Source organism: Ranitomeya variabilis, chromosome 6 (genome assembly GCF_051348905.1).
Source record: "Ranitomeya variabilis isolate aRanVar5 chromosome 6, aRanVar5.hap1, whole genome shotgun sequence".
Lineage (NCBI taxonomy): Eukaryota > Metazoa > Chordata > Amphibia > Anura > Dendrobatidae > Ranitomeya > Ranitomeya variabilis.
This window is the reverse complement of record NC_135237.1, coordinates 78,141,570-78,343,650: the sequence shown is the minus strand read 5'-3', so window position 1 is coordinate 78,343,650 and position 202,081 is coordinate 78,141,570. Positions and strand designations below refer to the sequence as shown.

Sequence of the window (202,081 nt, the reverse complement as noted above, 5' to 3'; positions counted from 1 at the left end):
TTCATTTTTTGACCATCAGTGGTCACATGTTTCTTGGTTTATTTTTGTCCAGCTTGCTAATATGTGATTTCCTTGCTTGCTGGTAGCTCTAGGGGGCTGAGTTTCTCCCCTCACACCGTTAGTTGGTGTGGGGGTTCTTGTATTCTTAGTGTGGATATTTTGCATAGGGTTTTTTACTGACCGCACAGTTCCCTATCTGTCTTCTGCTATCTAGTATTAGCGGGCCTCATTTGCTTAATCTGTTTTCATTTCTACGTTTGTGTTTTCCCCTTACCTCACCGTTATTATTTGTTGGGGGCTTCCTATATCTTTGGGGTGATTTCTCTTGAGGCAAGTGAGGTCTTACTTTCCCTCCAGGAGTAGATAGTTTCTCAGGCTGCGTCGAGACGTCCAGGATTTTAGGCACGTTCACCGGCTTCCTTTAGTGTGTTGGTTAGGATCAGGTTTGCGGTCAGTCCAGTTACCACCTCCTTAGAGCTCGTGTCTATGTTCATAAACTTAGCTAGTCCGTTTTGTGATCCTCAGCCACTAGGATCATAACATATAGGGGCTGTGTGGTGGTTCATACTGTATATAGGGGGCTGTGTGGTGGCTCATACTGTATATAGGGGGCTGTGTGGTGGCTCATACTGTATATAGGAGGCTATGTGGTGGCTCATACTGTATATGTGGCTGTGTGGTGGCTCATGCTGTATATGAGGCTGTGTGGTGGCTCTTGCTGTATATAGGAGGCCGTGTGGTGGCTCATATTGTATATAGCAGGCTGTGTGGTGGCTCGTACTGTATATAGGGGCTGTGTGGTGGCTCATCAGTATATAGGGGGCTGTGTGGTGGCTCAAACTGTATATAGGGGGCTGTGTGGTGGCTCATACTGTATATAGGGGGCTGGGTGTGGGCTCATCAGTATATAGGGGGCTGTGTGGTGGCACATACTGTATATAGGGGGCTGTGTAGTGGCTCATACTGTATATAGGGGGCTGTGTTATGAACTGGTGTGTTGTGAATTCCGTTCTCGGGCTCCCTCCTGTGGTCTTGAGTGGTACTGTGTGAGTTTGTTCTTGGGCTCCCTCTGGTGGCCTTTAGCGATATGGCTGGTCTTGGCTGGGCTCAGCTGTTTCATCTCCTGTTGTGAATTAGACTTTTTTGGCTCCCTCTAGTGGTTACTAGTGATATGACTCTGGGATTTCCTTCCCTCTGTTTGCACCCAGCTGGGTCGTTACTTCAGGGGTGTTGCTATATAAACCTCCTGGAACCTTAGTCCAGTGCCTGGCATCGGCCTTATCAGACACATTCTGTTTGCTCCTGTTTGCTGGTCCTGGTTCGTGCTAAATTAAGCTAAGTCTTGCTTCTTTGTTTTTTGGGTTATTTGTTTGCTATCATTTTTGTCCAGCTTGTACTAAATGTGATTCCTGACCTTGCTGGAAGCTCTAGGGGGCTGGTGTTCTCCCCCCGGGCCGTTAGACGGTTCGGGGGTTCTTGAATTTCCAGTGTGGATATTTTTGATAGGATTTTTTGCTGACCATATAAGTTATCTTCCTATATTCTGCTATTAGCTAGTGGGCCTCTCTTTGCTAAATTCCTAGCTCATTCTTATGTTTGTCTTTTCCTCTTACCTCACCGTTATTATTTGTGGGGGGCTTCTATCCAACTTTTTGGGGTATTTCCTCTGGAGGCAAGAAAGGTCTTTCTTTTCCCTTCTAGGGGTAGTTAGCTCTCCGGCTGGCGCGAGACGTCTAGGATCAACGTAGGAACGTTCCCCGGCTGCTGGTATTTGTGGTGCTAGGATTAGTTATATGGTCAGCCCAGTTACCACTGCCCTATGAGCTGGTTTTCTGTATTTACTGACTTAGCATTATTCCTGAGACCCTCTGCCATTGGGGTCATAACAGTATGCCAGGCCTATATTGAATGTTTAAAGCATTGCAGAAGTGGGATAATAAGAAAGGAAATTCTGAGGTTTTTTTTTCCTTCCTTCTCTTCCTCCCCTTTACCTTTGAGTGGCGTGTGCTTGCTGCAGACATGAATGTGCAGACCTTGATTACAAGTGTTGACCAGCTGGCAGCTCGTGTGCAGGGTATACAAGATTTTGTTACCAGTAGTCCTATGTCTGAACCTAAAATACCTATTCCGGAATTGTTTTCTGGAGATCGATTTAGGTTTAGGAATTTCAAGAATAATTGTAAATTGTTTCTTTCTCTGAGACCCCGTTCATCTGGAGATTCTGCTCAGCAAGTTAAAATTGTTATTTCTTTTTTACGGGGCGACCCTCAGGATTGGGCTTTCTCGCTAGCGCCAGGAGATCCGGCATTGGCGAATATTGATGCGTTTTTTCTGGCGCTCGGATTGCTTTACGAGGAACCCAATCTTGAAATTCAGGCAGAAAAAGCCTTGCTGGCTATTTCTCAGGGTCAGGATGAAGCTGAAGTGTATTGCCAAAAATTTCGGAAATGGTCCGTGCTTACTCAGTGGAATGAGTGTGCTCTGGCCGCAAATTTCAGAAATGGCCTTTCTGAAGCCATTAAGAATGTGATGGTGGGTTTCCCCATTCCTACAAGTCTGAATGATTCTATGGCGCTTGCTATTCAAATTGACCGGCGTTTGCGGGAGCGCAAAACCGCTAATCCTCTGGTGGTGTTGTCTGAACAACCACCTGATTTAATGCAATGTGATAGAATTCAGACTAGAAATGAACGGAAAAATCATAGACGTCAGAATGGGTTGTGTTTTTACTGTGGTGATTCTACACATGTTATATCAGCATGCTCTAAACGCCTAACAAGGGTTGTTAGTCCTGTCGCCATTGGTAATTTGCAACCTAAATTTATTTTGTCTGTGACTTTAATTTGCTCTTTGTCTTCTTACCCTGTTATGGCGTTTGTGGATTCAGGTGCCGCCCTGAGTCTTATGGATCTGTCATTTGCCAAGCGCTGTGGTTTTGTTCTTGAACCGTTAGTAAATCCTATTCCTCTTAGAGGTATTGATGCTACGCCATTGGCGGAAAATAAACCGCAGTTTTGGACGCAGGTGACCATGTGCATGAATCCTGAACATCGGGAGGTGATTCGTTTTCTTGTTCTGCATAAAATGCATGATTTGGTCGTTTTGGGTCTGCCATGGTTACAGACCCACAATCCAGTCCTGGATTGGAAGGCAATGTCTGTGTCAAGTTGGGGCTGTCAGGGAATTCATGCTGATTCCCCGCCGGTGTCTATTGCTTCCTCTACTCCTTCGGAAGTTCCTGAGTATTTGTCTGATTATCAGGATGTATTCAGTGAGTCCAGATCCAGTGCTCTGCCTCCTCATAGGGACTGTGACTGCGCCATAGATTTGATTCCAGGTAGTAAATTTCCTAAGAGAAGATTATTTAATCTGTCAGTACCTGAGCATGCCGCAATGCGTTCATATATCAAGGAGTCTCTGGAGAAGGGGCATATCCGTCCATCCTCTTCCCCTCTTGGTGCGGGATTCTTTTTTGTGGCTAAGAAGGACGGATCTTTGAGACCTTGTTTTGACTATCGGCTACTGAATAAAATCACTGTAAAATTTCAGTATCCTTTGCCTCTCTTGTCGGACTTGTTTGCCCGGATTAAGGGTGCCAAGTGGTTCACCAAGATAGATCTTCGTGGTGCATACAACCTTGTGCGCATTAAGCAAGGTGATGAATGGAAGACTGCATTTAATACGCCCGAAGGTCATTTTGAGTACTTGGTGATGCCTTTTGGGCTTTCTAATGCTCCCTCAGTATTTCAGTCCTTTATGCATGATATTTTCCGGAAGTATCTGGATAAATTTATGATTGTTTATCTGGACGATATTCTGGTTTTCTCTGAAGATTGGGACTCACATGTGGAGCAGGTCAGGATGGTGTTTCAGGTTTTGCGTGAGAATGCCTTGTTTGTTAAAGGCTCAAAGTGTCTCTTTGGAGTACAGAAAGTTCCCTTTTTGGGGTTTATTTTTTCCCCTTCTGCTGTGGAGATGGACCCAGTCAAGGTCCGAGCTATTTATGAGTGGACTCAACCCACGTCAGTTAAGAGTCTTCAGAAGTTCTTGGGTTTTGCTAACTTCTACCGTCGTTTTATCGCTAATTTTTCTAGCGTTGTTAAACCTTTGACGGATATGACCAAGAAAGGTTCTGATGTTGCTAACTGGGCTCCTGCAGCCGTGGAGGCGTTCCAGGAGTTGAAGCGCCGGTTTACTTCGGCGCCTGTTTTGTGCCAGCCTGATGTCTCACTTCCCTTTCAGGTCGAGGTGGATGCTTCTGAGATTGGGGCAGGGGCCGTTTTGTCACAGAGAGGCCCTGGTTGCTCGGTAATGAGACCATGTGCTTTCTTCTCTAGGAAGTTTTCGCCTGCTGAGCGGAATTATGATGTGGGCAATCGGGAATTACTGGCCATGAAGTGGGCATTTGAGGAGTGGCGTCATTGGCTCGAGGGTGCTAAGCATCGTGTGGTGGTCTTGACTGATCACAAAAATTTGATGTATCTCGAGTCTGCTAAACGCTTGAATCCTAGACAGGCCCGCTGGTCATTGTTTTTCTCCCGTTTTGACTTTGTGGTCTCGTATTTACCAGGTTCAAAGAATGTGAAAGCTGATGCTCTTTCAAGGAGCTTTGTGCCTGACTCTCCTGGAGTCACAGAACCTGTTGGTATTTTTAAAGAAGGAGTTATTTTGTCAGCCATTTCTCCTGATTTGCGACATGTGTTGCAGAGATTTCAAGCTGGTAGACCTGACTCTTGTCCACCTGACAGACTGTTTGTTCCTGATAAGTGGACCAGCAGAGTCATTTCCGAGGTTCATTCCTCGGTGTTGGCAGGTCATCCGGGAATTTTTGGCACCAGAGATCTGGTGGCTAGGTCATTTTGGTGGCCTTCCTTGTGACGGGATGTACGGTCATTTGTGCAGTCCTGTGGGACTTGTGCTCGAGCTAAGCCTTGCTGTTCCCGTGCCAGCGGGTTGCTCTTGCCCTTGCCTGTCCCGAAGAGGCCTTGGACACATATTTCCATGGATTTCATTTCTGATCTCCCGGTGTCTCGGGGTATGTCTGTCATCTGGGTGGTATGTGATCGCTTTTCAAAAATGGTCCATTTGGTGCCTTTGCCTAAGCTGCCTTCCTCTTCCGATCTGGTTCCTGTGTTCCTTCAGAATGTGGTTCGTTTACACGGCATTCCTGAGAATATTGTGTCTGACAGAGGATCCCAGTTTGTTTCCAGGTTCTGGCGATCCTTTTGTGCTAGGATGGGCATTGATTTATCGTTCTCGTCTGCCTTTCATCCTCAGACTAATGGACAAACTGAGCGAACTAATCAGACTCTGGAAGCTTACTTGAGGTGTTTTGTTTCGGCAGATCAGGATGATTGGGTGACCTTCTTGCCGTTGGCTGAGTTTGCCCTAAATAATCGGGCTAGTTCCGCTACTTTGGTTTCGCCATTTTTCTGCAACTCTGGTTTCCATCCTCGTTTTTCCTCGGGACATGTGGAGCCTTCTGACTGTCCTGGAGTAGATTCTGTGGTGGATAGGTTGCAGCAGATCTGGAATCATGTGGTGGACAACTTGAAGTTGTCACAGGAGAAGGCTCAGCGTTTTGCCAACCGCCGCCGCGGTGTGGGTCCCCGACTTCGTGTTGGGGATTTGGTGTGGCTGTCTTCTCAATTTGTTCCTATGAAGGTCTCCTCTCCTAAATTTAAGCCTCGCTTCATCGGTCCTTACAAGATATTGGAAATCCTTAATCCTGTGTCCTTTCGCTTGGATTTTCCGGTTTCGTTTGCCATTCACAACGTGTTCCATAGGTCTTTGTTACGACGATACGTTGTGCCTGTGGTTCCTTCTGCTGAGCCTCCTGCTCCGGTGTTGGTTGAGGGCGAGTTGGAGTACGTGGTGGAGAAGATCTTGGATTCTCGTCTCTCCAGGCGGAGGCTTCAGTATTTGGTCAAGTGGAAGGGTTATGGTCAGGAGGATAATTCCTGGGTGGTTGCCTCTGATGTGCATGCGGCCGATTTGGTTCGTGCCTTTCACGCTGCTCATCCTGATCGCCCTGGTGGTCTTGGTGAGGGTTCGGTGACCCCTCCTTAAGGGGGGGGTACTGTTGTGAATTAGACTTTTTTGGCTCCCTCTAGTGGTTACTAGTGATATGACTCTGGGATTTCCTTCCCTCTGTTTGCACCCAGCTGGGTCGTTACTTCAGGGGTGTTGCTATATAAACCTCCTGGAACCTTAGTCCAGTGCCTGGCATCGGTGTTATCAGACACATTCTGTTTGCTCCTGTTTGCTGGTCCTGGTTCGTGCTAAATTAAGCTAAGTCTTGCTTCTTTGTTTTTTGGGTTATTTGTTTGCTATCATTTTTGTCCAGCTTGTACTAAATGTGATTCCTGACCTTGCTGGAAGCTCTAGGGGGCTGGTGTTCTCCCCCCGGGCCATTAGACGGTTCGGGGGTTCTTGAATTTCCAGTGTGGATATTTTTGATAGGATTTTTTGCTGACCATATAAGTTATCTTCCTATATTCTGCTATTAGCTAGTGGGCCTCTCTTTGCTAAATTCCTAGCTCATTCTTATGTTTGTCTTTTCCTCTTACCTCACCGTTATTATTTGTGGGGGGCTTCTATCCAACTTTTTGGGGTATTTCCTCTGGAGGCAAAAAAGGTCTTTCTTTTCCCTTCTAGGGGTAGTTAGCTCTCCGGCTGGCGCGAGACGTCTAGGATCAACGTAGGAACGTTCCCCGGCTGCTTGTATTTTGGTATTTGTGGTGCTAGGATTAGTTATATGGTCAGCCCAGTTACCACTGCCCTATGAGCTGGTTTTCTGTATTTACTGACTTAGCATTATTCCTGAGACCCTCTGCCATTGGGGTCATAACAATCTCCTGCTAGGCTGGGCCTATTTAACTCACCTGGACCTTTACTTGTCGCCTGCTGTCGGTGTATTCAGTACTGATCCTGTGCTCTCCTGAATATTCCTTGTGACCAGTCTCCTGCTATGAGAAGCTAAGTTTGCTTGTTGAGTTTCTCATTATTTCCTTGAAAACGTTTCTCATTATATTATGAGTTCAGCCCAGCTTGCTTTTATGTGATTTTTTGCTTGCTGGTTAGTTCTGGGGTGCAGAGTGCGCCCCTCACATCGTGAGTCGGTGTGGGGGTTCTTGTATTCTCTGCGTGGTTTACTTTTGATAGGTGTCTGTGCGGTCAGTACAAAAACTATCTATTATCTGCCTATCTAGTATTAGCGGGCCTCATTTGCTAAACCTGTTTCATCTCTACGTTTGTGTTTTCCCCTTAACTCACCATTATTATTTGTGGGGGGCTATCTAAAACTTTGGGGATATTTCTCTGAGGCAAGTGAGGTCTTTGCTTTCTCTCTAGGGGTAGTCAGTTTCTCAGGCTGTGACGAGGCGTCTAGGTTTTCAGGTAACGCTCCACAGCTGCCTTTAGTGTGTTTGGATAGGATCAGGATTGCGGTCAGTATAGCTTCCACATCCCCAGTACTTGTCCTATATATTCAGGGTATATGTGTCAGGTCAGTTTTAGATCCTACCACCAGGATCATAACAGTACAGCAGGCCATAAAGTGTTAATGCAGCAGAAGAGGGAGAAGAGAAATCTTAAGGTCATTTTTTTTTTCCTCTGCACTGTGTTTAGCCTCTCTCCTCCCCTTAATCTCTGGGTGGTTCTGTATGCAGCTACTAATATGGACATTCAGAGTCTGTCTTCTAGTGTGGATCATCTCACTGCAAGGGTACAGTGCATTCAGGATTATGTAGTCCGCAGTCCTATGTCAGAGCCTAAAATACCTATTCCTGAGCTGTTCTCCGGAGATAGATCTAGGTTTTTGAACTTTAAGAATAATTGTAAGTTATTCCTTTCTCTGAGACCTCGCTCATCTGGCGACTCTGTTCAGCAAGTTAAAATTGTTATTTCTTTGTTGCGGGGTGACCCTCAAGATTGGGCATTCTCTCTGGCGCCAGGAGATCCGGCACTGCTAAATGTCGATGCGTTTTTTCTGGCGCTTGGAGTGCTTTATGAGGAACCAAATCTGGTAGACCAAGCAGAGAAGGTTTTGCTGGCTCTCTCTCAGGGTCGGGATGAAGCAGAGGTTTATTGTCAGAAGTTTAGGAAGTGGTCAGTGCTCACTCAGTGCAATGAGTGCGCCCTGGCGGCGATTTTCAGAAAGGGTCTTTCTGAAGCCCTTAAAGATGTTATGGTGGGGTTCCCCACGCCGGCAGGTCTGAATGAGTCAATGTCTTTGGCCATTCAGATTGATCGGCGTTTGCGGGAGCGCAAACCTGTGCACCCTCTGGCGGTATTTTCTGAGCAGAAACCTGAGCCTATGCAATGTGACAGGATTCTAACCAGAGTTGAACGGTAAAACCACAGACGTCAGAATGGGTTGTGCTTTTACTGTGGTGATTCTGCTCATGTTATCTCAGCATGCTCTAAGCGCACAAAAAGGGTTGCCAAGTTTGTCACCATTGGTACTGTACAACCTAAATTCATTTTGTCTGTTACTTTGATTTGCTCTCTGTCATCCTACCCAGTTATGGCTTTTGTGGATTCAGGTGCTGCCCTGAATTTGATGGATTTGTCATTTGCCAGGCGCTGTGGTTTTATCTTGGAGCCTTTACAATTCCCTATCCCGCTAAAGGGAATTGATGCTACACCATTGGCCAAGAATAAACCTCAGTACTGGACTCAATTGACCATGTGCATGGCTCCTGTACATCAGGAGGTAATTCGCTTTCTGGTGCTACATAATTTGCATGATGTTGTCATGTTGGGTCTGCCATGGCTGCAGGCTCATAATCCAGTCCTGGATTGGAAAGCAATGTCTTTGTCAAGTTGGGGTTGCCAGGGGATTCATGGCGATGCTCCTTTGGTGTCAATTGCTTCTTCTACTCCTTCTGAAGTCCCTGAATTTTTGTCGGACTACCAGGATGTATTTGATGAGCCCAAATCCAGTGCCCTACCTCCTCTGTCATGGTTCCCAATGGCAGGGACATAGGCAAAAACAGGACTAGCTCTAGGAAGATGGGATCTAAGCTGACCGCGATGCTGAACCTCACGCACAACTACCAGTAGCTGGGGAACGTGCCTGCGTTTTATCCCTAGACGTCTCGCACCAGCCGGAGATCTAGCTACCCCTAGTAGAGGAAACACAGACCTGGCTTGCCTCCAGAGAAAACCCCAAAGTGATAGTAGCCCCCAACATATAATGACGGTTAGTTAAGAAGAAAACACATACGTAGTATGAATACAGGTTCAGCAAAGAGAGGCCCACTAACTAGATAGCAGAAAATACAAAAGTGGACTTCGCGGTCAACTCAAAACCCTACAAAATAACATCCTGAAATAACTTTAAACTCCGGTATCAACTCATGACACCGGAGTGGTCATTTCCGTTCACTAGAGCTTCCAGCAGCAAGATTCAAATAAAAGCACGCTGGACAAAAATTCACAAAAGATACAGATGATCCAACTTATCTGAATCAGCAGACTTTGGAGCAGGTAGCAAGTAACAGAGGAGCTCTGGTAACATTGATAGCCGGCAAGTAAATTACTGAGAAGCCAGACTATATAGGAAACTCCCATTTCCTGATGGGAACAGGTGCACTGGAGATAAAAGACAGAAGTCAGCCAGTACCACCAGTAGCCACCAGAGGGAGCCCACAAACAGAATTCACAACACTCCTCATAGGGATTGTGAGTGTGCCATAAATCTGATTCCTGGTAGTAAGTTCCCTAAGGGACGACTTTTTAATTTGTCTGTACCAGAACATACCGCTATGCGGAGTTATATAAAGGAGTCCTTGGAGAAGGGACATATTCGCCCGTCCTCGTCCCCTTTGGGTGCGGGGTTCTTTTTTGTGGCCAAGAAGGATGGTTCTCTGAGACCCTGTATAGATTATCGCCTTCTAAATAACATCACGGTCAAATTTCAGTATCCCTTGCCACTGTTGTCCGATCTGTTTGCCCGGATTAGGGGGGCCAGTTGGTTCACCAAGATAGATCTTCGTGGAGCGTATAATCTTGTGTGCATAAAGCAGGGCGATGAATGGAAAACAGCATTTAATACGCCCGAAGGCCATTTTGAGTACTTGGTGATGCCTTTTGGGCTTTCTAATGCCCCCTCTGTGTTTCAGTCCTTCATGCACGACATCTTCCGAGAGTACCTGGATAGATTTATGATTGTGTACCTGGATGATATTTTGGTCTTTTCTGATGATTGGGAGTCTCATGTGAAGCAGGTCAGGATGGTATTTCAGGTCCTGCGTGCCAATGCCTTGTTTGTGAAGGGCTCTAAATGTCTCTTCGGAGTCCAGAAGGTTTCCTTTTTGGGCTTTATTTTTTCTCCTTCTACTATCGAGATGGATCCAGTCAAGGTCCAGGCTATTCATGACTGGACTCAACCTACATCTGTGAAGAGTCTTCAGAAGTTCTTGGTTTTTGCTAATTTTTACCGTCGCTTCATCACTAATTTTTCTAGTGTGGTGAAGCCTTTGACTGATTTGACCAAGAAGGGTTCTGATGTGACAAATTGGTCTCCTGCGGCCATGGAGGCCTTTCAGGAGTTGAAACGTCGGTTTTCTTCGGCTCCTGTCTTGCGCCAGCCCGATGTCTCTCTTCCCTTTCAGCTCGAGGTTGATGCTTCTGAGATTGGAGCAGGGGCTGTTTTGTCGCAGAGAAGCTCTGATGGCTCTGTGATGAGACCATGTGCTTTCTTTTCAAGAAAGTTTTCGCCTGCCGAGCGGAATTATGATGTTGGTAATCGAGAGTTGTTGGCAATGAAGTGGGCATTTGAGGAGTGGCGACATTGGCTTGAGGGAGCCAAGCATCGTGTGGTGGTCTTGACGGATCACAAGAATTTGACTTATCTCGAGTCTGCCAAACGGTTGAATCCAAGACAGGCTCGATGGTCGCTGTTTTTCTCTCGTTTCAATTTCGTGGTTTCATATCTTCCGGGTTCGAAAAACATGAAGGCTGATGCCCTTTCTAGGAGTTTTGTACCTGACTCCCCGGAAGTTTCTGAACCGACTAGTGTTCTCAAAGAGGGGTTGATTTTGTCTGCCATCTCTCCTGATCTGCGACGGGTGTTGCAGGTGTTTCAGGCCAATAGACCTGACCGTTGTCCACCGGAGAGACTGTTTGTCCCAGACAGATGGACCAGTAGAGTTATTTCCGAGGTTTATTCTTCGGTGTTGGCGGGTCATCCTGGGATTTTTGGTACCAGGGATTTGGTGGCGAGATCCTTTTGGTGGCCTTCCTTGTCGCGGGATGTGCGTTCCTTTGTGCAGTCCTTTGGGATTTGTGCTCGGGCCAAGCCTTCGTGTTCTCGTGCCAGTGGATTGCTTTTGCCTTTGCCTGTCCCGAAGAGGCCTTGGACGCATATTTCCATGGATTTTATTTCGGATCTTCCTGTCTCTCAGAAGATGTCTGTCTTCTGGGTGGTTTGTGATCGTTTTTCCAAAATGGTCCATTTGGTACCCTTGCCTAAGTTGCCTTCCTCCTCCGATTTGGTGCCACTGTTTTTTTCAGAATGTGGTTCGCTTACATGGTATTCCGGAGAACATTGTGTCCGACAGAGGATCCCAGTTTGTGTCCAGATTTTGGTGATCGTTTTGTGCTAAGATGGGCATTGAATTGTCTTTTTCGTCAGCCTTCCATCCTCAGACGAATGGTCAAACCGAACGAACTAATCAGACCTTGGAAACTTATTTGAGATGTTTTGTTTCTGCTGACCAGGATGATTGGGTGACCTTTTTGCCATTGGCTGAGTTCGCCCTCAATAATCGGGCTAGTTCTGCTACTTTGGTTTCACCTTTCTTTTGCAATTCTGGTTTTCATCCTCGTTTCTCCTCGGGTCAGGTTGAGTCTTCTGACTGTCCTGGGGTGGATTCTGTGGTGGATAGGTTGCAGCAGATTTGGAACCATGTGGTGGACAATTTGACTTTGTCCCAAGAGAAGGCTCAGCGCTTTGCTAACCGCCGTCGCTGTGTGGGTCCCCGACTTCGTGTGGGGGATTTGGTATGGTTGTCTTCTCGTTATGTCCCGATGAAGGTTTCCTCTCCTAAGTTCAAGCCTCGTTTCATCGGTCCTTATAAGATTTTGGAAATCCTCAACCCTATGTCTTTTCGTTTGGACCTCCCAACATCGTTTGCCATTCATAATGTGTTCCATAGGTCATTGTTGCGGAGATATGTGGTGCCTGTGGTCCCTTCTGTTGATCCTCCTGCTCCGGTCTTGGTCGAGGGGGAGTTGGAATATGTGGTGGAGAAGATCTTGGATTCTCGTATTTCGAGACGGAGGCTTCAGTACTTAGTGAAATGGAAGGGTTATGGTCAGGAGGATAATTCCTGGGTTGTCGCCTCCGATGTCCATGCGGCCGATTTGGTTTGTGCCTTTCATTTGGCTCGTCCTGATCGGCCTGGGAGCTCTGGTGAGGGTTCGGTGACCCCTCCTCAAGGGGGGGGGGGGTACTGTTGTGAATTCCGTTCTCGGGCTCCCTCCTGTGGTCATGAGTGGTACTGTGTGAGTTTGTTCTTGGGCTCCCTCTGATGGCCTTTAGCGATATGGCTGGTCTTGGCTGGGCTCAGCTGTTTCATCTCCTGCTAGGCTGGGCCTATTTAACTCACCTGGACCTTTACTTGTCGCCTGCTGTCGGTGTATTCAGTCCTGATCCTGTGCTCTCCTGAATATTCCTTGTGACCAGTCTCCTGCTATGAGAAGCTAAGTTTGCTTGTTCAGTTTCTCATTATTTCCTTGAAAACGTTTCTCATTATATTATGAGTTCAGCCCAGCTTGCTTTTATGTGATTTTTTGCTTGCTGGTTAGTTCTGGGGTGCAGAGTGCGCCCCTCACATCGTGAGTCGGTGTGGGGGTTCTTGTATTCTCTGCGTGGTTTACTTTTGATAGTTTTTGTACTGACCGCACAGACACCTATCTATTATCTGCCTATCTAGTATTAGCGGGCCTCATTTGCTAAACCTGTTTCATCTCTACGTTTGTGTTTTCCCCTTAACTCACCGTTATTATTTGTGGGGGGCTATCTAAAACTTTGGGGATATTTCTCTGAGGCAAGTGAGGTCTTTGCTTTCTCTCTAGGGGTAGTCAGTTTCTCAGGCTGTGACGAGGCGTCTAGGTTTTCAGGTAACGCTCCACAGCTGCCTTTAGTGTGTTTGGATAGGATCAGGATTGCGGTCAGTATAGCTTCCACATCCCCAGTACTTGTCCTATATATTCAGGGTATATGTGTCAGGTCAGTTTTAGATCCTACCACCAGGATCATAACACTGGTGGCCTAGGAGCAGCATGGACGAGCTCTGGAGTAGGTGGCCTCTATACTGACCGCAGACCCTGAACTTAACACCGCAACTAGAAGTAGCCGTGGGATGTTCCTGTCACTCCCTAGACACCTCGTCACAGCCGGAGGACTAATTACCCCTAAAGAAAGAAACAGGAAAACTATCTTGCCTCAGAGAAAATTCCAAAAGGAAAGACAGCCCCCCACAAATATTGACTGTGAGAGGAGAGGGAAATTACAAACGCAGACTGAAAACAGAATTTAGCAAAGGAGGCCACGCTACCTAGAAAGAAAAGACAGGGCAGAGTACTGTGCGGTCAGTATTAAAATACTACAAAATTCCACCACAGAGCATACAAAAATCTCCACACCTAACTAAAGGCATGGAGGGTAACTCTGCAACTCCAGAGCTTCCAGCTAGGCTGAATAAATCCTTACACAGACAAAGCTGGACAAGAAAAAACATAGCAATTCACTAAACTATAAAGTCCACCGCATGTGGACTGAAAAAACAAAGCCAGGACTTATCTTTGATGATTTGGACACTCCAGCAGGAGAAACCAAGCAGAGATGTGAATTATCCAGAAAACAATGGACAACTGGCACTCACCAAAGGGTGAGGCCAGACTAAATAGCCCCGTCCAAAGTGGTCGCACCTGATGACTGCTGTGAAGGACAAACAGCAGCACTACCACTTCCACAGGAGGGAGCCCAAGAGCAGAACCCAAAACAGAATTCACAACAGGGCTGTGTGTTGGCTCATACTGTATATAGGAGGCCGTGTGGTGGCTCATATTGTATATAGGGGGCTGTGTGGTGGCTCATCGGTACATAGGGGTCTATGTGGAGGCTCATACTGTATATAGGAGCTATGTGTAGACGCCTACTGTATGGAGGAGGCTGTGAGGCCTCTTACTGAATATAGGGGGCTATGTGGGTCACATACTGAATATAGGGGCATGTGTGGATTCATACTGTATATTAGGGGGCTCATACTGTACATAGGAGGCTATGTGGTGGCTCACTGTATATAGGGGGCTGTGTGTCGGCTCATCAGTATATAGGGGGCTGTGTGGTGGCTCATACTGTATATAGGGGGCTGTGTGGTGGCTCATACTGTATATAGGAGGCTGTGTGGTGGCTCATACTGTATATAGGAGGCTGTGTGGTGGCTCATACTGTATATAGGAGGCTATGCGGTGGCTCATACTGTATATAGGAGGCTGTGTAGTGGCTCATACTGTATAGGAGTCTGTGTAGTGGCTCATACTGTATATAGGGGGCTGTGTGGTGGCTGATACTGTATATAAGGGCTGTGTGTGGGCTCAACAGTATATAGGGGGCTGTGTGGTGGCTCATACTGTATACAGGAGGCCGTGTGGTGGCTCATATTGTATATAGCAGGCTGTGTGGTGGCTCGTACTGTATATAGGGGGCTGTGTGGTGGCTCATCAGTATATAGGGGGCTGTGTGGTGGCTCATACTGTATATAGGGGGCTGTGTGGTGGCTCATACTGTATATAGGGGGATGGGTGTGGGCTTATCAGTATATAGGGGGCAGAGTGGTGGCTCATACTGTATATAGGGGGCTGTGTGGTAGCTCATACTGTATATAGGGGGCTGGGTGTGGGCTCATCAGTATATAGGGGGCTGGGTGGTGGCTCATACTGTATATAGGGGGCTGGGTATGGGCTCATCAGTATACAGAGGGCTGTGTGGTGGCTCGTACTGTATATAGGGGCTGGGTGTGGGCTCATACTGTATATAGGGGGCTGTGTGGTGGCTCATACTGTATATAGGGGGCTGGGTGTGGTCTCATCAGTATATAGGGGGCTGTGTTGCGGCTCATACTGTATATAGGGGGCTGTGTGGTGGCTCATACTGTATATAGGGGGCTGTGTGGTGGCTCATACTGTATATAGGGGGCTGGGTGTGGGTTTGTCAGTATATAGGGGGCTGTGTGGTGGCTCATATTGTATATAGGGGGCTGTGTGGTGGCTCATACTGTATATAGGGGGCTGTGTGGTGGCTCGTACTGTGTATAGGAGGCTGTGTGGTGGCTCATACTCTATATAGGGGGTTGGGTGTGGGTTCGTCAGTATATAGGGGGCTGTGTGGTGGCTCATACTGTATATAGGAGGCTGTGTGGGGCTCATACTGTATATAGGAGGCTGTGTGGGGCTCATACTGTATATAGGAGGCTGTGTGGTGGCTCATACTGTATATAGGGGCTGGGTGTGGGTTTGTCAGTATATAGGGGGCTGTGTGGTGGCTCATACTATATATAGGAGGCTGTGTGGGGCTCATACTGTATATAGGAGGTTGTGTGGTTGCTCATACTGTATATAGGGGCTGGGTGTGGGTTTGTCAGTATATAGGGGGCTGTGTGGTGGCTCATACTATATATAGGAGGCTGTGTGGGGCTCATACTGTATATAGGAGGTTGTGTGGTTGCTCATACTGTATATAGGGGCTGGGTGTGGGTTTGTCAGTATATAGGGGCTGTGTGGTGGCTCATACTGTATATAGGAGGCTATGTGGTGTCTCATACTGTATATGAGGCTGTGTGGTGGCTCATGCTGTATATAGGGGCTGTGTGTGGGCTCAACAGTATATAGGGGGCTGTGTGGTGGCTCGTACTGTATATAGGGGGCTGTGTGGTGGCACATACTGTATATAGGGGGCTGTGTGGTGGCTCATACTGTATATAGGGGGCTGGGTGTGGGCTCTTCAGTATATAGGGGGCTGTGTGGTGGCACATACTGTATATAGGGGGCTGTGTGGTGGCTCATACTGTATATAGGAGGCTGGGTGGTGGCTCATACTGTATATAGGGGGCTGTGTGGTGGCTCATACTGTATATAGGGGGCTATGTGGTGGCTCATACTGTATATAGGTGGCTGTGTGGTGGCTCATACTGTATATAGGAGGCCGTGTGGTGGCTCATATTGTATATAGGGGGCTGTGTGGTGGCTCATCGGTACATAGGGGTCTATGTGGAGGCTCATACTGTATATAGGAGCTATGTGTAGACGCCTACTGTATGGAGGAGGCTGTGAGGCCTCTTACTGAATATAGGGGGCTATGTGGGTCACATACTGAATATAGGGGCATGTGTGGATTCATACTGTATATTAGGGGGCTCATACTGTACATAGGAGGCTATGTGGTGGCTCACTGTATATAGGGGGCTGTGTGTCGGCTCATCAGTATATAGGGGGCTGTGTGGTGGCTCATACTGTATATAGGGGGCTGTGTGGTGGCTCATACTGTATATAGGAGGCTGTGTGGTGGCTCATACTGTATATAGGAGGCTGTGTGGTGGCTCATACTGTATATAGGAGGCTATGCGGTGGCTCATACTGTATATAGGAGGCTGTGTAGTGGCTCATACTGTATAGGAGGCTGTGTAGTGGCTCATACTGTATATAGGGGGCTGTGTGGTGGCTGATACTGTATATAAGGGCTGTGTGTGGGCTCAACAGTATATAGGGGGCTGTGTGGTGGCTCATACTGTATACAGGAGGCCGTGTGGTGGCTCATATTGTATATAGCAGGCTGTGTGGTGGCTCGTACTGTATATAGGGGGCTGTGTGGTGGCTCATCAGTATATAGGGGGCTGTGTGGTGGCTCATACTGTATATAGGGGGCTGTGTGGTGGCTCATACTGTATATAGGGGGCTGGGTGTGGGCTTATCAGTATATAGGGGGCAGAGTGGTGGCTCATACTGTATATAGGGGGCTGTGTGGTAGCTCATACTGTATATAGGGGGCTGGGTGTGGGCTCATCAGTATATAGGGGGCTGGGTGGTGGCTCATACTGTATATAGGGGGCTGGGTATGGGCTCATCAGTATACAGAGGGCTGTGTGGTGGCTCGTACTGTATATAGGGGCTGGGTGTGGGCTCATACTGTATATAGGGGGCTGTGTGGTGGCTCATACTGTATATAGGGGGCTGGGTGTGGTCTCATCAGTATATAGGGGGCTGTGTTGTGGCTCATACTGTATATAGGGGGCTGTGTGGTGGCTCATACTGTATATAGGGGGCTGTGTGGTGGCTCATACTGTATATAGGGGGCTGGGTGTGGGTTTGTCAGTATATAGGGGGCTGTGTGGTGGCTCATATTGTATATAGGGGGCTGTGTGGTGGCTCATACTGTATATAGGGGGCTGTGTGGTGGCTCGTACTGTGTATAGGAGGCTGTGTGGTGGCTCATACTCTATATAGGGGGTTAGGTGTGGGTTCGTCAGTATATAGGGGGCTGTGTGGTGGCTCATACTGTATATAGGAGGCTGTGTGGGGCTCATACTGTATATAGGAGGCTGTGTGGGGCTCATACTGTATATAGGAGGCTGTGTGGTGGCTCATACTGTATATAGGGGCTGGGTGTGGGTTCGTCAGTATATAGGGGGCTGTGTGGTGGCTCATACTATATATAGGAGGCTGTGTGGGGCTCATACTGTATATAGGAGGCTGTCTGGGGCTCATACTGTATGTGGGGGCTGGGTGTGGGTTTGTCAGTATATAGGGGGTTGTGTGGTGGCTCATACTGTATATAGGAGGCTGTCTGGGGCTCATACTGTATGTGGGGGCTGGGTGTGGGCTCATACTGTATATAGGGGGCTGTGTGGTGGCTCATACTGTATATAGGGGGCCGAGTGGTGGCTCATACTGTATATAGGAGGCTGTGTGGGGCTCATACTGTATATAGGGGGTTGTGTGGTGGCTCATACTGTATATAGGAGGCTGTGTGGGGCTCATACTGTATGTAGGGGCTGGGTGTGGGCTCATACTGTATATAGGGGGCTGTGTGGTGGCTCATACTGTATATAGGGGGCTGTGTGGTGGCTCATACTGTATATAGGGGGCTGTGTGGTGGCTCATACTGTATATAGGGGGCTGTGTGGGGCTCATACTGTATATAGGGGGCTGTGTGGGGCTCATACTGTATATAGGGGGCCGAGTGGTGGCTCATACTGTATCTAGGATGATGTCAGCATACTTAATTCTGCCCAATATTAATACAATTTATAGAAAATAAGTATAATTGATGTTAACACTACTAGTGAGCTGAATGAATTTCAGCCTGGTGGTTCGGCCTCCACTACAGCAGTCACGGTCTCGCATGATTATTCCCTGCTGGAAAGTCCCAACTACTAGTAAGGGAAGAGAAGTAACAGGAAACAGCAGAGAAACGTTATATAATCCTGGCCCCATCCAGGGAGCCTCCCCGGCCATACAGTGATAATAACGCCCTGTATAACGCTGTCGCTGTAGTAATCACACTCTGTGGTAACAGAACTCACTCAGCGCATCATTTCCCACAAACTTTCTCAGTAACTTCCTGCTATTGAGAACAGTCCATGTCGCTGAGGGAGGGGGGTGTTATATAACTCAGTCACAGAACTCTCTCTGAATCACAACTTTCTGGGTTCCTGCGGCGTCCACGGCATACACAGGAATTATACCGGACAGCGCAGATTTACTGAGGTAATCAGGCCTTAGTTTATTCCTCTTTGGGCACCAATACACTTTGCCCTCCCCCGTTCATTGCTGGTAATGGTAGAGTCCTGCTCCGCCAGTTTCAGTTTTGACACGGAGCGGTAGTGGGTGGCGTGCCAGTGACGGGGAGGCTGCTGTCAGGGCGGTGAGTGTGCGGACCGCGGGTGAGAGGGCGCAGGTCACACTGTGCGGCTGATATGGGCATATAGACAGAATGATGCTGGGTTGTACCATGGCTGCCCTCAGGGGCCTGTGCATTCTGCCCTTTTGGGCGATGTTCCCCTGCAGGGGGCGCAGTTGCCCCCCAGGGCTGGAGGGTGGCTTGTTGGCATTTCATGTTGGGCTTCGTCTGTCTCCGCTTGGTGCGATGTTCTGTGCCCCCCATATGAAGAGGGTCCAGGCACATGGGGATTTGGGGGAGCAAGAATCAGTAACGCCTTCGGGATTGGTTCAATTTTTTTGCTTTTGCGCTTTCATTTTTTCCAAGAGCTATAACTTTTTTTTTTTTTTGTATTCCTGTCCACAAAAAAATCCTATTAGGTCAAACATTGAAAAAACAACCCAAAATGCTGATGTCATTTCTTGGGTCTAAGGCTTCCTTCACACTTCCTTCGGTACGGGGCGTCACGAAGCGTCGGGGCGATGTACCGATCGTGAGAGCGATATTTCCTGCTGGGCGGCATGTGCAGTCTGAAACACTGGATGCCACGTACGGAAAAAGGTTCCCTTGAACGTTTTCCGAGACGACGGTCCGCCAAACCATGACGCATCCAGTGGTCGACGCATGCAACGTATGGCCATACTTCGCAATGCGTCGCTAATGCAAGTCTATGGAGAAAAAAACGCATCCTGCGGGCAACTTTGCAGGATGCGTTTTTTTCTCCAAAACGACGCATTGCGACATTGGCCAAACGATGGAAGTGTGAAAGTAGCCTTATTAGGACATTCATTGAGACATTGCCCAAAAAAAAGTTTGTTTTGCACGATCTCTGAGACCCAAAGTTTTAACTTTTCAGTCGATGGGGCTATTTGGAGGCTTTGTGATACTCCTTTTTTTTTTAATTGGAAAAAGGATGATTTAAGTGATCTGAGCACTTGTACTGGGTACTGTAATATTTTAGTATTATAGAAAGAAAAGAACAGTGAAAAACATAATTAAAAACAAAACCTGACGCGTTTCTGGCACGTTAATGTCCTTACAATACAAGACTATGGGCACTGATATGTCAGAAACGCGTCAGGTTTTGTTTTTAATCATGTTTTTCACTTAATAATTTTTTCATCCTCCCCTCCTGTTCTAATATTTTAGTATTGTAGTCTGTAGCCAAATTACTGATCTTCTATGTGCCCAGCATCTAAAGTCCGGGCTGCATGGCAACCCATTGGCACCCTATAATTGAGATGAGCAGGCAGGTGAGCGATGGGTCCGGCAATGATCCATTTAAATGATGGTGATTGACAGCAGCATCTAGCCGGTTAAGCAGCTACTATCAGTCTCATGTGTTACTCTAAGAAAGAAAAGATTATGAAAGTAAATGTATTGAAAGATTCACTGTAAAATCAAAAACTGATTCCTGTGGTCAGGTGGGAGCAGGCTGGCGCAGCGGGTGCAGAATACGGCTGGCGCAGCGGGTGCAGAATACGGCTGGCGCAGCGGGTGTAGAATACGGCTGGAGCAGTGGGTGCAGCATTGTGCTGGCATAGCAGGTTCAGTATACGCCTGGCGCAGCAGGTGCAGTATACAGCGGGTGCAGCATATGGCTGGCGCAGCGGGTGCAGTATACAGCGGGTGCAGCATATGGCTGGCGCAGCGGGTGCAGTATACAGCGGGTGCAGCATATGGCTGGCGCAGCGGGTGCAGTATACAGCGGGTGCAGCATATGGCTGGTGCAGCAGGTGCAGTATACTGCGGGTGCAGCATATGACTGGCGCAGTGGGTGCAGCATATGGCTGGCGCAGCGAATGCAGTATACAGCAGGTGCAGCATATGGCGGGTGCAGTATACAGCGGGTGCTGCATATGGCTGGCGCAGCGGGTGCAGTATACAGCGGGTGCAGCATATGGCTGGCGCAGCGGGTGCAGTATACAGCGGGTGCTGCATATGGCTGGCGCAGCGGGTGCAGTATACAGCAGGTGCAGCATATGGCTGGCGCAGCGAGTGCAGTATACAGCGGGTGCAGAATACAGCTGGTGCAGCGGGTGCAGTATACAGCGGGTGCTGCATATGGCTGGCGCAGCGGGTGCAGTATACAGCGGGTGCAGCATATGGCTGGCGCAGCGGGTGCAGTATACAGCGGGTGCTGCATATGGCTGGCGCAGCGGGTGCAGTATACAGCAGGTGCAGCATATGGCTGGCGCAGCGAGTGCAGTATACAGCGGGTGCAGAATACAGCTGGTGCAGCGGGTGCAGTATACAGCGGGTGCTGCATATGGCTGGCGCAGCGAGTGCAGTATACAGCAGGTGCAGCATATGGCTGGCGCAGCAGGTGCAGCATATGGCTGGCACAGTGGGTGCAGCATATGGCTGGCGCAGCGTATGGCTGGCGCAGCGGGTGCAGCATATGGCTGGTGCAGTATACAGCGGGTGCAGCATATGGCTGGCGCAGCGGGTGCAGTATACAGCGGGTGCAGCATATGGCTGGTACAGTATACTGTGTTTCAGTGGCAGGGATGCAGTAGGAGATTACAGAGCACAGTCAGGTATTTGGTGCGTCGCTTTGTCATGATCACTGTGTTCTTGTGCTTTCTCTGTTGGAATGTGCTCCTCCCCTCAGTTCTTCTCTCCAGCTTTCTTCCTTCCATTGCCCATCATGCTACATAACCTTCCCTGTCCTTCTCTGTAGACCTTTTCCCTAATCTGCAACTTCTCTTGGGACAAGGGGTAGTAGGTACTTTGTACATAGAGCGGCTTATAGCTAAGTGGACGGACTCTTTGCTTAGAGGATCAGAATACTTATGCTCAACATGTGTCCATCACGCTTGATAAAATATGTATCCAAGAATGGCATCGGACTCGTGCTTGGACAATGGATGTTAAGTCCCTCTTTTTTTTTTTTTTTCCCTATGAGTGTTTTTTTAATTTTTTTATTATTCCACTCCTGGTGTGGTATTTTATTACAGGCAGGGAACAGAAATTGGTGAAATAAAAAAGAGAAACTGCCGGAGTGGCGCTTTATTTATCTCCATTCAATATTGAAGAAGCTGCTGGAGATTCTTCAAGCAAAAACAGTGCCGGACGTTTTCTGCCTTTCCATTGACGTCTATTACAAAGTATGTAGCATCTTCATAGCCTGGTGCATGGTCACGTCACTTCTTGTAACCGTTTGGAGTCTTTAGAAACCTGAAGCTGTTAAGACTCTCAAACAAAAGTTGCTTTTGTATAGACAGGAATACGTTCATCTTTTGAGCAATTTATTAGCGCTCTTTCAGGGCGTACCTGCTCTAAATCCTCTTTGTTCAAAGCGCCAATGATTTGCTCTGGAACCACAATGTGAAAACCGAGCATCATTGGACACTTATGTAATGAAATGGACGTCTGCCGTCCTCCAGGGCTCAGCAGGGCCTGGACTTGGGCCTATTTTATCCAGTAACTGAAGGAGATGGAGGAAAGTCTTCTTTTGGTATATACCACACAGTGTACAATTTTCTGATCATTGGAGTCTGGGTGATGCCTCAGAAATGCTTTTTTGGTGCAGTTGCATTCATACATTGACATAGGCTCTAACTTGGTGTACGTTACTACCACATATGGCATCTTCTGCGCTTCGGCTCCTCTTCACCTTCTGTTTTTGGATTATGGGAGGTTTATCTCTAGATTATTCCCAGACGCATACCACTGACGGGACTATGCATCTTGCTGAGCCGGTATGTGGCGGCATACTTTACTAAAAAAACATACACCACAATGGCATATGTCAGAGGTGTACATTGAGGAATACTCCTGATGTATACAGTACTGCTGTAATGTGAACAGAGGCTTATTCATACCCGATTGCTGACTGCATGGCTACGCACATGTCTTACCATTGGGGGACTGAATCTCGTATGTCAGACACATTGTACAATCTTCCCGCAAGTTCAAGTTGCAACAGATGTGTAAAGTGTGTTGTGAAACCCCGGTATATCCTGTCATTACTTAGTGACCACACAATGAAGAACAGTGAATCCCACACACAACGTCCCAGTTCTCTGTAGTGGTGACTGTACAGGACGGGAGATATCTGGTCTATGTGTGAAATGCTGACTGTGTCCAGCACGGGGGAGATCTGTGCCTGCGCAGACAGTACCTGGGTCCTGGTGTTTATGAATAGATGGTACAATAAATTACCACGTCCCCTTGTAATAAGGTGGTGTGACGGGTCCTGTACTTCATCTGATGGGTACGCACTGAGGTTGTGTGCTCACGATGAGCTTTTTATCACGTTTTTGATGCTGTGGCAGAAATGCAGCATTTACAGGACCAGCAAATTCGAGGGGATTAATAGAAATCTCCTGCCCACTGTGCTTCTTTTTTTTATGCTGCGTAAGGCTACTTTCACACTAACGTCGTGCACTGCACGTCGCAATGCGTCGTTTTGTAGAAAAAACGCATCCTGCAAAATTGCTTGCAGGATGCGATTTTTCTCCATAGACTTGCATTAGCGACGCAGTGCGACGGATTGCCACACGTCGCAACCGTCGTGCGACGGTTGCGTCGGACTGTCGGCACAAAAAAAAGTTCCATGTAACGTTTTTTGGTGCGTCGTGTCCGCCATTTCCGACCGCGCATGCCCCTCCTCCCCCGCACTTCACAATGGGGCAGCGGATGCGTTGTAAAACTGCATCCGCTGCCCACGTTGTGTTCTTTACTCAGTTTGCGTCGGGACGTTGCCACGTCACATTGCGACGTGCGTCGTACGAGGCAAGTGTGAAAGTAGCCTAAACTGACCGGCAGTGCGGATTTCCAATCCACAGTATTTTAATTTCCCTTGCTGAGTGTTCTGTGCAGAATTTCCCCAGAGACTTGCATTAGGTGCGGAAAATCCACAGTTAAAAAAACATATGTAATCCACACATAAGAATGTCAAATATCAGGAAGTTTAAAAAGCCAATCTGCTTTGTTTTAAAGAATGACGCACCAAATAGACAAAAAATACAGAGTCAAAAACATTAAAAAAACGCACAGAAAAATGCAAGTAACCTAATTTACATAATAGGTGCAGAAATTCTGCAACGTCCAAAACTCACCAAATAGTGATCAGGGAACGTCGTAATGGTGTTCTTTATGCCTTTGATTTATGGATTTTTATAGTTTCATTGGTGAAGAGTCGAAAAAGCTTTGTCTCATATAACACAAACTCTACTCCAATCTAACTCCACTGCAGCCGCGCATCGAGGGGATCAACAGCTTCGTTCTAGTTATTCTGGGGGTTACAGAAGTCAGACATTTATTATCCATCCACAGGTTATAAATAGCCAAGGTGGAAAGAGCCTTTGAAATATAATTATATAAATGCTAATAGAAATAGCTTGGGCTTCTCAGGGGAGTGTAGGAAACCTGACTGTCGCAGCAATGCCAGAAACGAAACATACAGTAGATTTTTGTACATGCAGAGATCGGTCACCCCCAACATCTACAGAAGTGTCACAGACCCCTTACACATCATGGAAATGGCTCAATGATGGCGCTGTACATAATGGGCACACATACTGATGCCTACAGCCTTTATCACACCTTTTAAATGCATACAAATTTGTAAGGAGGCACAGAGCCTGTACCTTATTGCATTTGCGCCTATTTATTTTGCCTAGTTTTTCATGTTTTCAGTTTGTTTTTCACCATATGCCTCTTAAGTTGCACCTATTTTGACATCTATTTTCTACTTGTTTGTATTTTTTATTTACTCTGTTCGCTTTTCTTTTTTTATTTACTGTGTTTGTCTTTTTTTTTTTTTTTTTTTTTTTTCTTCACAATCCAGATGTTTGCAGCCGATCTATTTTCAAAGTCACACCATTGTTGCACAAATGTACTCTAGTCCCTTTTTTGGAGTGATTTTTCTTTAATTTTTCTTTTAAGATTTGCGTGTGACACTTTTAACTGTATCATGACTTTGACTTTTTGCTCTTAAGGGTACGTTCACACGTTCAGGATTCAGGCTTCCCTGCGGAAATGGACATGCGGCGCGTCTTTCTAGACTGCAGCATGTTAATTTTTGTCGGCGGAGACGCTCAGTCCCTGCAAGATAAATATCACAGTCCAATGTATTGGGAAGCGGTGATTCCGCACGGTTCAGTGAACACATGAGGAATCACCGCACGTACAAAAGCCGGCAGCGCTTTGGATGGAGCGGACATGTGCAGCATCCAAAGAGCTGCCTGATACTGACCGTGGCAACATACCCTTAAAGGCTCAAAAAGTAGTAAAAGACAAAAATAAAGAGCATTTCTAATCTTTTGCTCAAAATTCTTGAGTTTGGCACAAGAAAACGGCATTAAATACTGGAAGACGAAAAAAAGGAAATGACTTCCAAATAATGAACTAGGGATATACGGTAGATAATATACATAGATATATCTCTATCTATCTATCTATCTATCTATCTATCTATCTATATAATTTTATTTATTTATTTTTTAAATGACTGTGAAAAAATTGGAGCTGCAGCTTTTAGCAGAGAATTGCTCCATACGTCTGGCACCCATCAGATCATGGTGCGATGGCACATGGAGCCCTGTATTTTGAATTTTTTTTTTTGCTGAAAGGGTTCTCGTTAAAGGGTCATACATAGAGGATATTTAAAACAATGGAAATGATTTATAAATAGATGCACATATATTTTCTCCTCTCATAGCTGATTTAACACTGGACATAATTATTAAAGGGGTTCTCCAGTCATATGATATGGATGACCTTTCCTTCGGATAGGTCATCAGTTCCAGGTCAGTGGGGGGGGGGGGGTCTGACACCCTGAGACCCCACTGATGAGGTGTTATTAGCTATGGCAGCAGCCGGCTGTAATCATTGAACAGAGCCAGAATGGTCCTAGGTGGCCGGGCATACGGATAAAGATGTTCCATTTAAACTAAGATGCTTGGAGTAGAACTAGAGAAAACTGAGAGAATTGATTTATATTATGAAGTTCCTCATTTTAAAAGATTTCCCTTCACGTTTCAGCTACACCTTGGACCAGATGTGATCGGCTCAGTAAACGGCGGTGTGAGTGGGGATTTACATTTCTTCCAGTTTAAGGTGAAAACTCTCTGATCACCATGGCTTGTGAGTCAAGTTCAGGTGAAGTAGACTTCTCCTCGGTTCCCCTGGTGGCATTAAATTTCAATACCAGGCACAAACTGTCTCTATACCTGAACCCAGACACTGTGGTGGCTGCAGGATGGATTCTTCTGGCAGAAGAAATGGACTTTACCTATTTGGAGATCAAGAATTTTGAAAATGCCCGTAACCCGACCCTAGCCGTCCTGGAAGAATGGGAGAAGAAGTGTTCACAGGAGCTTGCTGGCCAGCCGACTGTTGGGCGACTCCTGGAACTGTTGAATAAAATAGAGAGACATGATATTCTTACAGACTTAGGACCATTAATTGGTAAGTTGTTCATTGTCTTTTAATTGACGGTCATATATTTCAGTTTTTGTTTTGTTTGTTTGTTTTTTCCCTGCATTATATTTTGTATTTCAAAGGAGTCTCTCGGCTCAAAATGACTGTTCAAAGTAAGCACAGGTATTCTGGTGCCATTAGTTCACCTACCTTGTGCTTCCTTCCAACTTACTTAGTTTGCATCTCACTCTGCCCCCTATGGCTACTGACAACCAAAGTAGAGAAAGGCAGAGATAGATGGAAAACATTCAGGTGGGAAGGTGCACTGAACTGTTTGGCCATGCCAAGGCTGCACTGAGCGCCTGTGCTTGGTTTGAGCAGTCATGGTGTGCTGACAGACCCTCTTTTAACGAGATAATGGCCTTTAAATTACGTTTTTTGGTTGTTTGCTTTAACCCCATGCCATTATAAATTTACGGTATGGAAGCATTAGCAATGCCCAGGCTTTAATAGGACCTGGCAATCACTTAATGGACGGGTCTCGGCTGGTATATCGTAGCTGATGGGCCCTAGCAGACCCAGATCTGCTCAGTGAATCCTGGCACACATGGACCTGTTTCACCATGAAAAATAAGTTTTTGTTCACACAGCGATTTTTAACTTCATTGTTTTTGAAGCAGAAGATGCATCCGAAAAAAGCAGTGCTTTTCCAGAAGCACTTTCTGACATATTTTGTTTAGTTTCTGCAGTTAGCTTATCACCGGCTTTTTTTTAAGAAGAATGGATGGGTTACTTTCAGTGACTTCAGTTTCTGAAGCCTGAAGTGGTTAAAACAAGTTTCAAAAGGCAGAACATACACAGAAAGTTGTTTTGACATTGCTGTGCATATGTTTAAATTGCTTTAAAAAAAAAAGAATTTTCAGATGCGTTTCAAGACAAAGTCTCCTGAAAAGAATGTTGTGTGCACATACCCTAAGAAAAGAAAAAAAATCCCCAGAGATCCTTTATAATCTGGGGGGGGGACGGGACAAATTATGTTAAAAAAAGCCCCTGTCCACCTCCTGAAGACTTGCTCACTGATTTACATAGCACAAGTGCGGGGTTTGAAGTTGATTTTACATTTATATAGCAATTGATAAGCAATAAAAAGGGGCTGTTAGGGCAGCTGTCAGATTCCCTTTAAATGTATTTTATGTTCCTATTATATTTTAGCATGTCATAGGGGTCACATCTTATTGCAGATTCCTTTTCATTATCTTTTTTTTCCAATTTGTTTTTTTTTATTTTTTTTTGTCTTAAAAAAAACAAACAATCAGTATACTTTAGAAACATACAGAAATAGCACATTGGTATATTAAACATGCACTGGATTACAGCTGTAATACACACTCAATTGACATGATTAAGCCAAACCAGTAGACCTGATGGTTCACTCCAAGTCCACAACAATTACACTTCATGTAACCGTACATTAGGAGGAAAGATAGCTTCCATTGTCTGTAATGCTGCGATAGTCGCACATGTTTCCAAATATATTGGATTTTCTGCCACTGGTCGTAAGATGCATGTGCCCAAGTCTTCAAAGGCGTCACATGTGACATGCGACATATCCGCTGCGTGACTTTATCTACAACAAAATCAGAGCTCCAAAATGGTCACGGAAGAGCAAGTCGTAGACAAGTTGCCTTGTAGCACCAAACTTAAAGGCTTATTCCTAAAATCACAATGTGGTCTTATAATAATGTAAAAGAAAAAAAAAAAAAAGAAGCCAGCACTGCTTATGGTCCGAACGCAATACAAATGGTGCACATGCACCTACTGAATTCTAACTGTAGTTCAAATATGAGACATTTAGCAAATAATTGATCAATTCTTTGAGCTACCCCGCCACTTCACGGCATTCTCATAATGGGGCAGTCCTACGCTACGTATTTTATTAACATTGTGCCATTACGGCCTCCTAGATGTATAAAAAGAAAGACACCATTACTTTACTATGACATGCAAGCTGTACCTGGAGCATTTTCAGAATCACTCCCTTGGTGCCAGGAAGGACAAGTGTAGGTGAAGGCCGATCAGGTCCTGTGCGGACATATCAGATCTGGCTTCCACACCTCCAAACCAAACCAGCACCAAGGTTAAAGGGTGAGACAGGCTCAGACACAGCTGCAAAATTAACTAGAGACTGAGGCAGGGCAGGGCTGCTGTGTGTGTGAACAGCAGCCTATCAATCACAGAGAACACAGAAAGAATGGCGTACGTAACCCAGCGTGCGCGGCAACAGTGGTGGTCAGCCACTTACCAATGTAAAAGAAAAAAAAAAAGGAGAAGCCAGCACTGCTTATGGTCCGAACGCAATACAAATGGTGCACATGCACCTACTGAATTCTAACTGTAGTTCAAATATGAGACATTTAGCAAATAATTGATCAATTCTTTGAGCTACCCCGCCACTTCACGGCAATCTCATAATGGGGCAGTCCTACTCTACGTATTTTATTAACATTGTGCCATTACAGCCTCCTAGATGTTAAATACATAGAGTAGGACTGCCCCATTATGAGATTGCCGTGAAGTGGCGGGGTAGCTCAAATAATTGATCAATTATTTGCTAAATGTCTCATATTTGAACTACAGTTAGAATTCAGTAGGTGCATGTGCACCATTTGTATTGCATTCTGACCATAAGCAGTGCTGGCTTCTCCTTTTTTTTTTCTTTTATAATAATGTATGTATATAGTAATTTGTGCCAGTATACCTACCGTATTTTTCGGACTATAAGACGCACTGGACTATAAGGCGCACCTAGGTTTTAGAGGTGGAAAATAGGGAAAAAAATATTTGAAGCAAAAAAATGTGGTAAAATATTTAATAACATAAATAACATACTATTATATGTGGTGTTATTATATATAATAGTATGTTATTATGTTGGAAGCTGCGGGACCAGTGTGGTGTCTGTACTGTACTATATGAAGATGCTGGAGGGTGAGTATAAGAATGGGGGCACAGGGCTGATATTGAAAGCACCACTCCAGCACTGCAAAATAACACTGGAGTGCTGCTTTAAAATCCCATGGGAGAACTATAACTCCCAGCATGTCCTGAGATCCTATGACATGCTGGAAGTTATAGTTCACCACAGGAGTGGCAGAGTGCTTTATTGTGTTTTGGAAAGACTAACCTCTTAATTGTAGGAGCCAGCCTGTGGTGAGGTAAAAGCATCCCGTGGCTGCACACACAGAGCCCTCCCTCTTGTTGCCTTTCCACAGCACAGGTAATGGAAGCCAGCAGATTCTAGTGAAGAGCCTGAAGGACCTGTGATGATGTCAAGAAGAGGGAGGGCTCTGAGCTGCCATGTGATGCTCCAGCCCGCCCACTCCTGACATCACACAGGTCCTGTTTGTGCACAGCACTCGGCGTCCAAGCATGGCAGGCAGGTACGCAGCGATCTCCTCTCTCCCCTGGCCCCTGCTGCTGCCTCCTCCCCAGGACACACAAATCTCCCTAGCTGCTGCAGGAATCAGCGCTGAGGAAGCCATGTGTGTCGCTGCTTAAGTGCAGTATTCATTTGCTGCTCCCGGCTCAGCTGATCGGTGGGCGGGGAGCCGCTAATGAATATTCACTGCACTTAATCATCGGGGACCAGGTGGTTTTCCCAGCCCTGATTCTGGGCAGCGAGGACATCCTGAAGTGGGATAACAGTGAGATCCCACTCACTGCTGCCCCCCTCCCCACATGCTACATCCGTACCATAAGACGCACCCACACTTTCCTCCCAAATTTGGAGGAAAACAAGTGCGTCTTATGGTCGGAAAAATACGGTATGTTAAATCTGCCCTGTTTCGCACTTTTCACCCCCCTAATAATACCCGTCTAGATGGCTTTTTATCCCCAACAGTTGCCATAGGAAGCATGCTTTTCTAGTTCCAGTGCTCCTGATCGATCATGTTCAGAGCAGTATCTCTCAGCTGGCTTCCTGCCATCATATTAGAATATATTTCACCTTACAATGCGCCCTGATCCTGTGCATAGTTTGGTCGTATAAATAACCTCTGATTAGTGATGAGCGAGTGTACTCGTTGCTCGGGTTTTCCCGATCACGCTCAGGTGGTCTCCGAGTATTTGTAACTGCTTGGAGATTGTTTTCATCACCTCAGCAGCATGATTTACAGCTATTAGCCAGCTTGAACACATGTGGGGATTCCCTAGCAACAAGGCAACCCCCACATGTACTCAGGCTGGGTAGTAGCTGTAAATCATTCAGCTGTGGCGATGAAAACTAAATCTCCGAACACTAAGAAATACTTGGAGACCACCTGAGCGTGATCGGGAAAACCCGAGCAACGAGTACACTTGCTCATCACTACCTCTGATGCATATGGCAAATAATCTTCTGCCGTATGCATCAGCAGAGCAGCATTTGCAGTTTCGCTTCACTGATCTTTCAGCAGTTTTGCTTGCAAAGCGGATTACAGAACTGTTGATCTTTGCTGGAAACCAGCTAACAGATCAATGATGTAAAAACATTCATGCAGTTATGCTGATATAGATGGCAGAAAATGCACATGACTATAGAAATGTAAAGGTAGAATACACTCTAGGTCAGGGGTGTCAAACTGCATTCCTCGAGGGCCTCAAACCATGAGTGTTTTCAAGATTTCCTTAGGATTCCACAAGGTGCTGGAATCATTCTGTGCAGGTGATTAAATTATCACCTATGCAATACAAGGAAATCCTGAAAACATGACCTGTTTGCAGCCCTCGAGGAATGCAGTTTGACACCTCGGCTCTAGGTCAGTACTGGAGGCACAGCAGAGCTATGCTGGCAGGTAAGGACTAAGGCAGGTTTCACATTTGCGTTGGGCAGAGCTGCGGAGGGCTGCGTACTTCTTCCGTGAAGCCCCGCCCACTGGCGCACCTCTTCCATTCAGCTCCGCCTACGTCTGCATGTGTCCTGCGTACCTATCTTTAACATTGGGTACACAGGCCGGCCGCAACAAATTGCAACATGTTGCGTTCGGCGCAGCGTCAAAACGACGCATGCGGACGCATCCACATGGCCTGCGCACCCAATGTTAAAGATAGGTACACAGGATGCATGTAGGCGGAGCTGAATTGGAAGAGGCGCGGCAGTGGGCGGGGCTTCACGGAAGAAGTACGCAGCCCTCCGCAGCTCTGCCCAACGCAAGTGTGAAACCAGCTTAAGGAGGACTTGGACTGTGTTCATACATCTTGTTTTTCTGCAGGCAAAACTGCTTTCTTGGCAGTAAAGATGCTTATAAAAAAAAAAACTTTTTGCTGCGGATTATATGTGTCATTTGTGTGTACAGTACATGTTTAATAAAGTTACATTAATTACAGCTGCATTTTTTGCTCTCTCATTGTTTTGAATGGCTGAAAGTAGTGACATACAGCAGATTTAAAAAAATGCTGCAGTTTTCCAGTACGGTAAAGAAAAAAAAAAATCAAGTGTGTTCAGGAGATTTCTGAAATCTCACAACTTTTGCTGGTACTATAAAAAGCAGCTTTTAATTTGCATGAAAAACCGCAACGTGTGAACATAGCCTTATTGTGATTGTGGCGTCATGTGTTATTACCTGAATTGGTTTTTGTGTTTACTTCCCATTCATAACTGCAGAATAATTTTTCTTTAAGAATCAGACTGTAAAAAATATTTAAAGAAGTGGAGTGGACTGCAATCGCCTGTACAAGACACTACTGTGGGCAGCAGCGATGGTGAGTACACATGTCTCACATTTGTGACTACTTTAAAGGGGTTTAACATCACTTATGAAACATTTTTGCAGCTTATTAATAAAGTTTGGCCCTTACTAATATACAAGTATTACAGATTCTCCTCCTGTACTTGTCATTGAAGCCTTTCAGAAAGCCGCACAGCTCTGCTGTTCTCATATTGTCTGCTGGTGGTCAGACCTGTCACATTCTCCTCCATCATCTTTCTCCAATTGAAAACTAGGCTTTTTGATGTTCACTTTTTCATTTGCAGGAGGCTGATGGACAGCTGAGGCCACGTGCGCTTCCATCAGTGACCATTTTGCCAACAGGAGAGCTGTGCAATCTTTCAGAAAGGCTTCATTAAAGGGAAGCTGCCATTAAAAAAAAAATTGAAGGAATGAAAAATGTAAAGTATTAGTGTTTTTAATTTTGTAAAAAATATCATTTGTGCCGGAGGAGTACCTGTAATACTTATATTACTAACTGTTGCAAAATCAGATCCTCAGCACATTTGTAAATAAAAAGTAGCCAATGTCTTTAACTTAAAGGGAATCTGTTAGGCGATTCATGCTGCCCAAACAGCGGACATCATGAATCGCAGCCAGGCTGAATGAGACGGAAAGATCATAGCTGTAGATGAGACTACAGTCCTGATGCCTCTCCCGGCCGACTCTTCCCAGCACAAGAGAGACATGTTAATAAGCTGCAGCGGTGCTGGGAGGAGCCAACCGAGGGCAGCATGAATTGCCTCACAGATTACCAATAGTATAGTGTTAGCCATGTCCCCTCTCCTCGGACTGCAGGAAGGGAGACATTATCAGGGGACTGGTGTGACAGCAGCTGCTCCTCTCTGCTCACCCTCTCCTTCTGGGACATTACAGCAGTGTGCAGCTCCATGTTGTTACTATCAGCCAGTCTCCTGACAATAGCTGGATCTCTGCAAAGAACAGGGGGTGTGGTCATGCACCCTCTTCTCAGGCTGGCTGTTACTCACAGGGGGGAGCTGCACACTGATGTGTAACTAAGGTCCCAGACAGGAGGGGGAGCAGTGAGGAGCAGCTGCTGTCACACAGAATTACAAGTGTTACAAAGATAATAGGTGAACTGGGCATCTCATCTTTATAGTTTGAGGGCAGGGACAGTACAATTGTTTGTTTTTTAATCTCCCTGGAATACCCCTTTAATATATTCATCTACCGCCGTCTCTGGGGTCCAGACCCGTTCTTCTCCTCTTCTCAGTGATGTCACCACTCTGCAGACTCTTCTAGTCATATTGCTCTTTATGTGACCTGGAAGTGGCTTTTATAATGGTATAATGGAAGTCTATGGAGTGTCAGAACGAGGCTCCATAAGCTTACATTGGAAAAGAGACTTCCAGCTCATGCATAGAGTGACCCGGAGAGTCTGCAGAGCGGTCACCGAGAAGAAGAGCAGAACGGGGCTGGACCCCAGAGAAGGCGACGGTAGGGGAGTATATTAATGCTCACATACTGCATTACATATACACAGGGGTAGTGAAAACAAAACGTCATGGCTATGCTTCTTTAAGAATGGGGAGAATTTGGATCACAAATTGTGTAGTAAGGTTTTGTAATGTCTTATTAAACAGTGACCTGTCATCCGTTACATGTTGCCATGAGCCACGGGGAACATTAGATCCCTACATGTCCTTTATTCTGCATCTCAGGAAAAACCTCATTTTAATAGTCATTGCTTAGCTGACCCAGGTTTGCTCTCCCTGTTTGCTTAAATGATCTGTGTGAGAAGGAATCGGAGGGGAGCTGCCTCAGGCTACATTGTTTCTGTGCCTGTCCTACTTTTTAATGATTTTTGGTGAAACGTTGCAGCATCAAATAATATTAATGTCAGAGACATCGGTACCATCACATCTATATATAACTAGCTATTTAACCCATTCTATGCCCGGGTGGCGAGCATTTTTATTAGTAAATTTCTACAGTATCTTCAATAAAATGGCGCTGGAGATCCCAGTATGCACACGCACTGACTCCGGCACCATTCTTCAATAAAATGGTGCTAGAGTCAACATGTGTGCATCCCGCGATACCCATCTGCAAATTCACATACACAGTGTCTTCAATAAAATGGGGTCTTAGTGTGGTATACGCATGCGCTGACTCCGGCTCCGCACTGAGCAGGCGCCACCCATCCCGGCTTCGGACAGAAGGACACATTCACCGTTATATATAACATTTTTTATATTATAATGTTACTATATTAAATTGAAGTACAATTTTCTCATTTTGCAGGACACGTGCCTGAATCTTTTGATGCGTTTATCTGCTACTGCAGTAAGGATATTGAGTTTGTGCAGGAGATGATCAGCCGATTGGAGCAGACGGAGCATAGATTGAAGCTGTGTGTGTTTGATAGGGACGTGCTCCCGGGAACCTGCCTGTGGACCATAACTAGTGAGCTGATAGAGAAGAGGTAAGGTTAGTGCTTCTCGAGCCACAAACATCTAGGTGTGGCAAGTTCTAGATTCCACGCCCATCCATTCATGGGAAAGTACAGACATTCTCACCAGAATGATATCTATTTTACAGGTGTAGGAAGATGGTGGTGATCATATCTGATGATTACCTGGACAGCAGTGAATGTGATTTTCAGACCAAATTTGCACTTAGCCTTGGGCCAGGTACGTTATGCTGATGTGAATAACTAACAGCAATATCCATGTTATTACTAGTAATGATTAAGGCTAAGTGCACACGTTGCAGAATTGCCGCGGAAATTTAATGAACATGCTGCGTTTTTTTCTGGAATGCGATTCCGCTCAGGAAAACAACGCAGCATGTGCACAAAAAATGCGGATTGCATTCTATTAAATAGGATGCTTAATGTGAGCGTTTTTATAGCGAAAAAACGCGAAAAAAAACGCAAAAAATCTGCTACGTGTGCACACAGCCTTAGGGGGAATCTGGCTGGAGATTCATGCTGACATGTTTCGGGCTGTGGTTTTGCAGCCGTGTAGGTTGAATGCAGAGGCATTTCAGAAAAAACATACTTGGGAAACAGTCGTCCAGGGACTATGAATGTCCAATGACAAGTCTAAGAGACCAGTCCCTGATGGCTTCTACCTGCCCTTTTCTCCTAAACTGACACGGACTAGTCATGTGAAAAGCATAGTCACCAGAAGATTTTCCAAAGTATGTATTTCCTGATGAGCAGCAGCGTTTCATGGTCAAACTAAGGGCTTCTTCCCACTTGCACTGCAATCAGACGAGTGCAATCCGATAAAAAATCAGATTGAACTCGCCCCAGTGTTTCTCTGTGGTGCAGACCGGCATCTGAAAACACCATGTGCACGTACCCTTAGGCTTCAAAACTGACGTTCCCTTTATGGGAAAACCTGTCAGCTAAAATACTGCAAAAACTATGAGCAGCATGAATGAGAGCCTGGCTGCTAGATTACAGACAGGTATATTTTTGTACTAATGTAGTTTGCAGATCCGTCTGGGAACCATAGCTGAAGACCTGACTAGTCCAGCACCATACATGGCTGACTTATCCCAGCACTGCTAAAGGCGATTCACAGGTCTCTCCTATAGCAAGACCTGTCAATCACATGAAACGGTGCTGGGAACAGGCGTTCAGGGATGGCACTCAAGACCTGTCAATCACATGAAACTGTGCTGGGAACAGCCGGCCAAGGATGGCGCTCGAGACCTGTAAATCATATGAAACTGTGCCGGGAACAGCCGTCCAGGGATGGCGCTCGAGACCTGGCAATCATATGAAACTGTGCTGGGAACAGCCTGCCAGGGATGGCGCTCGATACCTGGCAATCATATGAAACAGTGCTGGGAACAGTCGGCCAGGGATGGCGCTCGAGACCTGGCAATCATATGAAACTGTGCTGGGAACAGCCTGCCAGGGATGGCGCTCGAGACCTGGCAATCATATGAAACTGTGCTGGGAACAGCCGGCCAGGGATGGCGCTCCAGACCTGGCAATCATATGAAACGGTGCTGGGAACAGGCGTTCAGGGATGGCACTCAAGACCTGTCAATCACATGAAACTGTGCTGGGAACAGCCGGCCAAGGATGGCGCTCGAGACCTGTCAATCATATGAAACTGTGCCTGGAACAGCCGGCCAGGGATGGCGCTCGAGGCCTGTGAATCAAATGAAACTGCTGGGAACAGCCTGCCAGAGATGGCGCTCGAGACCTGGCAATCATATGAAACTGTGCTGGGAACAGCCTGCCAGGGATGGCGCACGAGACCTGGCAATCATATGAAACTGTGCTGGGAACAGCCGGCCAGGGATGGCGCTCGAGACCTGGCAATCATATGAAACTGTGCTGGGAACAGCCTGCCAGGGATGGCGCACGAGACCTGGCAATCATATGAAACTGTGCTGGGAACAGCCGGCCAGGGATGGCGCTCCAGACCTGGCAATCATATGAAACGGTGCTGGGAACAGTCGGCCAGGGATGGCGCTCGAGACCTGTCAATCATATGAAACTGTGCCTGGAACAGCCGGCCAGGGATGGCGCTCGAGACCTGGCAATCATATGAAACTGTGCTGGGAACAGCTGGCCAGGGATGGCGCTCGAAACCTGTAAATCATATGAAACTGTGCTGGGAATAGCCGGCCAAGGATGGTGCTCGAGACCTGGCAATCATATGAAACGGTGCTGAGAACAGCCTGCCAGGGATGGCGCACGAGACCTGGCAATCATATGAAACGGTGCTGGGAACAGCCTGCCAGGGATGGCGCTCGAGACCTGGCAATCATATGAAACTGTGCCTGGAACAGTCGGCCAGGGATGGCGCTCGAGACCTGGCAATCATATGAAACGGTGCTGGGAACAGTCGGCCAGGGATGGCGCTCGAGACCTGTCAATCATATGAAACTGTGCCTGGAACAGCCGGCCAGGGATGGCGCTCGAGGCCTGTGAATCAAATGAAACTGCTGGGAACAGCCTGCCAGGGATGGCGCTCCAGACCTGGCAATCATATGAAACAGTGCTGGGAACAGCCGGCAAGGGATGGTGCTCGAGACCTGTAAATCATATGAAACTGTGCTGGGAACAGCCGGCCAGGGATGGCGCTCGAGACCTGGCAATCATATGAAACTGTGCTGGGAACAGCCGGCCAGGGATGGCGCTCGAAACCTGTAAATCATATGAAACTGTACTGGGAACAGCCGGCCAAGATGGTTCTCGACACCTGGCAATCATGAAATGGCGCTGGGAACAGTCGGCCAGGGATGGCGCTCGAGACCTGTCAATCATATGAAACTGTGCCTGGAACAGCCGGCCAGGGATGGCGCTCGAGGCCTGTGAATCAAATGAAACTGCTGGGAACAGCCTGCCAGGGATGGCGCTCCAGACCTGGCAATCATATGAAACAGTGCTGGGAACAGCCGGCAAGGGATGGTGCTCGAGACCTGTAAATCATATGAAACTGTGCTGGGAACAGCCTGCCAGGGATGGCGCTCGAGACCTGGCAATCATATGAAACTGTGCTGGGAACAGCCGGCCAGGGATGGCGCTCGAAACCTGTAAATCATATGAAACTGTGCTGGGAACAGCCGGCCAAGATGGTTCTCGACACCTGGCAATCATGAAATGGCGCTGGGAACAGCCGGCCAGGGATGGATGTTACTGGGCTAGTCTAGTATCTGGTTCCCGACTGGATGTTCTAACTTTATTTTCTCTGAAACAACAGTGTGTCTCAATCAGTTTCCAAATATTGGAATCTTTTACAAGACATGTTTGGGAGCAATTGAAGAAGCTTCAATGTAGATCTATAAGAGTCGGTACAGTCTAGATAAAAAGGAAAGGTTTTCTGCTGCCATTTTTACATGTTTTTCTCATCTACAGGTGCTCGTGAGAGAAGACTGATCCCAGTGAAGTATAAACCCATGAAGAGACCATTTCCCAACATCCTTCGTTTCATTACCGTGTGCGACTATACAAACCCCCACATCCAGGCCTGGTTCTGGGACAGACTCGCCAAGGCCCTTATGAAATGAGTGACCCTTACTGCTTTCTACAATCTTCTGGTATTGGGGTATATCCAGCTACATGAGGTGAACGCTGCCCTTATGTACGAGCCAAAACTTCAGTGCATTTCAAAAGCACAGCCAATAGAAAGAAAAAGTGCTATTCCTTCCTGATCTGTAAAAAAAGGAACACTAGATCTCCGAAATTACCACTAGTAACCTGAGGACGTACACTCACCGGCCACTTTATTAGGTACACCATGCTAGTAACGGGTTGGACCCCTTTTGCCTTCAGAACTGCCTCAATTCTTCGTGGCATAGATTCAACAAGGTGCTGGAAGCATTCCTCAGAGATTTTGGTCCATATTGACATGATGGCATCACACAGTTGCCGCAGATTTGTCGGCTGCACATCCCAAAGATGCTCCATACAAGGCAGGATGGATCCATGCTTTCATGTTTACGCCAAATTCTGACCCTACCATCCGAATGTCGCAGCAGAAATCGAGACTCATCAGACCAAGCAACGTTTTTCCAATCTTCTACTGTCCAATTTCGATGAGCTTGTACAAATTGTAGCCTCAGTTTCCTGTTCTTAGCTGAAAGGAGTGGTACCCGGTGTGGTCTTCTGCTGCTGTAGCCCATCTGCCTCAAAGTTCGACGCACTGTGCGTTCAGAGATGCTCTTAGGCCTACCTTGGTTGTAACGGGTGGCGATTTGAGTCACTGTTGCCTTTCTATCAGCTCGAACCAGTCTGCCCATTCTCCTCTGACCTCTGGCATCAACAAGGCATTTCCGCCCACAGAACTGCCGCTCACTGGATTTTTTTTCTTTTTCGGACCATTCTCTGTAAACCCTAGAGATGGTTGTGCGTGAAAATCCCAGTAGATCAGCAGTTTCTGAAATACTCAGACCAGCCCTTCTGGCACCAACAACCATGCCACGTTCAAAGGCACTCAAATCACCTTTCTTCCCCATACTGATGCTCGGTTTGAACTGCAGGAGATTGTCTTGACCATGTCTACATGCCTAAATGCACTGAGTTGCCGCCATGTGATTGGCTGATTAGAAATTAAGTGTTAACAAGAAGTTGGACAGGTGTACCTAATAAAGTGGCCAGTGAGTGTATACTGGAAATATACAGATAAAGGGCAAAACCATTACTACATTAATATTTGCAGACCTGGGGTGGAGGACATGCACAGGTAGTTCCTGGGTCTGACACATGATCTCTTATTTCTGAATGTAGAATTCTCTCCTCGGATCGTTATCGCTGTCATCGGGTGGTGGGAAATTACATAGAATAAGGGGTTTTCTGGTTTCGTGTTTTTATCTTTGATATTAGTAGAGGCTGAAAATAAACGGCGCTGGTAGTCTCTCTCCCCGGTCCACCGCTATGTCTCTGCTGCTGCCCCGGTGCCAGTTTACAGACCGCACCGCTGCAGCCAATCACTGGGTTCAGCAGATCCTGCCATCTTTATTAAGAGATACTGTTGGAGAGATCAGCGCAAATAGGGTCTTCTCCAATGCAAAGTGAATTGATATAATCAAATTCTACTCACCAGCTGGAGCTTTTGATAAAGCATATAAAGTTATCCGCTGCGGCAGATCCACGGGTCAGCAAGTGACCATGCTGTAGATAAATGAACAGGTTAATGTGGATATAACCTGCGCTGCTGAATAATCTTATGTCCAGACGTATTTCACATAAAGGTGGTTTATTCAACGCGTTTCAAAGTCTAAGTGACTTCTTCATCAGGAAATACCACACGAATCCGCGTTGAATAAACCACCTTTATGTGAAATACGTCTGGACATACGATTATTCAGCAGCGCAGGTTATATCCACATTAACCCATTCATTTATCTTTATTAAGAGAACTGATTCCAGTGATTGGCGGCATCTTCCTTTTTAATGGAGAATACAAATTTGAAGCCAAAACATATATTTTAATAGCAACAATTTTTAAAGATATTTTTATATAAGTAGAGAAAATTTTAAAAACAATATACAGTTTAGCAATTTCTCCATTAAAGGGAGCATTATGAACCGCAAGTAAGGGAGTAACATACATTCAGGAGTATACAAGTGGAGTCAGGGGGTTATGTAAGGTTTTTGAGACAGGGCAGACGCTGAATAAAGTGATATTTTTAGCTGCTATTTCACAAAACTGGAGACGGGTTCCCTTTAAGCATCATTAAATAATTATATCTATACCTCGTGTATTCCTGTTGTAGCAGATGTGCTGCTTCTGAGTTGTCTACCATATTGTCCTTCCTTCCTCTCCTTTTGAGATGGTCCCCCAAATGCTGATTACATTTCCCTTGATATATCTGGCAATTTAGATGGGATGGAGTCTCCATACATTCCACTGAGCCTTACCTAAGGGCAGCTTTGACATGATCAGCAAGATAAAGCTTCTGTCACCTTGTCTCATACTGCATAGCATAGATGGATTCTATAGAATGCAGCTTTAGCCTGTATTCCCTGCCTCCTGCTTGTTATGGGTTCTCTCTTGTCAGCTCTTGAAAGCAAAGGAGAACAGAGTGTAGCTGCGCCTTATAAGACACTGGAGAATCGATCCACAGCACGAACAGATCGTGAAGACAGTGCGAGTCAGCTGAATTAGAAGTATGGAGCTGTGTGGGGAGGGCTCTGAGGAGGGATTTCGTAGGTTATGATGTCGCCTGGGATCACATGATACAGGTTCAAGTTGTATGTATGCAACTAAGTGGTGAGGTAATAAATTACAATGCTAAATTAGATTCTCTGCAACGCAATAGCATCACCTACCAAACCATATGGACTGCAGATGATGGCTGATCATCGACAAACTTTAGCAGGTACGATATTAATTGCTCTTATTACACATGCACGACCAACTCCGCAGTTATGGCTGCTACTGGATTGTCTTAAAAACTAGGGAAAGCGGCAGCTGATGGACCTTTCCTAGGATCGCCCATGCTGTACTCTGCCGCTCACGGATCTTTTTATGCCACTTTATTTTAACATTTCTTCTGTATAAATATAATTGTATATTTTATAAAATAAAATAGTTAAGAAGGTATCCGAACCCTAATGGGCTGCTGACTTTCTTTCAATTATTTATGAGTTTGCTGATGACTCTGACATCACAGAAGTGTCATCCTTCACCAGGGACACCTGACTGATGGCATCAAAGGAACACTCCAGGTAAGATGGACGCTCATTGCTCCCCTTGGACTCGAGATTTTTCATTTCAATGAATCTATACACTGGACCTCACTGTATTAAAGGGGTTGTCTGAGCATTAACTATTGATGACCTGGCACTAGTATAGGTCATAGGTGCCTAACACCTGCCAAACTCACTAATCAGCTGTGGTATCAGGCCACTGTCAGAGCTAACATGTATTGTAACACTGATCAGCATACCCTCAGCCTGATTGGTAGGGGATGCCGGACCAATATCAATCAGATATTGATGACTTATGCTGAGGGCAAATGCAGACGAGCGTATATTCTCTCCGAGAGAACCTGGTCAATTATGCAAATCACTCTCTGATCAGAGTGTCAGCGTAGTGTGATCCAATTCTCTAATTTGAGGAGAAGATGGATGAAAAAAATTGGATTTCCACAGTCTGGAAATTGAGCAGACTGCACTCAGATGTCATCCGAGTGCAGTCCGATGTTTCCCACACACTCATTCACTAGCATGGCCGAGTGTGATCCAAATATTAGATCAAGTTCGAGCATGCTACAATTTTATCTAACATGTGCACAGCCCCATAGAATAACACTGGTCCAAGTGCGATCTGATGTCTTGTAAGATCGCATTCAGAACAAAAATATGGCCGTGTGCACAAGCCCTTAAGATAAGTCATGGACACTTTATGCTCCTAGTCATACACTTGAAGAAGCTACAGGAGTCCACAGCTCTGGCCTCCGGGCCTTGATACATGCTCCCATCCTTTTTTTCTATGTTATATGGTCGCTTATTAGGGTGTGTATCATGGATGCAGTACCAAGACCCCTTATACTCCTACTGAACTTAGGTCACCATACATTCATATGTTTAAAGGGGTTCTCCAACTTCTAAAAAAAATAAAACAGTTGCAAATATCATAGAACCAGAGTGTCCTCAGCGGTGACTGTACGAGTGGCGTCCTGGCGCAGTGCTGAGAGGTGATGCCAGGGCACTGCACGGGGAGGGCCGTGTCCGGCCGGAGAGTCGCGGAGTAGTGTTCAGCTCGCTTCACATCATTTTCGGAGTCGTTTTGCTTTTTTCCTTTAGAAGTTTGACCTATAAAGGGTTTGTTCTCCACTGGGAAACTCGTTAACGGGCTTCCGGGAGGTGAAAACAGATGCCTCCGGAATTGTCCGTACCCTGCACCCCAGTGTTGTGACATCTAGGAGCAATCGAATGTTTGACCATAAACAATGGATTGTCAAGTAGTGGACAATCCCATTAAATTCGGCTCAATAATGGACAATCCCTTTAAGCTCGGCTCAGTAGTGGACAATCCCTTTAAGTTCGGCTCCGTAGTGGACAATCCCTTTAAGTTCGGCTCACTAGTGGACAATCCCTTTAAGTTCGGCTCAGTAGTGGACAATCCCTTTAAGCTCAGCTCAGTAGTGGACAATCCCTTTAAGTTCGGCTCAGTAGTGGACAATCCCTTTAAGTTCGGCTCAGTAGACGCCCTGGGGAGTGATATGGTGCCATAAGATGGGACCTAATCGGTGGATAAATTACTAAGACCATTATTGCTGCTCCTGGCACCTAATTATGGGATTCCTTTGTTTTGACTCCTGGCCTACAGAACCCCCTCCCTGGAAAGGGCTTATTTTGGACTGGTAGCAGTGACTTGTAGCTTCACGTACGAAGAACCCCAGAATCGTGCGAGACCGCAGCACAGCGGAGAACAGCCTCCACAAAGCCGTCGCAGCGCGTACGTGCACTTACATATACAGCCCCTAGAGGGCACCCGTCCCCCACGCTGTGCATTACACAGCTCAGCTGTCCTGTACCAGCGCGGCGCGTCTCTATCATGTTCAGTTAGTAATCATGGCTTCTCAGTGCCTGAGCAACGGAACAACGAAGCGATAGCACCGAGTGTCCGCCGTCCTCCTCGCCCACAGATTAGCAGATCTGCAGACAATGCTCGTGAGCAGGAAATCCGCCAGTCATTTGTCTAGGAGGGAGGGGACATACACGCGCCGTCGTGGTGACGTCATGTCCCGTGGACCACGCCCTGCTGATTTGGCGGCCATCTTGAGAAGGGCAGTGCTGAGAAGTTGCCCAACAATTACTATAAAGGGACAATAAAAGTTCATTTGTATTAGGCTATGTTACAGCATAGTGGAGGGGATTTTATGAAATCCCATCTCCACTATGAGTGCACAGCCGGCTCCCCTGTGTATACGCACATCCGGAGCGTCTTTCTAGAACGCAGCATGTCTATTCATCTTGCGGAGACGCCCAGTCTCCACAAGATAAATATCACAGTCCAATGTATAGGACGCGGTGATTCCACATGGTTCAATGAACACACGCGGAATCACCGCGCATTAAAAAGCCGGCAGTGCTTGATGGAGCGGACGTGCTGCGTCTAAGGGCTGCCAATACTGACCGTGGGAACATAACCCCAAATCACCCATCCGGTACCTCAGGTGTCCCTGCATTCCCCCGTGAAGTCCTCCGGCAACATTAGGAAATTTTTCCTATTGGTTCATTTTGATCACAGCGATGGACCCTATCACAGTGATAAAAAAAAAATTAGTAAATCAAACCCCCTTTATCACCCTCTTAGGCAAAAAATAATAAAAAAAAATGTATTTATTTACATTACGGTTATAGTTGGGCGAAAGTGAGTTGGGCTAAAGTTAAGGTTGGGATTAGGGTTAGGGGTGTGTTATAGTTAGGTGTGTGGTTAGTGTTAGGGTTAGTTTTGTGGTTAGGGTTAGGGGTGTGTTGAGGTTAGGGTTGTGGTTAGGGTTAGAGAAGTGTTGGGGTTAGGGTTGGAGTTAGAATTGGGGGGTTCCACTGTTTAGGTACATCAGGGGGTCCCCAAACGCGACATAGCGCCACCATTGATTCCAGCCAATTTTTTCGTTCAAAAAGTCAAACGGTGCTCCCTTCTGAGCCCTGCCATGCGAGGTATCGGCATACTCAGGAGAAATTGCACAACACATTTTGTGGCCATTTTCTCCTGATACCCTTCTGAAAATAAAAAAAAATTGGTTCCAAAGTAATTTTTTTGTGAAAAAAGTAAGCTGTTAATTTCCTTCCCCATTGTTTTGCGCACCTTGAGGGGTTCAGTTTTTAGAATGGTGTCACTTTTGGTTTTTTTTTTGTTTTTTTGTCTTATAGGCCCCTCAAAGTCACTTCACATGAGAGGTGGTCCCTAAAAAAAATGGTTTTGTAAATTTTGTTGGAAACATGAGAAATCGCTGGTCAACTTTTAACCCTTATAACGTCCTAACTAAAAAATTATGTTTCTAAAATTGTGCTGATGTAAAGTAGACATGTGGGAAATGTTATTTATTAAGAATTTTGTGTGACGCCACTCTCTGATTTAAGGGCACAAAAATTCAAAGTTTGAAAATTGCAAAGTTTTCAAAATTTTCGCCATATTTCCGTTTTTTTCATAAATAAACGCAAGTAATATCAAAGAAATTTTACCAGTAACATGAAGTACAATATGTCACGAACAGTCTCAGAATCAGTGGGATCCTGTGAATCGTTCCAGAGCTATAACCTCATAAAGTGACAGTGGTCAGAATTGTAAAAATTGGCTGTCATTAAGCACAAAATTGGCTCTGTCACTAAGGGGTTAAATGGCTCCGTTGTGTTTACCCGCCAGTTCAAGTGTCCAGGGAACCCACTCCTCACAACACTCCTATAATGCTTTGTCTTCATTGGATGCCAGTAGTTCAACTCTGCAGAGTCCGTATCACCCCCAGTTGTACTCTTACCCCATCCGGGGCAGTTTGGCTTGTAGCTTCAGTACTGTTCTGCATTGAGGTGAAGGATACCTATTGATATGCTCATCAGGCCACACGTGCTCTTTGCTGATACTCGTACCTCGCCCTTCACATCTTCACTGCCAAGGGTTGGCTTGCTGTAAAAAAACACCACTTTGGTGCCCTCCCTTCCCTAACTGTGCCTGGGGCACATGCCCTGCCTGCCTCTCTAGCTAGGCCCCTAGATTAAGATAGAAATTCATATCCTGCTCTGTGGCCTCCCCTCTAAGGGCTCATTTCCACATGCGAGTCACACGTCCGTATCTCGCATGTGGAAACCAAGCTGTGGAGCCGGCACTCAGGAGCGGAGCGTGCGGCCGCATAGGAACACATGGAGCTGCACAGCTCCGCTCCAAAGTGCCGGCGCCAGAGCTTGGTTTCCACATGCGAGATACGGACGTGTGTCTCGCATGTGGAAATGAGCCCTTACACTCTCGCACCCCTCCAATCTATTCTAAACTCTGCTGCCCGACTAATCCACCTGTCCCCCCACTATTCCCCGGCCTCTCCCCTCTGTCAATTCCTTCACTGGCTCCCCATTGCCCAGAGACTCCAGTACAAAAGCCTAACCATGACGTACAAAGCCATCCACAACCTGTCTCCTCCATACATCTGTGACCTCGTCTCCCGGTACTTACCTGCACGCAACCTCCGATCCTCACAAGATCTCCATCTCTACTCCCCTCTTATCTCCTCTTCCCACAATCGCATACAAGATTTCTCTTGCGTATCACCCATACTCTGGAACCCTCTACCACAACACATCAGACTCTCGCCTACCATCGAAACCTTCAAAAAGAGCCTGAAGACTCACCTCTTCCGACAAACCTACAACCTGCAGTAACCACCGATCAACCAAACCGCTGCATGACCAGCTCTGCCCTCACCTACTGTATCCTCACCCATCCCTTGTAGATTGTGAGCCTTCGCGGGCAGGGTCCTCTCTCCTCCTGTACCAGTTATGACTTGTATTGTTTAAGATTATTGTACTTGTTTTTATTATGTATACCCCTCCTCACATGTAAAGCGCCATGGAATAAATGGCGCTATAACAATAAATAATAATAATAATCCCACCAAGGACAACATCTCGTGGTTTTCTTCCTGCTTCTCCGATTTCCTCCCACACTCCAAAAACAGACTGATAGGAAGTTTAGATTGTGAGCCCCAACGGGGACAGTGAAGATGATGTCTAAAGCACTGTGGAATTAATGGTTCTATATAAGTGAGTAAAATAAATAAATAGTAAATAATTAGTATAACTATCTTACTTGCTCTATAGGCTGCAGTTAAGGAGAATATTGGGACAGTAGTGCTGGTGCCAGGAGTTATTGGTGCTTGCAAAGAGAGCAGCACCGCCTTTGCACTGGATTTCCAGTCCCTAGTTGCAGACTGGCCCTACATCCATCCCATCACATAAAGAGGACTTTTCACTGGATTTTTTATTTAAATCTTATCCATTGGCAGAGTACCTTCTCCATTGGCAGAGTACCTTCTCCATTGGCAGAGTACCTTCTCCATTGGCAGAGTACCTTCTCCATTGGCAGAGTACCTTCTCCATTGGCAGAGTACCTTCTCCATTGGCAGAGTACCCTCTCCATTGGCAGAGTACCATATCTATTGGCAGAGTGCCTTCTCCATTGGCAGAGTACCCTCTCCATTGGCAGAGTACCCTCTCCATTGGCAGAGTACCCTCTCCATTGGCAGAGTACCTTCTCCATTGGCAGAGCACCTTTTCCATTGGCAGAGTACTTTCTCCACTGGCAGAGTACCTTCATTGGCAGAGTACTTTCTCCATTGGCAGAGTGCCTTCTCCATTGGCAGAGTACTTTCTCCATTGGCAGAGTACCCTCTCCATTGGCAGAGTACCCTCTCCATTGGCAGAGTACCCTCTCCATTGGCAGAGTACCATATCCATTGGCAGAGCACCTTTATCCATTGGCAGAGTACTTTATCCATTGGCAGAGTACCTTCTTTATTGGCAGAGTACTTTCTCCATTGGCAGAGTGCCTTCTCCATTGGCAGAGTGCCCTCTCCATTGGCAGAGTACCATATCCATTGGCAGAGTGCCTTCTCCATTGGCCGAGTACCCACTCCATTGGCAGAGTGCCCTCTCCATTGGCAGAGTGCCCTCTCCATTGGCAGAGTGCCCTCTCCATTGGCAGAGTGCCCTCTCCATTGGCAGAGTGCCATATCCATTGGCAGAGTGCCTTCTCCATTGGCACTGCACCTCTGATTCTGGAACAGGTTTTCTTTTATGCCCCTGTATTCCCAAGTTATACCCCTAGTAATAAATGTGAATATTTTCCCTTCAACCAATTAGGCATACACCACAGAACTTCTCTGGGGGTGCAGCCATGTTTTTGATTTGATCAATGTCAATTGAGAAAAAGCAAACCCCCACAGTGAACGGAGAGGCACAGAAGAAAAAGAAAAACTTCCAGAATGAGGCTGGTTTCACACTAGCGTTCGGCAGAGCTGCTGATGGCAGTCTTCTTCCTCCGTTAAGCCCCGCCCACTGCCGCGCCTCTTCCTTCAGCTCCGCCTACGTCTGCATGCGTCCTGCGTACCTATCTTTAACATTGGGTATGTAGGCCATGCGACTGTATGCGGATGCGTCGTTTTGAGTGCTGAACTACGTCGAACGCAACATGTTTCATTTTGTTGCAGTCTGCGCAGCGTCAAAACGACGCATGCGGAGGCATCCACATACATCCGCATGGCCGGCGTACCCAATGTTAAAGATAGGTACGCAGGACGCATGCAGGCGTAGGCGGAGCCGAAGGAAGAGGCGTGGCAGTGGGTGGGGCTTAACGGAGGAAGAAGGCTGCTGTCCGCAGCACTGCCGAATGCTAGTGTGAAACTAGCCTAAGTAGAGCAGCACAAATTGGAGAAAACGCTGAGTTTCAATTAAAAAATTCTGAGATCGATCCACATTAACTCCCATCATACTCTAGATATAACCTAACTGCAGAAGAAACTATGGACCGCACAGCCAAATATTATACATTGATCTACTGCGAGTATGAAAAATGTACAAAACTTAACTCAAGGTTCTTATTTCTCATTTTGATCACAATGTGTGAGCTCACTACCACGTCACAACGAACCTCTCAGCGGGTTCCTAACCTCCCAGGCGTAACTGAATGCCACAACTGTCACCGCAACACCACGCTAGCAAGGTGAGCTACCCCGTTCCCCCTCAGCACCCATGTACTAAGGCAAAGCCCTCCAAGGCTCTGGGTCATAGGAGCAGCACCACAGCAACAATGGCTGCCAAACTGCACCAACATAAAGTGCTGAGCCCTAAAAACAATATCACCTTTCATATGGTCGCAGACAAAATAATTAGGCAAGACCCTTTTTATAGTCTCGGGCTAATGTACCCCCTCCTGCCTAACTGGGCGGAGTGCTGGTACCAAGAAAAACAAGTAAAGGGGACAGACCATGCAATATAAGAAAACTGAAGAGAAAGACATGGGCTTCACATACAAATATTATACATCTATTATCATGCTGTGCGCAATTGAAAGAGATGTGAGCTGTGGAAATTACCGAAACGCAGTCTTCCCATTCTTCTCTTTTATCATCCAAAGTTGAATTGTCCTGGGGCCACAGATACAAATATTAGTTGCTTTGCGAAACCTTAATGGGTGGTGAAGTTTGTACAATATATAATTATCCCCACATATGTGTATGCTTTACATGCTAATTATAGGAGCCCTCTGGGACCGTGACCAATTAGTTGTAAGCCTTTGACAATCAATTTGCAAGATATTATTGAAAACACCACAGATACAAGAATAAAGTGAGCAGCTCGGACTGTCTTAAAATCTATCCGTGATGACCTATTTATGGCCTATTTGGGGGGCATATGAATGTCATTCAGGGTGTTGCCTCCTCTATCTGATTGTGGAAGGCCTGACAAATTATACTACACATCCTCCTTAAAAAAAAAAATGGGTTGTCTATTTAGGAGAAGTTTTCTATATCTATGCAGGTGAAACAAGACTTGGCAGCTACAAAAATATACTACACAAACATGGAGCTATTTAGATAAAATAGATAGATAGCCTGTAAAGACCACACGGCCACCTCAACACCATCGGAGCTACTGCAACCCCCGACCTACTGTCTCCTTCCCCATAATCCTGTAGAATGTAAGCCCGCAAGGGCAGGGTCCTCTTCCCTCTGTACCAGTTTGTTAGTTTTGTTTACTGTAAGTGATATTTGTATTTGATGTAACCCCTTCTCATGTAAAGCACCATGGAATTAATGGTGCTATATAAATAAATAATAATAATAATAATAATAATAATAATAATAAAATGGAGTAATTGCAGAAATTCCTATTACGTTAATGTCAGTTTTGCTCTGTTTTTATGTTGCTACCGAGTAGGGTGCTTGTCTTTAATGGTCACGGAACCTAACGTTGAACAGATCACACTTGGTAGTAGAACATGCTTGGTGGCTACAGGCAACACTTGGAGGTTGCAAATCAAATCTAATGGAATGTAAGGTCATTAGAGGTTCTTTACTGAGGTTGAAGGACTATGCGATACTCCTCAAGTCGTTTGTGAGTCAGTTTGCTTCCAAAAAGTTTGCTTTCACAGGCTTTACAATGATGCTGTAGTTCTCCATGGTTCCCTCCACCATAGCCTCCTCCACTTGGGATTTTCTTGCAGGGTTGCACCAGCCGTTTGTTTAGATCTCCCTAGTGTCTTCTTGTGAACAGCACTGCCTCTCAAGGAATTCACTCCCAACCTCCTATGGATGCAAGCGTGTAAACATGCACAGCACCAATACTATACACCCAGAGTTGGACTGGCGCACCTTGGGCCCAACAGAAAAAATCATTCTTGGGGTCTGGTGTGTAGCTACATAGAAATAAATACAAGACCACCAATTGTGCGGTAACACATGCTAATATCAGGGTATAATATAAGATAGGACACTTAATATTATAGAATGAGCTTGTCCCCATATTTTGGTGCAAACTCAATGATAATGTCTCCTGATGTTTATTAACCACTAAAACAATGTTTTATAGCACCAGTGCAGTGGTGGGATTTTGTGACCTCTCATCCATACGCTGAGAAAATCCACAGAGTGTATTGACCGATGATGAGGATTTGACATGACGTGTCAATTTATGCTGTGGATATTTACAACCGATTTCATCCTTTGCAATATAAAGGGTCAAGTCAGTGGTAAAGGTGCATCATTGTGTAGCAGTAAGCGCAGCAATATCTGCACAGTATCTATGTGGATATTACTGCTGGTAATTTGCTGTGAGATTTCCACTGTAGAAATTAAGCAGGAAACTCATTGTGTGAATGTACCTACTGATAGTGGTGGGGGCCCTAAATCAGTCAAGTATTATGTTATTAGTGATATCGAAAAAGAGCGTTCCCTCACATCCACCATACACTTTTTACAGAAATCTCTCTCACCTACGAGGCCATAACTTTTTATGAAGGGTCTCATATTCTTAGTGGTGGGGGAAGAAAACCTTTAATCAGTCAGGGGTGATACAGGGGGCGAGGGCGCTCAGTCAGTCAGAGGTGATACAGGGAGAGGGGGCTCAGTAAGGGGTGATACAGGGAGAGGGAACTCAGTCAGTCAGGGGGCTCAGTCAGTCAGGGGTGATACAGGGAGAGGGGGCTCAGTCAGTCAGAGGTGATACAGGGAGAGGGGGCTCAGTAGGGGGTGATACAGGGAGAGGGGGCTCAGTCAGTCAGGGGGCTCAGTTAGTCAGGGGTGATACAGGGAGAGGGGGCTCAGTCAGTCAGGTGTGATACAGGGAGAGGGGACTCAGTCAGTCAGGGGTGATACAGGGAGAGGGGACTCAGTCAGTCAGGGGTGACACAGGGAGAGGTGGCTCAGTCAGGGGAGATACAGGGAGAGGGGGCGCAGTCAGTCAGGGGTGATACAGGGAGAGGGGCTCAGTCAGGGGTGATACAGGGAGAGGGGGCTCAGTCAGTCAGGGGTGATACAGGGAGAAGGGGCTCAGTAAGTCAGGGGTGATACAGGGAGAGGGGACTCAGTCAGTCAGGGGTGATACAGGGAGAGGGGGCGCAGTCAGTCAGGGGTGACACAGGGAGAGGTGGCTCAGTCAGGGGAGATACAGGGAGAGGGGGCGCAGTCAGTCAGGGGTGATACAGGGAGAGGGGCTCAGTCAGTCAGGGGTGATACAGGGAGAGAGGGCTCAGTCAGTCAGTGGTGATACAGAGAGAGGGGGCTCAGTCAGTTAGGGGTGATACAGGGAGAAGGGGGCACATTCAGTCAGGGGTGATACAAGGGGAGAGGGGCTCAGTCAGTCAGGGGTGTTACATGGAGAGGGGGCTCAGACAGTCAGGGGTGATACAGGGGGAGGGGGCTCAGACGGGTGATAGGAGAAATGAGGGAATGGGGCACTCATTCATGCCTAAGTGACTAAACTCCCCTCTATCACCCCTGTCTAATTCCCCCCACACACATTTAAAGTCACTTACTGTTAGGTTTTGCAGGGGGGGCCTCAGTTATATGTGATGCTCAGGAAGTCAGGTGCATATATCAAACTCACTTTTGTGCTGCGACACCGGGGAGCTGTCTGTCTCCCTCTTCTCCTTACACTCCTGTGATGGAGCGGGGGCAGAGGGCCGCAAACACTTTATAAATCACAGCACAGCTCTTTACTTGAGCTGTGCTGTACAGCGGGGGAGAAGAAGAAACAAACATGACTAGGCCTGATTGGTTGCATTGCAGCCAATCAGTGTTCATCATCACCAGCAGCACCGCATTCCCTGCTGGTTTAACGCAGGGAAGTGCGGTGACACAAAAAGACATCAGGACTAGTGATGAGCGACCATGCTCGGATAAGGTGTTATCTGAGAATGCTTGATTGCTAATAGTTTATTCAGCATGCTCTAATACTATGTTTGAGTCGCCGTGGCTGCATGTCTCACAGCAGCTCGACAGCTACAACACATGCAGATCCAGGTTTTAAATGCAGCAAGATCCTTTTAGGCTTTAGCCTTAGAGAGGTATTCACACTAGATAGGTTCCCAGCAAACCGGGAATCGCCTTGTTGGCTGCTGGGCACGCATAAATTGACCAAATTATGTGCTAAGTATCTCCATTTTTTCTTATTATCTAGAGCAGTAATGCTATTCATATTTCATATATTACATATTTACATGCTTTAGCACAACCGAGTGCAACTTTGTTTGTTATGTATAGAGATGGCTACTCCTAGTTTGCACCTGTATACACCAGTTTTTGTTTATTTGTATTCGCTCTCTGACTGAGCACTCCACCACCAGCCTGTGGCGGTTTAAGGCTAAGTGCACACTGGGCGTTTTTGCTGTGGGTTTTTTTTACACTAATTTTCAGCTGCGTTTTACAGTACCAGCAAAGCCTATGAGACTTCAGAAATCTCATACACATACATTGTTTTTGCTTTTCATCAGTATTTTGTGCTTTACATGTTTTTTTGGACATAGAGCATGTCATTTCTTTCAGCATTTTTTCAGAGTTTTTCACCCACTGACTTGAATGGGTAGTGAAAAGAACACTGAAAAAACGCACTAAAAACGCAGGTATCATGTTTTGCAGAGTTTTCTTTTGTGGCAAAACCTGATTCTATGGAATAGAACTTTTTTTCAACACTAAACTTTATCTGCATGCACGAGACAAATCTAGCATGCTGCAAAAAAACGCATCAAAAAGGTCATGAAAATGCAAGAAAAACCAAGGAAAACATGCTTTTTTCCTGACAAGAGGTCAGGTTTTGCTACAGAGAAAAAAAAGTGTACGTTCCTAACCCCTGTCTTTCCCTAAGAACGGCCCTGGCTAGTGCGTGGGCCAGCAGGAACGCTAGTCCTGATTTATAATACAGACACAAAGAGGGACAGACAAAGGTAAAGAAAACAACAATCACTCTCAGGGCACCCAGACTAAGGATTGGTATATAATGGGAGAGGAAGGGTGAGGCAAACCGAAAAAGGGAGATCAGGAGAAGGAGAACACCAAACAAACTTCTAAAAGGTAATCTCCAGAGACAGCTCCTAAGCCGCTTCTCTTTTCAAGGCTCACAGCTGCCAAACCAACTCCAAGATATAGAAAGCTATCACTGGCAACTACTCAAGCTAAGAGGTGAGTATTTGTACAGAGTACAGAGGGAAGTGGAAAACTCAGAACAGCTGAGGTAACTCAGGATGGGGAGCTCTAACATACCCAAAGAACTGTTTTACCTTTGCAACATCAGAGCAAGGGAAATCTGCAAAGCTAACTGGAAGGCAAAGCAGATCCAACCAGTACAGGTGTACGTCTAGCCAGACGCTGGGATCTTCTGACCCTTCTGTCGCGGTATCCCCACCATAAATACGTCACGCAGGGTCCTAACATAATGCAGTTGTAGGGATGTGGACTGTCTACCCTGATCCTGCCCTGAAAAAAACAATAGCACTGTGTGAAAAGTGTCATGCGGTGTTCCATGTAATAGTGATGTGCGTCTTATATAATGTGTTGCGGTAATGTACAGAATATGGGTCATGTAAAGTGTTAATGTGTAATGTGAGTAATGTACAGCGCAGAGTAAGCATTGGATTAGTTTTGATATGGCATATGTGCGGTTTATACAGTAAGTGGTTTAGCAACAGTATAGGACATAGGATGAGAACAATAGATTTAGTCTATAGGATAGTAAATAGTTAATGATAGAACTAGCCCAGTGGGTGGGAAATAGTGTTGATAAAAAGGGGGCACTTCCTGTTAGTGGGTGGTTAGAGAAATGCAGTTACAAGGTGAAGATCAGGTGCAGTGGGCTGCTAGGGCCCGCATGGGCCAATTATTTAAGGCAGTGGGAGACCGTACTGATATCAATGATGGACATTTTGGTAACGGCTGGAACCTAGGGCTCGGCACAGGTACAAAGGAGGGGGCCTGGTGTTCCGACATCTTGAGGTCGGTGAGCGTGGAATTGCGTGGGGGAGGTGGCCAGTCCCAGGTACACTGCTGAAGTGGACAGGAGATCCCTGGGGCTAATGGAGTCAGTGGGTTTAGTGGTAGTCGGACAGCACTCTGCCGCACTTTACACACTCACAGGACATTGTGCTGCTGCACCCAAAGCCCTGGAGCTGGGCATCATCAGGATCCTGTGTATTGCAGTGCCTAAAGGTGAAGAGAACACTGAAATCCAATAGGTAAGTGTCTGTGTCAGGCACTATTGAGTCACAGTTGGTTATTGCTGCCATGACAGTAAATTTAATTACCTCTTCTTCTGGATCTAACAATGGTTTAAAATTATGAAATATAATATAAATTGTTATTAGTAAAAAATAGTAAAAGGGTACATATAGATTCCCCACATAGATTCCCTTCCACCAATTGACCCGTATAATGTTATAGGGGCTAGCACTTACCATTATGACATTATATTCTAGCGTGATGTCACAATTCTGAGCAGGGTTCTGCCAAGCACAACTGAGGATAACGTGTCAGCAGTGTCAAGATGGCAGGTTGGTAATATAATGCAGATTTTTTTATATCGACTGTATATATTCATAGATAGACATATGTACATACAGTAGACAAAAAACTCTGCACAACCCTCTAAAAATATCAGGGTTTTTGTAGTGTAAAACATCCTACCAAGAAGAATCATTTTAGAGCTTTTCCCACCTTTATGACATCCACCATTGTACAATTCAACTTGAAAAATAAACAGATTTTGTTTTTATTGGAAAAGAGCAATAAAGAACTAAAATAATGTGGTTGCATAAATATGCAAAATAAAATAATACTTTGTTGAAGTATTCTTTACATTTATGACAGTATTCATTCTTTTTGGGTAGGAACATATAGAATTGGCAATCGTTGCCCACTCTTCCTTGCAGTAGCTCCAAATCTTTCAGATTGTGAAGGCATCTCCTGTGTACAGAGCCTTCTTCAAATCAACGCACGGATTTTCAGTTAAGGCTCATTTCCACATGCGAGAAACACGTCCGTATCTCGCATGTGGAAACCAAGCTCTGGCGCCGGCACTTTGGAGCGGAGCTGTGCAGCTCCATGTGTTCCTATGCGGCCGCACGCTCCGCTCCGGAGTGCCGGCTCCACAGCTTGGTTTCCACATGCGAGATACGGACGTGTGCCTCGCATGTGGAAATGAGCCCTTAGAATCAGATCTGGGCTTCGGTTGGGTACTTCTCAAACCTTGATCTTCTTCTGGTGGCATAATCACTTTTGTTGATTTGGAGGTATGCTTAGGGTCCTTATCATGGTGAAAGTCCTCTTCATTTTTAGTTGTTTTTTTTTAGCAGAGACTTGAAGGTTTGATTGCAAAACTGACTGATATATTGGAACTGTTCATAATTTTTTTCCATCTTAACCTCAAATCCAGCTTCCAAAAAACAGCTCAAAGGCATACAGTTGCTACCACCATGCTTCTCTGTGGGTATGGTGTTCTTTTGGTGATGTGCAGCATTGAGTTAAACCATTGTCTCATCAGACCATAAACTGTTTTACCACATGCTTTTGGCAGACTTGATATAGGTTTTGGCAAAGAGTAGCCGAGCTTACCCCTACAGGCCAGTCATACACTGACGAGCAAAAGGGTAACAATGTTTTTAGCTTTTGTCTTTTAGGCTCCATATCTCACCATTCACTACTGCTTCGAACATGTGACTAACATAATTTTATATTTAAGAGAAATTAGTCTGCACTCAGCTATATATAAAGAAGGTGCTGGTGTAACGGATAAAAAGTCCTCAATAACAGTAATAAGGAAATACACCGCACTCACGGATGGAATATATTGCAAATAGATCATATGACAATTTATTCGTGTACATACACATCAAAGACAATAATGCAAGTAGTGGAAAAAATGGGGAAAAAATACAAAACACGTAAATCATAACAAATCATACATAGCTTTTAAGATAGCAGCAATATGTACACAAAAGGCATAGAGCCCATAAAGGTAGCCCCAAGGAAAAAAAATCAGTTAAAGGTAAGGACATATACCAGTATCAAAAAGGAGATATATCACCAATAATAATAAAAATTTTCCACAGCGAAGTATGATTAAGAACCCGGTTGGGTTCGAAACGTCATTTATATACGCTTTCTGCTGCATATACTTGCATTATTGTCTTTGATGTGTATGTACACGAATAAATTGTCATATGATCTATTTGCAATATATTCCATCCGTGAGTGCGGTGTATTTCCTTATTACTAACATAATTTTATAGACAATCATCTTGGCTATGTCATGCACAAATTTAACTTACAACTATTTAGCATATGACTAGTTATGCAGATTCTTGTCATATCACTGCATTGTTACTGTTTTGCTCCTAGAAATCTAAATTAAAATTTTTATTAATTTGTCAGTATTTTGCAAATCCATATTTGGTTTCCAGCATGTTTTGACAGAAATCTGATACCAGGTTTTTTCTACACGTTCCCAAAGTTAGTGCATACTGGTCGACTCACTCGAGTATGTATACCGTTTTTTCTTCAATTCTACCCGCGTGTTCGGTTCGGTTGAGGTCTGGGGACTGTGGGGGCCAATCCAGCACATCTACTTCATTGTCATTGAATAATTTCTTCGCCAATCTCGGGGCATGCGGGTTGTCGGCCTGCTGGAACACTATTTTGTCCATTTCATACCCATAGTACTTGAGTGTATAAAGTAACTCGTCTTACAGGATACTTACATATAGCTCAGCATTGAGACCACCATCGATCCTGGTCAAGTATCCGATGCCTTTGGCTGTAAAACAACCCCATATCATCAGGCTTCCTCCAGCAAACTTGACTGTTCCTTCAGTTCTTCATCTGTTATCCCCTTTTTCCCTTGTTTCTTCCAGACTCGTATACACCCATCAGGGCCTAGTTTATTGACTTTCATCTCATCGCTCCAACTCACCCGTTTTCAATCTTCTACTGTCCACTTTTCATACTTGCTCGCAAACTTGAGAGGACGCTTCTTATAATGATATTGAAGTTGAGGCTTCTTCACCTATTTTTGAGCCACCATTCTAGACTTGTGTAACGTACATCGCAGGTTTCTTGCATGGATGTCTGTGATCTTACTATCACGAAGCATACGAGCCACCTCCACTGCCTTGTTTGTCGCGCCAGAACTGATAGACCTTGTGATGAACCAATTTGTTGACTCCGATATTTTGCCTGGACGTCCATCTCTTGGCTTTTGAATCGATGGACGGACTTCAGTTCACATTCTTCTAACTGTCATGGCACTCACATGATGCAGTTTGGCAATTTACTTGGCCGAGAGACCGCTATTGATGAGCTGAATGATGCTGTTTCTCGTTTCTTGGGAAATCTTCTTCATGTCTGCTCCTTAATTTGAACCAGTGACCTTTCTCTTGAGGATCAACCTAATAACACACTGACCTATTATGGAATGTGAGAAGAGATTGTATTTTGTAGTTTACAGGAAGAAAAAGATTTTTCCAACTCCAGGAGCAAAACAATAACAATGCAGTACTTGACAAGAATCTGCATAATTAATCATATGCTAAATAGTTGCAAGTCAAATATATGCACGAGATAGCCAAGGTGATTGTCTATAAAATCATGTTCGAAGCAGTAGTGGATGATGAGATCTAGAGCTTGAAAGTCAAAAGTTCAAAACATTGTTATCCTTTTGCTCATCACTGTATGAAGAATGCTGGAGATTGTGGTCACATGCAGCACACAATCAGACCTTGCCAGAAATTCCTAAAGCTCTTTTAATGTTGCTGCAGGTCTCTTGGAAGCCTCACAGACCAATTTTTTTTCATGACTTTTCATCAATTTTTGAGAGATGTCCAATTTATTGTGCCAAATTTAAGCCACTTCTTGATGACCATCTTCATAATGTTCCATGGTATATCTAATGCCTTGGAAATTTGTTTGTACCCTTCTCATGACTGATAACTTTCAGCAATAAGATCTATTTGCTGTGTTGTAAGCTGTTTATCGACCATGACTTATGTCTTATGCTGTAAAATGCGACTGAGAAAATGTCAGGAGAATCCTGCTATAAAAAGCTACACTTATATGATTTCCAGAATTCCACGACTTTTCCTTTTTGGTATCAGAATTTCATTGTTAAGGAGTGTATATATAAGAATTAACTATTATCAGGGGATTTGTTAACTGTCTGTATCAATATTATATATTACCAATCTTTTTTATTTAGGACCAACGGCGGTCTGCCTGTTTCTTGGGATGGTTTTTGCAAGTGTATTAGGCATTTGCTTCTATCGCCATTGCAGGTAAGTTAATAGAATTTGCTCAAAATACTATATTATATTACCTAGTGGGAACCATCCTTGAGTGGTCTCTGAATGGTGTTAGATATGCATTTGTCCATGCTGTTGTAACTGTATAAAAGCAAATAATTTCTGATATAACATTTTGATGTCTATTTAGCAAGAAAAAGCAGTTTGATAAGGAAGAAACGCTTGAAAAAGTCATTATTCATACTGCAGGTAAAAAGCCTTGTTATCATTGTACATTATCTACTCAAAAGAGAACACACTTATTGAGCGCTGGAGAAATACTGTGTATGATCAGTAACCAAGATCAATAATGGAATGATTCCAGTTAGGGCAGAGACAGACTGCCATATTTCTCGTGTGAGAATCGCATCGCACTGCACGGACTGGCCGGCACCTCTCCTGACCTGACCAAGACAGTATGATGGATTACTATGCAGCTGTCAAGCTCAGGTCAGGAGAGCCGACAGCCAGAGCGAGGTTTACAATGCAATTCTCGCACGAGAAATACGGCAGTCTGTCTCTGCCAGAGGTGGATTAAGGGTAGCCAGGGCCCCGGGCTGTTCAGACACTGTGGGCCCCCCCGGTCATGTGACGGGGTCATGTGACGGGGGTCATGTGATACCTGAACCAGATTATTCCAGAAAAAGGGCCGGGCCCTACTCTACTGTAACCTATTAAATATTTGTTAAAATATGCAATACAATTTAGGTATATTTTGATTTATTTTTCAATTTTTAAAATGACCAATATCACATACAAGGAACAAATACCACCGCACCATGACCAGACCACAAATTACAACCACAGTGATCGAATAATATCACATACAAGGAACAAATACCACCGCACCATGTCAAGACCACATATTACCACCACTTGGTGACCAAATAGCACATACAAGGGACAAATACCGCAACACCATTTCCAGACCACATATTACCACCACATAGTGACTGAATACTACAATACTGATCAGTAATACAAAAAAACAACACAATACTATCACCATAAGTGCCAGTATTCACAGGAGATCTGTACTTAGTATGCAGTGTCTGTGTAGAGGTAATACAGAGATCACTGGTGGTATTATACACAGGAGCTCTGTATATGTATAGGTAATACAGTGATCACTGGTGACATTGTACACAGGACCTCTGTATATAGTATACAATGTATAGTGTCAGTGTATAGGTAACACTGACTCACCAGTGACGTCTCTAGGTGAATTCCTTCATCTTTCATCCAGCACAGACCGCCATCATTTCTTCCAGCCAGGACTCGTTTCTGCAGGAAATAACACAGTTATCTCGAGCTCCGCTTGCAGAACACATTACTTAATTTTTCACAACTTCTACATTACACCACATGAAGAAAAAAAGGCGATATAGTGTCACTCTGCACAGTAACAGGACCGCCCCCCCATTTAAAACAGTATACTCAAAAAATAAAAATAAATACATCACTGCAGTTAATAATATCCCGTAATTAGCCCCTATGGTAATAATATTCCCAATCCTGGCCCCGTGTATCTCATTCCTGGCTCCTGCAATATGTTCTCGCTCCTGCACTCATGAGTATCCATTCTACCCCATATGATTTCCCCATCCTGCCCCATCTATCTCCATCCTGCCCCATGTCTTTCATTCTGCCCCTTGTCTCCAATCATGCCCCGTATCTACATTCTGCCCATGCCTCCAGTCCCGCCCCCAGTGTGTCCAACAATCTGCCCCAGTGTGTCCAGCAATCTGCCCCAGTGTGTCCAGCAATCTGCCCCAGTATGTCCAGCATATTGCCCCAGTGTGTCCAGCATTACCCCCAGACAGTGTGTTCAACAATCTGCCCCAGTTTGTCCAGCATATTGCCCCAGAGTGTCCAGCATTGCCCCCAGACAGTGTGTCCAGCAATCTGCCCAGCAATCTGCCCCAGTGTGTCCAGCATATTACCCCCAGTGTGTCCAGCATATTACCCCCAGGTTGTCCAGCACATTACCCCCAGTGTGTCCAGCAATCTGCCAGAGTGTCCAGCATTGCCCCCAGACAGTGTGTCCAGCAATCTAACCCAGTAAGTCCAGCATATTGCCCCAGAGTGTCCAGCATTGCCCCCAGACAGTGTGTCCAGCAATCTGCCCCAGTGTGTCCAGCAATCTGCCCCAGTGTGTCCAGCATATTACCACCAGTGTGTCCAGCAATCTACCCCAGTATGTCCAGCATTGCCCCCAGTGTGTCCAGCAATCTGCCCCAGTATGTCCAATTGTCCAGCATTGCCCCCAGTGTGTCCAGCAATCTGCCCCAGTGTGTCCAGCATTGCCCCAGTGTGTCCAGCAATCATCTGCCCCAGTGTGTCCTCCAGCATTGCCCCCAGTGTGTCCAGCAATCTGCCCCAGTGTCTCCAGCATAGCCCCAGTGTCTCCCGCAATCATCTGCCCCAGTGTGTCCTCCAGCATTGCCCCCAGTGTGTCCAGCAATCTGCCCAAGTGTCTCCAGCTCCAGCATTGCCCCAGTGTGTCCAGCAATCATCTGCCCCAGTGTGTCCAGCAATCAGCCCCAGTGTCTCTCCAGCATTGCCCCAGTGCCTCCAGCATTGCCCCAGTGTCTTCAGCAATCATCTGCCCCAGTGTGTCTTCCAGCATTGCCCCCAGTGTGTCCAGCATTGCCCCAGTGTGTCCAGCAATCATCTGCCCCAGTGTGTCCTCCAGCATTGCCCCCAGTGTGTCCAGCAATCTGCCCCAGTGTCTCCAGCATTGCCCCAGTGTCTCCCGCAATCATCTGCTCCAGTGTGTCCTCCAGCATTGCCCCCAGTGTGTCCAGCAATCTGCCCAAGTGTCTCCAGCATTGCCCCAGTGTGTCCAGCAATCATCTGCCCCAGTGTGTCCAGCAATCTGCCCCAGTGTCTCTCCAGCATTGCCCCAGTGTCTCCAGCATTGCCCCAGTGTCTCCAGCAATCATCTGCCCCAGTGTGTCCTCCAGCATTGCCCCCAGTGTGTCCAGCAATCTGCCCCAGTGTCTCTCCAGCATTGCCCCAGTGTCTCCAGCATTGCCCCAGTGTCTCCAGCATTGCCCCAGTGTCTCCAGCAATCATCTTCCCCAGTGTGTCCTCCAGCATTGCCCCCAGTGTGTCCAGCAATCTGCCCCAGTATCTCCAGCATTGCCCCAGTGTCTCCAGCATTGCCCCAGTGTCTCCAGCTATCATCTGCCTCAGTGTGTCCTCCGTCTCCAGCATATTGCCCCCAGTCAGACAGTGTCACTGACTGTCCAGCATTCTGGCCCGCCCGGATTGCCGTTAGGTTATCAAAAAAAAAGAAAGAAAAAAACAAACCGAGTTCTCCTCACCTGACAAGCGCTTCAGGCGGCGAGCTCCCTCCAGCAGCGCGCACTCGCAGGCGACTGACAATGACGTCAGACGCCGGCGACGTGTGCGCTGCTGCGCCTGTGGCCGACTTCAGCTGCCAGCCTCCAATTGGCTGGCGGCTGTTATTAACTATTGACGTGCGGGCGCGCGCCCACACGTCAATAGGAAACCGCCGTAGCGCCGGTAGGGGCCCGGTGAGATGAGACGGGGCCCGATGCGGGCCCCCTCTCTCTGCCCACCGGGCCCATAAATGATACGCCAGTCTGACGGGCACTAATGCCCTGATGGCGGCGGCCAGCGGGCAATCTGTGCGGTAGCCCAGGGCCCCCCCACACCACTGGGCCCCGGGCTACCGCCCAGATTGACCCTCTTATAATCCGCCCCTGGTCTCTGCCCTTATAGTGAGTCTTCTCTACACATCATACTCAAGTCTCACAGACATGTCAGGGAAGAGAAGGACCGGGCACATGGAATTTCAACAGCCAATCCTTTTGTTCTCACAGGGGATAAGTCGCTGCCAGACAAGTCTGTCAGCAGCTTTCTCCTCGCTCCACATTGAAAACACATGAATGCTCTGCTGAGATCAGGAGGGATAGCCGGTCAGCAGAACTAACATTCATGTTGATATGTGTAACGCCAGCTTTAGTGGCAGAGAAACAGGCCTCTAGTTCTTGTCTTTATATCTCACTACTCCAGGACACAAGGGCCTGGTGCTCGGCCTAGTCTGTGCTCAGTACATTCACCTTTACTCATTGAATATCTTCTAGTCATTTATATTGCCATCCTGTAGAAGAATATTCATGTGGCTTCTTCCTATCCATAATATTCAAGAAGTAAGGATTCATGTACACCTCAGTTTTTCACGTACGAGTGCTAGCTGTTTCTTTCATGGATAGCACTCGTACCTATGACAGTCTACGTGGCTGTTCACGTCACATTTTTTCTTCGGACAGATGGGCCCATACAAAATCACGTAGACATGTCCAATATTGATCCAAGTGTTGAACCAAACTCGGTAATAAAAGTCTATGGGTCCCTGAAAAATGGGACAGCATTTGGATGCCATCCACGTACTGTCCATTTTTCACTAACTGATAGGAAAAGGTGAACTTTTCCCCCATTAGTGAAAAAAAAAACAAATGAAACTCTTACAACCCTCTGGTGAAACTCTGACGAAACTCGGTCCAGTCGCTCCGCACGTTAAAAACACTGATGTATGAATGAGGCCTGAGATTGAACATTATAGGACATAAATTAGGATGCTTTTCAATAATGATTTTTTCAACGTTACAGAAAGATGTGGAAAAAATGACTTTCAGGAGATCTATATATAACAGCTAGCATCATCTAATGAATGAATGGAGAAAAGAACACTGAGGAAGAGACTTCATAAACACATCTGGAAAAAAAGGGGCTGCAATAAAATGTATAATAATTGGTGCCGTGTCGTTACTGGGTACATTGGGCCCACCAGAGGTATTAATACAAGGGTCCGTGCAAAATCACTGCGTGATCAGTTTAATGGCACTGCGCTCAGATGTGTCTGTCCATCCCATAATGTTTGAATAGAGTCGTGGTGGCAGCGCAGACGGACGGGAGACTCAGGAGGACGTTACTGTTCGGTCATAAGAGGAGTTTACACTGACTCGATGATTTTGGAGAAACAATCATCTCCTCCTGTGATATAATCTAAGCTAACGACATACAACTCTACTGTGGCAAACATAGCAGACAATACGTACAAACAGTACAAAAGTGCAACACTCACAGAGTCCATATATTATCCTACAAAAGCAATGGCGTGATCTGCCCCTAAGCAATATAGTGAGATAAGAAGCGGATCCATGGACCATAAATAACGTAGATACCAGATGATACAGATATCAGACATACAGGGGCTTCTCGCTACATTGGAATATCATCAAAAAGTTAATTTATTTCAGTTCTTCAATGCAAAAAGTGAAGCTCATACATTATATAGAGTCATTACAAACAGAGCGATCTAGTTCAAGTGTTTATTTCTGTTAATGTTGATGATTATGGCTTACAGCCAATAAAAACCCAAACTGTCCTCATCACAAGCTGCGGGCAGGGAGAGGGCCCCAAGCCGTCAGTGACTGCCCCTGCACTGGAAGGATTATGCCCCTGAGATCAGATAACAGGAATTTTCCAATAAGTTTACATTCCTCTGTGACTGACTCCACAGAGCAGAGGATGCAGGTAAAGCTGCACAGCCAGGGACAGGAGCGGCAGTCAGCCTCACTAGAGCTGCCACACGCAAGATGGCGGCCGGGACTGGACGTCGGCGCGTAGTGACGTCATGCGGCCCTGGGCACGGCAGGCCGGGCAGAGGAAAGGCAAAGTTTGGCAATGTGTGGAGTGCAGAAGAAGAAGTGAGAGTGTGACACCGGGGAGGGGGCGAGCACCGAACGGCGACCTCCGGTAATCACCGTCACCAGCTCTTCTCCAGACACGTCCTGGATCTTACCCCTCTGCATACACAGACATTGAGAGCTGCTGAGGCCGGTAATCAGCTCGGAATAATCCCCCTCTACGGAGGCGACAGTCATGACTGAGCCGGACCTCAGCGCCCTGCCATGGTCCATCAACCGGGACGACTATGAGCTGAAGGAGGTGATCGGTGAGTGGCGGCTCCGGCGTGTGCAGGGCGGTGTGCACAGGGGCGGCATGGCCTGCTCATCCAGCTGCCCCGACCCTGACACCCCACCATTCCCACTGTCATCGGCGATCGGCAGCAGCCTGCATCTGTCACACTGACCAGCGATCATGGAGCTGCCAGATGTAGTCCTGGCACAGCAGAGCTGTCAGTGTGCGGGCTGTGCCCACCCGGGACAGGTGTATGTGGCCGCTGTGTGCTGGGGCCGCTGTCTGCTGGGGCCGCTGTGTGCTGGGGCCGCTGTGTGCTGGGGCCGCTGTGTGCTGGGGCCGCTGTGTGCTGGGGCCACAGTCTGCCGGTTACATCTACTGGGTCTATCTAGTGTCTGTTACCCGGTCATGTGTATATCTATCCTTTTCCATCCTCCCCTCACTCTATCTATCTATCTATCTATCTATCTATCTATCATCCATATCTATCCATCTATCATCCATATCTATTATCTATCCTATCATCTCTATCTATCATCTATCTATCTATTCCATATCTGTTATCTATCCTATCTCTCATCTCTACTGTATTTAGTTTCTCTAATGTCGTCTATTGTATCGATTTATCTATCACATGTCTCGCTTTCTCTTTTTTTCACTTTCTTTTCTCTCTCCCTCTTTTCTCTCTCCCTCTTTTCTCTCTCCCTCTTTTCTCTCTCCCTCTCTCCATCTCCCCTAAATATGGGCTCAGTCTCCACCTTTCCACATGGGCATGGAGGTCCAGCACAGTCACCTGCTGAAAGCCGCCCTCGGTGTTCGGAACGGGCCCAGATTAGGCTGCAGCTTTGGTTGTTCAACTAAAAATACCTTGTACAATTTTGTCTGGAAATTTGTCACTCGAATAGTTTAAAATTTGAAATCTGGCTGGAGAAAAAAATAAGTGTAACCATAAAAATAAGTGTAACCATATTACAGAGCGATTCGAGCAGCATTGCTTTCATATTGTAAGTGGAAATATCGGAGGGCTGGTTATTGGCGACTCTCGTGTTGTGGTCGCTTTATGTTATGTGCTGCGAAACCACCTCGCTGACAACCATCAGAATTGGTGTCTGATTAGATGGGTTACAAGACCACAGCAGCAGCATTGGCAGCGCTGCCACCGATCGCTGTATGTGGCTGCCACCGTTCGCGGTGTGTCACTGCCACGTTGTACATTAATGATATTAACGCTTCATCGTCTGTTTCTGTGCTGGTCCACATAAGACTAGACCCATGGGAGGTAGACGCCGCAGTACCTGGTGGACGAGGAGGAGATTCCTACCTGATGGAGCCGTTCTTTCAGTATCTTATTAATCGCGGTGGATTTGTGATAGATTTTGTGCATGTTTCTGATCTTGCTGACTTTTACCTTTTGTCTCACTGACATTGTAGTTGTGTTTCGTTAATAATTGCTCTTTGGTCATAGTTACCTGTTAGTTATCATTCCCTCCGTCCCTCCCCCATACTTTACACTGCAGCTCGTTGTGCTCAGACTGGCTTCTCTGTAGAAGCACAACCCTCCGGGACAACAGTGCGTGAGCTCTGCTCTCCATTACAGAAGAGCCGAAATGATTATTAACCACAATAAACTAAACCACTAATGAGAAAAAGATTTGTAGGAAGTAATTGCTGAGCCAGATCTGACGCTAGATGTGGGGCTGTAGGGATTTCTGGGGGACAGCTGATGGTGTCGTTTGTGTGGGCGCCTACAAAAGCCGCTGCCCATTATTTATCTCCCAGAAGTGCCTGTGACCAGGTTATGTGTGTGTTTTACTGAAGGGATCATGGGGTCCGTCTGGTGGGGTCCAGGAGCGTAAATTGTGCAATGTACCTCTCATTGGGGTAAATAGGGTGGAACCATGTGTGGGGAGAACAGGGTCTCTGAGCCCGTCATTCTTGATTATTGGGAGGCCCAGCTGCTGTTTCATGTCTGACTGACAGATCAGCTCGGAAAGAGCAGAGAACTTAGGAGTCCAGTGGGCGGTCCTAATCAGTGACTGATAGCTGTCAAGGTATGTGTATGAATCTGCCCAGTATTTCCTGCTGTATGACACGCTGCCTGCAGGGGCTACATGGAGAATTCTTGTAGCACAACTAAGTAATGCTACAGCTGTAGTCCTAAGTCATAAACTGTGCCGCATGCTATATTGTGGACTGCACCAGTCAAGTAATGGTTAAAATCAAACCCTTGTTCTAAAACCAGTGTCTCTGCGCAGCCAGGTCTTGGCTTTGTTAGCTCGCCCTCCTCCCCGGAGCCACGACGGCTCTGCTGGATCACATTTTGAACAGGTACCAGGAAAGTTTGACAGATTCCATTGACTTTAAATATAAAAAGTCCACTGAGATTTTGAGATTTCAGTATTTTTGCCAATAAGACTGGCACTGATGTCGACACTATTCATTTGGTGAAAATACCCTGAAAGTCTGACACAAGCCTGATGGACTCCATTTACCCCTTCAGGACCAGGCCTGTTTGGGCATTAAAGGGGTTTTCCGATTTCAGAAATCCTCATGTTCCCAGGTTCTTAAACAAACTAACTTCTCTATTCACCTTTCCTGGGTCCATCACTTAGTCTCCACCGCTGCGCCCAGCGTCTATTATTACATTATGGCGACCGCACTGCAATCAATTGCTAAGCTCAACGTAAGGAGTTGCTCAGAGCTGCTGAACTCACTGATTGGCTGCAGCGCTGTTGAAGTGACATCAATGTCAGCTCTGCAGACAATATTAGACAGCAAGTGCAGCAGTGGAAACTCTGCGCTAGACCCGGGGAGGGTGAGTAAAACACGTGTCTCTTTGAGGGCACAGTTAGACGACCGTATTACTTGCGCAAGGATCGCTATCCTCAGACTGGCCGTCAGCTCTGCTGACCTGAATAAGATAGCATGTGTTTCTATGCAGCTGTCACACTGGGGTCAGGAGAGCCGATGGCTAGTCCGAGGATAGCGATCCTTGCGCAAGTTACATGGTTGTCTGACTGTGCCCTTAAGCCTATGTGGGATGGGGATTTTCCGAACCCAGCAAACCATTTTAAAGACCAAATGTCTATGTATTAATGTCCTCCATCATCACCTTTACAGAACCATAATTCTTTTTCGATTTCCCCGTCATTATGGCCGTGAAAGAGAATTTCTTTCTCCGGTGGCAATAGTATATCTCGGTGGCTCCTTCGTGATAATACTAACTTTTATTAACTTTTTCTGTGGGGAAGAAAATGGGCAATCCCCCCAGCAATTCCGACATTTGTATTTTACATTTTTTTTATATTCTCCGTGCAGCATATATATAACATGTATAACCCTGATTCAAGAAGAGTGGTGTTTTCTTAATTTTAATGAAGGGTGCGCTGGAGTTAGAGATGCCAAATTAAGAGGTGCGAGGCAGCTGGAAAGTGTGCCACCGTAAAAAATGTACTGCGATCAGGGGCTAGAATGCATTTCTGTTGCATTTTACACCAACCATTTGTCATAAATTATATTTTTTTTCCCCCCTGTACCGACTCTTCATGTTAAGCCAATCTCCCCTCCAAAAAAGTGTGTGTGGGTCTCCTGGACTGGTGTAAAAATGCCAAAAGTGGCCAAATGTCTGCACAGCTACAAGATGTGCAAAACCAGCTATATTTCAAATAGTTTTATTCCAGAATTGAAATCTTTATGCATTTTTCCCGCCTTTATTTATTTTTCTTCTGTGTTCTACTAGTCCATGACTTTAGCAACGTCTAATAGGAGTAGTAAGATGGCGGCCGTCGGAGCCATTGTTACACCCCGGCTGCCAAAGATTGCGTTGCAGAGTGGGCAATGGCCGGGTATTATGTGGTTGTTTTATATTGTCCTCTGTCTCAGCCCTTTATTCCCGTCCTCGGACCCAGTCTTTGTCTCCTTTCTCAATATCATTGTGATCCCCATCTTGTATAACGCCGACATTAATGTATAAATAGGCTGGATTGGTATGAAGCCGTGCCTCGCCCTTCCTACCCGATTGTCATTGTTTCACTTTTATCACCGTATAGTTGTAACGTTGAAATGAAGCTGGGATCAGATAGGAAGAGGTTAATCGCTCCCAGTAATTTGCTCATGGGCTGCCCCCCATGGTTCGCCTTCATATCCCACCGTCTTATTTTCTTCGTCACATAAAGAAATCCAGCAGCCTCGCTATTGTCATATCTGTCAGTCTCGGGGAAATGTTTCCTAAGATCTTTCTCTGCTGGCAGCGGCCGGGACGCTGTCAAACTCATTAATACCGAAGATCAGGCACCGCGGCACCATGTATTATTTACTGCATGGATCTCAGAGTTTCTTGGTTCTTTCACGTCTCGTTATATGGATATGTTAGGCGTATGCTCTTCTAAGCCATAGGTCAACATTCAGCTGAGAAGTATGAACTGTCCTTGGGCCTCCACAGAGGAAAAAAAAAGTATACTACATGATGTATGTGATTTTTTTTTTTTTTTTTTTTACATTTTATTTTATATCATTGTGCCCATTGGAAGACATGGACTATCTATAAACATTGGTTGGCAGATGTTGGAGAAGACTACAGACATGTTTCTCCATCGGAAAGTATTCACATCATTAGCTGTCTTCAGAGCGGTCTTTTGACCATGATCGACCCATGTGTGTGAATGTGCCAGTCCTGTGACCAAATGGTTCAGACTTTGAAGTTCCACGTATTCTTCTCACCAATCGTAATCTGCCAGGATCCCCTCATACCCATAGGCTAGTCAGCTTGTCCCGCTCTCTCCTGGCCAAAATTGTCTCATTTCGCCTTTCTTTGCTCTCATGTATATGTCCATTACTAGGACAATCCCTTCTTAAACTAAATGTTCGGCCCCTAAAAAATAAGTAAACCTATACTCGCCTCCCCTGCCGGCTCTGTTCCAGCGGTGTCGGCACTCGCAGTCCCAGGGCTGTGATGCCATGAAATGACACGTGATGCTTCAGCGCTGGCGGAGGCGAGTATAGGTTTATTTATTTTATAGGGGCCGAACACTTTGTTTAAGAAGGGGTTATCCTAGTATTTGTCAACCCCTTTAAGAAAAAAGGTGGATTTCTCTGGAATAAGACATCAGATCATAGCTAAGAGTGTATAATTTTATTCAACTTTCGAAGCCCTACATACCCTTATGAGGGTTGATCCTACTGACAGATTCGCTTTAAAGGGAATCTGTCAGAGGGTAAGATTTTCTGATCCCAACGCTGGGTCACTTACTTTTGCGCAGTAGTCTACAAGGAGCAGTGGTCATGGTGTCACCTCTTTAGTACGTTGTAAAGAAGCAACTGGAACCAAAATGTCTGTCAGAATATTTAAATAAAGCACGTTGGTGTAGTTGGTCATTTGATGACGTCAGCTATGTGAACTATGTCCAGGCCTGCTCTACCTCTTTATGGGTGTGATGTCTGAGCTAAATACATCTAAACTAAAATGTATTCCCAAGTAAATGTTTTCTCCTGATCATGGGAACACAAGGGTAGCCAGCGGGTCTACCATTAGCCTAGCATTGCATGTGATCAGGGAAAATTTGTAATGCATAGAGCATTATTAGAAGATGTTTCAAAATGGCGGAAAAGTGTGTTTTTTTTTTTTTTGAACATTGCACTTTTTTGTAGCTCAAATAAGAATGTTTGTGCATGTAGGATAATGTAGACTAGTGGCAGAAGTGTCAAGTAATACTTTATTAGAATTGGAGATGAACAATTCAATTGACGCTGCCCTGGTCTGGCATCCAGTCCTTTCCTCCATGGTGGCGATCTTCCCCTCTCCGGCATCCTCAGTCCGGCTTCCTTGCCGCCTCAGGCACTTTCTAGGCCCAATGATACAAGTCATGTTGTTGTGTAAGGCCTAGTGACAAGGCCTCCATGATATTGCAAAGCCTAGTAGGCAGCATTGCCGCCCAGGATGCCTGGCTAAGATTGTCGGGGAAGTGAGGTGAAGACCGACTGCCATCGCGAATCGTATTGCCCTTGTTCACTTAGGGCTTCTGTCAGACTACCTCAGGATCCCTATAGTTTCTCTACTCAATGGTTTGTACAGTAGTAGAAAAACATGGCTATTTTCTTCCAAAAGCAGCGCCACATCTGTCCTCAGATGTGTCAGGTATCGCAGCTCGCCTCTATGGGGCTGAGCTACAATGTCAGACACAGCTGTGTTCAGATGTGGCTGTCGCTTCTTGTAAAATCCCAGTTTAATCAAATTTAGTTGGTGCACGTAGCAGAAAGCTCTCTAACCCACCAGGACATAAGGACAGCTACAGCACATGTACAGTATGCGGCTGGGAACACAATATGTCAGTGTACAATTCTGAGCATTCTGATGGGTGCTGCTCCCGTCAAACAGCTCCCCATATCTGCGCTCCCTCGGACTATGTGACAAGCTCATCATTGCTGGAAAATCCCTCATGTGATACTGAGCACGCTATCTTCTCCACATCACTGTATCAGGCAGTAATCTCGGGTCATATACGTTAGTCGGGTGACTCACACTGCTAAACTCCGTCAGAGTAATCCAGTATGGAGTCTCCCATGTGCAGACGGGCAGCCTCGCCTTGTGCCACACCGAAGATACTCCTGCTATGTGTTCATTATATCTGTGGTTGGAACTGTGCACACAGCGCTCCTGTTCAGTTGTGGTTACAATTTGTGGATCGTGTATAGAGAGCGCCGCTCCGTTGGTAAATGCATTTCACACATGTCGTCCCCCCTGTACCGTTTGCTTAAAAATGGACTTAAAGGCTGTGTGCACACATAGGGAATGGGGTGCAGAATTTTCTGCACAAAATCCGCATCTCCTGGCAGAATCCGCAGCTGCGGATTTGCAGCGGAATTGATGCGGATTTTGTGCGGATTTTCTGCGTTTTTTCCCACTGCGGATTTCTATGATGGAAGGGTGCAGAAACGCTGCAGATCCACACAAAAGAAGTGACATTCACTTCTTTTAAATCCGCAGCATTTCCGCACTGATTTTTCCGCACCATCTGCACAGCTTTTTTTTTTTTTTACCCATTGATATACATTGTACTGTAAATCACAGTGCGGATCTGCAGCATTTCTGCGCGGAAAAATCCACTGCGGATCCGCAGCAAATCCGCATCGTGTGCACATAGCCAAAGGGTTTGACCACTACTAAGACAACTCCTTCTTGATCTAAATGTTTGGTACTGATAAAATAAAAAAGCTTATACTCGACCTCCCATGCCGGCTCCGTTCCAGCGGTGTCGGCACTTGCGGTCCCTTGGCTCTCGTGCGGTTGTTATGACACGTGAGCCTGGCGCCTAATCTTCGCTGGCGTCACTGTCTCTACCTTCAGACTAATTGAACATCAAGAGCAAGTCAGAGATCAGCTGCAGGCTGGACTTACTTTTCATGATTGATTTGTGCAAAGGCAGAGACCATGCAGATTGGCCGCTGGGCTCACATGTCATGACCGAACAGGGGAACGCGGGTCCGGACAGCATGGGAGGTGAGTATAAGCATTTTTTATTTTATCGGGGCCAAGTGTGGGGTATGAGAAGGGCTTCTCCAAGTACTGGATAACTTCTTTAAAGGGAATGCGTCACCAGGTTTTCGCTACACCACATGAGAACAGAGTGATGTAGATGACAGACTCTGATTCTGGCGATGTGTCACTTACTGGGCTGCTTGCTGCAGTTTTGATAAAATCCCTGTTTTATCTGCTGCAGATCTATGAGTTCTCTGAATGCTGAGCTCTTTATAACCCGCCCACACCACTGATTGGCTGGTTTCTGCCTATGCACAATGTACTCTGAAATCAGCCAATCAGTGTTGTGGGCGGGGTTATACAAAGCTCATGAATATGGAGGACTACCTGGCAGCAGGTTTACTAGTCCTCTAGTAATAATTTCATACTGTCAAAACTACGGCAAGCAGCATAGTAATTAACACATAAGTAACACATCAGTGGGATCAGGGTCTCTGCCTGTACATTATGCGGCTCTAAATAAAATGGTGACAGATTCCCTTTAAATTAAAAAAAAAAAAGGCAAAAGATGTAATCTTCAAGTAATACAAGGTGTGTGTGTAGTAACCTCGCCTGTTGTGAATGACATCACTTTATATAAATTTACGTTTCCAAGGAAAAGGGGCTTTTCATAGATTTAATCTTCAACCCCTTTGGCATTTCTCAGAAATTTGTTGCTGGAAATTTGATACAGTTATAAGTTTCTAAAGCTGCAGATCGCTTTTTTGATAATAACCCAGGCTTTTTAGGAACAACAAGGCCCCATACACATTAGACTAACATCAGAACAAACCTGCCGGTATTGATGGGCGCAGCCACGAGTCTGACGTGTATGGAGGCCTCCCGACTTTTTCCCTACGCATGATGTAGAGGAGAGAAGGATCTGACATGTCCAGTTTTGGACTTCTGATCCATTTGTTCTTGGTGAAATAAGACTCCACCAGAGGAGCCTTGTTTCGTATCTCTAAGGCCACGTTCACACGTTCAGTATTTGGTCAGTATTTGTAAGCCAAAACCAGGAGTGGGTGATAAATACAGGAGTGGTGACGTGTTTATATTATACTTTTCCTCTGATTTCCTGGTTTTGGCTTACAGATACTGAGGTAAAAATCTGACCAAATACTCAACGTGTCAATGGGGGAGATATAGTAGCGGTTTTCCAAACCATTGGGGGCTTAACAATGTATACTTTTAATTTTCTGGTGTGAAAAACTTCTTTTATTCTTGCTGAACTCAAGTGACCAAGTATTTCAGACTAGTGGTGCACAAAGGCCCGACTTTTTTTTTTCTTAAACAATTTTTTTTTGTCTTATCTTTCCTTTTGCTCTGGCAGATTTTGCGTCAAATTCATAAAAATATCGAACATCGCCAGTTTTTACTATTGCTCTTTTGCTTTCGTTGTGCCTCTGTTTTGCTTAAGATATTGCTCGATACTTTTGCTAATCTTTACAATATTTATTGTTGGTCTTCAACTGTTCAAAAATGAATGTACTACAAATTTTGTATTTTTTTTTTTTTTGTTCTCAAATGGACGAAAATATCTGCTTAATGAAAACCACGTCCATATCGTCCAATAAACCTAAAAATGACAAGGACTGAAAAAAAACCTAGAAAAAACTGTCTCAAAAGCTATAATTTGGGGTAAAAATTAAATTCAAATCTTACATTTACATATACTTATATATATGGTCTGTATATGGTATTAATGTATATGTAAATATATAATTCACATTTTATTGCTGAACTACTCTGAAATGTCCAAATAACACCGTCTCTTGAGCAAGACACTTCTCGCTACCCCCCAAATCCCCAAATATACTCCAGTACCTCCCTTCCAGTCTGCTATTCCTTATCTCTGCTATATGTACTGTTTTGCTATGACTGTTAAAATAGTTTAGTGTGGTTTAATGAAAATGTTAATATGTTATCAAATATAAAAAAATAAAGAATATATTAAAAAAATACATAAAAACAGAACTGAACCCATGGACCAAATACCTGTTAATATACGTGTTGACTTGGACAGTTTTAAAGATGCTCCAAATTTGGCTTAATTTGTGCCAAAAATTTGTTTTACAATTTTGGTGATTGGTATTGCATGTTTGGCCGTGCCCCCTTTGTGCTAGGCCGTGCCCCCTTTGTGCTAGGCCGTGCCCCCTTTGTGCTTTGTCCAAGATTTGATGTTACAGTATAGGTGCCATGTTTGGGATCAGTGATCTATACTATGTGTTTCTAGGGAGCGGAGCTATAAGCTGTGTGTATTATCTTCTGTTTTTCAATGCTTTCTCATGATATGATAGCTGCATTAACAAGAAAGAGAAAAATCCCGGTGAACGATGCGGGCTCTGCTGGTGCTCACTATTCATTAATGCACACTCGCATTACTGATAAATTAGATCAGCAGATGCATAATGCATGAGAGCATGGAAAACACATTAAAGGGAACCTGTCACCATGTTTTTGGAAGATGGGATAAAAATAGCGTTAAATAGGGGCAGAGGTGGGCGTTACATTAGTGTGTGTGTTATGCGTTTATTACCCACCTAAGTTGCCGAAATAACTTTGCAAAGTCTCCGTTTTCGCCTGTCAATCAGGCTGGTCAGGTCACATGGGCGTGGTGTCTTCACCCAGATTTGGCGTAGTTTTCCGTTGGTGGCGTAGTGGTGTGCGCATGCCCAAAGTCCGGAATCCTCTTCCAGGGGATTTAAAATAGCGCGGTGTTCGTTATTGCATTGGTGATCGGTGGGCGCGGCCATCTTCCTTTGGCCGCGCGTGCGCAGAAGCGGCGCTCTGCTGGCCGCGGCTTCAGGAAAATGGCCGCGGGATGCCGCGCGTGCGCAGATGGATATCGCGGCGGCCATTTTCCTGAAGCCGCGGCCAGCAGAGCGCCGCTTCTGCGCACGCGCGGCCAAAGGAAGATGGCCGCGCCCACCGATCACCAATGCAATAACGAACACCGCGCTATTTTAAATCCCCTGGAAGAGGATTCCGGACTTTGGGCATGCGCACACCACTACGCCACCAACGGAAAACTACTCCAAATCTGGGGGAAGACAACGCCCATGCGACCTGACCAGCCTGATTGACAGGCGAAAACGGAGACTTTGCAAAGTTATTTCGGCAACTTAGGTGGGTAATAAACGCATAACACACACACTAATGTAACGCCCACCTCTGCCCCTATTTAACGCTATTTTTATCCCATCTTCCAAAAACATGGTGACAGGTTCCCTTTAACCGTGTTACATAAACACATCGCCAGCACCTCGTAGCTGTGAGATGCGCCTGGGGGGACTGATCGCAGAACTATTGCTGTAATGCTTGTGTCAGACGGAAATGTGCAGTGTATGGCCGCCTTGCTGCATTCCCTGTTCGCTGCAGCAGTTCTGTGTCTGCATGGCGCCTCTGACAATGCTGCGTCCGTTGTGTTTGGGCCGTGCCTGTAGGCTCGTACTTGGTTGAGCTTGTACAGAACTGCTGTGTATGAATCTTGACTAAATAATTAAAAATTAATTTTTTGGAAAAGTGAGTTGAGAGAATAAAAAATGATTTTCCCTTTGTAAAGTTAATATGGTATATGACCATAGTAGTATGTGCACCATATGGCAGCGCCTTACCACTCAGAACTGTAACATAACAATCAAGATCAGGTGTGGGCCATTAATTTTCCAAAGTGGGTGGGCAAACCAATAGGCTGAAAGTAATTCTGCTCATTATTAATATTAACATGTTATTTTTTTTTTATTAATATTAATTTAGCTCAATATTAAGTGATATAATTAAGTATGCTCATACCCCTATATACAGTGAGCCCACACATAGCCCATATGTACAGTATGAGCCTCACATAGCCTCTATATACAGTATAGCCCACACACAGCCCCTATATACAGTATGAGCCCCATATAGCCTCTGTATACAGTATGACCCACACACAGCTCATATATACAGTATGAGCCATCACGCAGCCCCCTATATACAGTGAGCCCACACATAGCCTGCTATATATTGTATGAGCCCCCACATAGCCTCTTTATATACAGTATGACCCACACAGCCCCTATATACAGTATGAGCCTCACATAGCCTGTATGTACCGTATAGCCCACACACAGCCCCTATATACAGTATGAGCCACCACACAGCCCCCTATATGCAGTATGAGCCCTCACCAGCCTCCCTATATGCAGTATGAGCCTCACATAGCCTCTATATACCGTATAGCCCACACACATCCCCTATATACAGTATGAGCCCCCACCCCTATTTACAGACACACATCGCACACATTCTCACGTATAAAGAATAATAAATTGGTTTCTGCGCCATTCTTTGCTGTGTTCGCTGCCATCAGACACAATGTAGTGACACATTTGCTGTCTCAGCCACACATTGTTAGTGGTGGAAGGAGGAGTCGGGAGGGAAGGTGGCCGCATGGTGCGGCCTGTAGTCCACAGTTTTCCATCCTTTGGCTGTCTCGATCCAGGGGCCAGAGTGGGATAGCCGGAGGTCCGATTATGGCTCGCGGGCCGCACTTTGCTCAGGTCTGATCTAGATGATTATGGATTTGTTGGATGTTGCCTTTACTTTTTGTACCGTCCTTGGGTATAGATGTAGCAAAGATTATTGTAACTCTGAACGCATCATTTTGATATATTGTCTCAGAGGTTTCTCACTTGGGAAGATTAATATATCTTAACATTGTACAAGCCACTGAGCAGAGCCAAGTGTTGAATCTACTCTGCTGTCCCAGTGCTGTTATGAGTGAAGGCAAACTTTGTTACATCTGTGCATGTTTCAGCCAGAGTTTGCATGTTCTCCCCTACGCTGCCGTACCTTTTTAAAAGGGGTTTTCTAGGTATTTGAAAAAAAAAAAATCATTATATTACTAAGTCTTCCTCCCATTTATTAGCTGATTAAAGGGCCCACGGGTCTCTAACAAGCGCCACATCCCCTTTAATGTTTCCAATATAGTCACTGTTCTTGGCTTTGTGGCTCGGTCCCAGACTCTTGAAAGGAACGGATCAGTGATACAAGGTTCAGCTACTGCTAAATAAAGGGAATGTAGCACAGATTGAAGGCCAATGGCCCCTTTAAAAAGCTTATCGGTGGGTGTTCTGGCAGTCAGACTCCCATTATTATTGATGGTGTATCTGATTGGGGTTGTCCTAGATGAGAAAAACATGGCTCCTTTCTTCAGGAAGCAGAACCAAATCTGTGCATGGGTTGTCAGGTATTCTGACTCTGCTCCATTGAAGTGAATGGGACTGACATGAACTATTAAACACAAGCCATGGATTGTCCCCAGGCTGGAACTGGTGTAGTAAAAAAAGAACAAAAGTATTCACTCTCCCCTGGTCCAGTGTTCAGTCTCTGCCACTGCTCCTGGTGTCTGTCAGTGTCTCCAACGCTGCAGCTAATCAGGGAGCTCTGTAGTGCTTCCCGAGTAGATGGAGTGACCTCACTGGTTGGCTGCAGCGCTGATGATGCCTCACAGAGACCAGGAGCAGCGGTGAAGAGTCACTGCCGGACCCGGGGACTGTTTTTGTGTAAATAAACTGCAGCTGGTGGATTCTGAAACTGGAAACCCCCTTTAAGGTTGGTTATCTGTAGTTGATAAATTCGGCCTGATGGTGTTCTCAGATTGCTGGGGCCGTGTGAGCGCGTTGTCTGCACTGTGCTGCCGAGTACATACTGCCATATGAGCTGGGGCGATGCGGTATAATACATAGCGCATTTCTGGACGGGGGATTCATATCATTCACCTGGCCCTTCAGAGTACCTGACAGTATAGCACTTGTGATGGTAACCAGCGATGCTCAGGCCCGGTGTGGTTCGTCCTGGCACGGGGCGGGGGCACCACACCTTTCAATGGTCCTTGTTCGCCTCTCTGAACCCCCTGGCACATCTCCAGCACAGCTCCCATGACACCGACATCTCAGCAGAATATCAATAATCAGGAGACAGGTATGCGGAAGCCCAACCCACGTAGTCGCATTACGAGCTCGTATGACCGCCGTCACATACTACGATTTCGACCGCCACAGCGGGACATTTACGACGAAAGAAAGTTCTGCTCTTTCTTTCACATCGTACGATGCTGGGCTGCGTCGCAAATCGTAACGCCATGTCACACTTTGCAACCTCGGAACGAGGACGGATAAACGTCACAAATCGAACGCTCGTTCAGACTTTGATTGCACAGTGTGAAGGGGCCCTAAGTCTTAGAATTCAATCCACTTTGGACGCTGGGAATCTCAGGAATTTCCTCGCTGTGGGGTGAGGCAGGGCTTCCTCTCTGTATATCAATTCAGGCTTTTTCCTTAGGCCCGAGAGTCTGACTTCATCATAGCGTCTCCGATCTGAGGCGACCTGGCCTTAACCTCTTAGATGCCATGGAAGAAAAAGCAGCTATTCACTTCAAAGGGGGCTGGCCTTCTCGTCCTTGTGCGGCACATGCACAGGGCATGCCACCATTGTATAGTCGACGCGGGTCCCACCAATGGGATATGTGTCTATGTGGAGAACCGGGATCTGGTGCACTGCTGTCATTGGAGAGGTAGTTGGATTCCCAATTCATTTATTTGGGAATTCTGCAACTGGGCCCCCGTTATCAAGACAGATACAGATCCCATTCAATGACTCGCATGTTCTATGCATTAATGGCTTATACAGAGGATTTGCCATAGACATACCAGATGGGAATACCACTTTATTTTTTCCATTTACATTAAAATCCTGAGGACAGTCTGAAGGCTGCACACACATGGCCGTGTTTGGGCTCTGCGCACAAGATGCGGAGGGTACGGTCAATGTTTCCTTGATCTTATGGAGCAATATTTGGTGGTGCCACACAGCAACTACCCGCACGTGCACACTGCCGCTCTATCCTTTGTCTGCGGGGTTGTCGGAGAAATCTGAGTGCCATACCTGACTGCTATTTATTTTCCTTGCTAATTTATCGACACCATGTTCCACAGCATTTTACAGACATGGGGCCTGATTAATGAAGATTGGAGTTGTTGACGCTCCTGATTCTTGAAGATGTGCACACCTCTTCATGAATCTGGAGCTTCTAATGAGTGGTGTGCGCCTCCGTGTGCTACACCAGAAACTCACTCCAGTCAGCTATTGGAGTGAAATCTCTGGCATAGGAACATTACAGAGTGTCATGAATTAGTGATGTCATGCCTCAGTTCTATCCATTTTGTCGGAGCTGGGAGAAGCTGGTGCGAAAATGCCAAAAGTCGCAAAGTTTAGGTTCAACTTCAGAATTTTGGGGTCCAAGCCTTGATAAATCGGGCATGTCTGTATATCTATTGGAGGATAATGGAGTACCTGGTTGAAACCACTTAGTCACCATGGTGCCCACCATTGACAGTCCCATGGACACACATAGTCACCTCTAAATTCTAGTTAGATATTTTTAATCCCTGTGATAGGTTGGACTCCCACTGATTAATAAGTTATGACCTATCCTGTGCATAGGTAAGGTGAGTTCACACTTGTACAGTTCTCTCTGTTAAGCGCTATGTTGGGGATTCTGTAGGAATCTTTGAAAAGCTTTGTTCCAATGGGAATCTGACAGACTCCTTGTCTGGCCTTGTTCCTCTCAGTATTTATAGTTGTGTGAAAGTGTTTGCCCCTTTCCTGATTTCCTATTCTTTTGCATGTTTGTCATACTCAAATGTTTTAGATCACCAAACAAATGTAAATATTAGACAAAGATAACAAAAGTAAACACAAAATGCAGTTTTAAATGGAGGTTTTTATTATTAAGGGAAAAAGAAATCCAAACCTACAGGGCCCTATGTGAAAAAGTGATTGCCCTCCTCCCTTAAAACATAAATTAAATGTGCTTTATCACATTCCCAAGCCACAGGCAGGCCCGATTACTGCCATACTTGTTCTCAATCAAGAAATCACTTAATTAGGACCTGCCTGACAAAGTGAAGTAGATAAAAAATACTCAAAAGCTAGACATCATGCCGTGATCCAAAGAAATTCTGAAACAAATGAGAAACAAAAATAATTGAGTTCTATCAGTCTGGAAAAGGTTAGAAAGCATTTTCTAAATCTTTGGGACTCCAGTGAACCACAATGAGAGCCATAATTTGCAAATGGCAAAAACGTGGAACAGTGGTGAACCTTCCCGGTAGTGGCTGGCCGACCAAAATTATCCCAAGAGTGCAGCGATGACTCCTCCAAGAGGTCGGAAAAGACCCCACAACAACATTTATAGAGCTGCAGGTCTCAATTGCCTCAGTTAAGGTCCGTGTTCATGACTCCACCATAAGAAAGAGACTGGGCGAAAATGGCCTGCATTGCAGAGTTTCAAGACGAAAAACACTGCTAAGCTATAAGAACATAAAGGCTAGTCTCAATGTTGCTAGAAAACATCTTGATGGTCCTCAAGACTTTTGAGAGAATACTCTGCGGATTGACGAGACAGAAGTTGAACTATTTGGAAGGTGTATGTTCCATTACATCTGGCGTAGAAGTAACACAGCAATTCAGAAAAGGAACATCATACCAACAGTAAAATATGGTGGTGGTAGTGTGATGGTCTGAGACAGTTTTGCTGCTGCTGGACCTGAAAGACTTGTGGTAAATGGAATCATGAATTCTCCTGTGTGCCCAAAAATACTTAAGGAGAATGTCCGGCCATCTGTTCATGACCTCAAGCTGAAGCAAACTTGGATTATGCAGCAGGACAGTGGTCCAAAACACACTAGCACGTCCACCTCCAAATGTCTTAAGAAAAACAAAATGAAGACTTTGGAGTCGTCTAGACAAAATCCTGACCTTAATCCGATTGATATACTGTGGCATGACCTTAAGGCTATGTGCACACTCTGCGGCGTGCTCTGCGGGTTCTCCCACAGTGGAATTGATAAATCTGCAGGGCAAAACCGCTGCGGTTATCCCTGCAGATTTATCGCGGTTTGTTTTGCGATTTCCGCTGCGGGATTACTCCTATACTATTGATGCTGCATATGCAGCAATATGCAGCATCAATAGTAATGGTAAAAATAATAAAAATTGGTTATACTCACCCTCTGATGTCCGGATCTCCTCGGCGCTCCGGTTCCAAAGATGCTGTGCCGAGAAGGACCTTCGTGACGTCACGGTCATGTGCAGCGCTGAGAGGTGAGTATAGCATCATTTTTTATTTTAATTCTTTTTTTTTTACACTATTTATGCTTCCCAGGGCCTGGAGGAGAGTCTCCTCTCCTCCCCCCCTGGTAGCAACCGCACATTATCCGCTTACTTCCCGCATCGTGGGCACAGCCCCATGCGGGAAGTTAGCGGTTCAATGCATTCCTATGGGTGCAGAATCGCTGCGATTCTGCACAAAGAAGTGACATGCTGCGGGTTGTAAACCGCTGCGTTTCTGCGCGGTTTTTCCCGCAGCATGCGCACTGCGGTTTGCCGTTTTCCATAGGGTTTACATGTTAATGTAAACGCTATGGAAACTGCTGCAGACCCGCAGCATCAAAATCGCCGCGGATCCGCGGTAAACCCCGCGAAGTGTGAACATGGCCTAAAAGGCGGTTCGTGCTCGGAAATCCTCCAATGTGGCTGAATTAGAACAATTCTGCAAAGATGACTGAGCCAAAATTCCTCCAGAGTGTTGAAAAAGACTCATTGCCAGTTATCACAAACGCTTGATTGCAGTTGTTACTATTAAGGATGGCCCAACCAGCTGTTAGGCTTAGGGGGCAATCACTTTTTCAAACAGGGCACTGTAGGTTTGGATTTCCTTTTCCCTTAATGCAGTTTTTAAATGAAGGCCTCTAATAATTATAATAATAATAATAATAATAATATTATGTTATAATATTATATATGTATTAACTTTGTCTAATATGTAAATTTTGTTTGATCGGAAACATTTGTGTGACAAACATGCAAAAGAATAGGAAATCGGGAAGGGGCACACACTTACTCTCACAACTGTATCTTTTCCCGATATGCATAAAATGTGGTCAGCTTGCTGGAAAAAAATGACAAGTAATGTCAGGACGGAGGCAGCCGGCTTCGTGTAAGGGAATGGCTCCATCAAGGCTGTGTCAGTTGGGGGGGGGTGGGGGGTGGTGGTGTCCAAAAGGAGTTTTTCAGGGGTTGTAGAACTCAGGGGTGCACCTAGCCTAAACTGTAGTACTGGACGTATAATCGTTGCTCTGTATGTAATGATCGGCAGGAATTGATGATGACTATTATTGAAATGCTCTACCAGGAGCCTGTGGTTGATGTCGGAGTTGCTTTCAAACGTCCAGGTGTTTTCGGCATGTCTTTAGAACTTTGTACTTTTGACTTTCAGTAAACTCTTCCATTGCTGGAGGGACTTTGCATATTTAAGTAGAAGGACAGTAGCGTTAATTCGGTGCTTGTAGCTGCAGGGATCAGTAATGTTATTTTTCTGCGCTTTCAGCAATCATTATTTTTATTCCACATCACATGTCCGACCCTCCTTCCTCCTCCTTCTTTCTTCTGTGTTCATTTCCTAAGCCGGTAGTTCTAATGGGAAGTCATCAGCACGCACTAGAAATCATACGTATACACATTGGCCATCGCAGCCCCCTGCAGACGGTTGGTATCGGCGCTCTCACATGGGGTGTGTCGGAATCCTCCCTTCCCGAGAATACAGTGACTGTGTATATTTTACTAGAAGACTCAAGTATTAATAGAGAATGAGCATAGAAAAGGAAATATTAGTACTGATTTTCATGCATTTTTAAAAAAAATTTTTTATAGAGACAACGATGTTGCTTATTGTTACCTTTAAAGTCCATAGTAACATGTCTTAATACGGTTGCAATCAAAATTATTCAACCTCCATTAAATTACATTTATTAGTAAAATATGCAACCAAATAAGAACAATATCCGTAACTGAGCACGTACCTATTATAACAAGTGGTTTCTCCAAATTCATCACAAAATTCCTTCTGACTACTACTACCGGCTCAGAATTCTACAAAAGAAAAAATCAAAACCAGCTCACCTGCTAGGCATGTGTTCTGGGGAAGCCTGAATACCGTGCAGTCATCACGTGAAGTAGTAGAGCAAAAAAGGGAAAAATCCAGCTTCCAAAACTAATCAAATTTATTGAAAGTAAAATGCAAAGTCCAAGAACATGGTAGACAGGAGAATGAACATGTTCGAAACGTGTAGCCTGCTGCTACTCATTCTCCTGTCTACCATGTTCTTGGACTTTGCATTTTACTTTCAATAAATTTGATTAGTTTTGGAAGCTGGATTTTTCCCTTTTTTGCTCAGAATTCTACTACCCCTTCATGACAAGCGCCTTTAGTACTTGGAAGATTTTTTGGCTGTTATAACCTGCTGCAAATATGATGCATAACAGTCAGCGGTGCTCTACTACGGTAAGTCCTAAAGACATTTGTCATGATGGGATTGAATAATTCTGAGACTGCTATAGTCAAGAGACATTTTGTGCTGAATTTGGAGAAACCATGTGTTAAAATAATTGTGATAAATTATTTAGCCTCTATGACGTACATTTTTAACATATGTCGGTAATGGGTGTATGAAGCGGGCTCAGGAGCTGAGCCTGCTTCATACTAGGGAGATGCTGACTGTTACATCGCCAGCATCTGCCTATAACTGCAGCGACTGGAGCACACTCTGATCACTGCAGTTTTAACCACTTAAATGCATCTGTCAATCACTTACAGTGTCATTGAAATGATATAATTGCTAGTGTGCGTGCTGCACTGCCTTCCCGCTCAGCAATTGCAGTGAGAGGATGCATTACCATGTTAGTGAGGAGCCTGCTGGTGAAGGCCCCTGTCACTGCCATCTTGGTACCCTTGTGAAGCTCCGCCACAGGCCAGGCACCATAGGTGAACAATACTGTGGCATTTCAGTATATAGTATAAGCAATGAAACAATCGCTGGTTAAAGTCCCCTAGAAGGACTAAAAAAATGGAATAACTATAAAAAATTTTTTTAAAACAAATAAATTAAAATATATAAAGGTTAAATCGCCCCTTAAAAAAAGACAATTTAAAATAAAAAAAAAAACATTTGGTATAGTTGTTTCAGAAAAAGTACAATCTATAAAAATCTGAAATTATTTAAATCATGCATTAAACATTGAAAAAAAAAATCGAAATGCCCTTTTTTTTTTTTTTTTTAAATAATAAAATGATTTTGATTGCAACTGTACATCATTTTTGTTTTTGGCATCGTTGTGGTGACTTTGGGGTTAACGTTGTTTTTTATTTTAACATGCTTTTTTTCCCCATAGATTTTTTTTATGGGACTTCAAATATGATATTGATTAGGGTTAAAAAGTTCTCATGTAATGGTTCCTGAAATATTTTCTAAGTTTAGAAAAAGCCCAATAAGGGGTAGATTTGAGCAGCCCCTGACTGCCCGTTCTTGGAGCTCATGTAGCATCTGTTACAGGCACCGCAGGAGACTCGTCAGGTCGCCCTCCATTCTGCATTGCAGCTGCTGTCCTCATTGATGACTGTGCAATAAATCATCATCCAGTCTGTATGTGATGACAATCACACATGGATATCAGAAGCGGCACGTCTAGGTAACGTCTATGACGTACAGCCTTGAAAAGAAATTTACTAAATGCACTGGCAGTATTTTTTTTCTTAAAGGGAACCTATCACCCCGTTTTTTTCGGTATGAGATAAAAATACTGTTAAATAGGGCCTGAGCTGTGCATTACAATAGTGTAGTTTGTGGACCCCGATTCCCCACCTATGCTGCCGAAATACGTTACCAAAGTAGTCATTTTCGCCTGTCAATCAGGCTGGTCAGGTCGGATGGGCGTGGCTTCTTCCCCCAGATATTGCGTAGTTTTCCGTTGGTGGCGTAGTGGTGTGCGCATGTCCAAGGTCCCCAATCCTGCACGGGGGGGTGAAAATAGCAGCGATGTCCGTTATTCCATTGGTGGTCGGTGGGCGCGGCCATCTTCCTTTGGCCGCGCGTGCGCAGAAGCGGCGCTCTGCTGGCCGCGGCTTCAGGAAAATGGCCGCCACGATCTCCATCTGCGCACGCGCGGCATCCCGCGGCCATTTTCCTGAAGCCGCGGCCAGCAGAGCGCCGCTTCTGCGCACGCGCGGCCAAAGGAAGATGGCCGCGCCCACCGACCACCAATGGAATAACGGACATCGCTGCTATTTTCACCCCCCCGTGCAGGATTGGGGACCTTGGACATGCGCACACCACTACGCCACCAACGGAAAACTACGCAATATCTGGGGGAAGAAGCCACGCCCATCCGACCTGACCAGCCTGATTGACAGGCGAAAATGACTACTTTGGTAACGTATTTCGGCAGCATAGGTGGGGAATCGGGGTCCACAAACTACACTATTGTAATGCACAGCTCAGGCCCTATTTAACAGTATTTTTATCTCATACCGAAAAAAACGGGGTGATAGGTTCCCTTTAAGACGTCTTGTGTAGGAGCTGGAGAATGTGTAGGTTTTCTTTCTCTTCTAGTTCTTGTATGTATGTAAATGCTTTTCCATCAGTCATCCTAATGTTACTAGATTACCTTTCCAAGAATTGGTAGGTGTTGTATGTGATGAACACGTTACACAGGATGTAGTGACTCACAGAGGCATCTTGTAAATCCTACCATTCATGGCTGACTCCACTTGGATAAAGTTGGTGCAGCTGGATGGTCTCTTTTATTTTGCAGATAAGCATTTGACTTGCACCAGTGCTTTAGTGATGTGACTTTATTAGATTTTTGCCTGCCTGAGCTGCCCCTTTAAGCTACAAGTGCTTTAAAGTTACTTTTAATCAATAGATCTTGGAATTATAATAAGTTCCACAATTGCTAAGTGTTAAGAATGTTCCTGTGGGGAGATAATCTTATGTGCCCCTGCTGTGTACTGTAATGGCTGTGTCTGACCTTTAGGAACATGGTCTGAACATACCACAGTTCTTGGCCTCCCTGCAATCAGCGCGACCAGGCAACACTGATGAGAGTTGGAGTCAGCACCCGCCATCAGTGAATGGCGCATATTAAATAATTTTTTAAAAAAAGCAAAGCAACGTGGAGTCACCCTTAATTTTACTAACCAGCTGAGGGAAAGCACACAGCTGGTGGCTGGTGTTAATATTCTGGGAAGTGGCCAATACCCATAAAGGTTCCCGGCCTATGAACTGAGGTAACGTTACTGACGTCACCGCTTGCAGCGTGAGAAATTTTTCACTCTGAGTGGTGACATCAGTAAGGTTAAAGCAGTTCACAAGATGGCTCACACAGAGCTAAACCTGCGAACCGCTGCCTTTGACCTGCGGTAACCTTAATTATGTCACCGCTCGTCAATGCAGCCAGAAATTTGTCATGGTACTCTCACTGTGTTCCGGCTGGCATGGTGAGCAGCCATGTTACTGATGTTACCACTCCTCACACCATTCGAATGTAGCAGAATTGAGGATAATCGTGGGACCTCCTTATTATGGAATTACGGCGGTATAACTTTGATATCTATGGTTTGTGTAAATGGGGGGGACCCCACATCATTTTTATTTTTTGGGTCTCCCTTTTTAATAACGAGTAAAGGCTAAGCAAATAGTTTTGAGCTGTTATTAATAAGCTGGGAACCTTTATGGCTATTGGCCCCTTCCCAGAATATTAGCACCAGCCCCCAGCTGTCTGCTTTCCCTTAGCTGGTTAGTTACTCCTTTTTCCTTGGTGTTTATCGTATTGTTGTAGTACTCCACTTTGGTTTATTTATATTTACTACTTGGGGAGAGTGTTAACTACCATGCTCTTGGTCTATTTACATATAACGTGCTTTTTGATTATTGTATCTGTTTCCCTTAGCTGGTTAGTAACATTAAGGGTGACCACACACACACTATATTTTTTATATATTCAATACGCATTATTCACAGATGATGGGTGCTGACTCCAACTCTCATCAGCATCGCGCTGATCGCAGGGAGACCAAACGACAATGTTGAGAGTTGGATTCAGCATCCAATTCCAGGGAAGAAGTGCTAATTGTAAAGCTTTTCCCAGAAGTCACATTGATGACACATGGATGTCATCAGTGTGTACGTGTGTAAGATGTATTGCAGACTGCGCTGTCAGCAAAAAACTGATGTGTACGTGTTTTGCACACCGACACACGGTCCGTGGAACACACACTGACCTGTGCGCAGACCCATAGATTTCAATGGGTCTACATGTGTAAGGGTCTACATGTGTAAGGGTCTCCAGTATGTGTGAAAACTGGGAACCACACGTACCGGAGACACTGACGTGTGAAATGAACCTAACTGATAAAACAATGTTTTTATCAAAACTATGGCAAGCAGCCCAACAAGTGATACATCACTAGAATCAGGATCTCTGTCTCTACATTATGCTGCTCAATTATGTGACAAAAAGACTCAAGTTAAATATTACTTTAGTTTTATATGAACATTTTTAGGTTTGACAAAAATGTATTTCTGTCTCTCATTAACACTATTTCCAGTGAGACTCTTTCGGGCGGACGCTATCTTATGGCGCACTGTTCTTTTAGGTGGGTATGTTATAGATTTAACAGCCGCGTGTAGAGTTCTGACCTCTCAAATGTGGACTCTGACCGCAAAGTGAGAGAATATGTTGTTTTTGGGTGCAGATGCTCCTATAGGAAATGATGATGCTCTGTAAGAAACGGATTGTGGCTTTTACGTGCAGATTTCAGTACTGTAGGTGCTTCACCGTAATGAGGCCTATTTTATGCACCACAGGTTCATTCAGCTGCAGTATTGGAACAGCTTTATACCGAGAATTTCTTTTAATCCTTTGTGAACTGTTCTGCTTGGGGTTTTCTAGGTGTTGTCAGCAGCAGGACCCGTCCATCTCATGAAACTTTTCTGTTTTAGACCCATTCGCTATTTTACTCCAGTGTGTTGTAATCATTGTTTTCTGCAGCTCACGTGCATCATGTTGTTTATCTGGATTTTAGCAATGGTCGGCTGAAAATGTACAAAACGGGGTCCGCTTCCAGGACTTACAGCTTGGCACAATGCAAGGAATTATACTGGAGCTTTCAGCAAAGTGCTCGGGATCCAGGAGCTGTAAATATTTACCAGTCCTATTAATGAGTCATTCTAGATCTATGGGATGTGGTGGATCTGAGCTTTTGAAGGTTTTTTTTTTTTTTTTTAATTTAAATAGTATGTGATGTGATTTCTTGCCTTGTGATGTTTCCTTGCATGGTGATGATCAGGGTTCACTGCAAGAGCCGTGATGCAATATATATCTGTATTGTAGCTCACAGCAAAGTGGGTGAATAGAGATGAAAGTTTTCGCATTGTCCTGCTTTAGAAAACTGACCTTCTATAAGGACTTTCCAGAGGAGGCCGACGATATCGGAGTCACCATATCAGCATCATGAGAAGTTTATCCTTTTCTATCATTATACAAATGATCAATCAGAAAGTTTGGGGACTGCCCAGAGAGTAAATGGAGCCTGTAAGCAGGATTGTGCACAGTAACCTACAGACAGTGTCAGGTCGGCACCGTTATACTGATTACAATGATACCTGGGTGATGAAATCCGTCTTGTGGTTGTTGTTTACGGTAATCTGTATTTTCAGTGTTGAGTTAGGGTACCGTCTCACAGTGGCACTTTGGTCGCTATGACGGCACGATCCGTGACGTTCCAGCGATATACATACGATCTCACTGTGTCTGACATGCTACTGCGATCAGGGACCCCGCTGAGAATCGTACGTCGTAGCAGATCGTTTGAAACTTTCTTTCGTCGCTGGATCTCCCGCTGTCATCGCTGGATCGGTGTGTGTGACACCGATCCAGCGATGCGTTCGCTTGTAACCAGGGTAAACATCGGGTAACTAAGCGCAGGGCCGCGCTTAGTAACCCGATGTTTACCCTGGTTACCATTGTAAATGTAAAAAAAAAAAACACTACATACTTACATTCCGGTGCCTGTCACGTCCCTCGCCGGCGGCTTCCCGCACTGACTGTGAGCGCCGGCCGTAAAGTAAAAGCAGAGCACAGCGGTGATGTCACCACTGTGCTGTGCTTTACGGCCAGCACTGACACAGTCAGTACGGGAAGCTGACGGCGAGGGACGTGACAGACACCGGAATGTAAGTATGTAGTGTTTTTTATTTTTTTACATTTACAATGGTAACCAGGGTAAACATCGGGTTACTAAGCGCGGCCCTGCGCTTAGTAACCCGATGTTTACCCTGGTTACCCAGGGACTTCGGCATCGTTGGTCACTGGAGAGCGTTCTGTGTGACAGCTCCCCAGCGACCACACAACGACTTACCAACGATCACGGCCAGGTCGTATCGCTGGTCGTGATCGTTGGTAAATCGTTTAGTGTAACGGTACCTTTAATGGTATGCTCATGCTCCGGGGCGGCCTGTGGGGGTCTTCATGTGGTGCCCTGATTATATATTCATAATGCAGGTCACTGATCCCTCACTGACCTGCCCCCTAGTTTACATAATGAATATTATATGTTGAAAAAAATAAAAATCCCCTTCTGAAGGCAGGCGCCTGCGCTGCATTATGATTGCATCTATTATTTAATTATGTAATTATTTTCTTTGATGATTTATATCTATAAATTAACTAAAAAGTAAAAAAAACAATCAGTTTGAAAATGGTGCTGGCCGCGCCTGAGGAGTAACAGTTATCGGCGATCCGATAGATGCTACTGCGGCATCTCGCTAGAGAAAAAAAAAAAAAGCCTCTTCCAAGATGGCGCCGCCAACGCCTGCGCAGTAGCATCTCTCAGATCGCCGATAGCTGCTACTGCGCAGGTGCGGCCAGCGCCATTTTCAAACTGATTGTTTTATTGCTTTTTTAATTTTTAATGAATTTATGGATACCATCAAAGAAAATAATTAAATACACACTATAGATGGCACCTGCTCGCAGAAGGGGATTTTTTTTTAAATTTATATATAATTCATTATGTAAACTAGGGGACAGTGAGGGATCAGTGACCTGTCAGAAGCCATACTGATGAATACCTAATCAGAGCACCACATGAAGACCCCCACAGGCCGCCCCGGAGCACGGGCATATCATTAACTCAACACTGGAAACAAAGATTAAACAACAACCACAAGACGGATTTCATCAACCGAGGTATCATTGTAATCAGTATAACGGCACCGATCTGACACTGTCTGTAGGTTATTCAGCACAATCCTGCTGACAGGTTCCCTATCGACAGGATCGTCCACTTTCTTTAAATGCATTTTTAGTAAATTCTTGAAATTACAGTTCTATTGGACCTTTTCTTATAATGCTGAATTGTGATGTTGCTCTGTTGTTCCTCCTGCAAATTTTCCCCCCCAAAAAGAGGCATCACCACATAGTCTGACATTGTCCAATCAGTGCAGTCAGTGTTGGAGTAATAACAGGGGAACAGCAATGGAAAGATGGAAGATTAGAGGCTTCAGACCTGTACAGAGTGGGGAGTCGGTGACTATTTTACAGTCACATTTTTCTATATTTGTATTCCACTGATGCAAGCGGCCAGAGAAGAAAACTGATAAAATTTAATCTGTATTTGGTATATGTTAAAAGTAAACAAGCACGAACAAAGTTCTTACAAATGTATATATGGAGGCCGATTCATCAGGACTGGTGCATAATCGCGCAGCTCCAGTCTTGGTAAAATATAATGCACCACATTCAGTAAGAGGTGCATGCTGCTTTGTGAATTCGGCACGGCTTGTAAGCGGCTTGTAGCTCTGCGCACTGCGCCGGAAATGCTGCTCCAGTCAGCTCTGCACATTTCAGTGGACCGGAGGCAAGAAAAAATGTCACAAGTTGTGTCTGGATATCTGTCATCCAAAAACTCTGCACACCAGAGCGCACGTTCGCTCTGTCGGCGCCATTATAACCTGTGCCTTCGTCAGCACATAGTCCGAATCCCATGGATGGGTGGTTCCGATAAAAACCGCAAGAGGACCCACGAATGTGGAGAAAAGGACAATATGAAAGTGCCCATAGTTTCATTAAGAGGCATGATTAAAGACGTTTATCAGAGAAGTATATTTAGTTACGTGGTCACATTCTACTCAGTCTACAGCCAGCGCCTATATTGGTGGCAGCCCAGTACGGTAGAGCCCACCACTAAATTGTCAAACTGAGGAGAGCACTAAGCAGAGTGAAGCCAAGCAGATAATGCAGTACACTCACTGCCCACAGCCATTACTGACACCGATCATGAGGAATCTATCTCCTATTGCTAGAAACCCTGATTCCAATGATTGAGTTGATTACTGGGCTGCTTGCTGTAGTTTTGATAAACTGTTTTATCACCAGGAGATTATCACTAGTAAACTAGTTAAGCTAGATCCAGTTCTAGGCTATGTTGCTGTCGTTACATCTTTTTACTTCTCTCGGGCATCGCTTTGTTCTCATTTACTGAAACGAAGAATACGAACCCAGCTGCGTCCGCGTGCGGAGCCTCGGGGACGAGAACCAGCCTTCTGTTTGTGATCATGGCTTAGTTTTGTGGAGTGTAAACTTGGCTGGCTTAATAGATGGCAGGTGGCCCCTTGTAACCACAGTCTTATCTGGACTACCTAGTTCCTGTATTAGGGTAATAGCGGATTAATGTATAATCGAAAAGTAGGAGGAATTGACTTTGCCTAGACGACATGCACATATGTCATATGTCATGACTTCCTCTAATGTGATGGCTGCAGTTGAGTGAAAAAAAAATGTGCAGGCCCCTGATCTAGCAGCCACATTGGTCGCCTGTGGTCGCTGGACCAAGGCACTGCTAACCTACACCCTCTTACCTGCATCCCCAGCTTCTCTTCAGATTAGTAGGACGACGCAATGTCACCATTGCATGATGCATGGGTGACTACTAGTGTTGAGCGAACGTGCTCTCCGGCGCTATGGCTGTTTGACAGCTGCAGGGATTGCTTAGCAAACAGGTTTGCTGGGCTTTGGCCACAGACTACCAACATGACTTCTGTTCATGGCAGCCATGGATCAGGAGCAAAATCCAACAAATTCTGACAGACTAAACTCACACCAGCAGTTTTCTGTCAGAATTTTTCTTTCAGGCAAAAATACTGGAACCAGAGAAAACTGTCTGTTTTGTTGTACATTGCGTTAGATGTATGAACCGCGATGGCATGCCACTTATGTACTATACTCCAGTCATCCATAATGTTACAGCCACTGCCAGATAACCAAATAGCATTGATTTTTTTTTTTAGTACAATGGCTCCAGTCAAGGGGTTTTCAAGGCAACAACTCAAGAGTCCATTCTTTAATTTGATGTATTGGAAGCAGGAAAAATTGAAAAGCATAAGGATGTGAGTGACAGGGACAAGGACAGATTGTGGTAGCTAGCCAAAAAATCATCATGATGACTGTTATTTATGGTAAACACAGGTACAGGCACATCTTCACAATGAGGGACAGGCCTTCTTGCAGATTCCATGTTACTCCCATTTTCGTTTCTTATGCTTATTGAATCCTTGCACTTGCACTGCACAGAAATAACAGTCATCATGATGATTTTTTGGCTCTCTCCACACCATTGGAACACCAAATTTGAAGCTTTTTCTTTGTCCTTTGCTCCATTTTCGTAATAATTCGATACATGCTTTGCACACTATGTGTGGTGCCCAAAACTTGTCTTGGTCCCCAAGCATAACCCCAAAATAGGCAAAATACACTTTTTTTACGAAGTCTGTTATGTTTCTTCTATGTTTTGGCAGTGTGTATTCACCACAAATGTAACAGAATGAGTCTGGATCGTTAAGACAACTTCTTCTTGATGAGTTCATGCTTTTCACTGGAAAACAGACAACAACATAAAGTTAGTGCAAAAATCAAGCTATGAACAAACTTTTAGAACACTAATTAACACAAAACTATATTGAGAACTGCTCAGTTCAAGTACTAATCCAAAGAAATTAATGAGATGATGCGTCGCATTTACCAACAAGTGCTATAAATAAGATACCAAAAATCTCAAAAACTTGAGCCAATCTGGCAAAAACTGATGACATATTCAGAATCAGCACCCCAAAAATACCCCAAATTCATTAAAATATTTTGGACACCAGAAAAAAAATTTTTTTTTGTTGACCTGTGTAATACACAGGCACTCGAAGACTACGTAGAACAGTTCTCTAAAAAAAAAAAATCCGCTTTATTTTGTAGAGAGGGTCTCTTGGCAATCTGAAAACAAGGAAGGGGACGTTGTCCGGTCTATTGCAGTTGTCCGACATGGGGACTCTGGAAAAGTCCTAAGTCATGATATATACGAGTAATGAGACAGTGATAAACGGTGTGAGGAGCGCAGGAAAGAGACAAAAGCGAGAGATGGGGTTAAACCATAACGTGTTTCGACGGATGATCCGTCTTCATCAGTGACTCATGATATATACGAGGACACGTCGGGTGAACATCCTGAGATACTTCATAGCATATCAGCTCCTTTGATCGGCTGCAGCCGTCCTAGTGAAAACAAAAACACAAGCACATGATGCTTCTATAATTATCCACACGGACGTCCTACAAGTCAGCCGTGAGCGAGGTCCAGGACAGTTCACTGATGTATATGGAACAAAAGCCAAATCACAATTATGAAGAAAAAGGCAAAATTGTGTTATCACGATGTTGGAAAATGGAGACCATGATTATGTACATGATCCATGACATGACCCATCCGGAACGCCATTTGTGAGTGTTTCCCTTATCTAGTTATGTAATGATGTAACTGAAGTTCTAATAGTAAGCTGACCACTATTCTTCCCAGATCCCCTATAGCAGAGCATGCATGTATTGTCAGTAGGTAGAGAGGAAGAAGATGCTGTCGCAGTATATCTTCCATGAGAACCAGTCCATAATATATATATATATAAATATATTCACCCACTCAGGATAGTGTCCGGTTCTTTAGGCCTAGCCTAGACCAACACACAGGAGATCCACACATCTCCAGACCCAGACAGTGAATGAGACACTCAGTCTCCATTTTATCTCCCAAACCCTGCCCCTGGGGTGGGGATATGTGAGCAGTCCTTCCCACCAATCTCTTTTGGCTGCTTGTGAAACCCGGCCCTAGAATGGCCAAACCGACCATAGAGCAGTGGTATATACCAGTGATGCACCATCCACCATCACTTTTCAAGATGGGAATAGCCTTTTAAAGAGGACATGTCACAATGGCAAAAGTAACTAGTTTTTGCTCTTATTTTATCCCCGCTAGTCCCCAGAGTTTGTTTTTTTTTTTTTTTTTTTTTTTAATTTGCCGTTTGATTCCTGGGATGTACAGTAGTCCTTTTTTTTTTTTTTTTTATAAATAATTTGGGAGGGTGTATATTAATTTTAATAGCCGTACCATCGGGGCATTGCTCAAAGTTTTATTATGTAGAGCAGCCTAAAGATACACCCCTAGAGACTGCAGTGAGCCTCGCCCCCTTGGTAAAGACCATTAACAGCACAAAATTAAAGGTAGACTTCTCTCTCTATTATAGGTGTTTGCTCATCAGGTACGGTACCTTGTTCACCTGCTCATGAAGAAATGGTCTACCATGGTCGCTCTTCAGGGCCCTCAGCTACTCTAACCATTTAATCTCTTTGCTTCTGGAGACTGGTCCAGTAGTCAATATATTGATCTGTGGTGTAAGTGCTCCTGTTATATTAGATTCATCAGTATCCTGATCTGGATCCTGATGAATCATGACTGTGAGCGTCAATGTCTTCATGTCTGACGAAGCACTATCAATGTTGCAGAGCCTTGTAATCTCTTGCCGGAGAGTCTGTACGGGTCTGTGGTTTCCAGACATGCAGGAGATTGTTGACTGTGAGGGCCCACTTGGTTATCTGCCCCATCTCATGGGCCCCATTTGTGAAGTGTTATTCGAAACTGCCCACGTTTCTGGCATGAAATGCAGGGATCAGCCTCGGTGTATTTTACTAAAAAAAAAAAAAAACACATTTCCCAACTCCTGAATTCCTTACATACATTTGAAAGAATCCCTATTTTGTATTCCATCGTGTTTGTCTTGCGCATGTCATTACCTCCGCACTTACACGTCCCAGGCGTGTTTGGAAAGGACATGGAATGTAACCACAAGACAGGACAGTTCTGTTACAGGCTCCCAAGCTAGAAAGCAGCCCTGTGCCGAGCTCACGCTATCCACACTGGGGTACGGCCACATCCCTCAGGATTTGTGTAATGCACCATGGGATAGTCCTCGGCCCGACGAACGCCTTATTGACCAGATCCCATATAGACTGAATAGTCCACAGCATCCGCTGAATAACATGGCTGCTTACCTAACCTCTATTTTGATACAGGAAAGATATATATCTTGGTACCATGTTAGCCAGTAGATAGAAAGATGTTTAGAATTGAGAGTCCTCAGTGGTTGATAAATTTTAATGGCCAACTGAAAAGATGGTAACAAATTGCAAGCTTTCGAGACTACACAGGTCTCTTCATCAGGCAAATACTGAATTGAGATGTCTTATCCATGGTGGTTTTTTTTTTTTTTTTTCTGTGCTATGTTGTGCATAAATATGTGATTCTTCAGAATTTCTTTTAGTATTTGCCTGATGAAGAGACCTGTGTAGTCTCGAAAGCTTGCAATTTGTTACCATCTTTTCAGTTAGCCATTAAAAGGTATCAACCACTGAGGACTCTCAATTCTAAATATTTTCCTACCTAACCTCTATTGACTCGAAGCAAAGACGACATGTTTCCTGCAGCAAGAAGATAACTGTTTAGGGTGGTCTCTCACCTTGAGGTCAAATACATTTACATTTCTGATTTTTTTTTTTGTTAATTTGCAGTAAACCCGCCATATAAGCTCCATGGAGGGGGTAGTAGTGTTGGGTGGGGAATTTACTATGATTAATGAAACAGAATTATGGCCGAATTTATGAAAATAAACCCAATTAATCATGATTACATGTACCACATTCAGTAGGGGTTTTGTACACTTTTTACTACTTTAGATTAAAACTAGGCGTGGCTTAGTCAGAAAAGGAGAGGCTTTTTGAAAGGGAGGAGCTAAAGCACAAATGGGCGAGGCTTAAAAGGTAATGCGCTTCAATTTTTCCCCGCAAAATATTGGTTTCATTGTAGACTTATTGACAAGTGTCCCTTATTTCTCAGTCCTCTTAAACCACTGTGATAAATGTAGAGAACTGTCAGACTGTGCAGTCTAAGATTACACTCTATAAAAGAGGCCGGATGAATTAATCTGCCTCAATGCGTGGATACGCCCAAAATACATCAAAACTGAATCTGACCTTGATTCAAATAGCAACCATGGACAAAGTGGCTTCACTTTTCCAGAATTGTGTATGCCGCTCCCTTTGACAACTCTATACACTATGGCGGTACATAGAAAGCCATGGGCAGGCTTGCCAGTTTTAGGCTATGTGCACACGTTGCGGATCTCCTGTGGATCCGCAGCGTTTTTTTTCGCGCAAAAACGCTACAGATCCGCAAGTGATTTACAGTATGACTTGTTTATTTGTGAAAAAATTGAAAATTTGTAAAAAAAATTTGGAAATTTTTGCAATTTTCAAACTTGCAATTTTTATGACATAGAGTTATGTCACACAAAATAGTTAATAAATTGCATTTCCCACATGTCTGCTTTACAGCAGCACAATTTGTGAAACACTTTTTTTTTTTGGTAGAAGGGTTAAAAGTTGACCAGCGATTTCTCATTTTTCCAACGAAATTTACAAAACCATTTTTTTTTTTTTAGAGACCACCTCGCATTTGAAATTACTTCGAGGGGGCTATATGATAGAAAATACCCCAAATTGACACCATTCTAAAACTGCACCCCTCAAAGTGCTCAAAACCACATTCAAGAAATTTATTAACCCTTTAGGTGCTTCACAGGAATTTTTGCAACAAGGAAGGAAAAAATAAACATTTAACTTTTTTCACACAAATTTTTACTTTAGACCCAAATGTGTCTTCACTGAATACAGATTTTACCTCAGAAGTGAGAATTTTGATAATGACTGATCAATTCTGGCAGAGAAAGAACCAAATTTCTCTCATTCGATTTACACTGCTCAAAAAAATAAAGGGAACACTAAAATCCCACATCCTAGATGTCACTGAATGAAATATTCCAGTTGTAAATCTTTATTCATTACATAGTGGAATGTGTTGGGAACAATAAAACCTAAAAATTATCAACGTAAATCACAATTAATATCCCACGGAGCTGTGGAGTTGGAATGATGATCAAAATCAAAGTGGAAAATGAAGTTACAGGCTGAACCAACTTCAGTTGAAATGCCTCAAGACAAGGAAATGATGCTCAGTATTGTGTGTGGCCTCCACGTGACTGTATGATCTCCCTACAATGCCTGGGCATGCTCCTGATGAGGCTGTGGATGGTCTCCTGAGGGATCTCCTTCCAGACCTGGACTAAAGCATCCGCCAATTCCTGGACAGTCTGTGGTGCAACGTGATGTTGGTGGATGGTGCGAGACATGATGTCCCAGATGTGTTCAATCGGATTCAGGTCTGGGGAACGGGCGGGCCAGTCCATAGCTTCAATGCCTTCATCTTGCAGGAATTGCTGACACACTTCAGCCACATGAGGTCTGACATTGTCCTGCATTAGAAGGAATCCAGGGCCAACCGCACCAGCATATGGTCTCACAAGGGGTCTGAGGATCTCATCTCGGTACCTAATGGCAGTCAGGCTACCTCTGGGGAGGACATGGATGGCTGTGCGGCCCTCCAAAGAAATGCCACCCCACACTATTACTGACCCACTGCCAAACCGGTCATACTGAAGGATGTTGCAGGCAGCAGATCGCTCTCTACGGCGTCTCCAGACTTTATCACATCTGTCACATGTGCTCGGTGTGAACCTGCTTTCAGCTGTGAAGAGCACAGGGCCCCAGTGGCGAATTTGCCAATCCTGGTGTTCTGTGGCAAATGCTCAGCGTCCTGCACTGTGTTGGGCTGTGAGCACAACCTCCATCTGTGGACGTCGGGCACTCAGACCATCCTCATGGAGTTGGTTTTGAACAGTTTGTGCAGACACATGCACATTTGTGGCCTGCTGGAGTTCATTTTGCAGGGCTCTGGCAGTGCTCCTCCTGTTCCTCCTTGCACAAAGGCTGAGGTAGCGGTCCTACTGCTGGGTTGTTGCCCTGCTACGGCCCCCTCCACGTCTCCTGGTGTACTGGCCTGTCTCCTGGTAGCGCCTCCAGCCTCTGGACACTACACTAACAGACACAGCAAACCTTCTTGCCACAGCTCGCATTGATGTGCCATCCTGGATGAGCTGCACTACCTGAGCCACTTGCGTGGGTTGTAGAGTCCGTCTCATGCTACCACGAGTGTGAAAGCACAACCAACATTCAAAAGTGACCAAAACATCAGCCAGAAAGCATTGGTACTGAGATGTGGTCTGTGGTCCCCACCTGCAGAACCACTCCTTTATTGAGGGTGTCTTGATAATGGCCAATAATTTCCATCTGTTGTCTATTCCATTTGCACAACAGCATGTGAAATTGGTTGTCAAACATTGTTGCTTCCTAAGTGGACAGTTTGATTTCGCAGAAGTTTGATTTACTTGGAGTTATTTTCTGTTATTTAAGTTTTCCCTTTATTTTTTTGAGCAGTGCATATTACATAGTTGCTTATTTTCACGTGTTCTATTGATTTATGAAATAAAAATTAAAATGATGGTTACTCTTTAATTTTAGATTAATTAATTAGAAATATATGGAAGACAAATGTGTTTTTATTATACTAAATTTATATTAAACTTCGACAAGCATCCAGGGTTGCGGAGCGGCGTTTGAAGAAAACACGCCTGCCAGATGACTTCACCGCTTTCAAACAAGCTACACTTGCCTTCAAATTAGCCCTCACCTCTGCTAAACAGATTTATTTCACAAACCTTGTATCTTCATTATCCTACAACCCAAAACAACTGTTCAGCACATTCAACTCCCTCCTCAGCCCATTACTGCCTCCTCCAACTCCCCTAATGTCTGCTGAGGACTTTGCCACCTACTTCAAAAGTAAGATTGACCAAACAAGGCAAACCTTTACTGTTCCACCACCCCAACCATTCCATATACCAGACCCTAATAACCTCCCTCTCCAACATCACTGAATGAGAGTTTACTCACCTGCTTTCCAAATCACACCTCACCACCTGTGCACTTGACCCCATCCCTTCCCACCTGCTTCCCAACCTCACTAACACGCTCATTCCAGCCCTTACCCATCTCTTCAATCTATCGCTATCTTCTGGTACCTTCCCCTCTGCCTTCAAACATGCCACTATCACTCCCATCCTCAAAAAACCTAACCTTGACCCAACTGCTATGTCCAGCTATCGCCCCATATCACTGCTCCCGTTTGCGTCAAAACTCCTTGAGCAGCATGTCCATGCTCAACTTTCCTCCCACCTCTCATCTAACTCTCTCCTTGACAACCTCCAATCTGGCTTCCGCCCCCACCACTCCACTGAAACTTCCCTGACCAAAATTACTAATGACTTACAGCCAAAGCTAGCAGACAGTTCTCCATCCTCCTTTTTCTCCACCTGTCCCCTGCCTTCGACACAGTCGACTGCTGCCTACTGCTACAGATTCTTTCTTCCCTTGGCATCAAAGACCTTGCCCTGTACTGAATTGCCTCATACCTTTCCGACCGCACATTTAGCGTTTCCCACTCGCACACTACCTCCTCATCCTGCCCTCTCTGTTGGAGTCCTTCAAGGCTCTGTCCTGGGGCCCCAACTTTTTCCATCTATACGTAATGTCCAAGTTGAAGAAAAATGAAAGCGCACTCACCGGTATTCAGCAGACAGCGATTTTATTCATGTGCAATGTTGCAGTGCAGGGAGGGTAGACAACGCATGGTGGATGACAGCTGTTTCGTGCTATCAAGCACTTCAACAGATCCTAGGATCTGTTGAAGTGCTTGATAGCACGAAACAGCTGTCATCCACCATGCGTTGTCTACCCTCCCTGCACTGCAACATTGCACATGAATAAAATCGCTGTCTGCTGAATACCGGTGAGTGTGCTTTCATTTTTCTTCAACTTGGACATTACATATTGTTTTTTTCACAAGCAGCACCCAGGTACAGCAAAGTTCAGCGTTTCTTTTTCATTTGACTAAATAGGCACATACGGTGATCACTTTGAGGCATAAGGGTCCAACATATAACGGCAGTGCGTCTGCATTTTCTCTGGACTGTGGATTTATTTTCCATCTATACCCTTGGCCTAGGACAACTCATAAAGTCCCATGGCTTCCAGTACGACCTGTATGTGGATGACACTCAGATCTACCTCTCTGGCCAAGAGGTCTGCTATCCATAATCCCGGAGTGTCTATCAGCCATATCCTCCTTCTTCACCTCTCGCTTCCTAAAACTCAATGTAGACAAAACCGAACTCGTCATCTTTCCTCCAACTCGCATATCTCCCCTACCCAACCCATCTATTATGGTAAACGGCATCATGCTCTCTCCCGCACCTGAAATCCGCTGCCTCGGAAAAAACTCTCGACTCAAAAATATTTCCAGAGTCCGTCCCTTCCTCAGCCCTCAATCTATTAAACCTCTTGTGCTTGCCCTCATCATCTCCCGCCTTGATTACTGCAACACCCTCCTCTGTGGCCTCCCCGTTAACTCTGTTGCACCACTCCGGTCTGTACTCAACTCTGCTGCCCGACTAATCCACTTCTCTCCTTGCTAATCCCCTTTTTCTCCCCTCTGCAAATCCCTTTACTGGCTCCCATCCGCAGCCTGTTCGCTCCCTATATCTCTGAACTAATCTCCCAATATCTTCCCTCACGTAATCTTCAATCCTCCCAAGACCTCCTACTCTCCTCCACACTTATTCGTTCCTTATACAACTGCATCCAAGATTTCTTCCGAATATCCCCCATCCTCTGGAATTCCACGCCTCAACACGTCCAATTAGCCACCACCCTCGGATCCTTCAGACGGAACCTGAAAACCCATCTCTTCAGGAAAGCTTACTGCCTGCAATAACCATTCTGCCTCCTCACCACCTGATCTACCACCTCACCACCACCAGAGCTGCTGCACCCCTGATCTTCTGTCTCTTCCCCATTATCCCATAGAGTGTAAGTCTGCAAGGACAGGGTCTCTCCCCTCTGTACCAGTCTGTCATCATAAATTTGTTTATTGTAAACAATATCTATAATTTTGCATGTAACCCCTTCTATGTAAAAAAATAATATAACAATTATATTTTTCCCATTCCTCATGACCACACCATTGGAAAGAGAGAGGATCCGCCCCCAAGGACAGGAAACCCCAGAGATTTAAAAGGCGGAGCCCTCCAGTACGCTTCAGTGGTTTTCCTCTTACTGTTTCACTCATTCATTGTCGGCTGGACTATTGTAAATCTCTACTAATCGGCCTCCCTCTTACCAAACTCTCCCCTTTCCAATCTGTCCTGAATGCTGTAGCCAGGATCATTTTCCTCACCAACCGTTACACCGATGCCTCTGCCTTGTGCCAGTCATTACACTGGTTACCCATCCACTCCAGAATCCAGTACAAAACTATTACCCTCATCGACAAAGCACTACATGGCTCAGCATCACCCTACATTTTCTCCCTGGTCTCAGTCTACCACCCTACCCGTGCTCTCTGTTCTGCTAATGACCTGAGGTTAACATCCTCAATAATCAGAACCTCCCACTCCCGTCTCCAAGACTTTTCACGTGCTTCGCCAATTCTTTGCAATGCACGACCCAGGTTAATACAATTAATCCCCAATCCCCACAGTTCAGACTGGCCTACCGCCTCAACGCATTAAACTAACTATCCCTGTGTTGCCCATTCAAAAAACTGAAACCATAATCAGGTTCCTCACATCATGTGCTCATACACTTTATGCAGTTAATAGCCTCTGTGTCTGTACTGTTACATGCTTAGGCAGTTAACTGGTTCATGCAGCTTTACATGAACACCGATCCTTACACTATGGCTGGTCCGAACAACGAAAGCAATTGTTACCATCCACCTCTCGTGTCTCCCCTTTTCCCTCATAGTTTGTAAGCTTGCAGGGCCCTCACTCCTCTTGGTATCTGTTTTGAACTGTGATTATTGTTATGCTGTAATGTCTATTGTCTATATAAATCCCGTCTATAATTTGTAAAGCGCTGCGGAATATGTTGGCGCTATATATAAATAAAATTATTATTACCATTATTCCTGTCCTTGAGGGAGGCCCTAAGGCTCTCCAGTGCTGCAGGGGGAGTGAAGATTACCTGGTTCCAGGGAGTGGACCTGCAGTGTCCCGGGCAGGTGTAGAAGCCAGCGTCTGGACATCCCTCTAGGAGCGCGGCGGGACCCGGCACGGTGCACTCCTGGGAACAGGCAGAAATAGACTGACATCCGTTCCGGGGACACGGCCTGGTAAGGCTCGATGCTTCCCTGGAACCAAGCGTCTGACGTCAAATCAGGTGGTGTATCATAGCGATGCATTTGGGGGGGCACGGCCTGGTATGGCATAGTGCGTCCCCGGAATGGAGCTAGGCGTCTTTTGGGGGCACGGCCTGAAATGGCATTGTGCATCCCCAGCAACAGAATCACAGCAGGACCAGATCCAGGAATAAGATGCAATCCCTACACCTGGCTCACTCCGGGGGCGAACCCAGGGGGCTACAGGATAAAACATCCCACCACCTCTGAACCATGCTGCGGGAGGTATACCAGATGTTGTCTGCACAGATTGTGTAGCTGGGTACGTGTGCTTTATGGCAGCCGTAATGAATGGAAGACGACAGACTTTAAAAATGTCCGTAGATTGTTAGGGTGTATTGACATGTGACAAAAGGTTTTGCAACTGAAAAATTCATGACATTTTAATGGGATTGTTTATGCAAGGAGTGCATGGATTTCTGCATGCACCTTTCAAAATTCTTCAACAAATCTGCTGTATGTGATTATACTGCTCTTGTTTCCAGGAAGGGATGGAGTACAGACCGCGAGGGGAGGGTTATCATCCTGCCTTATCTAGACCTCCCTGACATTAAGGGACCCTATAAACCTAACATGGCCATCTGTCAAATGATTTTTCAACGGACAGCTATCTCCTCCAAAATGCGGGAAAGCTCATCTGTATTCTCTGTCAGAGAGCCTCTGCCAGAGGAGAACAAGAGGAGAAGCAACAGACCCCCATGCCCATTTCCCTCTGATATCCATGAGTTCAGCTGACTTTAGTCTATTGTACATCTATCCTCTAATTATAATGAGATGACTCTGCTCATTCTATCCCAGTATATACAACAAAACTAAAAACCACTACATAAAGCAATCAGTCTAGTGTGTGTAGCCAAAAATCATCAAAATTGGAAAATGTTTATATGTGATTACTGATTTCAATTAACATTAGCGGATCTATGTAGCTGCCAAAAATCGGTCCCTGGCTCGGTCAGTCAGCTAAATACATCACCTGCTTCTGCTACATCGTGAGAGAAGGGGCTTTAATTACAGAGGCACTGAATAAAAGCCCACTGCCAAGTGCTTTTTTGGTACTATGTTAAGAAATACATTATTTTCAGATGACACATTCACCTTAACCTGTAAAGGGGTAACATGAGACCGCCTAGACCAATGATTGACTGCAATGGTCACTTCAGTGATTTTTGGCATATTATTACTACTGTTATGGCTGGGACCACCACAGGGAAATGGGGATTAAATAGATGAGATGGCAATAACCCCTTCTTCCTGTACTTATTTAGTGTATTTTTGAAGACTTTTTTTGGGTCTTTGCTTTTTTTTTTTTTTTTAAATAAAATCCCAGACAGCTCCCAAATATCGGTTGCCAGTTGTTTTTACAATTAAAGCTGAATTCTTGTGCATTTCATTTAAAACCCCTAAGAAAATGTAGGACGTTAACGTATGTGGTAGATCCCTAATGGCAAGTTTTGTTTTTTTCTTGGAAAATCAGAAATCCACTGCAGAAAATGGGGCCTATTACATATAATTTGTGGGGTGGGGGATTCTACTTTAAGAACAACCTTGAATACTAGACACTGTAGTGTGATGTGAGAATGATGTGTTTTCTGCCCGTTAGGCAGGAAGACTTCTCCTTTGGCATTCGCGTGAAGCTTTGTTTGATTCCATAGTGATTGACCACATCCATTATTTATTTCCTCCTGTATCGGCTGCGTATATAGCACATCAGATTTGGGTAATGCCTAAGAGCTGGTGAAGGGAAGAAGCAGCGGCTTCCTATAGAAACCATGCTGACGAGCCTTCATGCTTTCTAGATCACAGTCCTCCACTTTTCTATACTTTTATACCTTTGTGTGTTAACCATCTCTTCTTCTGTTTTGGTCTCCAGGTAGTGGGGCAACCGCCGTGGTCCAAGCTGCCTACTGCACCCCCAAGAAGGAGAAAGTGGCTATTAAGAGAATTAATCTAGAAAAATGTCAGACCAGCATGGACGAACTACTGGTAATGTGAATTACACTTTCTTGCTTTGATGATAGAAGTTGGACACATTTCATTTTGATCTGATGTCTTATTCCAGAGAAATCCACGTTTTTCTTAATATGCACATAAGCCGTTAGGATCTATGGACCGGACATACAGTAGATCTCCCTGAGAATCTGCCTCCAGCGCTTATTGTAAATGAAAGGAGCCGTTGACAGTGTCTGACAGGTAGAGCATGAGAGCAGACTGTCAGTCATTACATGTCTCACACTGGTAATAACGCCTCATTTTCAATTAAAATAAGCCCTGGAGACAGATTGTCAGAGAGATCTATGGCCCATACATTTTAACAACTCATTTACCGTATATATAAGAAAAACATGGATATGTCTGAAATAAGACATCGAATTGCTGATATTAAGGTATCGTTTTATGCAACATTCGATGACCTCGTGTCCACATAGACGGCTTAGGAAGGTTGATCCTACTCACTACTCAGGTTCATTTTTAAATGCTTAAGTGATTTGTTTCTATGAAACCTTTTTACCTTATGGTTAGAAGCACCTCCCCTGCTTACATGTGGGGATTTTTAAGTTTGTTTAAACTACAAAGGTGACAGGACAGCGCAGAGTAGATGAACGGGGTGACTGCACCATGCAGAGGAGGTGAACGGGGTGACTGCACCATGCAGAGGAGGTGAACGGGGTGACTGCACCATGCAGAGGAGGTGAACGGGGTGACTGCACCATGCAGAGGAGATGAACGGGGTGACTGCGCTATGCAGAGGAGATGAGCGGGGGGGACGGCACCATGTGGAGGTGATGACCGGGGTGACTGCACCATGCAGAGGAGATGAACAGGGTGACTGTACCATGCAGAGGAGATGAGCGGGGCGGCTGCACGATGTAGAGGAGATGAACGGGGTGACTGCGCCATGCAGAGGAGGTGAACGGGGTGACTGCACCATGCAGAGGAGATGAGCGGGGGGGGACGGCACCATGCAGAGGAGAAGAACGGGGGGGACGGCACCATGCAGAGGAGAAGAACGGGGGGGACGGCACCATGCAGAGGAGATGAGCGGGGGGACGGCACCATGCAGAGGAGATGAGCGGGGGGGGGGGAGACTATACCATGCAGAGGAGAAGAACGGGGGGATGGCACCATGCAGAGGAGATGAACGGGGTGACTGCGCTATACAGAGGAGATGAGCGGGGGGGACGGCACCATGCAGAGGAGATGAACGGGGTGACTGTGCCATTCAGAGGTGATGAGCAGGGGGGACGGCACCATGTAGAGGAGATGAACGGAGTGACTGCACCATGCAGAGGAGGTGAACGGGGTGACTGCACCATGCAGAGGAGGTGAACGGGGTGACTGCACCATGCAGAGGAGGTGAACGGGGTGACTGCACCATGCAGAGGAGATGAACGGGGTGACTGCACCATGCAGAGGAGATGAACGGGGTGACTGCGCCATGCAGAGGAGATGAGCGGGGGGGACGGCACCATGTAGAGGAGATGAACGGAGTGACTGCACCATGCAGAGGAGGTGAACGGGGTGACTGCACCATGCAGAGGAGGTGAACGGGGTGACTGCACCATGCAGAGGAGATGAACGGGGTGACTGCACCATGCAGAGGAGATGAACGGGGTGACTGCGCCATGCAGAGGAGATGAGCGGGGGGGACGGCACCATGTAGAGGAGATGAACGGAGTGACTGCACCATGCAGAGGAGATGAACGGGGTGAGGTGATGCACAGAAATAATAAACACTCTGCACTTCCTATAATAATGTTCATTCAGCAAGAATAGCCGCCTGAGCAGAAATCCTGACGAACCCCATTGCCACAGGTGTAATGAGAGACAGAATCATTATGGCACAGATATGCCTTATTCTGGTCACAATAAAAGGCCACTCTTAAAATGTGCAGTTTTATAGTATTGAGGGTGTCTGGTGGGGGTGGGGGGTGGGGGCAGAAAACAAGTCAGTATGTGGTGTGACCACCATTTGCCTCACACAGTGCAACACATCTCCTTCTCCTAGAGTTGATCAGGTTGTTGGCTGTGCCGGCCATGCAAGAACTGGAATGATTTCAGCTTCCATGAATTGTGTAGATTGTTGCAACATGCGTTATCATTCTGCAGCATGAGGTGATGGTCGTGGATGAACGGCACAACAGTGGGCCTCAGGATCTTGTCACGGTATCTCTGTCCTTTTAAAATTGGCATCATGTTCCTGGAAGCTGAAAACATCCCAGTTCTTGCATGGCCAGCATGCTCACCACACATGTCACCCACTGCACATGTTTGGGATGCTCTGGATCGGCGTATACAGCAGCGTGTTCAAGTTCCGGCCAATATTCAGAAACTTCCCACAGCCATTGAAGAGGAGTGCACCAAGAATCCACAGGCCACAATCAACAACCTGATCATTTCTATGAGGAGATGTGTTGCACTGTGTGAGGCAAATGGTGGTCACACCAGATACTGAGTGGTTTTCTGCCCCCCCTGGAAGCCCCCCAATACTGTAAAACATTGGAGTTGCCTTTTATTGTGGCCACCCTAAGGCCCACCAGTGCAGTAATCAGGTGTCTCCTCAGCATCTGGATATGTCACTGTCAGGTGGATGGATTATCTTCAAAAAGGAGAAGACCTCACTAACACAGATTTAGACACATTTGTGAACGATATTTGAGATAAAAAGGCCTTTTGTGCACAAAGAAAAAGTCTCAGATCTTTGAGTTCTGTTCATGAAAAATGGGAGCCGATACAAGTGTTGTGTTGATAGATTTGTTCAGTGTTGATGATGACAAGAACATAGATTCTTGAACCCTAAGAATGGCCTCTAGGTCACCATAGTGCGGTGGTTTCCACGTGTGACCTGGCCCAGGCTTGGCTTTGGCTGAGCTCGGATTCTTAGTTTTATTAAGCTGAGATTGGTTTGCAACCAGCAGATTAATTGGCTTCTTTGTCCAGTGGCTGTAAAGCTTCCTGAGTGCGGCTTGCCAGGGAGGGGAGTTGCCGGAGCCTTTGTTTCATAGACTCGTAGCCCTTACCGGCCCGCACGCCGTCTACATCAAATGGATTGAGGCGGATGGAATGTGATGCTGTTTATTATTCATGGGCCTTGTGATTCCCGCCTGGCACTCGCTGTTTACTACTGCACATCAAACAGCTGATTTTTCGTTTTCATTGTGTGCTTTCTGCGGCTTTGTGATTAACCTCCTCATGGCCTGAGAAGCGGCACATGCACGGGTTACACCGTGGCAGATAGACGCCGCTCCCTCTACGGCTTTATAGAACTCACGGTGGCAGAAAAGCTTCTGATGTTTTATTCTTTTTTCAGTTCTATGAGAAAAGTTGGAAATAAAAATGTATCATGGGCACACAATATAGTACGGAATGGCAGTATTCATGTAGGACGAAGGGCTGGTGTCACCTGCCATCCGGAGGCATAGAGGTCATAGAAAACCTGGAAGGAGGATTTTACCAATCTAAACCTATATACCAGTGCTTCTCACTAAATTAGAATATCATTAAAAAGTTAATTTATTTCATTTATTCAATACAAACAGTGAAACGCATATATGACATAGAGTCATTACAGACAGAGTGATCTATTTCAGGTGTTTATTTCAGTTAATGTTGATGATTATGGCTTACAGCCAATGACAACCCAAAAGTCATTATCTCAGTAAATTGGAATAATCAGCAAAAAACACCTGCAAAGGCTTCCTAAGGCTTCCTTTACAAAGGCCCCTTAGTCTGTTTCAGTAGCTCCACAATCATGGGGAAGACTGTTGACTTGACAGATGTCCAAAAGGCGTCACTGACACACTCCACAAAGAGGGTAAGCCACAAGAGATCATCGCTAAAGAAGCTGGCTGATCACAGAGTGCTGTATCCAAGCATATTAATGGAAAGTTGAATGAAAGGAAAAAGTGTGGTATAAAAAGGTGCACAAGCAACCGGGATAACCGCAGCCTTGAAAGGATTGTTAAGAAAAGGCCATTCAAAAATTTGGGGGAGATTCACAAGGAGTGGACTGCTGCTGGAGTCGTTGCTTCAAGAGCCACCACACACAGACGTATCCAGGACATGGGCTACAAGTGTCACATTCCCCGTGTTACTTTAAGGTACGGTGGGTATAAAATGTCTACACACCCCTGTTAATATTTCAGGTTTTTGTAAAAAATTCATACCAAGAAGAATCATTTCAGAACTTTTTCCACTTTTAATGTCACCCATAATCTGTACAAATCCATTGAGAAACAAACTGAACTCATTTTATAGGGGTGAAATAAAACAAACAAAAATAAAATAACCTGGTTGCATAAGTGTGGACACCCTCTTATAATTGGGTATATGGGTACATTCGGGATTAGCCGGTCACATTTAAACTCAAGTACAATGGTAGTTAGTACACAGCTCACATTATAATGTGATTCTGATTAACCCCATACTAAGGTTAGGTTTTCTAGGAGGATTTTCCTGACCTTAAGTTGCATTTTACAGCTGGTAGCTCCCATTAGCTTTTTTTATGGCTGCCATCCCTTATCTTCTCCTGCGACTGACACCAGCAGGGAGGAAGTAAAGGGCTGCAGGAACTAAAATCGCCCCATACTGAAATAAATGGAGCATGCAGTGTACAAGTAAATGAGGTTCCCAAACCATTACTCATTTACTAATTCCAGGATTACACACTGAGCGGCATATCCTAAGAGGCTTTAAGTGAACCACTGGAGGTAACTTCAAGCAACGTCTTGTTACTGTAAAAACATGGAATTATGATATGTGATACAGACCTGCGCTGAGATGATTAATATTTAAACAGCACCTGTCACTTCCTTCCATAAAAAGCAGCCACCAACGCTGTACATTAATGCATATGAGAAATGTCTGGCTGTGTTTTTTTTCTTCTTTTTTTGACTGCCTACAGACCCTATGTAGAAGTTTTTTAGTTTGCATCTGCGCACTCTACCAGCTTTTTATTTTTGCGTTGTGCCTAATAAATATTGAGGCCTCGTTAAAATCACAGTTTATGTTTAGGTTGTGCACACAGAAATTCTAAGGCTGTGTTCACATGTCCAGTACTCATCCGTTAGAATGGATCCAGCAGCAATCCGTTGATAAAAAAAAAGTTGTGCAGACACAACATTTTGTCCTGTTTAAAAAAAAAAACAAAAAAAAAAAACTGATTTCATCTGGATCCGTTTTTTAACATTGAAGCCTTTGGAATACGGATCCGTTAATTAGCCATCCATTTTTCTTTCATTTGAAAAGGATCCGTTTTGTGCTTACTGGATCAGTTTCAATTGGAAGAAAACGGATGGCTATTTAACAGATCCGTTTTCCATAGATTTAATGGTTAAAAAAACAGATCCAGTTAAAATAATGTTTTTTGTCAGCTGGATAAGTTATGGCAGCACAACTATTTTTGTCAATGGGTTATTACTAGATCAGTGGATAGCACTGCAGCCTTGCAGCGCTGGAGTCCTGGGTTCTAATCCCACCTTGGATAACATCTGCAAGGAGTCTGTATGTTCTCCCTGTGTTTGCGTGGGTTTCCTCCGGGCATTCCGGTTTCCTCCCACATTCCAAAGACATACTGATAGGGAATTTAGATTGTGAGCCCCATCGGGGACAGTTATGATAATGTGTGCAAACTGTAAAGCGCTGCGGAATATGTTAGCGCTATATAAAAATAAAGATTATTATTATTATTATTAATGGATGATTACTGGACATGTGACCATCGCCTAACATATACACCTAGCATTTCCATAGGGCTCCATTGTCAGACATAGTGTAGTGTTCTTTCTTTCTCCATGTGGCTGCTATAGGACGGTTTGGAATAGTGTCGTTGGCTATGCTAATCCATCCAACCACGTCCTGTAGATAACCAGGTTACATTAAACCTTGTCCAAGGTGCAATTGGGCGATCAGGTGTTTATCCTGCAAATGACAGTGTGGCCGGTGCATCAATAATTTTATGCCAGAAAATTGGGACTTATGCAACTTCAATTTGCACCAAAAAAAAGTGACTTTTGATCTTTTCATACCAACTTCACCAACTTATTAAAAAAACAGGCAAAGCTTAGTAAATATTGGGCATAATCCAACAAATTAACTGTAATTTACTCTAGAAGTGGCACATAATTGTTTGAGAGGCTGGAAAGAAAGTAGCGCAAATATGGTCTTATCCGACAATCACTTACATTAAACAGCAAATTATGCCAACCTGATCGGTAGAATGGCGAAGCCACGGGTCATCAGACCGATAGAATTGAAGGTATGGAGAAATTGTGGCGTTATTCCGCTCTGCTGATTATTGAAGACCTCAATTGCCAGACGATCTTAAACATGCGGTTTTATTTGACGCGTTTTGAAGTGCAAGAAGTGTGTGTTATACTTTGAAACGCGTCGAATAAAACTCCTCCTGACAATTGATGTCTTCAATAATCAGCAGTGCGGAATAACGAGTTTTTGTCCGGAACTGCTACCCTGGTATTATCGTAATTGGTTATTCGTCACCTTATGGGTTGATGAACCTTGAAGGGAATGTTTTTCTTTTATGTCTCCTATAACCAGGTAATAGTCAGCCGCTATTTTAGGAGGATTCCTCGGATGAGTACTTTGATCCGTACAATCTCTGCAGATGCCAACCAGCTTTCTGGCATTATTCTGCAATGCTCATCAATGCCGTACACAGATAAAGACTTAATCCCTCTAGTGAGGTGTGCAGAGAAATGACACCATCGGAGCACTTATGTTATGTCCTAAAAATACCCTTTACATTACCGGGAGAAGCTCAAATACCCTGTAAGATGACTTCTCCCCTTTACTTATTCTGCTATAGCAAATATCAGTCCTCCCATTATCTCAGTGACGTCAGCATTTTGTGTTTCTTATTCCACACACCATATATCTGCCATCAGAAACTCTTAGTGCAGGGATGATTTGTAGTTCTAATTAGCTAAGTGCTACCGTATGTCTGAATGGTCAGTCAGGAGCTTTCCTAGCCTTTCCTGATTCTTCACACTATATGGTATCATTTTCCTACCTGTACATGATTAGTGTATGGATTCTCATGAATGCCGCCCAATAGTGGTTGTCGTGCTGCAAGACCAAATTATAAAATGATCCCTCTACTTTCCCACAACTTGGTCTCATTTGGCAGATACTGTGCGAAATAGGCAATCTACAAATTACTTTATTAACCAATTATGTTGTGTTACGTCCTCCAAAAAAACTTTCCAGAATCTCCCATTTGTCTCGCTGTTCATTTCCTGTTGTCAAGTGATATGGATTATGGGCCATTTTCTTCTCTCCTGTCTGTTGAGCTGTATATTTTTGCAAAATACTGCTAAGCTACATAAAGGCAGGTGGCATTTAAGTTCGAGGCATGCAAGCCATTGGACAATGGCAGAAGCAATGCATCCTAAGAAGTGTGAGGAAGGATATTCCAGCACCTATAGTGCTGAAACAACTACCCACTCTGAAAACAAACAAACTGGATGTCGAGTTATGTAGCGTGAGAATCAGGACAGTTCCTGGACATATTGGACTGATATGTCCACCACAAGCCTTTTCAAAACATTCTGTGGAATGTAGACACAACAGAGATGATTTGACTGATAGCTATTAGTGATGAGCAAATATACTCGTTACTCGGGATTTCTCGAGCATGCTCGGGGTCCTCCGAGTATATTTTAGTGCTCGGAGATTTAGTTTTTCTTGCCACAGCTGAATGATTTACATCTCTTAGCCAGCATAAGTACATGTGGGGGTTGCCTGGTTGCTAGGGAATCCCCACATGTACTTATGATGGCTAACAGATGTAAATCATTCAGCTGAGGCAACAAAAACTAAATCTCCAAGCACTAAAAAAATACTCAGAGGACCCCGAGCGTGCTCGAGAAATCTCGAGTAACGAGTATATTCGCTCATCACTAATAGCTATCTCTCCCCATTCCATAAACGCCTAGCACCCTGTGTTCTCTGCAAAATGCCTCCTGTGGTGGTTTATCTTACTGAGAACAAAAGGATCTGCAGTCCAAAATCAGACATGCTGGATCCTTCTCGCGCCTGATATCTGATGGGAAGAGTTGGAAGGTCGCAATATACTTTAGGTTGTCAGCTGAACCCACCATTATTGGACAGTGTTAATCCATTGTAGATGGGGGCCTTTACAGGCTAGATTGAGAAGTCAATGATAGGAGCACAACCCTCATCTTGGTGTCTTGTCTTGGTGAATCAGTCAAAAGGATCAGCCCTGTCTATATGGGCATGTAAGACATCGGAAGCTGAATACAATGATACCTTGATATCTGTGAACTGATGTCTTATTCCAGAGAAATTCACGTTTTTATTATATGTAAATGACCTCTTCCAGTCTATGGGGAGGACGCTGCCTGGAAGATAACTCTGCCTCAGAGCTTATTATAAATTAAACGAGTGTGTGAGACAATTAACTAACACAGAACAAGAGAAATGAACTTTGTCTTCTAACAAACACATTTTCTGCAGCTCTCACAGCTCTGCTGTATTGTAATCCTGTCTGCCTGTGAGATGGAAGCTGAGAGGAACCTGCAGATGTGTCAGGTACAATCACACACAGCTCTGCAGTGAGATCAGGAGAGCAGAGAGCGGCCATTACATATCACACTGGTAACTCCCCTTCATGTAAAATATCTCTGGAGGCAGAGTTATCTTCTGGGCAATGTCCATCCCAGAGGCTGGAAGAGGTCCTTTACATAAAGGGATAAAAGATGATTTATAAGTCAGGCATCTGATATGAGGCACACAGGGATCATTCTCCTCAGCAGTCTATAACCTGTATGCCCATATTATTAGTTTAGATAGGTCAAATGTGGTGACAGATTCCCTTTAAATGTTTTCATAACAAAGGCCCTTTCTTTTGATTGCACAAATGTCCACAAAATATTCTTGGCAGTAATGGTGGGAAAAGCATTGGAATAGGGTAACTTGTTGGCTCTCACCTGGATAAGCTGTATAGCTGTGGAATAACCCAGCAGTCCGGAGAAGTCCAAGATGATCAGCAGTAGATATTTGTTGGAAATAATCTCCCTGAAGCCTGTCACCTTGATGTGGTACTGTGCAGCCTCTTTATTGGTATCAGCCAAAGATCAGATCTTCGTGGGGCTTTACACATCGCCATTTGCATTTTAGCCTAAGAGTACCTTCACACGAAACGACATCGCTAGCGATCCGTGACGTTGCAGCGTCCTCACTAGCGATATCGTTTCGTTTGACACTCAGCAGCGATCAGGATCCTGCTGTGATGTCGCTGGTCGCTGAATAAAGTCCAGAACTTTATTTGGTCGTCCGATCGCTGTGTATCGTTGTGTTTGAAAGCAAAAGCAACGATACCAGCGATGTTTTACACTGGTAACCAGGGTAAACATCGGGTTACCAAGCGCAGGGCCGCGCTTAGTAACCCGATGTTTACCCTGGTTACCAGCGTAAAAGTAAAAAAAAAAAACAGTACATGCTCACCTGCGCGTCCCCCAGCGTCTGCTTCCTGACACTGACTGAGCTCCGGCCCTAAAGTGAAAGTGAAAGCACAGCGGTGACGTCACCGCTGTGCTGTTAGGGCCGGAGCTCAGTCAGTGTCAGGAAGCAGACGCTGGGGGACGCGCAGGTGAGCATGTACAGTGCCTACAAGTAGTATTCAACCCCCTGCAGATTTAGCAGGTTTAATAAGATGCAAATAAGTTAGAGCCTTCAAACTTCAAACAAGAGCAGGATTTATTAACAGATGCATAAATCTTACAAACCAAAAAGTTTTGTTGCTCAGTTAAATTTTTATAAATTTTAAACATAAAAGTGTGGGTCAATTATTATTCAACCCCTAGGTTTAATATTTTGTGGAATAACCTTTGTTTGCAATTACAGCTAATAGTCGTCTTTTATAAGACCTGATCAGGCCGGCACAGGTCTCTGGAGTTATCTTGGCCCACTCCTCCATGCAGATCTTCTCCAAGTTATCTAGGTTCTTTGGGTGTCTCATGTGGACTTTAATCTTGAGCTCCTTCCACAAGTTTTCAATTGGGTTAAGGTCAGGAGACTTACTAGGCCACTGCAACACCTTGATTTTTTGCCTCTTGAACCAGGCCTTGGTTTTCTTGGCTGTGTGCTTTGGGTCGTTGTCTTGTTGGAAGATGAAATGACGAGCCATCTTAAGATCCTTGATGGAGGAGCGGAGGTTCTTGGCCAAAATCTCCAGGTAGGCCGTGCTATCCATCTTCCCATGGATGCGGACCAGATGGCCAGGCCCCTTGGCTGAGAAACAGCCCCACAGCATGATGCTGCCACCACCATGCTTGACTGTAGGGATGGTATTCTTGGGGTCGTATGCAGTGCCATCCAGTCTCCAAACGTCATGTTTGTGGTTGGCACCAAAGATCTCGATCTTGGTCTCATCAGACCAGAGGACCTTGAACCAGTCAATCTCAGAGTCCTCCAAGTGATCATGAGCAAACTGCAGACGAGCCTTGACATGACGCTTTGAAAGTAAAGGTACCTTACGGGCTTGTCTGGAACGGAGACCATTGCGGTGGAGTACGTTACTTATGGTATTGACTGAAACCAATGTCCCCACTGCCATGAGATCTTCCCGGAGCTCCTTCCTTGTTGTCCTTGGGTTAGCCTTGACTCTTCGGACAAGCCTGGCCTCGGCACGGGAGGAAACTTTCAAAGGCTGTCCAGGCCGTGGAAGGCTAACAGTAGTTCCATAAGCCTTCCACTTCCGGATGATGCTCCCAACAGTGGAGACAGGTAGGCCCAACTCCTTGGAAAGGGTTTTGTACCCCTTGCCAGCCTTGTGACCCTCCACGATCTTGTCTCTGATGGCCTTGGAATGCTCCTTTGTCTTTCCCATGTTGACCATGTATGAGTGCTGTTCACAAGTTTGGGGAGGGTCTTAAATAGTCAGAAATGGCTGGAAAAAGAGATAATTAATCCAAACATGTGAAGCTCATTGTTCTTTGTGCCTGAACTACTTCTTAATACTTTAGGGGAACCAAACAGAATTCTGGTGGGTTGAGGGGTTGAATAATAAATGACCCTCTGAAACAACTTTTCACAATTTAAAAAAAAAAATAAACAAAGAAATAACATTCTTTTTTGCTGCAGTGCATTTCACACTTCCAGGCTGATCTACAGTCCAAATGTCACAATGCCAAGTTAATTCCAAATGTGTAAACCTGCTAAATCTGCAGGGGGTTGAATACTACTTGTAGGCACTGTACTGTTTGTTTTTTTTACTTTTACGCTGGTAACCAGGGTAAACATCGGGTTACTAAGCGCGGCCCTGCGCTTAGCAACCCGATGTTTACCCTGGTTACCCGGGGACCTCGGCATCGTTGGTCGCTGGAGAGCGGTCTGTGTGACAGCTCTCCAGCGATCAAACAGCGACGCTGCAGCGATCGGCATCGTTGTCGCTATCGCTGCAGCGTCGCTTCGTGTGAAGGTACCTTAATGCCCTATTAGTCCGCCAACCATTGCTATACTTCAAGCCATCCACACATTCAGTTATGAGATTAAGGGGATTTTCCTCTTTAACAAAAGAGTTTATGCTTGGAAAAATAACGGAGCAGTTATTCATCCTCTGGGGATCCAGCACCCGCACTCTGCTTCTGTGTCAGTCTCTGTGTTTGGCAGCAGCGGTAATGTCTTGTGATCAGCCCTACAGCCAATCACTGGGTTCTCTGACATAGACAGCACAAGCTGCTGATCTCAGTGATTGGCTGCAGCCGTGATATGTGCGGTTGATTGACGGTTCTGTTGCAGTCAATACAAAAAGATTGGACCTTCGGTGGAATGTGGGCGCTGGACCCGGGAAGGTGACAAGTAGAAAAGCTTTTGGGGACCAAAGTGGAAAATCCTTTATGGCGCACTAAATCAAAACCATGGTCTCTGTATTGAGTTCAGTTTAGGTCTCTGTTCTTTTGAGGTTCTAATATACCTCCCCTTTATTATAGAATGTTTTTTAGTGGCGCGTCTCTCTATATTCTGAAAGAGTCCGTATAGGAAGCTAGTACTATGGAACATATCAGGGCTTCTCTTCGCTCTATGTGGAACGTTTGAGTTCAGTGATCACACTATATTAGGGAGCTCGTGCCCTTTCTGCACATTCACTATGAACTTGACTCCATATATCTTCACAATCTAACATTTTCTGTATCTTTGAAAGATACCGTATCTTCTTGAAGGCAGCTCCTCGGGGACAGTATCGATGTAGACTATCTACTGTCCGCCAGCTGATCTTAGAGCAGGAGACGAGATCGCACCCTGTCAGATCGGGCAACATAAAACCAGATCTTCCTCTTGAAGAGAAAAGTAAATCCTCTGAAATAGTCACTATTCAGATTAGATATTGATGAATTTTACAGCGGTGTACATTTATCATATGCTATCGTTCTTTCCATGACCATTATTTATCATGACTTCTGCTGCGTGGGAAAAAGATTCTCCTTTTCACCTTCTCTGTATAACTGGAAATCTACTTTACATGTGGTAGAACTTAAAAACCAGCGGCGTTATTGAGGAGCATGCCTCTATTGCTTTATGGCTGTAGTATCAACTAATAAATAATATTTTGACACAGTAAAAGGCCATCTTCAGCCTCAGGAGTCTCTCTCCATGGATGTTTGCTAGGCATGAGACCTTTAGTGGAACGCTAAACCATGGTCCTAACTCTGTCATTCCTGATTGCTGTAGCTTTCATCCTAATGTTAATTTTCATTAGAAGGGGCCATCTGACCTTACCCCCTGCCAGACATGAAATCTAGGCCCCCATAGATGTTATACTAATGTTGCTGAACCTGCCAATATCGTATGATTACAGGTGGATGATGATTGGGCATGTGTTAATTCAGACTGTCCGTCATATCGGTTCTCCCTGAGATATCCTGATTTCCTGCCAGGGAATCTCTCCCGGGTAGGGGTGGGATGGAGGTCACGACTCACGAAGAGTGTTATCGCTGGAGTGGTGTCACTGACGTACGTTCCCTGGGCTTAGTATTATACACACCAGCTGCCATCTTTAGCTCTTCCCAGTGCCGCTCCGACTCCGCGCCAACTTCTGACTGACCAAAAGGCTGAGGTAACGGTCACAAGATCTGTGTACGTCGTACAGGCCTTGTTCTGGCTCTCGGCAAAAACTGGAGCAATTCGGCAGGTCACCACCTGCAGAAGTCGACCTTAGCGTCGCTGATAAAAGATGAAGCCGTTGGTTGGTAAGTATAAAATTTGGGGCTGGGAACTTGGATTAGTATCACCACTCCAAAAAAAGAACCACTGGAGGGGTGCTATAATATTCTGCCCACTATAACACATGGAAATGACAGTATTGAAATAGCGACCGCTATCTCCTACTGATCAGTATCTGTAATCTCATTTGTTCTCTGTCATACAAATTGGATCTTAGCAGTTTGCTTATTCAGAGGGATCACAGGTCTTCAGTGAAGCCAACCTTTTTCTGTTCTATTGCAATGGAATAATTTTTATTTCTGTTTTTCATGACATTATTTTAAGGCAGTATTTCATCTTTATTTATTTTTTTACTTTTCAGAAAGAAATCCAGGCAATGAGTCAGTGCCACCACCCCAACATCGTGTCTTATTATACCTCGTTTGTGGTGAAGGATGAGCTGTGGCTGGTAATGAAGTTGCTGAGTGGAGGTGAGTGATGCAAACAACGACACTTGAAGACACGTGTCCTATTTCCGCTTGCTGATCTCTCCCTTCTACAATCTATCCTGAATTTAGCAGCCAAACTCTTCTCTCTGTCCAGATGCCACATGATACCTTTATAATTCAATTTAAAGGGAATATCCACTGCTGGGCAGCCCCTTTTTTGAATAATAAACACATACTTGCCCCCCAGTGTAACACCTTTCCTAGCACGGTCTGCTCCACTGATGTTGAGCGCTTATTGAGCTGTTACACGCAGCGCCACCAACTTCTTGTTTGAGTTGTTAGTTTGTCTGATTTTTGTACATGTACACACTGACGGACCCTTAGAGAGGACCTGTTAGCAGGTTGAAAGTGAACAGTTTTTGCTCTTATTTTATTCCTGTTGCTCCCCTGAGCATTCCATTCTTTTCTTTTTCTTTTTTTCCTTTTCAATTTTTTAAATCTACTGTTCAGTTCTAGAGATGAGGGCCTTTTTATTTGGTTCTAGTTTTTATAGTCTTTTCAAAGGGGGTGTTTCTCAGAGGGCAATAATAGAGTAGCCTAGAGGCACGCCCATGGGGAATCCCGCGAGGCACGCCCATGGGGAATCCCGCGAGGCACGCCCATGGGGAATCCCGCGAGGCACGCCCCTCTGGTTAAGACCACAGGGATTAGCACTGACTAAAAAGACCCGTACCTCTGGAATCATATGATGGATTTAAAAATAAACAAACAGACAAACCAAGAAAAACAAAAGGAAGACTCAAGGGAGCAGTGGAAATAAAATAAGAGCAAAAATTGGTCCTTTTGACCTGGTGACAGGTTCCCTTTAAGGTGTGCAGTATTGGTGCCTGTGGTCAGCGAACCTCCAGTACGTTTATCCTGTAGGTTCGTAGCTTCCAGGTTATGCAAGGCTAACAAGCCTGAAACCGTTGACTGCAGGTTGAAGTAATGGCCCAATTCATTAAAGGGAACCTGTCACATCTCCAGGTTTGGCCGATAAGAGATACGGCCACCACCTTTCAGGGCTGATATACAGCATTCTAGAAAGCTGTATATCTGCACCCAACCAGACCTGTAAGAGAAGAAAAATAACTTTTATTTTACTCACCTGCGGGGCGGTCCGGTCCGGTGGGTGTCGCTCTTCTTGGTCCGGCGCCTCCCTTCTTCTTGCGGTGCCGTCCTCCTGCTTGCTTCGTGTGGATGACGCGTCTCCTCGGCACCGCGACTCCGGCACAGGTGCACTTCTCAGCCCTGTTGAGGGCAGAGCAAAGTACTGCATTGCACAGGCGCCGGGAAAGGTCAAAGAGCTCCAACGCATGCACACTGCAGTACTTTACTCTGCCCTCGACAGGGCAGAGAAGTGCGCCTGCGCAGGAGCCGCGGTGCCGAGGAGACTGTGTGGATGACAAAGGGTCTCGTCATCCACACAAAGCAAGCAGGAGGACGGGGATCGTAAGAAGAAGGGAGGAGCCAGACCAAGACCAGCGACACCCCTCAGACCGGACCGCCCCGCAGGTGAGTATAATAAAAGTTATTTTTCTTCTCTTACAGGTCCGGCTGGGGGCAGATATACAGCTTTATAGAATGCTGTATATCAGCCCTAAAAGGAGATGGCCGTATCTCTTATCGGCCAAACCTGGTGACAGGTTCACTTTAAGTAGTTTTTACCAGTTTTCTGGCATAAAAGTGCTTGAAATATGGTAAACTTTTTGTACAACTCATAATTGCACAAACAAAAATTGCCTATTGATGTTTTTGCGCCAGTTTTGGCCAGCTCTTACAGCTTTGGCCTGGAGAGGGCTGACAAATTCATTTTAACATGTTCCAAAGAACTGTCCTAAATGCAGCGTACGGTATCTGAAAATAGGCTCCAAATTCATTGCGAAGTAGACACCTGTTAATGAATTTGGCGCACCTTACTCCACCACACTGGCAGTGTTTATGCCAGTCTTGATGAATTGGGGCCTATATATGCTCCAGCAGTACTGGGAATGTAATTAGCCACAGTGGCCAGTGCTGCATTAGGGTATTCTCAGTTATCCTTTCGTAGGCTGATACTTATGAGCCGAACAATGGAAAATTTCAGAAATTGATCACTCTAAAACATAGATACGTTTTTTTTTCTATGTACAATTTGACGCTGGATTCCAGTGCTTGTGCTAAGAAGGGTGTATCCTGCAGTACTATCTGTGCCATCACAAACTAATGAGTCAATTGGATCCTTTTGAAAATGGATCTGTTCGGATCAGAAACAGGGATGTTAATGTGAACAGAGCTCGATCTTTTTCTCCATTTAGGGAATAATTCATATAAGTGGTCATTCCGATTGTAATGATTTATGTAATGATTAATCTTTACGTGTCTTTCATTTGTTTTCTACATTGATTTAGTGAAGGACGTCCCCTCCCCTGTGTATCCTTATTCCACCTCTGCGGCTCTATAGGCTGCATATGGCCGTCATTTGCCCACCCATCCCTGACTAATGATACTTGTGCTCCTGTTAATATTTGTTTATTCTGTTTGGTTTGGGCATTGTAGAACATGCCTGGGTGTAAAGCGCTGAGCTCAACTCTGCCTATTTACAGCTTACTTTTTTTTACTTTTTGAACCAGTTGTGTTAGGTCAAGTTTTATCTGTTTTGTCTGTTTAAAGGGAACCTGTCACCCCGTTTTTTCAATATGAGGTAAAAATAGTGTTCAATAGGGCCTTAGCTGTGCTGGACAATAGTGCCTTTATTATCCCCTGGTTCCCCACCTTTGCTGCCAAAATACCTTAGTAAAGTCGCCATTTTACATTAATTGGTCCAGTTTTCTCCTATGGGGAAAAATTGGATGTGTGAATGAGCCTTTAATCTGAGCTGGAGAAAGAAGAAAAAAATTAACCGGGAACCAAGATTACAAATGTTAGTGGTGGATGGGACATGGTAACACAAAACCCATTCTTAATTAAAATAAAGACACAAAATCTCAAATTGGAAATCAATGGCTGTGGTGTTTATTTAGGGTGACGTGAAATAAATTAATTGAATATTACCAATAAATATCTTAATAAATAAATTAATACCAAGAGTTTCATAAATTAATTAAATAACACCAATAAATAACTGAAACAATCCACCCAATGGTTGGGCGATTTTACCCTCAAATAAGCAACCACGACAAGGAAAGGAACACAACAAACTAGGGAGGGCGGGCGGGATCTTCTCTCTTCATGAACGATCTGAGGAAAACTGAGGTAAAACTGCCTATTTATAGACCAGATTCTTCACGTTTTTTTACAGCTGACCAATGAAAAGGCATAAAAAGAGCGCCAACAAAAACCAGAAATAACCAGCTCGTTTTACCACAGCTTTACACATTACTCATTTAACCCTAAAAATTCATATCAGAAACCATCCAAATATAAAACCAAAGTGATATTAAAGTAAGAAATGAAAAAATAAACTGTAGGGCCTGTGTTCCCATGAGACCTCCCCGAATACTTGGCTTCAGGGGAGGGCTTCCAGAAGGTAATTTTGACCAAAATGGTCCAAATCATGTGATGCTGGTGGAAACCAGTCTCACAAAAAAACATTTTTTTTTAAAGCGTTAATTTGCAGTATGGTAGACAAGTGTCCAGTCTCGTAAGGTAATCTGGAATCTTCCTAGTTAATATACTCTTAAGCCCAGAGCAGAAACTAGGAGGACAAAAGTGTAAGAGGAAAGCATGGTGAGACCTGCAGGCGTGAATGAACATTAGCTGTAGTCTGGAGTACGGTGTATCAGGCACATGTTACTTCTGCTCTCCTGTTACCTCATATAAGTCCGGCTCCACAAACAATCCTATAGTGGAAATGTTTGGTCACTTTTCCTATCTTATATATTAGTGAACATGCCAATATTAAAGGTTTTTTTTTTCCAAAATATTTTCAAAAGGCCGGACAAGTGCTAAAATAGTCACTTTCACCCCTGATACCCCAGTCTAGGTTTCTCTGGTGGTCTCCGCCGTGACAGGAGGTAATGGGATGTTATCAAATTTTTGTAATCTGACCACTGCAGCCAATCACAGTCCTCAGATATCCTCTCTACTATACCTGCAGAGATTACTGGAGCGACCTGCGCTGCAATGACGCAGATACAGCTGGGCAGTATATTTTTTTTCTAATTTTATTTCATGCCTTTTCTCGTTTTGGTGGGGAGTCTGACAACCCCTTTAATCATACAATGACATTCACCACGTAACTTAAAAAAAATAAAAAATCTGTGTCTCGGCTGTAATTACAGGTGACGACTGATCAGTTGTCCAGAAGTAGGGAAACTATTGTGTAATTAGTGAATACTGGATATACAGTAATTAGAGCACGTGTGATTGAGGGATTTATTATCCCTTCAGGATATGTCTAATATTTCAGGAATGTAAGACTCATTACAGTCAGAGGGAGTCCTAGTCACCTTCATAAATGTGAAAACATTAGGCTGTATTCACATACGCCACTTTCGCGCCATTTTTCTGGGACCACAATACTACAATACTGGCACATGTTAATACTCCCTTCCATCGCTGCTAACAACCTGGCACAAATTAAAAGCCTATGTCCCAAGTATGAGAGACTTTCAATAGGCAGCATGTGGCTTGTACAAGTGATGAGACCCTTCAGCCTAAGTTTTTCCTGTGGACACTGGTTGGAGAATTGCGTCGGTTCTGGATATATACAGTGGGGCAAAAAAGTATTTAGTCATTCAGCAATAGTGCAAGTTCCACCACTTAAAAAGTTGAGAGGCGTCTGTAATTTACATCATAGGTAGACCTCAACTATGGGAGACAAACTGAGAAATAAAAATCCAGAAAATCAAACTGTCTGTTTTTTTATCATTTTATTTGCATATTATGGTGGAAAATAAGTATTTGGTCAGAAACAAACAATCAAGATTTCTGGCTCTCACAGACCTGTAACTTCTTCTTTAAGAGTCTCCTCTTTCCTCCACTCATTACCTGTAGTAATGGCACCTGTTTAAACTTGTTATCAGTATAAAAAGACACCTGTGCACACCCTCAAACAGTCTGACTCAAAACTCCACTATGGTGAAGACCAAAGAGCTGTCAAAGGACACCAGAAACAAAATTGTAGCCCTGCACCAGGCTGGGGAGACTGAATCTGCAATAGCCAACCAGCTTGGAGTGAAGAAATCAACAGTGGGAGCAATAATTAGAAAATGGAAGACATTCAAGACCACTGAATCTCCCTCGATCTGGGGCTCCACGCAAAATCCCACCCCGTGGGGTCAGAATGATCACAAGAACGGTGAGCAAAAATCCCAGAACCACGCGGGGGGACCTAGTGAATGAACTGCAGAGAGCTGGGACCAATGTAACAAGACCTACCATAAGTAACACACTACGCCACCATGGACTCAGATCCTGCAGTGCCAGACGTGTCCCACTGCTTAAGCCAGTACATGTCCGGGCCCATCTGAAGTTTGCTAGAGAGCATTTGGATGATCCAGAGGAGTTTTGGGAGAATGTCCTAATGGTCTGATGAAACCAAACTGGAACTGTTTGGTAGAAACACAACTTGTCGTGTTTGGAGGAAAAAGAATATTGAGTTGCATCCATCAAACACCATACCTACTGTAAAGCATGGTGGTGGAAACATCATGCTTTGGGGCTGGTTCTCTGCAAAGGGGCCAGGACGACTGATCCGGGTACATGAAAGAATGAATGGGGCCATGTATCGTGAGATTTTGAGTGCAAACCTCCTTCCATCAGCAAGGGCATTGAAGATGAAACGTGGCTGGGTCTTTCAACATGACAATGATCCAAAACACACCGCCAGGGCAACGAAGGAGTGGCTTCGTAAGAAGCATTTCAAGGTCCTGGAGTGCCCTAGCCAGTCTACAGATCTCAACCCTATAGAAAACCTTTGGAGGGAGTTGAAAGTCCGTGTTGCCAAGCGAAAAGCCAAAAACATCACTGCTCTAGAGGAGATCTGCATGGAGGAATGGGCCAACATACCAACAACAGTGTATGGCAACCTTGTGAAGACTTACAGAAAACGTTTGACCTCTGTCATTGCCAACAAAGGATATATTACAAAGTATTGAGATTAAATTTTGTTTCTGACCAAATACTTATTTTCCACCATAATATGCAAATAAAATGATAAAAAAACAGACAATGTGATTTTCTGGATTTTTATTTCTCAGTTTGTCTCCCATAGTTGAGGTCTACCTATGATGTAAATTACAGACGCCTCTCATCTTTTTAAGTGGTGGAACTTGCACTATTGCTGAATGACTAAATACTTTTTTGCCCCACTGTATAGTGCCTTTGCGAAAGTATTCAGCTCCCTGGAACTTTTCCACCTTTTCCCACATATCATGCTTCAAACATAAAGATACCAAATGTAATTTTTTGGTGAAGAATCAACAACAAGTGGAACACAATTGTGAAGTTGAGCGAAATTTATTGGTTATTTAAAATTTTTGTGGAAATTCAAAAACTGAAAAGTGGGGCATGCAATATTATTCGGCACCTTTAACTTAATACTTTGCTGCTCCACCTTTTGCTGCGATTACAGCTGCAAGTCGCTTGAGGTATGTCTCTATCAGTTTTGTACATCGAGAGACTGAAATTCTTGCCCATTCTTCCTTGGCAAACAGCTCGAGCTCAGTGAGGTTTGATGGAGATCGTTTGTGAACAGCAGTTTTCAGCTCTTTCCACAGATTCTCGATTTGGATTGAGGTCTGGACTTTGACTTGGCCATTCTAACACCTGGATACGTATATTTGTGACCCATTCCATTGTAGATTTTGCTTTATGTTTGGGATCATTGTCTTGTTGGAAGACAAATCTCCGTCCCAGTCTCAGGTCTTTTGCAGACTCCAACAGGTTTTCTTCAAGAATGGTCCTGTATTTGGCTCCATCCATCTACCCATCAATTTTAACCATCTTCCCTGCTGAAGAAAAGCAGGCCCAAACCATGATGCTGCCACCACCATGTTTGACAGTGGGGATGGTGTGTTCAGGGTGATGAGCTGTCTTGCCTTTACGCCAAACATATCGTTTGACATTTTCATCTAACCAGAGCACCTTCTTCCACATGTTTGGTGTGTCTCCTAGGTGGCTTGTTGCAAACTTTAAACAGCACTTTTTATGGATATCTTTGAGAAATAGCTTTCTTCTTGCCACTCTTCCATAAAGGCCAGATTTGTGCAGTGTACGGCTGATTGTTGTCCTATGGACAGACTGACCCACCTCAGCTGTAGATCTCTGCAGTTCATCCAGAGTGATCATGGGCCTCTTGGCTGCATCTCTGATCAGTCTTCTCCTTGTTTGAGATGAAAGTTTAGAGGGACGGCCGGGTCTGGGTAGATTTGCAGTGGTATCATGTTCCTTCCATTTCAATATGATCGCTTGCACAGTGCTCCTTGGGATGTTTAAATTTTTATAAATTATTTTGTATCCCAATCCACCTTTAAACTTCTCCACCACAGTACCACGGACCTGCCTGTTGTGTTCCTTGGTCTTCATGATGCTCTCTGTGCTTCAAACAGAACCCTGAGGCCATGTTCACACTTTGCGGGTTTTACCGCGGATCCACAGCGTTTCTGCAGCTGCGGGTCCGCAGCAGTTTCCATTGCGTCTACATTTACATGTAAACCCTATGGAAACCGCAATCCGCTGTGCACATGCTGCGGGAAAAACCGCGCAGAAACGCAGCGGTTTACATTCCGCAGCATGTCACTTCTTTGTGCAGAATCGCTGCGATTCTGCACACATAGGAAAGCATTGATCCGCTAACTTCCCGCATGGGGCTGTGCCCACGATGCGGGAAGTAAGCGGATAATGTGCAGATGGTACCCGGGGTGGAGGAGAGGAGACTCTCCTCCAGGCCCTGGGAACCATATTTGTGTAAAAAAAAAAAGAATTAAAATAAAAAATGATATACTCACCTCTCAGCGCTGCACGCGGCCGTCCGGTCGCAGGGTTGCTGTGCGAGCAGGGCCTGAGATGACGTCGCGGTTTTGCCCTGCAGATTTATCAAATCCGCTGCGGGAGAACCCGCAGAGGACCCCGCAAAGTGTGCACATAGCCTGAGACTATCACAGAGCAGGTGCATTTGTACTTAGAATCCACCTGTGTGTAATTAAGTCTATTTATCATCATTAGGCATTTAGGACAACATTGGATCATTCAGAGATCCACAATGAACTTCTGGAGTGGGTTTGCTGCACTGTAAGTAAAGGGGCCGAACAATATTGCACGCCCCACTTTTCAGTTTTTGATTTTCCACAAAAATGGAAAAAAAGCAATACATTTCGTTCAATTTCACAATTGTGTTCCACTTGTTGTTGATTCTTCACCAAAAATTTACATTTGGTATATTTATGTTTGAAGCATGATATGTGGGAAAAGGTTGAAAAGTTCCAGGGGGCTGGATACTTTCGCAAGTCACTGTAAGTCGAGAATGCACAGCATTGGTAATGAATTTCTGAAGGTGGTTTTGCCCCTGGATCAGTAATGGCGCTGAGTGATAACTCAGGTGTCCTGAACATCAAGTATCTGAATTATATAAACTATTCTGTATCTATAATTATTTTTTTTGACTTTTTTTGACAATCAGCTGAATTTTCTTATTCACAGGATCCGTCTTGGACATCATCAAACACATAATAGCCAAAGGAGAACACAAAAATGGTGTATTGGATGAGCCAAGCATTGCCACCATGCTCAAAGAAGTTCTTGAAGGACTTGAATACCTGCATAAAAATGGTCAGATCCATAGGTCGGTACCTTGCACTGTGTATGTATTGTTTTTAGGCCACATCTAATTGGAGGTGTAAAGGAGTATCATGGTAAAGAAGCCTCATGAGAAAAAGGACAGCCGGACTTAAAAGGGAATCAGTCAGTAAATTTTTGCTCAGTAATCGAAAGAAAACAGGAGATAGAGGCTGAGACACAATTTCGGGATGTATCACTTGTCAAATTGTGTGCTGTTGTTTACTAACTGTGAACGATTTATCACTAAGAGATTAACATTAACACTAGTCCGGCAACGCCCCAACCTTCTGTGATAAGCAGCTCACTGTCTATGGACTTTGCACATAAAGAGCCTGGTGTGGGCAGGGTTAGCTTTCTCAGCTCTGCTCCATTCTAAATCTAAAAGCTCTGATTGTGTCAGAACGGCTGCACCCAGTAATCTAAGTGATACATCGTTGGATTCATCTTCTCTTTGCCTACATCACCCTGCTCTCAGATGGTGTAGCAAATCCCTGGTGACAGATTCCCTTTAAATACAGTTGCTGAGCCCTGACCTCATATCTCACAGATCGTTGAGTTGCAGTAACGAGTCTCTCGTTTTTAAAACTCAATTTTAGTGTAAGAGATCGTCAAGACTTTACTTTACCCTTTTTTTTTCATTATTGCTCATTGAAGTTGCGTGCGTATGGGGGAGGCTAGAATAATAGCTGTGGGCCAGATGAGCATTCAAGCCACAGCTATTGAAGGTATGTGGGCACATATTTATTCATATGGCGCCAGCATTTTCTGCAGCGCTGTACAGAGATGGTCATCACTTACACAACCCTCTTCATAATGGAGCAAAGATCAAGCATCGCACTTCCGCTCCATTCATTCTCAATGGGACCGCCGGAGATGACCACGTGCAGCGCTCTGCTGTCTTCAGCGCTCCCATTGATCTTGACCTCCGATCAGACAGGGCTCCTCAGACTCGCCTTCTCAGGTTTGTTGTCCGTTCCAGTGATTGAGAAATGATCCCCTATTTAATGGATAGGGGATAACCTCAGTTCTCAGTGCAAACCATTTACACTTTCCATTCCACACATATGTCCAGCTCCCTTCTTAGAATTTGTTTTTTTTTTTTTTTTGTTGCTCGTTCTTGTTTCAGTTATCAGTTTGCTTTGATTTTTTTGGAAAAAAGTCAATCAAAATATTTAGACAACAGCAACAAAAAAAGAAAAGAAACAGGACACTAACTCTCACTAGTAACATGAGCTGTGGATCCGGTGTAACCTGTACTGAGTCCACATTCATCACCAGTTACAGCGCAGACAAGTGTATTGTACGGGACACACCTGAGCTGTGGCTTCATTGTGAAGTGCAGGATGGGTGTGAGAGAGTTTCTTCAGAAACCTGAGTAATTACCCCATCAGTGCACAGTGTGTGAGCACAGAAAGCCTTTCATCTTTTCATAGAAAAGTTTTTTTTCCTCCTTTTAAATGGAAGGGCATTTTTGTCCTTATTACAATATATCCAGCAACAACCATCCTGCAGTTATAATCGTGATTTTTATTTCTTCATATTAAAAGTGTAACGACAACTCTTGGAAAGATGTATAAATAAATTTAGGTGCGTTTCAGAAAATCATCCTTAAGGCTATGTGCACACGCTGCGGATTTTGCTGTGGATCCGCAGCGTTTCCGCAGCTGCGGGTCCACAGCAGTTTCCCATGAGTTTACATTACAATGTAAACCTATGGGAAACAGAAAACGCTGTGCCCATGCTGCAGAAAAAAACGCGTGGAAACGCAGCGGTTTACATTCTGCAGTATGTCACTTCTTTCTGCGGATTCCGCAGCGGCTTTACACCTGCTCCAATAGAAAACCGCAGGTGTAAAACCGCAGTGAAATCCGCAGAAAAACCACAATAAATGTGCAGCAAAAGCGCAGCGTTTTTGCCCTGCAGATTTATCAATTCCGCTGCGGAAAAATCCAGAGGACCATTATACGTATGCACATAGCCTTAAAAGGATCAACCCTCCTAAGGCGTCTACTTGGGCATGCAGGTCATTGTAAACTGAACAAAATAATACCTTGATTTCCACGATACGATGAATAGTTCCTGAGAAATCCACATATTTCTTTAATATGTAAATGAGCTATTAAGATCTATGGGCCGGATGTAGATCTCACTAAGAATCTGCCTCCAGAGCTTATTATAAATGAAAGGTGGCATTATCTTTGAAATCTCGCACATATTTTCCAATGATACAATTGGACTTGATTTTCTTTAATGTCTTTCCTCTCTCCTTCAGTTTTGATCAGATATTGACCTACTAAAGAAATCAACCACGTTAAGTGTATCTTAAACATTTTTGGTAATGTTTTTTTTTCCCCCCATCTCCCAATCTATTACAAGAACAATTAGTTCTTTGGGAATCTTGCAGTTCTCACACTGTCCACTAGGGCTATTCTAGTCTCCTATCTCCTGTTTTAGGAAATAAACATGCATATTAGCAGCAATGAACAGACTCTGACCCTATCTCTTGAATTGTAATGAGCATGTGAAAGCATGGTCAGCTGTGACATCACCTATTGTGAATAGTGGATCTTGTATTATGGGCTGTGGAGGTTTTACCAGTCACTAATCTTGCCTGTGATGGTAATGAGACTGTTGAAAAGTCTTAGAAATATATATTTTTTAAATTATAATAAAAATAAAATAAAAAAACCACCCCAAAACATTTAAGACAGACCCCAGAGTTATATATTTTTAATATATCAAGTGTTACTCCATTATAATTGAAAGTTGGACAAGTGTGTGTGTGTGTATGTATATATAAATATATATATATATATATATATATATATATATATATATATATATATATATATACACACACAATAAATATTTTGAGATACACAAGAATGCAATGTAAAAGTTAATAGTGAAAACAAGGAACATTGAGCACAATATTGTATCCACAAGGTTAATCATAATGCTGTTCTGTGACTTCCATAGATATATAGAGATTTGGTGCAATATGATTCACGAGACATAAAATCAGTAGTGAAAAAATAAAGATACATTATAATCAGCCATACCCCATAAAATAAGAATAGGCCGTGTGACCACATCGGCCTCCACCTCAGACCCCGATGTGTGTTTCGCCTCTGCTTCATCTGTGGTTCAGAGATGGAGGGAGGGAGGTGTGGTAAATAATAGCAAAGATGCTCTGACAGGTTAAAGTAAATAGTGTAATTACCAAGCAACAGTAAAACATGTCATGGGCAACGCTGAAACGTGACATTCACATGACCAGATGATCAAACATGTTATGTGATGATGGGCGCCCTCCCCCCCAAAAAAAAAAACTGATGCAAGCTTGCAAGGAAGGCGCCATATTCAGGAAGGGAAAAATTCCTATACGAGATAAGAGAAGAGAATTGGTACATAACGTATATAGAAGTGAAAAGGAGACAAGTAAAACAATGAAAAAAGGAAGAAAAAATGAGAGTGATTTAAACAGTGGGTAATTTTGTGATGATCCATTCCCTTTATATACTGAGTGATACTCTGCTGTCCCCAGTCCTGGACATGGAGGATTAGTCGGCCCATTTGACAATGCAGCATATCCTCTCGCTGAGTCCTGATGACATTGCGGAGTCCTGGCGCTTAAAAAGCATTTCTCTCTTAATCCTAAAATAACTGGTAACTTAATCACCACATTGTCCTCATGTAAGGAGTCCTCTGACATTACACCATGGTAGCGCCCTTGATAACCCTCGGATTGTATTTTTCCAACATACAGCCATTATTGAAGCCATTACAATACTTTTTCAGCCGTGAGTGATGTGACGTTTGCCGTGACTGTTACGTGCAGCACCGTGAGCCATTCCTTCTTGTCTCACATTTCGTGTAGCGTAAAGGACTTGTGTCATAAGGAAAACCTTCGGCCATATGCACTTTAAGGTTCATGGATGTCCTTTCCATGTGCTTCTGAGCTCCAGAGGTTAAATAAGAATTTTTTTTCTCTAGGAAAGGCAGCAACGTTAGTAATAGACTATCAATATTAGATTGTGGTGGTCCGACTCTGGACATTCCTGTTGTTCTTGGAATCGCAGCTTTGTCCTCTTCAGCAAACGGTTAAACCAAATATACCCGTGCAAAGCCGAATAATTCTACTAGTATCTTATATATTTTATTTTTTTTTTTACTTTTTAAAGGATTATTCTCATCTGCATAGATGAATATCTGCAAATGGTGCTAGTAAAAACAAGCACTTTGGGAATTTACTGCCTGTTAAAATTTGCAGCTGTTCTTGAAATATTAACATGTTTTGTTTGCGTACAGCTCGTTGCCTAGGAGACCGACCACTGCTGTCTATCTTGTAAGCACTGTGCTTAAGCTGGCTGGAATTAGCAGGTAAGTGCGCTCCAGCAATCATGGCCAGCTTCAAAACAGTGCTTACAAGCTCAAGAGCTTGTAAGTCCTTTGCATGTTCTGCTGTCTAGCAGTCATGGGCAGTCTCCAAGGCAAGGAGCTGTAAACAAAAGACAATATCCATTTCTAAATATGGGAATAACCCTTTCTAAACTATTACCATCAGCCTGACCAGTGATGCACGTACATCCCAGATAAGGGATTACACTCCTTAACAGAAGTTATGTCGCTTATCCATGTTATGTAAATAAAAGCTTATAACCTGACGTTAAATTTATCTATTGGTTGTACAAATTTTTCTTTTGAAAGAAATATGGTTTAGGTTAAGAAAATAAATTGGCATCAATGCAGAAATATTGATCAGTTAATGGACACAGAATAGTCAAATTTTGGCAAGACAAATGTTTTGACGCCTGGTCATATAATGCACCGAATCCTATTTTACATCCTCACCTGTGCTCAGTAAATGATTGGCTAATTAGTGTGTGTATAAAAAGAAACCCAGCACCTCAGACCTTCACTTGAACTGCAACTTGAGCTCTGACAACATTCCAAAAATCCACCCTGAGACCAAAACTTGGATTATCAAGAGGCTGAAGACCAGATCCACTGCAGAGGTGGCTGGCACCTTTAATGTGTCTCAGCGTCAAGTGCAAAGAATTAAAAAAAGATTTGAAGAGACTGGAGATGTGTTTGACAAGTCCAGGTCCGGCAGACCCCACAAGACAACTGCTCAGGGGGAACGTTTGTTGGTTAGAAAATCCAAAGCAAGCCCTCTTCCACTGCAGCAGAGCTCCAACAGACCTGGTCACCTCAGGTCCCTGTGTCAACTAGAACAGTTTGTAGGATTCTGTCTCGAAATGGCTTTATGGTCGAATCAGTGCCCAGAAGCCAGCACTAAACAAAAGGCAAATAAAAAACCGTGGCATTTGCAAAGTCCCAGAGCCTGCTAAACAAATGGACGCTGGAAAAGTGGCAGAAGGTGGATTTCTCTGATGAATCTTAAGTAGAATTACACCACAGCCGCCGGAAATACTGCAGGAGACCTACTGGAGCCCACGTGGATCAAAAATACACCCAGAAAACAGTTAAATTTGGTGGTGGAAAAATCATGGTCTTAGGTTACATTCAGTATGGGGGTGTGCAAAACATTTGCAAGGTGGAAGGCAATATTAATAGCCTAAAATATCAAAAAGTATTAGCTACCTCTTATATTCCAGATCATAAAAGGGGTCAAATTCTGCAGCAGGATGGTGCTCCATCTCATACATCCATCTCTACAACAAAGTTCCTCCAGGCAAAAAAGATCAAGGTGCTCAAGGACTGGCCAGCCCAGTCACCAGACATGAACATCATTGAGCATGTTTGGGGTAGGATGAAAGAGGAAGCTTGGAAGACAAAACCAAAGAATCTAGATGAACTCTGGGAGGCATGTAAGACTGCATTCTTTGCTATCCCTGATGACTTTATTAATTAATAAATTGTATGAATCATTGTTGAACCGCATGGATGCAGTCCTTCAAGCTCATGGAAGTCACACAAAATACTAAATATGACTCTAATAGCACCACAACTTCATTCACCAATGTTATGCAACATATATTTGTATTTTAAGTTAATTATTTGTTTGAATATCACATTACTTTCTGTGGGTGACAAAACTTTTGTCTTGCCAAAATCTGACCATTCTGTGTCCATAATCTATTTCTGCATTGATGCCAATTTATTTTCTTAACCTAAACCACATTTAGGAGGGTTTCAGCTTTCAAAAGATTAATTTATACAACCAATGGTTATAAGCTTTTATTTACATAGCATGGATAAGCGACATAACTTCTGTAAGGGAGTGTACTTCGGTTTATTACAATGGAATGATGAATACATTTCTGAATGAAGGATCGTTAGTTTCTGTAAGCAATTCTACATCTGTCAATGAAATGTGGGGTCCCTGCGATGGCCCTCTTATGTCAAGACCCCGCATCCTTCCTTTCTCATATTGTATTTTGTCTTTGCCTGCAGGGATGTTAAAGCCGGTAACATACTCCTGGGTGAAGATGGCTCTGTGCAAATAGCAGGTAACATTATATTATTGTATATGTCAGGATGGCCGGGGGAATTATGTGATCTTCTATATCTTCATCAATCGCAGTGTCCTCCGCTCATCTCCATTACAATATTATCCAATAACGAATATACAGGCAGCCATAATTCCCACCTGTCCAGTATGTGTCCCAAAGGTGGAGGTGGAAGCCCTGCATATTGTTGAGCAATGGTGGAAAAACACAGTCAAGTTCAGTTGGTTGAAGGGGAATAACTTTGGAACAGAGGGGCTAGGACGAAAAAAAGGGAGGCTTCCGGAATCAGTGCCACAGCGGCCATTAGTGGAGGTACTCTAGTTACAGTTAATCCAATGACAGATCGTCCCTAATTATAAGGGTTTTCGTAGTCCACATAATATTCTTGTCAGTACATAACCATATAGAGCATACCTCCCATGTGCTCTGCACCTTTCATCCTCCTTAAAGAAGCCCTTCCATAAATATTTGTTTTCACTAAATGTGTGCATATATTTATGTAATGTGAGTTCACTAATACTCGCCTATTGCTGCCTTCTCCGGGATCCAGCGCTGTTCTGCTCCTCTTCTCAGTGACATCACCGCTGTTCACACTATCCTGCTCATTCTATGCTCTGTTCATGAGTCCGAAGTCTCTTTTACAATGTAAGCCCCATAGACTTACGTTGTAGAAGCCACTTCTGGGTCATACTGAGCATGGCGTGACCTGGAGAGTCTGCAGAGCGGTGACGTCACTGAGAAGAGGAGCAGAACAGCGCTGGATCCTGGACAGAGCAGCGGTCAGTGAGGCTATTCTCACAGTACACACCATACATATATACACACATTTGATGGAAAAAAATATTCATGGGAGGGCTTCTTTAAAGCACCACTCTTTTATTTCACCGCTGAAGTGGCATCACTAATGTACGTCCTCTCCCTGTAGTAGGATGCTTACCGGTCACCTTCTTCTGCTGTTCTTACCTTCCTGTTCGGCTACTTGTCACCTGCCGGATCGCTCCAGTGTTTGCTATGCGGACCAGATGTCACAACTCAATGTAAGACTATGAGAGCCAGGACGAGGCCAGACCGAGGGTCTCATAGACTTACACGTAGAGATGGCGGATGGATACTGGAAGAAGAGAGAATGGCGGGTGGTAGTTACTACTAGCAGGGCAGGGAGCAGACATTAGTGGCGCCACTCCAGCACTGAAATAAAAGAACACCGCAGTGGGGCTTTAAGAATTTCTGCATTAATTATGTATAATAAAGTTGAAATTATTTGTGCAGTCTTTAAATAAGCACTTCTCATCATTTATTATGTATACGGATATACTGCACTTATTCTGCAGAGCTGGACTAAGAATTTTATCAGCACCATCCACACAGTCCCCCAGGAGATGACAGGTACATAGATATGATCAGAGCACTGAGCTGCACACAAAAAGCAGAATAACAGGTTACAATCTCTCTCTCCCCAGTGTATCTGCACCGCGCGTGTGTGTGTGTGTGTGTGTGTGTGTGTGTGTGTGTGTGTGTGTGTGTGTTTGTGTGTGTTTGTGTGTGTTTGTGTGTGTTTGTGTGTGTGTGTATGTATATATATGTGTATGTGTATATATATATATATATATATATATATATATATATATATATATATATATATATATATTCTGCGGTATTTGTTAGATCACTATTGATCCTAAATAGCTTATGTATTTATTGTGACTAAAGAGCCTGTGGTGTAAACCCTGCCTGCAGTCAGTCACAGTTTAGTGTACATACTGCTGCCAGTCAGTATGATGTAAATGCTGTCACCAGTCAGACCACAATCTGGTGTAAACACTGCTGCCAGTCTGTCCAGTCTAGTGTAACAGCTGCCGCCTGTCTTTCTAGTCTAGTGTAAAAGCTGCTGCCAGTCTGTCCACAGTCTAGTGTAAAACCTGCCGCCAGTCTGTCCAGTCTAGTGTAAAAGTTGCTGCCAGTCTGTCCAATCTAATGTAAAAGCTGCTGCCAGTCTGTCCAGTCTAGTGTAAAAGCTGCTGCCAGTCTGTCCAGTCTAGTGTAAAAGCTGCCGCCACTCTGTCCACAGTCTAGTGTAACAGCTGCCGCCAGTGTGTCCAGTTTAGTGTAACTGCTGCTGCCAGTCAGCCCAGTCTAGTGTAACTGCTGCCGCCAGTCTGTCCAGTCTAGCGTAAGATATGCCGCCAGTCAGCCCAGTGTAGTGTAACTGCTGCCGCCAGTCAGCCCAGTGTAGTGTAACTGCTGCCACCAGTCTGTCCAACACTTGGAAATGCTAACACATTTGGCACTCCTAAATATCTAGTCTGACGCAGTTCTCACAATGCTGTATTCATTATGTAGCCCTTCAGGGAAAGGTGAGGCTCCTGGAAAGTTTTATATCTCTTACCTTTGTCTACTACTTACTGATCTGTTTCATAGCTGTGCAATATATTGTGAACCTAATCCTATATAATAACTCCATAGCTCCAGACGTTATCTCATATAACCTACTTTGATTTTGCAGATTTTGGCGTCAGCGCGTTTCTAGCCACAGGAGGTGACATCACCAGGAATAAAGTCAGAAAGACATTTGTGGGCACGCCTTGTTGGATGGCCCCTGAGGTTATGGAGCAGGTAAAGTAGCTAATTGTTGTTATGATTATTATTACCGTCTATGTAATAGCTGGTGGTTACTTTTTTTTTTTTTATTAGGGTTACCTTTACCCACCATCCATGGGACGTGATAGGTGCTCGATTTTCAGGATTATCTGATGTTTCATTAAAGAAATTTCACTGTAGCCACAGAAGATAATGCACCACTAGTTGTTCATACATGACCATATCTTCCACCATAACTTCTGTACTTCTGGATGGAGACACAGGTGGCTTTACATTGTCTTTTCTGTTTTTTAGGTGAGGGGATATGATTTTAAGGCAGACATCTGGAGTTTTGGAATTACAGCTATTGAATTAGCTACTGGAGCAGCTCCATATCATAAATACCCTCCAATGAAGGTATATGTTGTATCCTGTGAACCTATGATGCCCTTAGGCAATGACATGGAGGTCCATAATAGCAAAAATAGCCTACAAAGAAAAAGGTCCTCCAACAATTAGAGTTTAAATGAATACATTTATTTGACACAAATATAATAAAAATCTATAACTTCCAGAAATGCCCAGATAGAATTTCAACTCTAGGTGGTGGAGGACCTTTTTCTTTGTAGGTTAATTTCATATGTTGTATCTTGTCTGACCGACGTTATTTTGGTTCCTATTCAAAATGAAAATATCTTTCTATGCAGATGTTAGAGTAGCCCGATCTACCACACAGAGTCACCTATTCAGATCAGCACAAAGCGGTTAGCACTGTTGCTCTGCAGCGCTGGGGTCCTGGGTTCAAATCCCACCAAGGACAACATCTACAAGGAGTGTAGATGCTTGGGTTTCCTCCTGGTTTTCCGGTTTCCTCCTTCACTCCAAACACATACTGATAGGGAATGTAGATTGTGAGCCCCATCGGGGACTGTGATGATAATGTATGTAACGCGCTGCGGAATATGATCGCGCTATATAATCAGGTCAATAAAGCTCCGAAGCAAGTCCCAGAGTCACTGTTTATCTAAAACAGTTCAATCCTTGGGCAAGTTTACAGAGTGATACAAGTGCAATAGTAAATTCCAACGAATAAGAAAGAATCGTTGTTTTTCAGAAGTTCAAAAAGTCATGGTCTCTTGGAATACTTTCCAAACATCTGCCAGCATGTCTAGGGTGTGAATCGATGCAAGACATACCGTATACACTGCTCACAAAATAAAGGGAACACTAAAATACCACATCCTAGATATCTCTGAATGAAATATTCCAGTTGCAAATTTTTATTCATTGCATAGTGGAATTTGTTCAGAACAATAAAACATAACAATTATCAATGTAAATCAAAATAAATATGCCATGGAGGTCTGGATCTGGAATAATACTCAAAATCAAAGTGGAAAATCAAATTACAGGCTGATCCAACTTCAGTGGAAATGCCTCATGACAATGAAAAAGATGCTCAGTAGTGTGTGTGGCTTCCACGTGCCTGTATGACCTCCCTACTGTACAATGCCTGGGCATGCTCCTGATGAGGCGGCGGATGGTCTCCTGAGGGATCTCCCAGACCTGGACTAAAGTATCCGCCAACTCCTGGACAGTCTGTGGTGCAACGTGACGTTGGTGGATGGTGCGAGACATGATGTCCCAGATGTGCTCAATCGGATTCAGCGGAACGGGCGAGCCAGTCCATAGCTTCAATGCCTTCATCTTGCAGGAACTGCTGACACACTGCAGCCACATGAGGTCTGGCATTGTCCTGCATTAGGAGGAACCCAGGGCCAACCGCACCAGCATATGGTCTCACAAGGGGTCTGAAGATCTCATCTCGGTACCTAACGGCAGTCAGGCTACCTCTGGCGAGGCTGTGCGGCCCTCCAAAGAAATGCTACCCCACACCATTACTGCCCCATTGCCAAACCGATAATGCTGAGGGATGTTGCAGGCAGCAGATCACTCTCCACGGCGTCTCCAGACTCTGTAACGTCTGTCACGTGTGCTCAGTGTGAACCTGTTTTCATCTGTGAAGAGCACAGGGCGCCAGTGGCGAATTTGCCAATCCTGGTGTTCTGTGGCAAATGCCAAGCATCCTGCATGGTGTTGGGCTATGAGCACAACCCCCATCTGTGGACTTCAGGCACTCAGACCATCCTCATGGAGTTGGTTTCTAACCGTTTGTGCAGACACATGCACATTCGTGGCCTGCTGGAGGTCATTTTGCAGGGCTCTGGCAGTGCTCCTCCTGTTCCTACTTGCACAAAGGTGGAGGTAGCGATCCTGCTGCTGGGTTGTTGCCTTCCTACGGCCCCCTCCACATCTCCTGGTGTATTGGCCTGCCTCCTGGTAGCACCTCCTACCTCTAGACACTATGCTGACAGACACAGCAAACCTTGCCACAGCTTGCATTGATGTGCCATCCTGGATGAGCTGCACTACCTGAGCCACTTGTGTGGGTTGTAGAGTCCGTCTCATGCTACCACGAGTGTGAAAGCACAACCAACATTCAAAAGTGACCAAAACATCAGCCAGAAAGCATTGGTACTGAGATGTGATCCCCACCTACAGAACTACTCCTTTATTGACTGCGTCTTGATAATTGCCAATAATTTCCATCTGTTGTCTATTCCATTTGCTCAACAGCATGTTATCCAAACAATATCATTTTTCCTTGCAGAGATTGGCATGCTAAGCATGCCGAAATGAAGAGACTTAAAGCCGCAATGCTCCTCTGGGTAATATGCTAATTATGCAAATTGTCTCTTCAGAGAGGAAGAGAGCTAGAACGCTAGTGCCACTTATTGGAAGGTACCAATCCTACAAGTCACTGTTGACCCTTTAACGAGCCATGTCACATGACTTAGGATAATAGCCAAACCAGAATCTCAATTTGCAGACACTGTGTTTCGGGGTACTGCCCCTCGTCAGTGCAAAGCGGAGATCTGGTTTGGCTGAGTGAGAGGCGTCAGACCATCCAATAGGTGGCACTAGAGTTCTAGCTCTCTTCCTCTCTGAAGAGACATTTTGCATAATTAGCATATTTCCCCGAGGAGCATTGTGGCTTTGTCTCCTTATCTCGGCATGCTTAGCATGTCGATCTCCGCAACTAGAAACGATACTTCTTGGATAACGGTCTGACGCCTCTCACACAGCCAAACCAGATCTCCGCTTTGCGCTGACGAGGGGCAGTACCCCGAAACACAGTGTCTGCAACTTGAGATTCTGGTTTGGCTATTATCCCAAGTCATGTGACAAGGCTCGTTAAAGGGTCAACATTGACTTGTAGGATTGCTTCCTTCCAATAGGTGGCACTAGAGTTCTAGCTCACTTCTTCTCTGAAGAGACAATTTGCATACTCAACAGCATGTGAAATTGATTGTCAATCATTGTTGCTTCCTAAGTGGACAGTTTGATTTCACAGAAGTTTGATTTACTTGGAGTTATACTCTGTTTGTGTTCCCTTTATTTTTTTGAGCAGTGTAGTTCTATGGAAATAATGCTGCAAAAAAATGAAGATATCTTTCAAAACTAGAAGTGCTGATAGTTTATTTTTATCAACTAACAAAATACAAAGTGAATGAACAATAGAGAAATCTAAGTCAAATCAACATTTGGTGTGACCACCCATTGCCTTCAAAACTGCATCAAAGAATTGATTCTTCTCGGAACTTGCCCTCAGTTTTTGAAGGATCTTGGCAGGAAGGTTTCTCCAAACATCTTGGAGAAATAACCACTGATCTTCTGTGGATGTAAACTTGTGTAAATCTTGGTGTCTTCATGTAATCCCAGACAGAATATTTCTTAGTCTTTTCCGTTGATTTACGTGGATGCTTTCAGATACCTTGATGCATCATTCACTTACAGGTCCTCTTCTTTTGCTTTTTGTTTTGCTGATTTTAAACAAGTAAATTGATTGCCACTACTGACCCTTTATGCTGATATATTTGTGGGGTTTGTTCTGTCTCCCTGGTATGACAGGTATTAATGCTGACACTCCAGAATGACCCTCCGACTCTAGAGACTGGTGTACAGGATAAGGAGATGCTGAAGAAGTATGGGAAATCCTTTAGGAAGATGATTTCTTCGTGCCTTCAAAAAGACCCAGAGAAAAGGTAACAACTGACTGGGATGAGGGGCAAGAACCCGTGAAACGGCTGTCTGCAGATGGGAGCCTTTTTCTCTTGATCAAGAGTTTGCTTTACTTATATCCTAATGGCCCATGTATATGAGCCCATATTCAGTTCATAGGGACGCACGTTCCCGAATTATCTGTCAGCGGAAGCATTCCTCTGATCACCCACCGAACATACAAAACACTTATTTATTGGGTGCCCAGATCATTTATGCGGCATACAAATCGTGTAAACGGGAACGTGCTACTGACAAAACGATGCTGCATTTACAATCGTTCTGTGAACGCACAACTTTTGCTGACCAGTGCAAATGGCATCGTAAATGAGGACTGATCAATTTTCATACAGTTAGTAGCATTAATAAATAGGTTGAAATCATCTTGTCTAAAAGGGCCATTAGATAGATATATATATATATATATATATATATATATATATATATATATATATATATATATATATATATATATATATATATATATACATATATATATATATATATATATATATATATATATATATATATATATGTTTTTTTTTCTTATAAATACCAAGGAGTATGGTTTGTATAATAGCACTTCCTAAGTCATCTGGTGGTCTGCACAAGTAGAAATATTACTTTAAGTGATACATTTAGGTATCGACTACCTGTATGTAAATGTATACATTGAGCAAGCCCACATTTTTGTTTTTTGAAGAATGTATGGAATGTCGTTTTTGCACATCCATGAGTATGTGTGTTATGTGTTCACACTTGTATGTCAAGTGTGTGCATGTATGCTATGAGTGTGCGTGTATATGCATGTCTGTGTACTGTATGTAGCATGTGCGCTTATCGGGGCTGTGGAGTCAGCAAGCCCAACCTCCAACTCCTCACTTCCCTGACTCCGACCCTACAGCCCTGCCGCACTACTAAGCATGCACATAAAGTGCAGCACACATTCATCTTAACTTAACTATTCTCATGTACAGCACCATGGAATCAATGGTGCAATATAAATATATAATAATAATAACTAAAAGCCGAGATCCTTAGATCAGGAACAGACATTTATAGGACATTTCATAACTGTTTCAATTTCTTATGAAAACATTTGTACCACATCCTGCATTGTACCACTGTACCCAGTTTGTTAGATATTTTAGGAGTCGGTCCATTTTATACAGACACACTTACTCCACCAAAATGGACTCCGACTCTGACTCCACCACCCTGGTGCTTATTTTATATAAGTAGGAATGCTGACTGTCTAGTAAGTGCCTGGGTGTCCATATGTTTGTGTAAGTCCATTTCATAATGAACTGAGCAGAAAGCTTAGCTTAGCTGAACCCTAGTCCATCGGCCACATCCATTGTAGTCCATCCAGAGCACTGCGAACCTTTTACTACCTGCGGCATCCCCCGGCCTGCTCTGACATTAGTAGGCCCCATATGTTGTGACCCACGGGGGCCTACTAATCAAAAGAAGTGCTGGGGATGTCGTCGGTAGTGCAAAGTAAGCTGTGCACTGGCCTGATGGCCACAAATGACAGACATGGCTGCCAGACCAGGGTCTTGGGAATTTTTTTTTTTGCTGTACTCTAATATTAATGGCATGGTGTAGAGATCGAGAAAAGCGGCACTCACCACTGACGTATCCGTAATCTTTATTCAGTAACGGGATGAGGAGCAGAGACATCCGGCCTGTGTGAGCCGGGAGAAGTGTGTACTCACGCTAAACATGTAATTCTCGTTTTTATGCCTCTGCTTGTCATCCCATGCCCGAATAAAGTTGTCTTTTCCAGATACAAAAAAACACCATAAGAAGAAAAACCTCCACTATTCTAGACAAAAAAACACCAGCACACAGGCAGAGATGCTTACCTGTCCAAGGCCTCCAAACAATTGCACTAACCAAGGTGCAGCGGATCCAAGTGTATTTGCCATCTTAACTTGGGTCCGCTGCACCTTGGCTAGTGCAATTGTTTGGAGGCCTTGGACAGGTAAGCATCTCTGCCTGTGTACTGGTGTTTTTTTTTCTTTTCCAGGTACACCAGTGGTGAGTGCCGCTTTTCTCGATCTCTATGGTAGTGAATGACGCTATCCCTAAGCTGAGCACCGTATGATCTGGCGATTGGGTCCTAATAATTTTCGGCTAACCCTGTCTTCCCTGGGCTTGGGTCTGGTACAGTGCCAGCGTTTCCACTATGTGGAGCAGTGAAATGTTAACATTCACCTTGATTCCCGGTACTAGACCCTGGGACCACTGCCCACGTGTCTCACATATGGTTTCTGTAATAGTACTTCTTGCTTTTTATAGGCCAACAGCAGCAGAACTTCTGAAGCACAAGTTCTTCCAGAAAGCGAAGGTGCGTAATGTGTTTATATAGAGGAAGAATCTGCGGCTCGTTCAGCTGGAAGCATGAAGCTATAATTACCCAGAGCTGTGAACAGACGGAGATTTGCTTTTATTTCATCCAACCTGACAGCATCGCCATATTCACGAAGGACGATTTATTTATTACAGGAATTCTAGAGAACAGGAATTCCGGCTCTTGCGATCTGTCTTGCTTCGTTTGAAGCGAACATACATTACCATATTTTTTTTGTGCTTTTTATTAACTCATTAAGGACCTGGCCTTTTTTCATTTTGTACATTCATTTTTTCCTCTCCTTGTTCCAAAGCTCTTTTATATTCTTTATATTCAATCTGTGCGGGTCTTGATCTTAACTGGACGGGTTACAGTTTCAATCACCTCACCATATAATGAAAAATGGAATGTGTTAAAAAATAGTGGAAAAAAAACAAAAACCCAAAACAATTCCGCTGCTTTTTGGGGTGAAGTGTGGTTTCAGGTCTGTACAACAACACAAATACAAGTTTGGTGTAGTTTTTCTTCTTCCTGCCCCCAACATTTAAAGGGAATCTTGTCACCCCATTTTTGGCCTATAAGCTGCGGCCGCCGCCATCAGGGGCTTATCTACAGCATTCTGTAGTGCTGTAGATAAGCCCCCGATGTAACCTGAAAGATAAGAAAAACAAGATAAATTATACTCACCCAGGGGTGGTCCCGGTGCGGTGCGGTCCGATCTTCATATGATGACATCCTCTTCTCTGCTTCGTGTCGCAGCTCCTGCGCAGGTGTACTGATTTGCCCTGTTGAGGGCAGAGCAAAGTTCTGCAGTGCGCAGGCGCCGGCAAAGGTCAGAGAGGCCCGGCGCCTTCTCACTGCAGTACTTTACGCTGCCATTAACAGGGCAAATCAGTACACCTGCGCAGGAGCCGCAACAGGAAGCAGAGAAGAGGATGTCATCATATGAAGATGTGAGGCGCTGGACCCGGACCGCGAAGCCCATCGGACGGGACCACCTCTGGGTGAGTATAATCTAACTTGTTTTTTTTATCTTTCAGGTTACATCGGGGGGGTTGGGTTCTCTACAGCATTCCAAAATGCTGCAGATAAGCCCCTGATGGCGGTGGCCGCAACTTATAGGCCTAAAATGGCGTGACAGATTCCCTTTAAGAGGTTAAAGAAAATTTGGTTCATGTCACCATTTTGTGAGACCAATAACTTTTTTTTTTTTTCTGTATTTTTGTAAGGGCTTATTTTTTTCATGTAGTGAGCTGTCTTATTTATTGGTACTATTTTGGGGTAAATAGGATCACTTTTTGTTGAGGTTTTTCGAGGGAGATTCAGTAACTGAAAAATGGCAGTTCTGGTGTTTCCACTTTTTTATATTTACAATTAATTTACATGTTCATAGATCTGACTTTGAAGGTCATATGAATACCAAATATGTTTGTTTTTTTAATAACTACTTTTGTTCGAATGGAGGAAAAAGGGAGAATTGCATTTTTTAAATTCATTTTTTTTTCTACCCCTTCCCGCCCAAGAAAAAACCCAAAACCCTATATATAGAGCAACCGGTGTGGTCTGAAGAGTTTTCAGAAGGGAGGTCATTCCTGAAATTACGTTAAGACCTTGGGTTACAGTGTATTACATTCACCTGTGTGATCTCTGATCCATTGTTCCCCTCTACAGAACAAAGAGTTCTTACACGAGAAGTTGCTCCAGAAGGCCCCCAGCATCACGGAGAGAGCAAAAAAGGTGAGAGCCTACACTTCAAAAAATTAGTCTAACTAAATTCACTTTTTTTTTTTTTCACACAGGATTTAGCATCGTGGCACAAGCCCTGTAATAGAAAAAGGGATGTGCTACTATATCTACAGCTGGATATAGACCTGTTACACAATACCTTCCAGGCAAAAGCTTTTTTTGCATAGTAGGTCTCATTACCACGCATATATTAGCAAACCTGTCGCCAGCATTTCCAATACAAACTGCTTACATTATTAAATGGATCTTAGATCTGATGTGGCTGATGTACTTACTATGAAAATCCATATCCGAATGACTGAATGAGCCTTAAATTTAAAGGTGTCATATTATGAGTCAAATTCTAGAGGAAAATACAACTTAATATTAGGCAAGGAAAACTTCACTAAGGTTTATACAGCCATTCTTAAGGTATGCACACAGTCTTTTTACTGAGTTTTTGGAGCATATACTGCGCAGAACCACCAAGTTTTTGAACAGTTTTTTTCCGCTCAGTTTTGCTCCAATACCTCCTCAAAAAACTTTGTGTACACATACCCTTACATGGTTCTTGAAATAAGTTCACCAGCCTCATAAGGTAGAGGAGATCTATATAACCATGTTTGCGTTTTGTTTTGTGAAATCTGGTGATAGATCGGATTACAGAAAAGTGAATGTTATTCTCCAGTGCCGTTGCTCGCAGGTTAAATAGATAAAATCCAACACATTTGAGTCTCTTTTCCCTGAATTTGAACTGCTCAGACTATTGGTCAAGATTTGTCAACGGCTAGATTATTTTTATAGGGGTACAGCCTTATTGGGGAATAGCCACATCAAGCAGCTGGTGGACAGCTAAGATGCAAATAATTTTTCAAATTTGATTGTCATTGTCTATCCAGTTTTTTGGGTAAAGCTGCTCATACTCAAAAAAGCTGCTCTATAAAGGGAACCTGTCAGCAGGATTGTGCACAGTAACCTACAGACAGTGTCAGGTCGGCGCCGTTCTACTGATTACAATGATACCTTGGGTGATGAAATCCATCTTGTGGTTGTTGTTTAATCTTTATTTTCAGTTAATGATATGCTCGGGCTCCGGGGCGGGCTGTGGGGGCGGCACATGGGCGGGACTATTGGCGGGGCTTTATGTGGTGCTCTGCTTACATGTTCATCCTTATTGCAGGTCACTGATCCTTCACTAGCCTGCCCCCTATTTTACATAATGAATATACTATTGTTTGAAAAAAAAAATATATATATATATATAAAAAAATATTTATCAAGTAGCACCTGCGCTCTAGCATGATATGGTGTGTGATCTGTGTATATTCATTATAGTTAGGCATTTTGTTGGGAAAAAAAAAAAATATATATCTTAATCAAAATGGTGCCGGCAGCTGTGCCTGCGCAGTGGCATCTATCCCGTTCCGATGCAGTATATCCACATTCTTCGATGAACACATGCAAATTTACTTGTGTTATTAGAACGCAGCATTTTAGACAAAGGAAAAATACGCTGCGTCCAAAGCGCTGCTACTTCCTGATCGTGGGAACCTGTCACCAGAAAATTTGATATTATCCTGCAGGTAAAACAAGCCGACCACTCTCTTTCTCCCACCTGCTTCTCACTGCTGGCGACATATCCCCCAATCCTGGACTCCCACAGCTAATACCTCCCATTATTTCCTCCTCCTTTCGCTCCCAGCCTAATACACACAGCCAAAATCTCGTGCCTTTAACGCCCACCCCCCTGCTCCCTCTCTCTGGATCACCCTGGAATGCCCACTCCGTCTGCAATAAACTCCATGTGATTCATGACCTCTTTACATCTCATAATTTTTATTTCCTGGGCCTCACTGAAACATGGCTGACACCCTCCGACACAGCCTCCCCTGATGTGCTATGTTATGGCGGCTTCCACTTCACTCACACTCCTCGCCCTTGCAAGAGACATGGTGGAGGAGTGGGCCTTCTCCTTTCTACCAACTGTACCTTTAACCCAATCCCACCTCATCCCTCCCTCATCCTCCCTTCTTTTGAAGTCCGCCCTGTCTGCATCTACTCTCCCTGCAACCTCCAAGTGGCTGTCGTATACCGACCTCCAGGCTTGACCACTGCCTTTATTGACCAATTCTCCACCTGGCTCCTTCACTTTCTCTCTGCAGATATTCCCACCATCTTCATGGGTGACTTCAATATCCCCATTGACACCTGCCAGTCACCCCATCTTTCAGACTTACTCAGTGGTCCTCCTCAGCCACTCATACAAGTGGACATACATTAGACCTGGTCTTCGCCCGTCTTTGCTCCCTATCTAACTTCATGACCTCTCCTCTCCCACTGTCTGACCACCATCTACTCAAGTTCTCATCACTGTCCTCCTCACCTGTTACCCATGTCCAACAACTAGCACCCCCCCCCCGCAGAAACCACGCACATCTAGACACCCACACACTCTCTGACTCTATTCTACCACTGTCCTCCTTATCTTCACTCCACAACACAGACACTGCCACTAGTTTCTACAATACTATGTTGGCTCGGTCACCCCTCTCAGGCATAGCAGAGAGCGACGAATCAATAGACAACCCTGGCACAATAACCTCACTAAAAAGCGTCGGCAAGTATCCAGAATTGCAGAACAGCGCTGGAAGAAAATGCATTCGCAAGACGACTTCACCGATTTCAAACAAGAAACATTTGCATTCAAATCAACCCTCACCTCTGCTAAACAGGCCTCCTTTACATCCCTCGTATCTTCCTTATCCCACAACCCCAAACAGTTATTCAACACTTTCAACTCCCTCCTCTGTCCACCGCTGCCCCCTCCGACTTTCCTAATGTCTGCGAAGGACTTTGCCATGCATTTCAAAAATAAGAGACAAAACAAGGCAAGTCTTTATTATCTGACCACCACAACCCCTTTGTATACCAGACCAATGCCCTAACCCCATAACTTCCCTCTCCAAAATCACTGAAGGAGAACTTGCTTATCTCCTCTCCAAATCACACCTCACCACTTGTGCACTTGACCCCATCCCATCCCACCTCCTCCTCAACCTCACCACTACACTTATCCCATCCCTAACCCTTCTCTGCAACCTATCACTAACTTTTGATACCTTCCCTTCTGCTTTCAAGCATGCCACTGCTGTGTCCAGCTGTCGCCCCATATTGTTGCTCTCGTTTGCTTCCAAATTCCTTGAGCAACACATCGACACTGAACTTTCGCCTCATTTTACATCTAACTCACTCTTTCACAACCTACAAACTGGCTTCACGCTCCACTATTCCACTGAAACTGCCTTGACCAAACTTACTAACTACTTACTTACAGCCAAAGCTAACAGACAATTCTCTATACTCCTCCTTCTAGACTTGTCCTCTGCCTTTGACACAGTTGACCACTGCCTCCTACTACAGATCCTCTCTTCCTTTGGTGTCTAAGACCTCGCCCTATCATGGATCTCATCCTACCTTTCCTACTCCTACACTACCTCCTCATCTCGCTCTCTCTCTGTTGGTGTCCCTCAAAGCTCTGTCCTAGGACCCCCTACTCTTCTCAATCTGTACCCTTGGGTTGGGACAACTCATAACGTCCTATGGCTTCCAGTACCATCTATATGATGAAGACACTCAGATCTACCTCTCTGGCCCAGATGTCACCTCTCTGCTGTCCATAATCACAGACTGTCTATCAGCCATATCCTCCTTCTTCTCCTCTCGCTTACTCATTTACTCTTTCCTCCATCTTGCACACCTTCCCTTCCTACCTGATCTATCTATTGCAATAAATGACATCACACTTTCCCCTGTCTTGGAAATCCGCTGCCATGGAGTAACCTTTGACTCTGCCTTGTCCTTCAAACTTCACATCCAAGCTCTCGCCACCTCCTGTCGCCTTCGTCTAAAAAATATTTCAAGAATCTATCCTTTCCTCAACCCTCACTCTACCAAAATGCTTGTGCATGCCCTAATCATCTCCCGCCTCGACTACTGCAACATCCTCCTCTGTGACCTACCTTCTAAATGCTCGCACCTCTCCAGTCCGTACTTAGCTCTGCTGCCCAACTAATTAATCTCTCTACTTGTTACACTCCTGCTTTCCCCCCTTTGCAAATCCCTTCACTGGCTCCCAATTTCCCAGCGTATCCAGTTCGAACTACTAACACGGACCTACAAAGCCATCCATAACCTTTCTCATCCGTATATTTCAGAACTAATCTCCCAATATCTTCCCTCATGTAAACGCTGGTCCTCCCAAGACCTCCTTCTCTCCTCTACGCTTATTCGCTCCTAACCCAATCGCCTATTAGACTTCTCCAGAATATCCCCCATCCTCTGGAATTCTGTGCCCCAACACATCTGACTATCCACCACATTTGAATCATTCAGATGGAACCTGAAAACCCACCTCTTCAAGAAAACTTACAACCTGTAATGACCACATGACCACCTCAACACCATCGGAGCTACTGCAACCCCCGACCTACTGTGTCCTTCCCCATAATCCTGTACAATGTAAGCCCGCAAGGGCAGGGTCCTCTCCCCTCTGTACCAGTCTGTCATTGTTAGTCTACTGTAAGTGATATCTGTATTTTTTTGTAACCCCTTCTCATGTACAGCACCATGGAATCAATGGTGTTATCTAAATAAATAATAATAATAAACCTATTGAAATAATCTGCAGGTTAATGGCATTATTAACCTGCTGGCAACCGCTCTTAGCCCAATTCTGTGGGGAGAATATTAGCTTTATTAACCCCCCTCCCCCCCCTCCCCTCCCCGGCAGCGTTCGGTTTCATCATTCACAGGGGTCCGCGCCTGCGCTGGCTCTGCATTACGGCCGGCTGTCAGTCGGTCAACTACACCCGCCGCTCGCTAAACTCAGAGCGGTGACTGCACCCGCATTAGAACCACGCCGTGACTGAAACTCGAACGCTGCCGGGAGAACAAAGTTAATTTTCTCCCTGAAGCTTACAGCTAAGTGCGGGCGCCAGGCAGGTTAGTAATGCTATGCGTGATGAAAAAAAAAATGTATTCTGATCTAAACAGTAGGTGATTTTTGATGTTGTGTCCCCTTTATTGCTTCCTTTATTCTCATTTCTGGAAATATAAAACTGAAGCGAGTCAATCAGATTCTTTGGAGAAGAAATAATACAAGAGCTCTGTAGGTTACGAGACAACTCACAAGCTTTTCTATGTCATATGGCAGCAAAAACGTATAAAAAGCATTAACTATTTAAATACCAGACTATTACAGCTGGTTTTCATAGCTGTAAATGAGAATCCAGAGCTGTGTGTGACTCAGAATGTTAATTTACTCTTCCCGTGGTAATTGTGCTCCAAGCTTAGCCGTATTATTTAAGTGCTGTCACTGAGTCCCAGTAATGAGATATTTGGGGGAATATTATTGGATTATTGTTGCCTTGTTTTATGTGAGTGATGGTTTCTTCTCTACAGTCATTGAGACCCTTTATTATGGCTTGTAATTGGTTTATTATAGCAGCCAGCAGCTAAAAGACTGTCGGCTGCACACTTCTTCTATAGCTGGGCCCTTGACAGAAACTGCAATGGAGCCTCAAATACAGATGTGAACAGAGCCTATGGGTACTTTTACAGTGGTTGATTATTGGGAACAAATTCTCCTATGAACATAATTGGGCATTGTTAGTTGGCTGCCAATCACTCCACAAATGAACAAAATTCTTGTTCGTCGGGTGAAATGAGTTTTAATGTTGCTTAAAAATTAGCACAAATCAGTATAAACGGCACATATGCTGCCAAGAACATTGATCGTCTGCCCAGAACGATCATATTAAACGGAAGCTATCATCAGAAAATCACCAACTGTTTATATCTGGTATTAACTGTTTTTTCATTTCTTTTTCAAATTAGTGACTTGTCTTTTTTGTTGTTTTATTTTCCATATCACAATCTGCATTCAAAATAAAAATTACATATCTTGCAATTTTCACTTGGGCCACTGGGGCATTTTTAGATTCTAGCTTCCTCTTGTTTCAGGAAACAATACGTGTACATTGCCACAATGAACAAACTCTGAACAGACTCTGATCATATCTATTGTGGTGAAGCATCTAATGAGCATGTGTGAAGGGAAGAGGAGCAGGGTCAGGTGTGACATTGTCTGTTGTGAGATGTGGACCCTGTGTTATCAGTTGTGTATAGAGGTGTGACCTGTCATTGTACTCCTGCCTCTGCTGATAAGAATCCTGCTGATAACACTTCCTGAAAGCACAGGAAGTAGGTGAAAACTGCAAGATTATAATTTATTTTTCTTTTAATAAAGATCATGATATAAAAAAAGGCAAATAAAAAAAAAAAAATACAAAATACACGCAACATCAATATCTGATTTAAATAATAGGTCATTTTCAGATCATGGCTTTGATTTAATGATTGTTCTATACAAATGGGGAGTAAACGGGCCATTAAATGACAGCTTCTACATAGATGCCGTTAACGCTGTGGGTTGGTTAGTCAAAAATAGGAGTCACAGATGCAAACTGAAATTTTGAAGCCCAAATTTGTCACCTATTCACATATATTAAAATATAAACTGAGATTTTATGATAGGAACGGGAGAGAATAAAGAAAGCATATCCCTAAACCCTTCACAGGGCATTACTTGTACATTTCGCACTATGCTGCACATACTATAACCGAAATTCATGACTAATACAGGTAAAGTTTCACCCCAGGACGCAGCACAGTCTCCCTGATGAACGCTGCCATCACAATGTAGTGTATCTTCTCTATTGGCAGGTTCGAAGAGTTCCGGGATCAAGTGGTCGTCTTCATAAAACCGAAGACGGAGGATGGGAGTGGAGTGATGATGAGCTGGACGAGGAAAGCGAGGAGGGCAAAGCAGCTGTGTTACAACTTAGGGTAAGCAGGCAAATTGTTGAGTGAAATCTTTATTGCTCCTGCCATTTATAAAAATTAATTTGACTTACTGATGAACATCTGGTCTGGTCCACTAGGGGGCGCACACTGCCTACAGTTATCCCTTGTACAGTACTAAATGATACAAGCATGTCTAAAGCTCCCCCTTGTGGTGGCTGCAGGCTGACAGACTATTATTATTTTTATTTATCTCTTATTTGAACATATAGTCTATTACCGTATATACTCGAGTATAAGCCGAGATTTTCAGCCCAAATTTTTGGGCTGAAAGTGCCCCTCTCGGCTTATACTCGAGTCACGGTCTGTGGCAGGGTCGGCGGATGCGGGGGAGAGGGCGCTGAGGCATACTTACCTAGTCCCGGCGATCCTGACGCTCCCCCTGCCCGTCACACTGTCTTCGGGTGCCGCAGCTCTTCCCCTGTACAGCGGTCACGTGGGACCGCTCATTAGAGAAATGAATATTCATTTCTCTAATCAGCGGTGCCAGTGACCGCTGATAGAGGAAGAGGCTGCGGCACCCGGAGACTAGCTGTCCGGGGGAAGGAGCGGGACGCCGGGAGCAGGTAAGTATCACATATTTACCTGTCCACGTTCCACACGCCGGGCGCCGCTCCATCTTCCCGGCGTCTCTCCGCTCTGACTGTTCAGGTCAGAGGGCGCGATGACGCATATAGTGTGCGCGGCGCCCTCTGCCTGATCAGTCAGTGCGGAGAGACGCCGGGACCGGACGCTGGGGAGCTGCAAGCAAGAGAGGTGAGTATGTGTTTTGGTTTTTTTATTGCAGCAGCAGCAGCGTTATATATGGCACAGATTTATGTGGAGCATCTATGGGGCTAAACTGAACGGTGCAGAGCATTCCATATGGGGCAGCTTTATAATGAGCATCTATGGGGCCAAACTGAACAGTGCAGAGCATTATATATGGCACAGCTTTATAAGGAGCATCTATGGGGCCAAACTGAACGCTGCAGAGCATATATGGCACAGCTTTATATGGAGCATCTATAGGGCCATAATGAACGGTGCAGAGCATTGTATATAGGCCACAGCTTTATATGGAGCATCTATGGGGCCATAATGAACGGTGCAGAGCATTCTATATGGCACAGCTATATATGGATAATATATGGGGCAATGATCAATGGTATGGAGCATTATATATGGCACAGCTTTATATGGAGCATCTATGGGGCAATAATGAATGGTATGGAGCATCTATTTTTATTTTTGAAATTCACCGGTAGCTGCTGCATTTTCCACCCTAGGCTTATACTCGAGTCAATAAGTTTTCCCAGTTTTTTGTGGCAAAATTAGGGGGGTCGGCTTATACTCGGGTCGGCTTATACTCGAGTATATACGGTAATTTGCTGAGTTTTTAATGTTATACGTAAGAACAATATAGTGTTTAACTACGGATATTTACTGTATTACGGTAACTTTAAAACATATTTTTCAACTTAGCAAGTTATCGATGTAAGGGCAGCATATTACAGCTAAAATCATGTTTCAATTTGTAGACACACAGGGAGTGGGTCTTAGTCAGGGAGAAGGGGAAATGACAATAATATGTATCCTAATGGGCCCTACCAGGTCACTATCTTGTGTCCTCCCTGGCAGTGGAGATTGGCACCTTAAGTTTCCACGGTATGTCCCCCCCACTCATCGGTGACTCTCTGATGTCCCTAATAAATTCCTACCAAGGAAAAAATATCCTGATACTCCCCGAAACCCACGAAGTTTAAAAAGTGTAATAATGAGCCGGTGAATAACCAACAATGTATATGTAGCTGGAAGGAGATGAAAACAGATTCAGCGATCTCTCTCCTGATAAGAATGATCTATATGTAGAAGGAACAGACAGGAATATCCTATGCACAAGTATTAATAAAATAAGAATATCCAAAGTGTATTATATGTAGGTGAATGATCAACAATAGCTACATATCAGACATCACCATAAATAATGTAGGTAAACGGTGCAGTGATCATCTGGTTGTCCTACTGGGGTTCGTCAGCTCAATGGCAGGGATGCCCGCTGTCAAGTTTCAAGCCTTAATCAGGCACCATCCATAATAAAGACGCATCACAAACTATTACCCAACGTGTTTCCCCTCCTAGAACATTTCTAGGGTTTCATCAGGGGACCCAACCTCATTCTGATGTGGCCTTCTGATCCCCTAGGAATTTTCTAGGGGGAAAACGCGTTGGATATTAGTTTGGGATGCTCCTACATGGGTCACAGGAGGCCGGGTCTGGCAGCAGGAAGCCGGTGGCCGCTACTGTAAAAGCGAACTATAAGTCGCACCACCATTTTATGTAAAACATTTTTTTTCCTATTTTCCTCCTTTTATAGTCCACAAAATACAGTAATTTATATAACTGGTGCAGAAATGGTGCAGTGTCAAAAACTCACCAGAGTTAATAAGGAGCATAGCCTAAATGTCTAGCTTTATTTGTAGCTCTCCCTCCCCTGCTCCTCTGAATGGAGCAGAGCACATCAGACACCTGTTTTCAGTTATTGTGGGGGTCTCAGCACCTATTACATAGTTTTACAAAAATCAAATAACATGCAGATACATGTATTTTCAGCTCTTCTTGAGATATAAACACTTTTCTTTTGTTTACAGTTCATTGCCTAGGGACCGACCACCGCTACTGTTTAGCTTGCAAACACTGCGCTGAAGCTGGCCGTGAATAGGAGGTAACGGCACACTGCAGTGATCATGGACAGTTTCCAAGTGGTGCTTACAAGCTCAATAGAAAATGAGTTTGTAAGCACTGTACACGTACTGCTGACTAGCTGTGGTGGTGGTCGGTCTCCATGGCAACTCGCAACAATCAAAAGAAAAGTGTCATTATCTCAAGAATCACTGGAAATTTTAACAGGCAGTAAATTGCAATCGTGCTTGTACTATTGAACCCTATCCGACAGTACCCAGTGATGGAGATGGGATTAACCCCTTCAGTACCAAGGCTGTGAATTATTGTGGCTCCCCACTCTAACCTTGTTCTGTCTTTTTTTTTTTTTTTTCCCCCCAGTCTCCACGTGTGAAAGATTCTTTACCAAACTCTGAGGTGAGAACTTGTCACTTCTGTACAGAAAACATTGATTTGCATTGAACACTTCATCTCTGACCTGAGTCCCTAATATAAAGTCCGCCCCAGATTAATATTATACGCCAGCAGGGGCACAATTCCCAGTTCACTATTTTGCATGTGAAATTTTAGCTTGAAATTTGCATTACTAGAGCTCCATTGTGGATCTGATAATAATTCTAGCAGTACAGCGCCGCAGAATATGTTAGTGCTATACAAATAACGTGTGATAATAACCTTCCCTGGTCTGTGCTAGATATTTCCTGCAACAGAGCCAAGCGCCACCTTTCTCCAGACCCCAGCGCAGCCTACAGCCAATCTACCTCAGTCGTCCGGCCAAGCTGCACCTTCACAAGTGTCTGTTCCTGTCCCATCATCTGGACAGGTGAGTCCTCCAAGGAAGTGTCCACGCGGGATAGAAAGGCTGAGGGTGTTATCAGAACATCTGCACCAGGTTACGGCCATGTGAGATGTGATCAGACCTCCTCCACGGGCTGCAGACATTTTCTTTGGGTTCTGGTTAACCCCTTTACCTCCCAAGTTTTCACCTTCATAACCAGGCCAAACGTTACATTTCTGACCAGCATCCGAACACTGACTCTGACTCTGGTCACTGGAACACTTCAACTTATCCCAGTGATTCTGACATTGTTTTTTGTGAAGTCCAAAAAGACGAGAACCGAAAATATGGTCAAAAAGAGGAATTGGGACAATGGAATAGAGGCTAAAATACCTTTATTAGTGAGGGCTAAAGGACGTAGCACAACATGCAGAAGAGATGCCCACACAGGTGAATAGGGTTAATTACACATAATAGAAATGTATATTAAAAGACGAAACACTAGGCAAAAAATAGAAGGTCAAAATATAAATATAGCAGCCTGAAAATCAGAATAATAAGCAAGCAAGAAAAAGATGACTTATACTACCAGTGTAGCAACAAAATGACAACACAGTATTAATAAATTAATAAAATTGTCATGTGAATGTATAAAAAGTGATTGTAGCCAGGACTGTGGAGTCGGAGCCCATTTTGTCGGAGTCAGTGTCATGAAAATTGAGGAGTCGGAGGTTTGGCAATATAAGGGTAAGCTAAGGATGGTAGACGAAGCACTTTCAAACAAGTGAACTGTCACTATATAATTAGTGTAGCAAATAAAGGAAAAAATATGGACAGAAGCAGTAGATGCCAGCTCTGCAAGAGAAATGATGAGACTACAAATGCATCGATGGGGGAGGTGAAAACAAGCAAGAGGTGCAAAATGCTGCGGTGTGCAGTTTACCCATAATGGGATGGGAAATAAAGATCATGGGCACAATGAGTTACCAAGTGTTTCTTGGTCCAGGCTAATTAATTGATTTTTATAGAAAAAAATGTCTGCAGCTCAAAAACAGGGGGGGAAAAAAAACGCACTGTCTGAATGAGATTTTAGACTTGTCATTTATTTTGCTGCATTTTTTTCCAACTGCTTCATGTGAACAAGACCGAACTGTTTAGTTCCTGGTGCAGATTTTCTCAACCTATGTAATTCATTTTGAGGAGTGATTTATTTTGTAGGTTTGCAGCAACATTTGCTTGTTATATAGGCAGATTTTGCTGGTAAATCGCTGTGTGTGATCGCGGCCTTACCTGTCTGCCCTAAATACCTACATTTCAGTGTCCATAACCTAAACATATATGTGTGTGACGTGCACAAACTATGTAACATCTCTTTACAGGCCGCTCCTGCAGCTCCTGTGCCTCCAACACCGGAAGAAGTGAAAGCTGTTATCAGTTTAGTATTACGATTAAGGTAGATAACTTTGGTGTTATTGGTACCGTGATTGTCGCACCCATCACCTGTCCTTAGATTTGTGTAGTGCAGTGGGTCCAGCGACCTTGTGGTCAGCATTTTGCTGCAGTATTGTGTATTTGGGGGCTGCAGTATTGTGTATTTGGGGGCTGCAGTATTGTGTATTTGGGGGCTGCAGTATTATGTATTTGGGGGCTGCAGTATTGTGTATTTAGGGGCTGCAGTATTGTATATTTGGGGGCTGCAGTATTGTATATTTGGGGGCTGCAGTATTGTGTATTTGGGGGCTGCAGTATTGTGTATTTGGGGGCTGCAGTATTGTATATTTGGGGGCTGCAGTATTGTGTATTTGGGGGCTGCAGTATTGTATATTTGGGGGCTGCAGTATTATGTATTTGGGGGCTGCAGTATTGTGTATTTGGGGGCTGCAGTATTGTATATTTGGGGGCTGCAGTATTGTATATTTGGGGGCTGCAGTATTGTGTATTTGGGGGCTGCAGTATTGTATATTTGGGGGCTGCAGTATTGTGTATTTGGGGGCTGCAGTATTGTGTATTTGGGGGCTGCAGTATTGTGTATTTGGGGGCTGCAGTATTGTATATTTGGGGGCTGCAGTATTGTATATTTGGGGGCTGCAGCCTTGTCCTCTTCAGTTACACCAGTGACACCTGTAGGACGTACCGCTTCTTATAAACCGAGCCCGTGATAGGGAGACGGAGGCTTTATTCTATACATCATACATCCTCATTCTGTTCTATATATTTACAATATTTTTAGATTTATTGAACACTTTGAATAAGAATATATTTCATTTTTAAGCAAAACTTCATGTCACAAGTTTGCAGGATGTTATGCTGTATTATCTCTGAGCCAGGGCTGCGGTCAACTAGCCAATGCATCTAGAAATGTGCTGCTAATGTCTAACTTTCACATTTTATTCTTTTTTTATTATTATTTTCACATTTTTATTTTACATTTTATGTGTGGAAGTTCCTATCTGGTGTTTTCTGTGTAAATGAGTACTGCCCTGCACATTGAAGGGACAGAGGTAGCGCTATCTGTGCCTACATCACTCGAAAGATGGAGAGGCAGCACTATCTGTGTCTACATCACTTGTAAGACGAAGAGGCAGTACTAACTGTGCCTATATCACTCGAGAGAATAAGAGTCAGCACTATCTGTGCCTACATCACTTGAGACATGGAGAGGTGGCACTATCTGTGACTACAACACTCGAGAGAATAAGAGGCAGCACTATCTGTTCCTGCATCACCCGAGAGATGGAGAGGCGGCATTATCTGTGTCTACATCACTTGAGAGACAAAGAGGTAGTACTAACTGTGCCTATATCACTCGAGAGAATAAGAGGCAGCACTATCTGTGCCTGCATCACCCGAGAGAGGGAGAGGTGGCACTATCTGTGACTACAACACTCACAGGAACATTGTATTCTCATAATTTACAGAGAGAATAAGTGACAATTCATCGTCTTTTCATTTACTTCTTTTTTTTTTTTTCCTCAGAAACACAAAGAAAGAACTTAATGATATCCGGTTTGAGTTTACTCCTGGAAGAGGTTAATTTATTTATTTATTTTTTTATATATACAGTGACGTGATAATCTGTGAATGGGAATCATCTATTATAGAGAGTAGTAATTATTATTTCCTAAAGTGTGAAGGTTTGATAAAGGTTCACACTTTAGGACCGAAACATTGCCATATGGGCTAATAAATAGCACTTAGATTTACCGTCTATCTTTATATAGTGTGATGCCTCAATTATTTGGACTAATAATATATAATATTATTTATATTAGAAATCTACAAATATTGTAAAAAAAAATGTAAGTTTTTATCAGTACCACACCCCCTTTTTCTAGTTTAAAGATAAAGAATTAAAAAAAAAAAAAATATATATATATATATATATATATATATATATATATATATATATATATATATATATATATATATATATATATATATATATATATTATAATATATATTTGGTATTGCCACATTGTTAAAAGTCTGTTTCATCCAAATATTAAATCAATCACCATATACAGTAAACCATGTACAGAGGGAAAAAAAATGGTGTCTTTCAGTCAGCATGGAAAAGCTAGAGGGTCAATTTTCAATTAGCCCACATGACTGTGTGAAAAAGAGCATGATAGAGAGGCAGAGTCTTTCAGAAGCAAAGATAGTCAGGGGTTCCCTATTCTGTTAAAAAATGCATCAAACATTTGTGGAATCATTTCAGAAAAATTTTCAGAAAACAGTGAAAGAAACGCAAACCTTTTTTAATACGAAGTTCTGAATTCTTTTTAGCCTTTCAAAAGTAAATAATAATAAAAAAAAAAACTTTACAAGTTAGTTATCACCTTTAATTGTCCTGATGTCGAGAATCCTGTTGCAAGGTAAGTTTTACCCCACATTCAATACTGTAAAAGCAACATGATCGCCAAAATGGCAGAGCTGCTGGGTTTCTTTTTCACCATTTCACCACACTTGTAATTTTTTTTTCGTTTTTCCATTGTTTTGTACAATGAATGGTGTCTTTTAAAACTACAAATCGTCCTTCCAGAAGACAAGCCCTTATATGGCTGTTTTGAAGGAAAATTGAAAAAAAAAAGTTATAACTCTTGGAAGAAGTGAAGGAAAATTGAAAGTGCAATAGATGAAAAATTGTCTGTTAATGAAGGTTAATGACTAGTGATGAGCGAATATACTCGTTACTCGAGATTTCCCGAGCATGCTCGGGGGGTCTCCGAGCATTTTTTAGAGCTCGGAGATTTAGTTTTTCTTGCCGCAGCTGAATGATTTACATCTGTTAACCAGCATAAGTACATGTGGGGGTTGCCTGGTTGCTAGGGAATCCCCACATGTACTTATGCTGGCTAACAGATGTAAATCATTCAGCTGCGGCAAGAAAAACTAAATCTCCGAGCACTAAAAAATACTCTGAATCTCGAGTAACGAGTATATTCGCTCATCACTATTAATGACCCGAACTGACAGCAAAATCGTTTGTGCCATTTCAAGTCATGAAATATCTTGTGGGTCCAAGACTGGTCATATAGTAACAAGTGCACGAATGTCAAACTGTCCTTTTGGTGGAATCTTAGGGAATTTTAAATGTCTTCAAATATTATTCTGTCTTGTTTTTTTTTCTTCTAGCATTTAAAGAAATTGTTTAGTCCCTAAAATAAGTTTCAAATAAGAAATGAGTAGAGTTAGTGTTAATCCATTCATAGGATACTGTCCATCAGCCACGTTGGAAATCTGTGAACAGACTCTTACATGGCAGCATCTACGGCTCTTCTTTTGATTAGTCGGCCTAGGGCAACGTCTCAACGACGATGTTGTGCCAGACTTGTCAATCAAAAGAAGACTCGCGTATCTCGAGCAGTAAAGGCAGTTCTCAGGACTTTCGTCCAGTGGCCATAGATTACTGACATGACTGATGGACCATTTCTAGAAATAAGTAACGCGCAGTGGATCTTTTAAAGTTTTTTTCCCACTATATTTTATAAGGGCCCCAATGTCTTTCCTCACCTACCACCATTCATTTATTTTATGTTATTGTTTCCCTCCATATTTGGAGCTATTATATTTTTCATATGGTGGAAATATTTGTTGAGGATGTTGACACAGAGGAGTTTTGGGTCTGAAGTTCCCTCAGATTCCGAAGGACAATTAGCAGATCAGTCCAGAGCAAGTCCTGCTAATTCGTATAAATCAGTGAGGGAAAAGTCTGAAGGAGGAAGCCATCTTCTGGTGCACGATTTGTCATTGTATCATTCTAGGATAATGTTCTGGACTTTAATGACAACAACTTTATTTTCCAGATACGGCCGATGGTGTTTCCCAAGAGCTCGTCTCCGCTGGCCTTGTAGATGGAAGAGACTTAGTAATAGGTAATTCTTATTGCAAATGTGCATTGATGCCAGCAAAGATGTAAACTTGATTAATCCATAAATCTGTTTAATTCTCATAGTTATTTATTTTTTTTCTTTTATATTTTATTATTGAAAATCGTGAATACGCTCAATTCTTTTTTTAATCATATATTTATGTGCTAATTTTTAATTTTTAGAGTTTAGCAAAAAGGTTGTCAGGATCCTGGTCTAGCGTCCATGTCTGTACTCTACGACACCAGGACCGGTGCGGTGCGAGCTTCCTCTGCCGGCATCCTGGGTGTTTCTCATGATTGCTAGGCATATTTCATAACACGGGGGGCCAGCTAACGTACAATTGGCCTCCAGGATGCTGGCATCTGGTCCTCTGAATCTTTTTGTGTAGCTGTACTTTTTTTTTTTAGGTCAGTGAAAAGTAAGTTGGCATTAATGATGTTTAACTCATGGTATCACATCACTCATAGAAGCAGTGCAAAGAACATAACCAGAATTGGATAAATAAACAGCGGCCCCTGAAAACTGAGAGGAAGACGCATGTCTAGGCTGGTTTAATTCTAATGTAATTGAACCCTTCTCTGTTTTTAGTTGCAGCTAATTTACAGAAGATTGTGGAGGAGCCACAGCCCAACAAATCAGTCACCTTCAAGCTGGTACGTGCTTGTAGAACGTAAAGGAATAGTTGTCCTGTAGAGATGTCTCATTTTACTTTCATAGCTTTATATGGGAGAGGTTTTTTTCTGCAACTCAAACTTTCCCTTATCTCTAAATGGGGTATTAGAAATGTTCTTATATGTCAGATAACCAAGGACACAGAATGTATCTGTCACTTTTGGGAGATAAAATTGTCACTAAGGCCATGTGCACACGTTCAGGATTGTTAGCCTTTTTTTCGCGTTTTTTCGCTATAAATACGTGATAAAAACGCGAAAAAAACGCTTACATAAGCCTCCTATTATTTACAGGGTATTCCGCATTTTTTGTGCAAATGTTGCGATTTTTTCCGCGAAAAAATCGCATAGCGGAAAAAAAAGCAACATGTTCATTAAAAATGCGGAATTGCAGGGATTCCGCACACCTAGGGGTCCATTGATCTGCTTACTTCCCGCACGGGGCTGTGCACACCATGCGGGAAGTAAGCAGATTATATGCGGTTGGTACCCAGGGTGGAGGAGAGGAGACTCTCCTCCACGCACTGGGCACCATATAATTGGTCAAAAAATAAGAAATAAAATAATAAACAGTCCTATACTCACCCTCGATGTATTCCCGCCTCCTCGCACGCTGCCGTTCGGTTCCTGTAGCTGGTGTGCGCTGAAGGACCTCGCCGAATGACGTCACTGTCCTGTGATTGGTCGTGAGCGGTCATGTGACCGCTCACGTGACCGTGACGTCACGGGAGGTCCTGTGCGCACAGACCAGCTAGAAGAGGAGCCGGACGGCCGCTGAGGAGATGTCTGGGTGAGTATAAGCATTTTTTTTATTTTTTTTATTATTTTTAAACATTCTATCTTTTACTATAGATGCTGCATAAGCTGCATCTATAGTAAAAAGTTGGTCACACTTGTCAAACGCTATGTTTGACAAGTGTGACCAACCTGTCAGTCAGTTTTCCAAGCGATGCTACAGATCGCTTGGAAAACTTTAGCATTCTGCAAGCTAATTACGCTTGCAGAATGCTAAAAAACCGCGAAAAAAACGGAAAAAAAACGCAAAAAAAAAATGCGGATTTCTTGCAGAAAATTTCCGGTTTTCTTCAGGAATTTTCTGCAAGAAATCCGCAACGTGTGCACATACCCTAAGACTACATGGAGCAGGGCATTGTGTACGTGGTAACATTGCTGAGTGTAAATGTATGTATGTGTGTAAATTCATATGTACAAATGAAAAAAAAAATATTCTCTCTCTTTGGAAAATGTGTGAGTTATGGAAATCTCAGGATGAATAGAAATGTTACAGATATGCAAATGATGAAGCATTGAAAGCAACATTTGTGTATTTTTTTTTAAATGTCTCAATTTATTTACTATCAAATATGAACGCCGCTCACAGAAATCCCCGCATTTTACAGCCTTGGCTGATATTAATGGTTGTCTGAGGAATATTCTGTCACACTAAATGCGCTCGGGCAAATCATCAAGATTCACTGCTGGCAGCTCCCTATACAATTGCCGCGAAATTACATCTCGGATATGCTCGATGGGAGACAAGTCATAGACTGTGCCGGCCATGGTAACACGTTTAGGTCACGCAGGCTTCTCACAGTACCACGAGCAACATACAGCTTGGCGTTTTCATTGTAAAGAATGGCTCCTGGGACACTTTCATGTTCCCTTAAGAAGGCCCCTTCATGACGCTGCTCACATGGTCTGCAGACCAATCTCTGGCTATCATTGCATCCAAGAAAAAGAGCCTCACTGAAAAGGATAGACCTCCATTCCAGTCTCCATTGTCATCTTTCTCTGCACCATGATAGCCTTTGAGAACGGTAGTGTGAGGTCAGTGGACACCTGTAGCTTCATGTCTGCATTGTAGCCCAATTGTCATGCAAAAGCCTTCTGATTGTAAACACTGGCTCCTCAAGTTTGGCGTGTGATGACTGATTTCACTTGTACAGAAGGTATCACTGTGCGCTATTCTTCCAATCTGATGAGACCCTGTGGGCAACCAACATCATGAAGAGGTCTTCATGAGAGACTGTCACACCAGTCCTACTCTCAGGATTGTTTTGTGGGTGGCATCATATGTGGTAGCCAATCCTTCAAGTCTTCATTCCAGGTACACTAACAGCTCGGTGTTACATTGATTTTGACGTAAATCTAGTGCTACAGCCATTGTTCCAAATTATCCCAGGACCGTTGTGACAGCACTGCAACACCAGGCTGAATATTTCTAGTGCTATTACTCATTGATAGCAGCTAATACACACCTCACCACCTGCACGCTTGACCTGCTCCAGTCCCACCTCATCCCTAACCTTGCCACGGTCTTCATCCCAACCCTAACACACCTCTTCAACCTCTCACTCACAACAGGTGTCTTTCCCTCAGCCTTCAAACATGCCAAGATCACACCCATCCTCAAAAAGCCCTCCCTCGACCCATCCTCTGAATCTAGTTATCGCCCAGTATCTCTTTTCCCTCATGCCTCAAAATTACTGGAATACGTCCATCTTGAACTGTCCTCCCACCCCTCCTCCTGCTCCTTCTTTGACCGGTTACAATCTGGCTTCCGACCCCATCACTCAACTGAAACTGCCCTAACTAAAGTCACCAATGACCTACTAACTGCCAAGAGCAAGCGACACTACTCTGTCCTCCTTCTCCTGGACCTGTCTTCTGCCTTTGACACTGTGGACCATTCCCTTCTGCTACAGATCCTCTCATCTCTTGGCATCACAGACTTGGTTCTATCCTGGATCTCGTCATATCTGACAGACCGAACATTCAGTGTCTCCCTCCCCCACACCACCTCCTCACTTCACCCCTTGTCTGTCGGTGTTCCTCAAGGCTCTGTTCTAGGACCCCTACTCATCTCCATCTACACCTTCGGCCTGGGACAGCTCATAGAATCCCACGGTATGTAGTATCATCTCTACGCCAATGACACACAGATCTACCTATCCGGACCTGATCTCACCTCCTTACTTAAAATCCCACACTGTCTGTCTGCTATCTCGTCTTTCTTTTCTGCTCGCTTTCTAAAACTGAACATGGACAAAACAGAATTCATCATCTTTCCCCCATCTCACTCTACCCCTCCACCAGACCTATCCATCAATGTCAATGGCTGCTCACTTTCCCCAGTCACAGACGGCCGGTGCCTCGGGGTGATCCTCGACTCTGCCCTCTTTTTCAAGCCACATATCCAAGCCCTTGCCTTCTCCTGCCGTCTCAAACTCAAAAATATTTCCCAGATCCGCCCATTCCTTGACCGCGACACTACAAAAATACTAGTGCATGCCCTTATCTCCCGCCTTGACTACTGCTACCTCCTACTCTCTGGCCTCACATCTAGCACTCTAGCACCACTCCAATCCATCCTACACTCTGCTGCCCTACTAATCTACCTGTCTCCCCGCTATTCCCCAGCTTCTCCCCATGCCAAGCCCCTCACGGGTTCCTATCACCCAGAGACTCCAGTTCAAAACCCTTACAATGACGTACAAAGCCATCCACAACCTGTCCCCTCCAAATATCTGTGACATGGTCTCCCGGTACTTACCCACACTCAACCTCCGATACTCACAAGATCTCCTTCTCTACTCCCCTCTCATCTCTTCTTCCCACAACCACATCCATGACTTCTCCCGTGCTTCCCCCATACTCTGGAACTCTCTACCCCAACACATCAGACTCTCGCCTACCATTGAAACCTTCAAAAAGAACCTGGACTCACCTCTTCCGACAAGCCTACAGCCTGCAGTGATCCTCCACCTACTTGAACCGTCACACAACCAGCTCTACCCTCTCCTAGTGTATCCTCACCCATCCCGCAGACTGTGAGCCCTCACGGGCAGGGTCCTCCCTCCTTATTTACCTGTATGCTTTGTTTTTTTGCTCATGTTCAATGTATTTGTCTATATTTGCCCCCTTTTTCACATGTAAAGCGCCATGGAATAAATGGCGCTATAAAAATGTATAATAATAATAATAATGATAATACTCGATGCTGAATAAATTGAGATGTTCATTAACATGTCTATCTATCCCTAATTCCAGAACTTTTCCTTTTTGATCACCTTTCTATCACAGGTACATAACCTATGATAAAAAAGATGTGCTTAATCAGGATATTGGCAGGGTCCATCTCCCAGACCCCAGCTTAAAAACCATGCCAAGTATCACATTGCTAAGATCTTATATTCAGGTCAAATCGCCTAACCTGGGTAATATTCTTATATCTTTACTTTTCTCTTTTATAGGCCTCTGGGGTGGATCATTCTGACATTCCAGATGATGGGAAGCTCGTAGGATTTGCACAGCTCAGTATCAGCTAAGCTGCCGTTTTCGGAACTGCTTCTTAATGAAACCTTCATCGTCATCATTTTTCTAATGCTTTTTTTGGCCTACAGAACCACTACTGCCAAAGAATCAAACTCTGGCTTAATTTGGAGTTGTAACAACGTGTATTACTTTTACTCTTGTCTAACAAATGTCTCTAAACTTAGTGTAATGACGCACACTGAAGTCAGAGCTTTGTAACCCGACAGCGAACAAAAGTGTTTCTGCACATCATTAATCTGGTTTTCTTTTTATCTTCATGTGAAAAGTGCTAGCTGCCTTCTGTAGTGCCGATGGGTCCGCCAGCCAAATCCGGTGGTTGTCCCTTTGTCGCTCTAGAGGACCAGCTCGCACCTCTCATACCTGTTTGTTACTGTTGCCTTATTTGAGGATACTACTGAGTATGGAACTATGGGTTTCTACCACTCTTACACACTCAAGGCAAAGAGAACTTAATTTTGGGATCTGATTTTTATTGGCTTTAATTTAAAGTGAACAGAAAAGAGTCTAAATAAAAACATAATTAATTTGATTGCGTTCAATTGTCTGATTTTTTCATTACTGATATTAAACACTTGTGGAGTTGTTCATCAACAAAGTCAATAGGGGAATTGGGAGAGATTAGTACAGTTTACAGAAACCACGATGCTTATTGCAGCTGATTATGTTCAAAGTCGTTGTCCGGGGCTTACATATCAATTACTTAAAGTTTGGCGACCTTTGCCGTAACTGTGTTGGAAAACATTATTCATCTGAACTGCATTGTTACCTATGAAATATGTGGATCAAGAGGTCAGAGAGATCTAGTGTCCAGTAAATGAATTACTAACATAATTAAGCCAGTGCGGAAAGAGAAATACAACCAAAACTAATCCTCCCATTACTTCTAATGCAGAGTGTAGTGTATTCCTATTATATACTTACCTAGGTGGATCATTTTAATAATAAGTCTGAAACTGGTTTTCTTGGATTTTTTTTTTTACCAATAAACGCCATGTTTTATTGTATTTTAATATACACTTATTACAAAACCCATACCCTTAGAGCATTTCTTTTAAATGACCATTCTCATTTCTTGGTTGCTTAGTTGGGGAACACAGGAACCATTGATTAGATGCTGACACTAAGAATACATCTTAAAAAAGAAAAAAAAAAAACTGCTCCTCGCCAACAGCCTACACCTGGGCATCAGACAGCCTGCCATTGAGTTAGTGTAGTGACATTTGAAGACAGACATAGGTCTACCTCCCAGACCTGCCTTGACCTTAATGAGGAGATTGCTCTCCTTCCTTTAGTTACTTCGCCTTTCATTTCCCTGAGTGGTCCTTACACAATCTGATGTAGTCAGAGCTTTGCAGCTCCACCTGTCTTTTATAGCTACGTTCAGATGCCTTGTGGGTCATCCCGGTATGCTCTGGCAGAGGTCAGACTGCCTCTAGGGCTGCCCTTGGTCACTGGTTTTGATCTTCCAATGTGGAAGATCAGCTAAGGTAGGGTGCCCCTGCCAGGGCACGGCTCACTCCCCTTGTGGGGTATAAGCCTCCTGAGTCATATGCCTCCTTGCGTCTGGTCTTATTTTCCATAGGACCACTACTTATTCTTCAGTTCACATCTTTGGGGAGCTCTTACTTTTGTGTCTAGAGGTGCAAGTCTTCGCATTGGGTTACTACAAGCGGCAGTTGTAGTTACCTGAGGGATTGCTATTCTTTCTTCTGCAATACTGGTATTGGTTTTCCCACCCCAGGAACAGCTTTAGGAAATCCCATGGTTCCCGTGTCCCCTCATTGAAATGACTGAGAAATTAATATTTTTGTTACTCAACGTAAAATCTTTCTCATAGCCTTCATTGGGAGACACCGCTCCCTTCTTTGGGGGAAGTCTTAGTTTTGTTCCTCCTCCTGCACTTACTGAACAGCTGGGTGTCTGCGGCCCAGGTGTAGCTTGCTTGGGAGGCGTCATCTATTTTTCTAAGATGTACTGTTAATGTCAATGCTTCTTTCCCATGGGCGGTGCATTTGTGATGATTGACAGTGCGGACTAGCAGCATGGCTGCATTGCTGGTGCGAAACGGTGTGCTTTCCAATGCTGCAAGTAAAGGAAGCTTTGCCTTTGCTGCATTGGAGGAGTGGTGGGTGAGTGAAGCTATAGTCAGATCCAGTGATCCTTCTAGTTTTATAGCAATGTTTACAAGCTGTGCTCTTTGTCTAGGAAACTGACAATCTCTGATAGACTGCAGAGGTGGCCATGACGCTTGCAGTAATCAACTTTTACAAAAATGGCTTCAAACACTCTGTGAATATACAAAGTATAGCGAAATTGTGTCAATTAGAAATTCAAAAAAATCATACAATTCCTCCTCACTTTTTCCATCTAAAAATAAAGAAATAATATAAAAATAAGCTTGTTTGTTATGGCCAAGTCTGTACAAGATCGAACCAACGAAATAAAAAGAAAATATGTAACCCATAAAGTAAACACCCCAAAGAAAATAATATATAAAAATTGAAGAATTACTATTTTTTACTCATCACATTCCCCAAAAATACAAAGGCAATACAAACTGATCAAATTGTATTCACTCTGAAATGATGCAAATAGAAACTACAGCTCAGCATGCCAAAACAGGTCAATAAATAAAAAATAAGTTAAGGGTCTTCAAATATGGTAGCAAAAAACATTTTTTTTATTTTGCCAAGTTCAAAATGTTTTAAGACTTAATATAAAAAATGATAATGCAAGTTTGGTATCTCCATAATCGTACTGATCTGGAAGGTCATGTCATTTTTACTGCACAATGAGCGCCGTAGAAACTTTAAAACATATTGGCAGAATTGCGTTGGTAGAACTTGGATATTTCTTCCCTGTTTTTCAGTACATGGCAAAATGAATAGTATAATTCCAAATCCCCCTACATCCCCCTCCCCCCAAAAAAAAACACTCACTATGTTCACAGAAACATTATAAAAGAAAGTTAATGATTCTTGGAGGAAAAGGACAATAAAAGAAAGCGTAAAAATTGTTTTTAAAACTGTCCCACATGAGGTTGATGCTAATCTGTAAATAATCACAAATACGCAGGGTCTCACCTGTGGTCAGATGCTGTTTAACTCTGACTAATAATACACAAGTCCTCTCTGTATCTCCAAACAAAGTTCTCCTACGGTAAATGAGAGTGTTGCATAAAAGTGAACCCATGCGAGACTTTGGCTTTTTCGAGGTGTCGCATTAACAAGGATTAAACTTTAATTTCTTCCTGTGTGCCCTACAGCCTTTCACACAACCCAGAATCAGATGACAATGACGGACTTTGGGGAAATCCTAAAAAATGTTGGGGAATTTGGTCGCTTTCAGAAAATTTTCGTCTTCATGTCGTGTTTCCTTAGTTTTTTCAATGCTTTCCACATGTTTGGACAATTGTTTATGGCAATCTCTGTACCTCACCGCTGCAACACCAGCTGGATCCTGGAGAACAGCCCCAATATCACCGAGGAGGACCGGCTGAATTTAACCATCCCACGTAATGAACACGGAAGCTATGAGCAATGTGTCATGTACACTCCTGTGGATTGGGATCTGGAATCTATCCAGAGGTATGGACTAAACGACTCGGAGGACTGCCGGAATGGATGGGTGTACGACACGTCACAGCAAAAGTCAACACTGGTCACTGAGGTCTGTACACATTTTATCATTACCTGCAAACCCTTATCAGAAAATTCTACTAATGTGTTTGCCCGAAGATATTGGCAGTACAGACATCCTCACACCAGTCATTCATTGCCGTAATAATACCTAATTCAAAAGCATTAATACATAACCGATTTCTATCCTAAGGTTTTTAAATTCTTTCTAAACTTGAGACCACATATTTCCACGTTAATTTTATCCATGTAAAATCTGAATATTATAGCAAATGTACCATAGATAGACCCGATCCAGTGGTTACATAAGTGACCTTTGTACAGCAGGATTATTATTATAGCACCATTTATTCCATGGCGCTTTACATGTGAGGAGGGGTATACATAATAAAAACAGGTACAATAATCTTAAATACAAGTCACAACTGGTACAGAAGGAGAGAGGATCCTACCAGCGAGGGCTCACAATCCACACGATCCCTGTAAACCACCTCTTACCTGAGAGCGTCCCCGACCCCTGGTTTGATTAGCTGGCCTGGCGTAATGTCATTGTTATGGCTACTCAAGAGACGACACAGAATATAGAAGGGGTGCTCACTGTAAAAAGGTGCTCTGGAGAAAACAATATATAAATCTCAAAAATAACACTAAAAAGTTCCAGGTGAATAAAGTTTTATTACATTTCAAAAGAGTAATGTTTTTTTCATTCTATATCATATCCCGCACACGGTAGCCGAACAAGAAAAAAGTGACTTGGGTATTAACGACGTTTCGGCTTATTGTAAGCCTTTTCCAAGAAATACAGGAAGCGAATCCGGATGACAAGGTCCGTGGTGCGATAGACCCTGGACTGTTTCCTGAAAATCAATTTGCACCATCTCTTAATATCTACTATTAATATACCTGCATACAATGACCACTTTAGTGTGGTGACATATACACATCTTGTGATAAGGTATTGTACAATTGCGTTTCTTAATCTCATTCCACTTATTTTGGTCTGTATCAAGTCAGGAGAAAAAGTAAGGAAGACACCTCTGTATAGGTGCTGATAAATATGGATATAATATTCCTCATCCTATATTTTACATAGAAGAACAAAACTCATTGTCATTGTGTGTGTATATATATATATATATGCATATATATATATATGCATATATATATATATATGTGCTAATAGTTTATTTTGATCAATTAACAAGGTGCACAGTGAATGAACGAAAGAAAAATCTAAATTTGGTGTGATCACGCTTTACCTTCTAAACCACATCAATTTTTTTAGGTACTTGCACACAGTTTTGAAGGAACTTAGCAGGGAGTTTGTTCCAAACATCACTGAGACCTAACCAAAGATCTTCTGTGGATGTAGACCTGTGCAAATCCTCCTGTCTATATGTGATTTCACATAGAATTGGTGATGAGATCCGGACTCTGTGGGGCCATATCATCACTAGCAGGACTAATTGTTATTCTTTACTCTGAAGATCTTACTGCCATTGGCTGTATGTTTGGGGTTATTGTCCAACTGAAGAGTCATTTTGGAGCCAATTAGATGCCTCCATTAAGTATCTACCTGTATTTCTCAGCATTGAGGACACCATTAACTTTGACTAAATCCCCAACTATATTTGCTAAAATGCAGCCCCAAACTTGCAGGGACCCTCCACCATGCTTTACTGCTGCCTGCAGACCATCATTATTATACCGCTCTCCACCCTTTCTGCGAACAATCTGTCTTCTGTTACAGCCAAATATTTCACATTTTGTCTCAGTCCAGAGCACATGTTGTCATTTTTGTGCACTCCATTTCTGATGTTTTCTTGCATAGTTGAATTGCTTGGCGTTGTTGTCTGGTCAAAGTTATGGTTTTAGACTACGATTCAACCATGAAGAACACTTCAGGCCAAACTTTTCCAAACAGTAGATTTGTGTAATTGGGTCCCACTAGTTACTGCCATTTCTCAGCTTAGGACACTGCTGGACATCTTTCGATATTGAAGGGAAGTAAGCATGATGCGTCTTTCATCTGCTTCACTAAGTTTCCTTGGCCGACCCCTACAGTCATTAATGTTGCCCATTTTTTTGATGTTCTCAATGCTGAGAAACTAAGGCCAACACTTATAAATCCTGCAACAACATCAGGGTAAAATATGTTGGGGGCTTTATGCATCCAGTGTGTAATTCATTTTAACTGAAGGCTATTGGTAAGCGATAATAGTTATCAGGCTAGTATTCCAGAATATTGCCCTGTGGCAATGTAAGCACTATGGTGCTATGAATCAGTACAATTCTAGTATCGAAGAAGAGTTTATATTTTATTGTTATTATATGACCTTTGTTTTCACATGATTACAAAAATTACATTGTTTTAACATACTAATTAAAAGTTAAGTTTTAGCTGTCTGATAGAGGCTGTTTCATTAGTCAGGCTTCAGATTTCTCTATTGTTCATATACTTTGCATTTTGTTAATCTTTAGTGGAATTTGAACAAAGAAGTTGCAGCACTCAAACCGAAAAATATTGATCGGTTCACTATTGCCTATGAAGAGTGAACTAAGATTCCTCAGGAAGGCTGCCAGGTGCTGCTGCTTGGTTACACAACATGTGTGCAGCAGGTCGTAACAGCCAGAGGGGATCTACTAAGGGATAAAAGCATCAGTCATGAAGGGATGGGATAAGGCTGGATTCACACATCCGTGTGAATGTTATCATCTGAGAGAAATGGACTGATTTTTCTCAGGTGCCCTCTTTGTTTCTGTTTTTTTTTTTTTTCTTCTGTTTTTTTTTCACTGAAGAGGTGAGTTTGGTTACAAGCCAAAAAAAAACCCCAACTCTTGGAAGGTCGCACATTTTTATTCAAGTTTATCACTAAGCAACACATGAGAGATATGGATGCAAAACCGATACAAATGGGAAGCCTTCCAATGTGCTTCCGTGTCTCCCGAATCTCCATAGACTATTATGGCTGCGTGTGATCTATAAATCGGACAAGGATGAGACCTGCTCCGAGTCTCACCGATATCACTCTTGGGTCTGTAATTTAACGGAAGTGTCAATACATCCATTGTTGAATTTGAAGAAACCAATAGTTATATTAATGCTATTGAGCTTTTTAAATTGTTACTGCTGTGCGAAGAGCAGAAAGTTTGTACATTTTTTGTCCACCCAGCAGAAGTAAAATACACAATGCACATGATCTACCACATTACTGTATACTGTTTTATGGATACTAAATATAATTAAGCTTTTTTTTTTTTGTAATTCAGTTTAATCTGGTGTGTCACAGAAAAGAAGAGGCCGACATATCCCAGGCCATTTACATGGCGGGACTCCTTATTGGAGCTATTATTTTTGGCCCCTTAGGAGACAGGTAAGTAAATATCAGCATCACTGTAGGAGTGTAAGGCTATAACCAGCTCTTCTATATACAGTATGAACCCACATGCAGCCCCTATATACAGTATTTGACCCCCACATAGCCCCCCTACATACATTATAAACCTATAGACAGCCCTTCTATATACATAATGAGCCCACACACAGCACCCCTATATACAGTATGAGCCCTCAGACAGCCCCTTATATACAGTATGAACCCTCAAATTAGCTCCTCAGTATACAGAATGAGCCCTCAGACAGCCCCTTATATACCATATGAGCCCTCATAGCCCCCATATATACAGTATGAGCCCTCACAAGGCTCCCAATATAAAGCATGACCTGACCTTTCACATAGGGCCAATATGTAGAATGAGCCTTCACACAGCCATCTATATACAGTATGAGGTCTCACATAGCCCCTATATGCAGAATGAGCCCTCACATAGCTCCCTATATGCAGGATGAATTCTCGCATAGCCCCATATATATAGTATGAGGTCTCACATAGCCCCTATATGAAGGATGAGCCCCCCACATAGCTCCCTATATGCAGGATGAATTCTTGCATAGCCCCATATATACAGTAAGAGGTCTCACATAGCTCCCTGTATACAGTATGAGCCCCCACATAGCCTCTCTATATACAGGATAAGCCCCTGCAAAGGCATATGTGCAGAATGAGCTTCTACATAGCTCCTATATAGAGTATGATCCACTACATATCTCCCTATATACAGTATGAGACCCCACATTACCTTTATATACAAGATGAGCTCTCACATATACAGTATGAGGTCTCATATAGCCCCTATATTCAGTATGAGCCCCAACTTAGCTCCCTATGTGCAAGATGAATGCTCACACAGCCCTCTATGCACAGTATGAGATCTCACATAGCTCCCTATATGGAGGATTAGCCCTTACATAACCCCTATATACTGGCACAAATCCCATACATAATGTATGTTAAAAAAACAACACATACTCATCTCGCTCCCATTTTCCTGGTGCTCTGCTCCAGTCAAGGGGCTCCACGTCTTCTTGTGGCCTCGCGTGCATGCTGGCACCAGCTCAATAACATCATCGTGCCAACACGTCACAGGACAGGCAACCGAAGCTCCCCTGGAGCTGAGGTGCCATTCTGTATCGCCAGCAGCAGAGCTCCAGGAATGCTCCCTGCCCAGGATTAGTGCTGCTGATGGTGGCACACAAAACATAATGATTGCAATTTGGCCATGGGTCCCCTACGGAGCCTTGGGTCCCAGGCGGTAGCCCAGATTTCCCTCATATTAATCTACCTTTATCCAATACTTAAAATGTCCTTTATACATTTCTATTTTTACACCCAAAGCACTTTTGTAATTTGCTTCATAATAACATACCCTACAATTTTCCATATACAGCTAATTTCTAAATGTGTTTGAGAAGACTCTCAAATGAGGCAACATCAGGAAGCCGGGGCTGCAGTCACTTCCCTGTAGCATCTATCACCACACCTGGAACAGGATGTGATCAGGGGGTGGTGATGCACTCACTAACCATACTTTCTTTCATTGTCCTCTGAAGGTGTCCTGAGTCCATGGCACTGATAGAAGTTGTGGAGGTGGTGACTGTGGCTTCAGCATGCAGCTTCTGTCAACACGCTGTCAGCACGCTGCTTCTGTCTACTATAAAAGAAGACATCATCGGGGAGCGGTAATAGAAGAAAAGTGAGTGACACCAGCACCACCCCACAGCTTCTATCACTGCCCTCAAACTAATCATGATCAAGGGGCAGCACTGGTGTCACTCACCCTGCTTCTGCCGCCGCTCCATGATGACAATACGTTTGAGGGCGGTGAAATACACTTTGGGCAGGTTCTGGTGTTACTAAGCTTGCTTCTATCGCCACCTCGGATGACCTATCCTTTCACACTAAGAAATTGTGGCAGATGGGGACAGAAGGAGAGTGCTGGTGAAATTGTCCCTTCTCCCACAGCTTCTATCAGTGTCTTGGATTTAGGACATCATCAGAGGGCGACGATCAAAGAAACTGTGGTAAGTGACTGCAGTCACCAACCCTTGATGATGTCTTGTTCCAGGCGAGGAAATAGACGCTACAAGATATATGATATAGATATTTATAAAGGACATTTTAGGTATCAAAACATAATCTAATTGTTGCTGCCCAAATCGTCGCAGCATGAATCAGAGCCTGGCTGCATGATTGCAACTAGGTATACCTTTTTCTGAAACTCCCATGTGTTTTAGGGAAAATATATTTTAAAGATATAGTCAGGGACCAATGTTGAAGATGGGACTAGTCTAGCAGAGATATCGGCCAGCTCTTCCCAGCGGTGAGTGACAGATCTTTCGTTATGCAAGAGACCTGTCAAGAGCTAAACTAGTCCTATCTCCATCTATGGACCTGGCCAGAAACGGCTGAGAATTTCAAGGAAAAATGTGCCTGGTTGCAATCGTGCACTCAGGCTCTGATTCATGCCGTTTGAGCAGCATGAATCAGGTGACCGTTCCCTTTAAATTCTGACATCTGTATAATGTTCTTTAAGCTAAACCGATGGGTGAAATTAGTCCTATGAAAACAAGTCAAGTGTGTACTAGATACAGATGGGTGCTCTGCTCTTCAAAGGTTAGCATGTTAGCACCGTTCTGCTTCATAAACTCAGTCAGTAAAAGGTCTACAAATCAGCACTTTTGCTGAAAGCACAACTCTAGAGCATACTGCAATGTTCCTCTGATAATCTATGAATAAATTGATGGTTCTATGTTACCATTTTCCTCGTCAAAGGCCTGTGCCCCTACACAGTTTGACGTGTTGGTCTGGGTATTCGACCTATTGATTCATTCATCTCCAGGATCAGGGGTGAACCTGGCCTCTCTGCTGCCTGAGGCAAAAGGAAAAATGGCGCCCCCCCCCCCAAACAAACAAACACACACACACACACACACACACACACACACACACACACACACACACAGTCCCTGCATCACTGCCTGTGCACACACATCCCTCCATCGAACCCGGTAATCGCCGCTCACAGTAGCATACCAGCAGAGGTGTATCTAGGGTTTCTGGCACCAGGGGCAAGAATTCATTTTGGCCCCCCCTCCACCAAGGACATATGTGATTTGCACACTCAGTCATGTGCCCACGAGCTCCTCTCCCTAATGCTCTCAATGTTCAGTGAAAAACTGAGAGAAGCAGAAGAGAAGCTCGTTGTCACAGGACCAGAAGTATGAAAATCGCATGTGAGTGAAGTGTCCATGTGACGACTACTGGAACCTGCAGAGCTGAATCCTGACATCGCAGCTTCTGAATTCTCACAGCTAATGCACTGCACACTTTTAGGATTCTCCCTTGCCGGTGGACGGTCATGTCAGCACAAGCATGCGATTTGTATACTTCTGACCACATTCCGACTAGATGTGCCCGGCCTCACTCAGTTCATTTTCATTGAGTGAGGCCACATGTCTAGTCAGCACGTGACTGCATGTATGTAAATCGCCGGCACGAGAGAATCCTGACAGCTTGCAGGGCGCACTGTGAGAACTCAGAAGTCTGCACATTTACTTGACCCCGGAGTTTAAAAAAAAAAAAAAAAAAAAACCTAGCAGCGCAAATCCAGTTACAGAATCTGCCGCCCCCTCTCTTCTGCCGCCTGAAGCAAAGAGATCAAGTCGCCTCATGGTAGCGGCGTCCCTGTCCAGGATCAATAACCGGAAAGCCACAAGTCAATGGGGAATCAAGTATTTACATAGACATAGTGAGTGAATGTCAGATTCCCGCATTAAATTGTATATTTTTTGCTGGCTAAATAATCTCCATGCCAAATAGTTATATTTCCAAAAATCCGAGGCACCAGAATACTTTTCTACATGGAAAAAACTTAGCTTGTGTTCCATCTCGTGGCCTACATTTTGTCATACGTTTTTGTTTATGCGGTGTAATTTTAACCAGTTAAGACCGGGTCATTTCCCCTCATTCCTCACCAGGCACATATTGGTTATTTTTTCGTACATACCTGATTACAGAGCTGTAACATTTTTCTTGTTTGGATATTCAAGCAATTTTTGTGACTTTTTTTGTGATTTTTGTGTCACTTAAACAATATCACAAGAACAGAAACTATCATATGTATTTGAACAGGAAAGGGGACCTAATTACCTCTTAGGCCAACAATAGTGTCTACAGCTAGACACTCCAAACATAGGGTACAATGCAAAGAACCTGGAGTCAAGATAGTCATCAAACACAGAAACTGTAATAAATATTGCAAATATAGAGACAAGATGAGCAGTAAAGAGACCCAAGTATAGAGCATGGGGTCAACACATATGTATAAGGGCAGGGGGATTGGTCACCTGGGAGCACTAGTACTGCAATCACATACTATAAACTTGGACTAATATCACAGATGCAGAAGCTAAAGAAATGTGGTCAAAGTGTCTGTAATCACAGTTCACTGCTCCTGCACAGTACAATTGTAAATATTAAATCCAGATAGCAGTCACCCAGAGAGTACCCAGAGAGGCCATTCTTACCCATATCTCCCCTGGGTGACACTAGACTGGCAGCCCCAACGCACGTTTCACATGGGACTGCTCGGGGGATTCCACCCACAGCTGTTAACATGTTAAATGCTGCTGTAAATCTCTGACAGCGGCATTTAACATGATCGCACCCGAAGCACGTCACTAGCTCCGCCCATAGGCACCCCTGTCACATGACCGCAGATGGGTTGGCATGACAACCCTGGGTTAACAAGAGACCCCTGGGGTTGTGATTGCCAATCTGCCGGCCATGTGGCAGCGTTCATAGCAGATGATCAATTTTGCCACACATAGTAGGGCTGCAGCCATGCTATGAGTAGCACAAGCGATCAGAAGATCACAGCTTCAAGTCTAGTCTCCTAGAGAAGTAGAAAAAAAGTTCAAATCACCCCCCTTTTGTCCCATTCACAATAAAACAATAATAGTAATAAAAAAATACATATATTTGGTATCGCCGCGTTCAGAATCGCCCGATCTATCAAAATATAAAAACAATTAATCTGATTTGAAAATGGTGTAACAAGAAAAAAAAAATGTAAACTCCAGAATTAAGTTTTTTCTTTTGTCGCTGTAACATTGCAATAAAATGCAATAACAGGCGATAAAAAGATCGTATCTACACCAAAATGGTATCAATAAAAATATCAGATCGGTGTGCAAAAAAAAAGCCCTGAACCAACCCGAGATCATGAAAAAAGGAGACAATATGGGTCTCGGAAAATGGAGCTTTTTTTTTTTCTAACAGATTTTGGATTTTTTTTTCACCACTTAAATTAAAAAAAAAAAACCTAGACATGTTTGGTGTCTATGAACTCGTAATGACCTGGAGAATCATAATGGCAGGTCAGTTTTAGCATTTAATAAACATGGAAAAAAATTAATTAATTAATTTAAAAAAATTGTGGAATTGCACTTTGCAATTTCACCGCACTTGGATTTTTCTTTTTTATGGTTTCCCAGTACTTGGCCACACAAAACCCATTCATTCAAATAAAGAAACACAAATCAATTTGTTGAATAAAATGGCCGTGAAGTTTATTTTGGGTTACATAAATACTCAATAATATATATATAAATGGGCGATTTTTCCACAAATAAACAACACGACAGTAAGGCCTCTTTCACACTTCCGTCTTTCAGCTTCCGTCACAATCCGTCGATTTTTAAGAATGCAGGATCCTGCAAAAAAATTTGCAGGATACTGCATTTTCCCATAGACTTGTATTAGCGACGGATTGTGACAGATGGCCATCCGTTTCATCCGTCGTGCAATGGATCCGTCGGAAAATAGCGGTCCGTCGTGCGGAGAAAATGTTCAGAGGAACGTTTTTCCTGCAAATTGGAAAATCCGTCGCTGACCATCACACACAGGAATCCAGCGACGTATCACGTTTTTTTCCCTCTGAGCATGCCCAGAAGGATTTTAAAATCTGGGAATAAGTCTCTCTCTTTCTCTCTCCATACGTCGCAATCCATCGGCAGTACAAGTCTATGGGAAAAAAAACGCATTGTGCGGGCACATTTGCAGGATGCGTTTTTTCCCCAAAACGACGCATTGCGACGGAGGCCAAACGACGCAAGTATGAAAGTAGCCTAAGGATATAAATAAAGGGAGGGAGGGTGGGATCTTCTTTTCTGCATATACCCGACGCAATGGAGGAAAAACTAGCAAGCAGGGCTTTATATACTTTAAAAAAGACTGCCAAAGGAATATTGAACCAATAAAAAAACGTTAAAAAGGCACCAATAAAACTGGCCAAAACTGGTTTGAACTGCTCCTGAGATAGACAGAGCTAACATATTGACCCCTGCTTGACCTTAACCTGATGAAGTAAAAGAAATAATAAAATGGTGGCTATTCAGGGTCTATGTGGCCATGAGACCCCCACCTTATTTTATTATGTGTTTGAGTGGGGGGGCTAACATTATATTGTAAAATGAATGGCGCTGTTCAAAAGTACAACTCATCCCACAAAAAACTTGCCCTCTCACGGCTATATTTGTGGAAAAATAAAAAAGTTATGGCTCTGGGAAGAAGGGAAGCAAAAAAACAAAAACGGAAAATGGTCCGGGGGTGAAGGCAATAGTCTATTGGCGGCCCAGAAGTGGTTAAGGATCGAATACATTTTTTTCCGTGGCGAGAAGTATTCTGATGTCCCCAATTTTTTAAAATATAACCCATTATTTAGAATTTGTCAGTGGACTGTAATATACTTATATCACATGCAGTATGAAAAACAAATCTCATCCAGAACAGCAAAATCCCACCATCACCTTCTTATTTATGGTGCAATTTGTTTTCATACACCGTAGAAAGGAACGTTTCACTAGATAATGTAAAATAGCTGAGATGTTAGATCAGCACAGAACCCGAGAGCTTAAAACTGTAAATGGAATCAATATTTAAAGGCTGTGATCGTCCTTGCACAGAAGTTTTTGTATTGTTCATTTGCTTCCTAAATGCAAATTAAGCAATTTTCTAAATAGTCTTCCTTAAAATGTTCTACCATTTCGCGGCTGTAAGGTCTGTTAGGCTGTGTTCACACTTGCAATTTGACTTTCAATTTCTTTGTTCTGTTTTAGGAACAGACAAATAATCACTGGAACTCCTCTGCTTCTGTTTGCATCAGTTATGCAACAGATACATTTTCTACATGAATTACAATTGTCTGTTCCTGGAACGAAACAGACAAATGAAATTCCCAAACAGTCTAAAGGCTGAGTCACACATAACGATATCATTAACGATATTGTTGCAACGTCACGCTTTTGGTGACGTAAGCAACGATCCCTCTAACGATTATCGTTATGTGTGACAGCGACCAACGATCAGGCCCCTGCTGGGAGATCGTTGGTCGATGGGAATGATCAGGACCTTTTTTTGGTCGCTGATCACCCGCTGTGATCGCTGGATCGGTGTGTGTGACGCCGATCCAGCGATGTGTTCACTTGTAACCAGGGTAAATATCGGGTTACTAAGTGCAGGGCCGTGCTTAGTAACCCGATATTTACCCTGGTTACCATTGTAAAAAAAAAACAAAAAAAAAAAACACTACATACTCACATTCTGATGTCTGTCACGTCCCCCGGCGTCCACAGGGTTGACTGTGTCAGCGCCGGCCGTAAAGCAGAGCACAGCGGTGACGCTCTGCTTTACAGCCGGCGCTGACACATTCAGTGCAGGGAAGCTCTCGGCAGCGCGTGCATTACCAGCGCTCCTGCCAAAAGCAGTTTTAACCCTGTGGACGCCGGGGGACGTGACAGACATCAGAATGTGAGTATGTAGTGTGTTTTTTTTTTTTTACTTTTACAATGGTAACCAGGGTAAATATCGGGTTACTAAGCGCGGCCCTGCACTTAGTAACCCGATGTTTACCCTGGTTACCCGGGTGCTGCAGGGGGACTTCGGCATCGTTGAAGACAGTTTCAACGATGCCGAAGTAGTTCCCCTGATCGTTGGTCGCTGGAGAGAGCTGTCTGACAGCTCCCCAGCGACCACACAACGACTTACCAACGATCACGGCGAGGTCGTATCGCTGGTCGTGATCGTTGGTAAGTCGTTTAGTGTAACGGTACCTTTAATGGCTCTCCCTTCTATTAGTTTTAAAGATAGCAGCAGGGAGGGAGTTATACACAAATCTCCACACAATGGAATGAGAAAGAAGTTTTTACAGTGTTAAGGAGGGCAGAGAAGACAAGTTATAGATAAGGAAGAAAGCACATAAATAGGAGATAAATGTAGGATAGAAGCTGTGCTGATACATAAGCTAATGACTACAGCAGTGTCCTGCATACCCACAGCTCACATCCTGACTGAATTACTGGGAGAGACATTCCCACAAGAGAAAAATCTGAAACTTGGATCTGGCTGCAAACAGCTTATCAGAGGGTCTTACAATTTAAAAAAGGAATGAAGATTGCAGACTAAAATTTAACATAAGGTATACAACGACTCATCAAAATCCGCATCTCCTGGCAGAAAACGCAGGTGCAGATTTGATGCGTTTTTTATGCGGATCTTGTGCGTTTTTGTTGCGGATTTGCTGCAGATTTTGTGTGGATTTCATGCGTTTTTTACCCCTGCGGATTTCTAAAATGGAAGGGTGCAGAAACGCTGCAGATCCGCACAAAATAAGTGACATGCTACTTCTTTTGATCCGCAACGTTTTTCATGCGGAATTTTCCGCACCATTAGCACAGCTTTTTTTTTTCCCTATTGATTTGCATTGTACTGTAAATCACTTTGCGGATCTGCAGCGTTTCTGCGCAGAAATAAACGCTGCGGATCCGCACTAAATCCGCATCGTGTGCACATAGCCTAACTGTTGTACAAATCATTTTTTTCCACATCCAAGGTGTTCATAGCCAGTGCACAGTGTTCAACCAACTGAAAGCATTTTCTTTTCAAGTGTGGAATCCTCCTAGGACCGGTCAAGTTCTGTGATGAATCTTAAAGAAGACCTCCCACTAAATTTGTATTGATTAAATGTCTGTGCTTGTAATATAGTGTGAGTGTATTAATATACTCACCTACCTCCACTCTCTCAGGTGTCTTTCTTCTGCTCTTCTGAGTGACGTAATCGCAAATGAGACTATCTGGTTCATTCTACACCCTATGCCTGAGCCCGAAATCTTTTAGGCCGGAGTCACACGTGTGAGTGCAATGAGAGAAACTCACGCATTAATACCAGGCACTGCCACCGGCACTCGGGACCAGAGTTTGCGGCTACATGTATTTCTATGCAGCTGAACGCTTCAGTCCGAACTGCCAGCGGCAGTGCCGGGAATAGATGCGAGAGACTCGCACAAGTTTCTCGCATTGAATTTGAAAGTGTGACCCCGGCCTTACAGTGAAAGCCTATGGAGCCTTGTCCTGAAGCTTCATAGGCTCACATTGTAAAAATCCTTTCTGGATCACGTTGTGTTCTGCATAACCCGGAGAGTCTGCAGAGTGATGACGTGATTGAGAAGAGCAGGAGAACGGTGCTGGACACCGGAGAGCGCGGAGGTAGGTGAGTATATTAGCACACTCACACTCTATGTAGGACAGCGGAGGTAGGTGAGTATATTAGTACACTCACACTCTATTACATGCACAGACATTTAATCAATAAAAAAAAGTTAGTGGGAGGGCTTCTCTAACTTCACGGACAGATTTTTGGCAAAATATAATACTAAGCACTTTGTATATGAGTGAAGAGGTACAATTAAAATGTTATTGCTGTGTTTTAAAGGATTGGAAGGCGTCCTGTTATATTACTTTCCATGTTACTGATGTTCTCGTTCGGCATGGGAGCGGCATTTGTTACGGACTTCTACGTCTATACAGCGCTGAGATGTGTTGTGGGAATCGCCATGTCAGGAGTCCTGATTAATAATCTTGTATTAGGTACTTTACGCTTTCTTCAGATATTGAATGTTATCTAGTGATGAGCGAACGTGCTCGGGTTAGGTGTTACCCACGCATGCTTGGGTGCTGAGTGTCTTCTTCATGCTCGAAAAATATGTTCGAGTCCCCGCGGCTGCATGTCTCGCGGCTGTTCGACAGCCGCAACACATATAGGGACTTCCTGTTTGCTAGGCGAACCCTGCATGTGTTTCGGCTGTCGAACAGCCGCGAGATGCAGCCGCGGGAACTTGAACATATTTTTCGAGCACGTCGAAGACACTCAACACCCGATCATGCTCGCATAACACCTTATCTGAGCACGTTCGCAAGTGTTAAAAATTATTGCAATTTAAAGGGAATCGGTCACCTACTTTTTCGTATGTAAGCTGTGGCCACCGCCATGAGGGGCTTATCTACAGCATTCTGTAATGCTGTACATAAGCCCCCGATGTAACCTGAAAGATAAGAAAAACAAGTTATATTATACTCACCCAGGGGCGGTTCCGGTGCTGTCCGGTCCGATGGGCGTCGCGGTCCGGCGCCTCCCATCTTCATGTGATGACGTCCTCTTCCTTGCTTCTGTCTTGGCTCCTGCGCAGGCGTACTTTATCTGTCCTGTTGAGGGCAGAGCAAAGTACGGCAGTTTGCAGGTGCCGGGAAAGGTCCGAGAATCCCAGCGCCTGCGCACTGCAGTACTTTACACTGCCCTCAACAGGGCAGACAAAGTACGCCTGCGCAGGAGCCGCGACAGAAGCAAGGAAGAGGACGTCATCACATGAAGATAGGAGGCGCCGGACCGCGACGCCCATCGGACCGGACAGCACCGGAACCGCCCCTGGGTGAGTATAATATAACTTGTTTTTCTTATCTTTCAGGATATATCGGGGGCTTATCTACAGCATTACAGAATGCTGTAGATAAGCCCCTGATGGCGGTGGCTGCAGCTTAAAGGGAACCTGTCACCACGTTTTTGGAAGATGGGATAAAAATAGCGTTAAATAGGGGCAGAGGTGGGCATTACATTAGTGTGTTTGTTATGCGTTTATTACCCACCTAAGTTGCCGAAATACCTTTGCAAAGTCTCCGTTTTCGCCTGTCAATCAGGCTGGTCTGGTCAAAAGGGCGTCTTGTCTTCCCCCAGATTTTGCGTAGTTTTCCGTTGGTGGCGTAGTGGTGTGCGCATGCCCAAGGTCCCGAATCCTCTGCCAGGGGATTTAAAAAAGCGCGCTGTTCGTGATTTCATTGGTGATCGGTGGGCGCGGCCATCTTCCTTTGGCCGCGCGTGCGCAGAAGCGGCGCTCTGCTGGCCGCGGCTTCAGGAAAATGGCTGCGGGATGCCGCGCGTGCGCAGATGGATATCGCGGCGGCCATTTTCCTGAAGCCGCGGCCAGCAGAGCGCCGCTTCTGCGCACGCGCGGCCAAAGGAAGATGGCCGCGCCCACCGATCACCAAGGAAATAACGAACAGCGCGCTCTTTTAAATCCCCTGGCAGTGGATTCGGGACCTTGGGCATGCGCACACCACTACGCCACCAACGGAAAACTACGCAAAATCTGGGGGAAGACAGCGCCCTTTTGACCAGACCAGCCTGATTGACAGGCGAAAACGGAGACTTTGCAAAGGTATTTCGGCAACTTAGGTGGGTAATAAACGCATAACAAACACACTAATGTAACGCCCACCTCTGCCCCTATTTAACGCTATTTTTATCCCATCTTCCAAAAACGTGGTGACAGGTTCCATTTAAATACAAAAAAAGTAGGTGACAGATTCCCTTTAAGAGGATTCTTTACTCACCTATTGTTATATATTTTTGGTTATCTACTTTCCCCAGTGCTCTGTTCGCTCCTGTCAGTTTCTAAACCCCATCGGGCTCACAATATAATTTTCTTGGCTCAAACACAACCTCAATGTGCATTTACACTGCACAATTATTGGGACGAGCGATCATACAAATTCTCGTTTCTCGATAACAGTGCAGTGTAAACAGGCTGCCGATCACCCGCTGAACAAGAAAAACATTTGTACTTGCGTTGCAGAGATGATCAATTACTTTTCATTCTGTGCACATATTATGCAATCTGCCTGTAAATAAGCTAACAAATGACCACCGATTGGAAATCATGTACCTGTTGGTGGCTGTTTAATACCACAAATGTAAATGTAACATAAAAGCACATTCAGGTGAATAGGAAGACAATTAAATTCTATCATCAGGGCAATCCCTTTACCATACATCCAATGAAAGCATATGAACTTAATAGAGGGATGTCCCCTGCTCAGTATTCTAATAGCTAGAATAGAGAGTCACTAACATCGAGCCTTTCCTGTCCATGTTACATGAATAGACAATAATTTTACTGACAGGCCTGTAAAACCACATTTGTATCTCTGTCCATATAGTTTATAAAGCTAGATCGTTGGACAGGCTTTAATCTCAGTACAGGTTGCCTTTTTCAGACAACCAATTACTGTAAGTCTTCGAGGGTCAGCCTATTTTGGGTCTAATTTTTTTATTTTCATTTTTCATCGTCATATTACAAAAGCCATAATTTTTTATTTTTCTATTGCAGTAGTTGTATTTGTCTATGAAACCATTCTAGATACACATAATAATAAATATACAACAATTGACATCCTAAACATGTGGGGAAAAGATGACTAAATATAAAGTCCCACCATGGAACAAAATAGCAAAATAATATTCCCCACAACTAGTATGGACGTAAGCAGGACAAGCTGCAACATTACAATAAACCAAAAAGCACCAACACCAGCTTTTTTGTCCAAAATAGCAAATAATACTTTATTAAAGATAATAGAATAAAAACAGATAAACGGGGAATATGGGGAAGCATGCAACAGTGCAGCACAAACCGTGCCCACTAAGAGCCGTGGACGGCATATCTCTATAATATAAATGAACAATGCATAGATGGAATAGGCATATTACAGCATAGACAGATATATAGCCACTGTTGGCTCTATTCAGATGCCATAAGGATATAGGGCATTTACCATAAATACATAGGGGGCATTTGGTAATATAACATACAAACTGACGTAAAAAACATACCCAGGTATATGTGCCCGTCACCACGCCGTACACCGCTGACCCCGACGCGCGTTTCGGTTATGTAAACCTGAGGAAGGTTTACATAACCGAAACGCGCGTCGGGGTCAGCGGTGTACGGCGTGGTGACGGGCACATATACCTGGGTATGTTTTTTACGTCAGTTTGTATGTTATATTACCAAATGCCCCCTATGTATTTATGGTAAATGCCCTATATCCTTATGGCATCTGAATAGAGCCAACAGTGGCTATATATCTGTCTATGCTGTAATATGCCTATTCCATCTATGCATTGTTCATTTATATTATAGAGATATGCCGTCCACGGCTCTTAGTGGGCACGGTTTGTGCTGCACTGTTGCATGCTTCCCCATATTCCCCGTTTATCTGTTTTTATTCTATTATCTTTAATAAAGTATTATTTGCTATTTTGGACAAAAAAGCTGGTGTTGGTGCTTTTTGGTTTATAGATACACATAATGTATTGACATATTCCCCTGGGGGAGAATGCAAAAATAAACAGCAATCGGCCAGCAGCTGACGTTGCTGTGCCCATCTTGGGTGGCGCATGGTGTCGCTAACGTGCGCTATCCTCCCTTTTCTATGGAGCAGGAAAAGGATGCTTGACAGGAAAAGAATAATCATTTATTATTTTTTATGTGTTGGAACAAAGCCCCAGAGCAGGGACATTATTACAGGAAGGGGGCAAGGATGGGGGATATTATAACAGGAAGGGGGCCAGGACAATGGACATTACTGCAGGGAATAGAACATGTGACTAACATGCCAGTGGGAGTCCAGATCCAAATTTTGCATCAGGTCCCATAGGACTCTAGTTATACTACTGATATTTGTGACAGTGTGCAATGCGCACACTGTCAAGATTCTCCTCACAAGTGGGTAGTTACATGACCTCAAGGCAATATTCAGTCACGTACCAACGGGATTCTAATTCACTTCCCTCACTGTTCTGTTGAATCTAGTCAGCATGTGACAGCAGGTATACAAATTGCATTTGTTGTCATGTGATTGCCTTCTCGCCCTGGAAATACTGGGGAATTGTGACTTTTGCACACTGTCATGATTCCATATTCTGCAATCACATAGGATGACTGCAGAAATGTATTTAGAGCTCAGAATGCCCCTTTAAACATAAATCCTAATAAATGTTTACAAGCAACTTTTTTTTATTAAGAAAATCTTAAGTTGTATAAAGCGAACGTTTTATGATAAAGAACATATTATACCATTGTTACGTGATTTATGCAAAAACCTACACAATTTCTATTTTAGTAACAGATATTTTTTTCCTATTTTCTGTAATATCCGATTTTTATATAACAGTTGCAGAGTGGGTGGGATCATCTCATCGTGCGTACGCCACTATCATTGGCCACGTCTGCTTTGCGGTAGGGCAGATGGGTCTGGCCGGACTTGGTTATGGAATTAGGAGTTGGAGGCTGCTGCAGATCGTATCCTCTGCGCCTACGGGCTTATTAGTCTTCTATATTTGGTAAGTAAAGGTAGCAAGAAACAGTGTAAGATTAAAACTAGTGATGTTCTACTTGATGGAATTGTGATTAAGAACAGATGCTGTGGAAAATGTATTATTCTTCAAACATCCCCCCCCCCCCCCCCCCAACAAAATAAAAATATTTTTTACTCTGCTAGGGTACTATAGTACAAATGCGCATAATTTTAAAAAGTCTGAAATGTTGAATTAGAGGAAAACATCTAAAAAAAACTAAATCCATGTTGTTGAGCAAATCATACAAATGAAAATCTTAAAATTAAAATGTTTAAAGCGAACCTGTCAGCAGGATTTTGCTAAGTAAACTATATGCATTGTCTGGTTGACATTGTTATACTGATTAAAATCATGCCTGGGGTGAAGAAATCCATCTTGTAGTTCTTGTGTAATCAGTGTTAGAAGTTTTCAGTTAAGGTACCTTCACACGAAACGACATTGCTAGCGATCCGTGACGTTGCAGCGTCCTGGCTAGCGATATCGTTTCGTTTGACACGCAGCAGCGATCAGGATCCTGCTGTGATGTCGCTGGTCGCTGAATAAAGTCCAGAACTTTATTTGGTCGTCCGATCGCTGTGTATCGTTGTGTTTGAAAGCAAAAGCAACGATACCAGCGATGTTTTACACTGGTAACCAGGGTAAATATCGGGTTACTAAGCGCAGGGCCGCGCTTAGTAACCCGATGTTTACCCTGGTTACCAGCGTAAAAGTAAAAAAAACAAACAGCACATACTCACCTGCGCGTCCCCTGCCGTCTGCTTCCTGCTCTCTGACTGAGCGCCGGCCCTAAAGTGAAAGTGAAAGCACAGCGGTGACGTCACCGCTCTGCTGTTAGGGCCGGAGCTCAGTCAGTGTCAGGAAGCAGACGCTGGGGGACGCATGTAAGTATGTGCTGTTTGTTTTTTTTACTTTTACGCTGGTAACCAGGGTAAACATCGGGTTACTAAGCGCGGCCCTGCGCTTAGCAACCCGATGTTTACCCTGGTTACCCGGGGACCTCGGCATCGTTGGTCGCTGGAGAGCGGTCTGTGTGACAGCTCTCCAGCGATCAAACAGCGACGCTGCAGCGATCAGCATAGTTGTCGCTATCGCTGCAGCGTCGCTTCGTGTGAAGGTACCTTATATGAGATGCCCATGCTCCGGGGCGGGACTGTAGGCAGAGTCTTATCTTCCTGCTCTAAGCCAGAGGAACCAAGGAAAGACCGGACCACGGGCCGCCCCGAAGCACAAACATGTTCCCCATCATAGAGAGACAGACTGTTTGTGCTTCGGGGCGGCCTGTGGGCAGGTCTCTCCTTCGTTTCTTTGGCTTAGAGCCCCAAGATCAGCCTCTGCCTGGAGTTTCGCCACGGAGCACAGGGGCATATCATTAACTGAAGACTTCTAGCACTGATTACACAAGAAGGTTTGCGTTAAATGTTAAAATGTGTGGAACGTCGGCTCACTCATCTGCTTCCCGAGGTAGACACAGGAACACCTTGTATTCAAGTCTCTGGGTGGTTTATTGCTTCATAAAGCGAAAATAGTAACACAAAACAGCCTTTCTGGCGCAAATGAAAATAAAAAGTTCATATAAAAGTTCACATAACATTATTGTAGTGTATAGACATCCATTCCTCACATACAATTTATTAGCAATAACTAGAGATCTGTGTTAAATATACATTTATAAGTATATGTAATGTAATGCTACTTTATGCAGGTTTCTTCCAGAATCACCCAGGTGGCTTTTAACTAAAGGAAAAAATGAGAAAGCAAAAAATCTCCTTCAAAAAGCAGCGACTTTTAATAGACGGACTTTACCAGAGGATTTACTAACACAGGTAACAAAACCTAGAGTTCATATATCCTAGATAACAGTGAAGTAATATATTTACACTCGCTCGAGACTTCGTCCAGCAGCTTCCCTCTACTAAAACCCATACAGAAAAAGTTGTCCTGGTTTAGAAAAATTTGGCTTGCAAAAGTATTCACTCACCTTGGCATTTTTCGTGCTTTACTACCTGACAACCTGGAATTTCAGGTTTTTTTTAGGGCTTGCATCAGTTCACGTAAAGAACATGCCTACAACTGTGAACATTTGGTGTTATTTTTAGTGTGAAGCTAACAACAAATAAGAAAAAAGTTACAGAAAACTTCAGTGTACATGACAATTCACCTCCTAAAGTCAGTATTTTGTAGAGCCTCCTTTTGTGGTAATTACAGCTGCAAGTCGCTTTGGATAAGGTCTGGGCTTTGACTAGGCCACTCCAGAACATTTCCCCTTAAACCACTTGAGTGTTGATTTAGCAGTGTGCTTTGTTTCATTGTCTTGTTGAAAGGGGAACCTCCATCCCAGTCTCAAATCACTAACAGATTGAAACAGGTTTTGCTCAAGAATATCCCTGTATTTCACACCATCAATCTTTCCCTCGACTTGGACCATTTACCCTGTCCCTGCTGCCAAAAAACATCACCACAGCATGATGCTGCCACCACGTTTCATTGTGAGGATGGTGTTCTTTGGGTTTACCTTGATTTTGATCACATCTAGCCACAGCACCTTCCTCCATACATTTAGGGAGTCTCCCACATGTCTCAAACTCAAAAGAATACTTACAATTTTTGTGTGTAAGTAAAGGCTTTTTCCTACCCTCTCTTCCATAAAGGTCACCTCTATAGAGGGTTGTTGTGCTTGTTGTGGTCACATGGACAGATACTCCAGTCTTTGGTGGGGAACTCTGCAGCTCCTTCAGGGTTACCCTTGGTCTTTGTGCTGCCTCTCTGATTAATACCATCCTTGCCTGGGCTGAGAGTTATGGTGGGTGGCCCTCCCTCTCGGCAGGTTTGTTGTGGTACCATGTTCTTTCCATTTGATGATAATGAATTTGATGGTGCTCCGGGGAATCATCAGAGGTTGGGATATTTTTTTTATAACCCAAACCTAACTTGTACTTCTCAATGACTTTGTCCCTGACTTGTTTGGAGATCTCCTTGGCCTTCATGGTGTTGTTTGGTTAGTGGTGCCCCTCGCTTAATGGTGTTGCAGCCTCTGTGGCCTTTCAGAAAAGGTAAAGTGCATATGCTGGCAGACATGTGGCACTTAGATTGCACACAGGTGAACGTCCTGTCACTAAGCATTTGACTTATGAAGGTAGTTGCTTGCAGCAGAAATTATTAGGTGCTTCATCGCGAAAAGGGTGAATACATATGCACATTCTAATTTTCAGTTACTTGATCCCTTAAATTTAATTTTTGCCTATATTTTTCTCACTTCACTTCATCAACTTAGACTAGTGCTGATGCATCACACACAAATCAGATTACAAAAATATTTAAACACAAGTTATAATGTAACAAAATAGGTAAAAAGCCAAAAGAGGTGAGTACTATCGGAATCCACCATATAACTCCTAATCAAGGTATTTCTTTAATCAGTTACAAGAAGAAAAGCAGATGAAATCTGGATCTATGGTCGATATGTTCCGACTTCCCAGTTTGAGAAGAATCACTCTTGTCATGAGTTTCATATGGTAAGTTCAATGACAATAACCTGAATAATGTCCCACTGTACACATGAGGATGCACGAATTAAACATCTTGTCCCAGTCCTGAGTTTCTTTTTCAGAGCCTTTTTGCATTATTGGCTTTGAGATAATTTCTACACATGGAAACTTGGTAGACATGACTGATACTATGGTGATGGGAAATAATGCTTCCTTTGTGGACAGAAACTATTTTTTTCAAGTATACATAAACATTTTACTGTATCTCCTTTCTAATTTTCTTAAAATTAAAGGGATTGTGTCACACCCATGACACCTGTCCATTTGCCTCATTGGGTCATATACAGTAGATGTCAAGGTGCTCGATATATACCCAAAACTGAAAGCTGCTATAGGGGGGACCCAACCAATCCATTCCATGGTTGGCTGATTATGATAGGTTAACGCACAGTGTACAGAGTGACGTACAGAGGGACAACCCCTCTAAAAGCTATGTCCGACTTTACAGTAGTTGTTTTATTGCAAAAATGCATCTGGTATAAAACATGAACCAAATAGGCAAATATCGTTGATGTAAAATCTCCTTCTGTTTTGTGTCTTCAGCTCCTATGGAAGTATCTGTCTCCATGGTTACAGACTACAAACAAACCTGTGTAGTCAGATCCTGTAGTGATACTCCTCATTATTTGTCTTTTGCTTCTTGCTTGCAAACATTTGATAGGTTAGCAAGAGATAAGGGACCTATGGAAGAAGGAGTCAGGACCAGATTACATAGGGTTTTCTTGAGGTCTGTTACCATGCAGACTCACTGCCCTGCATATGAGCTGTAGACATAAAAAAGCAAATGATTTTTTAATCAAGCCTTAAAAAGTTTTTTTTTTTTAATCTTTATTATGGTAAGATTTGAGCAAGAATGAAATGACAGTGAAAGGGTCGCGTTGGGTTTGAAGTTCCATGTATCTCAGAATTCATTACCCATTGATGTCTCTTCACTTTATTTTCTTAGCGTTCCTGTGGATTATTATCATATAACCTGGGTGAATTGTGGATTGTGTTTTGGCATGGGTGAGAAAGATTCATTAGTGTATATTTCAGTTAAGGATTGGTTTCTCAAGTCAATGATCAACGTGCTGCTTGAGAGAGGAAAATACAATTTGGTAGCCATAAACATAGAAGACCAGGTTGTTTGCCACAACCAAGGAAATATTTCTAATCAATGGAAAACCACTGAGCATTTCCAGTACGAGTCAACTTTTATCTCAACCTGGAACCACAGTGTCCAGTTTTATGGAGCAGTGTAGATTCACCACACATAATAGAAATGTTCTCACAAAATGATATTGGAGTAATTATCACAATAAATAACAAAAGCGAGAACATTAAAAATTAGGGAAAAAAGTGCTGTATATACGGTAATATAATTACAATATTAATGCTATATACATAAGATTCTCAGCTAATATTAGGAGTTTGTGAGTGTATATGTACCACACAAGCTGCTTTCCCATATATTTGGATTCTATAGAACAATGTTTCTCAACATACTGTGTAGTCACCCCGGGGATACGCCACACACACTGATGAGGTATGCAATGTAGTTGCCATGCTGGATGGGGGTGGCACAACAAATCTTAAAGAAATTAAGAGGAACTAGTAATGGGCTGCTCTGACCTACAATGCCATAGCATGTTGGCGCAAGGGTGGCATGATCAGAGGGAACAGGGGAAGTCTGGAGACCCTGATTGGAAAGCAGATGCTGCAAAGGTGTTGGAATGGAGCAAGAGGACCTGACAAGCAAGCGAGCTTGTACAATGCCATCTGGGACATCATTAATCAGTATTTGCAACGGGAACTGCCAGCAGCAGATCTTGATGATTTGGGTGGCCAAAATAGAACTTCCTTCAGGCATCCATTAACAACCTGATTGATAGCAGTCATGGTATGTAAGTGCTGGGATTTCTGCACTTGGAACTCATAGCTGATACTGAATAAATCAAGATGTTTTGATAATTTTGTTTCCATTTTCTCATCATTTGCATATTATTAACATTTCTATTTCCAAACTTCCATGAATTTTCCTTCTTGGTGTTGCAACTTCAATATTGAAGAGTGTAGTATCAACATATTTTATGATATCTGAGCAGGGTTGGGGTTGTGCAGTGCTTCGTCTGTGCTCTCTCATTTCCTAACATGACATCATGTTCTTCTCAGGTTGAGGGTTTCCAGGAAAGAATACAGTGAGAGTTATACATGTAGAGTATATATTAAATCACATATGCTATCAGACCAGGCATATTTGATATGGTATTTGATGTAATATTTATGTGAAAGCATGAAGAATAGAAAAAATACAACTACAAAGTAAAAAAATATTATGAGGAACAGTTTCCATTTTCTATACTCGTTGAGTTTCATTGTTAGTTTCTGATCTGGTTGCAGGTTTGTGAACAGTCTGGTGTACTATGGGCTAAGTCTAAATGTCGGCAGCTTTGGGCTGGACATATACCTCACACAACTTATATTTGGAGCTGTGGAAATTCCATCTCGTCTTGGATCCATGTTCATAGTGCAAATCTTTGGACGGAAGCTAAGTCAGTCACTGTGTCTCTTCTTGGGAGGAACTGTTTGTCTCATCATTACCGCCATACCAAGAAGTAAGAAAGTATACCCTTATCTTGTTATATGACTTTGGAAATATACTTCTTAAACATATAGGAACACAAAAAGGAAGCTTGTGACAGCACCGACACAGGGCTCCGCTGTGCCGAAATGCATGGTTAAGCAATTAAGTTACCACAATTCAGAATAATTCCCAAAAAGAAGTTTGGGAAAAGAAAAGAACGTCTGTCCTTGTGGAGAGTGACTTGCCTGACGTGTCAGCGTGAGGAGGCTGTAGGAAATCAAATGTGCAAATTGTCTCTTCAGAAAGGAAGATGACTGGAACTGATGAAGGCCCCCCAAAAAACATGTGTCTATAAATAGAGTGTCTAGTCTGGCTTTTATATCCTTAGTCATGTGGCAAGGCCCTTTAAAGGAGCGATATTAACATTTAGGATTGCTACTTCCACTAGGTGGCACTAGAGTGCAAGTCCTCTTCCTCTCTGAAGATGCTTATCCCCACTCCCAATGTTCTGATTCTATGGAAAATAATTATTGGTGGACTAGGCGCTTATTGCCTGCAGCATTGACTGGTGCCCATACACCTTAGTGGTCTGCCGAACACTCATGCTTATGTTTTTAATGAGGCTAGGGGACTAACCCATGGCCGGACACACAGAGACCTCTGGCAGCAGCTTATTTCACGGGGAGAGAAAAGACTAGGCGTTGTAATTCTGTAAGCCCATTCCATCCTTAACCAACATTTCCTTCCGGGGAGACTCAGATGCTCCTATTAGATGTTTACTTTAATTTGTGGTTTCATCCAACTTTAGCAAATGTGTATTGTGGACTTTATAGTCATACCTCCATGTTACCCTGGCAGAGGATAACTTGTAAAATCTATTAATCTCTCTTTCCTTTTAAGCATTGCCTGTTGTCGTCACTGTGCTGGCAGTTATTGGAAAATTTGCGATTGCAGCCTCCTTTTCCATCTCTTATATTTATGCTGCTGAGTTATTCCCCACAATTATCAGGTGCGTGGATTATAAAATATGTACTGTAGAATAATGATCATCATCTACCAAAGGGCAAAACTGGGAATATGGCCGCCTACACACAGCAGGGCGGTACACACAGAGCATGTGCAGCGGCATGTGGACTCCCCATAGTAACACTCCATGTGCCGGTCCGTATGGGGCAATATTAGAGCGGTAGAGTCGGGCATCATGCATACTTATCTGACTCTTCTAATGGAGGAAATCTACATTTATTTTGGCACCAGTTCCAAAATAAACAAGACTGCTCATTTTCTGGGGTAGAGTTTAAACAAGCAGTCATACCTTTTGTGCTCTTGCCTTATGATAATGTGTGCAAAACTGTAAAGTGCTGCGGAATATGTTGGCGCTATATAAATAAAAAAAGATTATTAAATATTATTAAGATTATGGACTGTTGGAGATAAAAATCTAGCATCTTTTTATTATTTGGATAAGTGGTCGGAGCTTAGCAGGATGGTGCATAGCAATAAGACCAGAAATGTACACCAGTCTGTATTGAAGTCGATTAATGTCAGCAGGTTTTTGCTACCCCGTCTGAGAGCAGCAGGATGTAGGGGAAGATACACTTATTCTAGCCATGTATCACTTACTGGGTTACTTGCTGCAGTTTTGATTAAGAACTGTTTTGTCTGCTGCAGATGTACAAGATCTTTGAATGTTGAGCTCTGTCTAACCCCAACCACACCACTGATTGCTTTCTGTGTACACTGTGCATAGGCAGAAAGCTGCCAATCAGAAGTGGGGGTGGAATTGGATTTCCTGGAAGCAGGAAAAGAAGTCTACTAGTGATCTGCTTCTGATAAAACAGGCATTTTGTAAAAGCTTCACAAAGCAGACCGATAACGTAAGTGATAAGTCTCTGGAATCAGGGTCTATGCAACTACATTATGCTGCTCTCAAATTAGGTAGCAAAACTATGGTGTCTGATTCCCATTAAAAAACATTTAGACTTCCCCTTCCAACTCCTCTGACATGTTTCACAGGTTTGACCAGCTTCTTCAGGGGAAGTGAGGTTTCAGTTTCCTAAATGGCAACATAGTCAATATGTGTTAGGGTCATTGTGTATGTACAGTATATGCGTGTACAGTTCTTGGAAAGGTCCCTCTGCTGTCTGTACTGACATCCACTTCAATGTAAAATATTTCCATTGATGTATAAGACATGAAACATTTTCTATTGTAAACGTATTTAATTAATTGAATCAGCCCAATGATATACATTTGATTTAAAATATATTTTTAGAGAGACTAAACAATGTAATAGCAATGTTTCACAATGATATTATGTCTGCTTCCAGGCAGAATGGAGTGGGACTTTGCTCTATGACAGCCCGGGTAGCTGGAATAATTGCTCCGCTTATTAGTCTTCTGGATAAGTACCACCGAGCAATACCAATGGCAATTTATGGCAGTGGCCCAATCATCGGAGGTCTTCTGTGCTTCATATTACCAGAGACGCGAAACAGGGACCTTCAAGACCATGCTCATGAGGCCAATGGCATTCCAAGGTAAATCTGCTTGCAATATGTAAGAACTAGTGATGAGCGAATATACTCGGTACTCGAGATTTCCCGAGCACGATTGGGTGACCTCCGAGTATTTTTTAGTGCTCGGAGATTTAGTTTTCGTCGCCACAGCTGAATGATTTACATTTGTTAGCCAGCATAAGTACATGTGGGGGTTGCCTGGTTGCTAGGGAATCCCCACATGTAATCAAGCTGGCTAAAGGTACCGTTACACTAAACGATTTACCAACTATCACGACCAGAGATACGACCTGGCCGTGATCGTTGGTAAGTCGTTGTGTGGTCGCTGGAGAGCTGTCACACAAACGAGTATATTCGCTCATCACTACTGATTACTACAGTGATTTTCAGCGGAAAAGATCCACATATCCTTATAAGTCACATTACTATGGCTTGAAATTGTGAAAACAATATATATACTGTATATGTATGTATATATATATATGTACAAAATATAGTCACCCTCTTTATTTAAGATCTACAGCAGTGGGACATTTTTGGGCTCTTTTTCAGTAGTGCAAAATTATCTGTTTTCCCCTTTAAAAGGCTGGTACCATTACTTAAAGGGTCACACCCGTCTTCACAAATGGGTATGGTTGTATAGTTCTCAGTGGTTCAAAATTAGATGTTATCCAGCCTCCAAACAAAAAGTAGTTAAAACTTAGCCTCAAATTAGGCTGGTTTCACACTTGCGTTTTGATCTGCAGCGTTTTTTTTAAAAACGCAGGTGGTGAAAAAACGCATGTAAACGCATGCAAACGCTGCGTTTTTTAGACGCATGCGTTTTTGCATGCAGAAAAAAACGCGGCGTTTTGACTCGTTTACATGCGTTTTTTCCTGCGTTTGCGTTTTTGAAACGCATGCTGAGAAGTGTGTGACAGCTGCCAATCATCAAAATCAACTAGAAAACCCACTATTAATAGAATTACATAGGGTTAGGGATAGGGTTAGGGTTAGGATCCCTAGGGTTAGGGTTAGGGTTAGTGTTAGGGGTAGGGTTAGGGTTTGGATCCCTAGGGTTAGGGTTAGGGGTAGCTTTTTATTAGAAGAATGTCCTGGTCACCAGGTCACTGATAAGCCACCCCCCACCATCAAGGTGATAAAGGGATCCAAACCCTAACTCTACCCCTAACCCTACCCCTAACCCTAGAGATCCAAACCCTAATCCTACCCCTAACCCTAACCCTAGGGATCCAAACCCTACCCCTAACCCTACCCCTAACCCTACCCCTAACCCTACCCCTAACCCTAGGGATCCAAACCCTAACCCTAACCCTAGGGATCCTAACCCTAACCCTAAGGGTTAGGATCCTAACCCTAACTCTAAGGGTTAGGGTTAGGATCCCTAGGGTTAGGGTTAGGGTTAGGATTCCTAGGGTTACTAGGGATCCTAACCCTAACCCTAACCCTAACCCTAGGGATCCTAACCCTAACCCTAAGGGTTAGGATCCTAACCCTAAGGGTTAGGGTTAGGATCCCAAGGGTTAGGGTTAGGATCCCTAGGGTTACTAGGGATCCTAACCATAGGGTTAGGGTTAGGATCCCTAGTAACCCAAGGGTTAGGGTTAGGGTTTTCTTGGGTTTTTTTGTGTTTTCTTGTGTTTTTCTATAAAAACGCATGCATTTTTAACGCAAGCAAACACATGTGCTTAAAAACGCATGCGTTTACATAGACAGCAATACATTTTTTTGCCGCGAATAAATGCATGCGTTTTTTTGTGGCAAAAAAACGCCGCTAGAAATTACTACAGGTTGCATTTCTGCAACTAAACGCACGCGTCAAAAAACGCATGCGTTGCCGAAAACGCGTCAAAACGCATGCTAAAAAACGCATGCATTTTTTAATGTTAAGTATAGAAAAAAACGCATGCGTTTTTTAGCGCTAAAACGCTGCAGATCAAAACGCAAGTGTGAAACCAGCCTAATATAGCATAAAAAAATTGGCAGAAGGTGCTCATATTACCCGAAATGTGTAAGCACTATGGGGTTGTTCATTATGTGCTCATTCTGCTATTTTTTTTTTATCCTATATGATTAAAGGCTAAGTTTTAACTATTTTCTTTTGGTGCTGAGAACATCTCCTTTTGGAACATTCAGAGCTATTGACCTGGAAGTCAGACGAATGCATACTCTTCACCACACCCAAACCAATGCCTGTCCATCCTGGAAGTTTCTGGGGATAGCTACCGTATTTCCAATATAACATGATGAGCTGAATTGACCTTTTTCCTATTGCTGTATAGTGCTCATAAATACAAGATATGCTGTGATTTGCTGCTTACTAAAATTTTCATCTGCTCTTGAGATATTAACACTTTTCTTTTACTTACAGTACATTACCTTAGAGCCCGACCACTGCTGATAGCAGAATATGTGCAGTGCTTACAAGCTCTTAACTATTGATTTTATAAGCGCTGTTTTTAAGCTGGCCAGGATCACAGGAAGGTACTGTTAGGTACCTCCTAATCCCTGCCAGCCTCAGCAAAAAGGCCTACTAGTGATACAATAATGGTGGTCGGACTGATAGCCAAAAGAGCTGCAAACAAAAGTGTTCATTTCTCAAGAACAGTGGCACATTTTAATAAGCAGTAAATTGCAAAAGTAAACTGTTATCCTGAAAACTATCTGGCAGTATCCATTAAATAAAGATGGGCATAATCCTTTGAAGTCATCACTTGTCCACAGGATATATATATGATAAATTGTGCAGCAGTGGGGGTCCGACTTACTGTCATGTTGTGAATGGAGAAGTGTCAGGGAAGAGGGACCCTTTACTGTCCCTAATCTAAGGAAGCCCTAGTCTATCCCTAACTCCGGGGTTACTCCTGAAGGTGTAAATGCCCAGTTCTCGTACCTCTGTGCTGCTGTGAAATCCTACGCAGTTCCCGCCCTCCCCCCAGGGAAGAAAGGGGCAGGAGTAAAAGGGGTGACACCGGCTGGACACACAGGGGAAAACAAAGGCACAATAAAACGACAGGCGCACAAGATAAAATACAAAAGAAAGATGGGAACACAGCAATGAGGCAGAAAAGCAACATGAAAGAATGCCAAAAAGGGGAGGGAAGAGGGATTCACAACAAACCGCATACAACAATCTGAAAACGACAAGAGCGACTCTCCAGAACACCTTCTCCAATGCAACCAAGAACAGAATGAAGATTCTATTGCTCACATGGAGGGAAGCCAGACACAGGTTTATATAATGGACGAGTGTGGTTCCAACAAGCAGCACAGTCAATAGACAACAAGGAACTCTAAACCCCATGCCACAAAAAGCCTGTTAATCCATGAATGGCCATGTAGATTCAAAAGAGGACCTGTGGTCAGCTAAACATCATGATCTTCTAATCTCAGATGCACCACAGGTCCCAGCAGAATGTGGAACATTCAGGACATTGACATTCTGAAAGGACATCCTGATCTAGGGATCCTGTGGATAGTTGATAACATGAAAGAGTTAAGGTACCTTCACACTAAACGACTTTGCAACGTGAACGACAACGATCCGTGACGTTGCAGCGTCCTGGATAGCGATATCGTTGTGTTTGACACGCAGCAGCGATCTGGATCCTGCTGTGATATCGCTGGTCGTTGCTGAAAGTCCAGAACTTTATTTGGTCGTCAGATCGGCGTGTATCGTCGTGTTTGACAGCAAAAGCAACGATGCCAGCAATGTTTTACAATGGTAACCAGGGTAAATATCGGGTTACTAAGCGCAGGGCCGTGCTTAGTAACCCGATATTTACCCTGGTTACCATTGTAAAAGTAAAAAAAAAACACTACATACTCAACCTCTGATGTCTGTCACATCCCCCGGCGTCCGCGCTGCTGCTCAGAGCTTCCTGCACTGAATGTGTCAGTGCCGGCCGTAAAGCAAAGCACAGCGGTGACGTCACCGCTGTGCTTTAGGGCCGGCGCTTACACAGTGCAGGGAAGCTGAAGGCAGGGGACGCGACAGACACGGCAATGTAAGTATGTAGTGTTTTTTTTTTTTTACATTTACACTGGTAACCAGGGTAAACATCGGGTTACTAAGCGCGGCCCTGCGCTTAGTAACCCAATGTTTACCCTGGTTACCCGGGGACTTCGGCATCGTTGGTCGCTGGAGAGCTGTCTGACAGCTCTCCAGCGACCACACAGCGACGCTGCAGCGATCGGCATCGTTGTCGATATCGCTGCAGCGTCGCTTAATGTGACCGGTACCTTTAGGAATAACCTCTTTATGGACCTTCACTATTGTAGACTACTTTCCACAGGTTGATCAATCCTTAGCAAGGTTGGATGGTGATGGAAATGATGAGTATTTGGAACCCTGATGAAGAATATCCTGAAAGCCGGATAGGCAGAATCAGTAAATCTTTTATTGCAGCTCCTAATTTTCCATAGAGGCACAAGAGGCAACAGTTCCTTTAGCTGGGCGCTTAGTGGCTGTGAGCTACACCACAGATCTTCTGACAGGAACAGGTGCCACACCAAACTCCATGCGATAATGATAGAGCAGTTCCTTGGCCAATTCCTTGGTTGTTTCAGTGCAGGTTCATAGAGACACCACCTCTCTAGAAGAACAACAGTCTGCATGACTTATGTGGTACATGAACCTTTGAGCACACAAAAGACAAGAGGGCTCTATGGCACCCTTTAGTTTAGTTCTATTAGTACAAATGTGTAAGAAATCTCTGTTACTACCTTTTCGCAGTTGATAGGGATTAACTTGACATGTATGCTTTCACCCTGTTTATCGACTCTGTTAGGGTGGTTTCACATTTGCGTCTCTGTGCACAGCGTATCATCTGCACAGATCTGCATGCGTACCTATCTTTAACATGGCGTACGCAGGGACATGCATTTGCATCAGTTCGCATGTGTCTATGTATGCATGCGTCGTTTCTCGGTGTGCGGTGGGGTCCGGCGAATGAAGCGTCAAAAATCCGTCAAATATTTGCAGGCATGCGGATGAGTGCGTTAAAAAACGCATTACTGTCTATGGGAATGCATGTGTGCGCATGCGTTTGATGTGCTTGCGTACTTCGGACTGCGCATGTCCAGGAACTGATTAAGACACGCCCATTGAGACAAGTCCTCCTGGAAATATTGAATGCATGCAAATAAAAACGCAAACGCAGGCAAAAAACGCATACAAACGCATGCATACACAGCGTTTTTTTGCCATCATGCGTAAGCTGATGCGGATTAAAAAATGCTGTATAAGCATGCACTTGCATGCGTTAGCACATGCAGATGATACACTGCACACATATACGCAAATGTGAACTTACCCTTACTTGTCTATGCAAATTGTCCAGCCCGTCCATTTTAATTCTATGCTACACCTCTGTCCATCATCTTCGCATGGCCTATCTAGCCCAAAGCTCAATGCTAAGCATCCTCCTACAAACCCATTAGAACTCAACCCAGATGGCTGTTAGGTTGTAAAAAGTCCCTGGTGTGACTCTGACCTCTCAATCTACATTACCACCACCTTATGTGAAACACATACAAACAAGAGGTGCCAATTCTAGCTTTAAAATAAGTCTTCTAATCCCTCCCAGTAGACATCTTGGCACAACGCACTGTCCCTAGCAATGTCAGTGAAGGATTTTCGGGCAACTGTACCTGCAAACTGACTTTTCCATTTTGGAGATGGCAAGCAGAAACTCTTCTCCCCCATGACATAGCTAGCAAAACCAACCAAAAATGTCAAAGCAAAGCACTGTCAAAAACAAACCACACAATAACATATACACATGTAAATAGCTGCAAAAATTGGGTATACCCTAGTACACTGACATATAACCAAATATAGGGGTGGGGTGAGCTTCAACAACAGCAGCAGGAGCCATTTCTATGGTACTGTTTATTTAGAATTTTAGTGATTTAGCATTGTGGGCACAATTAAAGATTTTGTTTATCCCCTCCCACCCCTGAAAAAAAACATATCAACTTAATGGTCTAAAAAAATATATTTCTTTTTAGATCTGATAACTTTCCAAAAAATCCGCTTATATATGAAAATCATGACGACAAAGTAGTGGACCCTTCACAACAGCAAAAAACAACTCATTTATAAGAAGATTTGATGGGTTTACTTGAAGAACGTAATGCTTGTGTTGACGTTGCCATCATCATGATAACAGAAATGTCGCCATCCTGTAAAATTACGAACAACAGAACAGTTCACAGCATTTACCAAGTATTCGGGAGATCAGTAATTGCAGCCGCACCAGTGACATTAATGGGTTTGCTGTTTTTATTTCTTAATAAGAAGCACACAGACCGATAAACAGACAGCGTCTAATAAAATCTGTGCATTAAAAAGTTTTATCTTCTGTTCAAAGTTCAGCAATTAATTGTAAGTCTTATTCAGTAAATTAATAAATATGGCCGCAGCATAAATACAGATGTGTTTTGTTATCTAACACAGTAAGGTGACCAGATAGGAGGACCATATTAGAAGTATCCAGCGCCTTCGAACATTACATGAGAGGTAATGGTAAGACTGTGCACATCATTTAGGCTCCGACTGTTATGTTGGCGTATCCTTTATTTTTTATGCTTTCTTATATAGTGTCATCATATTCCAATGTTCTTTACATACATTGTCATCACTCATTGTCATCAATGGCTATAGTATTGGAAGCGGCTGGGAAGTGCCCTGAACAGGTCAAGCCTAATACATGTGGAGCGGGCACACTAGGGCCTAGGGGTTACTCGTCCAATGCAAGGGGAGTAAAGTTTATGAAAGTGTTCGTGACGCCACCTGTGGTATTCTGTCAGGGGTGACCGACTCTGCTTAAAGGGGTCCACTGGGGGTGATGTTGTGGCAGCAGGGAGGGTATGGCTTCCCACACGTGAAGTTGGGTCCCCAGGGCTCCCGGTGTACAGATAAAGATGGTAGATGGTGTAGAACGAATCAGAGGACACAGGGTTGCAGTCTCTTTACCTTTTTACTGGTGTAAGGCAGCCACAGTCCAGGGTATGGATCACGGTGCTGGTGAGGTCCGGCCGGCTTGAAAGCGATTCAGGAATCCCCCTAACCAGGTGGGGTTGGAAACCTTCCTCTTTGCGCTGTGTTGCAGTCCCTAGATTCCTTAGGCCTCACACAAGGTCCTCACTCTCTTTCTGTCCCCCTTTAGGTAGGACA

General features: G+C 44.0%; 3 protein-coding genes and 1 long non-coding RNA gene across 8 annotated transcripts; all 4 read left to right on the top strand.

The window, feature by feature from the left end:
* The first annotated feature begins 18,655 nt into the window (after positions 1-18,655).
* On the top strand, positions 18,656-40,249 carry MYD88 (MYD88 innate immune signal transduction adaptor). 4 transcript variants are annotated; one of them, XM_077268689.1, is made up of 6 exons: positions 18,656-18,777; positions 25,943-26,368; positions 31,979-32,059; positions 34,330-34,510; positions 34,627-34,718; positions 37,913-40,249. In XM_077268689.1, the coding sequence occupies exons 2-6, from the start codon at positions 26,038-26,040 to the stop codon at positions 38,062-38,064; spliced, it is 837 nt and encodes a 278-aa protein (XP_077124804.1). In that variant the 5' UTR covers positions 18,656-18,777; positions 25,943-26,037; the 3' UTR covers positions 38,065-40,249. The 4 variants fall into 4 exon arrangements, with proteins under 4 accessions (XP_077124804.1, XP_077124802.1, XP_077124803.1 ...); XM_077268687.1 differs by lacking the exon at positions 18,656-18,777 and adding an exon at positions 18,835-18,934; XM_077268688.1 differs by lacking the exon at positions 18,656-18,777 and adding an exon at positions 18,884-18,953.
* Positions 40,250-54,469: 14,220 nt separating this feature from the next.
* LOC143783458 (uncharacterized) lies at positions 54,470-63,101 on the top strand. Its single transcript, XR_013217183.1, has 4 exons — positions 54,470-54,536; positions 58,235-58,310; positions 58,468-58,526; positions 62,958-63,101. It is a non-coding gene; the product is annotated as an uncharacterized LOC143783458 (long non-coding RNA).
* Positions 63,102-63,866: 765 nt separating this feature from the next.
* On the top strand, positions 63,867-165,237 carry OXSR1 (oxidative stress responsive kinase 1). Of its 2 annotated transcripts, none has more exons than XM_077268685.1 (18): positions 63,867-64,305; positions 104,160-104,272; positions 117,849-117,957; positions 126,577-126,718; positions 133,135-133,190; positions 135,694-135,803; positions 136,083-136,184; positions 139,740-139,873; positions 142,194-142,242; positions 143,917-143,982; positions 150,754-150,876; positions 153,934-153,969; positions 154,247-154,375; positions 155,710-155,783; positions 157,307-157,359; positions 159,637-159,705; positions 160,291-160,355; positions 164,627-165,237. In XM_077268685.1, exons 1-18 carry the CDS (start codon positions 64,233-64,235, stop codon positions 164,699-164,701), a joined length of 1,578 nt encoding a protein of 525 aa, XP_077124800.1. In that variant the 5' UTR covers positions 63,867-64,232; the 3' UTR covers positions 164,702-165,237. The 2 variants fall into 2 exon arrangements, with proteins under 2 accessions (XP_077124800.1, XP_077124801.1); XM_077268686.1 differs by having other exon boundaries at positions 64,004-64,106.
* A 2,765-nt stretch (positions 165,238-168,002) lies between these two features.
* On the top strand, positions 168,003-201,399 carry LOC143783457 (solute carrier family 22 member 13-like). Its single transcript, XM_077271852.1, has 10 exons — positions 168,003-168,377; positions 171,617-171,720; positions 181,517-181,671; positions 186,091-186,259; positions 187,977-188,097; positions 189,692-189,786; positions 192,199-192,413; positions 193,283-193,391; positions 194,713-194,922; positions 200,914-201,399. Exons 1-10 carry the CDS (start codon positions 168,003-168,005, stop codon positions 201,005-201,007), a joined length of 1,647 nt encoding a protein of 548 aa, XP_077127967.1. The 3' UTR covers positions 201,008-201,399.
* Positions 201,400-202,081: the final 682 nt, after the last annotated feature.

Excerpts from the sequence above, each read along its gene's own strand:
- MYD88 (XM_077268689.1), top strand. The coding sequence starts at position 26,038 with ATGGCTTGTGAGTCAAGTTCAGGTGAAGTAGACTTCTCCTCGGTTCCC. Across the intron at positions 32,060-34,329 it reads TACTGTGGGCAGCAGCGATG|GACACGTGCCTGAATCTTTT; the intron begins GTGAGTACACAT and ends CTCATTTTGCAG. Across the intron at positions 34,719-37,912 it reads TGCACTTAGCCTTGGGCCAG|GTGCTCGTGAGAGAAGACTG; the intron begins GTACGTTATGCT and ends TCTCATCTACAG.
- OXSR1 (XM_077268685.1), top strand. The coding sequence starts at position 64,233 with ATGACTGAGCCGGACCTCAGCGCCCTGCCATGGTCCATCAACCGGGAC. Across the intron at positions 117,958-126,576 it reads AATGAAGTTGCTGAGTGGAG|GATCCGTCTTGGACATCATC; the intron begins GTGAGTGATGCA and ends TCTTATTCACAG. Across the intron at positions 153,970-154,246 it reads ATTCTTTACCAAACTCTGAG|ATATTTCCTGCAACAGAGCC; the intron begins GTGAGAACTTGT and ends GGTCTGTGCTAG.
- LOC143783457 (XM_077271852.1), top strand. The coding sequence starts at position 168,003 with ATGACGGACTTTGGGGAAATCCTAAAAAATGTTGGGGAATTTGGTCGC. Across the intron at positions 186,260-187,976 it reads TTATTAGTCTTCTATATTTG|GTTTCTTCCAGAATCACCCA; the intron begins GTAAGTAAAGGT and ends TACTTTATGCAG. Across the intron at positions 189,787-192,198 it reads CTTGTCATGAGTTTCATATG|GTTTGTGAACAGTCTGGTGT; the intron begins GTAAGTTCAATG and ends ATCTGGTTGCAG.